At 48.9% G+C, this 286,266-nt stretch overlaps 4 protein-coding genes and 4 non-coding genes across 8 annotated transcripts; 6 read left to right on the top strand and 2 right to left on the bottom strand.

Moving 5' to 3' along the window:
- Window positions 1-29,260: 29,260 nt before the first annotated feature.
- On the top strand, window positions 29,261-34,559 carry Nmur1 (neuromedin U receptor 1). Its single transcript, XM_077795233.1, has 4 exons — window positions 29,261-29,358; window positions 30,218-30,299; window positions 31,199-32,072; window positions 34,177-34,559. The coding sequence occupies exons 1-4, from the start codon at window positions 29,261-29,263 to the stop codon at window positions 34,557-34,559; spliced, it is 1,437 nt and encodes a 478-aa protein (XP_077651359.1).
- Window positions 34,560-78,386: 43,827 nt separating this feature from the next.
- Window positions 78,387-88,296, top strand: Ncl (nucleolin). The gene is made up of 14 exons (XM_026396249.2): window positions 78,387-78,566; window positions 79,715-79,828; window positions 81,025-81,520; window positions 81,687-81,887; window positions 81,976-82,062; window positions 82,261-82,402; window positions 83,409-83,533; window positions 84,228-84,351; window positions 85,269-85,426; window positions 85,787-85,910; window positions 86,331-86,464; window positions 86,981-87,107; window positions 87,476-87,699; window positions 87,815-88,296. The coding sequence occupies exons 1-14, from the start codon at window positions 78,549-78,551 to the stop codon at window positions 87,889-87,891; spliced, it is 2,151 nt and encodes a 716-aa protein (XP_026252034.2). The 5' UTR covers window positions 78,387-78,548; the 3' UTR covers window positions 87,892-88,296.
- LOC113188127 (small nucleolar RNA SNORD82) lies at window positions 82,109-82,180 on the top strand. Its single transcript, XR_003301506.1, has one exon. It is a non-coding gene; the product is annotated as a small nucleolar RNA SNORD82 (small nucleolar RNA).
- Window positions 86,600-86,679, top strand: LOC113188128 (small nucleolar RNA SNORD20). Its single transcript, XR_003301507.1, has one exon. It is a non-coding gene; the product is annotated as a small nucleolar RNA SNORD20 (small nucleolar RNA).
- Window positions 87,181-87,318, top strand: LOC113188126 (small nucleolar RNA SNORA75). Its single transcript, XR_003301505.1, has one exon. It is a non-coding gene; the product is annotated as a small nucleolar RNA SNORA75 (small nucleolar RNA).
- Window positions 88,297-135,747: 47,451 nt separating the features above from the next.
- B3gnt7 (UDP-GlcNAc:betaGal beta-1,3-N-acetylglucosaminyltransferase 7) lies at window positions 135,748-138,749 on the bottom strand. The gene is made up of 2 exons (XM_026396291.2): window positions 138,739-138,749; window positions 135,748-136,942 (listed from the first exon to the last, which is right to left on the bottom strand). The coding sequence occupies exons 1-2, from the start codon at window positions 138,747-138,749 to the stop codon at window positions 135,748-135,750; spliced, it is 1,206 nt and encodes a 401-aa protein (XP_026252076.2).
- A 16,285-nt stretch (window positions 138,750-155,034) lies between these two features.
- Window positions 155,035-285,653, bottom strand: Armc9 (armadillo repeat containing 9). The gene is made up of 25 exons (XM_077791111.1): window positions 285,614-285,653; window positions 280,988-281,073; window positions 279,272-279,397; window positions 276,313-276,483; window positions 274,710-274,865; window positions 267,885-267,977; window positions 266,479-266,503; window positions 260,915-261,072; window positions 255,968-256,066; window positions 243,787-243,821; window positions 241,924-242,035; window positions 239,467-239,559; window positions 234,589-234,679; window positions 233,246-233,369; window positions 229,434-229,573; window positions 228,177-228,253; window positions 225,538-225,612; window positions 217,110-217,200; window positions 213,185-213,240; window positions 188,032-188,136; window positions 176,537-176,652; window positions 171,871-172,007; window positions 167,181-167,310; window positions 159,469-159,641; window positions 155,035-158,320 (listed from the first exon to the last, which is right to left on the bottom strand). Exons 2-25 carry the CDS (start codon window positions 281,036-281,038, stop codon window positions 158,298-158,300), a joined length of 2,457 nt encoding a protein of 818 aa, XP_077647237.1. The 5' UTR covers window positions 281,039-281,073; window positions 285,614-285,653; the 3' UTR covers window positions 155,035-158,297.
- Trnav-cac (transfer RNA valine (anticodon CAC)) lies at window positions 236,282-236,353 on the top strand. The gene has a single exon. It is a non-coding gene; the product is annotated as a tRNA-Val (tRNA).
- Window positions 285,654-286,266: the final 613 nt, after the last annotated feature.

Genomic DNA, 286,266 nt, shown 5'->3' with positions numbered 1-286,266 from the left:
ACTTATTCTCCTGTGGTGCCCTGAGGCCACCTCAGAGGTCATGGGCAAACCCAAGTTTTGAGGAGTATGGGGGCGAGGCAGCTGAACCATGTGAAGGAATGTGGAGGAGTCTGCTAGTTGACCATCCTAGTTGCCCTTCATTCTTACTGTCAGACCCCAGTTTTATCCAGGGTGGCTGTCTGCTCAGCTAAAAGAATGGGTCTTCCAACCTCTCTTGCAGATAGGCAAGAACATGAGACCAGATTCTGGCAAAAGAGAAGCAAGCAGAAAGAATTAGGCAGTACTTTAGAAAGGATCCTTCAAAAAGCTAAATATCGTTTGGCTCTTCCACCCTTTATGCCTTTGGCTATTAGGAATGTAAGGCTGGAGCAGCAGCAGCTATATTGATCCTTTGCCGGGTTTTCTGTTCTCGAGACTAAAAGGCTCAGGGGTCACTCCAGTTGAACTGGGCTGACTGGGCTGCATGAAATAACCACACAAGAGACACAAATACCTTTTTCTTTGAGGTCGCTGTGACGGCTCCTCTGACCTTAAGGGTCCGCAGAAAGAGAGAGAGACAGAGAGCATGCCCTGACCCCTTTTATTGAGGAGAAGCTATTCAAATGAGGCAAGGGGTCAGGTTTCAGGGGCTGAGTCTGTCTTCATGATGTCCACTGTCAGCAGGTTGACTGACACCTGGGTAGGCCACACCCAAGGGCACAGTAAGAGGAGGGGACACACACAAGGCACTTCCATGGAAGATTCTACCCTAAACAGGGCAAGGGGTTAGATTACAAAGGAACAGGTGAGCGTAGCTTCACCATGGGGCTGTAGCAAGACACACCCATGCATGAGACACCGGCCCTCGCACCCAAGAAGGGTGCCACATTTCTGCAACTGAGAGCCTCAGCACCCAGCCAGGGAGTGTAGCTCAGTCACGTGGAAGGTTGGCCTCCCACAATCCTTGAGGTGATCCTGTGGGTGGAAGGTACACATTAAGATGGTAGAGCATAAGGGTGGAAGGAACCTGGTCCCTTGGTTGGGGCTGTCATACCAGCCACCAGACAGAACTCCTCTGTGCGAAGGAAAATAATCACACATGTGCTTAAATTGTTGGCATTGGGGGGCTTTCTATTTCATGCTTCTCAACTCAGTTCTCACCTAATTCTGACAATTGGGACAGCCCAGCAGGGGGGTCTTCCCTGCTGACTTGGACATCTTCCTGTGGTGACATGAAGGGCAGCCTGGGGCACTGAGCACAGCGGGTGTTCCTACACACAGCCAGGTTCCCAGCCAGGGGAGGCCTCTGCACAGTTCAAGTCCTCCCCGCACTGCCTTCTGCTTCTGGCTAGATGTTCTCCCCTAATCCCATCTTTTTGGGGGGTGTGGGAGGTTAACAGGGGTTTAACTCAGGGGCCCTTGACCACTGAGCCACATCCCCAGTCCTATTTTGTATTTTATTAGAGACAGGGTCTCACTGAGTTGCTTAGGGTCTTGCTTTTTGCCGAGGCTGGCTTTGAACTCACCATCCTCCTGTCTCAGCCTCCGGAGCCGCTGGGATTCCCAGCCTGCACCACCGCTCAGGCCCCAGCCCCATCTTTACCAAGGAAATGAAACTGTCTGTGTTGAGGCGTGTAGCTTCGTGTTCTGGGATACATTACACTATGAAATATCCCCACCGTCAAGCCCTGGTAACCAGGGAGCTTCCACAGTGATGACACTCCTGCTGACGCCTCCTGTGGCCCAGGGGTGGTGCTGACGCCATCCTGGCTTTATAGATGAGGAAGCTGAGGCTCTGCTGAGGCTCTTCGAGACTCACTGAAGGGGCCAGAGGCCCTCCAGAGCCACTCAGAGCTCGCTTCTGCAGACCCCTGGTCACAGGGGGGGTGGCCTCTTCCTGTTCCTGCTGCCACAGGCTCTGTTTCCCAGGGTCCGGCCTCAGGATGCTGCTGCTCCTGGCCTCAGGGTCTGGCCCCTCCAGGGCCCCTGGGGATGCTCCTGGGCAGGTGGACCCGGTGCTCTCTGGGGCTCTGCGGCCCTTGCTGGCAGCCCCCACAGTGGCCATGGTCACCTAGGGGAGGGCAGTGCCGCCCAGCCTGTCACTGAGGCCACTCTGGGGGGCCTGGGGAGGGCCTGGGAGCCTGAACTGTGGCTGGCTGCCCCTCGGGGTGCTCCCAGGCAGCTTCTGGGGGTATCAGCACTGCAAGGCCAGGATGCCTGGTTCCAGGACTCCTGCTTCTGGAACCTTCAAGAAACAGAGGGGATGGAGGGAGCAGATGGCCTGGGAATTCCACATAGAACAGAGCGGGATTTGTTTGGAAGAAACAGGTTAATGAGCCTCAGGGGTGGGCGCTGGGCCCCAGGGTTGGCTGCTGAGCCCCTGAGGGTTCTCACCTTACAGAGGCGGGGCTGCCCAGCAGGGCCAGTCCTCTGAGGGCCTCTGCTGGGAGGTGCTGGGTGTGGGGTGGGCGAGGTGGGGCCCAGGGGCAGGACTCCAGGAGACTCAGGTAAACAGCCAGGCGGAGGCTGCACTGAGGGGGAAGGTCAGGGCTTCCCGGGAGGTGGGGGCGGGCAGGGGACTGGGGAGGGCCGAAATAGCTCCAGAGAATGTTCAAGGCCTTTGCCAAGCCAGCCTGGCCTCTGGCACAACAGCAAGTTCAGACTCCTTGGCTAATGCCTGCCCTGTGCACAGGGCTGCCCCAAGGGACAGAGGACCAAGGGCTGAGTCATAAAAACAGCGCTGGGATGCTTGGCTAAATGTCTGGAAAACACTGGGTGAGCTTCTCACTTCCACTTCCAGATGGATTGAAGAGGAAGAAAGAGACAGGGCTCACCGCTGAAGGAAGGCATTTGATTTGGGGGAGGAGAATTATACTCTGAACACAAAAGCCAGTAGAGAACTCCAAAAGAAAAACAAGATTAAAAACACTAAAAGCCAGGCATGGTGGCTGTAATCCCAGTGACTCTGGAGGCTGAGGCAGGAGGATTGCAAGTTCAAAGTCAGCCTCAGCAATTTAGAGAGGCCCTAAGCAATTTAGCAAGACCCTGTTTCAAAATTAAAAAAAAAAAAAAAAAAAAAAGGCTGGGGATGCGGCTCAGTGGTTGAGTGCCCCTGGGTTGAATCCCTGGTACCAAAACAAACAAACAAACAAACACTCTCAAAGTTTTAAGAACAAATCACAAATTGAGAGAAAAAAACTATAGGTAGTACAAAGATTCATATGTATGCTATACAAGATCCCAAACAAATTGATGACCCCATTGGATGCCCAAAAACTATATGCAAAGGAAAGAAACAACTTATTCACCAAGAAAAAACACTTTTTCCCTTTTTTCTTCTTTTTGTTTCAGGGGCACATATCTGCTGAGCCATATCCCCATTCCTTTTTATCTTCATTAGAGACAAAGTCTTACTAAATTGCTTAGGGCCTCACTAAATTTCTGAGGCTGGCCTTGAACTTGTGATCCTCCTGCCTCAGCTCCCTGAGCCACTGGGATTACAGGCCTGCCCACCACATCTGGCTTCACTAAGGAAATCTCAACAGCCAATAAACATGGCAAAATGTTCAAATGTATCAGTAGTCAGAGAAACACAAGGTATGAAAGCAAGACTATCTTTAGATGGTAGGATTATGTGAAATTTGTTTTGACTGTACTTTCTAATTTTTCTACAGTAACAGTTATTGCTTGAATTATGCTCCACCCTGGCTGTTGAAGGCACGCAGCTGTGAGATACTCACAGATAACGTGCCAACTGGCAGCCCATGTCAGAGACCAGCAGCAGAATCATAGGCAAGGATTGTCTTTTGAGTTTTTGTTCATTTTTAAACGTATACAATTCTTTGCCTTTTGGACAATGCATAAATATGACCTAAATTACCAGAACAAATTTGCAAGTTAAAATAAATTCTTTTCTCTTAACTTCCTAGAAGCCTGGGCCCTGATGCAAATGGGATTCCTGGGGCCACCAGCGCCCACAGAGTGGAGAAATTGAACCAGGACGGATCATCCCTCCCATCCCCTCTCTAAAACAAAGGGTGCTTCAGCCCTCTCCACGTCACACACGCCCTGACTGCCCCAGCGCCGAGGGCAACCATTCTGGCGCGCCCCCATCTCCACAGTCCACCCTGGCCATCCCTCCCCCACCACTGTAGAGCTGCCTGAAGGTCCAGGGAGGGAGTCCACCCAGACCACTCAGAGGCCTGGCAGGTGGCTGTGCAGTGTGGCCTAAGGGGACCCAGGTGCAGACCAGCCTTGAGAGGCTGAAGATCAAGTGTCCACACAAGGGAGAGCCCCTCCGTCCTTCCTTCCTGAGTACTCCTGGGCACCTGAAGTACCAGCTGAGCCCTCAGATAGAATCCTGAGGCGACTGGGATAGATGTCTGCATTAAAAAACCACCCCGCCCCCCAGCACTGGGAGTTGAACACAGGGCCTCACACAGGCCAGGCGTGGCCTCCCTCCGAGCTGCATCCCAGCCCTGTACCATTCAGAGTGAGAACAAGTCCCACCTTGTTGTCCACACCGCCCAGTGAGCGGAAGGCAGGATCCCAGCAGTGCCCAGCTTCCCGGGATCCGGGATGTTGGCAAGACCTACGGGGGTGGGGGTGCTAGACTTTGCCCTCAGGCTCCCCAGCTCTCTCCCAGACCCAAGGGCCTGCTGTCCTCTCTCTCAGGGGGAGCCTGCAGCCTCAGCCAGCTGCCCTGGGCCTCCTGAGGTTGTCCCTGCGGGTGGTCCTGCTGCCTCCTCCAGCTCTGCCTTCCACCAGGGAAACTGGAGGGGGAGGGCTTTCCCACCTTCCTGCTTCTTTCCCCAGTGACCGCTCTAGGGAGAGGTCCTCACTGAACCTGAGCCCTAACCCCGAGGGTCGCAGCCTCGTGGGATGGATTTGGAGAAATGATGGAAGCCATGGGCCCTGCTCTGGGAAAACATCTGCCCACAGAGCACCCCCAGGACAGAACCGTCCCTGGTCGCTCGCATTTCAGGAATCTGCAGACCCCAGAGGCAAACAGGGCTGTGGACAGGAGGAGGGAGGGTGGGCAGGGCAGGCAGAGTGCCGCTGGCCGGCTGTGGCAAAATAACAGGGGGGTGACGTACAACTCGTGTAGACTGATACAGCAGGAGTAGGAGCCGTTTATTGTAGGACCGGAGCGATATTTATACATTCCACACAGCTTATCTTAATTAGCATAAACTAGATACATCAGTCAACCAATAAGAAATCTCCACACTTAATGGCTCGCTGGCCTTACTTTGAAAACCACTCCCTCTGGCATTTTGCCAGGCGCCATCCAGACTTGTTTACAGACTCTAACATTTCCCCCTTTTGTTTAATTTAAATAACGACCATAGTGGTTTTTACACAAACACTATAAATAATCTGCTACAAGCAGAAGGGGAGGATACAAAATGCCACAATACCAAGCCAATTGATGGCTCCATGCAAGAAGCCCTTGGAAAAATTATACCAGCAATGACACCGTTAGCAAAGATACTGAGTTACAATTTGTTGTAGATTACAGTTTGTTGTCTCAGTCCAGGTAAAGCAGTGTCTCAATAGATTAACTCACAGTCCAGGTAAATCACAGTCCAGGTAAGTTCACAGTCCAGGTAAGTTCTGCAGGCAGCTAGCTTGATCCGAAGTCCCGTCCGGTTCTCAGCAACACTGGAAATTCTTCCACCTTTGTCTTCACCGGCACTGGGACGAAGGCAGGACGATGGCTAAAGAAAATCCTGTAGTATTCCAGCAGGCGCTAAGAAAACAAACTTCTGATCAAATTGCTAAATTGCTAAGGGCTCCCTAAGTAGCTGAGGCTGGCTTTGAACTTGCGACTCTCCTGCCTCAGCCTCCTGAGCACTGGGATCACAGGCATGTGTGAAAGTGAGGCGCTGGGAGCACTGACATCGGGAGACCCTCCTCAGCATGTCCTTGCAGACCCCAGCTCTAAGGGGGTCTCGGTCACCCCAGCTGTGTCCCTACTAGTCAGACACCTGGGTTGTCCCGTGGCTTCTGTACTGGTTGAATTGTGCCCCCCAAAACAAGTGTACTTGGAGCCCAGGAATGGGACCCTATTTGCAGCGAGGTTTTTGCTTTCTTTGCAGTGCTGGGGATGGAACCCAGAGCCTCCCATATGCGACGGAAGACACATTCTCAGCCTTGCAATGAGGGTCTTTGCAAATGTAATTAAGTTAAGGGTATCAGAGATCATTCTGGATTTCGTGTGGGCCTCAACCAGATGACTGGGTCCTTATAAAAGAAAGGGGAAGGAGACTCAGGGTACAGCCCGTGGAGATGCAGGCGGAGATGGGAGCCGTACCTCCACAGGCCAAGGAATGCCAAGGGTTACCAGTGGCCACCAGAGCTGGAGGGAGGTCTGGAAGGTTCTCAGAGCCTGCACAAGGAACCATCCTGCCGACTCCTGGGGTTTAGACCTCAGGTCACCAGAACTGTGAGGCCCAGGAACTGAATGTGTGTTCAGATAACCCAGGACATGTGGCCAACAATAGGTTCCTTTGCTGAAGAACTTCTCAGAGGCTTGAATGAGCTAAAGAATTTTCCGAACCTCCAAGGGGAGAAGGTCAGTGCTGAGCACGACATTTCCCAGAGTGATTTAACCAAGGAAACCTGTTTTCCTGTTGTTCAGCTCAGGCTGCCATCACAGGTTACCACGGACAGGGAGCGTGTTTCCCTCCAGTCCTGGAGGCTGGAAGGTCAAGACCAAAGTGACGTCAGGGCTGAGCTCTGGGGGGCTCCCATCCTGGTTCACAGGTAGCCTTCTTCCCCGCGCCCTCACGTGGCCTTTTCTCTGTGTGCGCCCTGATGGCTCTTATAAGGACACCAGTCTTATTGGATTGACCTTATTTAACCTTAGTAACCTTCTTAAAGGCCCTGTCTCTAAATAGAATCACACTGGGGTTAGGGCTTTAACATGAATTATATGGATTTGGGGGGCACAATTCCATCCATAGTACCTTATCATCTGGAAGAGATTCATTTAATTGCCTTGAACTTGTGTTAAGGCCAGAGTAGTCAGAGGTGACATGATGAGATTATGAGACCCGTGTCCTAATCAATCCATCCTAGTTTGAACCAGGTGGTGACTGTAGGCAGATGGGGTGCCTCTGAAGGAGGTGGGTCTGGGGTTGTGCCCTGGAAGAGTGCATCGTCCCCGTGGCCCCTCCCACCTCTGCTTTCTGGTGGCCAGGAACCGAGCAGTGCTCCTCTGCCATGCCTTCCGCCATGGTTTTCTCTTCACCGTGGGCCCAGAGCAGTGGAGTCGGCCACCTAAGACCTCTGAAACCCTGTGCCCCAAATGAACTTTTCTATTTCCAAGTTGTTCTTGTTGGGTATTTTGGTCACAGTGAAGAAAAGCTGACTAAGACAACTGTGAATTGGCAGGTGCCAGTTTACTCATCTCTGAGTGAATAAAGATGTCCTGGGCCATAGCAGGAGAGGAGGGAGGGCCTGGGGGATAATTTTCTAAACTCTACAATATTATGGAGTCTACTCTCTCCAATCCCCGAAGCAGCACTGATTATTTGCCTTGCGGGCCAAGGAGACAGCAGGAAACAAACAGAGGTGTGAAAAGTGCTGTCCCCTGGGGCTTGGCCTCTCTTGCTGCTTTTGGAGTTCAGCTGCCAGATGTAGAAACGAGCCTGCTTGGTGCTCAGGTGCCCCGTTTATCCCTCACCCCGCCCAACACAGGCAGGTGAGGGAGGCTTCTGGGACTTGGACCAGGGAGCTCCAGCTCAGCTCACTGCAGCCGCACGGGGAGCCGGGTGAGACCAGCAGAAGAATCATCTGGCTGAGCCCAACCCAAAGATGACAACAGTAATATGCCTGGGACCGGGGCTCAGGGACAGAGTGTAAAGGCCTGAGCTCAGTCCCTCACATGAAAAACGATAACAATAATACAAGTGGGGCATTGCCACCCCCAAATCCAAATGCTCCAAAATCTCAAACGTTTGGGGTGCTAACATGATGCCATAAATAGAAAATTCAATAGTTGGCTTCATGTGATGGGTCACAGTCAAAAACTGACTCACTAAAAAATATGTATAAAATTAACTCTAGGCTAAGCGTATAAAGTGTACATGAAACATGAATGAATTTTGTGTTTAGGCTTGCAGATATTCCAAAACCCAAAAAAAGCTGAAATCCAAAACACTTCTGGGTCCCAAGCATTTTGGACAAGGGATAATCACCTTGCAGCTGCTTTAAGTGACTGGGTCTTGAGGTGGTTTTGCACTCAGTAGGCGTGGACAGATGCCAAGCGTCTTGGAAGAGACCTGTGGCTCTCAGTGCTTTGGAACCAGCTCAGGCTGCTCCCATCAGTGCCAAACCCATCTTTTCAGTCTTATGGAGAAACTGTCTTTGTCACCAGTCTGGCTGTTGAAGTTTTCTAGCGTCTTAGAGACACCCACATGCTGAATATCAGGTGAAGAGTTGCAAGTCGATACCCTCCAAAAGTCAGGAGTGGGCTTGGTTCAGTCAGCCCTGAAATTAGCCATCAACGGAAACGTGGTGTGGAATGTGTTCAACATCTAAAAACGGACTTCCTCGAACAGCTCACTGGATGCAGCAGATGAAATACTCAGGTTTTACTTGCCAAGACATTTCCTCTGGGAAAAAATGGTAACATCTTCTGAAACCAATGGAAGGGACTGCCTTGGTGGGAGGGTTGGGAGGGGAAGGGGAAAGGGAGAAAAGGGAGAGAGCGCACGTGGTGCCTCCCCAGGCTGACCCGGCTCTCTTCTGCCCCCCAGTGCTGTTCTGTGGCATTTCAGGAGAGTGCAGGAGGTGGGGGTGTTGTTTATTTGGCAGTGCTGGGATGGAACCAGGCCTGGGCGCATTCCAGGACACTGCCCCTCCACTGAGCTGCATCCCAGCACCACTCCCCCCACCTTTTTTTTTAGACAGGATCTCACTAAGTTGCCCAGGCTGGCCTCAAACTTGGAACCCTCCTGCCTCAACCTCCTGAGGGGCCAGGATTTCAGATGTGAGCCCCCCGCTCCAGCAGGTGCAGTGTTAACTCAGCTGAGGGCTGATCCTCTCAGGGTTGAGTTTGAGCTCCAGGCCCCAAGCACAACGTGAGCAGAGGTTTGTCCTCTGCCTCTTTCCCACCCTACACCCAAAGCTGCCCATTTGCTGTCACCCCACAAAGTGTCCAATGGCAGGAGAACATGGACCATTAGCAACCTCTACCTCTTCAGGGACTCCTCTCAACATCATATTGGAGGTCAACACCGAAGGTCATCCAAATCCCGCATAACTAATCGAGAGCTGGCTTGCCCTGCAGTTGGGGGGATGGCGCAGGGAGGGAGCAGGAGGGTGGTGATCAGTGTAGCACACGCTTTAAGAGTTTTGACCAATTTAAAGTGAACAATTCACTTTAGGTGGTGCTAACTATACCCACAATGTCACATGACCAACCACACTATTTAGTTCCAGAACTTTCCATCACTCCTACACCTGTTAAGCAGTCATTGCATTTAACACACTATACTTTCACATCTGTGGTCTGTTGTAGGAAGTTTTTAGTCAGTTTTCACCAGGTAATGCTGCAGTAACAAGCTATCCCAGCATGTCAGTGGCTCACAACAATAAATAGAGGCTTGTTTGTCACTTGTCCTACATTTCTATTGTAGATTGGCTGTGGCTTGGCTTCTCTGGGTTGTGGGTCAGCTGTGGCTGTAATTCCAAAGCCAAAGAAGAGCGCCATCTGGAGCGCAGGCCTGTTGTGGGGGACAAGGACAAGTGTGCTGGTGGAAAAAGTAAGCACTGCTTCTTAGCTCCTGCCCCAACATGCCTCAGGGGCAGGTCCACACAGGTGCTGTCCGCAAAGGCAGTCAAGGTCAAGCCCAAAGTCATTGGCACTGGATGAATACTCTTTCCCCAGAAGAGAGAGAAGTTGTAGCATCCTGTTCAGGAAAGGGGAGAGGGTAGTTGGAACAACAGCAATCTTCATAGACATTTCCATATTTAAACTATCAGAGCTGTTGATTTCTCCCCCCTCCCTTTTTTTTTTTGGTACTGGGGAGTGAAGCCAGGGGTGCTTAAGAACTGAGCACTGAGCCAGTTCTTTTTTTTTTGGAGACAGGATCTCCCTAAGTTGTTTAGGGCCTCGCTAAGGTACTCAGGCTAGCAACTTGTGATCCTCCTGCCCAGCCTCCGGAGCTGCTGGGATTATAGGCATGTGACAACATACCTGGTGGTTTCTTCTTTTTAATGGAATTAAGTCTTATATAATTTTTAATTAAATTTTAATTATTATTGCTGTTGTACAAGTAAAGTTTTTAAAATATTTTTTAGTTGTAGTTGGACACGATACTTTTATTTTATTTATTCATTTTTATGTAGTGCTGAGGATCAGATCCGGCGCCTTGCACGTGCTAGGTGAGTGCTCCACCACTGCGTCATTACCCCAGCCCTCAAATAGTGCTTTTAAAAGTCAGATTATTCTATAGGATCTATTAAAAAACTCCAGCAGCTTCCTTCCACCCAAAGTACCACACCTCAACCGATTGATAAAGAACTTCTTTCCGATATTATTATGTGCCAAATCATCTTACTTTATCCTTACAACTACCCTGGAGGTGAGCATGGTTCTTACCTCTCCACTAGAGATGAAATTTAGACAGAAGCAGCCATTTCTTTGGCCTAAGAGGCCTCTTGCCAGCAGGGGGCAGACTTGGGACTGGAGCCCCGGCTACTCCATGCTGAATGTCTCAGTGTCGGCCTCCACTTGGCACTCTGCTGGCATCACTGGGGAACTTGTCAGAAACTCCCCTTCTGAGGCCTCTCCCCAGCCTCACCGACTCACCGAAGCAGGCATCACAGTTACCGTCAGCACTGGGGGAACTAGGTGGACCACTGGTCTACCACGCTGCCTGTGGGACCAGGAGGGGACCTGGAGCCCCTGTGCCCGACTCCCACCTCAGTGACTGCCCTGGCTGCCTGCTGAGCACAGTCAAGCCACAGTGAAGATGCTACCCCTGCCCCTCCCAGCTGCAGCCCTCCACAGGGTGCCCTGTGCAAGGCCAAGCCCCCATGGCTGTAGGCAGGGCTCTGGCTGCAGCCTGGGAGCTGGTGAGTGTTGGAGAGTTGGGGTCAAGAAGGAGGAAGAGGAGGAGTGGGAGTCTCAGGGGAAGCCCTCAAGTCAGAGGGGGCTTTGGGACCAGGGGGAAGCCTGGGGGTGGAGAGTTTAGGGGGCGGTGCAGGGCCAGGCGGACAGCCCCAGCGTGGCCAAGGGGGTTTTCTGGGCAAACTGCGTGTGCCCTTCCTGCGTCCCCTGCTGGGTGGGCCCCTCTGATCCTGGCTCTGGACCTTGATGTCTGTTGGGTCTGTGTTCTTGGGACACACAAAGGACCTGTTCTAGTGGGCAGTCTAGGACCCACCAACATGGACACCAGGCCTGTGAGGCCACTGGGAACTGGGTCTGCAGCTGGGCCCTCAGGGGTCCTGAGAAAGGAAAGGTCAGGATGGTGGAGCACGAGCCGGGCACTGACCCCGCCTGGCCAGATGTCAGCCCTTCTGGACCCGTCACTTAATCTGGTGACCACGCCCATCTCACTCTGTCCCCTCACCCGAGTCCATTTAAAGCACCACTTTGGGGTCAGACCTCTGACCCCGTGACCTCCCTGGTCCTCCCTGCTGGGTGTGCCTCCAGCGAGTCCCCCTTCCCCTCCAGGGTTGGCCTGAGGACGCTGCTCCTCCCTCCGCCTCTGAGGGAGGGAACCTGTGCGTGGGGTCCAGCCCTCACCTGGGCCCAGAGTGGCCTCCTGTGTGGCTGAACCAGCTGGCAGGGAATTTGTATTTTCTACCTGGGAGAGAGATGGGAAAACACCAAGCCTACAAGGGCCAGACACTTCCACATGAAATCCAGAGGCTCCAAGGCGGAGGCTCAGGCTGGCCTTGGCGTCAGCCCTGAACCCTTTACTGCAGGCTCTGGCCGTGGCCTCCGCAGGGCTCTCTCCCACTCTGCCCCAGGTCCCTCTGCCCCAGGTCCTTCTGGTGCCATGGCCAGGGCAGCACGTGGGGCTCCGTGTGGACTCCTGAGGCCGCTGCCTCAGACTCCCTGTCTTCCGGGCACCTGGCATATCACATCTCCTGGTCTTTGTACAGGTGATTAGCTGGGGTCATGTGACTGGTCTGGCCGCCGAGCAGGAGCGGCTGGAGTGGGCTCAGGGGTACACACCTAGTGGACAGTGCCACATGCAGCAGTACTCTGACTGGCAGGTGTCAGGATGGTGGTTGCTCCTTACCAACAGTCCATGAGCGACACAAATGAGAAAAAGACTCCTCTTGTCTCCCTGCAGAGACCCAGAGACTGAGACTTTTTATCGTGTCCAGGGCTGGTCTAGAAGGTTAACAGCATTACTAGAAACTCTTGAATCCTTTGCCTTTAGGCCCTTCCATTCTTAGGATGTTACCTCTAGCCTCCAGACACTTGGGTTTGGGGTTTTGTTTTTTTCCTCTTTCTTTCTTTCCCATTCTGGGGATTGAACCTTATACCTGTCAGGTAAGTGCTCTACCACTGTACTACCTCCCCAGCCCTTCAGTGTCTGTGATGGCTGCTAGAGCTCCAGCCTTATTTCAAAAAGTAAGCAGGTGATGGAGGCTAAGGAGAAGGTAAAAATACTTCTTGCCAGCAATAGGCCTCTTATAAAGAGTTTCCTCTAAAGTCCCATATAACAACTTTTTAGTGGCCTCTTTATATGAAAATAATTTGGTAACGATTTCACAGGAAACAAATAATAGACAAATTAAGAAAGAGGGACAGAGGCCCGTGGGGATTGAGGGGCAACGTGCAGTCTCTGACACGGATATCCCAACCCAAACTCCTCTTACTGCTTAAAATCCAAGCTCTGTGGATTGTTCTTTTCTTTTATTGTAAAGCAAAACATGTAAGTAGTTTTAAAAAAAGACCCAGCAGTGCAGCTGATACAACCCTGAAATAATAAGTTTCCCGTCCCCTGCCAGCTGTCACCCAGAACCATCTCCCATCCCCCACCCCAGCTTCACCCAGAACCATCTCCTGTCCCCCGCCCCAGCTGTCACCCAGAACCATCTCCTGTCCCTCACCCCAGCTTCACCCAGAACCATCTCCTGTTCCCCACCCCAGCTGTCACCCAGAACCATCTCCTGTCCCCCGCCCCAGCTGTCACCCAGAATCATCTCCTGTCCCCCACCCCAGCTTCACCCAGAACCATCTCCTGTCCCCCGCCCCAGCTGTCACCCAGAACCATCTCCTGTCCCTCACCCCAGCTTCACCCAGAACCATCTCCTGTTCCCCACCCCAGCTGTCACCCAGAATCATCTCCTGTCCCCCACCCCAGCTGTCACCCAGAATCATCTCCTGTCCCCCACCCCAGCTGTCACCCAGAACCATCTCCTGTCCCTCGCCCCAGCTGTCACCCAGAACCATCTCCTGTCCCTCGCCCCAGCTTCACCCAGAACCATCTCCTGTCCCTCACCCCAGCTTCACCCAGAACCATCTCCTGTCCCTCGCCCCAGCTGTCAACCAGAACCATCTCCCGTCCCTCGCCCCAGCTTCACCCAGAACCATCTCCCGTCCCTCACCCCAGCTGTCACCCAGAACCATCTCCTGTCCCTCACCCCAGCTGTCACCCAGAACCATCTCCTGTCCCTCGCCCCAGCTTCACCCAGAACCATCTCCTGTCCCCCGCCCCAGCTGTCACCCAGAACCATCTCCTGTCCCTCACCCCAGCTTCACCCAGAACCATCTCCTGTTCCCCACCCCAGCTGTCACCCAGAACCATCTCCTGTCCCTCGCCCCAGCTGTCACCCAGAACCATCTCCCGTCCCTCGCCCCAGCTTCACCCAGAACCATCTCCTGTCCCTCACCCCAGCTTCACCCAGAACCATCTCCTGTCCCTCGCCCCAGCTGTCACCCAGAACCATCTCCTGTCCCTCACCCCAGCTGTCACCCAGAACCATCTCCCGTCCCTCACCCCAGCTTCACCCAGAACCATCTCCTGTCCCCTGCCCCAGCTGTCACCCAGAACCATCTCCTGTCCCCCACCCCAGCTTCACCCAGAACCATCTCCTGTTCCCCACCCCAGCTGTCACCCAGAACCATCTCCCATCCCCCACCCCAGCTTCACCCAGAACCATCTCCTGTCCCCCACCCCAGCTTCACCCAGAACCATCTCCTGTCCCTCACCCCAGCTGTCACCCAGAACCATCTCCCATCCCCCACCCCAGCTTCACCCAGAACCATCTCCTGTCCCCCACCCCAGCTTCACCCAGAACCATCTCCTGTCCCTCACCCCAGCTGTCACCCAGAACCATCTCCTGTCCCCCACCCCAGCTTCACCCAGAACCATCTCCTGTCCCTCACCCCAGCTGTCACCCAGAACCATCTCCCATCCCCCACCCCAGCTTCACCCAGAACCATCTCCTGTCCCCCGCCCCAGCTGTCACCCAGAACCATCTCCTGTCCCCCACCCCAGCTTCACCCAGAACCATCTCCTGTCCCCCGCCCCAGCTGTCACCCAGAACCATCTCCTGTCCCCCACCCCAGCTTCACCCAGAACCATCTCCTGTCCCTCACCCCAGCTTCACCCAGAACCATCTCCCATCCCCCACCCCAGCTTCACCCAGAACCATCTCCCGTCCCCCACCCCAGCTTCACCCAGAACCATCTCCCATCCCCCGCCCCAGCTGTCACCCAGAACCATCTCCCGTCCCCCACCCCAGCTTCACCCAGAACCATCTCCTGTCCCCCGCCCCAGCTGTCACCCAGAACCATCTCCTGTCCCCCACCCCAGCTTCACCCAGAACCATCTCCTGTCCCCCGCCCCAGCTGTCACCCAGAACCATCTCCTGTCCCTCACCCCAGCTTCACCCAGAACCATCTCCCGTCCCCCACCCCAGCTTCACCCAGAACCATCTCCCGTCCCCCACCCCAGCTTCACCCAGAACCATCTCCCATCCCCCACCCCAGCTTCACCCAGAACCATCTCCTGTCCCCCACCCCAGCTTCACCCAGAACCATCTCTTGTCCCCCACCCCAGCTTCACCCAGAACCATCTCCCATCCCCCACCCCAGCTTCACCCAGAACCATCTCCCATCCCCCACCCCAGCTTCACCCAGAACCATCTCCTGTCCCCCACCCCAGCTTCACCCAGAACCATCTCCCGTCCCCCACCCCAGCTTCACCCAGAACCATCTCCCATCCCCCACCCCAGCTTCACCCAGAACCATCTCCCATCCCCCACCCCAGCTTCACCCAGAACCATCTCCCATCCCCCACCCCAGCTTCACCCAGAACCATCTCCCGTCCCCCACCCCAGCTTCACCCAGAACCATCTCCTGTCCCCCACCCCAGCTTCACCCAGAACCATCTCCTGTCCCCCACCCCAGCTTCACCCAGAACCATCTCCTGTCCCCCGCCCCAGCTTCACCCAGAATCATCTCCTGTCCCCCGCCCCAGCTGTCACCCAGAACCATCTCCTGTCCCTCGCCCCAGCTGTCACCCAGAACCATCTCCTGTCCCCCACCCCAGCTTCACCCAGAACCATCTCCTGTCCCCCGCCCCAGCTGTCACCCAGAACCATCTCCTGTCCCCCACCCCAGCTTCACCCAGAACCATCTCCTGTCCCCCGCCCCAGCTGTCACCCAGAACCATCTCCTGTCCCCCACCCCAGCTTCACCCAGAACCATCTCCTGTCCCCCGCCCCAGCTGTCACCCAGAACCATCTCCCGTCCCCCACCCCAGCTTCACCCAGAACCATCTCCTGTCCCCCGCCCCAGCTGTCACCCAGAACCATCTCCCGTCCCCCACCCCAGCTTCACCCAGAACCATCTCCTGTCCCCCGCCCCAGCTGTCACCCAGAACCATCTCCTGTCCCCCACCCCAGCTTCACCCAGAACCATCTCCTGTCCCCCGCCCCAGCTGTCACCCAGAACCATCTCCTGTCCCCCGCCCCAGCTTCACCCAGAACCATCTCCTGTCCCCCGCCCCAGCTGTCACCCAGAACCATCTCCTGTCCCCCACCCCAGCTTCACCCAGAACCATCTCCCATCCCCCACCCCAGCTTCACCCAGAACCATCTCCCATCCCCCACCCCAGCTTCACCCAGAACCATCTCCCATCCCCCACCCCAGCTTCACCCAGAACCATCTCCTGTCCCCCACCCCAGCTTCACCCAGAACCATCTCCTGTCCCCCACCCCAGCTTCACCCAGAACCATCTCCTGTCCCCCGCCCCAGCTTCACCCAGAATCATCTCCTGTCCCCCGCCCCAGCTGTCACCCAGAACCATCTCCTGTCCCTCGCCCCAGCTGTCACCCAGAACCATCTCCTGTCCCCCACCCCAGCTTCACCCAGAACCATCTCCTGTCCCCCACCCCAGCTGTCACCCAGAACCATCTCCTGTCCCCCACCCCAGCTTCACCCAGAACCATCTCCCGTCCCCCGCCCCAGCTGTCACCCAGAACCATCTCCTGTCCCCCACCCCAGCTTCACCCAGAACCATCTCCTGTCCCCCGCCCCAGCTGTCACCCAGAACCATCTCCCATCCCCCACCCCAGCTTCACCCAGAACCATCTCCTGTCCCCCGCCCCAGCTGTCACCCAGAACCATCTCCTGTCCCCCACCCCAGCTTCACCCAGAACCATCTCCTGTCCCCCGCCCCAGCTGTCACCCAGAACCATCTCCTGTCCCCCGCCCCAGCTTCACCCAGAACCATCTCCTGTCCCCCGCCCCAGCTGTCACCCAGAACCATCTCCTGTCCCCCGCCCCAGCTGTCACCCAGAACCATCTCCTGTCCCCCGCCCCAGCTGTCACCCAGAACCATCTCCTGTCCCCCGCCCCAGCTGTCACCCAGAACCATCTCCTGTCCCTCGCCCCAGCTGTCACCCAGAACCATCTCCTGTCCCCCACCCCAGCTGTCACCCAGAACCATCTCCTGTTCCCCACCCCAGCTGTCACCCAGAACCATCTCCTGTCCCTCTCCCCAGCTGTCACCCAGAACCATCTCCTGTCCCTCGCCCCAGCTGTCACCCAGAACCATCTCCTGTCCCCCGCCCCAGCTGTCACCCAGAACCATCTCCTGTCCCCCACCCCAGCTGTCACCCAGAACCATCTCTTACTTCTCAGCCATGACTTCCTCCAGCTCGGCTGGGCTGCTGTCCTCCTGGCTCAGGGGGACGGGTCTGCTGGCCCCCAGTGAGTCCTGCAGAGGGCCCTTAGCAGTGTGGCTTTGTCCAGCTCCTCTGGGACACTCCCTCACCTTTCCGCGCCCCGTGAGACAGCGGTCCCCATAGCCCCGCTCAGCTCCCCTTGTTCAGGGGCAGTGGTTTTAATTTGCTTTGTTCTTGTGGCACGGGGGCTTGAACCCAGGGGTGCTTAATCCCTGAGCATGTTTTTAACCCTTTTTATTTTTTATTTGGAGACAGGGTCTCACCGAGTTGCTGAGGCTGGCCTCAAACTTGCAATCCTCCTGCCTCAGCCTCCCCAGTTGCTGGGATTACACCAGGCCCACCCAAGAGTTTCTTTGGAGTCCCACCTGTAGGAGTGTCCTAGTCTCCCGTCTGCAGTCAGGACAGCTGGATGCCAATGTTGTGTGCTGCTGTCAACCACAAAAGGACACGATGGAGTGGGCCCAGAGCATGATGGGAAGTGGGAGGACACTGACCCCAGTGGACAGCTTGGGAGCTGAATCCCCACCACTCATTGGTTCATTCTGAATGTTCCAGGTGTTGTCCACTGTGGCCCTGGTGGGGAAGTAAAGGAGGGTGATAAACCAGAAAATAAACAAAAACCAAGATCTTTTCAGACTGTAACCAGATTTAAAAAGGGCTGGACGGATCCAGGGTCCTAAACGTGGACGTGTACCCGAGGAACTTCTGGATCCGGGGGCCTAAACATGGACGCCTAAAGCGCTTCTGGATCCAGGGGCTTAAACATGGACGTGCACCTGAGGAACTTCCGGATGCTACGGCCTAAACATGGACACCTGAGGCACTTCCGGATCTGAGGGCCCAAAGATGGATATGCACCTGACGAACTTCTGGATCCCTGGGGGCCTAAACATGGACGTGTCCCTAGAACTTCTGGGTCCTTGTGCCTATAAAGGGCAGGGCGTGACTCTCAGAAGGGACGTGGCCCATGAAGGGGAGCCGAGTATGGGAGCTGTTGAGGGGCAGACTGAGCTGTCGCACCCTGAACTTGAATGTGACCGTGGCCTCTCTTCCCGGCCTTCCCCTGGGTGTCTCTTCCCCCCCTTCCAGGCTGTGCTGGGGAGGAAGTGAGACCAGGTGCAGGGGCCAGGCCCTGAGGAGGGCACCGGCTTTCTCCTTGCTTAGCCAGGCACCCGGCCTGGATGGGGACATCTTGTGACACTGGCTGCCTCCTGCATCCCTGCCCCAGGACCTCAGGGACCACAGGCGGGCACAGTCGTTGATTCTCCCCTGGCCGCTGACCCTCAGCCCCGGGGTCTGCCCAGGGAGAGCTCTGTCTCCCAGAGGGTCAGGGGGACCCTGTGACCTGCTGCTCCTTACCCACCGTCACCCTGGGCAAGCATAGGTCAGGACACCAGACGCTATTGAGAGTGACATCTCCTAGATGGGCGGCTGGGGACTTTGCCTCTGTCCCCAGGCCTCGGACACTGGATGATCCCTCCCAGAGACAGAAAATAACCCCACACTGCCCAAGACTTATTTTTAAGCTTTGGATTCTGAAATTTTCCTGCCGCCACCTTCTTTGTGAAGCCACTTTTTCAACAGAGACAATATTCCAGGGGAAAAAACAAAACAAAACATGGAGTCAGTCAAACCAAGCTGACACATCTGGTCCTCCCAGAGAAATCTGGATTGGAAGGAGAACAGCCATTCTCAACTGGCGAAATAGTGAAGTTCCCTTGTCCTTATTTTGCATGAGCAAAATAAATAATCTGATGTTAATTCTTGCCACAGTCTGGCTGGGCACAAGATCACGAGCCACTCACAGCCTTGTAGATTCAAACAGCAATTCTTTATTCCCGAACTCACACCGGCCTCTACACACGTTCAGGGGAAATCCAAGTTCTGCTGCAAAATTCACGTACTCCACCAGGCTCTAATCAGCAGGATACACCCTATTCCCGGCAGGGTACACCTGTAAACCTGGAACCGCCCTAAACCCAAGGAGCGGGATACTCCCTAAAACCAGCAGGATACACCCTAAACCTGGATCCGCTGTAATCCAGTACGATCCTCCCTAAACCCGGATCCACCCTGGTCCTTGAGCAGGGTCACCTTTCTCAAGCATACATGCAATGTCACAGCGAATGTCCAAGGCAAGTCCATTTCCACGAGTCCTTCTGAAAGGGTAAAGTTTCTAAGCTGCAAAGCCTGAATTAAAATGTAAAAGACTAGGTACTGTTAAGTTCCTCTGCTACACCCAGAACCTGAAATTCCTTTTTTTTTTTTTTTTTAAAGAGAGAGTGAGAGAGGGGAGAGAGAGAGAGAGAGAATTTTTTTTAATATTTATTTTTTAGTTCTCAGCAGACACAACATCTTTGTTGGTATGCGGTGCTGAGGATTGAACCCGGGCCGCACGCATGCCAGGCGAGCGCGCTACCGCTTGAGCCACATCCCCAGCCCATGAAATTCCTGAGATAGTTAAGGCAATGCCCTACTGGCCATTTAGCCTAGGGCCCTGTGCAGTTTGTCACAGGGCCCGAACCAATCAGTTTGAATGTGTACCCCCGCTTAGGAATGACCAATCACCCCCGCCCGACCTGTTCCCGCCAATGAATGTGCTAATCATGTCTCAGAGTTGTTGTTCAATTTTCCCGCGCCTCACGATGATTTGTTCTGATGTATGCAAAGCCCCCCCCCCCCCGCCCTCCCCAAAAAGTGTACTTAAGCTCTGCTTGACCTCTGCTCTGGGCTCTGGGCTGCTCTCCCTTCCTGAGTGAGCCTTGAGCCCCAGCATGCTGGTTCAATAAACTCCCTCCTGCCAATTGCATGAAGCCAGTCTCTTGTGTGGTCTCTTTCTCCAACGCTTTGCCAGACCCTTACACTTCCTCTAAGCAACATGGGGTACGCTGGCAAGGAAATTTCGATGCGTCATTCCTACTTGGCAATGGCTCTCAGCATCTTCTTAAAAAAAGGGGGGGGGGCTGGAAAGGGGGATGTTATACATGTTAATGCACGGTTAGAACAAAGGGATGAGAAGGTGCCAGACAAACAGCCAGGGGAAGGGGCGTCCTTGAAGCACAAACAACACATGCAAAGGCCCTGAGGTGGCAGAGGGAACTGGTGGGGGAGTACTGGAAAAGAGAAAGTGAGCAGAGGCGGGCGGGGCCAGCCCATGCACTCATTTGAGGTTTATTCTAGGACTTTCAGCAGAATCTGATTGACGTAAGAGCTGGTTATGGGACTTGAGCTTCAAGAGTGTTTCAAGTGGTTTCTGTAATTTTCCGTTTACAGCATTGTTTGGGGTATAACTTCATGGGGTATTTTTGGTTCTCTGGCCTTTTGGGTGACACAGCAGTGTGCATTTTCTGATATGGAGCAGCAGGGTAAGTTTCAGCAAATGTCCCACTTGCTACCTGTGACCTCGGGGGTCACCTTGGGATGGATGCCCACAGCCAATGAACGGTGGGTCCCTTATTCCTGAAGCACCGCGGCCCAGCACCTCCCATGCCTACCCTCTGGTCGGCTCTGTAGAGAAGCAGACCAGTAGGGAACACGGAACACACGCAGGAGCGTAGGGACACACACACGTTTGCACGTGTGCGTATTTATGTAGAAATAATCTATTTGATGGGCTGGGGATGTGGCTCAAGCAGTAGCGCGCTCGCCTGGCATGCGTGCGGCCCGGGTTTGATCCTCAGCACCACATACCAACAAAGATGTTGTGTCCGCGGAGAACTAAAAAATAAATATTAAAAATTCTCTCTCTCTCTCTCTCTCTCTCTCTCACTCTCTCTCCTCTCTCACTCTCTCTTAAAAAAAAATAATCTATTTGAAGATATTGGCTCTCTTGCTTCTGGGGCTGGCAAGTCTGAAATATGCAGGGCAGGGTCTGGAGACTCAGGCACGAGCTTTGGGACACAATTTCTTCCCCGGGAAGCCTGTTTTTGCTCATGAGTCCTTCAGCTGATTGAATGAGGCCCACCCGCAGTATTGAGAGCCATCTCCTGTCCTTAAAGTCAAGTTGGTCAACATCTGCAAAAGTCCTCCTGGCTGAGTTGACACATGTACCCAACCATCTCAGGAGAATATATAAAAGCTAAAACAGTGTTTTATTCTGTGATCAGCTCGGGAAATCTTTTTTTTTTTTTTAAGAACAACTTTTATTTATTTATTTTTTTTAAAGAGAGAGAGAGAGAGAGAGAGAATTTTAATATTTATTTTTTAGTTTTCGGCTGACACAACATTTGTTTGTATGTGGTGCTGAGGATCGAACCCGGGTCGCACGCATGCCAGGCGAGCGCGCTACCACTTGAGCCACATCCCCAGCCCCTCGGGAAATCTTTGAGCTAACCTGAGGCGCCTTGGGTCTGCTGCTCTGTGAACAGAAGGAAGACCAAGTAAGGCCCTTCTAGTGGCCTTCTAGAGGCCAAGGAGAGGGCCCCGGGAGAAGCCACCCTGTCACACCTTGATGGCAGACTTCCGCCTCCAGAACTGTCCTGCTCCACCCTGTGGCTCAGTCTGCCCGCCATGGCCTCCTGCAACGGCAGCCTGGGGAGTGGATGCCCCGGCCTCTGACCTCAGCCCTGGCTCTCCCTGACTTCTCTAACTCACGTGTGCGAGACCCTGCTGAGGAGTCCGGGCCTCCCACAGTCTGCTGAGCAGCCCACACCCTGAAACCTCCTCTTCTGTCCCGGTGGTTTGTGTGGTCACAGGAAGTGCAGCCGCAGGACGTGCAAAGTAAGCCAGAGGGCAAGTGAGCTGTCCCCCACCCCTTGGCTCTGGGTGAAAGGGCACGTTACTTAACAGTCCCTGCCACTGTTCCCAGGCGTGTGTGTGTGTGTGTGTGTGTGTGTGTGTGCGTGTGTGTGCGCACATGCATCACGTCAGCCTGACGCCAGGCCTGCGGGATGAGCTGAGACCAGCTGTCTAGCTGCTCTGGACTTTGGTACAAGCCTCTGGCTGGAGTGGGGACATTCCTCCTGCCTGGGCCCCCTAAAGGGAGGAATCAACCCCACCCCAAGGTACCTTGACTTCCCAGCCGGTGGGCTGCTGGCCTTAGCTTGGCTTCCCTCAAAAGCAGACCTAGAGCAAGAATGGGCAAATGTGCTCCCTTGGTGTGGAGTTCCAGAACGCACAGGACGGGTGGAGGGAGTGAGGCGAGAAGAGGGGGCGGGAATGAGGTGCGTGGGGGCAGCCAGGGCTTGGTCTTTTGGGGGACCCAGGGAACCTGCGGACGGTGGCTCAGAGCTGTCCCACCAAGGGGCCAGGAAGCTGTGGTACACGAGTTGTCTCTCTTTAGGCACAGTTTTATTGAGATATAATTCACCTAGCACACAGCTCACCCACTGAAGTACCCAATTAGTATATTCTTAAATACAAGCTGGGTGCGGTGGTACAGGAGGTGAAGACAGGAGGATCATGAGTTCTAAACCAGCCTTGCAAAACGTAGCAAGAAAGACCCTGTCTCAAAATAAAAAAATATAAAGGGGTGGGGGGTTGGGTATGTAGCTCAGAGGTAGAACATCCCTGGGCTCAATCCCCAGTACCAAAAAAGTAAATAAATAAAACAGAAAGAAGGAAAGAAACTCTATGCTCTGACCTCTCTCCTCTAGCCGTCCTTCCTCAGCCCTGCGCAGCCACTCAAGGTCCCCACCTCTGCCTGGGTGCGTGTGCGTGTGTGTGTGTGTGTGTGCGTGCGTGCGCCTGCGTGTGTGTTACCAGGCATTGAACCGGCGCCTGGTGCATGCTGCAAGTGCTGTACCACTGAGACCCATCCCCAGTTCCCCTTTTCTTCCTCTTACACCAGAAAATACAGACATATGTCTGATGAGGACCTGCCAAGAGGGGACAGGGGCTGGCTGAAGGGAGTCCCACTGGCCAAATCTGGGACAACTGAACGCCCACGTGAATAATGGAGTAAGAAATCCTGAGTCCACGTGGCCACCAATCCATAGTGATAAGAGAAAGGTTTCCCTTCTGGTCGGCGTCGGCCTAGTGAATGAAGGAGGGATGGGACTGGAATCACCTCCTGGCCACCGTCATGGTGATAGTAACTCGTCCAGGGAATGTAAGTGGATACCAGAGGTCGTGGGTGAAACTCAGTGAAAAATGGAGTATTTACGTGACCTCCAATGCCTTCGGCAGCATCAGCTTTCATCTCCGAAGGGCAAGTGGACTGAACAGACGGGGAGCTGCCCGGAGCCCCTTCCTTGAGAGAGCAAAGGTGACGTGGCTGTAGTGGGACAAAGGGTGCTACCCCACAGGGTGCAGTGGGAACACATCCCCAGTCAAAATACACAGCCGGGTCTCTGGCAGGACCGTCAGACACGCCCCAACTGAGAGGAGATCCACAAAGTGACCGGCTCAGTCTTAAAGAATATCAAGGTGACGGAAGTCAAAGGAAGACTGAGGACATGTGCCAGGCCACATTTGGAAGGTCTGTGGGTCAGCCGGGGCCTCTGATGTGGCCCTGCTCTTGACATCGTAGGTGGGCGCGCTGGAGGAACACCCTGTGAGCAGGAGGTCCGCCACCCAGGAGTCCGGGAGCTCAGGTCGGCAGCTCACTTCCAAATGGCTCAGGACAAAAAGCGAGTGTCCTGTCCTGCGATTTCTCCCATCGTGTGTTTTCTATTAAAAACCTCACGTTCCCAGGAGTCTCCAGGAGTGACCTCGTTCCATGTCCACAGCAAGGACGGCTGCTCTGCCTCACGGGGCAGAGAATGAGCCCGGGAGGGGCCCTGAGGCTCACGTGGCCGTCGGGGGCACAGGGGACTCAGCCTGGCAGCTGGACACCCAAGTGTTCTGCTTCGCTTCCCTTTAGGGCCTCCGGTGACGTGGCGCAGAGCAGGTACAAACCACCCTCCCGCCTCTGAGAAATGGAGACACGGCCCTCCTCACTGTCCCGTCCTGCCCCAGGCCACCTGGGGGATGACATCTGGGCCCAGGTTCCCGGGAGGTCTGGCTGGAGGTGCCCGTTCTTGGCCTGCCAGGCCTGCCCTCCTGGTGCCCGTGCTAGCCCTGGGGCAGGGAGTGGGTGGCAGGAGGGAGCAGGTGGTGGCATGGCCTCACTGCCTGGGGCCTCAAGGCAGAGTTGGGGTGACACAGTGGAGCCGGTGACAGCTGGGCTGAGGACAAGGCACTGTGGAGGGGGCCTGGGCACAGAGAGTGTCACAGGAGGGAGGCGACTGGTGAGTGATCTCTTGGCCAGTGACGGACTCTAGAGAGGTCTTCGCCAGGGGCAGGTCAGCAGCATCACCCCGTGTCACCACCACAGGAGGGAGGAACACTGGCGACCGACCTCTCTTTTTAAACGGAGACAAAAAGAATGGCCTCTCCCCTCCCAGCCTGGTCTCCCCCCGAGATGCCCACTGTCCACTCCAGACTCCGGCTCCCAAAGAGGTGGCAGCAGCCCTGTCCATGCACACCAGGCAGAAGCCCATGCCAGGCCTGGCCAGGCCCGGCTACAGGACCAGCCTCCACCCGTCCTCCTCTCACCAACCCTGTGGGGGACACGTATGTCCCCTCCTACAGACGAGGAAGCTGAGCCCAGGAAGGGTAGGGTCGCAGCCTGTCCACCCCAGTCCTTGCTCTGGCTCCGCCTCCTGGCTTGCTGCAGAGGGCTGGCCTGCTCAGGGCCTGGAGTGGGTGGAGAGGCTGCTGGGGTCCTGCTGGGGTCCTGCTGGGGTCCCGCAGGCCCTGCGAGGTTGGATCCTTCCTTGATGCTGGGCTCTCCGTGGGCCTGAGAGCCTTTGCCTTATCCCGCAGTTTCTTCCTTGTTTACGGCATCTCCACATAAACACACTTGAGAGCCTTCTGAGAATGTGCATGGCCAGAAGGCAGGATCCCAGGGGACCCCCTGCTGCCCCCCTCCGTGGAGGGACGATGAGGGTGGCCACCACCACCATTCTGTAGGGGCCTGGGCTGCTCTGTCCCTTCCTGCCCCTGCTGTTTCTCTCCACACCCCTTCCTCCCAGGGCCAAAGAGGGAAACCTCCAGACTATTTTTTTCCTGTGGCTTGGAATAAAAGACTCAAAATCTCTTTGCTCAGTGAACATGCCAAGCTCCTGAGACATGCACCTATTCTCACTTACCATGATGTAACTGCATGCTAAGTGCCACTTGGACACACTCATTCAGTACTCAGCAAAATCTCACCTACATTTTTCAGATGAGGAAACCGTAGGACTCTAGGCAGCACACCTCCTATGAAGGGAATTAACACTTCTGTCAGGGGTTGTGGCTCAGTGGTAGAACGCTGGCCTAGCACTGTGAGGCGCTGGGTTCTTTCCTCAGCACCACATTAAAAAATAATGATAATAAATGAATGAAATGAAGGTGTTGTGACCAACTACCAAATAACAACAACAACAAAAACACCACTTCTGTCTCAATCCCAGCAATGCCGGAGGTTGAGGAAGGAGGATGGCAAGTTTGAGGCCAGCCTGGGCAACTTAGCAAACCCATATTAAAATAAAAAATCAAAGGGATGGGATGGCTGGGCCTGGTGGTGCACGCCTGTAATCCCAGTGGCTTGGAAGGCTCAGGAGATCCTGTCTCTAACTAAAATACAAAAGAGGGCTGGGGTGTGGCTCAGTGGGAGTTCTTGCCTAGCATGTGCCAGGCCCTGCGTTCCATCCCCGGCACTGGGACAACAGCAAACCTGTCCTGGAAACTCATCTTAGAGCCTCTTAAAACTACAAGTTGATGCCCTGGGAAGACACCAAGCTCTAGTTAGGTCACTCTTAGAATTTTACCAGAAGCTCCTAAGCATTGACTACCAACACCGACACCCGGAAAGGCACCCAGAAGGCCTGACTTGTCGCCCAGCGTAGCTGCCCTTGGTCCAGAGGGTAAAAGGCTTGCTCATGGAAGACGGCAGACTGGCCCACGGAAGGTGCCAGGCCAGCCCAGGAGGGTGATGCAGCTCTGGGGGAGCTAGGAGCAGCACCCACAGGAGCAGTTCTTGGAGAAAACTCAGGCAGACGTAATGAGGGAAAGGCAACACGGGCTCCAGAAGGAAAACTAGGCCAGCACGTCCCCAAAGCCCTGCTCCCGGAGCCACTGGGGTCACAAGCGTGTGCACTGCACCCGGCGGCACTTTTTGTTTTTAAGGTAGTTTTTTGAAATCGGACCTTTAGGAAGCGGGGACTATGGTCAGAGCCAAGCAGCAGAAGGCAGCAGTCTCTTGGCTCAGATGACTATGTAAGTTTGAAACAAGAAAGTGTTTAAATTCCAGTTCCCAGTGTGGTTCCCACACAGGCGTGTGAAATTGGCCCTGCCCAGTCTGGAAACCTGGACTCCCTCACCTTCTTCACAGGTGCATATTCTCCTGGACATCTCCAGAGCGTTCGTGTGACATGATTTTGTCCACTTCGTGAGCCTGCTGATTCTAGCTTCCCGCCTACACTGAGTCCTGTGTGCCCAGGACACACGTTAGCCATCCCTGCTCCCTCTGAGGCCTGTGCCTTGATCAGCTCTTGAGTCCCTGAGGAGCAGGGACATCTATGGTTGTTTGGCTGCTTGTCTCCCAGGGGCTACGGATGACCCATAGGGCAGGGCATCTACCCTCTTCCACTCCAGAAGGCCAGATGGCCCCAGGCTCACCCCACCCCACGCAGCGAGGGCACAGAGACAGGACCGACTCTCTTTATGTTATGCCAGGACAAAAGTTAAAAGAGAAAAAAAAAAAAAAAACAGTAAGCAAACTGCTGTGGACAACAAGATCCCGAGCTCTGGCCCCGATCAGGTGGACTAAGCTGTTGTGAACCTCCATTCTTAACTATGAGACTCCAGGATTCCTGGGGAGAGGCCAAGAGAGACTCTCATAATGCAAGGGATGTGGCTTGTTGGTTGGGAAGGCTGGGTGGACACAGGGCGGCCTCCATTGCCCTGGATGAGCAGGTGCCAAGAGCACCCATGGGTACCCAGTAAGCGCTGGTCCTAGTCAAGGGATGGCATGAGGCCACACAGGCTCAGGACTGGAGAGACCCAGGCCTTTTCTGGCCAGCACACTCTGAGCCCTGAACACACCAAGTGAGGTGAGAGCCCAGGGTCCAGGAAGAGGAGGTACAGGATCCCTGCACCCCAGGGCCCTGCCTTGGGCCTGAAGGTCCTCTGGGGTAGCTGGGGGACAGGCCTCATGGCCCTTGGTGGCCAGGGCCAATGGTTAGTCCCAGTGCCCTTCTCCCCTGGAAGAAGGGGAAAGGCAGAAGGGACAGCCTCTGGAGATGTCCTAGCTGTCGGCTGTGAGGTCCCAGCCCGGCTGCAGGGCGGCCAGGCTCCCCACAGGTCTGGGTTTCCTTCTTTCCAGGTGGCTCAGCTTTCTAGCCCTGGCTGCTGGGGGCTTTGCCCTTTCAGACTCTGCAGAGCACAGCTCCCATGCAGCCTCGACTCTGGCAGCTTCCTGGGGTCTTCTGGAGATTTCTGAGCCGCCCCCCATTTCCCGAGATGTCTGCTCTGAACGTGCCTAAACCCACATCATCTCACTTAGGGGCGTCCCTGAGAGACCTGTGCTGGTTTTGCTGCTTTATCGACTAGGAAGGTGGGCCTGGAGCGTGGGGAAGGGACTTGTCTAAGGTCACATAGCCAGCTTGGTGGCAGAACAAATCTTCTCCCCGAGGCCTGTGGACCCAAAGCTTATAATTGTCACTTTGCCACCTTCCTTTGTCCCTTCTCTTCCTTGGAGTGAGTGGGGACTCAGGGATCATGGATGTCCACGGGCTAGCCATGTGGCTCATGGGAGTGCAACCTGCCCCCGAGTTGGGGACCCCACCATCTGAGGGCTTAGACCTTCCCATTCCCTCTTGGCCATGGCCTGCCCCAGGGCCAGGGGGAAAGGTCTGACCAGGGAGGTGGCCAGATGAGCTCTGTGAGTCTGCCCTGCTCCTGAGAGTTGCAGCTCCTGGCTCTGTGTTTGCCACAGGAAGCCCTATGATGAGGGGCTGGACTGTCCCCACTACCCAGACTGCAGGTCAGCCCCTACCTCCTCTCCAGTCCTCAGTGTTCCCAAGCTCATCTCATTTTCCTTCCCTCATCTCCACGGTCAGGAAAATAGGTGGGGGAACAGTGGGTGTGCCAGGCCAGCCCGAGCTGAGGGGGTAGCTTATGTCTGGCAGCTGCTCCCTTGGGGCCCAGGAAGTCAGCAGACACGGGAGCGCTGTGTTTGCCCAGCCCTGCGCTCTCCCCAGGGCTTCTCAGCAGCACCCAGAGGTTCCAGCTGTGCATTCTTGGCTTATTTGCTGTTGTATGCAGCGGAGTCCTTGGCACCCTGGTCTAGACCGATGCCACCAGCCAAGCTCAGGAGATGAATGTATACCCAGAAAACCAGGGGGAGCCACCTCAGGCAGGGCAGGGAGGCAGCCGGATGTCACCAGTTCTCAAGGGTCACTCTGCATGACCATCTTGAACTCAGGCCCAGGCCGGGTCACCCAGAAATTGGGCTATTACCATGACGGTCACTGACCCTCACCGTTTAGGGGCTTTAGCCTGAGGTGGCCTTTGACCGCTGTCAATGCTGTGTGAATGCTGCCAGCCCTGGGCACTGGCAGAGCCCTCGGCCCCTGCGAAGCAGGCATGGCATGGGTCCTGCCCATTCCTTTCCAGGCTCTGATCACTTCCTAAGGGCCCACGAGGATTTCAGCTGTTCAGAATGTGCACAGTGGTGCGTGTGTTCTGGTGATGGGGCGGGACGGAGAGTGCTCCGCCCCTGTGTCCTTGTCACAGGGGGCTGCGTTTGGGTGTCCTGCCCCAGGTGGCCTCTCTGTCTTGGTGGCAGCCCCTCTCTTAAAGGTCTGATTCTGTTCATCTGGCCTGGAGCAGTCAACTCCCGGGGGACCCCAGAGCCCTGTCTCCCAGGATCCTGGGGACCATGTGCTCCTGTGCTTCCCACAACCTCCCGGTGCCAGGGCTGTTTATGTGTGGAGTTCCTGGGAAGGCAGTCCTGGTGGGGGCTCCTGGGGGTCAAACTCCCAGTCCCCAAGCCCAGACAGTGACTCATGGGACTGAAGGGGACTGAAGGGCTGGAAGGAAGAAGGAGGAGCCTCCAGTCGCTGTTAAACAGTGACAGTCCTACTCCACAGTTCTACCCTGTTCTCCATCTTTACAGTCCCACCCCCTGACGGTAGTGATAGCCATGGTCAGCCGCTGCGCAGGCCAACAGAGGCACACAGCCCAGAGCAGCCTCTCTGTGTCCTTGGGCTTTGTCCTTGATCCCTCCCAGAGCTGCTCAAGGTGTGATTTGGGGGCACTGACTGTAGAGGCTGTTGGTCACAATGGGCCTCACTCGGACAGAGGAAAGGTATCAGGTCTGGGAGGAGGTGGGAGCCAGCACTTGGGTTTGTGCCGTCCATCCTTCCTGGGGTCCCTCTTGCCCCCAGGGGCAGTTTCTGAAGAAATCACTTCCAGCTAGGGAGCTGATGGCACAGTGAGGAGGGCTGGCGGGCAGCCCTGGTGGGGGTTTACCTGTGCTCAGGGGAGCAGAAGGGGGCTGGGGTGCAGCATTATTGTCTCTTCCCTAGATTCCCCCATCCCAGTGATATGGCCCCCACAGTAGGGTCACGGGGCAAAGGTCAGGAGAGGGTAAGGAGCAGGGGTTTGGGGTTGAGGAGAGAAGTACCAGCAGGCAGGTGGGGAGTGGCTCTGGGTCTGAGGGAGACTGGGGGCTTCTGTGCCGTCCTGGGAAGGTCCAGCACCTGGAGCCGGGCTGCAGGCCTGGGGAGGAGGCAGCCAGCCGGTGGACAGGTGGACCGCAATGTGGGGCTGGGGGTGGCCGGAGACGTGGAGCCCAGGGGTGAGCCTCTTGGGAGCCTTGACTTGGAGGCTGGTGGAGGCATCCTGGGGGGGTGTCTGAAAGGTGGGGCAGGAGATGGGACACGGCGACAAGGGGCTGGAGGGTGGCTTCCTCTCTCTGAGTCTGTCTTCTCATCTGTAAAACCGGCTGCCGCGAGGGGTCCTGGAGGAAAAGCTGCTCCTGGAAGCCGGGTCTCCCCCGCGCTGTGGTCTGGTTGGGCGCGGGGTCCGAGGTGAGCGCCTTCTGGGTCCAGCGTCCCCGCGGGCTCCGGGGCGGTCCTGCTCCCTGGCGCCATTCCAGCCGCGACGGGCGGGGCGGCGGGGCAGCCGCTGTCGGTCTGTCTGTCCGCAGGCTCCCAGGGGTGCGAGCAGCCAGCGGAATGGTAAGTGACCGCGGCGGGAGGGATCGGCCCCGAGGGCGCCGCCTGGGTCATTTCTGCCCTTTTTGAGCCACCGACGCCCCCGGGCTGGGGGCTGCGCTGGTCGACCCTTCCTGGTGGCAGGGGACGTCTCTTGCCCAGCACCCGCCCCGTCGGGCTGGGACAAGGGTGCACCGGAGCGGGGGTAGAGGGGACCCTGGGAGTGGCAGTGCCAAAGGTGTCAGAGACTTAGGCTTTGAAGGGTTCAGGTGATAGAGAATAACCAACCGAGTTTGGGATCAGGCATTGTCGTTTTTTAGCGTTTTCACTCTCTCCCTTGATCCCCACACTGAATTGGGTCCCCCCCAGCCAGATGGGTGGTCACCATGCCCCTCAGTAGCCAGCCAGGGCCTGTGTCAGAACTTTCCATGGATTAAACTCCTGGATTCTTCTAAAAAAGAGGACCACCGTTCAATTCCAGGCTTATGACTTCTCTCCCAGAAGTCACAAGCCTGGAATTGGGTTTGAATAGGGGCAGACCTCGTGATACGGAGCCTTGTGCCACTTTACAGAGGCACAAACTGAGTGCCTCTCCTAAAGTCCCCAGCTCCAGAGGGAGACACCCACTACCCACTGGAGGCTACCCATGGCAAAGCCCGGGCTCGGGAGGACCTGTCATTTATTCAGAGGCTTCAAGGAGATCAAGATCTTTAAAATCAAATGGCCCTGCTTTATTGTTTTAAGAATGCACGTTTTTATGTCTCTGAAATTGTAATGCACTTTAAAGGGATGGGAGAGGTCCCCCCCTTCCCTCCCTACATAAAAAATGGTCATCTTAGCGGGCACCTTTGGTTTGATGAGTGGGGACAGAGCCAGGATTCCCTAACTGACTTTTCTGGATATCTCTTCCCTCTCTTCTACAGACTCCTCTCTGCCTCAATTGCTCCATTTTCCCTGGAGACCTGTCCCTAGGGGAAGCAAGGAGCCCCTCACCCTGCAATGGCAGTGAGGCCACGGAGCACTTTGACCCTGAGGACTTGAACCTGACAGACGAGGCACTGAGACTCAAGTACCTGGGGCCGCAGCAGTCAGAGCTGTTTGCGCCTATCTGTGCCACATACCTGCTGATCTTTGTGGTGGGCACCGTGGGCAACGGGCTGACCTGCCTGGTCATCCTGCGCCACAAGGCCATGCGCACGCCCACCAATTTCTACCTCTTTAGCCTAGCAGTATCAGACCTGCTGACGCTGCTGGTGGGGCTGCCCCTGGAGCTCTATGAGATGTGGCACAATTACCCCTTCCTGCTGGGCGTTGGTGGCTGCTACTTCCGCACGCTGCTGTTCGAGACAGTCTGCCTGGCCTCCGTGCTCAACGTCACCACTCTGAGTGTGGAACGCTACATAGCCGTAGTGCATCCATTCCTGGCCAGGACTGTGGTGACACGGGCCAATGTTCGCCGCAGGCTCGGGGCCATCTGGGGCCTTGCCTTGCTCTGCTCTCTGCCCAACACCAGCTTGCATGGCCTCCAGCAGCTGCATGTGCCCTGCCGGGGCCCAGTGCCAGACTCAGCTGTGTGTATGGTGGTCCGCCCCCGGGCCCTGTACAACCTGGTGGTGCAGGCCACTGCATTGCTCTTCTTCTGCCTACCCATGGCCACCATCAGCGTGCTCTACCTGCTCGTGGGTCTGCGGCTGCAACAGGAGGCCAAGGGCAGGGGCATCAGAGTGGCCAGGGATGGTGACACCCCCAGAGTCCCACTGCAGGATAGAGGCCGGAGACAAGTGACGAAGATGCTGTGTAAGTGTTGCTGCTGGGATGGGAGACTGAGCCAGGCTCTGGGTATGACATGGGGATCCAGGGGCCTGGTGAAGGAGCGGAATGCCCCGCTCTCTGGAGCCAAGTGGGTGGTTTGGAGGACGTCGCCTACCCTGTTAGTGTGTGTCCACCTTAACAGGTACAGGGTCTCTTTTAGACTGTTAGAAATTTATACCAGAGATAAATGTTAATGGCTTACAGTTAGGATTGACTACATAATCCGTGAGGCTCAATACAAAACAAATATTCAGAATCTCCAAAAATTATTAAGAATGTCAGGTCAGCAGCAATAGAGCATTAAGCCAAGACCAGGGCCCTTCTAAGCTTGGGACCCTAGCCTTGTGCAAATGTAAAGGTGACACACACACACCCATCTAGCCTTGGTCCCAGAAAATTGTGTGGCTGGGCTTCAGGAGGACAGAAACAGGTCGCTGAACCCTCCAGGACTCTCATCTTTGCTCTTGAATATTCTTGGCCCTGTTCTGTCCTGTAGCAGCTGTCAGCACAGCCACTGCCCAGTCCCCTCTTCTGGGGAGCTGCCCTCTTCCCTTCATAGCTATTGAAAATTCTGATTGGTAAGCTTAGGTCATGGTTTACCTCCTGGGCCAGAGGGGAGGATGCTGGAATTTACAGTCCCCTGAGGAACCACACAGAGGGATCTGGGGGAACAAGTTCCCCAAAAGAGGGGCAGGAGGGCTGGAGATGCAAGATGGGGATTTCCTGCAAGCTGTCTGTGTTTCTTGGGAGCATTGGGAAAGGCCATTTGTATTCAAGAGGCTCTTCAGGAGATGTGTTTGTGTGCAGACCAGAGGAATCAGGGCAGAAGTGACCATTGTGGCAGACCAGGGCACTCCACTCTGGACCTTACTGTGACCAAGACCTGGCTGCACCCAGCTCAGCACCCTCAGCAGGGCCTGAGTCAAGTGGGGAGGGGGTGTCAAGGGCAGAACAAACCTGCTAAGACCTTAGTCAGGACCAGCTGACTGGGGTGAGCCCTATCCCCAGAACAAGACCCACCCACTCCCCTTGCCATTCGGGAACAGTGTCCCAGAGTCTGGAGTCACTTGTGTGGCCCTGCGATGGGACTGGCCAAGCATTGTGCTGGCCTCCCACCTCTGCATCACGAAGCCTGCACTACCAACCAATTTCCCCTGCCTGTGTGCCCCCTACTATTGTCACCCCTCTCCCCCTAAACATGTGTGGAGCCTGCAGTGGGCTCAGCCAGGGCCCTCTCACCCCTGGGAAGGTGGTCTATTTGCTTGCAGGCCTGGGACCCACTGACCTTCTCCCCTTCCTCACTCCATCCACCTCCCAAGGAACTGCTGTGTACCTGGCTGTGTGCTGTGACATGCTCTGTTTGACATTTGGGATTAGAGGAACACCTTGCTAGGGTGTGATGGGGAGGCACAGCAGCGGAGTACAGTGAGCTGGAGAAGAGAGTGCACAAACCAAGGCCACCCAGTGGCCCAGACCTCAGGAAGGATGCAGAGGGTTAATCCCCCGGGCAAGGAGGAGTCAGAAGGGGTGGGGTCCTGGCTAGTCCATCCTGTCACTGCTGGGGAGGGACCCAGAAGCAGGGGGCCTCTCCAGGAGGGGGGTTAGCGCAGCAGGTCTCCAGCTGAGCCAGGGGGGCTGGGGGCAGAGGCTGGGAAGGCTGGGCCAGGGCAGGTGGGGGTCTCTGTGGTCTCATGACCTTGTGCCTGATCCATTCTCCTGCCTTTCTGTCCTTTCATGTCAGCAAGCATGGCCTCAGAGAAGGCCTGGCTCACAGTCTGTCACACTAGGGGTTCAGCAGTCCTTGCTGGGAGTCCCCCAGTTCCAAATTCCATAGGAGAGGGTCTGTTGGGCCAGTTGGGCTCAGGTGTCCACAGCTAGTTCAGTGGACATGGCCAGAAGCAAAGACCATGACCCACTCAGTCAGAGGGGAAAGGGTCTCTCCAAGGGACATGGCCAGGATAGGGCATTTCCAGAAGCTCCTGGGAGGGTGCAGTGCTGGGTGGCCTGTGGGGTAGGAGGAGGCGAGATGGAAGGCAGGGGAAGGCAGGCAGAGCCCCCAGCACCCAGCCTGCCCTCTCTGTCTCCACAGATGTGCTGGTCGTGGTATTTGGCATCTGCTGGGCCCCGTTCCATGCTGACCGCCTCATGTGGAGCTTGGTGTCCCACTGGACAGAGGGTCTGCACCTGGCCTTCCAGTGCGTCCACCTCGTCTCTGGCGTCTTCTTCTACCTTGGTTCAGCTGTGAACCCTGTGCTCTACAGCCTCATGTCCACCCGTTTCCAGGAGACTTTCCGGGAAGCCCTGGGCCTCGGCACCCACTGCTGCCGCCCGCTCCCCCACCACAGCTCACACAGCCTCAGCAGGCTGACTGTGGGCAGCTCCCTGTATACCGTAGGCACCCATGGAAGCAGGGCCCAGGCCCTGGCTGACAACGATGGCCAAGAGGGACAGCAGGAAACAGAACCCTCCTAAATGGAGAAGCAGCCTCATCCTGAGGGCCACATGCCATCAGGGGGAGCCTCACCTGCGATCCTCTGCCAGGACATCCTCATGACCGGTCCCTGACTTACCCTAGACCCTCTGACCAGCACCTTAGCCACTCCTGTCCCTGACCACGTATTTGAGATTTGAGGGAAACAAACACTGATCCCTGAGTATTGAGGACACACATTGTGCCAGGGGACATGCATGCGCTTCGTCTCTCCAGACCCTCAGCCCCAGCTAAAAGCCCTGCAGAACCGTCTCAGGTAGCTGGGGGAGGGAGGCCAGTGGGTCCTCCCTTTGAGGTCCTTCCCCTGCAGCCGGTTGTCCTTCCATTTCTTTCTGCGGGTTCGGGCCTGCACCTGGGACGCTCCTCCCACCTAGACTTTCCCTGGCCTCCATTCCGCTCTGGGATGGGTGCCTGGTGGAGATGATGGCGGCAGAGGTTTCCAGGGACCCAGGGTCCTGGTTCTAGTCTTAGCCCTGCTGCCACCACTTTGCCTCTTGGCATCAGGCAACCCCCCTCACCCCCCCCCCCCGCATTCTAAGCTTTGGTTCCTTGTTTGAAAAACCAAAGGTACCCTGACCTTCCCCAGTGTCACACTTTGGCACTAGCTGTGGTTTTCTGTGTGTGTGCGTCACTGCTTTTAAATTTATTTTTTGAATATACTTTTCATTGTAGATGAACACACAGTTTGTTTATTTATTTTTCTGTGGTGCAGAGGGTCAAACCCAGTGCTTCACACACATGCAAAGGCAAATGCTTTACCATTGAGCTACAGCCCCAGCCCGTATCAGATGCCCTCAGATTAGCAGGGGAGAAATTACTCTCTACATCCTTATCACCTTCGAACCTGCTTCCTCCCTGACCTGCCCAGGGCAGGTTCTTCACTTGTCCTAGAGCAGGTGGGGCGAGCTTGTGAGCACTGTTCCCTCTGCCTGCTGCCCTCCCCACCTCCAGGTAGGCTGGCCTGGGTACCGCGAGGGAGCAGAGCACTGGACCTGCAGGCTTAAGGATCTCAGTGGCAAGAGGCATGGGACGGTTAGGGGCTGGGAGTGACTCTTCATGGACAGCCCTTCTGGACTTAATGACAGAGGAACAGAGATGAGTAGCCATGAAATTCTATCACATCCCGAATCCCTGGGACCTACCCAGTGCTTAGTCAAGACTCAGTTAAAGAATGAAACTTGTCCTGAGGCAAATCCATCAGTCTTTTCCTCCTGAGAAGAGGCCTGGCATCCATGGACGGGAGGTGCAGGGAGACCTGGGGTCTGTCCATCTAGGTTGACCTGCAGACAACCTGCCGGCTGGAGCCCTGGTGGAGGAGATGGTACAGGGTTGCAGGTAACATTGTTTGCTCAATCATATAAACTATAAATGCCTGTTGTAGATATTTAGGAAGTACAAATAAGCAAACATGAAAACTAATTTAAAAATTTAGAAACCTCACTAGGGGCTGCAGGGAGAGAGGAAGCAGGAGCCACTTAATGGTGCAGTTTCTGTTTCACAGATGAAAAGTTTCTGCACAACAACACAAATATACTGAATAATGCTTAACTGTCCTCTGGTTAAGATGCAAACTCTACATGTATTTTATAATTTAAAAAAAAAAAAAGGATTGTCTAAAGGAAGAGGGAAAATTTAAAAGCCACCATCATGGAGGTCTGTTGAGGCGACTCTGTCTACATTTTGGTGTTTCTCAGAATCATGTTTTATGGGCGGCACCCACCATCCACACACACACACACACACACACACACACACACACACACACACACACACCTGCCTCCTCCCCAGCGGGCGTTCTAACCAAACTCAAGGGCCTTGGCCAGCCCTGGGTGAGTCTCCTGTGTCCTGCACAAGCCATAGGGGGCCCTTGGGTGGGGAGGAGGAAGGGGAGCCGGCAGCTGAAGGCCTGTGAGGGACTCTGCAGAGACAGGAGCACCCAAGGTCCCTTTGACACAGTTGCCAGGAGACCTTGTCATGCACCCTGAAGTTATTCCCAAAGATCAACTCTGGACTCCAGGGGGCCTTTCTTTAGGAGCACAGGTCACCATGGCCACTGAGAGAGGCCTCTGGCAGCTGGTCTCCGTGGTAACCAGTGGCCTATGACATATGGAACTTGTCCACCGACATGCCTTGGAGACACGGGTTCACACCTAAGCGCGCCCTTCTCATTTGCCTCCGCCTCCCCCAGTCTGCCCAGCGCTTCTCGGCTTCATGGAGAGTGGGAAGAGCAGCTCCAAGCTCAGCCCTTGAAGAGGATAGAAATGGAGGTCAGCAGCAAGGCCTGGCTGAGGTGCCCTCTCCTGCCTGACACGTGCCTGGTGACAGCCTGGAAGAGCAGCCTGCAGGAGTTGCCGCTGACTCTTCTGCACTGGTCAAGGGGGGGCTGTGTCCCCTGGGTCCCAGAGTCACACTCAGGCCAGAGTCCCCCTCTCTCTTGAAAGTATCTGGCTGCTCTGGGGCTCAGTTGCTGCCCCTCCTAACAGGTCACACATCCCTCTTCCTCCAGAGTTTGGGCCCATCTGTCCCATCCTGCCATTACCCTGGGACTTTGATGTCGATGGTCCCCTGCTGCTCTGGGAACCACAGCCTGAGTGTTGCTGCTGTCTTAGCCTGTGCCCCCAAGACAGAATTGTGTGTGTGTGTTTTTTTTCCCTTTGTTGGTACTGGGGATTGAGCCCAGAGTCTCATGCATGTGAGGCAAGTGCTGTACCACTGATGTACACCCCCACCTTCCTCCCTTTTAAAAAAAATATTTTTAGTTGGACACAATAGCTTTATTTAATTAATTTATTTATTTTTATGTGATATTGAGGATTGAACTCAGGGCCTCACATGGGCTAGGCCAGTGCTTTACTGCTGAGCCACAATTGCAGCCCTATCCCAGCTCCCCCTTTTAAAAAATATTTGAGACAGGGTCTCAGCTGAGTTGCAGAGGCTGGCCTTGAACTTGCCACCCTGCCTCAGTCTCCCAAGTTGCAGGGTTTAACAGGTGTGCACCCTGTGCCTGCTAATGGATTAATCAGATTTTCTTTGCCCTAAATTTCCCTTGTAGGGAGGACCTGCCTTGTTTTTTACTGTGTGTGTGTGCGTGTGTGTGTGTGTGTGTGTGTGTGTGTGTGTGTCCTAGCATTTGATCTCCCTTCCTATCATATCAGGGGTCCCTCATTGAGTAACTGGGATACCAGACCCAGCTTCCTCCTAGGAAGCTGAAAGACCTCCCAGCTGGCTGGGATGACTTGATGTGGGACTTGTATCTTAAGCCAATGACACCAAGACACAACAGCAGGAAGAGGCTTGTCCAGGGGCAGCAGTGCTGACAGCAGCATCCTGCCCGGCCTCTCTTGGGTTCTGACTTTTATCTCAGCCAGGTTCTCTAGCCTTCTTCTTGCTACCAAGAGGGTTTTTTTTTTTTTTTTAACACATTTTCATCTTTTTTGGGTTGGCCACAGTCATTTTGCAATTCAAGAATCTTAACAGACTCATCTGTTCACTGGTATGAAAGTTACAGTTTGTTCTACCAGTGATTATCTTTGCACATTTCTGAGATGAGCAGATATTATCACTGCTTTTTTTTTTGTGTGTGTGTGTGTGTGTGTGTGTGTGCCGGGGTTGAACCCAGGGGTGCGTAACCATTAAGCAACACCCCAGATCTTTCTTATTTTTTTATTTTGAGACAGTGTCTCACAAGTAGCTGAGGCTAGCCTCAAACTTTGTGATCCTTGTGCCTCAGCCTCCTGAGACTGGATTACAAGTGTTCAACACCAGCCCCAGCTATGTTTTTTTAAACCCCAACTACATTCTGTGATGCTTATTGTTTTTTGTTTGTTTGTTTTCTTTCAGTGCTGGGGATAAACCCAGGGCATTCTGCATACTAGGTAAACATGCTACAACTGAGCTACACTCCCAGCCCTCCCTGTTTTTAAATATAGGAAAAATATTTTAAAAATTAAAAATGACGACAGATTTTAGGAATTTGATCTTAGATACATACTTATATCTTTTCTGACAGTCTAAACCTTTTAGCACAAGAAAAGAACCTCATATGCTTCTACAGACAAAGCAGTAGAGTTAGAGCTGGTGAGTCAGAGTGGCCTTAGGCCAAAGTCAGACTGGACAGAAAGGTATCTACATTTCTAAACAAAAAATGCACACCAATAAAACAGGACTGCTGCGGCTGGGGTTGTGGCTCAGTGGCAGAGTGCTTGCCTAGCACATGTGAGGCACTGGGTTCAATTCTCAGCACCACATAAAAATGAATATATAAAATGAAGGTATTGTGTGCATCTACAACTAAATTTATTTTTATAAAAGGGGGGGGGGGGCTGCTGGGTGTGCTGGTGCATGCTTGCAATCCCAGCAACTCTGGAGACTGAGGAAGGAGGATCGCAAGTTCAAAGCCAGCCTCAGCCACTTAGTGAGGCCCTGGGCAACTTGGCAAGACTCTGTTTCAAAATAAAACATATCTAAAAAAGGGGGGTAGGGTGTATGCTAGGGATGTGGCTCATTGGTTAAGGACCCTTGGGTTCAATCCCTGGTACCAAAAAAGAAAAAACAAACAAAAAAACAAAAAAACCCAAGGCTAACATTGATAGTCATCCACTCCCTTGAATGTCCAAGTTATAAAGTTACAAGGTTTAATCTGAGGATGGTAGTGGCTCTTTAAGGTAAGTGTCCCTTTCGTGTGGCTTCATTTAAGGCAATAACCCAACCTCATGCTGATTCTTGCTTCTGTAGACAAAGGCTAGGGAAAGTTAGGGGCTGGGCAGGAGGGGAGGCTGAGGCCCAGTGGTGACCGTAGGGATCAAGGTAATACCTGGTAGGTTAAGAGTACTGGCTCAGAAAAGGTGGTATGGCTGGGGTTACAGTGGAGGGCCTGAAGCTGCAGCATATTTCCTGCAACATATGCAAGAGTGCCTTGGATCTTTGAATCTAACATGTAAGCCCCTTGTTGACTCAGCATGTGGGCGTCACTCAGATAACACCTGTTGAGCCACAGGCCAGGCAGCATAGGGTGGGAGATCTGACAGCTGGAACTTGGTAAAGAAGAGGGGCACGTGCCCCAGGAGAGGGAGGGCTTCTAGGAGGCGATGATGCTCAAGACTCAGCAGGTCTTGGGACAAGGGTCCTACTGGCCTTGGCCAGAGTAGTGTGGGGTATGTTTAATGTCAGTTCCACCCAATCTGAATCTGGGGGGAGAAAAGGAGAGACTCTGAGGGGAAAGACACTCTCAGGAGGCAAACTAGACACTGGACAGACGAAAACAAAAGCAAAGCCAGGTGCATCCAGATTCATTACCGGCATCCTCTGGACTACTTTGGCTACCATTTCGGGAGCTTGGATTTGGAACCTTCTCTCAGGTTTCCCTGTATCTCACCTCCATTCAATGTGCACAGGCAGATTTCATGTTCAATTTCAGAAATTTGAAAAAAAAGAAAAATACAAAAAAAAAAAAGTAATTTCCCAACACCCAAATGAACAACTGTTAACATTTTGGCAATCTGATTCTTATAATTTTCTACATATTATCCCTCACCCCCCATTTAATAGATGGTTTTGGATCATTTGCATTAAAAAAACAACACTGCCTAAAACCATCAGATAGAAGGCTGAAGGTTATAACAGATGGGTCAGGCTGACAACAACCAAGTTGTCTGATTAATTTAACCACTACCAAAAGTAGGACAAGCAGATGTGAAGAGAAAATTGTACAGCACCAACCACGTCTTCCTGGGGGAAAAACAATGAACTTGTATGGGGTGACGACCCACATCTCATTGCGGGGGGTCCTTCTTCCTGCCGAGGAAGGCATAAGCCACCTGAGAAATTAAAGTCTAGAATAATTAGTGAAGAAAAGAGACAAAGAGTCAGAAATGTATTTTCAAAAGCAGAGCCCTGATAGGTTTAGTCCACAGGGAGCTGGAGCTAGACAAAAGAAGATGGCTCCCTGGTTTATTAAAGGCAGGGAAAGGTTTCAAGGGTGGGGTCTTGCTTCCAGATGTCTGGCACTCAGCAGGTTGATGGGCATCTTGGCAGGTCACACTCATCTCAGAGCGGCTGTGTGGCTACAGCAAGTCACCCCATCTCTGGTGCTGTGTGGGACCTTTGGCAGACCTTGAATAGGGCTCACGGGAGTCAGGGCAGTCAGCCAGAGGAAATGTCCTTTGATTATTTCCAGACACCAGATTCTCCTATTCAATAGGCTACGGTGCATGGCGGCCCCCATGCAGCCCAGGCATGGCTCACGACAAACCTGCATCTAATGAAGCCTCCAGATCTAACTACCAGTTTACAAGAACTCTAAGGATAGAGGAAAATGTTAAAGACACTTCAAGGTATCAGCCACATCCAGAATAAGGACAAAATTCTATGTGATAAATCACCCCATTTCAACAATAACTGGCATTTTAAAAGGGGGTTCTCTATTATACATTTTTGAACGTTTAAGAGAAATATCAAATCCAATGAGTGGACACTTACAAATCTGAATTTAAACAAACCAACAATAAAAAGACGTTTTGAGTGGGAGTGGGGCGCTGTGGCATATGCTTGTAATCCCAGCTATCTGGGAGTCTGAGATAGGAGGATCACAATTTCAAAGCCAGCCTCAGCAAAAACAGAGGAACTAAGCAACTCAGTGAAACCCTGTCTCTAAATAAAATACAAAATAGGGCTGGGGATGTGGCTCAGTGGTTGAGTTTCCCTGAGTTCAATTTCAGGTATGAAGAAAAAAAAAAAAGTTTTGAAGTCAGGTACAATGCACACACAAGCCCAGCTACTTGGGAAGCTGAGGCAGGAGGATTGCAAGTTCAAGGCCAGCCTGGGCAACCTGGCAGATGAGTCTTAAAAAAAAAGGCCTGGGATGTAGCTCAGTGTTCCCACACTACAGAAAAACAAAAACACTTAGGCCAAGGGGAAAAAAAAGAAGAGAAAAAGAAAAAATGGAGGAAGCGAAGGAAAGGGAAAAAGCAGATAGGGGATAGATGAAAAAAGAAAAGGGGTTCGTTATACATTTTTACTATGGATTTTGGAAATATCTATAATAATATTTTTTAAAAGTATGTGATAGATTCATGTGTCCCTCCATGTTAGGATGGCCTTAGGCCTGAGCCTAAGCAACTCCATTTTAAAAACTCCAGTTTGAAACCTGCAGTCTCACCAGGCCACCCACAGAGCCCTCCAGTGGGGCCACAAACAAGTTACTTCCCCTCACCCTGATCAACAGAGGGAAGCCCCTGGCAGGCTGTCCTCACCGACAAGAGGGAAAGGTGAGAAGATCAGGGTGGAGACCACCAGACCAGATGTTTCTGACCCCAGAATAAATGATGTCACTGAGAAATGCAGTGGTAACTGATAAGGATCGAAAGGGGGTAAAAACAAAACAAAACAACCTCAAAATTTAGGGTAAATGATAGAGCAAATGAACAGGGACTCAGCCAGCTGAAACAGGGATGCACTCCAGCTGGAGAGCCTGATGAGGACCTGACATCCCATCACTTGTTTCCTGAGCCTCTGCGTGATCCTCATGGCTCTCAAACTCTACCGCCTCTTCTGGACCTTGGTGACAGCTGCAACTCCTCCCTATGACCCTCTCCTCAACGGTCGTCCACTCCACACCAGGAAAAGCCTGCCTTGGTTCCGGATCTGGTCACCACAGTCAGAGTGAGTGTGCATCTGCTGGACATAAAGCCTAAGGCTTAAGACCTTTGAACTTAGCATGCAGAGGGAATGTTGTTATTAGCAATGTAAGAGGGGTCCGGCGGAGCGTCGGAGGGAGAGATCACACAAGAGACTTACTCCATGCAATTGGCAAAAGGGGATTTATTGGGGACGCATTCCAGCGCGCTGGGGCTCCGTGCTTACTCAAGAAGGGAGAGCAGCCCAGAGCCCCGAGCAGAGGTTCAAACAGAGCTTAAGTACACTTTTTGGGGAGGGTGGGAGGCTTTGCATACATCAGAACAAATCATCATGAGGCGCTGGAAAATTGAACAACAACTCTGAGATGTGATTGGCACATTCATTGGCGGGAACAGATCGGGCGGGGGTGATTGGTCATTCCTAAGCGGGGTACACATTCAAACTGATTGGTTCGGGCCCTGTGACGAACTGCACAGGGCCCTAGGCTAAATGGCCAGTAGGGCGTTGTTTTAACTATCTCAGGAATTTCCGGTTCTGGGTGTAACAGAGGAACTTAATAATACCTAATCTTTTACATTCAAGCTTTCCAGTTTAGAAACTTTACCCTTTCAGCCTGTCATGATTCAGTGTGTTTCGCAGTGCTCAGAATTAACCTAGAATTGTTTGCTGTGAATTAATTAATCTAGAATTTTTTGCTGTGAATTAATTAATCTAGAATTGTTTGCTGTGAATTGATTATGCCTATTGCAGTGCCTAGCATTAAGGATTGATGTTTTCTTAATTAGGAAACATAGAGTGAAACTGTATTGAGCAATTTGAGTGAATAAAGCATTGAAAGGGGCAGAAGCGCGTGGACACCCTTTTTTTTTGCCCCTCGACTGCTCCATCAGCCAGAAAACTTCCCTAGATAAGATACCTATAAGTGGAATTCCTATGGTAAGAAATGAGAGTTTTTTAATCTTCACAGGAAATTGTCAAGTTTCTCTCCAGATGATGTAACTACTTTCCCTACTGTCACTCCTTTCTCTACTTTCCCAAAACACTTTGTTGATGTTTTGTCAATCTGATGTTTTCAAAAAATGTTTTAAGTTGTATTTCACTGATGGCTCTTCCTCTATTAGCTACTTAAATTTCTTCTGAAAATTGCTTTTCACATCTTTTGCTCATTTTGATGTCCTCAATTTTTGTTATGTTGAAAAACCAGCCACTACCTCAGAGCAAAGCCTGTCCAAGGAAGGGACATGACCTTTGTCTTTGGAAAGACCCACAGAGCACTCCTAGGCACATTCCCACCCTGCTAAGTGGTTTATCTACAAATAACAAGAGAGATGTGCAGCGCCAGGTGTCCCTGACTCAGTCAGGCTAGGTGGGGACCCACAGCAATCCCCTAGCAGCCACCAATCAGCATGAGACAGGGAAATACCTAGGATGCCAGATGACCCTCCCAGTAGTTTATGGTGGTTGATAACCTGTTGGGAGACCATGTACTTCAGCAGGAACACCCCTCTTGGCTTAAACCAATCAGTTCAAATGAATCCCCCTCTTGTAGTAACCAATCACCCCTACCCAACTTGTTCCCGCCAGTGGATGTGCTAATCATGTTTTAGAGTTCTTATTTGATTTTCCCACAGTGTGTGATGATTTACTAAGAGATGCTATGATGTGTGTGGGGTTCCCTGCCTTCTCCAAAGAATGTATAAAACTGCTGCAAACCCTGGGCTCAGGGCCTCTGAGCGTCACCAGTTGCTGTGTGCTCGAGAGGATCGAGCTAGTTCACAATAAACACCTCTTTGCTGCTTACATCGATCTTGGTCTCTGGTGGTCTTTCGGGGGTCCGGAATTCGAGCATAACAATGTTACAAATATTTCTTTCCAATTTGTTCCTATTTTAAATGTTTAGAGACTCTTGCAGCATCTGGAAGTTTTAAATTGTAGTCGAATCTGCCATCATTTTTGGATTTTGGCCGATGAGAGAATGACATTCATATCCTAAGTTCTTGTTACTCCTTAATACATACCTCTTAGAGACACAGGCGTGGGAACTGGCGAACTTAATTTTTTGCCCAAGGATGCTGGGTATGAAACTCACAGCCACATGTATGCTATGCAAGTGCTCTCCCAGTGAAGTATATCCCCAGCCCAGAACACTAATAAAATTTTGTCCTCAAATGTTTATTTTACATATTCCCAGATAAGCTTTATCAAATTAAAGAATTTCCCTATTAAAATAGTAGTTTTTCTTCCTTTAGTCTGTTAGTTCTATTGACATAGTTCCTCACCTTGAAATATCCTTGCATCCCAGGGACAAATCCTACGTGGTTGTTTTATTTTTCCTGTACTGCTGCTTGATTCAACTTGCTCAGTTTGCTAATATTTTATTTGAACCTTACATCATTGTTTATAAGTAAAATGGGCTTTTCTTTTTTTGACTTGTCCTTGTTTTAAAACATTTGGGCTAGTCTTGAAGAGTAGGTAGAAGTGGTGAATACCAAATTTTAATTAGGTAGGCAAATTCTTATTCTCCTTAACAATTTGGGTCTTCCTGAAACTTGGATCAGGACAGGCCCCCTTACTCAAGATCATTCTTTTCCACAACCCCCCCCCCCACCAAAAAAAAAATATCCCTTCCCCAAATGCCTTCTTCGAGGTTCCAATGTGGGATAACTCCTAGGATTTTTTTTTCTTTTGGTATCAGGGATTGAACTCAGGGCCACTCAACCACTGAACCACATCCCCAGCCCTATTTTGTATTTTATTTAGAGACAGGGTCTCACTCAGTTGCTAAAGCAGCTTGCTGTTGCTGAGGCTGACTTTGAACTCACGATCCTCTTGTCTAAGCCCCCAGAGTCGCTGGGATTACAGACGGGCAACTCCTGGTGTTATGCTCGAATTCCGGACCCCCAAAAGACCACCAGAGCCCAAGACCCATGTAAACAGCAAAGAGGTGTTTATTGCGAGCTAACACGATCCTCCGCGCACACAGGGACACCTGGAGCAGCACATCTCTCCTGTTATTTGTAGATAAACCACTTAGCAGGGTGGGAATGTGCCTAGGAGTACTCTGTGGGTCTTTCCAAGGACAAAGGTCATGTCCCTTCCTTGGACAGGCTTTGCTTTGAGATAGAGGCTGGTTTTTCACTGGGATTTTGACACAGTGCCCAGCGTTGTTGTGAAAGCACGTTAAGGACGCTCTAAAAGAAACTAAGAGAGGGCATAAAGCGGTTGGGGATGTAAACCAAAGGCCTTGCACCAGGAGTCTGTTTCCTTACAAGTCAACTGACTTAATAACATCAAGGCTGCTTTGAGAAAACAAAATGCATGAGAAAGGCACCAGTACAAGGCCTGGCACAAAGCTACAGCCGATACCACCGACTGCTGCCATGGCAACCTGGGACGCGCGGCGGCGGGGAGCGCGGCTCCGGGGCAGAGGCGGTCACCCCATTCCTCCCGCAGCCCGGGTGACGCCTGGCCCGAAATGGCGGCGCGGACACGTGGTCCGGTGGGCCGGAGGGCGGCCCATCGGATTAACGGACCTACGCAGCTCCCCCGCCGCCCGGGAGCCCTCAGTGAGCTGCTCTGACAGTCACTGTTTCCTTTCCTGCGGCCCGTGGGCAAGGGAGCGTGAGGCCGCCAGACAGCCCGCTAGTGCCCAGACTTGGCCAAGGCTGCGACCCACATCCGCCAACCTGGCGCGACACCTGTGCCCCCCAGAGACCCAGCAAACGGAAGCTCAAGGCGTCCAAAGCCGAGCAGGACCGGCTCGCAGTGCGGCCCAGCTCGAGGCCCCGCCCCCGGGCTCACGCACTGCCGCGGCTGTTGATTGGTCCGGTGGGCGCGGGCTCTGGTTGGCTGAGGCGTAGTCACGAGGGTGCTGCCACCTCCCGGGTTCTCTTTCTCCCGGGCCCGCGCGGTTGCCTGTCCGCCGGTGCGCGCTCTGACCGTGTGCTCCAGCTGCAGGCTCCAAGGCCTCTCAGTGTCGTCCTGGCTGCCTAGGTCGCGCGGCTGGGCCGCAGGGGCGCACTCCCTGGCCTTGCCTCCATTAGTGGTGGCTGTGAAGGAGGCGAATCAGCTAGGGACTGGACCGTGCGGGGCGAGGCTGAAGACTCCTTAACTGTGTTCTGAATTCGGTTGACCCTAGTGGGTTTTGCCCAGTGTACTCCGAGTTCAGGTTGGGGAAGTGGAGGTACTTGAATTGTAGGTGCTTTTTTGTTCCTGTATATAGTTTGGCTCTGTGTGCCTCCATTTGGGTAGCTGGCAGTGGAATTAAGTTTTTCAAATGTCAGTTTTGTGAAAACACATGTTGAGAGGGAAAAAGAAGTATTTCTACAGGGTTTCCTTTCTTACCTCAAGATTTATCATTTCTAGATGGTGGTCAGTAGAGAAGATGTCTTGGGATACCTGGCCTAAAACATACCTAAAGATGTCTTGTTTTTCTATATATTTTGGTGTTTGCAATATGATACCGCGGTTTATTGGTGCGGAGTCCTGCTTCACCACATGTTGAAGCACACCGAGGCAAGCATATGAAGGATTTATTTAAAATGGGGTAACAGACTTCTGCCAGGGAGAAGGGGGCCATAGCTGGTATCATGGTATCTTAAGAAGCAAGGTGTTCTGCCCTTTTTATGTGTCCTAGGCTTCCTTTGTTCTCCTGCTTTCCCCCCTAATCTTTCTCCTTCCTGCACGTGTGACTAGGCCCAGGAATGCTCTTAGGCCAGAAGGTGGGAAAGAGGTGGGCTGAAGGGGAAAGGGCAGGATGGAGTAGACAAGGACATAGTAACAACCTTATTGCTCCCTGTAGGGAGGGGAAATTCCTGGGACAGGTTACTTTGGCAACAGGTTGGAGCAGGGGTAGGTTCTTGATAAGATCCCTCAGGGGACAGCCTCCAACTTCCCAGACTCACTCAAAATTCACCTCTTAGATCCAACCTGACTCGATTTACCTATCTACACTGACTGCCTTTCTAATTCTGGCTTCACTGATGTGAGTAAAACATTCCAAAATGAAAATGGAAAGTTAGAATGAGGCCTTAAATGAGTTTATTACAAAGGCAAACTTACGATTGCGTAATGCATTCCACTGTCATATTTAAAACAAAAACAAAACAAAAAAAACCTTACTATTGCAAATACTGTTGCTGAAAGCTTGGTCCTTGTCCCCAATGCCAATCCAATAAAAACGACTTGGTTTTGAGAAAAAAGAAAAAGAATGTTTATTGCTTGGCTAGCAAAGGAGAAACACAGGGGACTCCTGTCCTAAAGTCTGATTCTGCCCATCCCCAGGAACAGGGGGCTTTTATAGAGGTGATTCAGGAAAAATGAGATTAGGGCCATCAGGAAGGAGAAGGTTAGGGAAAAGAAGATTGGGAAAAAGAAAAAACATGTAAGTTTCAAAGCCAAAAGGGATATATAGTCAAAGTAACACGTGAACTCATGTTAAACAGTACTAAAGGCAAAGCATGCAAGGCATGGCAGTTTGAAGGCTCTGTAATATACCTTTAAGCTCGAGAAAAGTCAAAGTGAACTGAAAACTAATGGGTCTTTCCCCAAAAGGAGACTGAAAATGGGAAGATAAGAACTGTGGGAGTAGAGATAAAGATAATTACATGTGCAGCCTTGAGCATGATAACAATGACAGCAATCAAAATCCAGGCTAAGCAGTTTAGTCGTATTGTTTAATCCCAAAAATGGTGTTCTGGACATTTTCCAACTAGCTTTACAAATCATACTAAATACCAGAGTCTGAGATCATCCTGATAACTCACCACTCTCAGAAAAGATGTAAAAATTCCTGACAAAATATTAGCAAGTTAAATATCCATGTTATATAAAGAGTAATAATAAATTATGACTGATATGGTTTGTTGTGGGATTACAAATGATACTGTTACAGCTGTTGACCAGTGAGTCCTTGCTTCCCCAATGTTGAAGAATAACACCAGAGAAGCACGCCAAGGCCAGGTCAGAGTGGAAATTAGAAGCTTATTAAAGGACAGCAGAAAAGACTTCTCCCAGAGGAAGAAGGGGACCCAAGAGGTGGGATCCGTTGAAGTGCGGTTGTTTCCCCTTTTATAGTTCTTTCAGTGATGGAATGTAGGTGGGAAGGGCCTGAGGGGTGGGACACAGGTGGGCCAAAGAAGTAATCTGGTGAGGAAGGACTTCTGAGTCAGCATCTTCAAGTTTGCTGGGGGCTGTTCATTAATACTTCTTTGGGATGGGCTCTGGCCTTGGGCTTTTCTGGGACTTCATTAACATTCCAAGAGTTGTTCAACTTTTCCCGGAATTCATTCTCAGCATGGCCTCTATTTTAGATCTCACTTGATATTAGACCCGATTTACCTAACTACACTGACTACCTAACTTTAAATCTGGCTTCAATACTGCTTTCTTCATTCACATGTTGAAGTATAACATTAGAGAAGCATGCCAAGGCAAGCATATAAAGCAGAGTTTATTTAAAAAGGGGTAACATAGACTTTCTCCTGTCGGGGGGAGAAGGGGGCCATAGCTGGTATCCTGGTATCCCAAGAAGCAAGCCATTCAGCCCTTTTTAATTTGTCCTAGCTTCCTTTGTTCTCCTGCTCTCTTCCCCTTATCTTTCTCCTTCCAGTGTACTTGACTAGGCCCTGGAGATGCTTGGTGAGATGGCCAAAAGGTGGGAATCAGGTGGGCAGAAGGGGAAGGGGGAAGGGCCGGAGCTTTTGATAGGGTGGGGGAAGGACTCCAAGGCTTTTCAGTCTCTCAGCGGCAATCTCCAGCTTCCCAGACTCACCAAAATTGGCCTCCTGGATCTGACCTGACTTGATTTAGCTATCTATACCAACTGCCTGTTTAATTCTGGCTTCTCAAAGATGTTTTATGTTCGAAAAGTGATATTGGTTGTCTGGAAATACTGGTTAAAAGAAAGTCTTGATTCTTAAAATTGCTTCATTAAAATTGGTTTCTGTGCCTCCCAAACACTTTTTTCCATATTTATTCTTTTGGCAAATAGTTTAAGTTCTAGTATGTTACACTTCTGATTAGAGCCTCTGGCGTGGTATTTGAATGTAAATAGCTTTAAATTGAATCCCAAAGGAATTGAGGTGGATAAGTGGGCACATAGCTAATGAATATTGAAAGCTTTTTATGTGGGGTCCTGTGGTAGGGCTTTATGTATTATCTCACTTCATCCTCAAGGTGGCGATATTAGGTAGGCATCATTAGCTCCATTTTATAGACAGAAAAGTAGATTTAGGCATTAGCTAACTTGTTCAGTTTCCCAACTAATAAATGATGGAGCCAGGAACATATATGGATCTGCTGAATCCAAAGCCCCTACTCCTTCCTGTTCATTTCTCAAGTTTTCCTCCAAGCAATTGTTTCTGAGCGGCAGGTAGCATTTATTGTCTACTTTGAGCAGCTAGTTGAACAATAGACACTTTCTTCAACCCTCTTCTGTCTGGTAGTGGTTTTAATTCATCAGAAGTGAAAGTAGAGCTGGGCATGGTTGCTCTTATGCTCTGGAGGCTGAGGCTGGATGATCACAAATTAAAAGCTAGCCTGAATAACTGAGCAAGATCCTATCTCAAAAAGGGCTCAGTGGTTGAATGCTCCTGGGTTCAAAAAAATTCATACATATCTTTTGATTTTAATTTAAAACATATATGTTAATTTGCTAATTGTTTGATGTGGTACCAAGGGTTTATATTTGACTGGGTTCATTGTTGGAGTAGCTTAACTTCCCTGCATGAAGTACACCCATAGAGCATCTTTTGCAATTTCAAATGTGTTTCTTTAAAGGAAAGCAGACTGGGCTGGGGATGGAGCTCAGTGATAGCTTGCCTAGCATGTTCAAGGCCCTGGGTTCAATCCTGTTTTACAAAAAGAAAAAAAAAGTAAAAATCATAGTTTTAACACTCTAGTAAAGCAGGTTGAAGATAGAGTCCTACATTTTTACTATTTTCCCATTCTTTTATGATTTCTCACCCATACCTAAATTTAACTACTTTTTAAACTTCAACTTTATTTCATAGACTTGATAATTTATTGCACTCATTTTATTCGTTTATATGTGAAAGGAAAGTGAGAAAGCAGGAGACAGGAGATGGGCGAGCAAGACTCTTATGTGGATCTCTGCCTGGTCTGCTTTCATTTTCATTTCATTACCCGTCTCACGGTCTTCGTTTTCCCTTCAATAATCATACACAGGTTTTTTAATAATGCAACTAATTCTTACAAGAACATGGTTTAGCACATGGGAACAAAAGCTCAGGCATACTTGGGAGTACCAGAGTGGCCCACTAGCTGCTCAGAGTTGGCATTTTTAAGACCTGTTTGGAATTGAGACTGCTATTTAATCAAGCTGTTTGGTTAAGTTGACCATATTTAAGAGGGCATTACTAAACTGTGATGTCCTTAATAATGTGTTGCATTCATTTCCTACCTACTGGAACCCAAACAAACTCTTGGTGAATGTACCTCTTGTTTTGGAACCCCAGACTGTTAGCTTGGAGAAAAGCAGAAGTAGTGAGAGCCTATTTTCCTAAAGCTGATCTGCATATGATAATTTTAAATGGTTAACACTCATAATTCTGGATCATTCCTCTTTAAAATGTGGTGCCTAAAATGGTTTACTTTGGTACAGCAGATAGTAGAAATATCACAGTTTTATTGGCTTTTAGGGTAACTATATCCTAATGTTAGTTCACTGAAATTATTTAACTCAAATGCTAGTCTCTTACAGTGCCTTCCCTGGGCCCACATTCCCATGCCAAGTGACTGGTCCCTGTTTGCTTACAAATTTTCATAATCAGTAATAATGAATCTCACAGTATTGTAAGTTATTTGCTTCCTCCTGTGATGCGGGAGAGTGCTGTATGTATTCCAGGTGTCAGTCTGCTCTACTGCATAACAAAATGCCATAGATTGGGTGGCTGAATGAACGAATTTCTTTTCTCACAATCCTGGAAGCTGGAAGTTTGGTATTGGCAGGTGTGGCTTTTACTCAGGCCTCTTGTATTTTTATATGGTTATCTCTCGGTCATATTGGCCTTATCATTTTTTCCCCTCTCTTTCTTACTGTCTTATGAGGCATGGTGGCATGTGCCTATAATCCCAGCAGCTTGGGAGGCTGAAGCAGGAGGATGGCATGTTCAAGGCCAGCCTCAGCAACTAAGTAAGGCCCTAAGCAACTTAGTAAAATGCTGAGGGCCATTACCAAGTAGGTATGACGCATCGTAATCCTTGCCAGTGTACCCCATGTTAAATGGACTTGCCTTGGAAATTTGCTGCGACCTTGCTTGTGAGTTTGAGAAAGGTGACCCTGTTCAATCACCAGGGTGGATCCAGGATTAGGGTGTATTCCTGCAGGAAGTATCTCCGTCCTTGGGTTTAGGGCGTGACAATAGGAGTTTTAGGGAAGTTGAGGTTGAAGATTATTGCTGCTGGGATTAGGGTGTTCCTGCTGCTTGTTCCCGTTGAGTTCTCGTGAGATTAAAATGGGATTTGAAAAAAGCCTCGTGGAGTAGGATTTGGGATCGGACATATTGGAATTGCCCCTGAACTTGTGTGGAGGCTGGTGTGAGATCGGGAATAAAGAATTGCTGTTTGAACCTACAAAGCTGTGTGGTGGCTCGTGATTCTGTGCCAAGCCGAGACATTGGCACTTGGCTTTTGGCAGTAAAAGCCTGTCTCAAAATTTAAAAAAGAGCTGGGGATGTGACTCAGTGGTTAAGTGCGCCTGGGTTCAATCTCTAATAACAACAATAACAACAGAAAAAATGTGTTTCCAAATGTAGTCACCTTCTGAAGAATGGTGGTTAGGACTTCAACATAGAAATTGGGAGGGGGGACTTCCCCCCCCCATTGACCTTGATCCTCATCAACACTGGCAATAGATAACACAGCTTCTCTAACAACCCCTACTTCTTCATTTTCTTCTTTTGTATATGATGAGGCTTCATTCCACATTCTGCTAAAAATTTCATCTTTGATCATTAGTTTTGTCACACCATCCCCAGTTATTACCTGTGGGACGAACCGTAAGATCCCCTGCATGGGGCCTCTCCTTAGGCATAATGCCAGTATGAAAAGAGTTGGAACTCTAACAGCACGTGGAGCCATCTAAACAGCAAATGACTTTTCTTTACTTGTTCCTTTCTACAGGCATACCAGGTCACTCTGGCTGGGAGCCCTTATACTACCTGTTGAATAATTCATCCTAAAGAAGTGAACGTGCATGTGGGCATGTGTCCCGCCCACATCTGGCATGTACTGACTGTATGATTTGCTTGTCACTTCCTGGGCACAGGGGAGATGTGCTTTCACTGTTGCTGTTTTTCCTCCAAGTTGTCATCCCTCAGAAGATCGACAGGAAGGATACTGCTGCTGCAAGAAAGAAAGTGGTGGGGGAAAGTGTCTGGTTCCCACTTTTGCGGAGGAATAAATATCACCAAGCAGGAAGCACCAAGTGGACAAAGGACAGGAGGAGTGTCAAGCTTAAGGACCCTGAGAACCATAAGCACAGTGAAGGTAAGAACTGTGGGTTGAGTTGGGGTTGTGGCTCAGCGATAGAACACTTGCCTCACATCAACAAGGCCCTGGATTTGATACCTCAGCAACACATAAAAATAAATAAATAAAAACAAAGGTATTGTGTCCAACTACAACTAAAATATAAATTAAAAAAAAAAAAAAAAGAACTGAGTTGGACCAGCACAGGGAAGGTATGTCCTCTTCCATGTGGCTAGTGACTCCATGTCATTCCATTGTTTGTGGGGGAATCTGTGAAAATATGGTCCTTCTGAATGTTGCCTGCCAAGCCTGGCTGATTATTTCAGCTGTGTTTTTTTGATGGGGAATTTCAGTGGACATTGGACCTCTGCTAACCACAACCCAAATCATACATGATTCTTTGTTCATAGAAGTCAGGAAAGTAAATCATCCCACCAAACTAATTCTCATCTTTTTTTTTTTTTCCTTAATGGGATCTGTGTAACTATGTGTGTGTGTGTGTGTGTGTGTGTGTGTATAGTGGTGCTGGGGATTGAACCCAGGACCTTGTGCATGTTAGGCAAGCACTCTACCAGCTGAGCTATATCCCCAGCCCTACATCTATGTAACATTTTAAATGGTATTGCTTCCAAAGCAGAAGTTCTAGCTTGCTGTGGTGCACACCTGTAGTGCCAGCTACTTGGGAGGCTGAGGCAGGAGGATCACACATTTGAGGCCAGCCTGGGCAACTTCGTGAGACCCTGTCTTATAATGAAATAATGGGATCAGTGGTAGAGGGCTTGCCTAGCATGCAACAGGCACTGGGTTCAATCCCCAGTACAGAAAAAAAAAAAAAAAGACAATAATTCTTACCATTGTTATTTATTAAAATGTGACAGCAGCTGGGTGTGGTGGCTTATGCCTATGATCCCAGCAGGAGGCTGAGGAGGGAGGTCATGAGTTCAAATCCAGCATCAGCAACCACATGCACTAAGCAACTCAGTGAGACCCAATCTCTAAATAAAATACAAAATAGGGCTGGGGCTGGGGCTCAGTAGTCAAGTGCCCTCAAGTTCAATCCCTGATATTCCCCCCCCCAAAAAAAAAAAGCAGCAGCAATACATTTAAAATTATTTCAAAGTAAAAAGTTATAATGGAAGTGAATTTTTTTTTGTTGTTGTTGTTAGTTTTGTTATAGAGACAGATTTATGAGGTAATTTCTCTAAAAGAAGTTTGTTATTCTCTTTCTTTCTTTTCTTTGCTTTTTTTTTTTTTCCCTCCCATTTCTGGGGTTTGAACCCTGGAGTTCTTTACCACTGAGCTACATCTCCAGCCCTTTTTGCTTTTTATTTTGAGACAAGGTCTCAAGAGCTACCGGGATTACAGGCCTGAGCCACTGCATCTGGCTACTATTTTTGTTGTTGTTTTTTGTTTTGCGGTACCAGGGATTGACCCCTGGGCCTCATGCATGCCAGACAAATGCTCCACTGCTGAGCCACAGCCCTAGCTCCTCTTTGCTATATTTTAAAGCACCGAAGACACAGAGAGAACATTGTGTTGACTAAACCTGCCTCCCTTAGCCCAGTCAAGGAACAATGGGATTGCTATTGAAGCCTGGCATTATGGTATGCTACAAAGCCTTTAATGGACGTTCTTTTAGTGTCATTCTTTGAACTATTTGAATTCTATTTTTTACAAACCTTTTTATGTGATGGCTGAACCACCTGTAACTTTCAAACTGTTGGAAATCTGAATTTCAACAAAACTGCTACTGAACTAAAAACAGGTCTCAGTGAACTTTTTGCTAAAAATGATCTTGCAATTGTTGATGTCAGAGTTGGCTCCCCCAGGTAAGTGCCAGTAGATTAAGAATGTTCTTAAGAGTTTATCAGGGCTGGGGACATAGCTCAGGTAGAGTGCTTGCCTTGCAGGCACAAGGTCCTGGGTTCAATCCTCAGCATCACACACAAAAAAAAGAGATGCTGAGCATGGCGGCACATGCCTGTAATCCCAGTAGTTTGGGAGGCTGAGACAGGAGGATCGTGAGTTCAAAGCCAGCCTCAGCAAGAAGCAAGGTGTTAAACAAATCAGTGAGACCCTGTCTCTAAATAAAATATAAACAATAAGACTGGGAATGTGTCTCAGTGGTCACATGCCCCTGAGTTCAATCCCTGGTACTCCTCCACCAACAAAAAAGGTTTATTAGCCCCAAACATACATTGGAGAAAAGATTCAAAAAGTGGTGCTATTAGGGCTGGAGATGTGGCTCAGCGGTAGCGCGCTCGCCTGGCATGCGTGCGGCCCGGGTTCGATCCTCAGCACCACATACCAACAAAGATGTTGTGTCCGCCGAGAACTAAAAAAAAATAAATAAATATTTAAAAAAAAAAAAAAAAAGTGGTGCTAGGAAAACTGGAAATCCATATGTACTAAAATTAAATTAAATTAGACCCTGTCTCTCACCCTGCACAAAACTCAAAGGGGATCAAGGACCTAGGCATTAGACCAGAGACTCTGCACCTACTCACCTACTAGAAGACAAATTAGTCCAAAATCTCCATCCTGTCGGTTTAGGAACCAAATTCCTCAATAAGACTCCTAAAGCACAAGAAGTAAATTAAGAATCAGACTGAAAAGCTACTTTAGACAGCAAAGAAAACAAGAACATGAAGATAAAACCTACAGAATGGGAGAAAATCTTTGCCACCTGCACCTCAGAGCATTAATCTCCAGGAAATATAAAGAACTCAAAAAATGTAATACCAAAAAAAAAAAAAAAAACCCAAATAACCTAATCAATAAATGGACAAAGGAATTGAACAGACACTTCACAGAAGAAATATAGCTGATAAAATATATGAAAAAATATTCAACATCACTAGCAATTAGAGAAATGCAAATTAAAATTACAGAGATTTTATCTCTAGTCAGAATGGCAGTTATCAAGAGTACAGATAACAATAAATGTTGATGAGAATGTGGGAAAAAATGTACACTCACACATTGCTGGTGGGACTGCAAATTGGTACAACCACTCTGGAAAGCAGTATGGAGATTTCTCAGAAAACTTGGAATAGAACCACCATTTGATCTAGTTATCCTACTCCTTGGCATATACCCAAAGGACTTAAAATCAGCACACTACAATGATGCATCACATCAATGTTTATAGCAGCTCAATTCATAATAATTAAGCTATGGAACCAATCGAGGTGCCCTCAATAGATAAATGGATAAAGAAAATGTGGATTATTGGCTATAAAGAAGAATAAAATTATGGCATTTGCCAGTAAATGGATGGACCTAGAAACTATCATGCTAAGTGAAATGAGCCAAACCCCCAAAACCAAAGGCTGAATGTTCTCTCTGTTATGCAGATGCTGATTCACAATAGGGGGGAGTGAAGGTTCACCAGATTGGACAGGGTGTGTCAGGGGGAAGGGAGGGAGGATGGGAATGGGAAAGACAGGCAAATGAATTGAAAGAACTTTCCTGTGTTCCTATATGAATAGGCAACCAGTATAACTCCATATCATGTACAACCATAAGAATGGGAAGTTATACTCCATGTATGTGTGATATGTCCAAATACATTCTACTGTCATGTATAACTAAAAAGAACAAAATTTTTAAAAAGTGTGATATTTCACTGGGGTTAGTAGACTCCTTTCATGTCAGATCCTTTTTATCTGGTCTTGACTCTTGGGTGCGGTTTTATCTCAGTCTCTTGCAGAATACCCTTCATTGTTCAATAAATCCATTATATTGAACTTTGTGTCCTCATTTTCCCAACCAAACTATTAAAATAACTTCAAGAACTTCCAAGTCTCTGCAAACATATTTTCTTTCTTTCTTTTTTTTGGCGGGGGGGGGGGGGGGGTTGACAAAGTCTCTCAGCATGAATTGAAAGACGAATTTGGGATGCTTTTTGAATCAGATTAGCCAGCAGGGATGGCATGCATGTAAGGTCGCTTGCACCTTATACTGATTTTTTGTGTGTGTGTGTGGTGTTGGGGATGGAACCCAGGGGTTTGGGCATGCAAGGCAAGCACTCTACCAACTGAGCTATACCCCCAGCCCTGCACCTTATACTGAATAAGAATTTAGACCTGTTATAATGGAATTTCATTATGTTCTCACAAATCATTTATGCCCGATTTTAGAGAAGGAAAGAATAATTACCCAGCGTTCTACCAGTAGGCATTAAAAAAAAAAAAGGAGGCAGGTTAAGGGAACAGCTGGAAGCTTGTAGGAAAGTGTAGAATTTCCTAGAGAAAAACATACTTACTCTTCATACAGGATTGAAGACTGGAAGAATTACTTCACAGATGACTTCAGTTCTCATTCTCTGGGGCTGACTTCAATACAATCACTGAGGTGGTGGCTGTTTGGACAGGAGTCAAAGCAGAACACATGGTTGAATGTAGGGTGATGTAACCGCTAATGAAGTAAACCACTGTTGGGTATCTAGGTTCTGCTAGAGTAAAAGGGTAAATATGGGGAAACCAGAAAGGATAGAGTAGGAGCCCTGTAATGGGATTATCCAGTGGAGAATGAGTATCAGGGTGGTAAGTTTATTCAGGCTACATATATTGGAATATTTGTGTTTTTCAAATAATCTATATCTGGTATATTCTGATAAGTACCATTTCTAGAAAATAATCCTTTAAAAAGCATAGATAGAACTATGTGTTAACCTAGAAAACTATGATAACTGTAGGAAAATAAATCTGAAAGGATACATTCCGAATTTTTATCAGTGTTCACCCCGAGGAGATTAGAGGGTACTTGACCATGATTGCAATCTCTGAAAAAGAATGAAACAGAAAACCCTGCCAAAAGCATACAATTTCTCTTAACTTTATTTAATTAAATTCTAATTAAATATTTAGAATCATTCCTTTACATGAAGAATTATTGCAAAGGGGAGATTGGAGAAGCCAGGGAACATGGCCATGTGAAATAAGCATGGTTACCTGTTGTCAGGCTGGAGTGGGGCATGTCATCTTCAGGAACCTTACTTGACAGATTCTTACTTCAGACTTTGCACCAAAATAAATTATAGGACCAGATGTGGTGTGTGGTGCACACCTATAACCCCAGCTACTCTGGAGGCTGAGGCAGGAGAATCAAAAGTTCAATGCCAGCTTCAGCAACTTAGTGAGACTCTATCTCAAAATAAAATAAAAATAAAAATGTCTGGGGATATAACTCAGTGGTAGAGTGCCTCTGGGATCAATCCCCAGTACAAAAAAAAAAAAAAAAAACCCAAACAGTTAAAAATTGCAGGTCATTTAAAATGTAAATCCATAAAGAACTAGAGGAAGACTTGGAAGATGTTTTAGTTTTGTTTTTAATGGCCTGCAGGAGAGGGAAGCCTCTCTAAGTGTGATACCAACACTGGAAGTCCAAAAAGAAAAGGGAGACAAGATTGACTGCAGAAATATAAGATACATGTGGAAATGAAAAATGTTCATAAGCAAAATCAAAAGAGAAGTGACAAACCAGGAAAAATATATGTAATCCATAACAAGACTGAGGCCTACTTTCACTAACATATGAAATGCACCTCATAAGTCAATAAGGAAAAGATGAGTGATCCAGTAGAAATGTATGCAAAATGTGAATAGAAGGTTCACAGAGCCGGGCATGGGGGCACAAGCCTATAATCCCAGTGGCTCAGGAGGCTGAGGCAGTTCAAAGCCAGCTTCAGCAACAGCAAGGCACTGAGCAACTCAGTGAGACCCTGTCTCTAAATAATATACAAAATAGGGCTGGGATGTGGCTCAGTGGTCCAGTGCTCCCGAGTTCAATTCCCCAGAACCAAAGAAGAAGAAAAAAAAAAAAAAAAGAAGAATCACAGAGAAAGATTTTTTTTTAAAGCATAGAAAGATTTATCCTCATACATTAAAAAAGAATTGTAAAACAAAACTGCAACTGCACTGTTACAGTTTTTTACCTATTAAGTTGTCAGAGATTCAAGAGTTTGTAGCAGAGAAGAGGGTATGGAGAAACACATGCACATGCTTTGGGTGGTTGTGAAACTGGTGAAATCTGCAGAGTTTAGCTATTTAGCTGGGTTTACGATGGATTGATTAATCATTGCAAATACTATTTATCCTGTTCCACTTCCAAGAATAGGTAGCCTCAGACAAGTGTGAAATAATGTATTACAAAGCTATTGGAAGCAAAATTAGAATTAACCTGAATGTCTATCAGTGGGAGACTGGCAGAGATTTTCTGAAATATACATAAGATACTGTACTGTGTTGCTGTAGAAAGAAAGGAACCAGGATTCTGTGCACTGATGGGAAACAATTTCCAGTACACATTATTAAGTGAAAAAAAAAAAAAGGCAAAGTATAGAACTATATAGAGCATACTGCCTTTTATGTAAAAAAACAAATAAACAAACAACAACAACAAACAAACAAACAATGCAAGGCTGGGCACAGTGGCACATGCCTGTAAACCCCATAGCTTAGGAGGCTAAGGCAGGAGGATCACAAGTTCAAGACCAGCCTGGGCAACTTAGTGAGACCCTGTTTCAAAAAGTAAAAAGGGGGTTTAAAAAAATAAGAAAAAAGAAATAAAGAAAAACAAACTAATGGAAAAATAAAATAAAAAGGAATGAGGTTGTAGCTCAGGGGTAGAGCGCTTTCCTAGCATGAATAAGGCCCTGCATTCAATCCCCAGCACCAAACATACACACAAAAGTGTAAACAACCCAAAATGTTTATCAGTTGATAGATTGATAAATAAAATGAGATGTCCATGCATGTCTAACAGGTCTGGAGTGAGTCAGTCTACAGAGATAGTAAGCATGGTAGTGGTTGCCTATGGCTTGCAGCTGGATTGAGTTGGAGGAGGAGTTGATTGCTGAGGGTACTTGGGAATGGCAGTTGTTCTAAAATTAGATTGTAGTGATGGTTTAACAATTCTGTGGACACACTAGATACCATTGTAACCAAGAAAAAAGAGTATATGTAGTTGAGCATAGTAGTTTATGCCTGTAATCCCAGCAACTCAGAGGCTGAGTAGGAGGATCACAAGTTCAAGGGCAGCCTCAGCAATTTAGCAAGGTCTCAAAATAAAAAAATAAAAAAGGCTAGGAATGTGGCTCAGTGGATAAGTGCCCTGGATTCAATCCCTGGTACCAAAATATAAAATAAAACAGTAGCAGCAGCAACAACAACAACAACAACAACAAAAAGAGATTTTTAAAGAGAAAGATAACGCAAATGTGGCAGAAACTTAATCATTGATGAATCTGGGTGAAGGGTACAACAAAGTTCTCATACTCTTCTGGCAACTCATGTAAGTTTGAAATGATGTCAAAATGTAAAGAAAAAGAAATATTCCCTTTAGTGTGGGTAGAATATAATAAAAAACAGTTATAGCTATAAAATTTCAGTCAAATATAAAAGAAAAAAATACTTTTTTGCTCTTATATGTATAGAATGTTACCTTTGAGGCTAGAAATCTGGGTGGCTTATGGTAGAAATAGAAGGGAGAGCGCACTATATCCTTGTTACCTTTTAAATTTTGAATCTTGTTCAAAAAACAAATAAGTGGGGTGGACATGGTGATGCCTGCCTGTATTTCCAGCTTTTGGGGAGGCTAAGTCAGGAAGATGGCTTGAGCTCAGGCCTCTGAGGCCAGCCCAAGTAACTTAGGGAGACCCTGCCTTGATAATAAGTAAATAAGTAAATAAATAAATAAATAAAATATATAAATGACAAATGAATGAAAGTTCTTGGCCCTAAATATTGACTTTTTTGTCTTCTTTACCCACCCCCACCAAAAGTGCAGAGTTGCTTATGTTGAATTCAAGTCACAAGCTGATGCAGAGACAGCGGTTGCACACATTGACGGGCTTGCCATTGTCCTGGACCATATTAGAAGGAAAACTGAAGCCCAAGAAAATAGGGCTGGAAAGGACAGTGCCTGGAGAGGTAAGGGGTGCTCGTGCTCTGCAGATGGAGTTACCAGAGCTGTTGGCTGGGGGTCCCAGCTGGTGCAAGGTTAGGGGCGCTTGGCTGCAATTTTGCCTGTGTTGAGCATATAAATCATCCTTGCTATTGAGCAAAGCTGGTGTTTTCCTGGCTACTGCAACATCTGCAGAGGAGATGACACTTGGAGGTGCATCTGGTTGCTTTCCCTTTGTGAGTAACTTCTTGGATTCTGTTTGAACAAGCTCCTCCTATCCCTGTGATTTTATAATGAGATTTAATTCTCTTTAGAGAGTTATTCTCTGCAAGTGGTGTTTTTGTCAAGTTTAAACTAATGATCTCCAAGCCAATGTCCCCAATCTGCCTAAGTCAGTTTGATAAGTAGATATGTTTGTTGGTTTACGTAGTTAAAAAAAAAAAAAAAGATTTGGGGCTGGGGATGTGGTTCAAGTGATAGTGTGCTCGCCTAGATACGTGAGGCACTGGGTTCAATTCTCAGCACCACATAAAAATTAAATAAAGGGCATGGGGATGTGGCTCAAGCGGTAGCGCGCTCGCCTGGCATGCGTGCGGCCTGGGTTCGATCCTCAGCACCACATACCAACAAAGATGTTGTGTCCGCCGAGAACTAAAAAATAAGTATTAAAAAGTTCTCTCTCTCTCCTCTCTCACTCTCTCTTTATAAAAAAAAAAATTAAATAAAGATATTGTGTCCACCTACAACTAAAAAATAAATTTTTTTTAAAAAAAGATTTAATTTGTTATGAACATTAAAATGTTTTTTTTCACATAAAAGCCTGGTTTTTCCGGTTTTGCCAGGGTGGTGGCAGATATCTGTTACACCAGCTACTTAGGAGACTGAGGCAGGATATTGCAAGTTAGAGGTCAACTTCAGCAATTTACTGGACTCTGTCTTAAGAAAACAAGAAGGGCTGGGGTGTAGCTCAGTGGTAGCGCGCCCCTGGGTTCAGTCCTCAGCACCACAAAGCAACAGTCCAGCCAGCCTGGATCTCCAGCTTCATTGCCTTCACAGAAAGTCTGGCAGCAGAACCCTGTCTTTAAATAAAATATCGAAAAAAAAAAAAAAAAGGGTTGGGGATGTGGCTCAGTGGTTAAGCCACCCTGGGTTCAGTCCCTGGTACCAACAACAAACAAACAAAAAACAACACCGTGTGGATGGGGAGTTTATAAAGGAATGTCTTTTGAGTACGGCAGAAATTAGGTGTCCATGAACAGACATAAGCATCTGCAAATACAAGACTAACTGGTAAAGTATTGCTCAGCCTGTCAGTGACATGGCTGAGAACTTAACAGAAGTTTCCAGAATAAGGGAAATCATTTGTGCTTTTCTCTGTCACCACTCACAATATGTAGGTAATGCCCCTCAGTTTGGTGTGTTCGTTCATGAAACTTTTTTTTTTTTTAATATTTTTTAATATTTATTTTCTAGTTCTCGGCGGACACAACATCTTTGTTTGTATGTGGTGCTGAGGATCGAACCCGGGCCGCACGCATGCCAGGCGAGCACGCTACCGCTTGAGCCACATCCCCAGCCCTTGATGAAACTTTTGATGTGACTGAAGAGCTTCTGGATATGGTACGTGCAGCCCACCTTTACTCAATATTAATCATGTGAATGAAGAGCTGCGGCCGGAAGCTATTGAATTACAGTATAATATGACACTGAAAACCAAATATGACCATGTTGGAATCCCAGAATTCTATAAATACTCTGGGATAGCTTACCCTGAACATAAAAACCATGTGCACGATTCTGTCCATGTTTGGAAGTACTTATGTTTGTGAGCAACTATTTTCTGCTATGAAACTAAATATTGCTCCCTGTTAAAGGATCCAAAGGTGAATTCTGTGCTGAGTGTTTCTATGCAAGTTTCACAGCCTGACATCGACAACTTTGGGCATAAGAAAGTCAGTTTCACATTGGAAATCTGAGGTGTAATAAATTATGAAATTTGGAATAGTTATTTGTTTTTGGATTACATTTTTTCAGAATCCTATTGAGAGTACCATCTCTGGCATCATGTGTTTGTTACACATGATCCATGTAAAATAAAGTTTGGTTGTACTTCTGGCAGGTTTTCACCCATTGCATTTCTGGCCCTTAGTGTCATTCAGGTTTAAATCCTCTGCCCTGAGAGAAGCCACATTTTTCTGAAAGGCACCTGTGAGCTTGGGATGTGAACCCAGGAGTCAGCTGGAGGACAGTGTTTAGTTGCTTAGCACAACCATGGCCCCAAGAACAATAGACCAGCCGTGGACAGGCCAGCTAACCCCCTGCTGGCCAGGGCTGCGGTGCATCCCAGTACTGGTCTCTCAGAGGCAGAGAGAGTACCGTTTGGGTACTTCATTGTGTATTTGCACATTTCTTTGACATTGTCAACATTGTTGGCCAGCTTAGTCATTTGGGGCTGGCCCAGGAGCATCTGCCTCTGACAGGCAATCTTGGCGTCCAGGGACAGCCCCAGGGAATGCAGAACGGGTGTCATGTGTGTAAGAGCATAAGAGCATGCTTCCATGGAGAAGCCCGTGGCTGCTAGGATGGTCTTGAAGAGGTCTGTGGCCCAAAGGTGTTGGTCCACTGTGACATTGTGCCATGACTCCTGATATTGCAGAAACTGATTCTTAAAAAATTAGTCTGATTTCAAAAGTCAAAAATATTTATTGTACAATATTCTGAAATTAAATACTTATTTTAGAATATTTGGAAATTAGGAGGGAAACCTGTATGGTTTTTTTAAACCCGTAATCTTTTTTTTTTTTTTTTTTTTTTTTAGAGAGAGTGAGAGAGGAGAGAGAGAATTTTTAATATTTATTTTTTAGTTCTCGGCAGACACAACATCTTTGTTGGTATGTGGTGCTGAGGATCAAACCTGGGTTGCACGCATGCCAGGCGAGCGCGCTACCGCTTGAGTCACATCCCCAGCCCCTAAACCCGTAATCTTAATAAGCAGAGATGACTCCTCTGAGTGTTTAGGGACGTCTTCTTTCTCTCAGTTCCTCCGCATCATTTTTACATGGGTGGATGGGCTGCCTGCCTCCTTGCTCCCCACTAAGCAGTGAGCCCAACCCCTGTCAGTCCTTGGGTTCTGGTCACATTCACTTGATTCTGTCACATGGGCACTGATGAGCTTACTTAGCAGGGAGAGCTCCCTGGCACCACATAAGCCATGGCTGGGGTTGATTTCCAGGGGTGGGCTTCCTCTTCCTTTCTGCCAGGCTCTGAGAAAGCTGGAGCGATACCTGGCTGGCTGGGGAGGGCGAGGCAGATCACGTCTCTGCTGGTCCTTGGAGACCTCCCAGCAGGGTCCTGGGCCCACTAATGAGGGTCAAGAAGCAGAGCTTGAGCAGCCCAGTAGAGCAAGGAGGAGGGTGGAGGGGCCTCAAGACAAGAAGTTTGCTGGGCACTGGTGGCCTTGCAGAATACGACACCCACAGACCTGAGGCAGGTCCCTTCTTTAATGTGAGAGCCTTGATGCCACACACAGGTAGCAAGGTGCAGGGGAGCCCAGGCCTGCTTGTCACAGGCCTGTGGAGAGGGTGCTCAGGACTGGGGAAGGTGCAGGTACCAGGCTGTCCTCTTCCAAGGAAAAGGCTCCAGAACTACCATGAAGATGGCAGGGTTGTCTGGGGTGTGACAGGCAGGGATTGAGGGAGGAGAGACTGGCCAAATAAGGGGGCCTGCAAAATGTGGGGTCACTGGGGTTGAGCCTTTCAGCTTGGGTGGGCAAGGGCCAGGCCTGAGCTCTGCTTTCAGCCCTGTTCACACCTGAGTCCAGAGAGGGCCTCACTGAGCTTGTGCCAGCTGGCTGTAATCCTTCCCTGCCCAGCTGTGTCCTTTATGATCTCTCTCTGGTGTTTGTTAAAGGCTGAGGCCCCTGACTCAGGGTCTTCCTTCTACCCTTACTCCTGGGACCTCAGCCTCCCAGGTGGACACTGGACCTTGTTTTTCCCTTCTGCGCATGGCTATCTCTTGTCCTGGTGTGGATGCAGGCGGTGTGTAGATGTTCCTGCCACTGGAAGGCAGCTGGGGCAGGGTCTACCAGGGGAGGTGGGGGTTAGACTGGACAGGAGGAGAATGCCAGTTGAGGGAGTGGGGGACTCTGAAGTGAACAGGAAGCCCCCACCATGGAGGTACCTGTGCACCTGGCTGAGGGTGGGGTGTGCTCCTCCTTGGCCCCTGCAATTCCTGCCACTGTTACCACTGAACCAGGAGCTCATTTTACACAAGATCTGAGGCCCTGAGAAATGGTGAGCATCTGAGCCCAGGCCAATGGCAGGGAGGCCAGGTTCCCCCAGAGCCCATGTTCCCCAGTGTGCAAGAGGAGGGCCGCTGGCTGGAGACTTGTCAGAAACACTCTCCCTACCTGTTGCTTTAATTAGTGCTCAAAGCCAAGGACAGAAGGGACTATGTCATAGTTTATGATTTCTGAGGGCAGCAGAACTCTTGGTAGGAGACATGTAGACTATCAATGAAATGAAAAGACAAAACCTAGAAATCTAGGCAGAAAAACATCCCCTGTCTTATGGAAGATCTGTTATGTGTTCATACATCATTAATCCCCACAGAAAATTCTACAAGGTAGATCTTAGTCTCCACATCTTACAGACCAGAAAAGCCTGAGCCTCAGAGAGGCTAAGCAACCTCCTGAGGTCACAAAGCTAGGAAGCCACAGTACCAGACAGCTCTTTCCCTATCCTTGTGTCGTAGACATAATCTAGCAGCCTCTGCCCACCACCTTCTGCCACCCACAATGCCACCACCCTAAGGTCTCAAGCTCCATGTCCAGGCCGCAAGCACACAAAACAGCATCGCAGAAAGACTGGGACATGCTCACTGTCTTGGGTTCCTACTCTGTCATAAACAGGCCTGGAGTGGGTACAGCCTGGGACACTGTACTTTGGAGGTAGTCTCCCCACACACATCAGGGTCAGAGGGTCTCCAAGTAGCTGGATCCACAGTGGACACCTGTGAAGCTGAAGTCTACTGAGGACACAGCACTGACCTCTGAGGGGTCTTGGAGGAGGGCTGCACTGGAGGAGACCCAGCATCTTCCCACAGCAGCCCTGAGTCCACCTGCTCCTGCTGGACCACACTCCACAGGGCTAGCTGCAGGCACTCTGCCTCTAGGTTGGGCTTCCCAAGAGCACAGGCTGTCTCTCCTTTTCTCCTTTGGACCCAAGCCCTCTCCTCCCCTGACTCCTCCCAGCTCAGGTCCCCACAGCTAGATGAAGCTGCTGGGCCTAGTCTTGACAATGCTTTGTGTGCCCCTCTGAGTAACCTCCTCCACCATGCGGCCAGCGCAATGGTTTCATTAATGAGGTTCTTGGCATAAAAGTTAGCTAGAAGAGATTGAAATAAAACACACAGATTCAGTTACCTTATTTCTATTGCCGGGTCCGAGACGGCTCCCCTCTCTGGTTCCCACCTCTAACCGCCCGGCAGGGCAGCAAGGATTACTCAGGGCCAGCAGGAGAGAGAGAGAGAGTGGGCATGCCAGGGAGTAGCCTTTTATTGGGGAACAAGAGATTCAGGGGAGAATTCCATCCAATGAAGGTTGAGGGGGGCTGCACTCCAAGGTCAGGGTCAGTGATTGGGCCCCCGGGGTCAGTGGTCAGTCACACCCCCACACGGATGGGCTCTCTCATCAGGAGAGGGCTGGGAAAGCTCCGATACAGCCAGAGCGCCTCAGGCCCTAACTGGGAGCTGCCCAATCACGTGTCAGAATGGCTCCCCACAACCTCCAAAGCTTCTAGACTTTTAGCTCTTCCTCTGAACAATAGAAGTAGTTCCCAGCGGTCCCATGGATATTGCCATAGTGGGAAGCATAGAAAACACAGCCAGTGCGGCCAGGCCTCAGACCTCGGTGTCCTGCCCTGTCCTAGCTGCCCTACCTGCCCGCTCTCCATGGGGAACTGCTGCCCAAAGTCCAGCAGTCTGTCTGCTGACCAAGAGAGGGGTCCCTGCCCACCCCTCCACTGCAGCCCATGCCAACAGCCTACCGGTCCTGCCCTAGGCCTCATGTTGAGTCTCCCTTTCCCCATGGAAGGTCTTGTCCTCCCATGTGGGGGCACCATCTGGCCATGTAGGGCCTTCCCCCTTCCCACGTGGAGTCTCCCTCCTCTGCATGTGGGGTCCCCTTCTTTCCAGGCTTCCCTGCAGCAGGAGAACTGCTGCAGTGTGCAGGGAGGCTCAGGAAGGCTGGGCCCAGGCAGCCAAAGGAAGGGCTCAGTGTGTTTCTCAAAAGTAACAGTGATGCCATCACCCAAGGCAGGATGAGTCCTGCTCCCAGGACTGGGACCTAATGCAAAATAAAGACGCAGCGCTTCTGTTCAGTCTTGGAAAGAGTGAGATTTCAAAGTGGCAACAGCTGAGCATTCAACTAAGCCCAGGGCCCTGTTGTGTGCAGGTGTCAAGCCCTCTGGGACTCCTCGGTGCTGTCACCTGCTGGCCACCACTGGCCACTGCACCTTCAGAGAAGACCATGACTAGACTGGAAAACAGCTTGGTGGTGGCTAGCCTTTCCTTTCACAGAAGGAAAGCATACCCTGGGGGACATTCTGCCAGAGATCACAGTGACCACAGAAACCCCATGTCAGTGGCAGCACTCAACTGTCACACTTAACTGCTCCGTGCTGTACAGCCCAAAAGAGAGGTAGACGGCGACTCCCACTGCAGATAAGGAAATTAATTCATGGTTTGAGTTTTTTTGTGCAGTGGCTGTGGGGTGGCCTCTTGCAGTTCTCTAGGTCCTCCCTGGATCATCTCTGGGTGCCTGCCTCTCTTTCCACCCTAACGCTGACCCCTGAGGAGTCAGAGAGGTGGCCCGGGGACACACTGACCTCATAGTGACTGTACCTTACCTGGCCACAAGGGTCCAAGGATTGTGGTCCAGGGACTGTGGAGGGAACTCATTTTTGGGCTTGAGGCTTCTGGGATGGATGTCTTCCAGCTCTCCCTGAACTCTAAGATGTGTGACATGTCTGAGCCCCAGCAAGAGACATTTGCCACTGTGATGGAAGCTGGCCTGAGATGAAGCTGACATGAAGAAGTGGGGAAAGAACACAGCTAACAATGACGGCTGTGAACTGCTGGCCTGAGCCAGGTCTAACAGGTTGGACTTTGCAATGCTGTGAGCTTGACTTCCTGGGCCATTTGAGTCACTGTGAGCAGTGGGCTAACAGAAACTCCCCAGCTGAGACCAGGACTGAGATTGCAGATTGACATTCTTTCTTGCACATCACCTGTTGCTTGTAAGATTAAATACTGTCTGGGAAGCCTTGTGCGGTGGCGCATGCCTGTAATCCCATCAACCCAGGAGGCTGCGGCAGGAGGATCACAAGTTCCAGGCCAGCCTGGGCAACTTAGTGAGATCCTGTCACAAAATAGAAAATAAAAGGACTAGAGTGTGGATCAGTGGTAGAGCACCCTGGGTTCAATCCCCAGTTCCAAAAAAAAAAAAAGAAAAGGGGCTGGGGAAGTGGCTCAAGCCGTAGTGCGCTCGCCTGGCATGCGTGCGGCCCGGGTTCGATCCTCAGCACCACATACCAACAAAGATGTTGTGTCCGCGGAGAACTAAAAAAATAAATAAATAAATAAAATGTAAAAAAAAAAAAATTTGAGCAGAAATGGTGAGAGTAGACATCTTTGTCTTATTCCTGATCTTAAGGAGAAGGCTTTCCATCTTTCACCAGTGAGTAGAAGGTTGATTGTAACTATTTTGTAGATACCCTTTTATCATATTGAGGAAGTACCCTTATTTCCCTTTGTCCAGCATTTTTTAATCATGAAAGGATGTCAAGTTTTGTGAAATGCTTTTTCTGCATTTATTGTGATGATGATGTGGCTTTGTTTTAGAAGTAGTTACCTGTGCTGGGAAAGGGAATAGGAAGCAGGAAAATGGGAGGCAGGGTTATAAGAGAGACATTTTATTGTCTTTCATTTTATATTTTTTGGTTTCTTGAGTATTTCTTTTTTTAATAATTTCTTTTTTTAATATCTATTTTTAAAAATTTTTATGTGGTGTTGAGGATTGAACCCAACGCCCCGTGCCAGGCGAGTGTGCTATTGCTTGAACCACATCCCCAGCCCTTCTTGAGTATTTCTTATTAAAAAAAAATTAAACTACCTTTTACAATTGCAATAAAATACACATAACATAAAATGCATCATCGTAATCATTCTAAGCATACAGTTCAGTAATTTAAAGTATATTTATATCATTGTACAACTAATCACCAGAACTTTTTCATCCTGCAAAACTGAAATGCTTTGCCCATTGAACAACTCCCACCTCCTGCCCCCAGCCTTGGGCCACACAGATCCACTCTGTTTCTAGGAGGTTGGCTATGCTAGATATCTATAAGTGAAATCAAACACTATTTTCTTTTCTTTTTAGGTTCTTGGGATCAAACCCAGGGGTACTTACCACCTAGATACATCCCCACCCATTTTTAATTTTTATTTTGAGACAGGGTCTTGCTATGTTGCTTAGGGCCTAAGTTGCTGAGGCTGGCTTTGAACTTGCAATCCTCCTGCCTCAGCCTCCTGGGAGGTTGGGATTGCAAGAGTGCACCACCTCGCCCAGCTACAGTATTTTCTTTTTGTGGCTGGCTTGTTTCACTTAGCATAATGTCCTCAAGGTTCATCCATTTGTAGCATGTGTCAGCTTTCCTTTATTCTTAAAACTGAATACTTGGCCAGGCGAAGTGGCACAACACCTGTAATCCCAGTGGCTCAGGAGGCTGAGGCAGGAGGATTGCAAGATCGAGGCAGCTTCAGCAATTTAGCAAAGCCCTAAGTAACTCAGCAAGCCTCGGTCTCTAAAAACATATACAAAAACAACAACAACAAAGGGCTGGGGATGTGGCTCAGTGGTCAAGCACCCCTGGGTTCAATCCCTGTTGCAAAAACCAAACCAGACCAAAACAAAAACTGAATACTTTCCACTGCATGTAGATACCACATTTTGTTTATCCCTTCATTAATTGATGAATGTCTGGGTTGCCTCCACCTTCTGGCTAATGTGAATAATGCTGTGATGAACGTGAGTGTGCAAATAACTATTTGAGATCCTACTTTCAGTTCTTCTGATAGATACCCAGAAGTGGAGTTGCTGGATCACATGATGACTCTCTTTGAATTTCTTTGGGGAACTGCCACACTGTTTTCTACAGCAAATGCAGCATGTCTTTGGGGAACTGCCACACTGTTTTCTACAGCAAATGCAGCATTTGACTGTGTGTGTGTGTGTGTGTGTGTGTGTGTGAGACTGGGAATTGACTCCAGGGCCTTGTTGCATGCTAGCCAAGCACTCTACCTCTATGCTATACCCCCAGTCCTTTTCATTTTATTTGAGATGGTCTTACTAAGTTGCCCAGGTTGGCCTTGACATTATGACCCTGCTGCTTCAGCCTCCCAAATTGCTGGGATTACCAGTGTGAGCCACCATACTCAGTGTCGATGTAATAATTTTTTTAATATTTATTTTTTAGTTTTAGGGGCCACAAGTCTTTATTTTATTTTTATGTGGTGCTGAGGATCAAACCCAGTGCCTCATGCATGCTAGGTGAGCACTCTACCACTGAGCCACAACCCCAGCCCCTCAATGTAATAATTTAATATTTTAAAAAAATCAAAATGAATTCAAGAAAGTCTATGATGAACAAAACATCAAATTTTAAATAAGTACAAGACCAATGACACTATTGTACTGAACCAAGTATAGCCTAAGGCAAGTGAAATATTAGGAATACTGATGCTGTGTTCATTTAAAATTCTGTTTTTTTTTTTGTTGTTCATCATGGATTTTTTTTCACATTATAAAAAAATATTGCACTGGCCTGGCAAGGCAGCATGCCTATTATCCCAATGACTCAGGAGGCTGAGCTAAGAGGATGGAAAGTTCAAGGGCAGCCTTAGCAACTTAGCAAGACCCTCAGCAATTTAGTAAGACTCTGTCTCTAAACAAAAAGTGAAAAAGACTGGGATGTAGTTCAGTGGCTAAGCACCCCAGGGTCATTCCTCAGTACAAAAAAAAATTGCACTGGCTGGGTGCAGTGGCACCTAGGAGAGGTCAGCCTAGGCAACGTAGGGAGAGTTTGTCTCTAAATCAGTAAATAAAAATATTGCACTGAATTATTATTATTTATTTATTTATTTTGAGATTAAATTCTTGTTAAGTTGCAAGGCTGAACTCGAACTTGGGGTCTTCCTGCCTTAGCCTCCCAAGAACCTGGGGTTATAGGCATTTGCCACCACACTCAGTTGCACTGAAATATCTGATGATTGAGTTTTTGGGGGATGATTGAGTTTAAGAGTTTCACCTTGCCCAGATCCCTCTCCACAGTGGGGAACGTTTATCACTGATGAGCAAAGGCACCTGAATTTTATCCTGCTCACTGTGAAATGTCATCAAAATCTATAGACTAGAGTAATATGTTTGCATCTGTCAGAAAACCTGATGTTGCTACAGTGTGGTAGAGCATGGTAAGGGGGTGCTCTACCACACTGTAATCTTACCATGGGGTATGACTGGTGTCAGGGAGACCAGTTCAAGGCATTAACCCTGGCAGGAAATTGTGATGGCCTGAAGTAAGAGAGGAGCAGTGGACACAGAAGGGGACCAACTCCAAAGATACCCATAGTCCTTGCCCTCTCTTGGCTGAGAGAGAAGCAGAGACCAGACATGCTATAGCCTGAATGTTAGTGTCCTCCTGCGATACAGTGTTGAAACCTAATCTCCAAGGCAATAGTGCTCAGTTTTGGGGCCATCAGGTGATTAGACAGGGAAGGCTTTTCCCTTGTGAGTGGGATCAGCACCCTTTATGAGAGGCTTGAGGGAGCCTGTTCACTTCTCTGTCACATGAGGATGCATGTAACAAGAGGAACCATCTGTGAGAAGGAGCCCTCAAGGACACCAAATCTGCCAATGATTGATCTTGGACTTCCTAGGCTCCAGAACTGTGAACAATAAATTCCTGTTATTTCTAAATTACCTGGTCTAGGGTACTTTTTAAAGTTTATATATTTTTAGTTGTAGATGGACAGATACCTTTATTTTATTTATTTGTATGTGGTGCTGAGGATCAACCCAGTGCCTTACATGTGCTAGGTGAACGCTCTACCACTGAGCCACAGCCCCAGGCCTAGGGTACTGGGGAGATGTATATAACTATATATAGTTATAGCAGCCCAGATGCAATAAGACATTCCAGCTCGCAGCCAGGAAAGCTAGTAACTGTCTCACTGGGGCCCATAAAGGGCAGTTTGGGGTGGAAGAAGATTTGGCAAGCTGCTGGGTGAGCTAGAAGCCCAGGCAGAAAGGAGCTACTAGAGAGACCATGACTTGGGTGCCCTCAGATGGAGGTGGAGTCACCAAGGAGGATCTGCAGCAGGCAGGAATATATAAAAATATTGCTGAGACCAGAGAGAATGGGGATATCCAGGAGAAAATGCCCAAGGAGGAGAGAGGAAGAAGGCAGTCAAAGAGGAAGGAGGCCAGAAAAGAGAAGTCCCAAAGATGATGTAGTTAGAAGAAACCACTGAGGGTCAAGAAAGATAAAGTCTATGAAGCATTATTCTGACTATCAAGGAAGAGAGTGTTTGGGGTTCCTCCAGCTACCACTTGGAATGAATGCTGGGGAGATGGAAACAGGAGCCAATCAGGAGTTCCTGGAAGGCCATCTGGGCTAGTAGAAAGGATGCTACCAGGGAAAGTGCTGGCTGGAGAGCTGCCCCGCTAGCTAGTAGGTGAAGGCTTTCAGGTTGCCTCAGGAGGCTGTCTTCTTTTGACTCTGGCCTCTGAGCCCTGGAGAGCAGGTGTTTTTTTTTTTTTCTTTTAATTTTTAATAGTTGTAGATGGACAGGATGTCTTTATTTTTTCATGTGGTGCTAAGGATCCAACTCAATGCCTCACACATGCTAGGCAAGCTCTTTGCCACTGAGCCTCAGCCCTGGAGTGCAGGTTTTCTCCTGCAAGGGAAGGAGAAAAAGTGCCTGGTAGGGGAGGAGGGACTTAGCATGCCCCATGGGTACCTGGCTGAAAGAGCTGGACAACATTTGAAGGGATCAGAGAACCTAAAAATCAGAAGCAGCCTGGGCTGGTTAATGGGAACTCAACTCTACTGTTCTTCACCACAGACACCGGGCTGTGTGCTCAGGGGGAACTGGAGCTCTGGGGCTGTGAACTCATCACAAGGCCAGCTGGAGTGCCCACTGCTGCCCCTTTGTCTGCCTATACTTGAGGGGGCTCACACTGTAGGCTTTGTTAGCTGGATGCTGGCTGGGTTTGGGCAGTTGGAAACCTGGCGCTTGGGAGACGCAGGGTACAGCCCTGACCTCCTGACCCTGTGTTAGGTAGCTACTTGGCCCCTCATTATGGCTCTACCTTGAGGGATAACCTGGGGAGAGCAGGCGCCAGCATTTTCCTACTCTGCAATTTTATCACTTATATGAATTTTCTTTGCCATTTGGAGCCTGAGGCATCTCATTCCTCCAGCCCTGGATCTGGGCATTGTGGTTCATCCTTTGAAGCCCTCCAGACTTCCTCTGGTTGGCCACCAGGCCCACACACACTGGGAAGTCCAGAGTGGGCAACTGGGTCTCAGGGTCTAGAAGGGCTTGTGGATGCCCCAAGTGGGCACTTCACTGTACGGATAGGTACAGTGGGTAGTGGGGATGGCCAGCAAGGCCTGGTAGCAGGGCCATGCAGGCAATGGGCAGAGTCAGGGCAGGTTCATACAGGTCTGAAAAGGTTACTATTGGCTACTCAGAGCTGTGCCCAGGGGCTTCAGGGTTGGTGTCAGAGACGGGTCTAATTTCCAAGAATTAAGAGTCATGCCCCTAGAGGATGTGGAAAGTTATACCTTTCCCCCTACCAGGTTCCTCCTCTGCAAAAACTAAGGTGTTGTCTCCCAGCCTTGGAGCTGGGGGGCGGGGGGGGCAGCAGATAATCCCAGATGGCAGGGGCAGGTGGGATCACTCTAGATTGGAACTGCCACCAAAAACTCCAACCAAAAGTTGTGCTTTGGAGAACACTGATCAAAACATAAAAGGTCATGTTTTTTTTAAATATTTATTTTTTATTTATACACAATACGTTTATTTTGTTTATTTTTATGTGGTGTTGAGGATCGAACCCAGGGCCTCACACATGCTATGTGAGCGCTCTACCGCTGAGCCACAACCCCAGCCCCCAAACGTCGTGCTTTTTGACCCAGCACCATTTAAGCATTCTACAAATGTGATTTGTATACATGTAAAACAAAGTATGTAAAAGGGTTAGAGTAGTCTGTACTAATAGCCAAATGTAGGAAACAATTCAACACATCCAGCGAGGTAGCTGGTTAAATAAAGTGATCCTTCCACATAAGGAGGATGCTGTAGCTTTTAAAAAGAAGGAGCAGCTCTACTTACACTGATGTGGGATGGGTTACAAAATATAACTAATTTAAAAAGAAGGGAGAGTTCAGAACTGTACATCAAATACAACATTTATATTAAAATAATAAATATAGTTATTGGTAAATGCATAGTCTGAAGGTGGAAGACACACAAGAGACTGCTTCTGGCACTGTCTTACTAGGAGCTATGGACAGGAGGGAGACCTATTTTCTGTCCATCTTTTTTAATCTTTTCAAAATTAAGAGCAGCACTTGGAAACAAACCAACCACCTTAGTTCCCCCCACACCCCCATGCTGTCTTATCAGTTAAGCTTGGGATGGGGACAGTGCTCAGACCCTGGCAGCAAGGGAGTCAAGCTGAAGTGGCTTTCCCTAAGTTTCTGGGCATTTGAGCAGCCCAAAGATGGTTTCCTTTCCAGGATCTCAGCTCTTGGAGTCAGAATCTTAAAAGATGTGGGTATGATCATCTTTGCCTTACTCGTAGTGCCTAGGCATAGAGGAACAGGAGTTACTACCTTTACTTAAAAGATGAGAGTCTGAGAACTGGGGATATAGCTCAGTTGGTAGGGTGTGTGCCTTGCATGTGGAAGGCCCTGGGTTCAATCCTCAGCACCACAAAAAAACAAACAACAAAAGGAAAATCTGAGGCCCAAGATCATGTGGAAGAAGGTAGTATTTCACATATGCTCACTCATTTTAGGCCAGGCAGGTTTCCATTTACAATTTTCACTCCTCCAAGGACCCAGGTATTAACATGTTCAAAGCAGTCAGCTGTGCTGAAGGTAGTTCCTTCTTCTGCTGCTTACTTACCAATTCAATCCTTTGGAGTTTGAGACTATGTCCATTCCTTCTTTCCTGCCTCTGCCCACTAAACTCCTATCCAGCCTTCCTTCCCTTTCCCTGGGAAGAAAGACAAGAGACCAGCAGAGCAGACCAGAATTTCCTTAATTATCATATGTGCACCCCATTCACTGGCCGAGCCGAGCACCTATGCACAGGCAGAGCCAGACAAGAATCCTGCTCTCCAGAACCTCTGTGCAATGTCCACCTTTACCCTTATTTTACAATTGGTCTGGGACAGGGGGACCCCTCATTCAAGAAAACTTCCTCACTTAAGCTTATCTCAATTCTTCTCTTTCCAACCCTCCTTCTTTCCCATAGGCTATAATAGTCATCTTCCCTCCTGAGCTTATTATATGCTCTTTAAAAATGGATTAAAATAAATAAATTGTTCTAATTAGTATAAGATATACTCCATGTTTGTGTAAATATGTCAAAATATACCCTACTATCATATATATCTAAAAAGAATAAAAATTTAAAAATTGTGGAAGATAAAAAAGGCACCAACTTAAAAAACAAAAAAGAAATCGTGTTATGAAAGAAACAATAAAGAGTAAGATGGTATATGCCTGTAATCCGAGCAACTCAGGAGGCTGATGCAGAATCTCAAGTTCAAAGCCAGCCTGGGCACCACACAAGACCCTGTCTTAAAATAAAAATGTAAAAAGGGCTTGGGGTATGGATTAGTAATAGAGAGCTCTAGTTCAATCCCCAGTACCAGCAAAAGCAAAAAACAAAAAACGTGCAATATTTCACTTAACACTCATCACACCCTGAGAGCCAGGTACTACTATCACCCCCATATTGTAGACAAGAAAACTAGTCCAACAGAGCAGTTTCTCAGTTGTTTTTTTATGTTTATTTCTTTTTAAATCTTATGTGGTATATTTGTAACCAACTTTTCTTTTTTTTCTTGGTACCAGGGATTGAACTCAGGGGCATTCAACCACTGAGACACATTCCCAGCCCTATTTGGTATTTTATTTAGAGACAGGGTCTCACTGAGTTGCTTAGTGCCTTGCTGTTGCTGAGGCTGGATTTGAACTCGTATGCTCCTATCTCAGCCTCCCAAGCTGCTGGGGTTACAGGCATGTACCACTGTGTCTGGCTGACTTTTCAATTCATGTTTGCTGAGATCTGTTGTGTGTCCAGTACTGTACCAGTTGCTGTAATAACAGAGGTAAACAAAAGAATGTCATAAGGGCAGGACTCTTCATGAAAGGAAACTGATCTAAAAATTTTATTATTCTTTTGTTTCTATCAGGGTTGTTATCTATGTCCTATCTCTTCCACTTATTAGCTGTGTGACTCTGGACAAGTTAATTTACCTTTTGATGCCCTGGTTTCTGTAAAACTGTGATAACATTTTCAGGTTATTTAGAATCATAATTAATTTGTAAATTCATGATTTCTTTAAAAATTTTCTTGTAGTTGTAGATGGATAACATGCCTTTATTTATTTTTATGTGATGCTAAGGATTGAACCCAGTGCCTCACTTGTGCTAGGCAAGCACTCTGCCATTGAGCTACTGCCCCAGCCCCAAAGAGCTGGGATAAAGCCTGGCACTTGGAGCATTATGAAGTATTAGGCATTGCTATCTTGATGCCCCAGACTCCAAAGCAACATGACTTGACTCCAGGCTGTACCAGCTCTCCCTGTTGCTTCTGCCTACTTCACTCATGCATTTAGCAAGCAATTTTCAGCATTACTGTGTGCAAGGCAATGCTTGAGCCACCAGGAATATAGCAAAGAACAGTGTTTTCATGATGGGGGAGGGACAAACAGCAAAGAAAGTATATGAGTAAGTGGTAAGTACCTAATGGGATTCAATTTCAGTGTGATAGTCTCCAGGCAGCACATTTCATTGAGGGCTGGGGAAGGCCCCTTAGGAGGTGATGTACCCTGAGATCTGAATGACAAGCAGTACTGTACTGTAGAATTCATCCCTGACACTTCATCATGCCCACTGCTCACCATTCCTGCTCTTTCCAACAGTGCCTAAGCCTGACGGTTTTATTCCACATTTTGACTCATGCCATTCTCTGTCGCTGGCCACCTCCCCACCCCTGAAATAGCCCCCTGGCCCCTATTCCACAGAGCTCAAAGTGTGAACTTCCTCAGGAGGCTCTCCACAGACCAAGGATAGGGTGTGGAATCACGGAACGGATCCCAGTCTCCTGCCCTGATCAGAGAGCCAGTGGTAGCTGTGGGTTTCCTATAGTCTCGGGAGTGTGCTGGTAAAAACTGCAAAATAATTTGATTGCTCTTCACAATTCCCTTGGGCCCTTGTTAAAATACAAAATCAAGGAACCCAACACAGTCCTCTTGAATGAAGATCTCCAGAGATTTTTGTTTTCGATGTTGGGGATTGAACCCTAAGTCTCCTGCATGCTAGGCAAGCGCTCATCAGGGGCCTACCCCCAGTCCTCGAGCGGTGATATCCTCCAGCTGCAGGTATCCTGCCTCGGTGGGGGCAGATAGGAATCAGATGCCCCGGAAATAACCTAGCTATGGAAGGACGTGCTCTGGATTGCTGTTTCCCACAAGGCAACTTATCTGTGTACCTGGCAAAAGCATAACTCAAAAGACTGTGTTCCCTTTGGCTCTACTGACTTAATGACTTGGCAGCCACCGCATTTTAACGGGTGCATTACTACCAAGTAACTAAGAAGGAACTTGTGAGTGGCCAAAGGCCCAACTTTGTGGTCAGCTTGCCCCGTCCCTCTTCTCGGCCCACCTGCTCTGTCACCTCCATGAAGTCCCCTTGGAGCTTGCCCTCCATACAGTGGTGTGAAAGGGGCTGCTTGTGCACTGCTCATGAACAGACACTACTGCCTTTATTACCAGCTATCAGGACGCAGCTTCGGGCGCGTGGCCCGGGAGGGAATCACCTGCAGCTAGGGGATGTTTCAGGCCCCCAGCTCATCCGCGCTCATCCCGAAAGGCCAGAGAACTCCGCGGGCCCTGAACTTCTGGCGCTTTTGTGCTCATCAGCAGGAACACACACAGAGCGAACCCTTTTCTCCAGGGCCGCCTGGAGGCCCGGCGTGAAGCGCAGGCTGGGGCCGTGCGCGGCGACTCCGCGAACTCCAAGGCCGACCGAGTCTATAGGACCAGCAGGGTCCAGGAATAGGAGACCGCGCGATTACGTCGCCCCCGCGCTCTGGGCCCAGCCGGCGCCAAAAAACTCCAGTTAGAGGGCGCAGGCGCCGCGAGAGCAGGCAGCGTAGAAACGTTCGGGAACCCGCGCGTCCGCCGGCCAATCAGCGCCGGCCTTGCACAAAGCGAGTTCCGCCCACAGAGCACTACCTCCAAGCTTCTCCCCCTCCCTGACAGCCTCGGCCCGCCCACTCCGCCCGCGCCCCGCCCCGCGCTGTCCTGGGTTAGAGGCTCGCGATTGGGTCACAGGACGGGAGCGAACGGTGGTTGGTCGAGGCGGAGTCACGGGGGCGCCGTCGTCGCCTTTCCAGAGGCGATTACTGGGCAGGCTCAGTCTTTCGCCTCAGTCTCTAGCTGTAGCTGGCAGCTAGGGGTACGCGCTCCGGCATCTTCTGTACCCGAGGGCCGCCATCGACGTTGCTTCAGTTCCTCTAGGTTTATCTGCGCCACTCGCCCGCCACACACTCCGTCGTCATAACCCGCCATCATGGTGAAGCTCGCAAAGGTAAGAGGCCTGGTGCCCGAGCAGCTACGTCTAGAGGCCTGCTTTCCGAAGGACGCGCGCGCGCGGCGCCGCGGGGAGGAGGGCCTGCGCGCAGTCCCGGGCGCGTTCGAGGGCGCCATGCTGCGGGAAGTCTCGCGCGACTGGTCGGAGGTCTCGCGGCTTTTGGCTAGCGGGTGGCGAAGTGAAGACTTTAGGCAGGTGCCGGAGGCCGCTGACGGGCGGCGGAACGCCTCGGCGGGGTGTGGGGAGGGGGCGCTGCGTCTCGGCGCGTGGGGATGAGGCTGAACTCCTGCGACCGGAGCAAGCTGGGCCCCGCCTCCTGGCGCACGTGTCCCGGCTCGCGGCCCGCCACGTGGGCCACTACGCGTGGGGCTCCGAGTCTTCCGAGGGGCTGGGGCCCTGGGGCGGGCAACAGCAGGATTGGCCTCGGTGGGAGGCTCGGCGGCCTGCGGACCTCTCCGCCTGGGCCGGGCGGGCCGGCACGTGGTGGGCACCAGGAGGCGCTGAACTGCGGCACATGGTAGCGTGGCGGATGCACCCACGTGGTCCCGATAGGTCTGGGAACGGAAGTTTATGAGAAGAACCAAGTTCGGTTAAAGGGAAATTTGTAATATCCCAAGGTGCCTTTAACATCTTCACACTGAATTAAGGCCAGAACTGCCAACAGGCTGTGCATAACTAGTTGGCTTTTTAAAACAAGAGGGCCTAACTGAGATAAAGGGAGGAAATACTTTTTTACCTATTTATGATGGTTTTATTTAGTTTGTTTTTCTGTTTGTAAACCTGATAAAAAAAGTGCGCTGCTAGTATTAATGTTCACTGTGAACTTATGCTGCATAGAAAACGGAATCTAAGAAAGGAGATGGTTGAATTACTGTGGTGGAGAAACATAAACTAGGAATGGCTCGAAGGAGAGTGGGTGGCGCAGGCCTGTAATGCCAGCGACTGGGGAGGCCCAGGGCAGGATGATTGCAAGTTTGAGGCTAACCTCAGCAACCTAGCAAGCCCCTGTCTCAAAAAAATACAGAAGGGCGGGGGTTATAGCTTCGAAAGTAGAGCTCCTTTGGATTCAATTCCCAATACCAGAAAAAAAAGTATGTTTTGAAATGTGGATGGAAATCTAATATTTTAATTGTGGCCATTTCTAGGCCGGTAAAAATCAAGGTGACCCTAAGAAAATGGCTCCTCCCCCAAAGGAGGTAGAAGAAGATAGTGAAGATGAGGAATCTTCAGATGAAGAAGATGACAGCAGTGGAGAAGAGGTAATTTTATCAACTCAGTACAGAACTGCATAAAGTTAAAGTCCAATGCAGTGGCACACACTTGTAATTCCACGTACCCAGGAGACAGACTGAGAGCAGGAGGATCCTGAGCTAGAGGCCAACCTGGGCAACTTAGGTCCTGTCTCAAAAAATACTGTGTAAAATCGGAGAGTTAAAGCAGGTGGTGGTGGATATCTTCTTAAGTCTGCTCTTCAGGGTTTTGTGTGGTGTGGTATGTTAAATCATTACGTCTTTCCAGTTTTAATGTATTGTCTTGGCGTCACATGCTAAAATGAAGGAAAAGCTCTTGTTCTGTAAGTGGCCAACCTGAATGTTATATTCATGTATATATTCATGAACTTTTCCAGATTCGTAAACTTCAAGCAAGAAGAATTGGTCTTTATCCCATTATGTATAAACTTTGAAGCAATCACTAAGTATCTGGATTGAGGGCAACGATCTTCCTGAAGATATAGCTTAATAGTTGGCTCTCTTCAGCTCTTCTGCCAGTTTGCTCACTGTAAAGAAAACTGATCTACAGTTGTTCTTCCATTTTTTAAAAATATTTTTCATTGTAGATGGACACAATACTTTATTGTATTATTTATTTTTATGTGGTGCTGAGGATTGAACCCAGGGCCTCACACATGTTTTTTTGGGAGTATGATAAAATTATCTGCTAAAACTAACAAAAAGCATCTTGTAAGACTAGATAAATGATAATTAGCTCACTTGTGCTATAATTTACAGGGGTTGTAAAGTTTGTTATTTTTTATTTCGGGCCTTAAGAATTAAACTTTTTATTAATTAAGCTCTATATTACTGCCACCCACTCTGGAGCCCCAAATGATTAAATTAATGGGTGTAATGTTTTGAATGATTAAGTGTATTTAGCCATAATCCTTAAACACTGTGGTTTAGATTAACCTTTACAAGTGATAAGTTTTGAGATTTCAAAAGCATAAGATGCAGGAATTAGACATTTGGTTCAAAAATATTTTAAGTGTTACTCCTTATGCTTGAGTATTTTACCTGGCATTGAGAACTCTGGCATCACAGATATAAGACACATAATCTGACTAAAGATTAACATGGGTATAGTCTTGAACCACAGGCAATGCCAAAGATCTAACAATTTTTAACACTGAGGCTGTTTGAATGTGTGGAAATATTTAGTGTTTTTATTTATTCTTAAGGTTGTCGTCCCTCAGAAAAAAGGCAAGAAGGCGGCTACCACAGCACCAGTAAAGAAGGTGGTGGTTTCCCTGACAAAAAAGGCAGTTGCCTCACCTGCCAAGAAAGCAGCTGTCACCTCAGGCAAAAAGGCAGCAGCCATTCCAGCCAAGAAGACAGTTAAACCAGCCAAAGCAGTTGCAGCATCTGGCAAGAAGGGAGCCACTCCTTGCAAAGCATTGGCAGCAGCCCCTGGTAAGAAGGGAGCTGTTGCCCCAGCCAAGGGGGCAAAAAATGGCAAGAATGCCAAGAAGGAAGACAGTGATGAGGAGGAGGAGGGTGACAGTGAGGAGGATGAAGACGACGAGGAGGATGAAGATGACGAGGAGGAGGATGAATTTGAACCAGAAGTCATGAAAGCAGCAGCAGCTGCTGCCTCAGAGGACGAGGATGAGGAGGATGACGAGGAGGAGGAGGATGATGATGAAGATGATGAGGAGGATGACGAGGAGGAAGATGGTAAGTTGTTTTTGTAATTTCTGGGGCTCTGTTGCAAGATACCTTGATGGATCTTAATTAAGCATGGTGGCAAGGTTGCATTTCCTTTTCTTTTAGCTTTTCCAGACTCATGTTGGTTTGGGGAGGTTTCCAGAATTTCTGACGTGGTGGCTGGCTTCTCTTTCAGACTCTGAAGAAGAAGAACCTATGGAGATCACACCAGCCAAAGGAAAGAAAGCTGCTCCAAAAGCCGAACCAGTGAAACACAAGGGCATGGCTGAGGAGGACGAGGATGAGGACGAGGAGGATGAAGATGATGAGGATGAGGATGAGGAGGATGAAGATGATGATGAAGAGGATGACGAAGAGGAGGAGGAGGAGGAAGAAGGTAATCAAATTAGGTTCTGAAGTATATTGACCTCTGAGCTGTGTTTAAAGAAAGTACTTAAGTAAGTATATGTGGCATGTTGTTCCAGAGCCTGTCAAAGAAGCACCCGGAAAACGAAAGAAGGAAATGGCCAAACAGAAGGCAGCCCCTGAAGCGAAGAAACAGAAAGTAGAAGGTAATCGACCAAATGAGGAGGGAGGCGGGTGAGATAAAGTAGTAATAGCACAAATGATGAACTATAAAGGGACTTAATTCTGAAACACCTGATGTTAGCTTGCAGTATACTGACGTGCTATATGTAGAAGTTTTTGTGCTGGAACTTGATTTGTACCGGGCTTTGTAGTCTAATAATAAGAGTTCACTTTCTGTATAGGCACAGAACCAACTACATCTTTTAATCTCTTCGTTGGAAACCTGAATTCTAACAAATCTGCCCTTGAACTAAAAATTGGTATCAGTGAACTTTTTGCGAAAAATGATCTGGCTGCTGTGGATGTCAGAATTGGAACAACTAGGTAAATGCCACACTGTTACATGCGAATCTGCAAGTGCTTTTTCTCAGTTACTCTAGCCTGGCATCCAAAAATATCTTACAGATTATACATTAATGAACTGAACCATTAGATTATCAAATTACAGAACCCCCAATTTTGAAACCTACATAATTGACACAATAATAAGTAATCTACATAATAATAAAAGTAATCTACATAATAAGTCATAAATTCTTTTTTAAAATTTTGAAATTAATTCATTTATTGTAGTTCTAGGGATTGAGCTTAGGATAATGTACCACTGCACTATATCTCAAATTCTTTATTTTTTAATTTTTTTTGGTACTGAGTATTGAACCCAGGGGTGTTCAACCACTGAACCACATCCACATCCCTTTTTTATATTTTATTTTTTTATTTTTTTAAATTTTTTTTTAATATTTATTTTTTAGTTCTCGGCGGACACAACATCTTTGGTATGTGGTGCTGAGGATCGAACCCGGACCGCACGCATGCCAGGCGAGCGCGCTACCGCTGAGCCACATCTCCAGCCCCCTTTTTTATATTTTGTTTAGAGACAGGGTCTCACTGAGTTGCTAAGTTGCTGAGGCTGGCTTTGAACTTGTGATGCTCCTTTCTCAGCCTCCCAAGCCACTGGGATTACAGGCATGCACCACCACGCCCAGCTGTAAAATAATTTTCAAGAATAGTTTTGGAAATATGATGTTTATATTCTTGGAAATGCCTAAACTGTTAGACCTCCAAACTAAGTGTTTTAACAGGTGCTTTGTCAGCTATTACTATGTTATAACAAATAAGTGTGACCCACAGGAAGACATGAAAGGTGAATTGCATATTAAATATTGGTATTTAGATCTTGTTCTTTAGCTGAAATTTGCAGAGCCATAACTTTGTTAACACTGTAGGTGCTTTATCTATAATGTTGCTGGTAATCATATGTGTACAGTTTGTCATTTTTTAAATTTTTTGCTCTCATCACTTGTAATTTTATTGTTTGCTTTAAAAGGAAGTTTGGCTATGTGGATTTTGAATCTGCTGAAGATCTGGAAAAAGCCTTGGAACTCACTGGTTTAAAACTTTTTGGCAATGAAATTAAACTAGAGAAACCCAAAGGAAAAGACAGTAAGAAAGGTATGTAAAGTGTTGGAGATTATATTATCCAAATGTGTCTAGGAAGTCAAATGTAGATTCAGGAGATAAAGACTTTCAGGTTTTTGTGTTTTTTTTTTTTTTTAAACTTGTAAATTCTTCCTAAAATGAGAATTACATGTGTTGATTGTAGACAGCAGTGCGTGTGGCACTACCTTTGTTGTTAAGCATTCTTGACTTAGGCAAGCATGAACAGTGTTACTCAGAAAAGAATTATATGCAGAGTGAACTTGTGATGTCTGAAATACTTGGGACCCAGAAGTATTTTGGAATGGGGAAGGGGTTGTGTTCTGGGTGGGTGGAATCTGAGTCTTAAACACAAGATTAACTTTATAAAGGGCCTTTCTTAAATTGTAATAGATTCCTATTAATTTTCTTTATGTCCTTTGCTTTTTCCTTATAGATTGGACATCTTATAGATTGTGTGTTCATAAATTTTAGTTTAAGGAGTGAGCATCTACCCTAGATTTAGTATAGATAGTTGTCAGCTGTGACAGCATGGAGGTATTTGTACTTTGCCACAGATGTACATCCATACTTAGAACAGTACCTTTTACAATGTCATCTAAGTTTGTTGTATGCAATTGTGCTGTTAGTGTTATTTTTGTTTTTTTTTTCTCCTCTGGTCTGTCAGGTCATACCATGGTTCATTTTTATGGTTTCTTTTTAAATGTAGATCGAGATGCAAGAACACTTTTGGCCAAAAACCTCCCCTACAAAGTCACTCAGGATGAATTAAAAGAAGTGTTTGAAGATGCCATGGAGATCAGATTAGTCAGCAAGGATGGGAAGAGTAAAGGGTATGTTTTGTGTCTCTTAGACTGTTAAAAGTTTTGTGTTTTTATTAAGACATTTCAGCTGGGTGCAGTGGTGCACACCTGCAATCCTAGCAACTCAGGAGGCTGAGGCAGGAGGATCATGAGTTCAAAGCCAACCTCAGCAATTTAGCGAGGTCCTGAGCAACTCAGCAAGACCCTATCTCTAAATAAAATATAAAAAAGGGCTGGGGATGTGGCTTAGTGGCTAAGCTTCCTGTGTTCAATCTCCAGTACCAAAAAGAAGACACTTCCTTGCTTAATGACACAAATCATAGTCCAGTTTTGTAGGTGTGTGATCTTGAGCAAGCTTAACCTATAAATGTGGCTCAGTTTCCTGCTTATAAAATAGGAATAACATATTTAATTTGTAACAGTTTTCAAAGATGAGATAATGTACATATGAAGGAGTAAGAAGTGCTCCTACCTTATAATTCTGTATTAAGAGCAGTCATGCCACATAATGATAGTCCAGATTAAGACATACATCACTTCCATCAGCATTGGTATGGTCCTGAGCATTGAGGTCCTCAAGAGCATGTGGGCTGCATATGACAGTGTCCTATGTACATCAGCATCAGTTGCAATTTTGTGTATGCTTTCATATTTGCACAATAATCACCTTAATGTGTTTTTTAGTTGTAGATGGACACAATACCTTTGTTTTTAATATTTATTTTTTAGCTTTAGGTGGACACAATATCTTTATTTTTGTATGTGGTGGAGAGAATCAAACCCAGTGCCTCACACATGCTAGGCAGGTGCTTTACCACAGAGCCATAACCCTAACCTTTAATGATTTCCTAGTGTGTAACTTGATATTACTGCTCAGAACTGAAGGAAAGTCTGTGTTGTTGAGGGCAAAATGTGTTAATGTTCTCCCCATTCAATAATCCTTGCAGGATTGCTTATATTGAATTTAAGACAGAAGCTGATGCAGAGAAAACCTTTGAAGAAAAGCAGGGAACAGAAATTGATGGTCGATCTGTATCCCTCTACTACACTGGAGAGAAAGGTCAAAATCAAGACTACAGAGGTGGAAAGAATAACACTTGGAGTGGTAAGAATCTATGGGTTTATTATAGAATTGAGGGTGAAGATCCAGCAGATTACATTAAACTACTGAGCTCTCTGAAATATTTTTCTATTGAGAAATGGTAGGCCAGTCTAGCTTCTTTTGTTAGATTTTTTTTGTGTTTTAAATAACTTCAGCCTGTATATTATGAAAATATCACTGTTTTATGAAGATATGAAATATTGAAGAATGTATTAAAGGACTGGGGTTGTAGCTCAGTGGAAGAGCACTTGCCTAGCATGTGTGACATTCTTAAGTGTTGGTCCTTAGGAACTGGATGCTATTTTATCTGTAATTGTAGCTGGGAACCACTTTCATTTTTAAGAATGACATCTCTATTTGCAGGTGAATCAAAAACTCTGGTTTTAAGCAACCTTTCTTACAATGCAACAGAAGAAACTCTTCAGGAAGTATTTGAGAAGGCAACTTTTATCAAAGTGCCCCAGAACCAAAATGGCAAATCTAAAGGGTAAAATAATGTCTTTATGTTAGGCATGGGGCCTGGGGGTTGTAGCTCGGGTTATAGCATTTGTCTAGAAGACATGAGTCCCTGAATTTGGTCCCCAGCACTACAAAGGAAATAAGTATGTTGGTTGTCAGGAGTGAGCTGTAAGAGTGTCTTCAGATCTAAAATAAAGGTGGTTGGGGCTATAGCTCAGTGGTAGATGGTAGAGCGCTTGCCTAACAACCATGAGGCTCTGGGTTGGATCCTCAGCACCACATTAAAATAAAGATAAGCCATCTTGTCAGCAGAGGAGTAGAATGGTTTTAGCTGCACAAATGAGTGTAAAATGAAGTGCCTGCTTGAGGTAAAAGGCCTGGGGCATTGTCGGATAGTAGAGAAACCATGTGTTTTCTAACTTGCTAAGTATTGGCTGTCCATCCTCAGGTATGCATTTATAGAGTTTGCTTCGTTTGAAGATGCAAAAGAAGCTTTAAATTCCTGTAATAAAAGGGAAATTGAGGGGAGAGCAATCAGGCTGGAGTTGCAAGGACCCAGGGGATCACCTAATGCAAGAAGCCGTAAGTCCTATTGGCATGGTGGTGTGGCTAGGGAATGGTATCTTCCTTGGTGCTCTGCATGAACTTAATGCCATTTTTAACTTTTTCTATGAATCTTCAGATGATCCTATTTTTCTTTTATCACTGAGTGATAGCTGGATATGATGACTGATTACCTGAGAAATAATTGATGAAATATCAAGAAAATTCCTCTAGATAGTCAAGTTCTGATCCAGCTATGTCAACTCAGAACAACAAATTTGCCTTTGGTTGACTGACTCCTCTACCTGGTGGGCAGTACACACTTGTTCAGTTTGCTTTTGTTTTCTTTTGAGACCTGAGGCAGAAACTTGACTGTCTGTAGGTAATACAAAATAAACTTTATATGGCTGTTGATAGGAACCTTAAATTAAGCATTAGTTGGCTAAGTTGCTTTTAACTGCTTTTGTACTAAAGCATACTGGACGTTGCACAAAATTACCGTTGTATGAATGTGACTTAAAATAGAATATCACACAATTTATTTTTCTTCCACAGAGCCATCAAAAACTCTGTTTGTCAAAGGCCTGTCTGAAGATACCACCGAAGAAACCTTAAAAGAATCATTTGACGGTTCTGTTCGTGCAAGGATAGTCACTGACCGGGAAACTGGATCCTCCAAAGGGTAAGGCATGAGAAATGGGCAGCATTGCTTCTGTTCATATTGATGTCCTGGGTGGAGAATTTGGTTCTGATGTATCTTCTCATTGAGCTCCTTTCTGTCAACTGGTGGCAGTTTATGGATTCGCACGAGAAGAATAGACATTTCACAGAACAGCATTACTTTACCTTCTGTTTCTACTGAGGTGTGTATTTGGTTGTTCTGTGAGACAGACATTTTAGGATTTAAACTGGCAAATTAGGATTTTCTGCAGGGATGATCTGTCAGATCTTTTCTCAGTTAAACAAGGCTACTTTCTGTGGGGTGACATGTGGAAATAACTTATTAGTATGTATTTCCTTTATAATGGGTGATTTCATTTGGTGTTTTAGGTTTGGTTTTGTAGACTTCAACAGTGAAGAAGATGCCAAAGCTGCCAAAGAGGCCATGGAAGATGGTGAAATTGATGGAAACAAAGTTACCTTGGACTGGGCCAAGCCTAAAGGGGAAGGTGGCTTTGGGGGTCGTGGTGGAGGCAGAGGAGGCTTTGGAGGCCGAGGTGGTGGCCGAGGAGGCAGAGGTGGATTCGGCGGCAGAGGCCGGGGAGGCTTTGGAGGTAAAAATTGGTCCTCCACATAGCACACAGACTGCTGAGCCTGTGCTGTGTTCAGTTTCTGGTCACTTTGGGCATTTTTGCACCATCCCTTTCATGATGTTTTTCATTCCTGCAGGGCGAGGAGGCTTCCGAGGAGGCAGAGGGGGAGGAGGAGACCACAAGCCACAAGGAAAGAAGACGAAGTTTGAATAGTTTCTTCTGTCCCTGTCTTTCCCTCTTCCATTTGAAAGAAAGGACTCTGGGGTTTTTAACTCTGTTACCTGTTCAATGACAGAGCCTTCTGAGGACATTCCAAGACTGTATACAGTCCGTGGTCTACTCGGAAATCCGTATAGATGACATTTCAAAGGAGATACCCTGTTGGTTTTGACTGGATGTTCATATAAACTTTTTAAAGAGATGAGTGATAGAGCTAACCCTTATCTGTAAGTTTTGAATTTATATTGTTTCATCCCATGTACAAAACTGTTTTTTTCCTACAAATAGTTTTTGTTTTGTTTTGTTTGTGTTGGGGGGTGTAAAGGAAAGCAGAATGTTTTATGATTTTTGCTTCAGTGACTTTAGGACAAATTAAAAGTCCTAAACTCTGGTGCCAGACTTATACTTACTAAAATCATATTTCTTGTGAAATGTCACTGAAGAGCCTAGCAACAAAGGCTCTGTATTGCTCAGAACCACCATACCTGATATTAAATGATCAATATATATTGCTTTCAAGTATCACAGCTGCAGAGATGGGTGAGGTAGCCAGTTTCTGCAGCCCTGTGTGCTGACATGTGAAGTTTATTCCAGGACTGTGGTGGCTTCTTCCAATTGTAGCCGGCTGGAGTATCATGTCCTGAGTAAGTTCTTTGGAAAGAGGCATAAGAGTACATTCATTGGTCAGATCTCCTAGGATCAGCAGTTGAGAGCATCAGTTCTGGATTTGGCAGTAACTGATGAGTGAGCCAGTAGAAACTGAGGGTGGAACAAACACTGCCAACATCATACACTAAAAAAACTCTCATTCTGGCATTATGCACATTGCTCAGGCACTGCTTTAAGTAAGCACTTACTGCCTCCTCCTGTTTGCTTCTCTCCCCAGCTGAAAGACAGGGTCTTGCTAGGTTGGCCACAGACTAACGATTTTCCTGCCTCAGCCTTCTATCCACCTGGGGTTATAGGTGTTCACCACTACACCCCAACCCATTTCTGCTTTTAATTGAAGTCAAAAGCTATGCCAGGTCAAGGGATGGTGAGCATTGTGACAGATTTAATACAAACCAAGGCAGCTACGTCCAAAAACCTGATCAGCCCATTAAAATACCAACTCAATGAAATGGGACATTGTGGGGAATGTTACAATTCATAAGGCAACCTGAATAATACAAATGACTGGTTGGGGTTTTGCCTTGATCTTGATTTTTTTTTCCCCCCACTGTTGGGATAAGGAAATGTTTATCACCCACCACTTGTTAGTCTTGTTCCAGTTCTTGGAAGGTGGTGTGCAGCTGAGTGAACTTAACTAACTCCAGTGGCAATGCATAAGTCTGACCAAAGTGCCTTTTTAGAAAACACCCCATAAGTTAGGCATGCAAGGCAGACATTCTGCCAACTAAGTCATATCCCCAGTTCCAGAGAAATATTTGTAAAACTGGCTTGTGAGTGGGGTTTTGGTGGGTTCCTTTGCTATGGAGAAGGGAAGGCTTGAATTTGATCTTGGTAGTAGCCCAGTTGTCCAGAGAACCATAGCTTCCATTGTGATGGATTGCCTTTTAAGGATTTTACATGTCTGAACTACTGTGGTTGCTACTAACAACTCAGTGGCTGACTGCAGTTCATGTTGGGTTTATATCAGACCCTAAGAGACATAGGTAGGAATCTTCTATGTACTATTTATCCCATTCCATAAGTACGAGACAGAAATTGTCCCTTCAGTTGTGCTACTTCACTGTGGGATGAGGATAGAGGATGATTATCCTGCAAGGCCAAAAAAAAAAGGGTTTGCGATTAGGGATCAGAGTCCTGTAATCTGGCCCCTTGGGTATCTGTCTGGTTTTCAATTTGGTGGGGTTTGCTGCCATTTTAGAAAAGCTGTCAGTTCCCTTCAGCAAATGGTTGTCACCACTTTTGTCAGTTTCCAGCAGGTGGCAGTACAAGTCCAAGGAAGCTCCTGGGAAATGTTCAGAGGTAATGTGGGAGACCATCTATCTGACTTTAGCCTAGTGGATATCTTAACTCCAAAATAGTACTCTGACCCTCCTGCTCTCCCTAGTTGGACCATGCTCTATCCTCCATCGGTGTGGCTTTTGTTATTCCCTCTTCATTTTGTGCTAAAGGTTCCAGTGACTAGAGACTGCCAAATCCAACAGTAGTACATCTTGTCCCCTAAGCATCTGACCTACATCGTCCTTCCTAAAATGCCTCAAACCTTAAAAGTAATGCAAACACTAGTCGGGTAGCTCTGTAACAGGGCCAAGTGAGGAGGATGGCAAAGAACAAATCTCCAAGAATTAGAACCATTTTCCTTTCTTATCTTTCCTTCAAACCCAAGAAGCTTTTCCAGTTAGTTATATCCCAGCCTATTTGAAATCAGAGGGTCACTAAGTTTCTGACTGCCTGGGATTTCTGATTTGCCTGCCTCGGTCTCCCAAGTAGCTGAGATTACAGGTGTATTCCACTGAATCCAGTTGAATTAACCTTTTAATAGGTGAGCCAATGGCTATTCTCCACAGTCAAGCAATGCAGTACAGAGGAATGAAATGCCACAAGGGCTGCTCATTGCTGATCCCTCAATGTGGACCTACTGTATTCTGCTGTCCAGTTGGAGAGATTTGATGGACACCAAGCTTCTCACTTAAGGGGACTAACTACCTTAGAAGAAAGAACCACAACCCAGGTTTTAAACATTAAGGGCAAAGTGGGCCTGCCCTAGCAAGCCTAAAACAACCCTCCACCTCCAACCTGTTGCCTGTTGACGACAGGAAGACAAGTCGAGTTAAATAAAAATGTGTGTCTAGTTTTTAGTCATAGGTCAAGTGTTGAAATTTGCACACAAGGACTGACAGGTGGCTCATGCCTGTATATAAAATACCAAATAAGACTGGAGATGGATCTTTCCAGTCTCCAAAGTCACAATGTGATTGCGTGCATGCATGTAGACAAATAGCAGTAACGATATAGATGAATTTTAAGAATGCTGGTCAATTAGACCTCAGCTGAAGAAGACAACATTCTTTTCAATTGCACATGGAACAGTCACCAAGTACTGGCCACAGAAAACCTCAAGGAAACTCAGCTCTGTAAAGATGCCCTGTAGTGCTGCAGGGCTTGGTTCCTTACACTCTTATTCCTCACCCTGTTTGCTCTCATTAAGGAACAAGTCAGGAAGCCAGGCCTTTTAAAGATACTGGAAAGGCCCCTGTGGGACCAGCCAGGCCTTTTAAAGATACTGGAAAGGCCCCTGTGGGACCAGAGGTGGTGATTATGGAATTAGAATTATCCTGCACGGCCACCATGTGGGATTCCTTCATGTTGAAGGTGTGTACTGGCTTAATTAGGCACAAAGAAAAATCTCAGGTGAAAGTACTCTCTTGGATGCAGGAAAAAAAAATTCATGGTGAATCGTTTCAAGATGAAGCCACTAAGAAACTTGTTAGTCTGTTCCTTGCTGCTGAGCCAGGATTTGAAGTTGAGTCACCATGCATATAACTAAGTCAGTTCTTACTAAATTACCAGTTAAGTTTTGTTGCCTTTTACTCAGAATACCAACACCAACAAATTCTGAGGAATAGGAGTAAGGATGGGCTTTGAAAACAAAACAAAAAAACAGCCAGACCTGGTAGGTGGTGCATGTCTGAGGCCTTAGAGGCTGAGACCGGAAGATTGGAAGTTCAAAGCCAGCCTCAGCAACATAGCAAGGCCCTAAGCAATTCATCAAGACCCTGATTCTAAATAAAATACAAAATAAGGCTGGGGATGCGGCTCAGTGAGCAAGTGCCCCTGAGCTCAAACCCTGGTACCCCTCTCCCCCACCAAAAAAGAGTGTGTTGGGGACATGACTCAGTGGTTGAGCACCTCTGGGTTCAATCCCCAGTACCAAAAAAAAAAAAGAAAAGGTTTGAGATCCCCTTCTCTCTTCTGGAGTTCCTCCCTGGATCCTTACCAGTGACATTTTGATGCATTTAGAAGCAGTTTTCAGATGTATATTTAATGTATAAATATTTAGGGATTTTTTTATGTATCATTGTTACTGGGGATTGAATCCCGGGGTGCTTTACCACCGAGTCACAATCCTAGCCCTTTGTATTTTTTGAGATAAGGTCTGGATAAATTGCTGAGTATGGCCTCTAGGATTACAGGTGTGTACCACCCTGCCCAGCTAACTCAGATTCTTGATGTACATCACAGAAAAGAATTTCAGGGACTCCCAGAGATTTATTTAGGAAAGCAAGGAATACTCACTTCAAGGGACAGAGTGTGGGCTATCTCAAGAGTGAGATGCACTTTCAGGACTTTTTAAAAAAAATTTTTTTTTTCAGTTTTCGGCAGACACAACATCTTTGTTTGTATGTGGTGCTGAGGATTGAACCCGGGCCGCACGCATGCCAGGCGAACGCGCTACCGCTTGAGCCACATCCCCAGCCCCAGATCTTCGACTTCTTTATTTTTGTGATACTTTGGATTGAACCCAAGGTTGCTTTACCATTGAGTTACATCCCTATCACTTTTCATTTTTGTTTTGAGACAGAATCTTGATAAGTTGCCCAAGCTGGCCTCAAACTTGTGATCCTCCTCTCTCCACCTTCCAAGTTGCTGGGAATTCGGCACCACCATGTCAGGCTTTGGCTCTCATTTTACTTTGTTTTTAACATTGAAAGGTCTTTACTACCTACTAGCCTTATGCAGGGCCCTCTTAGGGTTTCTCCAGCTCATTCTAGGAACCAGTCTAGCTCTCTCCTTCCCAGGCATCAATGTGCTCCTAGGGTGGCAGAGGGACCTTGGGGACAGAAGAGGCAGGAGAGGGGCTGCACAAGCAGTGGTAGCTGGTGCCAGAACTGAAGAGGATGAAGATGAGCAACCACACAGGTTCACATTCTGCCACAAGAACTTGCAGCCACCTTCTGAGATTTGGACTTAAAGTGCTCCAACATGGCTTCCAGGTCCTCTGTCTTGGTGGAGATGGTTCGAGTCTTCCCCACAAACCAGGATCTCTGCTCCACGTTCTGGGTCGTAAATTTCTTTTTTTTTTTTAAGAGAGAGTGAGAGAGGAGAGAGAGAGAGAGATATAGAGAGAGAATTTTTAATATTTATTTTTTAGTTCTCGGCAGACACAACATCTTTGTTGCTATGTGGTGCTGAGGATCGAACCCGGGCCGCACGCATGCCAGGCGAGCACACTACCGCTGAGCCACATCTCCAGCCCCATGGGTCGTAAATTTCTTGACTTCTTTCACCTCACTCTGTAGTTCCACACTTAGTTGTTCCCCATCTTCTGCCTCCACTGGCCACCTCCATATCTCAGCAGCCAAGGCCTGTGGGTAACAGAACTTTCCTGGTCAGCTTCCTCCTGGGGAGCCCTCCCTTCACTTCCTGCTTCTAGTCTCTACTTTTAAAGGAAACTTTATGAACACAAAGTTCACTAGCATAAGATATATGGAGGGATGTCGAATTTTAGAGGATAGGATGGGTCATGGTGATTTGGTTCTTTTCAGGATTGTTAGAATGATGCTATGTAGATTATAGTATTTGGTTTGTTTCTGTATTACTGGGAATTGAATTTAGCAACTCACATGCTATGGAAGTGCTCTGCCACTGAGCTGTATCCCCAGCCCAATGGATAGCATTTGAGATGTACACACATCATGGGTCTCTTTTTTTTTCTTTTTCTTTTTTTTTATTATTGGTTGTTCAAAACATTACAAAGCTCTTGACATCATATTTCATACATTTGATTCAAGTGGGTTATGAACTCCCATTTTTACCCCATATATAGATTGCAGAATCACATCGGTTACACATCCACGTTTTTACATATTGCCATACTAGTGATGTTGTATTCTGCTACCTTTCCTATCCTCTACTATCCCCCCTCCCCTCCCTTCCCATCTTCTCTCTCTACTCCATCTACTATAATTCATTTCTCTCCCTTGTTTCTTTTTCCCCTTTCCCCTCACATCCTCTTATATGTAATTTTGTATAACAGTGAGGGTCTCCTTCCATTTCCATGCAATTTCCCTTCTCTCTCCCTTTCCCTCCCACCTCTCCTCCCTGTTTAATGTTAAAAAACGGGTTTTTTTAATAATTATTTTTATATGGGGGATGAGAATCGAACCCATTGCCTCATGCATGCTAGGTGAGCGAGCTACCACTTGAGCCACATCTCCAGCCCTCATAGGTCTCTAATGATATTTTCCCCTTGGCTTTATTTAATCCAAAAATACATTGTGAGCCAGGTGTGGTAGCACATGTCTGTAATCCTCAGCGACTCAGAGGGCTGAGGCAGGAGGATCACAAGTTAGAGGCCAGCCTGGATAACTTGGTGAGACCCTATCTCAAAATGAAAAATAAGAAAGGACTGGGGGGTGTCAGTCAGTGGTAGAGTATCCCTGGGTTCAATCCCTAGTGCCAAATTTTTAAAAATATATATGTTGTGAAGGCTGGCAATGTATTTAGGAATTAATTATATTCACAGTACTCTCTAAGATTCGTGGGTTTTTTAAAAATTCAGTCCTGGAGGCATGAGGAGTAAAAATAAGGATGTTCATTGTACTTCTTAGCTTTAAAGTTAGAGGTTTCTTTTTCTTTCCCTAACAGTCTCATTTCTACCAATTCTTATTCCTTCTGTCCAAACCCAAAAATAAAAATCATGAGAAGTTAGATAATATTTCAAAACGAAAATGAAAGCATTTTGAGGCACAGGTGAAGTTATCCTTAGAAATGTATAACTTAAAATGTTTGAGGAAAAAAAATAATGATTTAAGTTACCAGTTTAAGGAGGTAAAAGAAAGAAAAGAAATTTGCTCAAAATAAGTAGAATAAGGAAATAATAAAGGGATGAAAATTGATATTAAGCAAGGCAAGGGACTGGGGTTGTGTTGTGGCTCAGTGGTAAAGCGCACGACTAGTGTGTTTGAGGCACTGGGTTCAATCCTCAATACCACATATGAATAAATAAAAAATAAAGGTATGGTGTCCACCTACAATTAAAAATATTTGTATTTTTAAAAAGTCAAGGCAAAAGTTGATTCATTGAAAGAACTACAAGGAGGGCTGGTGGTGTAGCTCTATGGTAGAGCACCTACCTAGCATGCATGAGGCCCTGGGTTTAATTCCCAGTATTAAACAAACAAAAAGGACTACAAAGATTAATATAATAGATCATTCCTTAGCAAGATTGAAGTAGAAGTAACTATTTTAGAAATAAAAGATGCCACAGATGTTAAATATATAAATATCATGAATAACTTTATGTATGGTATGGGGGATTGAACTCAGTGGTGCTCTACCACTGAACTACACCTCCAATTCTATTTTGAGACACAGTCTCACTATGTTGCCCAGGCTGGCTTGAACTTGTGATTCTCCTGCTTCAACCTGCTAAGGTGCTGGGATTGCAAGTATGTGCTATCATGCCTGGCCATTAACAAACTTAATAACTTACCTAAAATGAGCAACTTAAAACTGACACAAGAAGAAATGAGTGGGGTGTGGTAGCACACTCCTGTAATCCCAGCAGCTCACAAGGCTGAGGCAGGAGGATCATGAGTTCAAAGCCAGCCTCGGCTGTGAAATCGTGTCTCTAAATAAAATACAAAAAAGGGTTGGGATGTGGATCAGTACTTAAGTGCCCCTGGGTTCAATCCCTAGTACAAAACAAACAAAACCCCCAAATCATCAAAATAGAAGAAATGGAAAATCTGAATAACACTGCATATACTGATGAAATTTCCCAACTGAATGGGATTCATGGTTTAATTCATACTTTAAAACCTGGGGATAGATAGCTCAGTGGTCCAGCACTTGCTAGCATGTATAAGGCCCTGAGTTAGATCCCTGGTACCCCCCCTCAAAAAAACAAAAAACAAAGACAACTCTGGAGCCAGAGGCTTTATGAGTGAATTCTATCGAATGTTTAAGTAAGAAATAATAACAATCTTACAAAAACTATTTCAGAAAATAGAGGAGAGAACACATTCCAATTGGTTTTATGAGCGTTGATTCCAAAATATGATAAGGACAAGAAAAAAGGACCAATATTCCTCACGAATATAAACAAAAATACCTTTAAAATATTAGCAAACTAAGTGGGCATGGTGAAGCACACCTGTAGTCCCAACCATTTGGGAAGCCAAGGTAGGAGGATTGCAAGTTCAAAGTCAGCCTCAGCAACTTTTGAGGCCTTGTCTCGAAAAATAAATAGGGCTGGAGATGTGGCTCTTAGTTAAGTGCTCCTGGGTTCAATCCTCCATACAAAAAAAAAAAAAAAGAAATTGGGAGACAGTTTCAGCCATTTATTTATTAGCAAGACCTGAGATAGGTGGGCTCTTGGGAAGAGTGAAAAGGAGCCTCTTAGTAAATGGAGACCTGGATCTACAAGCAAGTTAGATGAATGAAACCTCCTGTATGCTTGTAACAGATCAACTAGAACAAAAACAATTCAAATGTCACCAGATTCAAAGACTTAACACAGCGTACCCACTAATGATTTATGGCTAGACTGTTTTTTTTTTTTAATATTTATTCTTGTTTTAGGTGGACACAATATCTTTATTTTACATTTATGTGGTGCTGAGGATCGAACCCAGTGCCTCGTGCATACTAGGCAAGTGTTGAGAGCCACAGCCAAAGGGGCCCCAGCAAACTTCCAGCTGCCAGCAAACTTCCAGCTGCTGACTGATGATTGGCTCACAGCAGCCCCAGCAACATCTAGCTGATTGGCTCCTCTGCGGTAATGCTCATTGGGCTGTTTCTCTGCCCTTTCAGACCACGGAGCTGCCCTCTGGGGGACTTCTTTGGCTCCACCCATGCGACCCAGCCAATCGGCCTCAAGAGCAGGAGGATATTGGGAGGTGGGGAGGCTTGTGTTGGTGGGAGAGGCTTGTGGGAAGCCGGTGGTGGCAGTTGGGCTCTGAGGATTTTTTCCTGAGGAGCTGTTTTGTTTGGCGTGTGTAGTTCTAAAAATAAAGTTAGTTTCTTTTGACAAGTGGCTCCTGAATTGTGCCCAGCCAGACTGCAGCAGGCGAGCACTCTACCACTGAGCCATAACCCCAGCCCCAAGACTGTTTGACCAAAGAGAAACATTCTGAACCTCAAATATAGAATGATTGTCATGGGACTTGGTTTTCAAAGAAGTTTGTCTAAGGACCTGCACATTTCTTCTCAGAACTATCACAGATATTGACAGTTGAACTCTCTGTGGTTCTTTTCATTTCTCCCAGAGGCAAGGACTTTGGCTGTGTGAACCTTTGCCATCCTTAAGCAAATCTATGCTTGTGCCTTGCTTTTCACATATCCTAGGGTTATTTTCAATGGCAAAAGTCAAGAACCTACCTGGCTAAGTTAAGGTCTCATTCTCATTCTCTGGCAGGACCCCCTTGGATCCCTGTCTGCTGTCAAGACCCTATCTCAAGGGGAAAAAAAAGTCTAAAATATTAGCAAACTAGGTTGGGGATGTAGTTCAGTGGAAGAGCCCTTGTCTAGCGTGTAGGAGGCCATGGGTTCCATCCCTGACCTTGGGGGGAAAAACAACTGAATCTAGAAGTATATAAGAATGATAACTCATCATGACTAAGTGAAGTGTATCTGAATTCAAGGTTGGTTAACATTAGATAGAATTCACTCATAAATCAATGTATTTCTATGCACTGTAGAATCAAGGAGAAAAATAATAGTTATTCAAAGTAGAAAAATTCATCAATGTCCAACAATCAACATCATAAGAGCATATGCCTGTAATCCCTTTTCAAATGTCTACATCCTTTGTGGTATGCAAGGGCTACTCCCAAAGCAAGAATTCCTCTATGGCGTTGACACATGCAAAGTGAAGAGCAAGGATGTGTCCATCTGAGGGTAGCTGCACACTCCAGGGCACCGCCAGGCAGCAGCTTTCTCTCCTTTTCACAAGCTGCTTTGCAATGTTAATGTCCCTGTTCTAGAACATTCCACATTACTAGGCAAGAAACTGCTTCCCATGTTTTCTTCTGATCCAGTCTAAAAAGTAGCTCAATAATTTCCATGCATGTGCCCTTATCCTCTCTTCTGACTCCCTCACAAGGGAGGAAGTTTCTGTCTGGCACTCTGATCAGCACTTCAGAGGATGCTTCAACAAAAGCTCATTATGAACTAGCAAACAAAGTGTTCCAGGTTTTTTAAATTGAGTGTTCCTTACACAAAACACTCAATGCATCTTTAAATGTATTTTTATGAGGAATCCTCTCAGTTTTTCTGGTTTCATCTTTTTATTGAGAGAATTCTTAAGCACAAAAACACTGGCTTTTGTGTCCTGTCATGTCATTACTAAAAGCCAGAACTATACAGGGCAAGGCCTTCATCACACTTCTCTTTCTTCAGTTTGTACTCTTGTATCTAAGATTTCTTTTTGTGACTGTGATGGCCTTTCCACCCAGTCCCCAGTTCTTCAATCAAATGTGAATCCAGTGGTGAAATGATGAGATGAAAGTCCATAGTCAATTACTTGAATAGAGGACATTATCCTAGATAACTGGAAGTCCTGATTCAATCAGTAGAAAGATCTCATGATGGGGCTGGGGATGTGGCTCAAGTGGTAGCGCGCTCACCTGGCACGTGTGCGGCCCGGGTTCGATCCTCAGCACCACATATAAAACAAAGATGTTGTATCTGCCGATAACTAAAAAATAAATATTAGAAAAAAAAAAAAAGATCTCATGAACAGAGCGAACATTCCCTGAAGAAGAAATATTGCCCATGAACTTCAGCTCCTGCAGAGTTCCAACCTGCCTGCATGGATTCTGGACATACCAATCATCATAATCATGTAAGCCCATATCTTGCAAAAAAATGTCAGATACAGTTGAGGCACCAGGGCTCAATGGTAGAGCATTTGCCTAGCAAGCACAAGGTCCTAGATTCAATCCCCAGAGCTTCCAAAAAATTAAAAATTATCTACACACACACACACACACACACAGATGTTATCCTCAGAATTCATGGATTTCATATTTGCAAATTCACCTACTTGCAAAATTTATTTTGTAATCCAAAATTAATATTCATGGCACTTTCACGGTCATTCGTGGGCATGCAGAGTGGCAAAAAAAAATTTGGTCTGATAAAGGTGACTATCACTTTTTCCAGCTCTTATCCTAGAAGTTAGTGTCCTTTTTAGCTCTAGTTCCTCATTGTTTGCATTATTATTTTTGTTGTTGATTCCGCTGCTTAATATAGCCCCACATGCCATGCTGGAGAGCATTTGGTTTCCTGTAACATGTACTTTGGAGAAAATTGTGTATTAGAGAAGCTTTGCTCAGGCATGAGATCTTTTGCTGTTGGCCACAAGTTCAAGGTTACTGAATCAATCATATATACTAAGTAAGGTGAGTTTAAACAGAATCACACATAAAACAATGTTAGGTATCAATCAGTTGATGAAAATTTTTTGTCTGAAGGCTCATGGGAACCCAACCCTGTGCTTGCTTAGGAACATTGCTTCTGTATTGGCCAATTCAGTGTTTCCAATGATTTTATAGATCATGACCAGCTCCACAGGTAAGGGGCATTGACTGTATCTGCCACTGGTTGTGTTTCTCTGCTTGAACCCAGATTGATTCCGTGACAAAATCACAGACTGCTTGTATACTGGGGTTTGTTATCTACGTTTATATTTGAATGAAAGTTAAGGATTAGTGAAAAATAGTGTAGCTAAGTTTATGGATCCCCTGAATTCTCTCTATGGACCCCTTGGGCCCTTGTGGACGCTGTCTGATGAGCAGGTAGCGTAGGGTAGAGGCAGCAATGACCCCACAAGCTCTCACAATGCTTGAGGGCTCTGCAGGCTGGAGAACAAGGAGGCCCAAGTGCCCTGAGCATTCTGCTGCCAGCCCCATCAGTAGGATGGCATGTGGCTATTCCTCAAGCTGAAGTTGTCCCCCAGCCTGATCCATCCAAAAAACAACAGTTCCCAACAGGCATCATGGAGGGGTTGTCTGCAAGGGCTGAAGTGAGGATGCCCAGCAGCTCCGAGATCCCTCCCTCTCCCTGTACTAAACTTAGAAGATGCAACTCAGGTAACCAGGTGAGGGGTTAATTTTGAGTGTCACCTGACTGGATTGGGGTGCCTAGAGAAGTGGTAAATCATTACTTCTAGGTGTGCCTGTGAGGGAATTTCCAGAGAGGATTGACCTAAGCGTCCAGAAATTGTATGGGGAAGATCTGCCCTCCGCATGGGCAGCACCAGCCAGTTGGCTGGCGACCTGGATGAGACAGTAAATGGAAGAGGCAGAAACATTCTCTGGCTCTTCCTTCTGGAAAGGTGAGTTCTGCTGCCCTTGGACATCAGACTCCCGGTTCTTCAGCCTTTGACTCTGGGGCTTGCACCAGCAGGCCCCTCTTGGGCCTTCAGCCTTGGACTGGGGACTTCATCATCAGCCTCTCTCATCCTCAGTCTTCCAGGTGGCCATGGTGGAACTTTTCAGTCTCTGCGTTGGTGTGAGCCAATCCAACAAATCCCCTCATATATTTTATACATTCTCTTGGTTACGTTTCTCTGAAGAACCGTGACAAATATACCGGGGGCTAGGTAATTCTATAATCATTTATTATTCTACCTATGATTTTAACCCCTCTTCCTGTCTGCAAAAACTCACTTTTTTGTTTTTTTTTCAGCACTGGGGAATGAACCCAGGGCTTTGCACATGCTCGGTAAGCATCTTACCACTAAGCTACATCTCCAGCTTCCTACTCTTTTTAATGTTTTTGCCAAACTTAAAATTGAACCCAGAGGTGCTCTACCATTGAGCTACATTCTCGGCCATTCTTATTCTTTATTTCGTTGTAACAGGTCTCTCTAAGTTGCCTGAGCTGGCTCAAACCTGCAGTCCTCTGGACTCAGCCTCCTGAGTAACTGGGATTATAGGCATGCACCACAGCACCTGGCTACATTTTTTTAATGAAACAAAGAAACACCCTGATTTATTAGATCTGGGATGATCCTCTGGCAGTACACTCAGCCCACCAAACCATCCCAGAGAATGAAATTGGTTTGCTTGGCCAAGTCCATCTCAAAGGTGAGCTGACAATCCCGACGTACTTTCTTGGCCTTTCCACCACACCGGCAGCCTTCACCTCAAGGTCCTGGGGCAGGAGGACTTCCTGGGCTGGGCCTTGACATTTCCTGTCTGGGGTCACATTTTACTTCAACTGCTGTTCCCTTCCATTGGCCCTACAATCCCCTCCTCTTAACATAGGTCTTTTTGTCCTGTTTCGTGGATGAGAACCGAGCTTCACAGGGCAGCTAACTGGCACAATGTTGGTTCCTGGCTGAGATGACCTCAGTCCCTCGCAGATTTCAACTTAACCAGACCCTCTGGCCTCAGTATCTTCCCTGCTTTTCATTTGGCCCTACATTAGGCCTGAGCTTGTATGGTTCTGTCCCCAGGTGATCTTCCCCCCATCTCTGTCAAAGAGGCTAGGAATTTGCATATGTCTCTTAGAATCCATGGTTCCCACCTCAGGCTCCCCCTGGGGAAATGCTGCTACCTTACTGGTGAAAGGGTAAAGTTTCTAAGCTGGAAAGCTTAAATGTAAAAGATTAGGTATTATTAAATTCCTCTGTTACACCCAGATTCCTGAGATAGTTAAGACAACACCCTACTGGCCATTTAGCCTAGGGCCCTGTGCAGTTCATCACAGGGCCTGGACCAATCAGTTTGAATGTGTAACCTGCTTACGAATGACCAATCACCCCTGCCCGACCTGTTCCCACCAATGAATGTGCCAATCACGTCTCAGAGTTGTTGTTCAATTTCCCCGCGCCTCATGATGATTTGTTCTGATGTATGCAAAGCTCACCGCCCTCTCCAAAAAGTGTACTTAAGCTCTGCTTGACCTTTGCTGGGGCTCTGGGCTGCTCTCCCTTCTTGAGTAAGCACGGAGCCCCAGCGCGCTGGAATGGATCCCTAATAAATCCCCTTTTGCCAATTGCATGGAGTAAGTCTCTTGTGTGGTCTCTCCCTCCGACGCTCCGCCGGACCCCTCTTACACTGGGACCCCGTTCTTCCCTCTTCGGAGGATCCCCTTCACACACTCCCGACCAACCACATCAGACAGACAGAAACCTTTCGATGGAATTTCTCCCACAAGGTGGACATGTCTTCAGGCAGCTCCTCTATGATTTGATTTTCTTCTCGGAGCCTCTTGGGTACCTTGCTAGGATCTTGGCTCCTGCCCAGGAGCCCATGGAAATCTCAGGTGGCTCTGGGTGTACTCCCCATCCTTCATCCTGGCACCTCAGTGTTAAAAGCTTTGAGAGTCTGCAAGCTCTGGACCTTCCACAGACTCAGACACATAGGATCTTGCAAGCAATGTCAAGGGCTTGTGGGAGCCCTGAGTCTTCCATCTCATCCCTGGTATCAAGCATCAGGCAAGGTAAGAGGCAAAAGGTGAAGAATCCAGTTGTACTGTTATAAATGCCCTCAGACCACAGGAACTGCAAGTCTAGGGACAGGGCCTGGCCTTGGCAATCATATGCATGTTGAAGAATTTGTTAGCCCACAGGGAGGAGAACTAGGGGTGGGTGCTGAGGGCCATTGCCAAGTAGGAATGACGCATAGAAATTTCCTTGCCAGTGTACCCCATGTTGCTTAGAGGAAGGACTCATGGAAATGGACTTGCCTTGGACATTCGCTGTGACATTGCATGTATGTTTGAGAAAGGTGACCCTGCTCAAGGACCAGGGTGGATCCGGGTTTAGGGAGGATCCTACTGGATTAGGGCGGATCCAGGTTTAGGGTGTATCCTGCAGGTTTTAGGGAGTATCCCGCTCCTTGGGTTTAGGGCGTTCTGGTTTAGAACAATCTGGGTTTAGGGTGGTTCCAGGTTTAAGGTTATTCCTGCTGGGAATAGGGCGTATCCTGCTGTCTGAGTTCCCATTGAGTTCTCGTGGGATTCAGAAAGTATTTGGGATAAAAAGCCTGGTGAAGTACATGAATTTGGCGGCAGAACTTGGATTTCCCCAGAACGTGTTTGTAGAGGGCCGGGGTGAGTCCGGGAATAAAGAATTGCTGTTTGAATCTACAAGGCTGTGAGTGGCTCGTGATCTTGTGCCCAGCCAGACTGTGGCAGGTGGGTCCTGCTCCCACCTGGGAGTTAGTCGGACTGTGAAGCAAGGGGCGCAGCACCCCAGGCTACCAAGTCTGTCTACTCAGACAGCGCCCACAAAAGTGCCCTCATGTTAGACACCATCTACATGTTCAGGGTCCCACCTGAAGGCACACTTGGGATTCCCCACAGCCCCCCTTAAGTTTGATAATTTGCTAAAATGAGTTGTGTTTCTCACTACTATACTCATGGTCACATTTATTACCAGGAAAGAATACAAATCAGAACCAAAGAAAGAGACACACAGGGGAGGGTCAGGGCGAGTCCCCTTGGAATCATGGATGGCCACAATATGTGACAACAGAGAGCATTGCCAAACTAGAAGCTTACCTGAGCGGTGACTTCTTCTTGGAGTGTCATTGTGTGGGCATGATTGATGCACTGCCAGCCCTGCCCTGCCTCTGGCTGATCTGTCATTTCATGGCCCACAGGGCCAACCCATGAGCCATCTTGTTAGGGTAACTGTCAGGAAGGGTCCTAGAGGCTCTTGTCACTTGGGGGATTCAAGGACTTCCTCTAGGTTAGCTCCCAAGAGCCAGAACAAAGGGACTGTTTTAGTCAGCTTTTTTTTTCACTGCTGTGACTAAAAGATCTGACCAAAACAATTTTAGAGGAAAAAAAGTTTATCTGGGGGCTACAGTTTCAGAGGTCTGTCCACAGAAGGCTGGCTCCATTCCTCAGGGCTCCAGGTGAGGCAGAACATCATGGCAGAAGAGTGTGGTAGAGGGAAGCAGCACATGAAGATCAGGAAGCAGAGACTTCACTCACCAGATACGAGTACATAGAGTACATACACCCCGGAGCCGCCACCTCCAGCCATATCCCACCTGCCTTCAGTTCCCACTCAGTTAATCCCTATTAGGGGATCGATTCCATTCACTGATTGGGTTAAGGCGCTCTAACCTAATCATTTCTTCTCTGAACCTTCTTGCATTCTCTCACAAGTGAGCTTTTGGAGGACACCTCACATCCAAACCATAATAGGGACAAAAGCCAGATCTTTCTGGGGAGGCAGAATCCCTGAATACACAGCCCTTGACCTCAACCAATTTGACCCCATATTCTGCTCTGGTAAGTACCCCCATGAGTATCCCCCAGCCTGAGAACTGACAATGAGCAAAAAGGTTGGGCCAAGGGGCTGAATGAGGGTCCTGACTCAGGGTGGGCAGGAAGTCACTTATACTGTCTTCTCATGCACCCCCAGGCACAACCCAGCAGCCCCCACTGATTTGTCAGGCTGTAGCAGCGTGGATAAATCCAGACTTCTGACTGGTCACTTGCAAAAAAATCCAGATGAGCCGGCCTGTAAGCCCAGTCACTTGGGAGGCTAAAGCGGAGGCTCACAAATTCCAGGCCAGCCTGGGTAACTGAACCAAACCCTGTCTCAACAAAATAAAGTCAAATGAAGGCTGGAGGTGTGGCTCAGGAGGAGACCACTTGCCTAGGGTGTGTGGAGGCCCTGGGTTCCACCCCCTGAACTGAAAAAGGAAGGAAGGAAGGAAGGATCTTAGACTCCCTGGCCCGCTCTGCCATCTCCTGCCCTTGGGCGCCCCCTTCTGGGAATAACGTGGAAGTGGCTCACCTGAACTGCTTGATGTGGGGCAACAGATGTGGACCACAGAGGACAGTGGTCCCTAGGGTCTGGGAAGGGTGGCTCTGAGGCTCAGGAGGATGGAAGGTGGGCCTTCCATTTTAAATGGGCTATGCTCTTCCACAAGGCCTTCCAGATCCTCTGTGAATCAAAGCATGAGGTTGTCTAATGAGAAGAAGGGAAATGTCAGATCAAAGGTTTGAGAAGATGAGAAGAGGTCTCAAAAGTGTGGAAATAGACCCAACTGCACATATACACTCAGTATGTAATAAACTTGGCACTTTAAATTTCTTTTAATTTTTATTAATTTATTTATTAGTTATAGTTGGCACTTTAACTTGACAAATAAGCCAATAAAAAAATGGAACTGAAAGAACTGAAGCAGGATCATTATGCCACAGTGTTTTTGTCCATTTTGTATTGCTATAACCAAATGTCCATGGCTGGGCACTTTATAGAGAAGAGAGGTTTGTTTTTTTCTTACAACTCTGGTTTGTTCAAAGTCCAAACAGCATGCCACTGGCATCCAGTAAAGGTCCCCAAACTGTGTCACAATAAGAAGCAGCAGAAAGAGGAATGGCTGAATTCAAGAAAAGGCCACACACACAGGGAACCTTACCTTATTTAAATATCAACCTGCTCTTGCAAAAACTGTCCTGTGAGAATGATGTCTCTTCTGAGGGTGATGCCCCAGGACCTAATCACGTCTCACTAGCCCCCATGGCTTAAGGATCTACCTCCTTGCATTTACAGTGCCATTACAGTGGGTACCAAGCTCTGATTCCAAACTTCGGAGGACGCAAACTGTATTCAAACTGCAGCACCTGGTTACCAACTTGTCTGAGTTCCCGAAGTGGGTTTACTACTTTCAGATGGGCAGCAGATTCAACAGGAGCCTCGACTCATAGCCAGCCAACCCCAAAGGCCTACAACACTCCTGGGGTGGATGCAGGCTCAACTGCACACGTCCTACCACCATGGAAAAACAGCTGGCTGAGTTTTACACTCTGGGGCTGAGATGCTGAGCTACAGGGTTAGGGACATCCTGTCTCTAAGTGGGGACAGAGTCTCAGCTGTCCAGCCAGCTCCCCCTGGTCTCAACATGTCACATCCCCAGCACATTCCACAGCCGGTGAGTCCAAGCCACCAGAGGACTGTCCTGTGCTAAGCTTTCTCAGAACAGGAAATATGAATGACACGCACATATGAAAAGCTGTTCCTTCCCGAGAGAAATGTGAATTAAAATACCTCTGAGTGCCTGCTAGCTTGGTGAAGATCACCGAGATGGCCCACGCCCTGCGGGCAAGTGGTTGGGGACTGGAGCCCCCCATGTGTGGCTCTAGGACATGAAGCATGGGGCAAGTGTGCATGGACAGCAGGTCACAATAACTATCCTGGGCTAAGTTATGTCCCCACAAAATTCATACATTGGGAGCTGGGGTTGTGACACGGTTGTAGAGCGCTTGCCTAGCATGCATGAGGCACTGGGTTCGATCCTCAGCACCACATTAAAAAAATTAAAATGTATCGAGTCCACTTATAACTAAAAACAAATATTAAAAAATCCATATATTGAAGTGCTAACCCCCAGTGCCTGGGAATGTTAGAATGTGAATGAATCTGGAGATAGGTCTTTTTTTTTTTTTTTTTTGTGGTGCTGGGGATCAATGCCAGGACCTGGAGCATGCTGAGGAAGTGCTCTGCCATGGAGCTAACCCCCAGCTGGTTAAAGGGTCTTGAAAGAGATAATTAGATTAAAAAAGTGTCTTTATAAGAAGGGAAAATTGGACCCAGACATGTACACAGAGATCCTGTGAAGACCCTGGGAGGAGACGGCCATGGGTAAGCCAAAGAGAGAGCCCTCAGAGAAACGAACCTGTGGGCACCTTGACCTTGGACTTCCAGCTTTCAGACTATGAGGAAACAAAATTTGTTGCTTAAGCAGCAATCTGTATGGTGCTTTGTTGTGGCAGCCTGATCACACTAATACACTGTCAAAAGTCAATTGAAGCCGCCGGGCAAGGTGGTGCATGCCTGTAATCCCAGGAACTCAGGAGCCTGAGACAGGAGAATGGATGTTCAAAGCCAGCCTCAGCAACTTAGCAAGACCTTGTTTCTAAGTAGAAAATAAGAAGGGCTGGGATGTAGCTCAATGGTTAAGAACCCCGGGGTTGGGGCTCAGCGGTAGAGCACTTGCCTGGCATGTGCAAGGCCCTGGGTTTGATCCTCAGCACCCATAAAAATAAATAAAATAAAGGTATTGTGTCCAACTACGACTAAAAAATAAGTTAAAAAAAAAAGGACCCCTGGGATAACTTTCCAGTCCAAAACCGGAAATAAATAAATAAATGAATTTAAGTTGATCTGAATATTTTATTTACCTCTAGGAATTTATTCTTCAGAGAGAGTGGTGTGTAGTCAGGAGGGTGCACAGGGGTATGTAAACAGCATTGTTTGAAACAGCCAGGGTTCAACAGGGAACCAGAAGCCACTCGAGGTATTTTGAGTGGAAAGAGATTTAATACAGGGAATTAGGAACCTGATGAAGTGGGAGGGCTGGGAGAGGAGAGACCAGGAGGGCCTGAGGGGGAAGAGATTGCCAGTGATCACAGTTACTAGCTGGACCAAAGCAGATGGCCTCCAGGAGGACACCGGGAGCTACTTGGAGCTGTCACCAAGGATCTCAGCTACAGGCTTGTGCAGTGGGACAACAAAAGCCAAGGACAGATGCCAGAAATGCTGTTCTTTTTCAGCGCTAGGGACCAAATCGGGGCCCTCTCACTGAGTACATCCCTAGCCAGTGTTCTCAGCCTCCGAGTCGCTGGGATTATAGGAGTGCACCTCCACACCTGGCTGCTTCTTTTCCCTCCCTGCCTGCCTTCTTTCCCTCTCTCTTCATACCGGGTTGAACCAGGGGTACTTTACCACTGAGTTACATCCCCAGCCCTTTTTATTTTTTATTTTGAGAGTGCTCTATTGCTTAGGGCCTTGCTAAACTGCTGAGGCAGGCTTTGAACTTGCAATCCTCCTGCCTCAGCCTCCCGAGCTGCTGGGATTACAGGCATGGGCCATGGTGCCTGGCTCTTTCTTTCTTTTACATTTATTTTTACATATATACAGAGTTTATTTGTTTCTGGGCATATTTCATCCTGCTTGAGGGCCAGCAATGATTTCTGCTGCTCCACCCACAGCTGCGCTGGAGAGCTCTGGCTTTTATTTCTTTCAGCTTCTAAAACTGGCGGAGACGCCCTCGTGGGCAGAAGTCAGCCTGTATCATACTGGAAAGGGATTCTGGAAATTCAGGAGAGAAAGAAAGGGGGCTGGGGATAATGTTATGTGAACAAGGACTGACCCCCTGCTGTCCGTCAACAGGGCTGGTTAAATGCCTCATGGGTCATTTACAGGTAGATGGCCAGACAGCCACAAATGGAAGGTGGCGGCTGCACAGGTACCGTGGCCGCATGACCCTTGGGATTCACTTTTAAGTGAACAGGCAAAGTGCGTGAGCCTAGGATGCTTCACTTTGTGTCAAATGTAAAACAATGGTTTGAGAATGTGACTCAGTGATAGAGTGCTGGCCGCGGATGCTGGGTTAAACTCCTGGAGTGCATGTGCACACACACACACACACACACACACACACACACACACGTATATGGAGGAATTATAGTCTACACGCTTGCACACGTGCACGTTATCCTTTCCTTTGTGCAGTCCTGGGGGTTGCCAGGAAGGTCTCTAGCTACATCCCCAGCCCTGGATCAGCCTTTAGAGCATCCACAAAGACAGGCAGCAGCTGATGGGAATGGAGTGGCTGGTGGGGGAGCAGAGGAAGGGGAACTTCCCTTCATGTATTCTCTTTGGTAAGGTTGAAGGATGGACGTGTGCACGTTAAAAAATAAGTAAAATTGGGCCTTTTCACCAAGATGGCGCCAAGAGCTAAGAAGGAAGCTCCTGCCCCTCCCAAAGCTGAAGCCAAAGCAAAAGCTTTAAGGCCAAGAAGCCAGTGTTGAAGGGTGTCCAGAGTCCTAAAAAGAAGAAGATCCGCACGTCACCTACCTTCTGGTGACCCAAACGGGGTGGCTCGGGCGGCAGCCCCAATGTCCTCGGAAGAGCGCCCCCAGAACAAGCCTGACCACTATGCCATCATCAGAGTCCCTCTGCCCACTGAGGGCCGTCAGAGGGTTGAAGACGACCACACACTTGGGTTCCCTGTGGATGTCCAGGCCAACAACCCCAGATCAGACAAGCTGTCCAGAAGCTCTGTGACACTGATGTGGCCAAGGTCAGCACCCTGGTCTGCCTGATGGAGAGAGGAAGGCGAATGTTCGACTGCCTCTTGATTACGATGCTTTGATGTTGCCAACAGAATCGGGATCATCTCAACAGAGTCCAGTGTCTAATTCTAAATAGACTTTCTTTTTTCAACATCTAAAAAAAAAAAAGTAAAATTGGGGCTGGGATTGTGGCTCAGCCTAGCACGTGAGGCCCTGGGTTCGATCCTCAGCACCACATACAAATAAATAAATAAAATAAAGGTATATAAGGAAAGCAAAATTGTTAAAAAAGTTAATGACCTAAAAGAGGCAGAGAGGGAATCAGAGGCAGGGAGAGGGTCTCGGCCTCTGGGGGCCCTGCCTTGGCCAGACCCCAGGAATTCACGATGGCTTTGTTGTTGTTGTTCAGTGACCTTTCACAGTGCTGGTGGCCAAAGGGGTGGCCCATGGCATCCGAGGAAAGGTCACAAGGACAGAGCCCCAGTGGAGGGGACAAAGCGGTTCCTGTAACATCGGATGCCAGTATTTGCCCCACTCCATGGAGCGCTGTGGGAGCTGAGAGCCAGGCTGGGCTTTTTCCTGCGCCCTCTGGAATGCCGTGAAGGATAAGTCCCCCTTTCACATCTCTGGAGAGGCGGTGAGGGGTTGGGGGGACCCGGGGCAGCCGCTCCAGGCCAGGCTGCAGGGTGCTGAGGCCCAGGGTCCCCTGTCCACCCCCGCCCGGCTGCAGCCCAGACAGTCCTTAGGAGTTGGCCCTCGGTGCCAGCTGCTTCTTGGTTTTCTTATTTATTTATTTTTGTGGCGCTGGGGATGGAACCCAGGGCCTCACACCTGCTGTGCTACCACTGGGCTAAGCCCAGCCCTGGCTTTTCCACTTCACAGCACACCTGGAGCTTGTTTTGCCCTCCTGGAACACAACAGCTGTCTGGCAGCCCCTGCCCTTTGGGTCACCGGGCTCCTCCCAGTTCGGGTTTAGGACTGGCTGCTCTTACTGTCCAGCCCTTCAGCTTTAGTGCATCCTTTAGTACCTCCCACCCTGGGTGTTGATTCAGCTTTCACACTTGGAGTTTCTGAGTGACGGTCTGCTCTGTGTTGAGCTGTCGTCTGGTCAAGGATCAGGGCTCAGGGGAGCAGGAGCCTCGCTGGGCTCAGCTCAAGGACGCCCTGACCCCACAGGCTCAAGGGGCCCTCCCTTACCTCCCTCACTCCGGTTGCTCTTCTTCTCTCTCTTCCCAGGGACCCCCGGCCCCGGTCACCTCTTTGGCCCAGTGCCCAGGGACTTTTGCAGCCCAAAAGGTTGAAGGGTGAGCATAGTTCTACCTCGTGTCCTTCACAGCTCCCTCTATTGCTTTATGTAGAGAACACTGACACATTCGTCTGCAGTTCCTATGTCTTTGTGGCTTTATTGTTATTTTAATTTATGTTTTGCCCTTAAATTTGTCTGGATTTTATTTGGTTACAGGCTATTTTATTATTTTCCAAATAATCATAATAATCTTGGGACCGTTTATTGAATGAGCTTATCCACTAGTTGCAATTTTGCTTTCTGATTTATGACAATCGTGGTGATCCCAGGGTTGATTTCTGAGCTATTCAGCACCATTAATCTGAGCATGCGTAGAGGTTTCACATGACAGTAACGAACCTTCTGCAGTCGATCATTTGCAATGGATTTTTAATCTGGTAAGGCTAGCTTTTCCCCTTTTCAAATATTCTGCCTTGAATATTATTTTAGATGGCTTTTAAAAGGGCTTTGTCAGACTAGGCACAGAACTACCATATGCCCACTCCTAAAGAATTATCCTAAAGAATCAAAGTCATCATACTAGAGAGATCCGGGCACACCCATGCTTACAGCAGCACCATTCACAACAGTCAAACTATGGAACTAGCCTAGGTGTTCATCAACCAATGAACGGGGGGAGAAAATGAGGTGTACATACACAACGGAGTATTATTCAGTCATAAAGAAGAATAAAAATATGCCATCTGCAGGGAGATGGATGGAACTTGAGGGCATTATGTTTAGTGAAATAAGCCAAACTCAGAAGGTCAAGGGTCATATGTTTTCTCTCGTCTGTGAAAGCTAGAGAGGAAAAGGGGGGCAGGAGGTGGGAATCTCTTGAAAATCAAAGGGAAAACAGCGGAGTAGAGGAAGGGGGCAAAGGAAGAAGGACGGGGTGGTACTGAGGAGTGAAACTGACAGAATTATCTTCTGAGCATGTATACGAAGCAACAATGAAGCCCTATTTTTTTAATTTTAAAAATTTGTTCTTTTTTTTTTTAACTGAAGTGTAGGAGAGGCACACTGTCCATCTCCTTCTTTTTTTTTTTTTTTTTAGTATTTATTTTTTAGTTTTAGGTGGACACATATCTTCATTTTTACATTTACATGGTGCTGAGGATCGAACCCAGTGCCCCCTGCATACTCTACCACTGAGCCACAACCCTAGCCCCCAAATTTGCTCTTTTTAATTACACATGACTGTAGAATGTGGAGTTACATGGCCATGTATTTGTACGTGAACACGGGAAAGTCACGTCAGTTCATTCTACTGTCCTTCCCATTCCCAACTCCCCTTCATTTTTCTTTGTCTAGTCTCCCTACCTGCCCCACTGCAGAGTCAGCATCCACATATCAGAGAGATCATTCGGCCTTTGGTGTTTGGGGTTGGCTTATTTCACTTAGCATGACAGTCTCCAGTTCCATCCATTTACTGGCAAGCAGTAAATGGATGGAACTGGAGACTTTCATGCTTCAGTAGAAAATAAGCCAGGACCCCTAAATTACACCAAAGGGAATGATCTTTAAAACACAGGGCTTTGTCAAATTATTGAAAAAAGGAAGTAAAACTTTAATGAACTTAATTCTTATTTAAATATTGTGTTTTCTTCAATGGGTATATTTATATTGTCAAACCTGGTAGACTAAAGGAAATGAATTAGTCGTCTTGAGGCAAAAAAATAAAAGGAAGTAAAAAACAATTTTGAATGGACTTGGTTAAAAGCTAAACATTATTATTTGAACCTCCATCCTGAAACATGTTCAAATGTTTTATTTTAAGCCGTAATCCCAGTGGCTCAGGAGGCTAAAACACGAGGATCATGAGTTCAAAGCCAGCCTCAGCAGAAGCAAAGCACTGAGCACCTCAGTGAGACCCTGTCTCCAAGTAAAATACAAAATAGGGCTGGGGATGTGGCTCAGTGGTGGAGTGCCCCGAGTTCAATCCCCATTAGTCTCCCCAAAAATGTTTTATTTCACTAAGAAAACATTTCATTTTTCTTTATGCACCTCTTATTGTATTATTAAAATTATTTCTAATAAAATTTTTTTGGGGGTACCAGGGACTAAACTGAGGGGAGCTCAACCATTGGGCCACATCCCGAGTCCTTTTTTTAAAAAAATATTTTATTTAGAGACAGGGTCTCACTGAGTTGCTTAGGGCCTCACTAAATTGCCAAGGCTGGCTTTGAACTCATGATCCTCCTGCCTCAGCCTCTTGAGCCACTGGGATTACAGGTGTGTGCCACTATACCTGGGCTCTAATATTTTTTGTTTGTTTGTTTTTACTTTAAAATTTTTTTTCAGTTGGTATTCGTGATTGAACTCAGGGACACTCTTCTACTGAGCCACATCCCCATTTGAGACAGTGCCTCACTAAGTTGCTGAGGCTGACTTTGAACTTGAGGCCTGCCGGCTTATTTCTAATTTTTATAGTTGTATTTCCTCATGCCAGCAAAAAAAAAAAAAAAAAAAAAATCAGAAGTCAAAAATTTAAAAACCATACTGAAAAATAAAAACCCATATCATTTATAATAGCATAAAAATTATTCAATCCTTAGGGGATAAATTTGATAAAAGAGGGGCTAGGATTGTAGCTCAGTGTTAGAGTACATAGTTAGCATGCATGTGGCCCAGAGTTCAATCCCCAGCACCAAAAAATAAATAATTTACAACAGATTTGCAAAACCTATACACCAAAAGAAATTTAAATTGCTGAAAGATTAAATGGATATACATACATACATATTATACACACACAAACACACACACACACACGTTTATATGCTGTACATAGATGGATCAGATGAATCACTATTAAGATGTTAATTCTTAGAGCCAGGCAAAGTGGTACCCACCGGGAATCCCAGCGACTCAGGAGGCTGAGACAGGAGGATTGCAAGTTCAAGGCCAGCCTCAGCAACTCAGCAAAACCCTGTCTCAAAATGAAGGAAGGAAGGAAGGAAGGAAGGAAGGAAGGAAGGAAGGAAGGAAGGAAGGAAGGGAGGGAGGGAGGGAGGGAGGGAGGGAGGGAGGGAGGAAGGAGGGAAGGAAGGAAGGAAGGGAGGAAGGGAGGGAGGGAGGGAGGGAGGGAGGAAGGAAGGAAGGAGGGAAGGAAGGAAGGAAGGAAGGAAGGAAGGAAGGAAGGAAGGAAGGAAGGAAGGAAGACTAGGAATGTAGCTCAGTGGTAAAGTGCCCTGGGTTCAATACCCAATACCAAAAAAAAAAAAAAAAAAGTCAATTCTCCCCAAAACTGGTCTGTGATGTATTGTTTGGTTCTCTCCAGGCTTCCTGGCTCTTTGTTACTACCTTAGTGGCTGGAACCAGGTTGGTGCCCCGGGTCCTAGCAGCAGGCCTCAGAAGGTGATGCCTTTCTTGGATCCGCCCTGCTACCACCTGTGGCTTTCCCTCCCCAAAGAGGTCGTGGAAACTGCAATTTCTCTTGGCAGGCAGGTCACAGAAACTCTGGTCTTAGGTTGTCTGCCCATTCTGTCTGATAGTAAGACCCCCCTTTCAGAAGGGGTCCGCCAATGCGCTCTGTCTAGGAGGGAGTGTGACGGATCTCACCAGGCCGGCCGTGTGGGTTCCCCACGGTCTGTGGGCCTCCGTCAGACCCTTTTGGTCCAGTCACATCTTGATGTGGTTATATCATGATGATGCAATGAAGTCTCATAAATACCCCAAGGAGCAGGGCTTGGAAGCTTCTGGATGGCGGAACACATGCAGGTTCCTGGGGGATGGTGCACCTGGAGGAGGCATGCACACCCTGCAGCCGGGACCCCGACCCTCGCCCTCTGCAATTTCTTCATCTCTCCTCTTTCTAATATCCTTTCTGTTTTTTTTTTTTTGTTTTTTTTTTTTTTTTGGTTCTGGGGATTGAACCCAAGGTGCTTTACCACTGAGCCACATTACCACTCCTTTTTATTTTTTATTTTGAGACAGGGTTTTGCCAACAGCTTAGGGCTCACTTAATTGTTGAGTCTGGCCTTGAACTTTCCATCCTCCTGCCTTAGCCTCCCGAGTCTCTGGGATTACAGGTGTGCACCACACCTGTCTTCTAATATCCTCGGTTTTATAAGCCAACAAATGTAATCCACCCAAGCATATCAATGGAACCTGAGGAGGGGTCATGGGTACCCTGATGAGAGCCAGTTAGTTGGAAGCAAGGTTAAGATAGCCTGGGGCTTGTGACAGGCATCTGAACTATGGGAGTGGGGGACAGTTTTGGGAACCAAGCCCCCAACCTGAGGGATCTAGCACTGCAGGTAGAGTGTTAGAACTAAGTCACATTGTCAGAGGACACAGTGGTGCTCCCTCCTTGCTGGCCGTTGGGGAAAACCCTGTGTCTCATGGGGACACAGAGATCTACGGTGCTGGCTGTTCCAATCCAAATGAAAATCCTAGCAGGACTGTTTTTGTCTTTGTTTTTTTAAATGGCAAGATGACCCTAGCATTTACTTGAGAATGCAGTTCTTCACAGCTTGGTTGGAGCATAACTGACATACAACAAATTCCACATGATCAGAGTATACAGTTGCAGAAGTTTCCCACCCACCCGGGAAGCTGTCACCACAGTGGAGAGTCCATCACCCTCAGTGTCCTGAGCCCCTCCACAATCTGAACTATGGCAGTGGGGGACAGTCTGGGGGACCTTCTTTGGTCCCTTCCCTTCTTCCTCCCTGGTTCCCACTGATGGCCTTCGGTCACTATGAAGCAGTGTTTTTCTAGAATTTTACATAAATGGAACATATATTCACTCCTAGTGTTTTCTGTTGTTTGATGGGGTCTTCCCACCTGCATGAGCTACTTTCTTAATAACATACAACAGAGCATTTCTCTCTTCCTGCATGGGGTCCTGTGCTCGGCCTCTTTGCTAGGCTGTCCTAAATTTGAAACACTTTAATTGATTTAGTTTTTGGTTCATAACCGACCGTGCCATCTGTACCTCTCTGTCCCTTCCTTTCACCAATTATACTTCTTGTGTCTGCTGTGTCAGTTCAGGTCACCTTGTATCTTGACCTTCCCAACTTCCAGACCTAGATTGGGCCTGATCGTGGGGAGTGATTCCAGACTGTGTTTGAACCCAGGGGCACTCTTCTGAGCTACATCCCCGGCCCATTTAAAGAAAAAGAAGCATAATGCCCTTGTCAGACCTAAAGATTTAAATTAATTTTTTTGGTATGATGGAGTGAACCCAGGGGCATTTAACCACTGAACCACATCCCCAGCCCTTTTAAAAAAGATCTTATTTTGGGGGGCGGGGGGCGGTTCTAACTGAGTTGCCTAGAGCCTCACTACGTTGCTGAGGCTGGCTTTGAACTCCAGATCCTCCTGCCTCAGCCTCCTGAGCCACTGGGATTGCAGGGGTATACTACTGCACCCAGATAAACTAAATTTTTAATAAGTTTAATCAAATATTCAGTGTTTAGATTTCCCTGATTATCTAATTTCTTTTCTAACCCCCACATCTGCATTCAAATCTCTCTCTCTCTCTCTCCCCCCCCTCCCTCTCTCTCTCTCTCTCTCCCTCTCTCTCTAACTTTCCCGTGTGTGTGTGTGTGTGTGTGTGTGTGTGTGTGTGTGTGTGCACGCGCGCCCACTGGGGATGTCAGATCTCTTACTTTGTGAGTTCTTCCTTCCCTCTCGGTTCTTGTGGCTGGTGGTTGGAGAGGCGGCAGCTCTCTCTGCAGAACCCTGGCACTCCCCTCAGCCGTCTCCATCCCTGTGATGTTTACCCCCTCCTCTGTCCCTGAGCTGAACACCTTGAGTCCCTTTGTTTGAGGCAAGTGCGCCCCAGGGGAGGCCTTGGCTCAGGGTGCGGGGCCCAGGCTCTGCAGGAAAGGCCCTGGAGGGCGAGGGAGCCTGGGGCAGAGGGACAGGCAGCTTCCCACCTGGGCTCCTGGCTGGGAAGGCCTTCAGAATGCTCTTGGGGACAGGAAGGGACAAGGCTTCATAATGGGCTCTATGACCTGTCCTTGGATTTGGGTGACCCAGGGGTGGGAGCCTGTGTCAGCAACAATGGACACAGGTCCAGGCCGCAGGAACCTCAGCAGTGACATCCCACCACCCCGCCACCCCAGCAGCCCTGGTTTGTGGCCTGTCTCTCGCACTGAGGTCGGCGGTGGGTTCGCTGTTGCTGCCCAGGCTCAGAAGTATCAGATTCCCTGTCAGCTTTTCTGTAATCGCTTCAGCAGCCCCTGAGGATGACAGTTTAGAGCCACTGCTTCAGGAGGAGTCAGGGACACTGACGATGTTCTGACTCCACTGTTCTTTCTGAACTCTTTTTTTTTTTTTTTTTTTGTATTGGGGATTGAAGCTAAGGGCAGTTTACTATTGAGTCCTTTTTCTTTTATTTTTAAATCAAAAAAACTTTCTTTTTTTGGTACCAGGGACTAAATCCAGGGGCACTTAACCATCGAGCCACATCCCTAGCTCTTTTTATTTCTCCTAAATTGCTTAGGGCCTTGCTAAATTGCTGAGGCTGGCTTTGAATTTGCAATCCTCCTGCCTCAGTCTCCTGAGCCACTGAGATTACAGGCATATGCCACCACACCTGGCTCCTTTTTATTTTTTTAGTGTGAGATAGGATCTTATTGTTTCTGAGGGTCTTGCTAAGTGGCTGAGGATGGCCTCAAACTTGAGATCCTCCTGCCTCAGCCTCTTAAGTTGCTGAGATTATAGGCAATGTACCAGTCACCTCACCTGATCTGTTCTTATTAGCTAGAAGAAAAGAACTTTCTCCCCTACTCTCTTTGGTCATGCTGAGGCACAGTTTATACAGAAAAGTGAGAATAAATCTTGGTTCTTTGACTTATTTTCCAATTAAAATAAGACTTTTTTGAGACAATGTTTTGTTAAGTTGTGAGACTGACCTCAAACTTATGATCCTCTTGCCTCAGCCTCCCTAGTAGCTGGGATTACAGGAGAATACCACTATGTCTGGCCTGAAATGCTATTTATTTAATTTCTTTTTTGTTGTGCTAGCTTCTATCTTGCTTCTCAATGTTTGGTTCAGCATCACTGGAGATTTTGTTAAAAAATTCAGACCCTCAAGTCTATCTCAGGCTTGCTGAATCAGGGTCTGTGTTGAACATAATTCCCAGGTGACGTACGTATACCCATTAATGTTTGAAAGGACTATAGAATACCGTGTCTTACATAAATCATTCCCCAAGTAACTTGAATCAGTACTGAGTTACTGAGTGCTGGATTCAATCAAAGACGTGTCACGTGTTGCTGGAGGTGGGTCGACTGCTACCCCTGCAAGTCTACTTTATTGTTTATATGCTTCAGCTCTCCATATTCTGAGCAGCATTTCATGACATAAATATTTTCCAGTTTGCCTTTTTTTTCCTTTTCACTTTTTCTTCTTCTTGTGGTACTGGGGCATGAATCCAGGGCACTTACCACTGAACTACGTCCCGATCCATTTTATTTTTTATTTTGAGATAGGGTCTCATTAAGTGTGCCATTGCACCTACAGAATTTTCTTTTTTAAGGCTGAATAATATTCCATTGTATGTATATGCCACATTTTGTTTATTTATTCATTGGTTGATGGACACTTGGGTGGCTTCCACCTTTTGGATATTATGCATAATGCTGCTGTGAACACTGTTAACTGTCTGGGTCCCTGCTTTCCAGTCTTTTGGGTGGCTAGGTGCAGTGGCACACGACCGTAATCCCAGCTACTCAGGTGGCTAGGCAGGAGGATCACAGGTTTGAGACTAGCCTGGGCAACTGTTAGTTAGCTTTTCCTCACTATACAGAACAGCTTAGAGGGGAAGAGTTTACTTGGGGCTCACAGTTTAGAAGTCTTGGTCCATGATTGGCCGTCTCCCTTGCTTTGAGCCCGAGTGAGGCGGCACGTCATGGTGGAAGGGCGTGGAGGAGGGGAGCTGCTCAGCTCATGACAGAAAATGAAGAGCCAGGGACAAGATACATAATCCCCAGTGGCATGTCCCCAGTGACCTGCCTTCTCTATCCATGTTCTGCCTTTCCCACAGTTGCCACCCTCAGATCTATTCAAATTATCAATCCACAAAATTGATTAACGCACTGATCAGGTTTCAGCTCTCACAACCTAATCAGCTCTCCTCTGAGCATTCCTGCATTATCCCACCCAGAGATTCAGGAGACACCTCCAACCATGACAGCGACTGAGTGAGCACCTGTCCCCAGCTTTGTGTGGCTTAGTGGTGGAGCACTGGCCTGGCACGCTGGAGGCCCTGGGTTCAGCCCCTCACCTTGCAGACATAAGAGCACATCAAATCTTGAGGATGTATGTGGACAGGAGAACTCCTGTTGGACAGGAGTTCTCTGGGGGTTGGCACTGATTTCCGTAGCAGCCGCACATTTTACATCCCTACCAGCAACGCACAGGCTTCCCATTTCTTACCAACACTTGTTATTTTCCTTTTTCTGGTAACGGTTTCCCGATGAGTGAAAAGTGGTATCTCCTTGTGGTTTTGATTTGCATTTTCCTCGTGACTAGCGATGTTGAAGTCTGCATGTGCTTATTGGCCACGTGTTTATCCTTTTTGGAGAAATGTCCGCTGAAGTCCTTTTGCATATAGAACTATATTTTAAATGTGCTACTAAATCAGATTCTCTAATATTTCCTTAGGATTTTTGCATTTAGTGGGCTCAGCTATCTGCTACTGAATCCCTGACCCACACAAACTGTGAGATAAGGGCTTACTATTATTTTATTTTTATTTATTTATTTGATTATTTATTTATGTACCAGGGATTGAACCCTGGAGCACTTAATCACAAAGCTACATTCCCAGCTGTTTTAATTTTTTTTTTTAATTCTGAGATAGGATTTCATTCTCCTTACTGTGGACATTGGTTCAAGCCAACCTGATTAGAGTCCCCCTACCTTGATTTTCTCCAGAAATATCAGAAAAGACACTTTCCCCCCACTTTGAGGTTGTGAGCTATAAAGTCATAAATCTGAAGCTTCCTGGAACCACCTTCCCCCACCTGGAAACAGCTTGCTGGAGAATCCAGTCACCTGGAGAAGAGCAGAGCCCACGGGTGAAGAAAATCCTTAAGACCCTGGACCCCGTCATGCCTGAAGCCTTAGACATTCCAGTGACATTCATTTAAAGTTCTTTTTGGCTGGAGCTAGTTTGGATTGGGTTTCTGTTAGGAACCAGTGACTGCGACCTGAGTGGAAGAAAGTTTTGTGGTGAAATTGAAAGAACCATATTTCCCCAGGGACCCAAGCAACCCAATGTGGAATCCACTCCCCAGATAACATGATTCGAGATGGGGAGAGGCATCGCAGGGGCCAACAAACAGAGGCTGGGGAGAGGTGGGCAGCGGGGGGAGTGGGGGTGTCCACGATCTCCGTAAGAGGTGGGGTGGACTCCCCCTCGTGCACTCTCTGCCCCAAGGCCAGCAGTGCCGGTAAAGGGTGAGCCTAGCATACAGCAGGTATCCAAGGGAGCCTCTGGGCCACAGCTGGTCAGCAATGCCCGTGGGAACACAAGTGGCCTTAGGTGGGCCAGAGGCCCTCAGCAGCTTTGTGGACACAGGCAGAGGGGAGCAGAGGTCATTTGTGTGCAAAGTCAACGACAGTGATGAGAGGACACCGATAGAAGCCCAGCCGCGAAAGGAACCACCCAGATGACAGGTTCTGGGAGCGTCCCAGGGAAGCCTGGATCTGCCCGTCAGGGGACTATTGATCAGTCGGATTTGGAGATAAATGGGAAATCAGGTACTGCCACAGTCTGGCTGGGCACACAATCACGAGCCACTCACAGCTTTGTAGATTCAAACAGCAATTCTTTATTCCCGAACTCACCCCGGCCCTCTACAAACACGTTCTGGGGAAATCCAAGTTCTGCCGCCAAATTCACGTACTCCACCAGGCTTTGAATCCCAAATACTTTCTGAATCCCTTGAGAACTCAACGGGAACTCAGGCAGCAGGATACGCCCTATTCCCAGCAGGAATAACCTTAAACCTGGAACCGCCCTAAACCCAGATTGTTCTAAACCAGAACGCCCTAAACCCAAGGAGTCGCATACTCCCTAAAACCTGCAGGATACACCCTAAACCTGGATCCGCCCTAATCCAGTAGGATCCTCCCTAAACCTGGATCCACCCTGGTCCTTGAGCAGGGTCACCTTTCTCAAACGTACATGCAATGTCATAGCGAATGTCCAAGGCAAGTCCATTTCCATGAGTCCTACCTCTAAGCAACATGGGGTACGCTGGCAAGGAAATTACGATGCGTCATTCCTACTGAAAGGGTAAAGTTTCTAAGCTGGAAAGCTTGAATGTAAAAGATTAGGTATTATTAAATTCCTCTGTTACACCCAGATTCCTGAGATAGTTAAAACAACACCCTACTGGCCATTTAGCCTAGGGCCCTGTGCAGTTCCTCACAGGGCCCGAACCAATCAGTTTGAATGTGTAACCCGCTTAGGAATGACCAATCACCCCTGCCCGACCTGTTCCCACCAATGAATGTGCCAATCACGTCTCAGAGTTGTTGTTCAATTTCCCCGCGCCTCATGATGATTTGTTCTGATGTATGCAAAGCCCACCGCCCTCTCCAGAAAGTGTACTTAAGCTCTGCTTGACGTCAGCTCGGGGCTCTGGGCTGCTCTCCCTTCTTGAGTAAGCACGGAGCCCCAGCGCACTGGAATGGATCCCCAATAAATCCCCTTTTGCCAATTGCATGGAGTAAGTCTCTTGTGTGGTCTCTCCCTCCCGACCCTCCGCCGGACCCCTCTTACACTACTTGGCAATGGCCCTCAGCAAGGTTACCTGGGAGCCACAGGGCCAGAGCTCTGGGAGGTTGTGGCAGTAGCAGTGAGTGGGAGTCAGGGACAGTTTAGCTGCGCCCACTTTGGGGTCAGGCTTATCCTGGGTGCAGAGCTCTGGGTTCCGTCCCCAGCACCCTTCTGCCAACTCGAGGGCCGTCATCCTTCCCACAGATGCTGGATTCAGTTGTTTCTTGGGCGTTTGAAAGAATTTACTCTCCAAATGGTCCCCAGAGTCTGCAAAGATGATTTTTTGATGATTCTTTTCAATTCTTCCTCACTTAAGGGAGGATATAGGTTTTCTTTTCTTTTTTGAGACCATTCCTCTTGTTTATTAATTTGTTTTTTTTTTAAGAGAGAGAGAGGTAAAGAGAGAGAGTTTTTTTAATATTTATTATTTACTTATTGGCGGGTACAGCATCTTTGTTTGTATGTGGTGCTGAGGATCGAACCCGGGCCGCACGCACGCATGCCAGGCGAGCGTGCTACCGCTTGAGCCACATCTCCAGCCCTTGTTTATTAATTTGAATCAAGACTATTAATAAGATTGATAAGATTTATTCACATATTCATGTTAGAGTTGTGATTTCATCAATGTTAACTACATCAACTTGCTAATTATATGGTCTTTCCTCTTACTAAATTTGGTATAGGTCTAGCTATTGCAATGATTTTTTTTTTGTTGTTGTTTTTTTAAAGAATCAACTTTTGGCTCAGGTCAGTGGTGCACTCCTGCAATCCCAGCTCCTTGGGAGGCTAAGACAGGAGGATGGCAAGTTCAAAGCCAGCCTGGGCAACGTAACCAGAAGACCCTCTCCAAAAATAAAATGGAAGGCTGTGGGTATAACTCAGTGGTAGAGCACCTGCCTGTCATGCACAAGGTCCTGGGTTTGATCCCCAGCATTGCACAAACATAAATAAACTTTATTAGAGAATAATCATGTTTTAGGTTTTTTTTTTTTTTTTAGAGAGAATTTTTTTTTTAATATTTATTTTTTAGTTCTCAGCGGACACAACATCTTTGTTTGTATGTGGTGTTGAGGATCGAACCCGGGCCACAAGCATGCCAGGCGAGTGAGCTACCGCTTGAGCCACATCCCCAGCCCAAGTTTTAGGTTTATTAATCAATTCTGCTTTAAGTTTTATTAAATTTGACTTTCATTATATTTCCTTCTTCCAGCTTTGCTTTAGTCTGTTTTAAAGTTTTTTTCCTGAAATATTGCATTGGAGCTTTAGTTACTTATTTGTATTATTTTCTTACAATATGACTGCATTTAAAGTTGTGAAATATCACAACATTAGCTTCAGGGCTGAGGTCTAAGTTGGGACACCTCTTGAAGTCATAGTGACGCAAATTGGCATTCTCCCCCTAAATATAATTATGTGGTATTCCTGATTTCAAAACAATCAGCCTTTATAGTTTTTATTTTATCTTTCACTCACAGTAATTTAAGAAAGAGGCTCAGGTTGCTGACATTGTTCTTGATTTTCTTCTGTGGGTGATTTTTTTGTTTATTGTTTCATAAATATAGAATTTGAACTTTCCAATTTCTATCTTGGGGGACTTGGCGTTTTCTTTGTTTCCACAAACCTGGTGGATTTCATGTGCAAAGAGAAGGTACAACACCTGATGGCCCAGAGCACCACTCAAGTCTTTGATTCAGTCTTGCTCATGGTGATATTTGGTCCTCTTTCAATTTTTTAACAATTATTTATTTTTTATTGTGGTGCTGGGGATTGAACCCATGGCCTTGTGCATGTGAGGTAAGCACTCTACCAACTGAGTTATATCCCCATTTATTTATTTTTTTTAATATTGGAGATCAGGCCCAGGCACATTCTGCCTCTATCTGTCTGTCTGTCTATCTATCTGTCTACCTACTTACCTACCTACCTATCTATCTCTATTATTTTTGCAGTACTGGAGATCAAACCCGGGGTATTCTACCACTGAGTGATACCCCCAGCCTTTTTATTTTTTATTTTGAGACAGAGTCTTGCTACTAACTTGCTGAGCCTGGCCTGGAACTTGCAATCCTCCTGCCTCCGTCTCCTGGGTCACTGGGATTGCAGGCATGTACCATCTTAATGGCTTAATTTTTGGGGATTGGGGGGACTTAATCTATTTTTTAATGACACATAAAAATTGTGCATATTTATGGGGCACAGTGTGATAACTGGGTGTGTAAATATGTCACCAAACTCAGATTCTTGGACCCAGGGTTGTAGAAAGGGATAATGGGCCTGGAAAGAATGGAGGAGCAGGCAAGGCTTTATTATGGCTTTATCGTCTGCTCGGCCAGAGAGAGCCAGCACTTGGGAACACAGACCCCAGGCTGGCTCAGGTGAAGGACAAGGGAATAGCTCTTTTGGCACCTGCAGGTAGGTAGGAGGTCGATCTCTTGACATGGTCACATGTGGAGCAGACTCCAGTCATACCTGCGTGCTTCATCCTGCTTCTACATTGACACAAGTGCCATCACCATCCTGGGTCTCCAGCCTTGAAGCCTAATGCACTCTAACTCCTGATTTCCTAGTACAGCTATGGACCCCACAAGACTGAGAGCAACCTGGCAGCCCTTAGCCCTAAGGGGACCTGTCTTTCTTGGGAGTCTCTGACCATGTTATTTCCCTTCTGAGTTTCCACTCCCTAATCTTAATCTTCACCACCAACCAGTGGTGAAGATCCATCTTCACAGATGCTTCAAGCTGGGTAGGGGCATAGGCCCTCCATATTGAAAGAGGTAGAATCCCTGGGGACTGGATCTGGGGGTCCTGAGTTCCACATCAGTTGATGGGATAGGGTGAAATTTCCATGCCAGCACAGATTGAGATGTGCCTTCTGTAATTTGGAAGAGACAAACTTAACAAGGAGGTTGGATCAGCATGGACCCAATACCAGAAGTCAGAAGCTGTGTTGAGAGCCAAAGCTGAAGGGGCCCCAGCACACTTCCAGCTGATTGGCTCACTGCGGCCCCAGCAAACTTCCAGCTGCCAGCTGATTGGCTCCTCTGAGGTGATGCTCATTGGGCAGTTTCCCCGCCCATTCAGACCATGGAGCTGCTCATTGGGGGACTCTTTTGGCTCCGCCCACATGACCCAGCCAATCAGCCTCAAGAGTGGGAGGAGTGGGGGTTGAGAGGCTCCCCAGAAGCCGGTGGTCCTAGTGTGTTCTACAAATAAAGTTGGTTTCTGTTGACAAGTGGCTCCTGAATTGTGCCCAGCCAGACTGTGGCAAGCTGCCCTCCAAGGAAGACAGGGTTCTGCTTGTGCTGGGGCTGTGGGGGCATCAGCAGCTTGGGATATGAGAGCAGGGAGGCCGTGGCGAGTAAGGGGGCCACAGAGACATCACAAATCTTACTTCCTTAACCCCGAGTCTGAACACACAAGGGCAAGTTCCTTTGTTTCAGTAGAAGTCATCGCTCTTAAAGAGATACCTGGGGTCTCCAATGGGCCATTCGGTCTATTCAGCTGGACGTTTTTGTTCTTCCTGGATGGGCTCCTAAGAAACAGGCTTGATTCTAAGGAAAGGTAACTAACTGGAAATGCCTAATAATCTGATTGTGGGGAACGGGGACGGGGTGGGTGTTACTTGGCAACATGTGGCAGGGCCCCACCAGTGGGTTGTACCTACTTGCGATGGCATAATTTCCCATCTTCTGGCTAGAAAGCAGTCTGGCTCTGGTGCTACTCATGGAAAGGAGATAAGGTTCAGAGGCCTCCCTCCACTAGGAGTCTGGAGATTGAGACAGACCTGGAGGGGCGATGGGTCTCCTTCTGGGTGGTACTGTAGGAGGGGAATCATCTTAGATGTCAGTCTTAGTCTCTGAGTGACGTGGGCAGAGCACACTTGGCCAATGGCCTTTTAGCTCTGGTCTTCATAGGTAGTCATGAGAGCTAGGACATATGGGATCTTCCCACATTAGATCAATAAATACTAATCGAATGTAGTTTTTTCGTGGTTATGCCTTCCTGCTGGTGTTCCAGGCTGGGCACGTAGCTCCCAGTTCCACCTCCTTCCTACTGTTGAGGTCAGTCAAGTTTCCTCAGAGGTCAAGTTCCAGGCCTGGTGAGGAGCATCATGGATGCTTTAGTGTTCTCCACTAGCTGTGAGGGCAGGGTAGATGGTTTCCATGCTGAGAAAGAACTCAGTTTCCTATCTGACACGTCAAGGGTCTCCGAGGTATCTCCAGAATCATCTGAAAGCCCGCTGTCCACAGGGAGTTTCCTGGTGCCTCTTCAGTGTTGCTGGTTTGATTGGGGACTCCGGGCCTGGGTTTGGGGGGAGGGGGCTGCCTGCCTATTGATCCTCCGTGGAGATTTGGGGCATGCCATTTCCACGTCCTTCCTTCCATCCGTGAGCATGCTGGTTGGGCCCCCGGGTGGTCTTTGAGGTGGGGACTTAGCTAGGGCAGCCCAGAGCTGAATCTCCTCGGCCCCATCTCTGACTTGATTGCTCTGAGGGTTTTCCACTGTACCTGTCATGCCCTCGGGAGGGGCAGAGGGCTGGACCTCTGGCATTTATTAGCCCCAATGACTTTCAAGGCCCCAGAGAGAGGGGAAGTGACTTCTCAAAGGAGGGAAAGTAGAACTGAGCCAGGCGGGATGGCCACAGATTCTTCAAGGGAGAAAACAGAATAGATTCCCAGCAGAGAGACAGAAGAGGCCCAAAGAGGGCCAGGGTTTAAATAAGCTGCTGCTGCTGCTGCTGGTAGTTGGGTGGGCACAGGTGAGGAGGTGGCTGCAATAAGGAAGACCGACTCCAGGGGGAGCCCCAGAGCTGCGATACCCCGGCCTCCCTGGTCAGGGAGAGTCACTGGGAGGAAGAGTAGGGCCTCCGATGAGAAGAAAACAAAGCAGAAAGGGCAGCTGACCAGCCAGAAAGAGGAAGGAGTGGGGACCTGCCCTCAGCCTGCAGTCTGGGGATTACAGCTTCTAGCTGCACTGACAGCCTGGAACACCCAGGTGGGCTGTTAGGGTTTTTAACCCAGTGACTAATTCCCCTGGGGACTCTAGCCCCTGGGCATTTGGTTCTGTCACCTGGGGACTCTTACTGGCATGGGAACAGGGAGGGTGGAATTTTCCCCATGAGATTCGAATGCCAGGGGCCTTCATGAACTGGGATTTGGAGTGTTTCTCTGGGGACTTTAACTTCAGGGCACTTTGGGGATTCTAACCCTGAGAAATTAGTGGGAAAGATGGACGTGGTCCAGGCAAGAGACTCCAACTTGCCCAGCCTGCTTCTCAGCCATCCAGGGTACCCAGGTGACAGGAGGGGCTTAGTCAGAGGTTCCATTTTTACCTCCTGGATTGAAAAGAAAGGACAAAAGAGAAAAGGGAGAGACTGAGGGCAAAAATGAGGGGAAAGAAGAGATGGGGGGCTCCTGTGGGGTGTTGGAAACCTGGGTCTCCGCCAGTCCCCAGAGTGGTGTCAGTCAGTGCCCGCCAGTCTTGGGTCGGCACAGCCAGGATCTTCTTGTAGCTGCCAGTGGATGAATTGAGATTATGTCCTGTTGGTCAGAAAGGAGAAAAGGACAGAGGCCCAGGACTGGAGGGACAAGTCAGGCAGGATGCATGGCCAATGGGACAGACAGTCTCAGAGAGACAGGGGTCAGGGTGGGGCTGGGGCTTCACAGCTGATGTGGTCCTCGGCAAAGGGCCTCTGGCAGCTGCTTAGCCATCAGCCTCCCAGGTCCCACCCCTATGTGTCCCGTCTCTGTGACTCCCTGTATGGCACCACAAACGCGTTACCCAACTTGTTACCAAACCTGCAGAAAGGGAAAGTGGGCCTGGAAAGGATGGGGGCACGGGCGAGTCTTCATGAGGCACTTCTGCTCGGCTGGAGGGAGCCCCCAGCACTTGGGGACAAGGCCCCAGCCTGGCTCAGGTGGAGGACAAGGGGAATAGCTCTTTTGGCACCTGCGGGTAAGCAGGAGCTCGGTGGCTTTCCATGGTCCCACGTGGAGTGGACTCCAGTCATGCCACGTGCTTCAGCCTGTGACGCGTGCCTCATCGCCGTCTCAGGTCTCCATCTAGGCCTGGGCCCCTCCCTAATCTTTACTAACTGCTACTCTAGTCTCAAGTTCTATAAAATCAACTTTTCAATCTTCTACATGAGTGAGGTTGAAGAGGCACCTCCTTTCTCCACAGAAAAGCCCTCTTCACCATGGCTGATTTTAGGACTGTCAGCAAAAGAATCTCTATAAAAGAGTCCAAATGTAGACAAACTTCCTATTTTCGTGTTGCCCTGTTTATTTGGCCACTGGCCGAGAAGATACCAGCACTCCAGGTGCTGAACACCCCTTACTAGTTTTTCACAAACACGTATCCAGTATAGTAGTTTGTAGAAATGTGCAAACAAAGCCTCTGGCCTTGAGCTGGGCTTCACAGAGATGTCTGCATTTTTAAGATAAGTTACAAATGGGCTCCTTGGTAATAGCTGGCAGGGGGAGGAAACAGAGGGGAGAAGCAGCTCTCCCCTTCTCAGGCGCTGTCCTTGAAGAGTTAACGTGCCCAGAACAGTGAAGGAAAAAGCTGCTTTTATGTGAACTTCTGCAGACTGTGGACTTCAGCCCCTCCCCTTACATGCTGGGTATAAAACTCTGAAACTCCCTGAACTCAGGGTTCAGGGGATTAATTGATTACAGCAAAAGCTGTGCCCTCTGAACCTGGCTGCAGCCAAATAAAACTGTCTCCCTACAACAGAGTCACACAGTGTCTATTGACTCTGTGCCTGGCTTATTTCACCCAACACAATCTCCTCTAGGATTTCACTCCTTTTATGGTTGAATAATATTTTGTATATATATCCTTCATCTTTTAAAATCATGTTTGGGTCCTTGATCTTTGTTTAATAAGTTAAATGTACTCTAGGTTGATTAAATGGTATTATTAAGACTCATTGCATTTGTGCTTCTGGCTACATCTTGGGTCTTTTTTTTTTTTTTTTTTTTTTTGGTACCAGGGATTGGATCCAGGGGTGCTCTACCCATGGAGTCACATCCCCAGCCCTTTTTATTTTTTATTTTGAGACAGAGTCTCACTAAGTTGCCCAGGCAGGCCTAAAACGCGTGATCCTCCTGCCCCAGCCCCCTGAGTTACTGTGATTGCAGGTGCAGGCCCAGCTGTCTCAGCTGCTGGTCTTTCACCAGCAGCTGACTCCGGTTAACTGCAGGCAGCAGTAGAGGTCAGATGTTCCCAGACTTGCCTCAAAGTCACCAGGCCACATGCAAGGTGTTCCATGTGGTGGCAATGTGCACCTTACAGCCAGGTGAACCGAATCCAGTCTCAACCCATCCTCGACCAGCCACGCAGCTCTGTGAATAGAGTGGCTGGTTTATGATTCTGTGCTGGATCAGCTGCTGGACCAGGCCAGCCCTGAAGGCAGTGCTCCTTGGGATTTCACTCATGTGAGCCAACAAATCCCCCGAAGGTTTTAGCCTGTTTGAGTTGAACTTCATGCCACTTGAACAACAGATATCTGAGACAAACTAAGAAAAAACTGATGATTGTATCATTTGTCTGTGAGACTGGACGCCAGACATCGACACAGCACATGAATCCCTTGTGAGGCCTCAGCTGGGCCTAGCAAGGCCTGTGAGGATGGTCCTGCTGTGTGATTTCTGACACCTCAAGAGCCCTGCTCAAGTCCTTGGCCTGTCAAACCTGCAGTCCTTCTCCCTGAAAGAGGAGGCCCCAAAGGGGGCCTGAGGACCGCAAAACCTCCTCACTCCCTCCAAGGCAACCAGGCCTGTGCGCATCTCAGCACACTCCACCTCTTAGACACCCATGGTGGATGAAGTCTTCCTTACCCAGGCATTACAAGTCCAGAGGCTCTTCCTGCTCAGTCTTGGTGTGGAGCTCTGGTACCGAGGCATTCAACCAACCTTCCTCCCTCCCTCCCTCCCTCCCTCCCTCCCTTCCTTCCTTCCTTCCTTCCTTCCTTCCTTCCTTCCTTCCTTCCTTCCTTCCTTCCTTCCTTCCTTCCTTCGATTGAACCCAGGGGAACTCGACCACTGAGCCACATCCCCAGCCCTTTTTAATATTTTATTTAGAGACAGGGCCTCACTGAGTTGCTTAGGGCCTCACTAAGTTGCTGAGGTTGGCTTTGAACTCATGATCCTCCTGCCTCAGCCTCCTGAGCTGCTGGTCTCACAGGCGTGCAACTCGCACCCGGCTCCAATGTTCTTATAACACGAATGACTTGGGGTACAGTAATGACAGTTCTAATACCAGTTTCAGATTTCACCCAACCAGCTCAAAATGGACCCCCAGCACTAAAGTCCCGATGTTCCCCAGGTGGTCAGTTGGGGGCACTCCCTGACCTCTTCTGGGATGGCGTCTGCAAAACCCTGAGGTGACCGGGTGGGGGGCACCCCTGCCCTCGGCCTGGGGCCCCGAGCACTGAGGGGTTGGCGGGCTGCCGGGTCCCTGCCCCCTGTCCCAGCCGCTCAGGCCAGCCGGTAGGTCCCACGGAGACGTTGCTCGGGGGCGCACGGTGCAAACCGCGACCCCACCTCCTCCGCAGACCCCGGGATCCAGCGGATGGCCACCTCATACACTCGCGGGCTCCCCGCAAGTCCTCGACCGCCAAGCGCCATTGTCCCCAGCACTGCCCCCGGCCGGCGCGGGTGGCCTGGGCTCCTTTCTGCCGGCGACAGGGGCCGCGGGCGCGCAGAACCCGGGCCAGGAAGGAATTCCCGGCATTCCTGTTGGGTTGGGCGGCCCCGGGGAAGCGGGGTGCTCGGTGATAGACCACCTGCCGCCGGGGTGGGGGGCTCGCAGATCCCCACCCGCTGCCCGCGCCAGGCGGCCGAGGCCCCTGGGGAGCGCCCCTCTGGGTTGCTGCCTGCGCCCTGTGGAGACTTCGTGGATTGGCTCACCTCGAGGGCCTCTAGTGAGTGCCTCTCACTATAGAACCGAGATTCTCCATTTCTGGTGTGTCTGTGTTCATTTTAATATAAGGCAAGCTTGGAAGATAATTTTTAGCTACTCCGGAGGCTGAGGCAGAAGGCTCACCAGTTGGAGACCAGCTGTAGCAATTTAGCAAGCCCTTAGCAACTCAGCGAGACCCCATCTCAAAATGAAAAATAGGGCTGGGGATGTGGCTCTGCGGTAAAGCACCGCTGGGTTCTATTCCCAGCAACGCCCAAATAAATAAAGATCATTTTCAGGGTACATTCATGTCCTGTGCAGACACAGAAATGAGAATGTGTCAGGAGATTTATGTCACTCCTAGCAGGGGCTGAAGAAGATGTCAAAGAGCACACGTTTCTACTGGAAGAAAAGAACTGAATGGCCAACGGAGGCAATTTCCACAGGAGGGAGAGAAGTGACTGAAGCTCTCCCAGATGAGAGGCGCTGGCAGGCCATCAGCACCTGCTACTTAAAAGCAACAGCGACCACGGGGCTGCTTCAGACCATGCCCAGTGCCTCACTGAAATAAAAGGTTTGCTTCAGAAATTTTCAAATAATTATCTGGAAAAACAGTGCCACCCCATACAGTGCTAATACTGCTGAGTTTCCCCAAACCCCCAATTTTTTTTTAAACATCTTTATTTTTATGTGGTGCTGAGGATCGAACCCAGCGCACCGCGCATGCCAGGCGAGTGCGCAACTGCTTGAGCCACATCCCCAGCCCCCCAAAACCCCAAATTTTCAATCACACATCAAACATGACATTTCATTACATCTTGGACATTTGGGCAAAACCAGCAAATCCATGTTTACTATGAAGTTACTGGTAAGAACATAACATTTCATTACATCTTGGACATTTGGGCAAAACCAGCAAATCCATGTTTACTATTAAGTTACTGGTAAGAACATAACATTTCATTACATCTTGGACATTTGGGCAAAACCAGCAAATCCATGTTTACTATGAAGTTACTGGTAAGGGAAAAAGGAGGAAGATGGAAGCCCTGCGGAGACGTTAGAGAAGGGGTCAGGAGTGAGGGGCACAGGGTTCCAGGCATGACCTGTCACACAGTAACTGTGGGATCCTTCTCTGGAGGCCTCCGTTTCTTCCTTTGAAGGCAGATTCCAGAAGCTTCCCCCCTGCTCCCCAGCTTAGGTGCTGGGAGTAGTCCCCAGGAACAGGCTTTCTTTGTTAAGGGGAGGATTCTTTGAGTGGTCTCCTTTAGTTATGCAAATGTGGCCAAGTAGGCACCCCAGCCCTGGGGGAAGAGCGGAATTGGACTTTTTGGGGCCTGACAAAGGCTGGCCCTCTTCGAGGCCCCTTGGAATGCAGAGCTGGTGGAGGGGAAAAGGGGGGCCTTTGCTGGATGAAGCCCTGCGCCTTTGGTGAGAAATAGCCTTACCCCTCCCAGTTCCACCAGGCCCTGCTCTCCCCAATCAGGTTGGGGGCTGATGTACTGTCACCAAAGACCTCAGAAGTTGCTTCAGTAGGACAGAGGGAACCTGAGTGTTTGTGGGCTTTACCTACCAGGCTGCAGCTGACCAGGAGCCACAGGACCCAGTACCCCAAACATAGTGCTGCTTTTTGGAGAAGGATGACTGAGCTGGTAGGGGTGACAGAGAAGGACACTTTGCGTCTGAAACATGGGCTGCCCTGCAGCCTAGGCAGCCCAGGCCCAGCCTGAGAAGCCACAGGACTGTGCAGGCCCCGTGTCCGACAGCGCCACAGTGTGGAGTGAGGGGGGACAGCTGGAAGGGCCTGCCCAGACTTGCCGGAGGAAGCCCTTTGGACTAAGCAAGTCCCTGAAGTTCTCACACAATTCGGGATGAGTGGGCTCCAAGAGGGTGACTGGGTGTTCTGCCAACAAGGACATGTGAGGGCGTGAAATCACCAAAGAGGAAAAATCTTAATATGAACACATTTGTACCCTGAAGTCACGTAAGTCTTCTCGATTATTCATGTAAATGCTACCCACAGTGTAAGGCGAATCAAATGTGCTCCCTAAGGTGGCCATTGTTTTCCTTATTGTCAGTGTTGGGGCCCAGAAAATGACACCCCAAAGGCTGCCTCGGTGGCATGCTGAGTGCTTTGAACTAAAGCAGACTGAAGGCCTGGGGGAGCAGTCTGTCCCCTCTGCTCCCCTGAACGTCTTCAGACACCAGAATTACTCTCCTTGAAGGCCGGTCAGGGGAAGCAGAGCTCCCTCTTCCAAAGCAAGCCATAAGAATTCTCTCCATTGTCCCAGGAAGACCCTCATTCCAGAGGGTCCTGCCTATTCCAGAGGTCCTCTGCCCTTCTGCTATGCTAATGCCGTCTCCGGGCTCTCGGCTCCCCACTGGCCTGAGGGAAGGAACGCCACACAGAGGCCAGGAATCTGGGCAGACAGGCCTTGCTGGGTTTCTCCCTGTATTTTACAATTAGGGGGGATCATTACATCACAACAGCCGGCCTGCCTGGTCTTGGGGTCCTAATTTCTGAAGGTTACTGTGTCACACAGGACTTTGATTTGTTAGACTTTTCTCTTGTCAACCTGTCTTTGTTATAGGGGTGTCAGATTCAGCATCTAGGACCCCACAACAGAAGCAAGACTGTAAATGCCTGAATCTTCCAGAATGACCTGTGTTTGTTTCCCAAAATGATCAGCAGTGGACCTCACAAAGGTCAGCGTTGTCTTCAGAGACAGTCAGGACTGAGGAGGCTGGGACTCAGGACACTCTCCCAGGGTCAGCTGGGCAGAGTGGCCAGATCAGGAGCAGGCGGAGGGCCAGACCAGCTGGGATGGCATCTGGGCTGGGTGTCCTCCAAGGCTGGCTCCAGGTGGCCGTGCCTGGCCATTCTCCTTCCAGCTCCCAGCCCCTGCTTTGTGGAGCTCCTCCCTGCTAGGGGGGAGAGGAGCCAGGGGACAGTGGGGGAGGTTTGGGGCCATGTGCCCATCCTGACCTGTATGTCCTGCCAAGCCAAACAGGCCTGAGGCTGGCTGCCTCACCACGCCCTGGGTGGGGGACTGGGGGTGAGGATGCATTTCTAGACTCCTTTGCTTTGCTTGGGAAACTGTGATGGCGCCCAGTACCTGCAGAGAGTCCCCTAACTTTCACCAACCCCTCCCCCACACTGGTCCCAGCCACGGTTCCTGCCCATGTCCTAAGGTTTTGCACTTCTGGGCTCTTGTCCAGAAGCTTGGACTGGACTGTCCCTCCATGACAGACAGAAATCCACACCTCCTTCAAGACAGGTGCACTGCCAGCCCAGGCGGTGCCCGCTCTCACCCCCCAGCCCACCCCAGGCAGGTCCTCTGCCCTTCTGCTATGCTGATGCAGGACTCCCCACTGGCCTGCCAGGAAGAGTGTGGTGAGGCCCCACATCTGGCCAGGCAGAGGCTGAGGACAGCCAGAGCACTGAGTGGCCGTGAGGTGGCCTCATCATCATTAGGATCCACGGGAAAAAGGCAGTCACCCCACCTAGAGCTTCCAGTCAATGGGGCCCAGTCAGGGTCATGCAGAATGAGCCCAGGAGACAGCTGCAGAGGCCCCAAGCCTGTTGGTCTCTTCGGTTCCTGAAGATAGCCCTACCCCCAGGCACCTGGGCCCTCTGCTCTCAAGATCAAGTCTAGACACCTCCCTGTATCTGAGAGGCCAGAGAATGTGCCCTGCCTGCCTCCCCAGCACCAGAGTTATCTGCCTGCCTCCCTTGGCCCTTTGATTAAGTGGGCCCCTCAGCTGCCCACAGGCCTGCACACTGGCCCCTGGGTACTATGGCCCTTCCACCCTCTCTGCTGCCTCCCCCTGACTGGACTATTGACTCAGGGCCTCCTGCAGTCCACAGCAGGGCTGGGCTTCTCAAAAGGGCCCTGCATTTGGTTTAATGATCTGCTGTCGCAATAATTCTTAATAACTTTTTTGCTCTGAAATAATGTAGCTGAAGCTGGGCATGGTGGCGCACACCTGTAATCACAGTTGAGTCTGGAGACTGAGACAAGAGGGAACAAGAGCAAGTCAGAGGCCAGCCTCAGCAATTAGCAAGGCCAGAAGCAATTTAGTGAGCCCCGGTCTCAAAATGTAAAAACAGAGTGGGTGTGGAGCTCAGTGGTAAAGTGCCACCGGGTTCAATCATGAACAAAAAGTAGGTGGTTGATGGGAAAACAGTCGAGGGAGATGGGAAGACCTGTGTGGTAGAGGGAGGAACAGCAGCACCCTGTGCTCTCTTCCTTCCCAGGGGCTTGGATATGGATGACTGGGCCCACAGTAGGCATCCCTCTGGCCCCTGTGGGGTGCTCCCGAGCTGGCCCAGGCAGGCAGCCGCCAGCTTGCTCTCTGCTACGGTCCTGGTGGGCCTCTCCTGGGTAGCTGCCCTCCCTCCCTGAAGGCAGCAGGTCAGGCCAAGGAACATGCACAGGGCAGTCACCCCAACTCTAGCCCTGAACCACACTGAACCGGGTTCAGTGCTTCCAGGAGACAGGAAGAGAGGCCACTGGTTTTGGTCGACACCTGCCCAATCTCAGCCACTGAAATTCTGGTCTCAGGCTCAGCCCTGGGCCAGCGCTTCAGCTGTTCACCCTGATGCCTGAAACAGCTGGGCCCACAGCTCACAGGGGTCTCGCCTGCTGACCGCCACACCCCCACTTTAATCCCAGTGGGCACCTTCCTCCAGGGCTCTTCTGGGGGTCCTTGTGCACCCACCAGCCAAGGCCAATAAGGAACTAGCTGTCTCAGAAACCTCTGGCAACCTTGGTCCCAGAAAGGCTCTCGGACGGAGCTGGCAACAGATTTCACACCAGAAAAAAAACAGTCCCGTTTTATTGAGAAAATAGACAATCCCCCATCTTAACCAGGTGACCCCACCCTGAGGCAGGGGTGCAACCTTTCGCTATCCACCCCCACGGCCTGGTCCATCCCTTCACAGGGCCCATGCTGGTCTGCTCAGGCCCTGAAAGAGCAGGGTGTGGTGGGGAGGTATCTGGAGAGGGCTGTGAAGGGGGGGGTGCTCAGCTGGGGGTAAAAGTGGCTGAGGGAGCAGGCAGGAGAGGGAGAAGGGTCCATCACCTCCTGAGGCCGGAGCCTTCTTCCTCCAAATTCTTCATAAATAAAACTTCACAGTAATCGAGGACTGTCCATTTCCAGGGCCAAATCAGCTAGTTTCTGGCCAGGGAACCAGCCTCAGTGGGGCTGCCAGAGGGACCGGGGCTCGGGCTAGGGTCAGACAGCACCGGGACTTGGGGGCCAGGAGCGCTGTGCTTCTGCCCTGCGTCAGGGTTGGGTGGGCTGCAACCCACGCCGAGGTCTGGAGGAGCGCTGAGGTAGACAGAGTGGCTGGTCACACTCCTGGCCGTGAGAGGACGCAGCCAGGAGCAGAGGCCCCTGGAGCAGAGGCACAGGCTCCAGGCAGCCCTGGGCCGTGCTGGAGCCTTCTGGGGCTCTTGTCCTAGAAGACACCAAGTTGTGGACTGTGGGGCACCTGTGAGCCTGCACAGGGCTGAGCTTCTCCTGCAAGGCCATCTGGCCCTGGGGAGACAGAGGCAATTCACAGAGAGATTCTCTGTGAAGGCAAGGGGCAGCCGCAGACCAACCGGGGCTAGGCCCAGCCCAGACACCCAAGCACAGGGTTCCCTCAGAGGCCACCAGGGCCTCTCACAGGCCACACTAGGAGGGTCCCAGCTCCTCGGATCACTTCCAGTCTGGGAAGCTCCAGCGTTCCTGGGCCTTGCTTTCTGAGAACTTCTGGGATCCCCCTCTGGTCCCTGCACCTAGGGGCACAGAATGCCCAAACCCTTCACCTCCAGCAGGGAATCAAAGGCCATGCCCGGGCACTGCAGTTCCAGCCCCAGCACTCTGGGGACTGAGCACATGCCCTAGTGGCCTGCAGCGTCAGAGCACCTGGAGCTTCCGGGAGCAGGTGAGGTTGCCATGCACCAGCCCCCACATGGCCAGCAGCTCTGCGGGCAGCAGCTTGTGCACCACCAGCATGGAGCGGAAAAAGCAGGGTTCCTTGTTCATGCGGCTGCTGCGGTTCTGGGAGATGCCGAAGGTCTTGAAGCCCTTGTGGGCTGTGGGCTGCACGCCCAGCACCTCCAGGCACATGCCCAGGAAGACGTCATCAATGGGGTAGAGTTCCAGGGTGTCACAGGCGTGGTGCAGGCGGCGGGCCAGCCTGCCGGCCATGAGGAAGCCCCCACCGCCAGCATAGGGCGGGTAGCTGGCCTTGCTGTACAGGATGGGGGGGATGTAGTACTTGTTGTCCTTCCTGCGGATGGGCCGCGCGCGCTGCAGGACGTCACCCACAAACAGGTTTTCCTGTGGCTGCCGGTCAGCCAGAAACTCCAGCAGGTTGGTGGGGTTCACGAAGACGTCATCGTCACCCTTGAAGATGAAGGGGATGTTGGGGCAGTAGATGTCCAGCCACTTGAGGAAGTGGATCTCCTTGAGGGTGAGGTTGAAGAAGCTGTCAAGGAAGTCCCACTGCAGGATGTCACGGTAGAGACGGTCCTCGTAGGCCAGCAGCTGCTGGTAGTGGGTCCGCTCCTCCTGTTTGGAGGCCGTGCCCAGCAGGAAGAGGGTGCGCACAGCGCCTCGGCCCCTGCCAGCAGACTCCCACTCGCGGCCCCAGGTCTGGCGGATGGCCTCGCGGCGGTCATGCTGGGTAATGACGGACTTGACGACCACCAGCAGGTAGACGTCACCGCCACACTTCTCGGGGTGGTTCATCAGCATCGGGAAGTACCGGCAGTGACGATAGAACAGGAACTGCCGGAAGTGTGGCTCCAGGCCCTGGAACCAGGGCTGATGGGTCAGGTTGACGTTGGCCGAGCAGTTAGTGGTGGTCACGTCCCAGGTTTGGGGCCCCTGGGAGGCCGTAGGGGTGGGGTCCACCACATCCTTGGGGCTCTTCCAAAAGCTCTTAGGGTTCACCAGGTTTCCACTCAGCTTCTGGGCCTTTGGTGACCCCAGCGTGGGGGGAGGAGGCTCCTGCAGAAACTGACCAGGAGTCAGACTGCGCTGGAATACCGTGACAGCCACGAGGAGAGCCAGAGCCAGGCATGCGCTCCTGTAGAGGGTTCTCTTCCTGGGGGGAGGGAAGGAGGAGAGCTGAGCTGCTGTTCTCCTGGCAGCCCCAGTGGGTTCCGGGCCCAAAGGTCAGGGAATAGTCCTGCTTCCTCTCCCAAGCTTACCACCCTACCCAAGGAGCACTGGGGGTTCCCACCTTGACCTCCAAGGTACATGTGGGTTCACTTAACCTCTCCAAGCCACACTTCTACTTCCCCCAAGTGGGACAGAACACAGGAAAGGAGGGCTTGGCATGGGGTCAGTGAAGTGCTGCCATCTTCCTGGAGGACCACCTGGTGAGATGACAGGTAAGAGGCCCTGTCCCCCTGCCCAGGAGCTTTCATTTCCTGGTGTAGCCCCAGGAGCAACAGAAGCATGGTTTTTTGACTCTGAGCCAGGGTCACTGGGAGGGGCAGAGATGGCACCCTCTCTGCAGCCTAGGAGCCCAATCACACTGTGGGGCGCACTGGAGAGTTGCTATTGCTACTGAACCAACAGAAAAGGACAGCTCTTAGCCAGGCACAGAGGCACACGCCTGACATCCCAGCAGCTCAGGAGGCTGAGGCAGAAGGATCTTGAGCTCAAAGCCAGCCTCAGCAACATAGGGAGCCCCTAAGCAACTCAATGAAACCCAATGAAAAAGGCCTGGGGATATGGCTCGGTGGTTAAGCACCCCGGGTTCAATTCATGGTACCAAAGAAAAAAAGAAAAGAAAAAAAGAACAACCCTATGGTTGACAAGAGGCCTGAAAGCTGCATGACCCCTACCCCCTACCCCTACCTTTACATCATGGGGAGCGATGAGGTCCCCAGCTCTTCTCCTGGGAGGGGAAAACATTCAGAGCCAGGAACCTCACCACACCCATTTCTGGAGCCAAAATCAGAGCTCTTCACCAGCAGCCACCCACTCTTTAGGGCTTGGGCCCTGCTCCCCAGTACCCACAGTGCAGCACACAGATGCCAGGAGGTCTGCCCACTCTTCCCTGTGGCACATGGAAGCGGAGGGCTTGGGGATAGGTGGGTTGGCAGGGTGGCCTTCCAGGGCTGGCCCAGCAGGGAGATGGCGCTGACCTTCTCAGCAGGAAGTGCAGGGAGAGACAAGGAGCCAGTGGAGGTGCCCAGGGTGTCCTCAGGGCCAGGGGGTTAAGGCTGAACCCCACAGGGCGAGTTTTCCCCATGGAGCCCCACGGTTTCCTGGACACCAGGTTGGTGGAAAACAGGGTCACCTCAAAGTGCGGGGGGCAGGGTGATGAGACCCGAGGCCTGCCCCTCCCCGCGAGGGGCGCCGAGCACCCTGGATCCAGGGGTCTTCCAGCCCTGTGGGCTCCGGAGAAGCCCGGTACTCGGGACCGGAGTCGGGAGGGGGAGGTCAGCACCTGGGCCGCCAGGCAGGGGCGCTCCACCTGCGCCAGCCGCTGTGCTGATGAGAAGCTCGGGAGGGGCAGGAGCAGGGGTCGCGGCGGGCGGCCGGGGCTGTGGCCGGGAGGAGGCCGCCGCAAGGGGCGGGGGTCGCGGGCGCGGGAGGCCCGCAGCGCTCTGCGAGCCGGCAGCGTGGGGACGGGGCTTGGGGGCGGCTGCCGGGCGGCGGGACTGGGGATGTGGCTCGGTGGGATATGGTGGGGATATGGCTCGCCCCGCGCCCCCCGCCCCCCACCTGCCGTTCGGGCGCCGCGCACGGCCCGGCATCTCCTGCCACCGCCGCGCGCCCGTCGGGGAAACTGAGTCCCGCCCGGGCAGCCGGCGGGCATCGCCAGGCGTCGGCGCCGCGGGGGGACGGCGAGCCCCGGCCCCCGCGCCCTGCCAGGGCCCCACTCACCACAGAGACATGGCGGCCCTGGCCGGGGCGGCGGAGCGGGGCGCGCGGGTCACAGCTCCGGGCGCAGCGGCTGGGGACTGCGGCGGGCGGGCGAGGACGGCCGCGTCCCCACCGCCGCTTTCGTCTTCCGGGCGGCGGGAGGAGGGGCCGGGGCGGCGGCCCAGGTGCGTTAACCCCTTCGGGCCTCGGCCGCAGGGAGGGCGACCCGCTCCCCGAGGCGCGCCGGGCGGAGAGCGGACCTCGGAGCCCGCGAGGGTCACCTCCGCCGCGGTGCACGACTCCTCCGCGGGGCTCCCGGGGTCGCCTCTCCAGGACACGTGGGAAACCGGGACACCCGCCCACCTCCACGCCCACGGGCCGCCCCTCGCCGCGGCGCCTCCCTGCGGCCCCATTCAGACTCGCCCTGGGGGCGGGGGCGGGGGCGGGGGCCCGCCGGGGTGGCCGTCCTCTCCCGGCTCCCCTCGGGGCCCAGCAGTCCAGCCCCGGGCCTGGGCCTGCGAGGAAAGAGGGCCCGGGGCTGGGAGCAGAGCCCCCTGGCTAACCTGGAGAGGAGGCCGCCCCCGCCCAGGCCCAGCTCCTTCTCCACTCCCACCCCCCACCACCAAGAGAAGGCCTGTTTGCCTGGGCCCAGTTTCTTTTCTTTCCATCCATTAATAAATATTTCACGTAAAATCCTTTTTGTCCCCAAGTCTATTAATTTTCTTGTGTGCCAGGACCACCTCCTCTTGGGGAGTGGACATCTTGGCTCAGGCCCAGGCTCTGGGGTGATGTCCCATCCAGTTGACTTGGAGAATCCTTCTCAGGAAAGCCTGGCCTGCCGTTGGCCAGATGTCTGTTCGGTCTTGTTCCTTGATGGGTTCCTAGAGCTGAGCATGTAGTAAAATTTCAAAGTGCTCATAGAATTGAAATGGAGGAATTCAGGTGTCCCCTCAATGCCGATGACATTCATTCAGTGGTCACAATATGGCATGAATAGCTCACTTCCTTTAGGGGCTACCTGTACCTTATAGAAAATAAATGGAGGTGCAAAGAGGACAAAGTCAGGTAAGTGAGGTCCCATGGTTAGTAGCCAGGAGGCCTCCTGGTTCCGAGGCTGTCCCTTCTCCCAGAGATAGCAATGACAGGAAGCTACCTTCCTGCCCAGAGGCACACAGGGACGGCAGAGTGCCCTCACTGGTCCCAAACCTATGAGGCTGGGTGAAGAGTCTCTTCAACCCTTTCCTTAAGGCTCAAGAGCTTCTTGGAAGGGGAATAAAAATTTAAGGTACAAGGGAATTTCCAGGGTGTGGTAAGCTCTCATCAGGGAATGTGAAAGCCTTCCAGGCAGAATCCAGGGGAGGACACTGGATGACAGGTTCTGAAGCACCGGACGAGGAGGAAAGCCTGGCCTGCAGCTGCAGGTCCCCTGGCCTGGCTGCCTGCCACTGAGAGCTACCCACGGCTCCCGGTCCCTGCAGCCCCTGTCCCCTTCACCACGGCTTTGCCCTGGCTACCCATCCCCACTTTGTTTCGCCGTCTAGGCTTTGGGAGTCTCCCTGTTTGCCTTGCAGCGTGTGGCCTTGCAGAAGGGGGAGGCCCTGCTGAGAATGGCCTACCTGGCCGCTCACCCCAGTGCTGTGGGATCTCCTCAGGTGCCAGGGGAAGGGTGGACACAGCTGTCCCTGGGAAGGGGTTGTGAGCTCAGGTTTGGGGACTAGAGCAGGATTGGGGTCAGGGACCTATACTTCCTGTCTGTCTCTAGGGACAGGTGACTTATCCCCTTGAGACCTCAATTTCCTGCCAGTGCAGTTATGTGAGATGACGCATGGGAAGCGTGCAGGCCAGTGTCCCCTACATGATGAACCTCACGACACACAGCTGCTGGTAACAATTTTATCATTGATGCTTGGCTCACCCCCCACAATGCCCCAGAACCACAAGGGCTCAAGGAGGTGGTAACCAGGGGAGCTGCCCGAAGTCTGCGGGGTGTTCACCAGTGCAGGCTGGTCAATTGAGACAGTTTGTCACATGGGATTATGTGTTCTGTGCGTAGGTCAAACACAGAATGGGGAAATGAATGGCAATTAGGTACATGGGTTGCTGAGGGTGGGGTGGGTGGGATGTGTGGGAGCCTGGCTCCTTGGGTTTTCGTGGACCCATCCCTATGCAGAAGCACAGCAAGTCCCCCACCCCTCCACTCCTGGGCTCACCCAGTCTGGCTCATACCACCTATCCGGCCCTGAGGGCCATCAGATTTCTGTGCACTGTCTCAAGATAGCAGGTGGTCAAGCAAGGTCAGTCTGCAGATGGAATCTCCCCTGCCCCACATGCCCTGGGTGAAGGAAGAGGCTGGGGAGATAAAGCTGATCCCAGGAGGCAGTGGGTCGGGGGTCAGCAGAGGGAATCAGGTAGGAAATAGCAGGAATTCAAGCCCCAGGGTCACTCTGTGCCCTTTAGCTTGCTGCCCTGAGGTTAATTCAGTGAACTGGGGTGTGGAAAGACCCTAAGAAGTATCCCTTCCCTTCCTCCCCTTCCCCATTACCTCTCTGTCTCTAAAATAAAAAAAAAAAATTAGTTGTAGATGGGCAGCTTGCCTTTATTTTATTTGTTTATTTTATGTGGTGCTGAGGGTCAGACACAGTGCCTCACACGTGCAGGGCCAGCGAGAGCTCTGCCGCAGAGCTACGGCCCAGCCCCCTCTCTTTTCTCCCTGCCTTTATTGTGGGACTGGTGATTGAACCCAGGAATGTTCTGCCTCCGAGCTACCTTCCCCTGGCCTTTACTACGTTTAATTTTGAGACAAAGTCTTGCTTAGTTGCCCAGGCTGGCCTCAAATTCAGGATCTTCAGACATCGACCTCCAGAGCAGCTTTACCTCCCAGGGGGGACCGTGTGCCCTGCTGCCCGTTCCCCCTCTCCACGCCCTCCCCGCACTTGCTGGGAATCTAGACCCGAAGTGACCACAGCAGAAACAGTGCCCTGCCGGAGTGGGGAGACATCGCCCGCCAGGGCTCCATGAGTAGTGGGACCAAGTGGGGATCTTGGGCCACAGGGAACCCCAAAGCAGAATCTGAGGAGCCCTAGGCCCCTTGGAGAGAGGTCAACAGCTGGTGCTAGGAGCTCGGGTGGCCACTGGGTAGAGAGCTCTGCCTGCTGTGTTGGCTTCACTGCGACAGCGGGAAGTTCTTCCACGTGTGGATTTACTTCAGTATTTGAAAGACCCTGAGCAGAAATGGACCCTCCAGGCAGCCACCGCCATCTACACTCACAGTGGAGGGTCTGCGGACACGCACCAGTGACAAGAAATTGCTGTTCTTAGGTGGGTGCGGTGGCACACGCCTATAATCCCAGTGTCACGAGCGAGCTGTGTCATTAACGTAGACCAAACACATTTGTGTCTTTCCAAAATGTCAGAATTTATTGAATAGCACTAAATTCACAGGCTACTCATGGGTGACCCAGCTGTCACCAGCAGGACAATCACAGGTTCTTTTATTCCCATCTTAAATTCTAAGGTCTCTAACACCCAGGTCACGCGTCACGCTGCACGCTATACATAACGCACAGAAAGGTTAGGAGAGGGCAAGGCAGCACCGGGGCGCAGGAGGCTGGGCAGAGAGCCCGGGCAGGGAGCGGGCGTGGAAGCAGAGTCACTGTAGGTGGGCAGTGCTTCCAGCTTCCAGCCAGAAGAACTTGTTCAGGGCACAGAGGGGTCAAAGTACGGGAATTATTCTAGGCAAAGATCCTGATTGATGGTAATTTAATGGTTCAGTTTGGAGTGAGCTTGAGAGGTCAGCTTGGAGTGGGACTTCCATGATTGTCAGGTGCAGGAGAAACTGAGGATAGAGATTCAGAGGTCCATTGCTGTGGCTGTTTTCCTAGGGAAGACTAATGATGAGTGACCAGGTGACTGGGTCAGGGTGCTGCTGTGTTCAATCTTGGGGTGCCCCTAATTTTATGGGCCTCAAGTAACAGGGTTGTTTCATTCAGTGGTCAGTTGTGTTCGATAGACTCGTGGGCCTGGTTTTCCTAATAGGAGTTTGATGTGCCAGTGCCGCTGGGTGCTTCTGATTAAGCTGATAAGGTCATGGATTTTCATTCTTTATGTTTTAATTTTGAGGCAGGGTCTTGCTAAGTTGTCCAGGCTGACCTTGAACTTGTAATACGCCTACCTCAGCCTCCTGAGTTCCTCAGATTGCAGGTGTGTGCCACTGTGCCTGGCTGTCCCGGGTGGTCATTCTTATTAGCATGATTGATTGATTGTACCTTGTACCTTGTGTCTTCTGGTTTTGACAGGCAGATGGTTTTGACAAAGTACCACCTCAGTACTTCAACTCAGCATGGATCAGCTCACAGCAAACTACGGAGCGACAAAGGTTTAGGACAGTTTGAAATCGGCTGTTCCATACATGGAAGAGTAACTCAGAGCTGGGCACAGCGTGCTTTCCACATCTAGCAACTTGGGAGACTGAGGCAGGAGGAACACAAGTTTGAGGCTGGCCTCAGTTACTTAGAAAGACCCTGTCTCAAAATAAAAAATAAAAAGCATTGGGGGTGTGGCTCAGAGGTAAAATAACCCTGAGTTCAATTCCCAGTACACACACACACACACACACACACACACACACACACACTGCTGTTCTTCAGCGGAAAGAGCCTCGCTAGAGATGTGTGCCTGGAAAGAAGGACTGCAAGTCCCTCTGCCATGCTGGGCGAGCTCAGCAGCCTTCTGGAGCAGTGCCCTTGGCCTAGAACTTTCTCAGGTTGGGCTTGGCACCCACCCCCATCATGACGGGGCCATGTCATGCGGCTTCGCTGGTCATTGTCGGTGTCCCGGAATCTGCCCTGAGACGCTTTCCCAAAAAGGACCAAGAAGGCGGCTCCCGGGCTGGGGCAGTGGTGGGCCGTCTGCCTGGTGCTCCCTGCTAGGAAACGGGGGCTGAGCCTTGATTTCCTTCCTGATGAGGAAGTGTGCTCCCACCCATCGTGCAGGGCAGCCCGGGGGGCCTGGGGGACCCCAAGGTTTCTCAGTCAAAGGGGGACCACCCAAACGGCACCGGAGGAGCACACACAGGCAGACGGAGTCCACCCCACCCCCACTCCCCCACCACCGGTGTCCCCAGACACTAGCTGCCCTTGCAGGGATCTGATGGATTCAGGGCTGGGGGAAACGGTCGAGGTGGAAAGAAGGGTACGTTTCTCTGGGAGTGGGTCCTCCCTTTAAGGAGGTGAGGGTGCTCCCAGTGGACCCAGGGCTTGCCGCTGCGCAGGCGGCTGTGCTGGGGAGACCGTAGCTTCCCAGTTGCCCTGGGGCCATGCTCCGTGTGCAGGCAAGTTCAGGCTTGCTGGCCTGGAGTCCTCTTGGTCGCTTGGAGCAAGGCCAGCAGAAAGTCTGGGGGAGAGGGAGACAGAAGAGGGAAGGGCCTGGAGGAAACGGGGCCAGAGAGAGAGAGGAGCCAGCCTGCGGCGGGGTGGTCGGCGGTCGAGGAGGCGGAGTGGGTTAGGAGCCTGAGAAGAGCGGTGGAGGGCGACGGGTGCTCTGTGCAGGATCTAGAGAGCCAAGGGGGATGATGGGGCCGGCACCTGAAGACCCAGGCTTATGGCTCAGCAGGGGTGGCCCGGACTCCTCTGGCTGCCAGTGACAACAACTCAACTCAAAGTCGCTTCAGCAGAAGAAATGTGGGCTCGGGAGACAGAAGGCACCCCCAAGGGCGGCCCTCCTGGGGACCCTCCCGACTTTCCATGAGGAGGGACAAGGCAGGTTTTGAGGGGCCTCCAACTTGGGGGCCCCAGGGAAAGAGGTTTCTGCTCTTCCCGCCTCCGTATGCCAGATCTTAGGGAAGGACTCTCCATGTCTCCCTTCTGCCATGGGCCCCTTCCTGGGCCAAGGCGGCTGTGCTGGGAGACAGTAGCTTCCCAGTTGCCCCGGGGGCCATGCCCCGCCTGCAGGCAGGTTCGGGCTTGCTGGCCTGAGTCCTCTTGGAGGGCATCAAGTAAGGGGGAAGCTGGGCAGAGAGGCCAGAGTTCAGGGAGGCCCAGGACTGGGGCGGGAGGCCTCTGGGGCAGGAGGGCCAAGGAGCACACGGGGAGGATCGGCACTGGCCCCCGCGTCTGGGTGCACCCCCGTCTCCTGTTGGGAGGGGTGTTAGTGGGAACACATCTACACACACTCAGGGACACGCACACACAGGCGCAGCACACACAGGCGTCGGCACTTGCAGAGACACAACTACTATACACACAGGTCCAGACACCCACACGGAGTCTGCACATGCAGAGACACACACAGCACTCACGAGCATGCACACATACACCCCTGAGATGCACACTCACCCAGTAAGACACACACACACACACACACACACACACACACACGCCTCTCCCAGGCAGGAGGGCCCTCCTCACCACCTCATCTGCTGACACTGAACCCCTGCCTGGCCAGCCCCTGCTGGCCCCTGAGCAGCCTCTTTTGACCCCCAGGTCCCCAGGTCTTCAGGACTCTGGGCCTGGCCCACAGCCTTTGTGGCCTGCGTCTGCCCGCCGCAGCTCCGGCACCTGCCTTCTCCCCTTCACCAGGACCTGGCTTCCCGCTGCCCAGATGCTCTCCTTTCAAGCCCCACCTCCAATGTCCCCTCCCTGGGGCTGGGTGCCCCCTGCCTGGCCGTATCCCCCTGCACCCCTCCTCCACCTGGCGGTCCTGTTGTCCCGGTGGGCCGCACCACCAGGGGGCGGGTGGGTGAAGAGCCAGGGTGCCCTGCCTGCGGGGTCTCCAGCAGTCCCCGAGGCCACAGTCAGCAGATGACGGGGTGTGCCCAGCCCAGGGAGCCCTGGGCGGCCCAGACAGCTCTGCAGGGCCTGCCCCACCCGTCCAGGCTCACACTGACACACATTCACTTGAGGGGGCAGCGGGCCCCTCGTCCTGGGCAGCTGCGCCCAGGCTGCACCCTCCCCTCCCGGACACCAGTGACTCACATCTCCACCCGCCAGGCAGCCAGCGGGGACACACAGCCGCCTTTCAGCCCCTCGGCCTCAAACACTAGTGCAGTCTTCCCTCCCCCTCCCGGCTGTGCTCGGCCCACGCCGAGGCCACGCCAGGCCCCTTCCTCCTGGAGCACAGGCCTCCCTGTCTCTCGTCACCCGGCTCCGGTCCAAGCCAGCCCTGAATGGCTGTCTTTTCACCAGCAGAGCTGGCCAGGTGCATTCTGGGCAGCCCCGTTCCCACTGCTCCCGGATGGACGTCTTCGGCCCCCGGCTGCCCAGAGCGGGAGTCCGCTGAGGGCTGGGTGGAGACATGGAGGGACTCGGCACGCTGAGCCGCCCTCCACACACACGCTCCATCGCCTTCCCCAGCCTCGAGGATCGTTCCCACTGTAGAGAGGAGAACACTGAGGCCAGGGGAGGTGGGCCAGCTGGTGAGTGCAGGAGCCTGGACCTGGTCCTGGGCGAGCTGGTGGACGACCCCACCCTGCACCATCACGGGGGGGCTGAGACAGCACCAGGCCACCGAGAAGGGGCCACTGCGGGCACCTTGCGACGGGAACCCTGACCCAGACCTCCTCCTTCTTGCATCACCAATCTGCCCTCGGGCCTCAGAGTGGTTCCCCGCCAGGCTGGCCAGTCTCAGAGTCTCCACCCCCGCCCCCGTGGTGTGCTTGGTCCACAGTACAGGCCAGCTGGGGCTCTTCCCTGGGGACTTTGAAGTGGATTTGGTCTCTGGCCATTGCACTTCTGGGGACTAGGCCACAGGTACTCCACTCCTACTGTGTGTGCGGGTTCTGAGGAGCCCGTCAGAGGACAGGGCTGGGCACAGCGCTGGGATCCCGTGACAGGCTCTGCTGTGGCCAACCAATGCCCCTTCCTCAAAGATGTCCATGCCATCCTTGGGTCTGGTAAATGCGTTAGGTAGCAGAGTGAAAGGGCCTTTACAGATGAAATTAAGGTCATAGACCTTGAAGCGGATTATTTGGGGGCCTGTGTTAGTCAACTTTTCTGCACTATGACAAAATGCCTGAGGAAAACCACATTTTTTTGATGGCACTGGGGATTGAACCCCAAGGTGCTGTACAGCACATTCCTAGCCCTCTTAAATTTTTTAATTTTAAAAAACAGGTTCTTGCTAAATTACCCAGGTTGGCCTCCAACTTGTGATCCTCCTGCCTCAGCCTCCTGAGGAGCTGGGATTACAGATGTGTGCCACTGTACTTGGCTTGAGAAAAACAACTTGAAGGAGGAAAAATTATTTTGGCCTCCAGTTTCAGAGGTTTCAGTTCATAGACGGCCCACTGCGGCTTGGGGCCTGAGATGAGGCAGAGCATCGTGGTGGAAGAACACGCAAAGCCGACTAGGAGGGAGGGGGAGAGAGACGGGGGGGGGGGGGGAGGGAGGGGAGAGCAGGGACAAGAGGCAGTTCCCGAGGGCACGTCCCCAAGGACCCACTCCCTCCAGCTAGGCCCCGCCTCCCAATGGTCCCTTCAGCTGTGAATCTGTCACTGGATTCATCCACTGATGAGGGCAACGCCCTCATGATCCAGTCACTTCCCCAAAGCCCCGCCTCTGAGCACCGCCACCTTGGGGACAAAGCCTTCATGTGGGCCTGTGAGGGACACTCCAGTTCTGAGCTGTAATGGCCCGTCTAGCCCAGTGGGCATGTCCACTACGTCCTCTAACTGGGAGCAGAAGAGCTTCGGGAGCAGCAAGGTCAGGGGACTGGGTGGCAGACGGCTTCCCTGCCTCTCCAGGTGCCGCCACAGAGGCCAGAGGGGTCTCCAGGAGCCAGCCACCTCCAAGGGCATGGGAACCTCAGTCCTACAGCCTCAAGGAACCGGGTTCTGCCCACGCCCTAAGGGGTGTGAGGTGGGTTGTCCCCTGGCCCACACCTCAGCTTCCACCCTGTAAAATCCTGAGCAGCCTGGACTTGTGACCCGCTTGAGCTGATACGTCTGTGTGGCTTTAAGCCCCTAAGCCGGTGGCCATCAGTCACGGCAGCTCTAAGAAATCGATATGAACCGTGAGCACGGTGCCACTGTCCTCTGGTTGGGTTCAGGAGCCAATAGCTTCTCACTTGTGGTTTTTGTCACCCGAGGGTAAGATTCCTGGCTGGTGGCGTGATGGTTTTCTGTCTCCCCCTCTCCCCACAGTCTGCCCGCCTCGCCGTGGAGGGCACAGGGCACCCAGAGCTCCCTCCCAGTCACCCTCGGGCCTTGGAGCCTGTGAAGGTTGGAGGCTGCTCCTCCGGAGGCCCAGACCTGTCTCCTTCACCGAGACCACGGGTAGATCCCGTCCTCCCTGGAGACCTGATGTCCCTGGGAGGAGCCGGTGGGGAGCAGGGAGAGGCGCTGGGTCCCCTCAGCTTCTTCTCCCTGGGGGCCGCTTAGGCAGCACCCACTGAGGGCCAGTGTCCCTCAGCCTGCTGGCCACCCTCTTCCTGCTCCTCCACTTCGCCCCTGGAGTAAGGAGGGCAGAAGGCCTGGTGCCAGGCGCTGGGGCAGAGGAACGTTACTGAGGTGACATCGCCTGAAGCCAGGTGCGCAGAAGTGTTAAGACGGATGATCTGGACTTCTGCAAAACCCACATCTTCTGGTCTTTGAAGAACATTTGAGAAAGACTGAAAAGGGCCACAATCTGGGAAAAACGACTCACAAAGGCCTGTGTGGGTGCCCGGAAGAGCACTGAGACCACAGAACTCTCCTGCGAGGTCAGAGAGCAACCTGGCCGAGGGAACACGGGCCAGAGATCCGAAGGGACACCTCACCAAAGAGGACAGATGTGGGTGGACACCGAGAGGTGGCGCTAGGTAGAGACGTGTCAAATCACCCCTGAGAAGACGTCAGCAGCCGGGACCGTTACAACCCGAGAAACCACTGCACGCCTCTCAGATCATGGGCACTCAGCCCTGGGCCGTATCGCACGTTGGTGAGGATGAGGGACAACTGCATTCCCAGGTTCTGCGGATGGGAACGTAATTTGGCTCAAGAGTTTTGGAAAACAGTGACACATCTTCTTAATAAGTTAAATATGTACTCACCTCATGAACCAGCTGTTCCACTCCCGAGTATTTATCAAGACAAACAGAGTGCGCCCCTATAAAGACTTGCACGTCAGAGGCCACAGTAGCTTTATTTGTAGTAGACAAAATCTTCCAGGGACTCATGACGTTCAGTCAACAAGGGACGATCTTTAGGACACTGGTCCTGTAAGAGGTGTATGGCCTAGTGATATTCTAGCCTTTTCCTTTGTGTAAGCACATTCTGTGCTGTTTGCACACTGATCTAGTGGCCGACGACATATTTCTCAGAACACGTTCCTGCCCGGGAGCGACGCACGACCATCCACGACGGTCTGCACCGAGGAGTCAACTATGGATACACGCTGCAGCAGGGACGGACCTCAAATCATTGCCCTGGATGAAAGCCAGACGAAACAAAGTACCAACCATGTGATTGTATGTACCAAATTCTAGAAAACGCAAACAAAATCGTGATAACAGAAGGACTGCTTGCCTGTAGATGGGCTGAGGCGGAAGGAAGAGGTTACAAAAGGGATTGAGGAAACTGTGGGGTTGACGTTTGGGTTCCCCACATTTATTGTTTCACGAGTGTTGACATATATTAAAATTTATTACACTGTATACTTTGAACACACAGTTGACTGTTGTCAATCATACCTCAATAAAGCTGTTAAGAAGAACAACGTGGAACAGAAGGGATGGGGAGAGGGACATTCACGTGGCGGGGACGGCTGACAGGAGGAACACAGCCCACATTGTACAGCTGGCCCGGTCACTCCAGTTGACGACTATTAACTGAAATTCAAAACAGCTAATAGAGAGGATCTCGAATGTTCCCAACACAAAGAAATGATGTGTCTGAGGTGACAGGCCAGTCACCCTGATCTGATCCTTATAGATGGTATACACAGTGCCCATAAATGGGTGCGATTTCTACGGTTCAATTAAAATACATTAATGATGATAATAGGAGGACTATGGCACAGGTGTTGCACAGAGGAGGTTTGTGGCTTTCTGAGAGGGCAGAATGGAGGCCCAGTGGTGGCCAGTAGTGACCCCAGAGTGTGGGTGGGCACATCAGCCCCACCTGGGCCCCTGGGAAATGCAGATGCCAGGTGAGCTCTCCCGGAGACTGTGCACACTCAAACTGCAGCTTGGGCCAGGCCCAACCAGGACACCTGGACCCAGGCCCTCCAACCCCCTCAGAGACTATGGCAAGGACTCCCTAGTGTGTCTGTAGAGTGACTGGGGACAGGGTCAGTCGGGGAGAGCTGGAGGCAGGGAGGGGACAGGAAAGACCCTCTGATTTGTGTCCCCAGCCACTTGGGCCCCATCATGGACCCAGATCCTGAACTGCATTTGGTCTTGCTCTGATCGGAGTGTTTGAGCTGGATTTCACGATGCCACCTGGCCTCCAAGAATTTATGGAGTCAGAGGTCCTGGGACAGAGTGCAGAGTCCTCTCTGCTTAGACTCCTCGGGACTGGACCGAGTCCCTGGGGCCTCTTCTCATCCTCCATCCCATAAGCAGAGACTGAAAGGGTGACCGGAGCCCGAGGAAGAGGGCCCCCACGGGGTCGAGATGAGGGGCAGGAGTGGCTAATGGCATTTTTAGAGGCAGCAGACTTTACGATTCTGTAGAGGGGACCCAGGATCTGTCCTGACATTACAGGTGTCAGAGGAAAGAAAGCCAGCGCTGGTTTGCTGCCATGAGACAGGAACCCCACACGATGGGAGTGCCTCCGGGGGGGCAGGCCTCGGTGGGCACTGGAGCCTGGGTCAGGGTCAGAGCCCCAGGTACTGCGGTGTCCACTGCTCTACAAGGTGGCCAGCTGTGACGCTGAGTCCACCTGGCCTGGGCCTGCTTCAGCGCCTGAGCCTCAGATGGCGTGCGGGGCGGGGTGGGGGGGTGGCCAGCTGCAGGTCCTGGCCATGCCAGGAGGCAGAGGCCCTTCACTGCCGGTCTGGCCACACCCTGGGCCCGTGGTCATGGAGTCCTCACTCTGGCAGTAAACGTCTTCTTCAGCCAAACGGCCGTACAGGAGAGAACCAGTTTTGTGTTTCATCTTGGGGCAGATTGAGTTACTGAGAAGTTCTGTCTGACTCCGACTGCAGCCTTGAACTTCTTGGTCCAGTTTGTTTGGCCTGCTGCCCTGGTGTCTCCTGGTAGCCTTAAAATCTGCGGCAGCATGAAGAAAAAAGAAATCATGCCATGTTCAGGAAAATGAATGGACTAGAGACCATCACACTGACAAATAAGTCAGACTTGGAAGGTCAAGGGTGGTCTGTGTTCTCTCCTCTGAGGAAGCTAGAGGACAGGGGGAAAGAGAGGTGGCGGTGGATCTCCTAAAAATCAAAGGGAGATCAGCAGAGGGAAGGGACCGAGGGGTGGGAGGCCGGGAGGGCGCGGAAGTGCAGGGGGGTGATACTGGCCAAAGGCTGTCGTCGTGTTTTGTGGGTGTGTGAGTGTGTAACAACAACCCCCATCGATGTGCGCAACTGTTAGACATCAATCAAAAAACGTGGGAAAAAATCTGTGCCAGAACCTGGAGCCTCACGGGAAGGTGTCACCCACCAGCAGAGCCAGGAGCGTCGGCTGGCCCGGAGCCAGTGCCACCACAGCCGGACTCTCCAAGCACCCAGCCCGTCGGCACCTCTCTGGGCCCTTCAGTCTTGCAGAGGGACCCTCACCATGTCTTAAACAGAAACGAAGGAGAAGGCCTCTCTCCGAGGGAGGACGGGAAAACCTAGTGGGGTGATTCTTGCTGCTGGAGAGTCACCCCTAGGTGTGGGTTTCCCAGCGAGGACCTGAGACAATGGCCTGCCTCCTGGTCCCTCTTCCCGGCAGTGGGAGGGGCGGCTGCACAATGGACAGGGTCAGGACCAGCCTGGAACTCCCCCGACACTGTGACTGAGTGGACTGTGACCACAGACGGGGAACAGTGTGGCCGGCCACGTCTAGGAGACCAGCTGGTTGCTTGACGAACCTTGTGTGCTGACTAGTTACACCCCATCCGAAGAATCGGTTAAAAAACAAAAAGGCAGAAATTCTGTTGGCTCAGAGGAGCAGAAGGGGACAGGTCAGGCTGTTCTGGAAACTGGCCACCAGAGACTCCACTGGACACCACCTGGTTCTGCCTCTTCTTCAGTAGCGCCTCATGGTGGCTTCTCAGGGCCACCACCAGCTGCCATCGCAGGTTCCCATCAAGCCCTCAGCCTGGGGCAGCTCCCCAGGGCAGGCTCTGAAGCAGGGTGCAGGGAGGAAGGGTCTTCCGCTGGAGTCCCAAGGTGGGGGGAGGGGAAGGAAGGAGCAGCCCCACAACTTGGATGAGGTGAACACAGACCCAGCAGCACCCCAACTTCTGAATGGAGCCCAGGGATACATCAGGCCACCCCACCGTGGGGTCAGCAGGCCACCACGAGGCCTCGTGGTCTACCTGCTCCGTCCTTGTGTCCACCTGGCTCCCTGCTCTGCCTGGTCAGGCCTGCCCCACCCTTTCTGGTTATAGTTCCAGGAATTACTTAGAATTCGCTTCCCCTTGAAGCCCTGGGTGGAAGGCCACTCCCTCTTCCTGCTCTTCAGGCCACCCTGAACACCCCTTGCCTGAGCTCCAGTCTGGCCTGGCCGCTCAAAGGTCTGCCCTGCCCAGCTGCACCTCCTTCCCTGCCACCGGAGCTGCCCGTCAGTTCCCGGCCTGTCCCGCCTCCCTGCCCGGGAGAGCTAATGTGCTCTAATCCCCTACTCCAGGACTCTCCTGGGGTCCCACAGAAGCTCCTGGGCTGCTTGCTCCAGGGCCTGTCCCACGTCAGCCTGAGCTCCGGCATCAGGCAGGTCACAGAGCCCATGAGCGACGCTCCTTGGCCTTGGCCGGCTCTGCCCAGGGCCAATCTGTGCCTGGCCCTTGGTGCTCCAGGCCTGCAGCTGGCTCCCCTGAGTGTGCATGCTGTTGGCTATCCAGCCCTGGATGGGCAGGGATCCCAGCGTAGGTTCCAGAGGGTGACCAATGCCAGACCTTGAGTCTAGCCTCATGTCCCGCGGTCAACGGGCCTCCCAGTGGGCCCTGGGACCACGCTGCTCCTGTTCAGTCAGGGAATGGTGCTGGCGGTTCCTGACCTCACTCTGGTGGCTTGGCCTCCTCTCCTCTTGCCTCTGGATCCAGCACTTTATCCCAGCATCTCTCTTCACCAGTAAGCCCCGGGCCCAGCCCTGCTCCTCTGGGCCCCTCTGCCTCTGCCTCTCCCACGAAGACGCCACTGTCCGAGTTCAGGCCCGGCCTGGGTGCTGCTCAGAGACCTGCTAGTCTGAATGTGCACCCCCACTTATCTCCCTTTTCAGCTCTGCCCAGTGCCCCTTGCCCCAGGTGGGGGACCAGAGTTGAGTTCCAGGGGTCCACTCCGATACCCAGTGAAGCCTCGTCACTTGCAGGAAGTGGTGACTCATCACTGAGCCTGGCAGCCAGGGCGGCTCCACTTCCCTGGGGCCTCAAGTGGGTGTGCTTCTGTGAGGCACGCAGGGACAGTGGAGGCCTGAGCGTGGCAGCGTGCCAGCAGGACGGTGTCCAAGGAACACCTAGTCATCGGGAGGACACCCTCAGCTATCGCACAGCTGGGAGGACGGTGGCAGGCCGGCTCCTGAAGGTGAGGCCTGAGTGAGCTGGCGTGGGAGCCTGGGCCACCTGTGGCCAGGTGAGAGATGTGGGTGGAGCCCCCTGGAGCAGCCGCCACCAGGCCACACACCCTTGGTTTTGCCATCCTAAGGGTCACACGTTGCCCTGCTCTTCCAATCTCCCCCGACGGGACCCCTGGTCCACCCGCACTGTGCCTCGGGCCGCACCATCTAGCACCACTTCTGCCTGGACCACTTCTGCCTGGGGGTGCTCTCTGCGGGGGGAAGGCTCTGCTCTGTGGTGCCTGCCCATTCCTATGGTGTAAATGTGCCACCATGGCCAGTTTCAAGTGACCAGGATGATGTCACTGAACACGGAGTACTTCCACCATAATGACGCAATACGTGCAGCCACCTCCAGGACAGGCAGTAGTGAATGTCGCCAAGTAAGTGTAAAGGGACAGGCCTGGGATATTGATTCTTTGTTTTTAATAGAACTCACTGAATCACAGGCCTCATAATTTAGGTTCTGGTCATGGCTGTATTTACAACCGGCTCACAGGACTCCTCTGAGAAGTGGCCCGACAGCAGTTCTTGCGCTGGCCCCAGACACCACTGCTCCCACCCAGGAGCCGGCGGAGGCCTGGTGGGCTGCGGCCTTGCTGCCAGAGCTCATGCGGTCAGGCCGCCTCTGCCCCCTTCCCTAGGTCGGCTGGTCTCAGAGCCTCGGCCTCCAGCTCACGTCCTTGGCCTGCTCCGTGCCAGGCTGACCTGTGGCCTCGGGCAGCCTCCTCCTCCATCTCCTCCGCAGCGTGAGCCCGGGACGGCCCTCCATGCGCTCCTTTCCCCGCCCCTGCCCCCTCTTGCTCGCCCCTGGTTCTGTCCCAGTCTCTCCCGACATCCGTGGAGTGGCTCTGGATCTGTTGGTCTCTCCGCCTGCCTTTTTCCCAGTGGTGCTGCTTCCTCCTGGAAGTCTGCCCGTCGCTTCCAGCAGGGTTTGTCCTCCCTAGAAGAGGACAGCAGCCGAGGGCCGTGCGACTGTGTCTCCACCTCGAAACACAGAGTGCCCCAGCGGACGGAGCTGCTCAGCTGGCGTAGAATGGGGAGGCCGCGGCAGCGAGTGAGGTGAGCTCGGAACCCCTCTGTGCCGCAGGTGTCCCAGCGACGCCCTTGGTCCCTCCAGCTGTCCCATGTCCATGTCTTTCCACACAGGCCCTGGCTGTGTGCTGAGAGGGCCCCCGGGAAGACAGCATGCGTGATGTCAGAGAGACTTGAGAAGAACTACCATGGAGGGGGTGAAGCCCCACGGGAGGAGACCCAAATCAGTGGCCACTACCAGACACGGGTACGACCCTGACTGTCCTCCGACCACAGAGGCAAACTGAGTCCAGACGGATCCAGCAGAAGAAACGAGCCCAACCACGGCTCACCGCACACTCGTAAAACTAATAAACTGTTTTGAGCCACTAAGTTTCAGAGGTGGTCTGTTAGGTGCAAAGACCCACAGCATCGCTCCAACCACATCTCACTGGGAGCCCCTGAGCCCCTCGAGGGGAAAGGAGGACAGTCAGGCACACAGGCCCAGCCCCAGCCACAGGCTGCGCTCCGGGGGCCTGGGAGGGTCCAGGAGGATCCCCGATCCTGCACTAGGGTGAGGGTGAGGGGCGAGGCATTCTCTGAGCATGATTTAAGGGGAGCAGAGCAAACTCATTAATCAAGGTAAATAATACTTTAATACAATATTTCAAAAATCAAATCAACACAATGGTCCATGTACAGCTGCATATTTTTGTAAAAAATATTTGTTTTTGTAAAAAATTATCAGTTTGAGGTCCAGGATTAGGGTTAGGTAAGCCAAATAGGGTTATACAAGTACAGGGTGAGCCTTGTTTTTTATTTAAAAAAAACTTTGATATTTTATAATTTTTTGCATTTGGTTTTGATTTTAAAAAAATTTGCATTACTGGGGGTTGAACCCAGGGCCTGTGTAGGCCAGGCAAGTGCATGACTACTGAGTTACACTTCCAGCCCTTTTCTAAAAATTTTTGGAGACAGCACCTTGCTAAGTTTCCCACAATGACCTGGAACTTGCAATTCTACCCCTGCCTTCCTGGTAGCTGAGGTTGCAGGTGTGCACCACCATGCCTGGATGTAGCTCCTCCCATCTGGGCTGGGTCCTTCCTTACCTGCTGTCAGACCCCAGGTATCTGACTGGCTTGCAGAAACTCTTCCTACTATTTTCTACCCTATCCTGATTTGAGCAGTTGTCAGGCAGTTATACCACACTCTGAATGAAGCAAATGAGATCAAGTGCTTCTCAGGAAAAAAATCGGAGGGAAAAAAGGAAAGAAAAAATTGAGCTGGGTACAGTGGCACATGCCTATGATCCCAGCGACTCTTCAGGAGGTTGATGCAGGAGGATCACAAGCTCGAGGACAGCCTGGGCAACTTAGCAAGACCTTTAAAATAAAATCAAAAAGGGTTGGAGAGGAAATGAGATGGTAGAACTCTTGCCTAGCACGTGCCAGGCAGGACCTGGGTTCAATCCCCAGGGTTGCAAAAAGGAGGGAGGAGGGGGAGGAGTACGGGGTAACCAGAGAGCTGGGCTTAGCTTCCAGGGCCAGAGGGGCCCACAGTTATTAGAGGTTCTAAGATTCTTCCCTTGGTAGGTCTCATGGGCAAATCTTAGGAGTCATGTGATTGCTCTCCAGATGATCTTTAAAGAACTCTCGGCTTATTGTGTATTTGGTATTTTCCCCTGTAGATTGGGTTCATGTCCAAGCTCAGCTAACTCTTTGGAGCCAGCAGATAGCTGAACTATTTATGAACAGGTCCTTGGTATTTTAAAAAGCACGTTTCCAGCCCGCAGCCTTGGAAGGCAGAGTGTGCCCGGGCGTGGCCCCCAGGCCGCGGTGAGAGGCCCAGTGGCTCCACTCCTTTCTCTTTAAAAGACCAGCTTTTCTTCTTCCCCCATGACCAGACATTTGCCAGTGAGATTTCTGCTCATCTGGAGGCGAGGGAGAGACAGCACTGGCTCAGACCTCAGACCGGGGAGACACGGCTGAAAGACCCGCCCCTGGGTGTCTGCTGCTCCCACACCAGGCAGGGAAAGGCCGTGCCAGGCAGCGCCTGAGGAATCCCAGGGGAGTGGACTGGTGGGCACGGGGAGCACCCTTGCTGCTGTTTATCTGTGACCATGGAGTGATTCCCTTCCGGGGCCTCTGCTCCCCCTGCCGCTTCTCAACCCTGGAGACCAGCACGCAGGTGGAGCCAGGGGTTCAGAGGCACCTGAGGCCCGGGGCTCCACAGCCTCCCTCCCGCAGAGTGCAGGAGGACGCACGCACTTCCAGAGAACCGAGATGCGGTGCTGGGCTGTGCGCACCAGAGTTCTAAGGTGCCTGCCGGAGCCACAGCCAAGAATGCTGAGTTCCAGGGTCCTGGCCCTAGATGGGCTTATGGGACTGTCATGGGAACCTGGTTCGTTCTTGCTCAAGGGACTTCTGCTGGCTTCTGCCTGCTCCTAAGGAGTCACAGGCCACTGGAAAACACAGGGATTGTCCTTTATTTCCAACCTGTGGGTCCCCTGAGATGTCTCCACTGAAGGCAGGAGACACCTGGGACATGGCCTGGACACTAACTTGCTTTCCCTCCCCACCGCCTTCTAAAACCTGGTCAGTTTCATGATTTTACAGTGTGGGTGACACCCAGGGTACTGTGCTGTGCTGGCTCTGAGGGTGAATGTCCCTCCTCTGTCCTAAGACTTGGGCCTGATTTACCCTCAACAAGAGCAGTGGTCATGGTCATTTTGCTGGTGGAGGTGGTATGTTGTGGTCTTTTTAAATCTTTTTTTTTTTTTTTTTTTGGTGCTGGGACTTGAACCCGGGGGTGTTACTACTGAGCTGTGTCCTCAGTCCTTTCATCTATTTATTTCTCATGTGATCCTCCTGCCTCAGCCTCCTAAGCTGCTGGGATTGCAGGAGTGTGCCTCATGCCTGGCCTTATTCATGATCTTAACACAGGGAGGGAAACACGGGGCATTAAACTGGCCGGTTTTCTAAAGCTTTTGAAAACTGTGTGCCGCCAGGTGCAGTGTCACACGCCTGTAATCTGTGACTCAGGAGGAGAAGGCAGGCGGACTGCAAGGCGGAGGCCAGCCCGGGCAACTTAGCAAGACCCTTCCTCAAAGAAATGAAATGAAATGAAAATAAACGGATAAAAAGGGCTGGGCTGGGGATATAGCTCAGTGGTGGCGCCCCCGAGTTCAATCCCTAGTACCACAAAAAATAAAATAGAAACCAAAAAACTAAGAACCCGGGTAGGAGCAGAGGGCTGCTCTGAAGCTGCCGGAGCATTCCACATCCTCTGTCTCAGGTGAAGACCCAAACAGAGTCCCCAGGCTGCTGCTGCGGCTGACACTGGCGTGAGAATGAGGTGCCTTACGATGAGGGCCTCGGCAGCTGGTCCCGGTGAGGACAGGGGCTTCCACAGGGCAGCCCTGGTCAGCAGTCTGCAGAGTCCCTCTGGCTGGCCGAGCTTTCGTGGGCTCAGCCTCTCCTCGGGAGCCAGGGAGATGGCAGGGCTCCCGGGTTTGGTCTCGAATTCTGCCCAGCTGGTGCTGGGGAGCTGGGGATGCTGGCTGGACCTGGGCCGAAGGTCTCCCGAGGGCAAAGGCCACGGCTCTCCTCCTGTGAAGGTGACCAGGAAATGTCCCCTTGCCGGGAGGGCAGTAGTAGGCTCCCCAGCCCTCCCCATGTGGCTCTCCTAGATGAGAAGGGCCCAGATGGTGGGCAGTCACGACCTTACTCCTGGCTGGCCTGGCGGGCGGGTCCCTCCCCAGCTCCCCAGTCTTTCAGTGTCTCGTTGACAACTGTCTCTTCACATCTGTCACCTGCAGCTGCTGGCTGGCAGAGAATGGGAAGCTGGCTGGTCCTCAGGCAACGGGACAGTGACACCCAGGGAGAGAAGCATCCTCACTTCCTGTAGGACTGGCTGCCTGGGGAAGAAGGGCCAGAGCAAGATGCCAGCGCCAAGTGATGCCTGCACAGAACCCCTCTGTGCCACACAATCCCTCTTTCAACCCGCTCATGTCAAACAGAATGAGAACTTTCCCTCCCGGGTCCCGACTCCTGGCCAGGGCACGGCCTCCCCCCACAGGAAGCAGGCCGCCTGGTGGGACCGCCCGGTTGGGTTGCCGTGAGCTCTGCTGGGTCCACTTCCCAAGAGCTGTGCACACGGCTCAGGCTGTGAGAGGCATCTGGGTGTGCGGCCAGGGCAGCCATCAGCTGCTGGGGTGCTACTGATGTGATGTTATTACCCGCGCTCTTCTGACCTGGTGTGGCCTGGAAACTGGCAGGGTCAGAGGCCTGACCACTGTCCTCTAGCCGAGCTTTCCCTGGGTCTCCTGCAGCTGCCCTGGGGCTGGGGAGAGGTAGCCTGGCCTGAACTGAGGCTTCCCTGAGTCTCCCCCAGGAACAGGGCCCGTGGCCTTGAAGCCTGCAGGTTCTCAGATGACCACCATGCCCAGGTCTGGCCAGGGAGAGCTGGGGACAGTCACAGAAGCGCCTGTCTCTGAGTGTGGCTTATTTCAGGCTGTTTGGGCTTCTTTGCTTTGTTCATTTTCCTCTGAAAAGGTCCAGCTTAGTTGGGGTGCAGAGGTGGTAGGGTGGGGAGCCAACTGGTTGAGGCTGGGAGGGTCGTCCTGACAGGGAGCAAAAGGGCAGCAAGGGAGGCCCCAGGACACAGTGGGGACCCTTGGACCCACCCACAACTGGCCCTCCTGGTGGCCCTGCTACCTGGCTTGTGAGGAGTCACCTGCTTCTATTTAAAAAAATTTCTTTTAGTTCTACATGGACACAACATCTTTGTTTATTTATTTCTATGTAGTGCTGAGGATCAAACCCGGTGACTTACATGTGGGAGGCAAGTGCTCTGCCACTGAGTCACAACCTCAGCCCCTCACCTGCTTCTATTTGACTGTGTCCCCCACTGGGACACAGCTGTTGGGCTGAGGCCTGGGTGGGAGTCTCCCAGCACAATATAAGCCTCGTTCCAGGGCCAGCCTCCTTCGCCAGGACAGGCCAGGTTGACCCTGCATGGGGGTTGGTCACTCTGAGCTACTGGCCAGGGCCCAGGCTGACTTACTGTGCAGGCCCCTTGAGGAGGAAGCTGTGGAGCCAGGGCGGCTGGCCTTCTGGGGGCCACACGAGGAGAACTGGGGGGTCAGGGCTGATGCCTTTGCCTTGGGCGAGTTCAGCTCGAGGGTCTCTGGAGTGTCGGGGGTCCTTGGCTTGCAGGTGAAAGTCGATGCAAACTCCCTAGGGAAAAACGTGCGGTTAGGAAGCGGGGAGGAGGGAGGCAGCTGCACCACTGAGCCCCAACAGGTGCCTAGGCATGGGGTGGGGAGGGTGGCACAGGACACCCACAGGCAAGAATCCCCGCCCTGTGGAGCTCACAGTCTAGGTGACAGGGAGATCATGAAAAGCAAACGCTAAGGGGGGTGAAGGTGGGAAGGGGACAGAGCCTCCGAGAGATGGATGGTGGGAAGGCATGTCGGCAGAACAGGGTCCCCAAAGATGTCTGAGTCCCAAATCATGTTCAATTGCATGACAAAGAGGAATTAAAGTTGAGGAGTGACCTCAGGGCTCCTAAATTTACAGGCTCGCTGGGGCTGCTAATTAGCCAGGTACCGTGCAGGAGGGAGATTGTCCCCCTTATCTAGGCAGGCCCAGGTGATCACAGGCTCCTCCCAGGAGAGAGAGGCAGGCGGCCCAACAATCAGGGAAAGAGATGGGCTGTGGAAGAAAGGCCCAGGGATGCACGGCCTTCAGAAAAACCTGGTCCTGGCCTGTAGGAACTGACCGCCCAGGGTGGACGGGGAGCTCAGAGACCAGAGGCAGAGAAATCCAGGAGTGCCCCAAATGCAGTGTGCTAGGGACCGGTGGCCAGAGCGTGTCTCCGTGGGCAGCAAGACAGAAGGATCCCACATCCCGAGGCAGTAGAAAGTGATCTGTATGCTGAATCACACAACAGTGGGCCTGGACTCACCGGAATGTCCCTGTAAAACTGTTAGCATGCCCAGTGTGAGGTCAGAAACAGTCGGGCATCTGTGGCTGCACAACATGCTTGGCTGACTATCTTAATGACTTTTTGTCAGAGAGGGCTGGGGATGCGTGTCAGGGTCACCTGGCAGGCCAGCGGCGGTTTTGACCAAGTTTTGACCAACATGGCTCCAGGGCAAGCTGGAGCCCACAAGGAGGGCCAAGGAGTACAGGTGGCCTTTAGAAACAGGGGACAGCAATGAACAGGCTGTCCCCCAGAAAGGAATGTATCTATTAACACCCCTTGAATCTGGTCCAGTGACTTCTGCCCTACGGAGCTGGAAGTTAATGCACTGGTGTCGCTGAGGTTTCTAAGTGTTGAAGTCTGCTTCAGCGGTAGAAGGAAGCTGATTTTAGATGGGGTGGCCAGGAAAGGTCTTGCTGAAAACAAATGACAGTGAACCCTCAATCCTGCGAGGCAGGCATCACACTTCATTTATAAGATGTACAAATTAAGAGTCCATAGCAGGTAGCTGAGACCAGGGGGACCTTGAAGCCAGCACTTTCCAGGTGCCCACAGGATCTAGCCTGCTGCAGCAGCCTCGCCGGACATGGTGGCCCTGTGTGGGCACTGGCTCCCTCCTCCCGCCAGCAGTGAGGTCTTGTGCTGCCTCCCAGCAGGGGTTGGAGGTATGGTCTCTCGGCCCGTCTTGGGCTCTCACCTTGACTTCCCGACTACCTGATGTGCTGATTTACTGACCATGTCTGTGAAGACTTGGAGCCCCCAGAAGTCCTTCAGGTGTGGTCACCACTCCATGAGCTTATGTGGGTGCCTCAGCGTGTGGGCGAGTCTATGCACAGAGGGCTGCTGGGCTGCTGAGGAGAGCCTTCCAGGCAGGACACAGAGGTGCGGGCAGGTTGCAGGGCTCCCACCCTGGGGGCAGGGACAGGTGTGCAGTACAGGCCGGGAGAGCGAGACCCAGGACTCCAGTGGAGCATGCTCAGGAGCCAAGCTCCCTGGAGTGGCCAGTGACCCTCAGGGCTGTCCTTCCACCCTCCAGCTGTGACTAGAAGTGAGCAAGTTCCCTGACACTTGGGCAGCCTCAGTTTCTCTCCTGTAAGATGTCTATGTGATGATTCAGTGATGCACCCTTGTCCCCAAGGCAAGTGCTACATAAAATAAGGGTTACTGTTCTGGGAGCTTCTTTTTTTTTTTTTTTAATATTTATTCCTGGGGCTGGGGATGTGGCTCAAGCGGTACCGCGCTCGCCTGGCATGCGTGCGGCCCGGGTTCCATCCTCAGCACCACATACAAAGATGTTGTGTCCGCCAAAAACTAAAAAATAAATATTAAAATTTTCTCTCTCTCTCTCTCTTAAAAAAAAAAAAGAAAAATGTTTATTAAAAAAATATTTATTCCTAAGTTTTAGGTGGACACAATATCTTTATTTTACATTTATGTGGTGCTGAGGATCGAACCCAGTGCCTCTAGCATGCTAGGCGAGCGCTCTACCATTGAGCCACAATCCCAGCCCTCTGGGAGCTTCTTTAGAGAAAACTGGAATTTCTATGGCATTTCTATATTTCTATGTGCTTTTCTCTTTGTATTGAGGATATATCACTTTAATAAGTAGAAAAACAATACTGACAATATCTAAAAAGTCTCTAAGTTCAAATTAGGAAAAGACTGGCATAAAAATGGTCCCTACTTTGGGCCAGAAGTCTTCAGGCCAGATTCAGGAGGACGTGGAGGACATAACTCTACTGCATTTTTTAAAAATTGCAAAATTAAGTCGAGTGCGGTGGCACACACCCATAACCCCAGCTGTTCGAGTCAAGGGCTGCGGCAGGAGGATTTGGGGTCTGAAGCCAGTCTAGACAACTTAGTGAGACTTTGTCTCAAGTTAAGTGAAAAGGGCTGGAGATGTGGCCCAGTGGCAGGGCACCCCTGGGTTCAACAAAACAGGAACAACTGAGACGCAAGTAAAAAACGACCTCTTCAGAACAGTGGCAGCTGCCACGCAGGGGTGAGGGTGGCCTAACACTGGGTGACCTGGACACGTCCTCCGCTGTGGTCTGGGGATAGGGAGGCCAGCCCCGGCCATCCTGGGAGCCATCCAGCACTGGGGGTTCAGGCCCAGGAGGGCTGACTGGATTCACATATGGCACCTTAAAGCCCATGAGCAGTGACATCAGGCAGTGGAGTCAGGGGTCAGCTGAGGGGAGGCAGTGAAGAGCCAGACAGAGAAGGGCTCAGAACCTATCACCCCCAGCCCCAGAGTGAGCAGGAAGGGCACTGCCCTTTTGGAGAGCAACGTAGCAAGGTGCCGAAAGCCTTGAGGGGTTGGCTACTCTTACATTTCAACTTGGCTGGACCACAGAGTCCAGATGTTGGGTCAAACACCATTCTGGATGTGTCCGTGAAATTGGTTTTTGGATAAGATTAAGATTTAAGCTGGGTGTGCGGTGGTGCACGCCTGTGATCCCAGCTACTTGGGAGAATTAGGCAGAAGGATTGCAAATTCAAGGCCTGTCTGGACAACTTACTGAGATTCTGCCTCAAAATAAATTTTTTTAACAAGGGCTGGGGATGTGGCTCAGTGACAGAGTGTTTGCCTAGATGTGAGAGACCCTGGGTTCAATCCCCAGCACCACACACAACTAAAGCAAAATGAACATTTTTTTTTTTTAGTTGTCAATGGACCTTTATTTTATTTATTTTTATGGGGTACTGAGGATCAAACCCAGAGCCTCACACATGCTAGGCAGGTGCTCTACCACTGAGCCACAACCCCAGCCCCCAAATCAACATTTCAGTGGAAGACTTCAAATAAAGCAGATCACCCTCCAGAATATGACTGGGCTTCATCTGTTGAAGGGCTGATTAGAAAAAGATGCACCTTCCCAGAGTGGGAAGGAACTCAGCTAGCACCTCTTCCCCTAATCTCTGGCCTGCTGGTCTACCCCGTCATATTTTTGGACTTACCCAGCCCCTCAGTAACATGAACCAATTTCTTCAAATTCATCTCTCCTCTGCACAGACTGTTCACACCTCAACAGCCACACTCCACTGCCCTGTGCCCTAGGACACAACCCTGGCCAGCTCAGGGAAGGAGTATCCTCGGACAGGGGCTCCCTCTGGCTGGCTCCTCCCAGTGGCGTATGCTGTAGCCCTCCTGCTGCAGGAGGTGGCCATGTTGACAAGGAGCTGGCCAACTGTCACTGACCTCTGCAGAGAAGAGGGGAAGGTCACTGTTGGCAGGATGGACTCCACGGCCCCACCCCAGCATGCTGAGGTAGCCAGAGCCAGGAAATAGTACTAGCCTGGCAGAGAAGGCCAGCAGGGCAGAGCGGGGAAAGTAGTTGGAAAGGAAGTCCGGGACGGTGACCACCTATGACAGAGAAGGCGATTGCTGCAGGAACACACAGCACCCGGTGCCGGAAGTCAAGTTTTGCTCTCTGTGTCAACCGGAAGGTGCCCTAGAGATAGCCGTCAGAGCCGTGGCGGCCTGCACGGGCAGCTGGTCAACAGGCACCTTGTCAGGAGGAGCAGTAATGGCCGGCAGACTTCATCTGTGCTTGGTCTGGAACGCTGCTGAGTCACACCAGGCCACTGAGCGTCCCCGCAGAGTGTGGGGGCACCATCACCCGTGGGTGCCACACACAGACTGGGGCACTCAGGGCCCATGTGGTCTCTGCTCCTGCCTCCCTCCATGGCCTCCCTCCATCCGGTTACAACAAAGCCAGAGTGTGGCCGAGCTGGGGGCCAACAGGAGTGGACGAGAACACGCCGGACGAGGGCAGAGGCCCCAAGCTCAGCAGCCGTGCCCAGGGCGCGGGAACAGGGCTGTCCTCCACCTGCCCAGTTGCCTGCTTCCTAAGGGTGGCTCTTCCAGCTGGATGGACTCTACCTGTCCCGAGCTGCCATACTTCCCTAGGGGTCACAGGAGAGGGGAACAACCTGTACAAAAGTAAAGCTCTTTCTCCTTAAAAGTTTTGGATTTCAGCCGGGCGCAGTGGCACCAGCCTCAGCAACTTAAGAGGCCCTAAGCAACTCAGTGAGACTCCCTGTCTCAATAAATACAAAAACAGGGCTGGGGAGTGGCTCAGTGGTCAAGCGCCCCTGAGTTCAATCCCCGGTACCCAAAATAAATAAATAAATGAATGAAGTTTTGGACTTCATTACGGACACTGAGGAAGTTCAAGTGGTTGTCGAATGATCCAAAAGGAAGCAAGAATCACTTTAAGAGCCTTACAGGAATAAGAGCTGACAGGAATAAGATGCTACATGGAGACTGAATCAAAAACTGAAAAATGAGAAAAATTTCTTCAGAAAATATTTAGTGGGCCTTTGGAGAGTCCACAGCAATCAGCCTCTCTCTGGTGTGGATATTTCAATGGGCTTGGATGTAGCCTCCCTAATTTGTTGCAGTAAACCTTCTTATCTCCAAAGAATGTTGAACTCTACACCCCACCCCGTCAATACCTGTGTTTTCCTTCCCTCTACTCTTTTTTTTAATAAAAGCCTCAGTCCTTCCTCAAAAAAAAAAAAAAAAGTTTGGATTTCAGATAGTTTTGGATTTAGGAACATTTGCATATGTATATGAAGTATCTTGGGGAGGACCTAAGTATAAACACTGACTTCATTCATGTTTATATATACACCTTATACACACAGCCTGAAGGCAATTTTATGTAGTTTTTAAAAAAATATTTATGTGCAGGAAATAGTTTCCTGGTGTGGAATTTTCCACTTTTGGCATTAGTGCTCAAAACATTTCAGATTTTGGACTTTCTGATTGCGGATTTCAACTTTCCCGTCCTGTCCGAGGCAGGACAGAACCCTGGCGGTGTTGGCTTGGAGAGGAGAGCTCTGTCTGAGGAGTCCGCTCCCTCGCCTGTCCCCAGGTCATGTGGCAAATGCCTTCTGTCCAGCTGGGGCTGCTCTCTGGGAGTCACAGGGCTCCCTCGGGACCACACCAAGCTGTGGTGGGGGGACAACAGGGAGTGGGAGAGCAAGTCTTTCTCCCTTTTTCTCTGGCCTGTGTTCTGACAGCGGGGTGTGGGGACACAGAGGTAGTCAACTGTGTGTGACTGACGACTGTCTCAGAGGACAACGGAGCTGGCTGGGGGCCACGTGTCAAAGCAGTGAGCTCTGTGCCCGTGGCCGGGGACTGCACGGCTGGGAGCCTGTGGCCTGGGGTGTGACCGACTTGGGGTCACGCAGGAGCCAGGGTGTCCGAGACCCGAGGGGGCTGAAGTCCCCCAGCCAAGAGGGGGTGGGCAGGCAGAGAGTGTTCCAGACAGTGTGGGGACAGGGGATGGGACGCGCTCTCCTTTTCACTCTCTCCCTCCTCGTGAAGAGCCCCTGGAGTCAGAGGACTGGACACCATGGCTTGACCACGAGGGGCCCTGTGCCCAGCCGGGACCCTGCTGAGCGTAGTGAGGGGTTGCTTCCAGGAAGTGGGCCTCAGGCGCCTGCCCATCATGGAAACAGTTATCCCCCAGCGTGAGCTTCACAAAGGAGGAAGGAAGGAGAACGGACCCCAGGTCTGGAGCGCTGCTTTCTGAGTCTCACAGGAGGATCTGCCTGGCCCTGGGCCTGGCCTTGGAATCTCATTCTGAACCTCCTCCCCGTTTCAAGAGGGGACCGAGGGCCAAGAGCCCCTGACCTGGCAGACAAGCTCTCCTTCAGTCACTCAGACAGGGAAGGGGCCAGGTAGGGGGCCTGCAGCCATTGGCCCGGAGGTGGCCAGATGCTGGGACCCAGCCCCCCGCCCCTGGCCTCTGGCTCGTCCTGCCACCTTTTACAGCTGTGCTCCTTAGGGGCTGACCCCTGTGGTACCTCCACCGTCTCCGGGAAAGTGGATGAAGAGGTGCTGCTGATGGGGGCTCAGCACTGTGGCCCTTCTCCTGCCCGCCTCCTCCCCCTCCCCCTTTCTCTGACCTTCTCCACAGTGGGTGCAGGCTTTGGTCCTCCCACCCGCTCTGGACGGCGGTGTGCCGGGGGCCTCTAGAGCTGGGGGGCTCCTGTTTCTGCAGACAGGGGAGGGAGGGCTGGCTGGCTTCCTGGAGGGAGGCACAGCGACAGGGACCGGGTCCTGCTCCCCACAGACACAGGATGGACGCCTTCACGGAAGGCCTGGGCCGGCTGCCCCACCACGTCCCTTGAGGCAGAGACTCTGAGGGTGTGTAGGCCACCATATGCGCTAGCCCCGTATTTTGGTGCCCCAAGGATGAATTCTCCATCTTGAAGTCACTCTGCTGGCGGGGTGCCCATGGCCAGGAGGACATGGAATGGGCAGCAGGTGACTGGGGGCTTGGGACAGGCTGGTCTGAGACTGGGCTGCGCCCTCTCCCTGAGCAGGTTTCCTCAGGTCAGCATAGGGACGGGCGGGACCACCGGACCGGCCTCTGAACCAGAGGAAGAGAAAACCATTTCCCCATTGGGCCTGCTCTGTCCTCGCCCCCCGCCGCGCCAGCGTCTTCAAAAGTGAAAGGCAAAGATAGGATGCTGCCCCCAGGTCGCCCCGAATCACACGTCCCCGGAACAGGTTCGCCCAGTGGTTCCTGAAACTGGTCTCTGGGGCATGTCCATGAGGGTTGCCCCTTGGCACTGATGTGGCCTAGGGTCACCAGGCATGGTGGCGGCATCCCATGGGTGCCCCGTCTCTGTTTCAGGACCTGGGAGAAAGCTCCCTGGCTCCTGTTGTCTGAGGCCAGGTCCCCAGGCCTGGTGGGCGCTGTCTGTCCTGGGTCCTCCTCCAGGAGCCAGGTGACTGATGAGACCAGGCCCATGACACCCCATGCCCCTACCTGACGCGCTCTCTGCTGCCAGGGTCCTGGGACACATCCTTCAGCCAGCTGTGGGCCGCTGTGGGGAACAGGGGAGGCTCCTCCTGAGGTCCAGCGGGCAGCTGCCCTCCTGCACTGTCGTCCGTGGCTGCTGGGGAGGAGACAGAGCTCAGTCACACCTGCCCTGGCCTCTCTGCAGTGCTCTTTCCTGGCTGGGCTGCAAAGCCATGGCGGGCGCACCCCCAGGCCAGGCCCTCAGCTCCCAGAGCCAGAGATGGGACACCTGGGAGTTTGGGTCAGAGGGGTGCAGGAGGCTCCCCGGTTCTTCTCCCCCCCCAGGGGAAAGCTGTCGAACACAGAGTTGTCTCCCCACGTCCCCACTGCATGGCTCCCTGAGGAGCTCGGAAGCACGTTTGCTTCTCTGAAACTCAAGTGTCACTGGCCTCCTGGGTTTTGATGTTCTAAACCTGGCAATCCCAGAGGTGGACACTCCTTACCACCCTCCCTGAGGTGCCTGAAGCCCTCAGTGCCCCCATGGGTGCCAGCAAGGGCCCAGGTCCAGGGTCCTGGCCACTAGGCCACGTAGGAGACTTGCACGGGGAGCAGATGGAGAAGTCCCGTGCTGCAGGGCCTGACCTGGACCCTCGTGGAGGACACTGTCTTGCTCTTTGTGCAGCAGGGAAGGAAGTCCTAACACAGAACACTGTGTTTGGGACAAGTGCTGTCAGAACAGTGGCAGGTACATTTCCTTGCCCCTTTGACAAGAAGTTACTCCCCGGTTGGTACAGGGTCGAGCTACGTGGCAGTTTCTGGACTCTTGGTGTCTTGACTTCCAGAAGATGGTATGTTTGTGCCCCCTCTGGCCCATGCTGACCGTCGTATGCAAACTGGCACACGCCCACTATGAGAGCTATTTTTGCTGCGCAATAAAGCAGATGCTGTTCTCTGAAACCATCTTTGGGGGTTTTCTCGGCGCCCTCCAGCTCCCCACAGTCGATACTGGAGGGATAAGCCCCCCAGCAACCCTGGGGTTGGGCCTGTTTCTATATTTCACCCACCATGCACCTCTTCTTCCCCAGCCCCACCCCTCTTCTCTTTAAGTCCTACAGCCAAAGGGGTCCTGTCACTTTGGAATGATCCTGTGACAGGGTCTGAATCTGTAGTTAGTTGTGTCTCCTTTTTTTTCTTCTTCAGTACTGAAGATCGAACACAGGGCTTTTTACCACCAAGATACATTCCCAGCTCTTTGTATTTCTTATTTTAAGACAGGATCTCACTAAGTTGCTAAGGCTGACCTCTAACATGTGATCCTCCTGCTTCAGCCTCCCAAGACGCCAAGATGACAGGCATGTGCCACTGCACCAGGCATCCCTGCTCCTTAATCCAAGTTTCTCTTGGCTCTTCCATTTAGAAAACACCTCAGCTCTATCCTGAGCATAAAGGAATATTCCCTGCAGGTTTCCCTGGACCCAGAGCAAGGTCTTTGGCTTCCAGATAATTTTATTTTGACTTAAACAAAAAACTCACTTTTGCCAGGTGTGGTGGCACACTCCTGTAATCTTAGCCACTCGGGAGGTTAAGGCAGGAGGATCAAGTTGGAGGCCATCCTCAGCAATTTAGCCAGATATTCTCGGTAAGTCTCAGGAGATGGGAAAGAACATTCCTCAGGCCACTGGCTTGTACGATTCCAAGCCGACTCCCTGGTTTTTCCCTTGGGAAGGATTTCCTTTGGGCCCTCTATGAGGCTGAGCCATTTGCTTAAAAGGAAAGGTCCATCTTGGCCCGTGTGGAACCGATCAAGCCCCCTGCGGGGCCCACTCGCTGCGCTCAAGGGCTGCTCCTCCACCTGGCGTCGAGGGTCCTACAGAACAACTCCACGTGCAGACCCTGGAGGGATCCCGGAGGCTCTGTAGGTGGGGCCTGCTTCCCAGGGCAGCAGGGACACCGGGGGAGTAGCCACGCGGGCTAGCTGTGTCTGGGGACAAAGTGAGAGGACAGATGTGGGGGGAAGGGCTGGAGAACAGGCCTGTGTGGCTCAGCGTTCAAAGGACGTCAGCTCAGGAGGACGGGCCCTGCAGCCCTGCCCTGCTCATCAGCCATGGCACCTTGTCCAGGAGCCCAGACGTGGCCTCACTCCCGGCTCAGCACAGCCTCACAGGCACAGACACCGAGGCCGGTTGCCATCCCTCCCTCAGGCCCAGGCTGGTGACAGCCGCAAGAGATGAGGAAGGAGACCAGCAGAACAACCGGCCTCAGTCCTCCCAGGGGTGAGGGTTGGGCAGTAGATGGGTTGGTCTGAACACGCGTAGAGGAAGGGCAAGTGGACCCCAGGGACAGAGCCACCGCCTGGAGGGACAGCCTGGAGGTGGGCTGCTCCAGGGGAGGACTTCCACCGAGTGGAGGGTTGGTAAGGAGAACCCGGGTGCAGGCCTGAGGTCGGGAGCAGGCTCGGCAGGCCCAGGCGAGAGCAGGGAACGTTCCCGGTCCCAGGCAGGGGACAGACAGGGCTGAGGCTGAGTGTCACGGGGCCCATGGAAGTGGGAGAGCTGGTGGGCTGGGGGCAGGCTGGGCGCTGGCTGGGTGCCCACCAGACTGGGCAAATAGGGGCAGGCGCAAGGAGGGGCACGGGGAAGACGGACTCAGCATCCTGCTGGCTGCTCCTGCCAGAAAGATTTGGGGAGATCAGCTGCTCCCTCCTCAGGCCCAGACTCTGGGAACTGCATGTAACCTCAGGGCTGCGTCCCCTGGTGGGTGCCCACCATGTTCATGGGAGGAATTAGGATCTGTCAGGGTCCCATCTTTGTCAGGGCTGAAATCAACTACAGTTGAAAATAACAGTATTGTGAACGCCGTGGCACCAGCAAAAGCCACACTCAGACATTTCTGTGCATGACGTGCTCACAGGCCTCCACCCTCAGGTGGCAGCACAGTAAATCTCTAGCAACTGCCTGGCATGCATGAGGCCCTGAATTTGACCCCCTGCACTGCAAAACAAAAATGAAACCATCATATTTATAATTAAGACTCACAGGGAGCCGGGTGGTCCTGAGAAGCTGTCACCCTGAATGAAGCACTCTCAGCTCCACGGCATTCGATCCAACTGGCCAGCATCCTAAGATGACCTAAGACCTCCACCCTGGCAGCAGAGGCCTCTGGATGAGTCACTGAGCTGATTCCTTTATGAAGGCGCGTTAACAGTCACCGTAACTGACGCTCTAGGTCGGAGCTCTAGACCTAGAGCTCTAGGTCGGAGCTCTAGGTCAGAAACTGCTCATAAGCAAGAGTCTCTGCCGGGCACGGTGTGCACACCTGTGACCCCAGCTACTGGGGAGGCTGAGGCAGGAGGACCGAAAGGCCAGCCTGGGCAACTTATCAAGACCTTGTCTCAAACTCTAAGAAGGGCTGGAGTGTAGCTCAGTGGTACAGCCCTTGTCTAGCATGCGAGAGGCCCTGGGGTCAATCCCCAGGACTGGGAAAAAAAAAAAAAAAGAGAGAGAGAGAGAGAGAAACCAAGAAATCAATCCCTCAAAGTCCCTCCAAATGGCCCTGCTATCTTCGGCCTCACAAAGCAGCCCGTCACTATGACCCTGGCCAGAGCCTCTGGGTCCAGCTCTAAGCAGATCCTCCAAGTCCTCAGATGTTCCTCATCCTGGGCTCTGACCCGCTCCTCTGTTGTTTTCCTATTTGAATGGAAATTAGAGTCTTATCTGGACTGCCCACAGTCTTTTTAATTTCCTCTCGAAAATTAAAAAAAATACTTTGTACATTTCTCATTCAAAATACTTATTTTTTTGGCATCCAAAAAATACTTTTGTCCCCCATCAGTCTCTGGTTAACCCAACTGGAGGCTTCGAAGCCCATTTGGGTCCCAGGGTGGTTTGGCTGCCGGGTGCCCTGACTCGGCGCAGCTTCCCGAACAGGGCGGCCCATCTGGGCACCAGAGCTGAGGCACCGAGACCTTGGCCATGGATCTACATTGCTACGGTTTGATGTGGGTTGAGTGGGTCCCCCAGGGGTTCACAGGCTGGAAGCTCAGGCCCCCATGTGGTAATGTGGAGGTGGTGGGCCCACGAGAGGTGGGGTCTAGGGCAAGGTCAGGGGGCACTACCCTGACCTGAGGGTTTAAAGTAGTTCTCATGGGATCCACTTGATTCCACCTGGTGTGGGTTTTAAAAAGAGCAAGACTGGCCCTTCCCAGCCTCTGCTTCCTGTCCTGCCATATGATCTCTCCCTCTTGAGTGCCCTACCATGATGTCACCTACCCTGTTGACCCAGCCACCGGGGCCCCACCCGAGGCTGAACCAATGGGGCCACCTGATCTTGGACTTTCAGCCTCCCAAACTTAGTTAAGTAGACCTCTCCTAACATGTGCAGCCTCAGGGGTCCTGCTACAGCAGCGGGAGTTGGTTAAGGCAGACAAGTGTTCTGAGATCCTGACTCCAAAATCTCAACATGAAACCTCAGTTCTCCCGGTCAGACACCTTCCTCCAGGAGCCTCCCGATGTGGGTGACAGATACTGTACTCCAGGAAGGGGAGCTGGAGGATCAGCCGCCTCAGGGCTGGCTGTGTGATCCCAGGTCCCCAGCCCGCAGGCCCTGGGGCTGTGGCTAGGTCAGAGGGCTTTCCAGGAGCAGGCCTGCACCTGCGACTCCCACTGTTGCTTCATGGGGATTCTAGATGTCACCAGGCCCAGAACAGCAGTGTTCTTACATGAAGAAGTTGTGTGGCACTCAGGGACACCAGGCTTGGCCTCCTTGCAGATGGCCAGGTGAGCGGTGAACAGGGCCTGCAGGCTGCCATTTCTGGCCTGTTGGCCACTCTGCGGAGAAACCAGATGCTCTTCCATCCTGCAGAAAAACATGAATAAAAGCAATAAATACAGATAGCTGGGGGGCACTGGCTGCTGGCCACTCGTACGTAGCATCATAAACAAATCCAGGTGGTGGCCGGGCCTGAAATTCTTTTGTTACATTGATATTTTTATTTTTATTTTATTTTTATTTTTTTTAAATATTTATTTATTTATTTAGTTTTCGGCGGACACAACATCTTTGTTTGTATGTGGTGCTGAGGATCGAACCCGGGCCGCACGCATGCCAGGCGAGCGCGCTACCGCTTGAGCCACATCCCCAGCCCCACATTGATATTTTTAAAACCCTTCTGAGGGTGTTGGCGGAAACCAGGAAGTCCTGTGCAGAGTGACCTTACCTCGCTCCTGTTGGCCCTGCTGGGAGCTGCTAGTGCTACAAGGTGTGGTACGTTTCTAACACGTAAATATGTCTTATGGCTTTGGGTGACACAGGCCCGTGACAGTTCAACTAAAGAGCTTAAGGCACAAATCTGTTTCTTCTCCAAGGACGCAGCAGATGCAGGAAAGAATGAACCCAATTAGAGAAGCAATGACCGCCGTCACGTCAGCCGAGAGCAGTGGCAGGCAAGAGCAGAACCGGGGACAGCCTGCTTCCCTCCACCACCACCTGAACGACGCGGCAGGGTGGCCCCTGAGCTGACGTCTGCACCCAGAGCAGGGGAGATGGCTGTCTGCTCCGCCAGACGTGCGTGACGGGCACCTCACCGTGCCAGGCCCAGTCAGTAAGAGGCGAAGGCTGGAGTGAGCTCTCAGAGGGCAGGCTCCTGGTGGTCCTCCTCGGGACCCTGGAGGGCTCTCCACGTGCCTCAGTAACAGAGCACGTGCTCCACCAAGGAGGAGACCGAAGCCACCACTCAACAAGGGCCTGGTGGGGACACTTGGTGACAAGCCTGTGCCTGCCCAGGGCTGGACTCTGGAGCGGCTTTCTTAGATGTCCAGTCTTTAAGGCTAGACCCGAGAGCGACACAAGGAGACACAGCAGCAGCCCAAGGGGTGGGGAGGGCTGCTCTGCTGTGTCCAACTCAGAACTGGGGGTTCCTGGGGTCCATAAGGGGAACGTCATCTAGCAGGGGGAGCACTGAGCAAGGTGACCTGCTGCCTTGTCACAGAAAGATTTAAGGCACCACAAGAAAAATGTTGGCTGCCTCTCCCCCCAGAAAGGCCTTATAAGATGGCAGTGGGGTGAGGGGTCCCCTGGGGAGCTTTGAGGCTGGGGTGGTGGTGGAGAAGACCCTGCAGCCCCGGCCAGGACAGGCAGACTTGGTCCTTAGCACCTATAAAGCCACCCCTGGTCATGGTCCTGGGAGAAGTGCCTGGAGCCCCTGAGGCAGGGGGGAGAACTATGGCTCAGGGGGAGGCCAGTGTGGGGCAGAGAGCCGGGCAGGAGGGAAGGGCCCGGCCTCAGCTGCACTGTCCCCGGGTCCACGCCATTCCCTGAGGCGGGGGGCGCAGAGATGGCCATGTTGCTCTAGGAAATGCTGAATGGGCGTGCTGGGGACACAAATAGCAAGTCCAGGCTGGATCTGGGCGCCATCGGTGTGTGGTGGGTATCGGGGAACAGGCAGGAGGGAATGAAGGCCTCGGGAGGAGGGGGTGAGAGGCAGAGGGCCAGCCCGCAGGGCAGGGGGCAGTGGCCACTGTGAGAGCACATGGGGCCCGGAGGATCCTCAGGTGGGGGACTGTTGGGTCACCTGGCGGTAATTCCTTGCAGACGTCACTGTCCCACCTCCCAGGGCTGTGAACAGGGAAGGGTCAGGACGAACCAGAGAAGGCCTGAGGGTGAGGGAAGTGGCCACTGAAGCACGTTGACAGGTCTAAGCAACAAGTAGGAGGGAGCAGGAGGCAGAGCCAAAGAGGCGTTGGGGGGTTAGGCCTGCTGGGGGTGCTCCAGCACCAGGAGGCCAGGCTGAGGCTGGGCTGAGAGAGGCAGAGAGCCAGTACAGCGTGGGCCAAAGTGCCAGTGTTTACTTACAACCTCTGCTCGATAAGAAGTGCTCATCAGGAACTATCAGATCAGCAGGTGTAACGTGCAGAATGCCCTGGCGTCCCCACGCCTAAACACACTGCTTAACATTTGGTATACAGTCAATCTCCTTAAAAAAATGCAACTAAGTTGGGAGCCATGGTGCATGACTGTAATCCCAGGCACTCAGGAGGCTGAGGCAGGAGGATCCCAAGTTCCAGGCCAGCTTGGAGAACTTAGTGAGATGCTGACTCAAAATAAAATTTAGAAAGGGCAGGGGATGTGGCTCAGGGGTAGAGTGCTTGCCTAGCATGTGTGAGGCCCTGGGCTCCATTCTCAGTACTGAAACAAAACAAAACAAAACAAAACAAAAAAAAAGCAAATACATACAGAATACTAAGCTGGGATCACTATAAATGGCCCGCATGACTATTTCCCACCTTTTCCATTCAGCAACATATTGTCTCTTCATTTCTAATACTGTCTTGTCTGGAAATAATTTGCATAATCAGCCTCCTATTTTGGCATGTAGATTATTTCTGATTTTCTAAGTCATACTTCAATAAAGACCATTGTTTTTACTTATGAACATCTGATTACTTCTCAGCATCTAATTAGAGAAGTGGAATTAGTGATTTCTAAAGCACTAGTGTCTTGATATTATCAGAACGAAGATTCCAGATCTACCCCCACTCCTGGCAACATTGGGTGCTGGTTGGACCCTCACACAGACTTCCTGGAGGTGAGTTCGAGACACGGAGAAGCTAAGAATCCTGCCCCCAGCACTCTGAGGCCCTCCTGGGTCTCCCACAGACTAGACTCTCCATCTCCTTCCTTACCAGGCGGTGTGCCGTGTGTGCCTCTGAGGGCAGAAATCCCATCTCATTTGTCTTTGGGTCTCCAGTACTGAGCACTCCGTCCACCAGAGGTGACGAAGATGTCTGTGGAATCAACCAGATGGAGGGAGCTGGGGATCGTCACGACTTAGTTACAGGCAGGGCCATTGATTAGAAGGTGCTCTCATGACTGGGCAGGTGCACCCCAGCCAAACACCTCCATGGGCAATGCTCCGTGGGGAAGCACATTGCTCATAGGCTAAAATTGATACTTAGTAATTCCACATATTTACAGGGCACAAGCTACATTTCAATACATGCAGACAGTGAAACAAGTCCAACAGGGAAGTTGGCAGATCACCTCATTCTAAGGATAAAGAAGCACATTGAAAGTCTGCAACCTTCTTCCAAATAGTTTGGCAAAAAAAAAAAAAAAAAAAAAAATTCAAAAGAGTATAGGTGTGTAAATTATGGATCACACACAGAGAAAACAAGCGAGGGAGCCAGCAATTATGAACTGAAAGTTCTTCACCGTAATAATATTTCAAACTTGTCTATAGGTTAAAAGATACTGGTTATATGTTGGAGAGAGAAAAGGGCATACTACTAGTCTGCATATCAGTAATCAAAAATAAAAACCTAGAAATAGAAGCACATGGTGACTAATTTTGAAATCTAATCAGACAGATCTCAGAGCACTGGTCTGGCATAGGCTTTGACATATTTACAGGGCAAACCCCAGATGGGCAACAGAACTTGGCAAGAGCTGGTGCTGGGGACACCAGTGTCCCCAGTAGCTGTGGCAAAGAGCTCACCAGGGCAGGCATTTCCACATTTCACTTGTTGCTACATCCCCAGGGGCTGACTGCTTCTTACACAATTACCATGGACTACCACTGGAAAGAGCGGAACTTCCCAGCCCCACGGGGGCAGCTGGGTGAAACGTGGCACAGTTACGGTGGCCACCGTCAGGCCATGGACACGGGGGGTTTGCTGGCTCTCTGAACCCTCAGCCCCCTCCATGTGCTCCTCTGCAGTGTTCTCTAGACAGGGAAAGAGGCCGCCCCCCACAGAAGGAGACTGTGTCCTGCCCACTGAACTGCCCATCTCGGGGCTCCCCGAAAGCCACAGGGGAGGGGCCCCAGGCCCTCCAGGGAGGCCGCTGGCTCTGAGGAGGAGCCCGACATTTTATTTCTGTCCAGGGAGGGACTCCGGCAGTTCCTGCTCCACTGGTTTTTTGCTGGGCTGGGGATGGAGCTCGGGCCTCAGGCGTGCCTGGCACCTCTGCCACTGAGCTCTGCCCAGTCCATACCGCTGCTTGAACAAGGTCATCTTAGAGAGACCTGGAGTCCTCAACTGTGACAGAGGCCACAAAAACAACAACATAAGCCTGTCCACGTGGCCCCACATTCCTTCTGGCTCTGTCCTCTGAAATGACCCTGGCCAACACTCATCTTCGGAAGTGGCCCTGGAGATACTATAACCAGCCCCCCACTTCTCTTTCTGGAGGGAGAAACCTGGGTGTAGGGAGGAGGGGGTCTCAACCTCTTTCTTTCCAAAACCCCTCACAAGATAAATGATAAAGAGAGAAAGGATTTCCAGTATGAATGCTTTATTTTGCATTTTTAAATATACACATCTTATACGTCAGTTAATCAAAGTGAAGCTTAAGAACATAAACTCCCGCCTCCTTTAGCCTGGACTTACACTGGGCACCCGGTCCTGTGGCCACTGGGGGTGACAGGCCGGCGCAGGGGCTCATCCCCACTCCACTGCACGCTGGCCAGCCCCCTCCGCCGTGCCTTTCCGGTGTTGGTCATGATCTGGTGGAAGAAGAGGAAACATGGCTGGAGACAGCACTCCTTGAGCGCCGACCTGAAGCAGAACTCACCACCTGGAATCAGTCAATCTCCAGTAATCAGGTCACAGGTTACTCAGGTAAGCGGAAAATTTTTGGGAAAAGTCCTTTTAGGTTTGCACACGATAGCACTCAGCAGAACAATGTTTTTTAAAAATCCAAACATAGGAAGAGGAAGAAAACAGTTGACTACAGCAATTTATCACATCTCTGCAAAGTAATGGTCTTCGGAAAGTGAGAAGGCCAGATTTGACTTCACAAAAAATTAACTTATCCATGTGTGTAGTATATTAAAAATGAGCCAGTCAATAGGCGAACGAGCAACCCAGAGAAATATTTGCAGCAAATTCACTAACAAAAAGGTTAACATCTTCATTATGTAAGGAACTCCTACAAATTAGTAAACACTAAACAATTGGGCAAAGAATTCACACAGCTGAGTCACAACATAGGAAAGTCACCAGTAAAATCAAATAATGACCAACTTTAGAATAATTAGAAACTACAGCTTGACCAAAAAGATATCACCCTTCAACTCTGTGTGTGAATGACAGATAATTTGCAACACCAGACCACTGCAATTTTGAGACAGCTCTTTTGGAAAGCAATTGGCCTTTGATATCAAGAGTCATAAAAATGTTCCTATCTTTAGGTGTAGATTCTAGTGAAAGAGTTCAAAATATGAAAAATATTAAATAAACATAATTTTTCATTTTAAAATTATTGGAGTACAACTAGAATGATCTAAGAAAAGGGCAATAATTAAGTAAAATATGGCATATTCATTTGACATATGGCCATTTACACTGATAAAGAACAGGTTATAAGGAAAAATGTTCACTTAAATATTAAATAAGGGGCTGGGGATGTGGCTCAGCGGTAGCGCGCTCGCCTGGCGTGCGTGCGGCCCGGGTTCGATCCTCAGCACCACATACCAACAAAGATGTTGTGTCCGCCGAGAACTAAAAAATAAATATTAAAAAAAAAATTCTCTCTCTCTCTCTCTCCTCACTCTCTCTTTAAAAAAAATATTAAATAAGAATCAGGTGATAACGATGTATATAAATAATACTATCAGGGGCTGGGAATGTGGCTCAAGCGGTAGCGCGCTCGCCTGGCAAGCGTGCGGCCCGGGTTCGATCCTCAGCACCACATACAAACAAAGATGTTGTGTCTGCCGAAAATAAATATTAAAAATAATAATAATAATAATAATAATACTATCAATTATGCTTAAAGTCCACAAAAAGGTAGGAAGGAAACAAGTTGTAAAGTGACCAGAGCAGCTCTACAGGAGAGTGGGACAGAACAGTTTTTCTTTCTTATGTTCTGAGTTTTGTGTAATAATGTTACAATTATGTTAATAATTAAGAAAAAATGTTTAAAGAAGAAATTACAGTAAAACTGATGAAGTCCAGATAAACTGTGGATTGAACCCATGTCAACTTCCTGGGTTGATCTTGTGCTATAAATGACATGAGACGAAACCACAGGGGGATACGGGGTGAGGGGTGGGCAGGACCTGTCTGGCTGCTTTCCTAATATCCAGTGATTCTAGTCCTATTTCTTTTTTAAAAATTTTTTTTTGAACCAGGGATTGAACCCAGGTATGCTTAACCACTGAGCCTCATCCTCAGCCATTTTTTAATATTTAGAGACAAGGTGTTGCCGAGTTGCTTGGGGATCACCAAGTTGCTGAGGCTGACTTTGAACTTGTGATCCTCCTGCCTCAGCCTCCTGAGCTGCTGGGATTACAGGTAGGTGCCACCACACCAGGCACATTTATTACTGTTTAAAAAAAAAAAAATCACAAATAAACAAAAAAAGCCAGAAGGCCAAAAAATGTTTTTAAAATTGGATTTATACCTTTGATGTCTTGATTTTTGCTGAAAAGTTCCTTGGGCTTATCTAGCACTTAAGGCAGGGTGTTATGGTTTGGATGTGAGGTGTCCCCCAAAAGCTCAAGTGTGAGACAATGCAAGAAGGTTTGGGGAGAAATAATTAGATTAAGAGAGCCTTAACCCAACCAGTGAATTAGTCCCCAATGGGATTAACTAGGTAGGGGCTGGGGGTGGACAGTGTGTGGCTGGAGGAGGTGGGTCACTGAGCTGCCTTGGGGGTATATATGTGGTGAGCTGAGCTTAGTCTCCCTCTGCTTCCTGGTCACCCTGTGAGCCGCTTCCCTCTGCCACACTCTCCCTCTGCCACACTCTCTGCCATGATGTCCTGCCTCACCTTGGTGATATACCTAGCCTAGTTATCTCATTAGATCAGAAGCCAGCTTGTCACAAGTTATGAAGGATTCATTTCTGTTTTCTGTAAAAATATCAGGATGTCTGTATGGCCTGGCCATTAGTTGATGTTGTAAAGCTGATTGGAATGCCTGCCCGTGCCCTGAACTCACCCAGGTCCGGTTTTCCCTGACCAGATAACAACCCTTCCCTAAACCTTAGTGACGCCTCATAAATTCTGGCCCTCCCTGGCCGGATAACGACCCTCTCTGAGTCTCTAAGATCTCCATAAATTCTGATGCCGGGGCCAGCAAAAATGTAAACTTGTGTTATGCTCTTCAGAGTGTTGTTATCTGTAACCCCCTTTGTGTAACTTTTTGGGCTATAAAACTGGGCCACAAAGAAGCCCTGGGGCTGTCCTTGGCTCCCACGATTTTGAGGGGCAAGGCAGCCCGGCTGGTCGAAATCATAAGCTTGCTTTAATTTGATTTTAATTGGAGTCAGTGGTCTTTTCTTGCGTCGTGGTCTAACAGTCGGGCCCTGAGGAATGGAGCCTGCTGTCTATGGACTGAGACCTCTGAAACCCTGAGCCCCCAAACAAACTTTTCCTCTGCGATTGTTCTGGGGGTCTTTTCCTCACAACAGTGAAAAGGCTGACCAGACAGAAAAGAGAAGAAGAAAAGAGGGCGGGGCCTGGGGACTCTGGGTCTCCCCTGAGCTGGATGGGCCGCCAGCAGGCAGGGTGGAGGGCAAGGGAGTGGGAGGGGGCAGAAGACAAGCTGAGAAGGCGGAGGCTGCCGCTCTGGGGGACACCGGGTGCACAACCAAGCTCCGCAGAAGGACCTCAAGTGCAGCTCCCTCCCATTGTGCCTGGAAGTCTCCAGAAGCAGGGGTGTCCACCCAAGCACCTGACTGACCATTGGCTCCCGGCGGGCTCCCTCCCCTGGCACCCAGGCATCTCTGTGCCTGCCCTCAGCTCGGCTCCTTAGGCTCAACTTCAAGGCCACCTTAGGCCACTTGCACCTCTTCTCTTTCCCTCTCCCTGCACCAGTCAGTCCCCGATTCCAGGGCCTGAGTGCAGGGGAGGGGAAACAGTGACAGGAGGGCTGGGGTCACTCAGATTTTCGATTCAGCTGCCTGCAGACTGCCACCTCACCTCCTTAAACCTGCGGCAGGAAAGCCTGGAACAGTACCTCCGTCTGACCGGCTACCCAACTCCTCAGTTTATACCCAAAGGACTTCCAATCAGCACACTATAGTGACATGTCCACCTCAGTGTTTACAGCAGCTCAATTCACAACAGCCAAACTATGGAGCCAACTAGGTGCCCTTCAACAGATGAGTGGATAAAGAAAACGGGGTACACTACATAATGGAATATTATTCAGCACAAAGAAGAGTGAAATCATGGCATTTGCAGGTAAATGGACGGAACTAGAGACTATCATGCTAAAGGAAATAAGCCAATCCCCCCCAAAAACCAAGGCCGAATGTTCTGATATGCAGACGCTGACTCCTAATAGGCTGGGGGAGGGGTTCAAGGGATTGGACAAGGGGGAGTTGGGGGAAGGGAGGGGAGATGGGACTGGGAAAGAGAGTGGACTGAGTCAGAGGTAACTTTCCTGTGTTCATACATGCACACAGGGCCAGTGTAACTCCACATCATGCACAACCACAAACATGGGAAGTTACACCCCCCGTATATATATACATGTCATGTCAGAATACATTCTGCTGTCGTGAATAACTAAAAAGAACAAACAGAGAAGACTGCAGAGGCCTGGGCCTGACCTTCCCCCCCAGTGAACGGGATGCCTGAGGACAGGCCCAGGCCTCTGGCAGTCATCCTAGCACCTTGTGCATGGGGCAATGCAGGCCAAGCCCCCTGTCCACCCTCCCCCCCTCAGTTGCAAAGGAGACTTTCTGGGCAGGAAGCAGCTCCTGTCGCAATTGTCTGAGGAAAAGCTCTCCAGACTGAATTCCACAGAAACACATCTGGGTCTTGGAAGAGGGGTCCGAGTCGTGGCATCCACACCCACCCATCTGGAGGAACAGGCTCCCACCTGGGCGGCTGCGGAGAGGTCATTTGAAAAAGGGTTCTGCTATAGCAAATGCAAAATATTTAACCATAATAGTGCAGTATGTGACTGAGCTGAATGTAATTTGTTCAGTAGTAAAAGTTGGTGAACACATATCCACTTAGATTAAAAAAAAACCTATTTCCCATTTGTTAGTTTTGAATATTTGTGAATCACCTGAATTATGTCATAAAGCATGCATCTTTGTAATGCAGGTACTCTATTTCATCTATCTTTACACTCACAGAAAATAACCTGGAATAGGAGCGGATGCTGTTTGCTGTCTACTCAACATGCATTCTCTCCTTCCTGACCAGCAAGTGTCTACTTAAAAATCTTCATTTTTGCCAGGTGCAGTGGTGCATGCTCATAATCCCTGCTATTCAGGAGGCCAAGGCAGGAGGACTCCAAGTTACTGAGTCCAGCCTCAGTAACGTGGTAAAGCCCTGTCTCAAAATAAAAAGTAAAAGGGTTGGGAACATGGCTCAGTGTGGCCTATTCCCTGGGTTCAATCCTCAGAACCAGAAAAAAGAAAAAAGTTCACTTTCCCAGATACCCTGCACCAGGGGCCACATGACGGTCTGAGCAGAAAGAATGAAGGGACAGGCACCCAGGAGGGCAGACTGGCTGCCTGGACATCTGGACTTCTTCCATCACAGGCTCCTGCCAGGGGCTTCCTCCGTCTTCTTATGACCCCAGGCAATGGGCATATGAGCAGAGGCCTCCTTTAAAATAAAGGAGCACAGAGCAGGAACACCATGGAGCTAAGCGCAGCTCTGAGTCCAGCACGTGCCCTAGCTAGCAATGTCTTCACGCCGGCATGTGCTTTTTAAGATTTCCAAGAGTGGAGTATTTTTTAAAGTGCAATCCTTAATTCTGTTGTGACCTCCCCACCTCCCCAGTACTGTGGATCGAACCCAGGGATGCTCTACCACTGAGCTACATCCCCAGACCTTTTCATGTTTTTGAGACAGGGTCTTGCTACGTTGCCCTGGGTAGCCTCGAACTTGCGATCCTCCTGCTTGGACTTCCCTTGTAACTTCCCCTCATGTCACTTGGTGCTGGATGGTCCAAAGGCAATTCCCCAGTTTGCTAAGCAGAACTTCAACTGAGGTTACATTCGATTTGGGTTCAGTGGGAAACACTTAGGATTCAGTCACTTCTGTGCCTAGACAAGCGAGCGCCTTCTGTCCTGGTGTAGGAACAGCTCGGAGGGTTCTCTATGTTGTCAGCACTTGCATGAATAATCAATATGTAAAAAAACTTGAAAGGCCCCAACTCCACACTTAAAGGGGGGCAGAATATGCTACTCCAAAATATGCCACTTTGGTATGAGGATAATCGTGAGCAAAAGACACTTAAAAAACAGCAGATCCAAGGGCACTCTGACCTTCCTTTTTTCCCTGAACCAATAGATAAAACTCCTTGTGAAGGACAACCTCCCTGGTCTGGGCCAAGAGAGACTCTCCCATGGGAAGTAATAGCAAAGAGACTTCTGCACAAACACACCATGTTAAAATATTTATCTTTCCTCTCAGTAGAAGACAGTACAAACCTGTCATACATAGAGATGATCAAAGGGCACCAAACAAAATACAGGAAGACAAACTTATGAGGTGTGCCAAGCAGTCAGTTATTGGATTTTGTGACATTTGTGATGGGCCTCCCAAGCCCTTGTAGGCTGGAGGCTCACCAAGCCTAAGTCTGCCTCCTTACTGGCAGGCAGGGCAAAGGAAAGATAAAGAGCCTGGGGTCTGACAGCATCCCTCTTCCTTAATTTCTGTCCTTTTAAATTTTGAGACAGGGTCTCACTAAGTTGCTTAGGCCTTGCTATTATTGAGGAGACTGGCCTTGAACTTGATATCCTCCTGTGTCAGCCTCCCAAGCTGCTGGATTACAGGTGTGCACCACTATACCAGCCCCTTCCCTGAAATTCTTAGCTGGACTGATAAGGCAGGACTATCTGCACAGAGCCCTGCCCTAACTGATAAGGGAAGGGTAGCAGAGGTGGAAGTGACTGTCTCTGTGGGGAAGAAACAAGCCATTCTTAAGTTCAGCCTGCTTCTGACTTTTCAGCAGTAAGCGTACATTTCTTTTATAGTTAGGAAAGAATAAAACAAGCAACAAAAAGGAAACTGTAACGGGTTCACTTGATGTTTTGACTATACCCTTGTGGCTTTGATACTTACATGTTTTTTCTTTTTCTGAGTCTTCTTTTTCCCTAAACTTCTCCTACCTGATCTCTCCTCCCTGATCTCATCTTCTCTGAATCACTTCTATAGAAGCAGCTCTTCCTGCGGATGGGCAGAATCACAGCCCTTGAAACAGGAGTCCCCTGTATTTCTCCTTTGCTAGTAAAGCAATAAACCTCCTTTTTCCTTTTTCTAAAAACCATGTTGGGACAAAGACCAAGCTTTCAGCAACAAAAGGATTCAGAATATTTTGGGATTCAAGATTTTTTTCTGCTTGTTGGGCTGTGTTTTCACATACAAGACTATGGGCATTTAGTGGATCCCAACTAATCCCGTAGCGGGCAGAGGGCCTATCTCAGCCCGAAGCGGGGCAGGCGGGCAGGCGGGAACACTGGATGGGCTCAGAGTGGGGACAAAACTGAAGAACAACTACGGAGGGGAAGGGCGTGGGAAGGAGCTGGGAGCCCTCTCTGCAGGCACCCCAAATCCTCCCAGTGTGGAAGAGACCCTGCCTCACTCCCAGGGAGCACCCAGACCTCCAAAGACAGAGTCCTCGGAGCCTGGACTCAGCTGCCTGGAGGCCCCACAGCCTAGCGCACACGGCTCAAAGACCAGGGAAGGCTCAGCAACCCTCCAGCCTTGGTTTCCTTCCTATAGCAGGTTCCAGTAGATGTGCCTGGTCCATTTGCTGGGAGGAGGAGATGAAATGAAAGCGGGCATGTGAAGCCCTGGGTCCAGGGCCCGTGCCAAGTTCACGTAAGATGTTCCTGACTGCTTCAGGGCTGGGGTGTGGCTCAGCGGGAGAGCACCCAAGTGGAGGTGCTGGGTTCAATCCCCAGCACACGAGAGATGAAACAAACGTAACTTTAAAACAAAGGCAAGGACTGGGATTCTATGACTGTGTCATAATATTTATGTCCCTTTAGGCCAGTGGTGAGGCTTTTTAAATCAGGGTATTCTTTGCAGGAAGAATTTAGTGACTATCTGGTACAGAATAGTATATAAAAATACACGGACACTCTGGCAAGAGAAGCAGGAGTGAACTTTCTGTCTCGAACAACTCGTGTTCACAAGTCTGCTTGTCACTTCTCCAGAGTTCTGGGTAGACAGCACAGTGGCTGTGGCCACTGCCCCCGCCACAAGAACAGTGGCTTGTTCTCCTGTGTCAAGTGTTGCTTGTGTGTGTGGAGGTGGGTGTCTTGAGTTGGAGCTACAGCAGCAGCAGTAACCCCTGAACTCAGGGGTGTGCCTGTGGGTCTCAGCATCCTGGGACACCTCTTCTCATCCGGAGCCCCTGGGGACCATGTTGACTACACCATACCCTTATCTCCAGAGACTGGTTGGTTTTAAAATCGCGGATGTGCAAAATAATTCCTGGAATTGTGATGAGGAGCTCTGGGTGGCGCCTAGACTATTTTTAACCCTTACTCTAGTCTGGGACCAGCTGTGGCTCTGCAGGGCACAGGACAACACCTGCCATCTACCCTCAGCAAGAGCAGCTTTATCTGTTTTGTGTCTTTCCTGATATAACACTGTGTCTCCAGCATCCTGCCACGAAAACCTTTTGAAAATAATCCTGACAGGATGTTTCAAAAAGCCGGCATCTTCAGGCTCACTCAGAAAACTCTGCAAAGTACCTGGCACCTGAGAACGAGGGGCACACACTCCTCAGGAAATGTCATCTGTCTTAGCTTCCTTCATGTGACACATGCAGCTATAAGATGAGACTCTAAGTCCTTTTGTGCACCTCCAGAGCAAAGGGCAAGGTGAGACCCCCCCTCTTTTAAAAGACCTAAGCCAGCACATATAGGTTGCAGCTGGCAACTTCAGATCCCAGGACTGCCCCGGGGACCCACCCGGGCAGCCTAGGATGAGTGACAGGCGGGGAGGCGGGGAAGCGTGCCTGACCTCAGCCGTCACTGCTCTACACCAGTTTTCTAACAAAATGTGAAAATATTCTCTCGATGAGATCCTAGGTGGCCTGGTGTGGTGGGCTGGACAGTGGCCTCCAAAGGCCATACCCACGTCCTAGCCCCTGGAACCTGTGGACACGACCTTGTTTGGAATAAGTCTTGGCAGAGGAATGGAGCTAAAGATCCTTGAGTTGGAAGGTCATCCTGGATTAGCCAGGTGGGCCCTGAGTCCAGAGAGAAGTACCTCCACAAGAAAGAGAAGGCCGGTGAAGACAGGGGCAGCCATCAGGATTGCCGAGCCCCCAGGAGCTGAGGAGGCAGGAAGGAGCTCCGTAGAGCCTCAGGGGAGCCCAGTCTGCCAGGCCTTGGCTTTGGACTGCGCCCGCTAACACTGTGAGGGAACAGATTCCCGCTGTTTGAGGCCACCCAGCTCCTGGTGTTTTGTCACTGAGCATGGAACACGAAGGTGCCTACATAGTGAGTTCTTTCTGTGCTTCGTCCTTCCTGCTCCCATCTCCAGCCAGGGCGGTAAGCAAGCCTGTGTTGAACCTCCTTTGTGTGATTCAAAACATTCCCTTCTGGTAAAAGGAAAGCACACGGACCCTGAGGAGATTTCAACTGTGTGTGGTGCACGCCCGTCACCCCAGGGACTCAGCAAGCTGGTGTAGGAGGATCACATGTTTGCGGCCAGCACTGGCAACTTAATGAGACACTGTCTCAATAAATAAATAAATAAACAAAGGAATGAATAAATAGGCTGGGGTTGTAGCTCAGGAGTAGAGCTTGCCTAGCACATGTAAGATCCTGGGTTCGATCCCCAGCACTACAGGGAAAAAAAGCCTCAGAACTACCTGTGATGGTGAATGACACCATCTCCACGTGCCCGCCATCTGGGGTTACTGATTAATTAAAGCTCTAGTTGTGTCTCACCAGTTGGCCTGGCAAAATTGGTAGTCGCGGCTTATCCTGCCTCATTTATATGTTGAGGCTGTTGAAATCGCCACCATATCCACATGAGGTCCTGTCCGTGGCGTTTCATTGAGTGGAGGTGCTAAAATTGTTAACCAAGGGCTGTATTCAGGCTTATGTCTGACAAGGCCACAGTGAACGTCCTTGCCGGCACTGACATGCTTGTGTCACTGTGTGGTGCTTTGGGGTAACGGGTGTAGGTACATCGTCTCCCCAACGATCACCACCCATTCTCCCAAGGAGACACACCAATTTGCCTCCTGTTTTCCTCATAACAGGAGGTCCTCCAGATGCTTAAAAGAATGTGTGTCCTCTCAAATAGCCCAGACTCTCTGAAAAAACAGCTTTTTTTGGTAAACACAGGTACTCACGGCTCAGACTCCCACCAGGAGCCTGGAGCCCTAGGCTGCCCCCTTTTGACTCTTCCTGAGCACCTCCCCACCTGAGCACCTCGTGCAAACAGCTTCATGGGTTCCTGTGGCCCCTGAGACATTCTAAGGACAATGGCAGCCACCATGCAACTGTGACTGGGGTAGTGGTGGCTGGCCTGTCCCTCTCCCTCCCTTCACTCTTGCCCCCACAGTCTACTCTCCAGAAGGCAGCCAGAGTGCAAGTTCCAGTGGACAGTCCAAACAGTCCAGTAGGTTCCCAGCTCATGCAGAGTAAGATCCACAATCCCCGTCATGGCCCCCACAGCCCTGGAACCTGTCCGTCAGCTGTCCCTCCAACCTCAGGTTCCACAGCACATGCTGCACTCTAGCTGGAGCCCCGGACATTCCTAGGTGATGAAGGGAGGACGAGGGCAGGTGACTAGGGACACCAGTGCCTGGGGTGAGGGGATGAGGGGACTGGGCTGGTAATGGCAGCGGGAATGGACAGGTATATTCTGCTTCCATGTTCCTGCAAAGGCTCAGGCCTCCTGCACAGGCCATCTCCCCTCTTCCCGAATCTGGCTTTGCCAGTCCATTGTGGAGGGACCGGCACCAGCCTTCTTCTCCAGAACCAACTGCCCAACTGGAGAGGTTTTAATTTTAAGGTCCACGTAACTGACCCTATCAACCACCAGCTTCCAAGTACCAGGAAGACCCCCTTAACGATAACGGCCCTTATCCTTAGGTGTCAGCTGGCCCACACAGGGCTTGGTCTGGATCGGTCTGACTCTCTGGCAACTGCGCTTCCTGTCTGCTCTCTGATCAAGGCTTCCTGAGACCCCTTGGGCCCGAGACTCCACCAGCTCCTGGGTGAAGGCAGCTCCCTCCTGACTCAGGCCCACCCTCCTGTTCTTACTTCCTCATTTACTTATTTATTTATGTTTGGTCCTGGGGATGGTACCTGGGGCCTCATGCACCCCACATGTGTGTGCTACCAGTGGGCGACGCCCAGCCTGCGCCCTGCCTATCTGGGTGGCAGGCTGTAGGCAGGGTCTCCTGGCGCTGGTTAGCATCAGAGCTGGAGCTCTCGGAGGCCAGCTTCCGGCCCTGGGACAGACAGGGAGACCCGTGGCTTCTCAGAGGGTGGGCTGTACCGGAAGCCGCTCTCCTGGGTTTCTGTGGCACTGCACCCTGTGGGTTCTCTGCAGGCCCCTCTATTGATTTCTGTCCTTCGTGGGGGGTCCTTCTTCTTTCCTGCCTGTTTGACAAGCTGGGGAACCCTGTCCTGGGCCCACTCCCTCCCTCCCTCCCTCCCTCCCTCCCTCCTTCCACAAACTTCCGTGGGTGTCAGTCACCACTGCTGTGCCCATGTCCTCCGAGCTCATTAGTACTAGGTGACAAAAAAGCTGGCTGGTGGTGACTGCCCTCCAGCTGGACCCACCTTCAGATGCCCCCCAGGGCTCCCGGCTCACACCTGCAGTGACGTCCCCTCTAGCCCTCTCGCACAGTTTGAAACACCCACCCAATCCTGTAACCACACGGGCACCCGCCCTTCCTGTTCCAGGTTCATGCCCGGCAGGTGGCACTTACTCCCAGGTACTCCGTCGTCAGAAGCTTCTCTCCTGAGAGTTCTCCCAGCTGGGGTTGGATCAGTTCGTCTTTGTCCAGATCAGCTTCCATGGTGTCGTGGTCCTCCTGCGTCAAACAGAGGGGTGAGCGCTGTGGACACCCTGCCTCCGGCCCCAGGGGGTGGCTCCCCACAGCATTAGCCCAACACGGCAACTCGTGGGTCCCGTTCACAGGCCTCAGGCCCATCTGCCCTCTCTGTGGAGATGGGTGGGGAGGCCAGAGAGCCCAGGGATCCGGCGGGGCGAGCACTTCCCGGGGGTAGTGTGAAGAGGCCCAACATGGCACTGCAGCCTCTCTCAGCCAGGGTCCTCGGGTTCCTCTCCGCAGCCAAGGTCCCAGGGCAGTGGCCAAACCAGTCAATCTACAACCAGTGTCAAGCACTTTCACATGCACAGGCCTCGTGGGGGCTACAGACGTATGGGACAGCTTTGTTCTCCTCAAGTCGGTCACGGTCACCAAGAAGACAGTACGCGGGGCTCAGGCAAAGAATGTCATCCTGTAGAAACGTCTCCATAAGATGAACACGTTGTGTCAGCACTGTGGCTCCAGGCCTGCCACCTTCAGATCTCGCCCTGCGCAGATGCAGGGGACTGCCCAGCACAAGAGGCCAGGCTGGAAGGTGAAAGGCCACTGGTAGAGTGAGACGTCTAAAAATCGCACTGCCCAGATTCAGACATGGCCTCTGAGGAAGGACGCTGCCTCCACCCAGGAGGGCAGCTGTGAGGCACCAGCGGCTGAGGATGGCCGTCAGCCACGCAGTACGTGTTCTCACGGACGAGGAGAGAAGAAGCGAGGAGGAGAGGGAAGGAGAAGGGCCGTTTAGCTTCAAGGAAGATGCAGTGGACCTGTCTCCCTCCTCCTCCCGCCAAGTCAACTAAAACACTGGCCACTACACATCCACAGAAGACCCTGAACATGGAGAAGGAGGCAGACCAGCGAGGGACTCTGGGACCCCAGGAGTGACAGAGATGAGGGCTTTGGTTTTCTTCTTGCCTCATCCACGTCAGACTTGGAGCTAAAGAAGCCAGCAATCAGGAATGCCAAGGAAGACAAAAACGTCCCTCTAGCCCAGGGACCAGGAAAACGGGAATCGGACGTGAAAAAAACACCATAGAAAGTAACCAACACTGTAGTCCCACCCCCAACCAAGCCTGCAAGGGCCTGGGGATCCTCATCTTCCGCCCTCACTGTGGTAAGGCACCCCACACCTCCAGGGGGGGCACCAGAGAAGCCGAGCAGGAAAGACTCCGACCCTGCTGGGCAGTAATGAAGCCCTCATGCCCAGTGTGGGCCCCTTCCTGTACCTGACAGTAAGTGGTTTCTCTCCATCTTCCTGCTGGGAGAAAAGGCCATGTTGGGGACCAAGTGGGGACCCAGAACTCCTGCCCCCATTCTAAAGTAATGAGGGAACCCCACCTTCCAATATGGAACCTGGAATTCTACCCACACCTTTCATTAAGGAAGGGGTCTGTGCGTTAGTGACAAGGGAGCGTCAGAAGAAACCAGCTAAAACAGAAGTTCAAATAAGATCCAACACCTTACAATACCCCAAATGTCCAGGTTGAAACTTAAGACAAATCCCTCATCACATCAAGAACCAGGGAGATCGCTAATCAAACGGAGAGAGAATCCCTAGATGCCAATGTTAGGTGACAGAGATATCAGAACTATCTGACATAAACGTTCACGCAGCTATCATAAAAAACACGCTTCCATGAATAATCACAAATGCTCTTGAAACAAAAGGCTCAAGAATACAGAAAAAGAAGAGAAAAATAAAACCAAAGCAAGCAAATGGAAGAACATAATAAAGGGCAGAAGGAAGAGAAGAAAAACAGAAAAGCAACAGAGAACATGGATGAAGAAAAGAGCTGGTACTTTTATTTAGGATTAATGAAATTGACAAGACTGCCAAAGAAAAAGTCAAGACACAAATTACCAGTGTCAGGAAAGAAACAGGGGCTGTCAATACAGACCTGCAGATATCAAAGGGATCATCGGGAATTCCCACAAACAACTCTACACACAAAGTTTGAGGACTTAGAGCAAAACCACAAACTCTTCCACAAGTTTCTCAACATGGAGTCAATAATGTGCACAGTGCTAGGAACATTAAGGAAATTGGACTCATAACTTGAAAATGCTTGTAAAAGAAATCTCCAGGCCTGTGTGGATTCACTTGAGAATTTTATCAAACTTTTAAAGTAATACCAAGTCAAATAACCAAAGGAAGAGACGTTTCTTACTTCATTTTATGAAGCTAGTATTACCCCGGTACCAAAATCAGAGAGAGGTAATACCAAAAAAGAAAAGCACAAACACCCCTCATGAATATAGCACAGAAGTCCTTAACAAATAAGGCAATATATTCATAGAATTCTATCCCATGACCAGGTACAGTTTGCTCCCATGATGCAAGAGTGGTCCATGTGTAAAACTTCATCCCTGTAACCCACAATATTAACAGACTTATACAGGAAAAACAAATCACATGATCAGCTGGACACAGTGGCGCATGCCTGTAATCCCAACAACTCTGGAGGCTGAGGCAGGAGGATTGCAAGTTAGAGGCCAGCCTGGGTTACGTAGCAAGACCCTATCTCAAAAAACAGACAATCAAAAGGGTTGGGGGTGGCTCAGTGGTAGAAAGCCCTTGGGTTCAATCCTCAGTGAAGGAGGAGGAGAAGAAGGAAGGGGTGGAGGGAGAGGAGGAGGAGAAGCATCACATGATCATATTAATGGGTGATCAGAGTATTTGACAAAACTCAACGCCCACCAGACAGAAACCCAGAAAATCAGACAAGTGGGAGACTTGATTAAGAACATTTACAAAAGCCCTACAGCAAAATGGTACTTAGCAAGGAGAGACTGGACGCTTTCCATCTAAGACCGGGAACAAGGCAGGATCTCTACTCTCACAGCTCTTAGTCAACATGGTGCTTGGAACTCCAGCCAGACCAATGAGGTTGAGAAGGAACAAAAGGCACAGATCAGAAAGCAAAAACAGAACTGACCCTATCTGCAGATGACATAACTGTCTATGCAGAAAATCCTACAGAATCTTTAAAATATGTCTGTTGTGCATATGTGTATATATAAAATATTATTTTCTCCTAGAACTTATGATTGAGTTCAGCAAGGTCACAGAATATAAGGTAGACATATAGAACCCAATTTCCTTCTTACTTTTTCTTTTCTTACAGTGCTGAAGATCGAACTTAACATCTCAGCATGCTAGGCTAGTGTTGTACCACTGAGCCACATCCACAGCTCCAATTTCTATATGTAACTAATAAACAGGTAGACACTGAAATTAAAAACACCACTTACAACTACACAAAAATAAAGGATTATCTAGGTATAAATCTGACAAATCACTACAGGAGGTATATGCTGAGAACTACAAAACTAATGAAATCACTGAATATCTAAGTAAACGGAGACACACACTTTGTTCATGAATCATGAGACTTGACATAGTTAAGATGCTAATTCTCCCCCAGATTGATATACAGGTTCAGCTCAATTTCTATCAAAATCATATGAAGACTTTTTTGTAGCCATATACAAGATTATTCTAAAATTTATATGGAAAGGGCAAAGGAGTTCGAATCGGCTAAGACAATTTTGGAAAACAAGAACAATATATAAGAAATCATACTATCTAATTCCAAGATTTACTATATAGCCACAGTAATTCAGATTGTGTGCTATCGGCAGAGAGAGAGAAAAATAGATCAACGGGAGAAAGAACTCTGAAACAGACCTACACAAATATTCTCAGTAGATTTTTTTTGAGTTGGAATCTCGCTGTGTTGCTCACACTGGTCTTGAACTTCTGGATTTACATGATCCTCCTGCCCCAGCCTCCTGAGCAGCTGGGACCACTCTGCCCAGCTTCTTCCCCACTGTTTTTTGACAAGGGTACAAAGTAATTATGACGCAAATAGTTGTTATACTGGCCGACAGAACAGGACACATGGTGATGGGGGAAGTGTGTGGTACTCTTCCTGACTCCCTGCCAAGTCTTGCTTCAACACCAAGTTGTCCTCTGTGGGTTAAGTTATGAAAAGCAGCACACAGCAGCCCAGACTGGGGTCTGCGCTGAGGCTGAAGGGAGCCACTGGCCCTGGGAGCGAGCAAGGGGAGAGGGCTCCTGGGGGAATATGGCAGCCAACTGCTGCCCCAGGGTGGAGCCCAGGCTGCCCATCACCTTCTTGTGACATGTTCCCTGAGAAATGCTAACCAACCTTTCTCTGATTCCTGGCACACTCAACAAGTAGAATTTGGTTCCTCTAAACATTCTAATTTTCAAGAAAGCACGATTCTGCAAACATGAGCACCTGTGCTCATTTAATACGAATTTCTGATCATTGTGGATGCGATGGTCTTTGGTTCAGTTCCCAAGGGTATGAAGTTCACACACCTGGGCCCAGGACTGGGCTGGGAGCTGGGCCCTGGAATGCCAGGCTGTCTGGTTAGGGCTGCTGTAGGGGGGCAGCCCCAGTCTTCAGGCTGTGGGTACCACACCTGCCATCATAGACATGGCCATCTCAAGACATGCTACCTTAAGAAAAGGAGACATACTTATTCTAGGTGGCCCCCAAGGCAGGCCAGAAGCAGCAGACGGAGACGGGTTCTAGATCCACCGAGACCCTGTCACGGCCATCGGCACTGGCACTGCCTCAGTCATGAAACAGCCTGCAGAGGGACATCACAGTCACCAAAGACCAGGGCACCCCGCCTGGCAGGCGGCACACTCGCCTATTAAACCATTAAGGAAGGCGCCCCCTATCCTTACCCTTCCCGGTGACTCGCTGTGGATTCCTTTGATCAATGCTGCTTTCCTTAGGAGGAAACCACAGCCTGGAGAACAACAATCCCACTGCAATGGTCCAGCCTCAAGGCTGAGCCTGGCCTTCAAGCTCGGCAGCCCCTTTTTGCCCAGGTCTTTCTGACCTGGCCCCTTGGGGCCCTGCAGGAGAAGCCTGTTTCTGAGGAGACACAGGTAGGCCTGCCCAGGTCTTCTGAGGACCCAGGGTCCGCGGTGTCTGGTTGCAACTGAGCTCAACAGGGCACATGGAGTGGGAGGGAGATTGTGGCCACGGTCTAGAGTCCACAGCTCATCCTCTCTTCCCTGCTCTTTTCTAATCATAAATGGAGAATCCACTCTTAATTCTACCCAGAACACGGTCACTGCTGTGATCTAAGCTCTAGTCTGAATTCATTCTTCCTAGCAAGGACAGTTGCCAAGTGCTAGTGGACTCGGCATCCTAAGATTTCACTGAGTTCCTTAAAGGTAACGCTATCTAGGAGACCCTACCCCGAGGTCAACTCTGGGACGTTTGTGTAAGAATTATGTTGCTTCTTGGCTTGGAGTTGAGTTTACCAAAATAGCAACATCTTAGAGATTAAATAGTACGTATACATTCTATGATTATTTTAGGAAAATGACTGCTCCTTGGGAACCAAGCAGCGGGCTCTGCGGTCTGAGTGGCAGGGATCTGGGCACAGGATAGAGTTTCATTTCTCCTCCGGGGAACTAAGCCTTGGAGGCCCTGACTGGAAATGGGCATGTGAATCACAGTTTCACGGAGGTATTAGTGACACACCACTTCCCTGCCAGGAGAGAATGGGAAACATTAAGAAACCAAACAAATGTCCACATTCCATTTCAAAGAGAAAGAAACAGTAAATGGCTAACAAAGGCTGACCTCGGCCAATACCAGCAGCAGAATTTCTTGACCTTGGACGATGAGTATGTATGTGAGACCCCTCCACTTGCAAATCAATCTATGCATTTGTGCTGCCGCTCTTCCCACAGGTTGAGGCTTGACCTGTTAACTTCTTCTAATGCAAGTTACTCTGAGACTCACTGAAATATTTATTCAATTTTATTTTTTAAATTAAAAAGACTGAAGCTGCTTTTCATTTAAAGTGCTTTGTGATTAAATTCATGGATCATTGATAAGCTCTCACTAACCTCCCAAAACACAGGGCCGCTTCCGCTTTGTTTCTAACATATGTAACACCTTCATAAAGGGTCCCTGGAGTTTCAGCTTAATGATGATGGGAGGGGCAGAGAAAGAACCAGGGTCTCCAGCTGACCCACTGGCAGCGTGGAGAAGTGGCTTCCCCTGACTCAGTTTCTCTCCTACAGCACGCAAGGCAATTACTATTGGTGTTTTCAAGAGTAGAATGTTACTATGGGATGCTTAAATGTAAGAAAACTGATATGGAAATCATTACTGAATGGATAGTTCTTAATTAAAAAACTTTCGTTCTGAGGTTTAATTCAGGAAAACGTGATTCCTGACAGTGCCCTGGTTTCTCTAATAAGGGGGCCGCCTGCTGCCTCCTTTAAAACCGTCACGAGCGACTTGAGGAGACTGAGGAAATCTCTCCTGTTGCTTGATTTTGAAAAGCCACGACGCCGTGGATGCACACCAGGCACTGCTGTGGCTTCTGAGAAACACCAGTGTCTGTGAACAGGAAACAGGCATCCTCGGGGCTCAGGCAGAAGATAAAGGGGTGGGCGAGGTGAGTGGGAGACACACGCCAGAGCCCACTGGTGGGTTCCCAGCAGCACTCGGAGACTCTGCAGGCAGGGACCGGGGGAGGCAGAGGAGTCTGGAATGGGCACAGAGAATCTGTCACAAAAGACGCTTGCTCAGAGCGGGCACTGGCTCCACTGAGTGGTACCAAGTAGGCTGAAACAGTGGAGGCCGCACAAGAACATTAGACAAGAACTTCCGAAACTGGCAAAACCAGTGGCGACAGCCAGGAGGTACTCAGAGTTACTGAGGGCTCGGGCGTCCTGGCAGGGAGGGGGCAGCTGCTTTCTCCCCCAGCCTCAGCGGGCAACATCTGCCAGCCCCGCTCAAGTGCAAGGGAGGCCCCGGTGCCCCATGCACCATGCCGATTGGCCACCATGTGCACTATCCGACCTCCCGGCTCAGGAATGCCAAAGAGAAGGACGTAGATTTTAAACACCCACTTTGTGAAGCAGGGGCGTGATGAATAAGGAAATACTTCAGAAAGAAATGCCTAATTAGGGTGGGTCTCAAATACCATTGTTGGAGGAATTTTACTAAAATTACTGGCCTTTATACTCAAGCAGAATGCATCAGATTACTAGGTAGAGCTCAGGGATAACTGATTACTTTAAGAATTAAGACTGCCTCAAAAAAAAGGCCCTTGAACTGAGATGAATTTAGATGTTCTCGTACGAAGCTTCCCCACAGCGGCTCAGTGACCTCATGACACTACAAGATTCTTAACTGGAGGCTTTAGATACACAATACTCTAGAAAAACCAGATTCTAAGCAACTGGCCTGAAAACAAAAGTAAGGTTGACCACTAAATGCATTTGAAAACTCAGATTCTCGCAGATAAATGCAGAGAGCAGAATGTATTCAAGTGGTTTCACATATGACAAGTGAAAGTGCCCAGTGTGCCTGCCACTCTGCGAGCAGTTAAACCCGAGACAGCGTCTCAGGACACGGAATTGTAAATCTCTCTTTGTAAAAATACAGGAAAACCCTCCACCTGGGAGAGCAAGGGTGGACTGAGGTGACCAGGCCCGGCAGTGGGACGGCAGACTTCCCGGGTGGATGGACCCCGTCCACAGGGGCAGCATTTCTCCTGCACCCACCCTCAGGCCTAAGCACGCCAGCTCCGCATCCCCCAGGACTCCTCCTGGTGCCCAGCAGCTCTGACGTCAACTTCCTTACTCACAAAAATGCATCCCCGGCTCCTGAGAGCTGGCCAACAACCAGAACAGTTCAATAAATGACCAGAGTCAACCCAGAGACCCTAACACCCTGACCTCCGGCTTCTTCAGGTCTGTTGATTTGGCTTCTTGATTTGCTTGCTTAAAACTTTTTTTGAAGTCCAGGCAAAAACAGCAAGAAATAGAAAATGGCAAAGATGGGGCTGGGGATGTGGCTCAAGCGATAGCGGGCTCGCCTGGCATGCGTGCGGCCCAGGTTCGATCCTCAGCACCACATACTAACAAAGATGTTGTGTCCGCCGAAAAAACTAAAAAGTAAATATAAAAAATTCTCTGTCTCTCTTTAAAAAAAAAAAAAAAAAAAAAGAGAAAGAAAATGGCAAAGACGCCCTGGGAAAAGCAGTGCTTATGGACATATTTAACCCCAGAATCAGAGAAACCTGGAGGACCGAAGCGAAGGTGGGAGAAGAAAGCGTCAGTGAGGTCACAGAGAGGGGCCACGTGACAGCAGCTCTGTGGACACCATGCTCAGCACAGCCAAGCGCCTGAGGGGCACCTTCCAACAGAGTCCAGAGCTGCTCAGGGAACAAAAGCCCTCGAGACCAAGTCCGGACAGTCCCCTCCCTGACATGACGTGAGTGAGGGTGAGACCAAATCCCAGAACTGGAAACACCCCTCACACAGAGAAGGGATGGCCTCAATGTCAACAAGAACGACATAAAGAAAAACCTTCAGTGAACAGTGTAACTTCTGAAATACGTTTAGATGGACCTCAAAGTTCCAGTCCCACACTCCACTCCACTTTAACCCGTGTAGGGGTTCAACCTCTCCTCCAGCTGCTTCCCACTCTCTGCTCCAAACCTCCCTCCCAGCAGACAGGAGTCTGGATCTGATCATGAGGACAATGTGACAAACAGCCCCCTGCACCCCGACTGTGCTGGAGTGTTCCACGGGGTCCTCATGATCACCCAGTGAGAAGGGGCTCAATATGCTCACTTCGTGAAGGCCTTGAGAGTTAGCCCACATTCCCAGAGCCACACAGGTGATAAGTGGGGGCAGCATTAAAGCCCGCAGATGGGACCACTGCTCCCTTCCTTGGTATCTGACTCGAGCCCACTGACTCAACATTCAGCCAGCGTTAACCAGGCCTCTGATCTTTTCTAGGGTCTCAGGGCACAGAGAGCTTTCCACACTTCGCCCATCTGTTCCCCTTTGCCCCGGACTTGGAACGAGGACACACTGTGTGGATCAAATGTGCACAGGACAACAATTAGACCCAAGATCCCAGTGACCTGTCACAATAAGTTGACTTGCCAAGATGTCCCTCAGGGATCAAAATAGCATCCTAGCCTTGGTTCAACCCTGCCCCACCACCTACTTTTCTGGATTAGACGTCTCATAGCTTCAGAAGGACCAAGGAGTGGACATCACATGCAAAGAAAGGAGGGAAAGGAAATGATCACTTGTTTTGTCTGCTGTGGGTCACAGGTTAATCTGCTGATCTTGCGACATTTCAGTCATATTTACCTCTATTTTCACAGATGAAGAAACAAAGCTGTACTGTTCGTGAAAATACAAAAGTAGACATGGGTCTTACCGTGTGGGACTTTGAGTACTACCAGGAGCAACTTGAGATTTTACTGGGTGATGAGGAGCGTGGAACTGTTTAAAAAGGGATCAAGTCAAAGTGTAAAGAGCAATTTGGCAGGATCTAGTGAAAACGAGACCCTCATATTCATGAAACTAGCAATCCGAGGTCCAGGTGTGAGCCTTGTATTTGTGCAAGGAACACGGACAAAGATGCTCTCCGCTGCACTACGAAAAGCACAGAACAGGAAGGAGAAAGACACGCTGCTTATGCTTACAGCAGAACACCCCACGGCAGTTAAAAGGATGAGCTTGGGCGGTGTGGACTGGAACGGATAAACTCCTACCACATAAGGTGAACTTGGGGATGAAAAAGCAAGCTGGTAAATGATCCTTACACTACTAAGCCATTTATGTCAAGTTGAAAAGGGCTCCGTGGAAGAGCACTCGCTTAGCACACGCCAGGCCCCGGGTTCCATCCCCTGCACCGCAAAACAGACCAACACAAGAGACCATAAAACAAGAGTGCATGTTGTTTATGGAAATACGAAGATATTATGAAAGCACAGAATCATCCATGGAATTTATATATCAACTTCAGGATAGTGGCTCATTCGTCAGGAGGAGGGTGAAGAAGGATACAACCATAGCTGTCTGTTATTTATTTTCTGTACTTTCTGGAAAGTCTAAAATGTTTCCTAAGTTAAAAATTAATTGATTGCATCCCCGAGTGGACCACTCCCTGCTTTAGAAAATGGTCTGCGGGCCAGGTGCACCTCAATCTGGGAAGGGAAGACCAGAGGCCAGGAAATCGGAGAAGGGAGGGACGATGAGGCTTAGGCCAGGATGTGGAGCAGAAAAGGAAATGAAAGGGAAGAGGCAAGTGATTTTCAGACGGATGAGTCACACGATTCGGTAACCGTCTAGAAGGTGATGACAGAATGAGGAGAGGGAAGAACCACAGACCTCCAGCAGTTCAAGGAACTTCAGTTAAAGCCCCTGGTTCACACCCACCTCCTCGACACCCATCTCAGGGTGAGACGCTGGGATGAGCGGGGCTCTAGTTCATGACAGTCAGCGAGCGCTCCGGCTGCTGAGAGAACACGAGCCTCGCGCCCAGTGGTCAGGACTGAGCAAGGGCCCTGGGTCCATACTGGGTGACGTCTGCCTGAGACCAAAGGCCTCCTCAGCCTAAAAGTTCCTGAGGGCCCCAAGGCTACCTGGTCCCAGTGCCTGGAGAGTAGGTTCAAGTCCCAGCAGTAGCCAAGCCCGGTCAGTGATGTGCTGGACTCACGTGGCAGTTTCCACACCGTAAATGGGTGCCGTGTGCTCTGATCACTTACAAATGCCCCTGGAGTGATCACGTCACGCCTGACACCTTCCAACAGCTTCCTCCTCTCTGAATAAAAGCTGAAGTCCTTCTCAAACCCAGTGATCTGATGCCATCTCCTGCTCCCTCCCTACGTCTTGAGCCTGGAATGCCCCAAAGTGCTCCCTTCTCAGGGCTTTGACGGCTGCTCTTCCCTGTCCACCAGGGGCTTTCTCTGCCCTTCCTGCTCCCCTGTCCTTCAGGGTGCCCTGTCCACCTCACACGCTGCATTCCCACTTGCTCGTCTGCCCGAGGTCTGCTTCCTCCCACAGCATGTCCGCTTTGCTTATGACTTCCATCTCCCCAGGACCTGACCAAACCTCTAGTATGAACCTGAGAGAGTCAGGGAACTCCCCTATAGAAATCATGTGTAAAATGTGACGCTCGAATTAAAATCAATCATTTCAGGTATTTCACCAGGAAATGACCAGTGGATGCCACAAGTTGCGAAGGGTTTGCTCACTGGCGCAGGTTACTCACACTGGGTAGGCATGGCGTGTTTCTGGCCATCTTGTCTGGGGAGCTCCTGTCTGAGAAACCCCCCCCCCCATTTTCCTGGCTGCTACTGTAGACTTGGTAGAGGGCGGGGCCGAGGAGGGGGAAATGAAGGGGGACACCTGGAAGCAGAAGCGCTGCAGAAGGACTGAGATCTCAGCAATCTCCACACATCTCTGAGTGACTGCCAAACTGCAGGTACATGCAGACACGGGAGGGAGCCCAGGGAAAATGGAAAGTCTGGGAAACTTGTAAATTTCTTGTGTTTGTAAATGCAAACTCCAACCCACACACAGCTCAAGTGGCAGAAGGTGGAAACCTTACTGGCTTGACGTATCAGAATACAGTCTTTGGCCCAATCTAATCGGCAGTGAAACTATGCAGGGGGACTCCAAAGATTGGGGGAAAGAAGCAGCAGAGATGCTAGCAGCTAGCTGCAAACCACAGAACAGACGGATGCTTCAGATTAAGAACATGCAAGTCAACTGCTAGCTAAAACCCACAAAACCAATGAGCCCTGGGAGAGAGTAAGATGATTCAGAACCACCACCACAAATTATCTGTGTTTATATTTATGGTCAATTTGTTTTTTACAATAGTACAATTTCACAGAAATCTAATGGGTCAAAACATAGTCTTTTCAACAAATGGTGTTGGGTAGCTACCTGTGTATCCACATGCAAAAAGACGCTCATTTATGTGTGTGTGTGTGTGTGTGTGTGTGTGTGTGTGCGCGCGCACGCGCGCGCCTGCCGCGTGTGTGACCACAAAAAGCTTCTCTGTTTTGTACCCACAGGCTATCTGGAAACGGTTTGTTCCCACATGAACTTCTCTCAGACTAACAGCCACAAACTCCTCCCATGTAGTGAGCACACCCTTTTGCAAGGTGGCTTTGCTACTCTTCCAGAGCATTAGTGATGTCTGTTTTTTTCACCCCTCAGTCTGGGCTCACCTTGTAACTTTGACCAGTAGGATGGGGCAGAAGTGAGCCCTTGAGAGCCTTGTCCTCCAGTCTGAGGTTCTGCCTTCACCCTCTTGAACCAAGAGAGACCCAGCAAGGAGGACAGAGAAAGAGAGAGGCCACATGGAAGAGGACAGAGAAGCCAGCTGGCACTACTGCCAAGCCACTGGTGAGGCCACCTTGAACCTTCCAGCCAGCTGATGTCCATCTAACTGTGGTCACGTGAGTGAGTACAGGTGAAATCAGCAGAGGACCTGTCCAGGCAACACACAGACTTGGAAGGAAAAATTGTTGTGCTTGAGGCCACTAAGATTTGGGATGTTTGGCATGATTTGTCATCAGTTGACAAAGGCTAACCAACACACACACCCCAAATGAGGCAGGCTCCTGAGCACCTGCTCTGCATGATCCCATTCACACATCTCTCAAAAACAGGGCCAGAATGGGAGGTGGGTGGCAGGCACCTGAGCCACACAGGCGTGTGCCTTGTGAGTGCTCTCCCGGGCTTGGAGTATGTGGCCAGCCTTGTTCCATTCCTCTGGGGGGACTCTGCCGAGAGGACCCATCAGAACTCCTGCCAACATCCCATCTGGAGCATCTATCCCCACAGAGTTATCTAGGGAACACCTGGCACGTGCCAGTTGCTGATCTAGGTAATGGGCTCGTCTGGTGAACAAAACTGATACCAGCCCTGTCCTAGTGGCACTTACAGGTCCTACAGGACAACTGACGGCAGCCTGAACAGCCTAAAAGCAATGACTTGGCCATGAAAGATAATATCAAGATAAACACCAGAAAGTACTAGATGCCAGCTGCTAAGTGAGTCGCATAACTAGTTCCCTGCAGCTCCTCTGCCCACACAGCCACACACCTTCCATTTTGTTTCTGTTTTTCTCTATTTCAGGTGAACTCTGTTTTTCTCTTCATGATCTCACTCATCCACCTGACTCTGCTGGGCAGCAGATCCCATCTTAACCATCACACGCTGCGCCTGATGGCTGCTGTTCCGCGGGATCACAGATGCTGCTCACTGCTCACAGAAAGCCGTTTGGATTCCCATGTTTTATATAATGGACTAGGTACGTGGCACTTGGAATTAGGTACAGGAAGTCTCTATTTGAGCACCTTTGCAACCAGCCCCAGCGATGTGAGCGAAGACCTGGGGAATAAGCTCAGGCACAGGTGTCTTGAATGCTGGAGGAGGGACGAGCAGGTCACACACTGTTTTCCCCTCTGTCATGTTCTCAGACTTAGGTACTAAGTGTTTCATCTTGGAATGCCAAGTGACAGCGATTTGATTAGACCAAACCATTTATTAAATAAAGTTGTAAAATAGAACTGTGCATGATGTGCCCAAGTGTTTCTTAAAGAGTTAAAAATGAGAAATATACCTTTCTGCCCAGAATATATCATCACCCCAAAAAACCTATGATAACAGGAAAAGGTCTCAAAATGCCTCACTATAGTTTTTTAAAAATTAGATAAGAGAGGGAAAAAAGTTTATTGTAGAGCATTGTTTGACCTTTTCTGCACCTGTTTCCATGGAAACAGATGTTGGACAAATAGGGTTTATAAATGCCTAGGAATCATGAGGTGTCTATAAGCCCTCACCTTGTTTTGAGCCATCTGATGTCTATTTCCATAGAAACCAGAGTGGAAATGAGGGCAGCAGCCATGAGTCAGTCTGTTGGGCAGCTAGTTCATCCCAGGCATGGTCTGGGAACCCAGGAGCTGCATTACAGGAATAAACGAATTTAGAAGCTGAAAAGGTACCAGAAAAAAGCAAAAGCCTTAATTGGGAAACACTGGTTTCTTTACTGACTTGGTTGAATAATGGAAAAGCCTTGCAAGTACTATAGACATAAGACAGACGTTTCTCTGCTAATTAGGTAACAAGTGTGGTCTGCCCCATGCCAAGCAAGCTGGCACCACAGTGACCATCAGCAGAGCGATGGTCTATACTATAGAGTCACTATAGATACTATCCAGCTGCTGGCTCTTTGGACAGATGCCCTGAAGCAGCTTCAGGTGGCCACCAATCTCACAGATTATGAATGAAAGTGCCAGAAGGGAAAGGAGTGCGCACCCTCAGCAATGTACCTGCCTGTGAAATGCAGGGTCAGTGGGGGAGGCTGGTCAGGAATGTCTGATTCCGTGTTCTTCCTCCTCTGGTGCCTCCTGTATAAAATCCATTCCACCCTGCACCTGAGCTATACCCTACACCCTCCAAGCCAGGGTTCCCCATTTGGCATCCCATTTTCCCAGCTACTGCGGTTCCAGTTACCAGCCTTCGGGTCTTAGTTACATGCTCTGCCCTGTTACGATCCCAACTCCCACTGGTTCCCCTCCAGGGGACTCCCTGCCTGGCCAAGCTCAGCCCCACTCCCTCCTGAAGCCTGCAGTGGGAGGGAGGCTGGGCTCGAGGGCTTGTCCCGTCTAGGTTTACAGTTCATTCTCACCAAGGACTGCCCTGGGGCCTCGGGCAAGTTTCTGAGGTTCTCTAAAATTTGCTTTTCTCATCCCCAAAATGGGGCTCATAATGCCTTACTTGGCGGAGAGGAGTGAGGAGTAAGTGGAAGGAGGGGGCGGAGGTCCAGGCCAGCACCTGCGCACAAGCGCAGTTTGTAAATCGCTGGCTGTGCGGTCACACTGAGCTTTCTGGGTCTCCACTTAACTGGACCTCTCATGCCACATTAGTCTTCCAAAGGCATGGCTGTTTGCTCCCTCCCTCCTGGGCAGGCAGATCCTGGGGTCTCCCTTCCCTGCAGTCTTTCTGCTCCTACCCTTGCCTGTCACACTCTCTGAGCCGGTGGCAGGCAGGGCTCTCGGCCGGTGCGTTCTCAGCCTGGCATGCTCTAGCCTCACCACTTATTTGCTAAGTTCCTGTCTTTAGTTTTTGATAAAAGTTCCTTTTGGAAGATGTGGACCTTTATTGGCTAAGGTGACTACAAAGGAATCCAATGTGAATGTCATGACCAGATGCCCTGGTGGCAATAATTGTCCAGTTCTGGAACCCAGGTGGAAGGTAACGGCAGGCAGGATGAAGTGAGAAAACTTAGGGGGCGAGCTTGGAGACCACACAAGGTCCCTGGAACTCCTTCAGCTCTGGAGAGTCTATATCTGGAGAAGAGGGAGATGAGGCTAGAATGTCCAGAGGCGGGGGCCAGGTTGCTGAAGTCTCGGATGTTAACTGTCTTTTCCCCCCTTTTATGATGCTGTATCTGGGGCCTTGCTGACCCTGGAGTGACGGCCCCTCTCAGGCTAGCCAGTTCCTAGGGACAGAAAACAGTCTGCCCTTGAGCACACTTTTCAAATAGAAACCAGCCAATCCAGAGTTTGCACCCCAGTCTTTATTAGGCTCTCACATTCCTGGCAACTAACCACCTGCCTCAATCACCCCAAGGCCAGGTGCCAGACAACTAGGGTTAGCCCCTACAGAACAGAACTCGCTAAAACAATGCAAACTGGACAACTCAAGGCCTGCTTACCCTGCCTTGCCTACACTGTGCTGCAGAAACCACAATTTAGGCTCTCGTCCACCTCTTCCTCCTCTCCTGCTACCCCTGCACTGATCCCAAGCTTCCCTGTGTATGCCCCTCCACCCCCCACCCCCACGGGGACATGGTGTGCACCATCGCCTGGGCACAGCAACTGTCTGCTGGCCTGTTGGTCTTCCTGAACCACACGTTGCCCATTGACACACTAGATTCTAAAACCCCTTGGAGACCACAGCGTTATCTAGGGCTTCTCTCTGGTGCCCAGACCCCCACCACATCAGGCATGGCAGGCCGGAAGCTGATGACAGCAGAGACACTGCTGCTGCTGCTGCTGCTATTGATGATGACAAAAAGGGCTAGTAGCCCCAAGGGCTTAAATTGTCCTAGGCACTGCGCCAAGTGCTTTGATAGTGATTATCCATTAGTGATGCCCGAACAAACAGGGAGATTATAAAAGCCACGGGTTCAGTTCTATCGCTTCAGCCTGACCTTTCTTTGGATACTAATATTTACACCTAGGGGCTGTGTGTTGGTAAAATATATCTAAAGAGTATCACATGAAGTATCATATTAAGTTCTAACTTGAAAGTTAATGGTATGGATTGTTTTTGCTCTACCTGAGCCCCAGCCTCAGCCCTTTCCAATTTTTTATTTTCAGACAGGGTCTCATTAAGTTGCCCAGGTGGCCTCAAACTTGTGTTCTTCCTGCCTCAGGCTGCTCAGTTGCTGAGATTACAGGTATGTGCCACTGTGCCCAGCTTGACAAATTTTTAAATGAACAAGACCCAGGTTTCTGCTTTCTACCTTGATGCTTTGGATAATAGTTTTGAAAAAAAAAAAAAAAAAGCTCTAGGCTTCCTATGTCAGTCAATCATGTGATGTGGGCACTGGTTCTGGGCTTCCATGCTACCTCAGGGTCAACCCCAGCCCCACCCACCAGTCTTGCCCCTTTCCTGTACCTGGCCAGCTTCCTTTCCTCAGAAGAATGTGTGCATGTGCCAGGGGGCCAAGGGGAATGACTGGGGGCAGGACTGGTAAGAAGGGATTCCAACTTGCTGGCTGCCCTAAGAGGCAAAGCCGCGGTGCCTGGCTCTCCTGGAGAGATGAGACATAAATGCTGTGATAGAGAAGTCTCCAGAGAGCTGCTTTGTTGACAAGAGGGCATGATTTTCATTCCAAGCCTGTCCCTAGTGCTGCCATGTCTCCTGACAAGCTAAGCTGGGGTGGAGGTGTTCTGAATACTGATGGGGTATCAGAAACGCCCTAAAGGGGAAGAGCCAGACATCATTTCAACATGGCTGTCACCATGCCTTGGAGAATGCCCTCAAAGCAGGATGAATGGAGTGAAGCTGGTCCCAGGCCAAGTTAAGGCAGAGTGAAAGGCTCACAAGGGCAGGGGAGAGGAAGACCACGGGCACCCGGGTTTGCACAGTTCCTCTAGAGAGGAACCATTGGAGGACTCTGATGCTCCAGCTCCTGACCTCCCTCCCTCCCTCCTGGGGCCTGGTGCTCAGTGTCCCTAGGGCTCCATATCTGCCTTCAAGCCACCTATGGCTCTGAGGGAGAAGAGAAGGAGGGACTCCCAAATTGTAAAATCCTGCTCTGTCTTAAACTTCATTGTTACTACTCCAGTTGTTCAAGACTCACTGACCAGATTGTCTGTCTGGGTACCTATTCCTTGTCATTTGTTATTATCTCCTTGCTTGAGGTGTTTTTTTTTTAATATATATATTTTTTAGTCATTGATGGACCTTTATTTTATTCATTTATCTATATGCAGTGCTGAGAATTGAACCCAGTGCCTCACACGTGCAAGGAGAGCGCTCCACCACTGAGCCACAACCCCATCCCTTGACTGAGTTCTTCACCTTCTCTGGGAAGCTCTTCTTAGTTTCACTTGCTCATTCCTATCTTGCTTAACATTCCTGGACTTAATGTCTTGCCCTCAAGACTTATAAAACTTTCCAGCACCTGCCTACAAGATTCTGATTTCACTCTGTGGGACCTGTTGTGCCATGTTTTATTCTAATCCCTTCATAACACTAACACAACCAATGGCTGCACTTTTCTATTTCTTGACTTCTTAAAAAAATACTAAGAGTTCCAATTCTCTACCAATTAATTTCTTACAATTCACATTTAAATTAATAATTCTCCAAATGACTATATGTGTGAAAGAAGGTAAATGGCAATGACTCATGTCATATGCATTGAGTGTTTAAATTAGATTTAGAGAACAGTATAAAAGACCTTAAAACAATGAAGACATACAATGTTCATGGAATGGAGCACTCCACCATTAAGGTTCCAATTCTCTTCAAATTGATTGATGGCTTTAGTACAGTCCCAATCAAAATTCCAGCTAGTGGGAAAGTGGGAAAGTGGGAGGGAAGTGGGAAAGTTCTCTGATTCATGAAAGGGAGAAATCTATTCAAAAGAAGCTAGTTTTAACTGCCAATCAAAAATGAAAATATGGCAAGTTATCTTTCTTTGATTTTTACAGATGTCAATAATTTATGCAACAGAACACATTTGAATACTATAATATCAATTAAGTTGGAGTGTAATTTTGTGAAAAATTAGTCAGAGTTTAACAAAAAAGGATTTGAATATTTAAACCAGATTTGATGAGTTCTTTAAAAGTCAAAAATTGAAAACTTGTTATAATCTTTCAAACTAGAAGTTTAAAAGCCCCTGAACTGCATGATAGATGTACAGGAATTCTGTGTTACTACTTTCCCTTTTCTTTTTTTATACTAAGGATTTAACTCAGGGGTGCTTTACCACTGAGCCACATCTCCAGCCCATTTTTATTTTTTATTTTGAGACAAGGTCTTGCTAAGTTGCTTAGGGCCTCACTAAGTTGCTGAGGCTGGCTTTGAACTTGTGATCCTCCTGCCTCAACCTTCTGACTCATTAGGATTACAGGTGTGCACCACTACAACCAGCTGTACTACTTTTTCTGTAAATCTAAATTATTCATCCCCACAGAGATTTAAATTTAAGGACTTTGCAGGTAAGATATCATAGATTTGGTTAGAGAAACTACTTGGTTGCCTTGTATGGCTGACCTTGATGAAGCCTGCTGGATGGAAAGTTAGCAAAGGATATCACAGCAGTGACACTCTTCAGTGAAACAATAGCCAAATGGCAAACATAGATGCTGAATCAACACCTCATCCGCAGAATTATGCCTAGACTTGCTATTGCTTTTGATTTAGGCTCAACAGTGACTAATTACCAAAGATCTTTTATGTAAATACTTGACAACAAAACCCAAGCAAAATCTTTAAAATGTTGGGTACCTTTATTGACTTTCATGGTTTATCCTAGAACAATTATACTGCTGACATTTGCACAGAAAATACAAAAGCAGTGATGGGTGAAGCCCTTGGTAGCACGAACAGAGGCAGTAGATACACATAGGATAGGACAGAGATTCATTTAAGAATGTTCTTGATGAAACAGGTGAATTAATTTTATTAAATCTCTAACCTTATGGCCCATCTTTTTAATATTCTGTGTAACAAAATAGAAGTACAGATAAAGCACTTCTGCTTTACTACAGCAAGATGGTTATCTTGAGGAAAACCATTTGTGACATTACTTGAGTCACAAGTAGAATATGCCTTTTTTTTTTTTTTTTTTTAAGGGAACACCATTTTTACTTGAAAGAACAACTAATAGACTCTGATTATTCAGACTTGGGTATGTGTCTGCCAGTTTCTCAAAAAAGAATGCAGTAAGCTTGTCCTGTCAAGGAAACAACTAATAGTATTTGTTAGCAATAGTAAAATTTGAACTTTCAAGAGAAAATGAGAATTTTGAATAACTTGTATCTGTCATTGAGAGCTTAATAGCTTCCCAAACCATAAAGACTTTTTTTGATGGGAATAGCAATGATATTAATTAATGCATTTTTTTCATGCAAGCTAATGAAATGTGTCAACATTTGGAAGTTCGAACTACTAAATTTGATAAAACAATATTTTCCAAATGTTCAATAAAAAGTAATACAAACTCATGCATAGGTAGAAGTGCTATTGAGCCAGGTGTGGTGGAGCAGGCCTATAATCCTAGCAGCTCAAGAGGCTGAGGCAGGAGGATTGCAGATTTAAGGCCAGCCTCGGCAACTTAGCAAGGCCCTAAGCAACTTAGTGAGACCCTGTCTCAAAAAATAAAAAAATGGCTTTTTTTTTTTTTTTTTTAAAGAGAGAGTGAGAGAGGGAGAGGGAGAGGGAGAGGGAGAGAGAGAGAGAGAGAGAGAGAGAGAGAGAGAGAGAGAGAGAGAGAGAGAATTTTAATATTTATTTTTCAGTTCTCGGCGGACACAACATCTTTGTTGGTATGTGGTGCTGAGGATCGAACCAGGCCGCACGCCAGGCAAGCGCGCTACCGCTTGAGCCACATCCCCAGCCCCAAAAAATGGCTATTGATGTAGCTCAGTGGTAGTGCCCTTGGGTTCAATCCCAGGTACCAAAAAAAAAAAAAGCTATTGAAAGCACAGACAGTGCATGACTAATATGATTCTGCAACCTGTACACTCAGAAAAATGAGAAATTATATCCCATCTGATTCAAATGTATGGTATATCAAAGTCATTGTACTGTCATGTGTAACTATTAAAACAAATAAAAAAAAGAAAAGAAAAGAAAAGAAAAGAAAGTGCAGACAGGAAGGCTGCAGGAGGAATTCTGAACTCCCAAGAATCTGCTCTTCCATAAAAGCAGTGAGAACACTAGTGAAACTATCAAAATCAACTTTTTTTTAGTTAATTTTGAAATTTCAGTTTCAAGTTTCTCTGGAAATCCATGACGGCTTGTAAAGACCTGAGGAGTGTTTATTTTTTTTATTTTTTATTTTTTTAAATATTTATTTATTTATTTTTTTGGCGGACACAACATCTCTGTTGGTATGTGGTGCTGAGGATCGAACCCGGGCCGCACGCATGCCAGGCGAGCGCGCTACCGCTTGAGCCACATCCCCAGCCCCGAGGAGTGTTTATTTAAGAAAAATGGCTTCCTCTCACTAAGATAGCGAGCATCATGGGATTTGAACTTGCCTCTGGCTCCACAGAAAACCGACAGCCACTTGTGCCTACGTGTCTAGCAAGAGGCCAGCGAGGGTGGAGGCCAGGGGCCTGTCTACTCCCTCAGACACCCGGGTGGACCCAGCTCCACCACTTACTTACCAGCTTCCCAAACTCAGCCAATGACCTGCTTTCTGCCTCTCCTTGTCTGTGAGGGTAAACGATGACAGGACCTAGCCCAGGGCTGCTGGAGGAGCAGAGGAGGGTCAGGTACAAGAATGTGCCTACCACGCGGTGAGGCCACACTGGTGGAGCTGCTCACTTGGATCATTATGGGCTCATCTACGGAGACCAGAAACTCTCGGATGTATTATAAACCCCAGCTTCTACATCCTGTAGATTTTTAATGCATCTCTCCCTTGTCTTTTCCTAGAACACTCTTATTTCAAGGCCCTTAAATATTTGTTCAACAGATAATGACTTCTGGATTTGACAAGTTTTTACATAGGAAATTTCTGATCATATGATTATCACCTATATGGATCCAGCAAGTAAATGTCCATGGCTGACCTTACCTGACACTGAAAGCTGTTCTTTTAAGAGGGGAGAATATTTATCTTAAAATAGGTCTTCTCAAATAGCACAGAAAGTCCTTCCACCTCCACTTAGAGCCACTGGTGGGCCAGACACGAGGAATCTCACCTTAACATGCCAGAAGAAAACCTGAGTCATTTGGGGTGAGAACCCTGGAACCAGGCTCCTGAGCCTGTGAATCTACCGCCTGCCCCCTGGTAACAATGCACATGTTCACTGTAAAAATAAAGTACCTTACCTAACACATTCCTTCACAGTGCTACACAAGGTGCTTTTGACCCCTTCAACAGTTGTCACTGTCCATTCTCTTGTGTATATTTTCAAGGTCATCTAATGATGATTTTATTTCTCTGGAGGTTTATATAGGTCTGGGGCTTTGTGGATCAAGAGAGTTTATGAAGCATCTTAGAAAATAATGAAAATAGCTGTCCTTGAAAGGCCACCTTTTCTCCTCCTGTCTGGAGCCTCCTGGCAGCGTCTGACCTGCTTAGGTCTCTCCCACCTCAAGTCAAACCAAACCAAACCAAAATGCTCATTTAGCTACCTGTTCTCCCGTCCAGCAGGTAGCCATGCTGTGGGAAGAGCAGTACATACTTATTAGCACTGTATTTTCACTTCCCACCTGCTCCACAGTTCACTCCAGTGTGGCCTATGCCCATCAATCCACAGAAATGCACAGCCCTTGACCTCCACGCCACCACATCCAGCATCCTGTTTTTACTTCTCTCGCTTGACAAATCTGCAGCCCAGGGCCCGGTTGGCCTCTTTCCAAGCCTCTCGCACACTTCCTCATTCCCTGTACCCCCCGCAGTTCCTATGCTAACAAAGAGGGTGTAACTTTCCACACCTTTCTGCTACACAGATGCATAGCACATCTATAACTCACAGGTTTGTGGGTTTATATGTTTGCTTTTTCTTACTGTTCACATTGTTTTAGGATTTCCTTTTTCATTTCATACTATATCCCAGATGATCTATAAAAACAGGAGATATGTTTCTAGCTCAATGATTTTTAAACTTTTGTATACAAATGAGTCTATACTCAGACATCAATGAGTTTTAACACATTAAAGTCATTACAGATTTGGAAATTAGAAAGAAAACCTGGATTGTGCACTGGGGTCCTCTTGAGAGTTTCCAGTGGAGCAGGACCAGTCATGGTGGATGTGCAGATGGACAGATTTCAGCTCAACGTGAGGCAAAGGGAGCATAACTGACCCTGGCCTCTGGCTCCCCTGGAGAGCCACATCACTAAGCAGCTAACTGAAAACATTTTTTTAATCTCTGTTTCAGGTCTAGATATTACATTAAAAAACATATTTTGCATTGGTAAGCAAAATGAAGTGTGACTCTAATGTCCTGACACTAATTCTGATGTCTCCTTCATCGTTGTCACCTTGAGGTGACAACAGTACTACTGCTTAAATGGTTCTTGAAAATTTTCCTTTAGCCTAAACATCTGTTTAAGCATTTATTTTTTCCCTCCATTTCCAATAGACAGTTATAAAAGTATTGCCTGCCCTGGTAAAAGCTGAATAAAACCCAGCCCCTACTGATCGGCTACTTTGCTGACCCTCTACAGTGCACTGTGAGGATCCTTTGTGAGACACAGCCCACCATCTGCTGAACCCGAGTTGCGGTTCCAACAACAGATCCTTTCTTGAGTCTTCCCAACTATACCTCTTCTAGGAATCTTCCGAAAATTCTACTTATCACAACAAATGTTTTCAAACATTAATCTCTTTTTTTAAAAAAATATTTTTTTTAGTTGTAGATGGACATAATATCTTTATTTATTTATTTTTATGTGGTGCTGAGGAATCAAACCCAGTGCCTGACACAAGTGAGGCAGGTGCTCTACCACTGAGCTATAGCCCCAGCCCAAACATTAACCTCTTAAAATGAAAATACCTGCAGAGTAGCAGCAAGTCCAGAGAACTGAAGGAAGACCTTGATATCTGATTGTGTTGAGCAGATTATAGTTGCTTTCACAGGGAAATTTCCACAAAACAGAATTCCCATCACTAACCAGAAAAGTTGTACCAACGAAATTTCCCATACAATACAAAACCAAAGGATCAATATGACAATAAAACCCAGAGCAAACAGAAAAGCCAAAAAGGATGACATGGAAAGAGGGAAAAGCAGACCCGGGGGCGACCTCCGGACACAATGACAAAGAGCTACTGAATCCAGTCATTAGAACATTAACTGAAGAGCGCCGACAGCCAGGCACAAGGCAGTGTCTTGCTGCGGTTAGCAGTGGCCTGGGCGAGATGGCCAGCCAGGTCTACCTTAAGGGGTGGCCACAGTGGTCCTCAGGTACAGAAGCCTGTTTTTTTTTTTTTTTTTATAGTCTGCAGCTAAGAATGATATTTATATTTTCAATATTTGGAAAAAAAAAGTAATGACATGAAAATTATGACATTCCATTTTTAGTATCCACAAACAATTCTGTGGGAACACAGCCATGTTCCCCTGACAGCTACTGTGTTACAGAGGCAGGACCAAACACTGAAACCTGCACGGGTGGCCTGCCAAGCCTGAGAGGCTTCCTATCCTCCCCTTTACAAAGAAAGTCTGCGACCCCTGTTCTAAATCAGATTCGACCGCCATCTGCATTCTGTGTGACCTCGGGCTGGTCTCTCCTTAGGAGGGGATGATGGCCAGGTCCCCTCTGCAGCTCGGGTTCAGAGCTGTGCCACCGGGCAGGAAGAGTGAGCAGGAGTGCCCACTGGTGCCACCTGCAGTCCAGGATGGAGATGGCATGCAGGAGGAGGCCTGTGAGTCGCTGGGTGGATCTCAGCAGGCCTCCTTGTGGGGGCTCCTATATAACTATCGCACACAACTGATGCCATCATGAACAAAACCTTGGCTGTCACCCACCTTTTAAACTGACAGACCTCAATTTCCAACAAATACATTTTCCCACATCCACATTTATAGTGAATACTCCCCCACAACAGAAGAACCTTCCAGTGTTCACTTCAGGATTCACTGAAGGAAAGCAAGTCACATACCCACACCACAACAAGGAGGACAATGAGTCAGCTCTTTCTGGGTCTCCGAAGGGAAAACAAGGCCTAGCCTGTCATCTGAGGATCCAGACAGCTCTGGGGAGTGGTCCTTCCAACACCTCACGGCCTGCGCACATTAGCTTCTGTGCATTAGGCAGGAGGGTTTTCCACAGTGAGAAAATCCACTCCCAAAGAATGAAAATAACTGAGTGGGGTTGTTGATTCTGCTGGCTCTGAACCCAACCCAGGACAGCTCAGCCCAGGGCTTCTCACCATGAGCCTCTGTGCCCAGCTTCCCATCCAGGGAGATGGGTGGAGGCTTGTGGTGAAGAGCTTTTATGAGATCCAAAGGACGTGCAGTCTGCATCTCTGCTCTCTGCAGGTGTGGTAGGGCCTGCAAACACAGCCACCTGAGCTGCCACCCCGGGGCCCTCCTGCTGCCCCCTCCATTGCAAGGTAGAGTCTGCTTCCGTTCCAGCTGGGGCCAGGCTTGCTGTGTGCTTCCGCAGAATGCACAAGCGCGATTCTGAGACCACTGAGCCCAGAGAGGACCAGAAGGGCTCACTTCTTCCCTGGTAGAACCCAGCCTGATTGGACCACTGAGTGACAGCTGGCACTGGAGAGACACCTCAGAGGCGAGGGCCAGCCTGAACATCGGAGGCAGCCATGTAGGACCCTACGTGAGCCACCCAGCTGGACCTCAGCCACCCCACAGGACTGAGGACAACAGGGTAGAAGTGGAAACTTCAGTTCTGAGCAACCGTTCAAGGCAAGGAAGACCCAGGATAGTTTGGTATGAGTTTTCTATATGGTGAAAAGAGTCTCCAACTTACTTCATCATCGTCATCTTCATCATCATCAGACTCAAGAACGCCATCAAGCAGCTCTTCTATAGGGGAAAAAAAAAAATATATATATATATATATATACATATATTATATGAAAAAATATCAATGAATAGCCACAAACAGTGGGCGACTTGACCAACACAATCCTTCAGGCGCCACAGAGACCAGTGAGCACCATCAAGAGAATGAGTGCTGGGCTCAACCATTTCTCATCATAATCATTTCAGACACCGTTTGACATTGTCCTCAGAGATTTTAAATAAATCTCTCCATTTTTACCAGAACATATTTAGAGTAGCATGAGGAAAATCCCAAGCCAGCACATAATTTGAGGGACCTTCAGGGAAGGGAAGTAAACTAATATTTACCACCAGGCATGGCAGCGGGCACCCCGACACTGAATCCTCACAACCCCCTTACAGCAAGAGGTGGAGGCACAGAGGGGAAGTAGAAACCGCATCTCCTTCTGTGTACAGGTGGGGTGGTGGCTGTGGCAGGGAGGTTCCCAGAGGCGCACTGCTACATCTTTAGCGTTCACAAACAAGCCTGGATTCATGGCGTAACTGAGCCAGAGAAAGAACGGACCATTTTACCATATGTAAAATGGGGATCCTACCACCTCCTTCTTAGGTGAAGCATCTGGCCCAGGTACACAGCAGGCATTTCATAGATGCAGGTTCCCTCCTCCATGATGCCTTCCCTGGTGCCCTCACTGAGCCCATCATCTCTCCCTCCCTGAACATGATCTGCGTTTCACCTGGAACTCCTGCCAGCACTCACCCTGTGGATGATCCTGCCTCCTAATGAATGGAGGGCTACTGACTGCAGGTGTCCTTTGCCCCTACTCTACTGGGTTGTGAGTATCTGGGGATGGAGCACCTGACTTCCTCCTCCCTGCGCTCCTGCTGCACCTTCCTTGTTAGCACTGGTTTGGTGAAAGTAAAGAAAGCCTGAGAAAAGAAAGGAAGTCAAAAAGAAGGAAGGAGAAAGAAGGCGTCAAAGGCCATACTTAGAGTTGGCCTTAGCACGGGGCCTGACAGAGGCTCCTACATTAATCAAGCACCAAGCCACGGCCTAGGAGGGCGTCACCAACGTCCTGACAGCCTCAAAGTGAGGTCTCTGCTGACCTCACTGGTCTGTGGCCAGCAGGACACCAAGTCTGTCCCCACCTTGATGAGGTTTGCATGTCTCTACACCCATCCCAAGCCACACCACTGTCACAGAATGCCAGTGAGTTCAGAAAGCTACTTTGCGGACATAAATCTGTTAAGTCATTCTGCATTTTGGCTGAATTTAATTATCTAACTTCTCTTCCCTTCTCAGACACAGCATATTCCATTCCATCTGCAGGAAATGCCTTTCAAAATGGCGGTGCTTCTATGGTCACCAATTACAAACCCCTCAGGTTCTCTGTGGAAAAGTCAAGTAGTCCAACACACGCCCTGTTCTCCTTCTTGGCCCAGCCTCTCTTCCCTAACCCACAATCTCTTCATCTATTGGCTCAGACTCTTCCCACCACCCAGAACAGGGCTGGTCCCATGTACTAGAAGACCTGGGTCCGGGCTCCCCCACCACTCACTCCTGAGTCGGTGCACAGCCACGCTGCCCTCCCCAGTACCGCTCTACTTTCTCCTGCCTGTGGACCAGGCTAGCACCGCTGTTTCTCTGCCCTGACTGGCTATGGTCTGCCAGCTCCCTTGCAGAGGGCTGGAACTGTGGTCTGGGCCCAAGCCAGGGATAAACCTCCATACTGCTGTTGGCTATAGCTCTGCTTGTCACTGTCACCAAGCTGGAATTTTCCTTTAGGCTTCACCAGACTGGTGTCTTCCCACCTATGGGGTTAGGCTCTTAGATACTCTAAAATATACCCACAACTTTGTACTTGAAGATCTTAAAACTTCACTGGAAAAATAGCACTGGTGGGCTGATAGCTACGGGCTCGAATGTATGAAAACCCACTCCTGTGCTTTTAAGTTTACTAAAATAAAACAAGGAAGTCTCTAAATAAAGATAATGGTAATGTCATTTCATGATGGTGGTTGTTTTTCCTTGCAGTGCTGGGGATTGAACTCAGGGCCTCTGCATGCCAGGCAAGCACTCTACCGCTAGGACACACCACCAGTCCTTCACATAACTTAAACTAGGAAGGTGGCCCCAATCCACACTCTGTTAGTTTCCATGTGAGTAGAAACACTGAGCAGAAGTTCTCTAGTTCCATTATTGTCTTGACTGGCTGCTGGTGGCACGTGTCATAAGGTGTGAGTGTGTGCTTTTGAATCTAGTTTCAAACTAGCAGACTCCTGGGTAGTCATCTCTGGGTTCTGCCTCCATAAAGAACAACTTAGATACTTTAGATGAAGAAAGAAATATTTTAGGTCCCTTATTTGAACAGCAACTTGCTGAACTTTTGGGTAGGTATTTCCCAAGCCTTCCAGAATCCCCAGGGCTATCCAGCTGTAGTTCTGTCCACGACAACTTCTTGCCAGAGTGGTTCCTTACAAAGATGTGAACTGTCTCCTCCCTCATGGCAGCCTGGCATGTTGAGCCAGGGCAGTTTTACATAAGGGAAAGTTGACTCTTATGCCAGGGAGCAAATGGAGCCTGCATCCTGCTTCTTGGCTTCCAGGAAGACTGGCAAGAAGATGGATGTGCATTTGTCTCAACGACTCAAACACAGGCAGCCTGAAGAAGATTCCAACCCAAATGTGACCTTGAAGTTGCAGAGAACCCCTGGCCTGAGAGGGAGGACTTGGCGCCACTAATGACCAAGAAGCAGACGGGCAACAACTACCCACCTCCGTGGCAGCCCACCCAGAGAAGGCGGGAAGCAACCTTAGCCGAGACTCGGGCAGGCTCGTTCACACTGTACCTGTTTCATCACACCAGCCTGGGCGGGCTCGGAGTCAGAACTGAAGTCCCTGGAGAAAATGAAGCTCTATTCTCTGCCCACCTGAATTTGGGATGAGTTATACTTGCTCCATAAGAACCAAAGAGGAGGACATTCAAATAGGACGGGCAGGTAACCCACAGCTCCCTGGCCACTCACTCCTGTGGCCTCTTCTCTGCCTGGCAGCAGGCTCCTCTTGGCTGCCCTGGTACCACCTGTCCCTCGAGGCCCTCTCTCTCCTGTGGGGATTCTAATTTAAATGGTGTGGGTGCAGCAAATCTGCCCAGGTGCTGTGAGGCTTGAACCGGGAGCAGAGACACAGCACCTGTGGGCTTCTGGCGTTTCCCTGGAGCTTGGCTCTGGTCAAGCAGTGACTTGTGGCTTACCTTTTGCTCATGTTTACTTGCACTGTTGGTGTCAGGGAAGGGCACACGGAGAGTCAGAGGGGACAAACTGCCCCCAATGCTGGCAGCACCAAGGGCCTCTGTTGAAGAGTCCACACCAAGAGCCAAGAGCTCCTCCCCCACCCCATCCAAGGCTCCCCTGGCCTTCCTCTCCTGCTTATTATGGGACACGTGGCTGTGGTAACAGAAGCAGCTCAACAGAAGGAGGACCTTGCTTCTAGATGAAAATCATACATCACCTGGAGTGAATGGATCACCAAGGGAGGTGTGGACTGTACTATCTGACCCCAGGACCTGGGGAAGTCACCCTTTGGGGCAGAACTTAGGAGGGGAAAGGGAGAGGCCCATAAAGAGAACTTACAAGGTTAGGGAAGGGTTTCTGAAATTGCTTTTAACTTCTTTTTGTTGACTACAGGCCCTAAAGTACGATAAGAGACTGTTAATCTTTGGACACTCTGGCCTTGACTACTGGCTACACTGTGAGTTCACCTGGGCCTCCCCACTTCCCTAAAGGCCAATGACGTCCAAGGAACCCCAAGCCCCACTGAGAGAGCCCCACATCCTTCCGACACATGCAAACAGTTCAAAAGCAAGGCGTAGGTTCTTGCATTAAACTGACCGGAATTGAGCTGCTTGATGATGAACTCCATCTGGCGGATCATCTCAGCATTGCCTTCTTTGATGAAGCAGCGCAGGATGTCTTCCATCCCCTAGAAGCACAATGCACACAATGCTCTAGTGTTTTCAGTTTCATCTCATCCAAAAAAGAATTTCTCTTTTTTTGGGGGGAAGAAGATACATACAATAAAAATCCTCTGCTTACTACTAAATATTCTTTTTGTTCCTTTTATAAGTCACAGTGAGATTTTCTTCTGGGTTGACTGTCTGACTTCAAAATAACTTTATAACGTATTTAGCTTAAAAACAATTGTAAAATTTCCCTGCATAGTACTGCCTTGAGTTTTGGCAATTTGTTGAGAGATGATTTCTTTCCTGTGTTTTCCTCTATTTATTCAGTGCCTTCTGGATTTTAGGGCCAAATATGGCCTTCAAAAAGTGGAACATTTGTTTAGAGAAGTAAATGAACAAACAGAAACTCTTTAAACAGCCTTCATTCTTTTTCTATCGTAAGAATTATAGATACTACGCTACGTCATTATGTTATTGTAATTAAAAATATATTTTAGCTGTAGATGGACATGATATCTTTATTTTATTCTATGTGGTGCTGAGAATTGAACCCAGGGCCTCACAAGTGCTACCACTGAGCTATGACCCTAGCCCCTATTGTAATACGTTTGACACTGCACAATCACAGGGAGTAGGCGAGTTGACTTGAACATGGTGTCTAATTCCTCTCCTTCCTCTTTCCCTGAAGGACGGGAGTTAAGCACGCAGCTGGAGCTGTTGAGACTTTCTTGCCACCAAGATGGGGAAGCATATCTAATGATGAACCCAACACAGAAGAAGCAGAGTGCAGAGGTGGTAGAGAGATGGATCTGATGCCATGCAAACCCTGATCAAACCATGCTTGAAGCTTATCCTGGACTTCTTGGTTACATGAGCTGATATGTTCCCTTTTTAGGTAGGCCAGTTTGGAATCAGAGAAGTGTCAAGAGCAGAAGAGGTTAAACTCTCATGACCCAATGAAGAGAACTGCTTCACAGAAAGGTTAAATCAGGATTATCATTTGGATGGTAATCCTAGCTCCTACGTGGATTAACTGTGCGACCTTACTCAAATTACTCAACTTCACTCAGCCTGTTTCTTCAGTTATAAAACGAGGCTGCCCCTCAAGATGACAGGAGACTTAAAAGACCACTATGTAACTGGGTATTAGTTATGTAGATGGATACATGTGTCGGGATGCACTGAGCCGAACGAGGAAGGCCTGAGCATCCACTGTTTGCCAGTCACACCTAAATGATGGCATCTTGTGCCGTGGCTGGCACCTATGTCTACTAGACAGGAGAGGCTGCCTGGCTGTGTCTGGAGGGCTAGTGGCTGGGGTGAACGACCCGGCAGCTAAGTCAAGGGGATTACAGCAGAGTGAGAAGAGCAGAGGACTGGGACAGAGTGAGAGAACAATGACATTTCATTGGAAGATAGACGGGTAAGCTCACAGAGACCCTGAGAAAACAGTCTACAACGGGAGAAGGCCTTGAAGGAATCTCTGGAATCAAGGACAGGGTATTTCAAAGAGGACTGGGCAGCACTGTCCAGCTCCTGTGTGGCCAGCCAAAATATCTGTGTTTGTCTTACAAAGGGACAACCACCAACATCTGGCGTGGACCTTGGCTGAGAGGAGAGCTGACTTTGCTGTCTCTGTCTTATCAACTGGTCTCACTCTTACCGTCCATCCCCACTTCCCAGGGAAGGGCCAGGGAAGGGACACTGTAGGAGTGACAGCTCCATCAGCCCGACATGCCCAAGAGCAGAATCAAGCACAAGTAGCTTGGGAATGGAAAGTCCTCAACCTGTGCCCCAGGAATGGGACAAAGAATCCATTCAGGCTCGCTTCTACCTTTTCTTCCCAGATGTTACTTTTACGAGTGAGTATCTGCTCTTATCTTTATAGATCTTTTTATTTTCACTCACTCTCTTTCATATGGCTCTAACTCAGTTGTTACTTGGAAAACAAACAATAAATTCCTGTGTAATGAGGAGGATCACCTGGGGATGCTTTTTTAATAGGAAAGAGTCCAGTCAGAAATTGTACTTATTTTTAAAACCACATATATTAGGTAAAGTTTAATCTGAATTATAGAAATGAGAAGTCATAAAAATAACAGTATTTGACCCTGAAAGTAATAACTCATTTTGAAGATAATCCTGGCCTAATACAAACACTCAGGTTAGATGGAAAGGAGAATATCAGCCACATGTGAAAAGGAATTGCAGGCTGAATGGAAGCAAAGAGGGAACTCCCCCCAGGAGGTCAAGGTTAGGATCATTGCAGGAAACAGGTGGAGTGGCCCTTATCTGAAATGCCTGGAGCTTCAGGGTTTTTGGCTTTGGGAACATCTGCAGAGCTATCTTAGGCGCCCCCAGACCCGTGTCTCAACACAAAATTCATTTATGCTTTGTCAATATCTCATACACATGCCATCAAGATGACTTCATACAATATTTTAAATAATTCTTTTTTATATAATATTTTTATTTTTTAGTTTTCGGCAGACACAACATCTTTGTTTGTAATGTGGTGCTGAGGATCGAACCTGGACCGCACACATGCCAGGCAAGCGCAATACCGCTTGAGCCACATCCCTAGCCCTATTTTAAATAATTCTGTGTGTGAAACAAAGTTTTATGATGCAGAATGTTGTACCTATATTTCATGTCTATGCTCCAAAAGTTTTAGAGTTTGGAATATTTAAGATTCTAGATTTTTGGATTAGAGATGCTCAATATGAAATAACACAGAAGACAGTGTTTGTATTATAGAATTTAAGGAAGGAAAACATTTATCATATCTAGATTTTTCATTAAAGATGAGATTAGGGATAGGAGTCTAGAAAGAAATTGGTATGGAAAGGGTGCTTGCCTATTATGTGTGAGAACCTGGGCTTGATCCCTAGCACTGGGGGTGGGGGGGAGAAAAAGATTAAATTAGTTCTCATTTCTAAAGAAGCACTGCAGCCTGAGGTGTGGAAAGTTCTCAAAACAAACATGCATTTGGCCCCTACACTAGCTGTGTGGCTCCAGGCCCAGAAATCTACCTCTTACATCAATGGGGACACAGCCACAGCCACTCCTTTAGGGGCTTTGAGGACTGAGTGGGCTGAAGCACCTTGCACAGAGGTAGACAGCGTATACTGAACACCCACACAGCCCTCCAAACGATCCCACCTCTCCCTTATGCTCAGCCGTTCAGCTCTATACCACATTCTATTTTGTTCCAGCCCAAATAGTCTAATCTACCACTAAAGGTCTTCAAGAGAAACTTCCCTCTTGGAAACTCAAATATCTATTTTAGGTGAATAAAAACATTTTCCTCTAATTCTGAAAGTCATTCAGGTTTTCCACTAAAACTTATAAGCTATATAAAATAAACAGCCAGTGTACATGATGGAATTCAAGTGACTTGGGAGGCTGAGACAGGAGGATCATTAAATTCAAGGCCAACTTCAGCAACTTAGCAAGAGCATGTCTCAAAATAAAAAATAAAAAAGGGCTGGGACCCAGATGCCTATCAATAGATGAATGGGTTAAGAAAAGATGGACTTTTACTCAGCCACAATGACTTTATGGATGTGAGGGCAATCTGGCTGCAACATCTGTCACTCCACTGATGGCCAGAGTTGATTCGGCTGATCCCACTGGCTAGGCGGGTGTCCCCTTCCTCCCCCACAAGCTGTGCACTCAGACAACCTTCCCTGATAAAGTAGAACTGTTCTTCAGTCAAGAGTAGCTGCACTCCCCTGCTAGAACCTCCAAACGAGCTCTGGTGAATAACGACTTTATGACATTAGCTGGTAAACGGATGGAAATGGAGAACATCATGCTAAGTGAAATAAGCCAACTTCAGAAAATTAAAGGTCACATGTTACCGGGCACACACCTGTAATCCCAGCAGCTAGGAAGACTGAGATAGGAGGATTGTGAGTTCAAAGCCAGCCTTAGCAAAAGCAAGGCCCTAAGCAACTCAGTGAGACCCTGTCTGTTATAAATAAATGAATACAGTAAAGAAAAAAAAGGGGTATAACTTAGCAGTAAAGTGTCCCTGGGGTCTAGCCCCATTAAAAAAAAAAAAAGAATAAAATATTTCTCTGCATAGAGATAAAACTGAACATTCTGAAGTATTTCTTCTTTTATGGCTATTGTTTTACACAATTGAGATCATACTGTTATAATGCTGTTTTTTATTTTTAAATTTAACTACTATTTTCTTGTGTCAATATAAAGCTCATACACAAAGTTTTAGTAGCTATAATAATAATAGCAGCTAAGAGCACCTCTCAATGCTCACTCAGTGGCAGGCATAGTATGTGAGCATTAGCTCTTTTGATTCTCACAATTCCAGGTGTTTGGTGCTACAGTAATTCCCACGGTGCCCAAAGACAACCAGGAAACGGCAGAGCAAGACTGGAACACAGTTCAGAGCTGCCATCTGAGCTGGAGCCAGAGTCAGGACGCAGATTTCATAAAGACCCTTTCAGGGAAGACTATCCCACTCAAGGTTGATGGACACCACAGAAAATGTAAAGGCCAAGATCCAGGATGGGGGAGGAATTCCTCCTGTTCAGCAAAACCTGACCTTAGCTGGTCAGCACAGGAAGGAGGACATACTTGGTCTGACTACAACATTCAAAAGGAGTCTACCTTTCATCTAGTGCTGAGGCTGGTGGTGCTAAGAGGTCTTACCCCACTCCCAGGAAGAACAAACACAAGAGAAAGAACAATAAGTTGGCTTTCCTGAAATACTATAAGGGGGACGAAAATGGCCGACAGTTATTCACCTTTGCCGGGAGTGCCCTTCAGATGAATATGGCACTGGAGATTTTATGGCGAGCCACTTTGACAGACATTATTGTGGCAACTGCTGTCTGACTGATTAATTCAACTAACTAGAAGACCATTAATGTGTGACAACAACAGCAACAAAAAGACAGAACACTGCTCCGGCTGGGCGTGCCCAGGGGACACCTCCCTTCCCTGCCTGTTCTTACTCCTTCCCCAACTCGTTCCCCCGAGTGCTGCCATTTAGGTTGTTCCCTGGTTTCTACTACAATCAATAACGCTGCAGTGAATATTTCAGTATATACTATCTGGTCATGGTGTATGTGAGCTCCAAAAGAATTACTGGGCAAAGAATATGAATGTTTTTGAGGATTTTATATATACATGTATGTGTGTGTGTGTGTGTGTGTGTGTGTGTGTGTGTGTGTAGCCAAATTGCAAAGATGTTCTACCAACTAATCATCTCAGTCAAATTTCCACACTAATTTTGAAAGGTTTTTCCCTAAGGGCACCATGGAATCTAGGTAGGAGGCTAGGCGGCCCCCTGTGGTGTACAACTGCTATGCTCCTAGCTGGAGAGTACTGTAGGGCTAGCGACACCCCAGCCCTTGTTATTTTTTATGTTGAGACAGGGTCTTGCTAAGTTGCCCAGACTGACCTGGAACTTGTGATCCTCCTGCCTTAGTCTTCCAAGTAGCTGGGATTATTGATGTGTGCCTGGTTGAGAAGCAACTTTTAAACAGCTTCTCCACACTTATGCTTATTATATTAGTACCAAATACAATTTTACTGGTCTTACCATGTCACCAAAAGGAGAAAAAAAGGGGGGGGGGGAGAAAAAGGCAAATGAGTCCCTTGAGGCCCCTGTAAGCTGGCTGAGTTGTGGAGCGGGAGAAGAGCTCAGATAAATAGGGCTGCCTGACACTCGGGCTCAGGCCTCGGGCAGCAAGGGCTCGATTACTTGGGCAGGGTATCAGCCAATGACTGGCATCCCAGCTTGCTTTGCAGCGAGGGTACTGGCACCCAGCCTAGATGCTGCCAAAAATGTACCTAGGTGAAGCTTGTGAATTGGAAGCAGGCAATGTGAGAAAGTGGGCAGGAGGGAACACACATCTTCTGGAAGAGTGGATAGCAGTGGCACCCAGACCTCTGGGGAGAGTGGAGGAGAGTTCCTGGCACAGTAGGCATGAGCTGTGGGCAGCCCATGGAGCACAAGGGCATTCCTTCAGGCTGGGTGCCCCCACGCCCAGTTCCCTGGTCTCCCAGAGGTTCTATAGCCTTCCTACCTAGCACCACATCTGGTCTGCCCCAGCTCTGCAGAATGCTCACAGGGGCTCTGGTCCCAGGGAAAGGGCACATGGTGACAAGTACTCCAGCTTGGTACTAATCGTACTTGGTACTAATATAATTTTATGCATGTGCTGTCATTTTCCATAAGCACACAAAGGTTTTACCCAGTTGCTAAAACAGAATTCTTATAATGACATGCTCTGCTTTAATTCCTCATGATGTAATAAAATTTTCATTCTGCCTCATCCTGCTTTTCCTAATTATCATCTTCTAAAGTTATTAACATCGTGAACAAAAGAACCACAATTTCATCAGCAATTATGGCAAAAATTATGTTACTTCCAGGTTTTCAACATTGTAAAAATGTTAAAATGAGCATCACCCAGCACTGAGTTCCTCTCTGCATCAACAACCGCAGGGAAATGAACGAGCCCGAGATGGGCACTGCAGTGGGTCTCACCTGTGGTGCGCAGCTGCTCTGCAGAAGGACTGTGTGACCCTCAGCTCAAACACCAGCAGGGCCCAAGGACATCGGTTCTGTCTCCCCTTCCCTGCACTGCATGAGCAGAGGGTACAGTGGGGAGGTTGTGGATAGCGTTTTTCTTGTCTTGTTCCTCTAGTGCTTAGCATTCCCAGCATCCCTCGCAGCTAAGGCGAAGGCAGGTGCACAGCTGAGACGCTGACCAGCAAATGCACCATGCAGCCTCATACCCAGTAAGAATGTCTGGCTTTATTTACCTAAAAACTCCCTCAAGGATAAAAGTGTAAAGAGGGAACCCGAGGATTTAAGAGAAACCTTACTGTGGCCATAATCACCCTTTTGAGGCCACTTTACAAATCGTTCAATAGGCAACCGCCTGGGTGTTGTGTCTAAAAAGTTCCTCAGCTCAGGCTAACAGGGGTGGGGGAGGCTGTCGGGAGCTCATGACTCTGACCTCCATTCAAATGCCAGAGGAAGCCTACACTCACACCTTTATCTGAGCAATTCAAATTTTCTCTTAAAAGTCAAAAACTGAAGTGTTTGTTTTTCACCAAGTTGCTTCATTATCATTCAATCTTTTTTCTGTGTCATTATCTCCCACTCTCCTCCTTCTGGGACTCCTGTTAGACAGATGTTAGAGCTGCTCATAGTGCCACTCAGGACCCTGGGGCTCTGCTGCCGCATTTTTCCTCCCTGGCCTGATGATCTGCAGGAGGCCCTGTTCTGCTGAGCTACACCTTGATGATCTCAGGGGATGTGGTCCCTGTCCCCTGACTGCACTCCCTCCCGTCATCCCCACCTTTGCTGGATGTTCTCAGGGCCTTGTGCATTCTAGGTATGCATTGTAATATTGAGCTACACCCCAGCCCTTGCCTTTTTTGATGCCACGACACCCCATCCTTTCCTCCTACATGCCATTCTCCTGTTCCTTCCTTGATTAACAATCTTTCTCTTTCACCTAAATGACCACAGTGAGGATTTAATCAAGCTTTTATTTCCTATTTCCTATTGAAAATGCAGAGTTTTTAATTTAAAAGTAGCAGGCGACTCAGTTCCACTGTTTGGTAAGCTGGTATAACTGTTAATGTGATTTAGAAAACCAAAACCAAGTAGGAGATTAGGCCATTCTAAGGAAGCAAAACCAACTGGGGGAATGTTCTGGTTTCAATCTGACATCATCCTGTGTTTTGAGTGGGGAAATACATGTAATCCCTTCACCGCAGCATATAATATACGCATGGTTACCCTGGTTTCACATGGTACAAAGAAAAAGAACAAAACTTGAGTGGCTTTGCTTATTAGATCTTGAAACATTCACCTCTCCAAATAAGACACTAATCACCTGGTGCTGATTTCACTTGAGCATAAGCACTAATGCAAATACACTAAACTGGGAACTCGCCGTTTACCAACCAACTTGAGTACTGCACTTTTGCAATCTTTGCAGCTTGTCTGTTCCATTTGCAAAAATAAACTTGCTGGAAATTTCTTAACACTGCGGTTCTTAACCATTTAGAATTTAGGGATCCCCTTGAGATTCTGATAAAAGATATAGACTTTTCCCAGAAAACTTTCTTTTGTGTGTGGTGCTGGGGATTGAACCCAAGGCCTTGTGCATTTGAGTCAAGCACTCTACCAACTGAGCTACATCCCCAGCCCCTGCCCAGAAAACTGCGAATACATATTTAGCATGCCATTTCAGGGAGCGTGGGACCTGTGTGAAGCCTGCCCGGCCCTGTGGAGGCAGTGCGTGCCCCAGCAGCTGGGCACTTGGCACTGACAGGCGCCCACAGCACTCGGCGCTCTCTCTTACCATTGCTCTTGCCTCCTCACGAATGGATGGAATAGAAAGGATACTGTACAGCGCTCCGTTCACATATGGCTGTATCTTTAAGGGGAGAAAAAGACAGTCAATTGCAAGTTTTCAAATACTTCACAACTCAATTATCAAACACCACAGCTGGCTGAGGAGGAGAGGGCGTCCATCTCTCCGGAGTTCAGGATGCATGTTTTCAAGTAACAAACACCTCTATTTGTATGTTCTAGGGATCTCTACAACCAGGAGTCCAAAACCAAGGCCATCTCTCCGCCCAAGGCCTCCTCCTGCTGTACTCCACTGCTTAAGTCATTTCTTATCCTGGTCACGGAGCCTGGGAACTTTAGAGTCGTCACGGATTGCTCGGAACTCCTGGGTTGGGTCCTTGAAAGGACCCTTCTATTCCACATCTGTTGCTGCCGTCCTGTTCACACATCACTGTCCATGGCCCAGCCTCCACCCGACACCTACCCTTTAACCCAACCATCCTATCATCGCTGAAATTCTACAGCATGGGCTGATTGTTCCTGCCCCCACCTTGGAGCCTTCCAAGCGCCCATGGCGAAGTCCTAGCTTCTTCCACACACTGTGTGTACACACACAGGCTCCTCCAGGGGCCGGTGCCCACACCACCTGCTCTGCTCTTCCCTCTGCACTGCCCAGGGTGCCCACACTACTTGAAGGACCCCTGCCACATGTTCCTGGTGCACGTACCTCAGCCCTGGCTGCTGCAGTTCCCCTTATGGGAAAGCTCTTCCCACATGTCCATCTGGACAGCTGATTCTGCCTTTCACACCAAGCTCCGACAGAGATTCTAGGAAGCTCTTCCTGAAAGCTCTGCACATGGTGCTCACCTCTGCTCCCTGTTCAACCCTCTACTGCTCTCCTGAATTCTGTGACTTTTTTTTTTTTCTTGTACAGGAGATTGAACCCAGAAGCATTTTTTAAAATTTTTAATTCTGAGATAGGGGCTTGCTAAGTTGCCAAGGCTGGCCTCGAATTTGTAATCCTCCTGCCTCAGCCTCCCAAGTAGTTGGGATTAGAGGTGTGTACCACTGTGCCTGGAGACTCTGTGGGTGGTTTTTTTTTTTTTTTTTAATATACAGGAAGTCTCTTCCTTTAGGACCTCTGAGGAGAGGACCATTCTTAAATCATACAGATAACACCAACATTAAATGAACACAGGACAGGTCACAGCTGGCTTGATGAGTGAGAGTCACCTGTTCTGTGGACTGTGTGCTGCTCTCTCCACAGCCAGAGAGAGGGCACACTGGCCACCACCCTTCCTAGCACTGGGGCGCGCTCGCACTCGCTCGCTCGCGCTTGCGCGTGCGCGCGCTCTCTCTCTCTCTCTCTCTCTCTCTCTCTCTCTCTCTCTCTCGGTTCTGGGGATTGAACCTAGGGTGACTTTACAACTGAGCTACATCTCCAGTGCTTTTGAATCTCACTAAGTCGCTGCGGCTGGTCCTGCTTCAGCCTCCCAAGTCCCTGGGATTTCAGGCGTGCGCCACCGTGCTCAGCTAAGAGCTCAATGGTTTTTAAACATAAAATGCACGGCACAGACTTTAACAGCCCCTGAACTCCACCTGCTGAAGAAACCAGGTCCTCAGCAATGATGCTGTGAGCCTCGGAGCTGTGGGTGAAAGGAGTGGCCGGAGCCATCTGCCTGGAATGGGATGGACCAGTGGGAACCCAGGGCTCCCGCGTGACCCTGTGGTCTTGTTACTGTGTCCTGCTAACATACGCCCCTGCACCTGGTCCATGGAAAGAGGTCTGACTTTGGCTGCAGGTGAAAGGCAATGTTGTAGCTTGTACAAAGGCGGCTGCAAAAAACAAGAGAAGCACCACCTTTGCTGGCTTTTGTTGATTTGTCTTCCTACAGCTCTATTTCACTTAAAAAAAAGGTTTATGGTCCATAAGCTTCGAAACTTGGAGGATACCACCAGGTGGGAGGGGATGCTGGTGAGAACAGCTGGTCCAGCTGTTCTAGAGGACAATCTGGGGGGACTCAGCCACAGCCTGGTGTATGCTGCGAGTCGGTGGTGAAAAGGGTCCACACCCTGGGGAAGCTCTGCGCAGGCTCGGGTGGGCAGGTGCCTCACTTAGGATGGCTGTGGCAGCAGAGCCGGAGACGACCCAGTGTCTACCCTGGGGGACAGGTAACATGGAGGGGCGTGGCAGTGGCGAGACTGAGTGAACCAGGGGCATGTACAGGAGCCCAGGAAGGTCCCAGCAGCACAGGAAAACTCACACCACACAAGCTCCACACGTGCAGGGTATGGCACAGATGTGGTATCATGTACTTTAAGGCCACATTCGTACCTGCTACGGACAACGTTAATGCGAGCGCTGACACTGCGGGGAGATGAAGCCGAGAAAGACGATAAGGAGAAAAAGTGAGGTACAGCAGGGACCATCCCCAAACACGAGGACTTGGGGACACACTCCCTGCTCTGAGCTCCAAACTTTTAGATCATAAAAGATTTGAAGTCGTTCATAAAAATACCTGCAGGAGGGAGCGTGTGTACACTTGTCAAATGCAGCCACTGCTGCAGGCCAGCCCCTTGGCTGCAGGTTGCAGGCACCGAGGGCCCAGTGTTCCCCCACACCCGGGGCCAGCAATGCTGACTGAGTACCTCGTGATTTTCGTGGCCAAGGAGATCCGAAAGGACTTTCAGCACCAGGCCTGCCACCTTGGCACACATGTTCTTCCCTGTGGGACCAAAACAAAACATGACGCATCTGAACTCAGAAGCACAGTTTCATGTAGGCAGACCTGAGTACAAGCCTGGCTGGTCTGTTTATGCTATGTTGTGATGGAAGGCAACACAGGCCTGGGTGTAAAAGGAAATCAGAACGCTGTTGTGGAAGACTACAGTGCCTGGGAAAAGGACAGTCCCCTCCCGTTATGACCCCTACCTTTTGGACTGTAAATAACTACCTGCAGGAATCTACTCCCCTTTGAAGTGCTGCGGCTTAGCCCAAGGCTAGAGATTTATTGGAGGCCTGTGAGAAGAGCCAGTTCCTCCCCGTTTCACACTCTGCTTCTGTAAACCTACTCCTGGTAGAAACTAGAAATTTTATGGCACCAGATAGTCTATTAAGGTTGTGAGAAGCTGCAGATGGGGGCTCAGAATTTGGAGGGTGACCTCCTCTGGGACCACTGGCATAAAAATAAAGTTTGAGTTCTCCCACTCTCCAAGTGCCCCTTGCCGCTTCTTAAAGGGTCTGATTCCAGCAACAATGTGACCGCGGGCCTCAGTGTCTCCTCTTTAAAACAGCAATTATCTACCTGAAAGGCTGATGGAGAATTCAGTGAGGTGGTGGACATGAAGGACTTAAGGTGGCCGGAGCCCCCAGTGCCCAGTAATGGGCTGTGGCTCTTACTGAGTCGGCACAGACTGATCCCGTACAGGTGGTGGTGCCACCGTCTCCCTGAACAAGCAGGGAAATGGCTTAGGATGCTCAGAGAACCTCCACCACCAGGGAGGGGTGAGAAAAGGATTAGGAGCAGGAAGCACGTTAATGTCACTGCTCCTGCCACCAACTTAATCCTGGAGAATGCTGGGCGCACAGTCCTCAGGCTTCAGAGAAGGGAATCAGGATTCCTAACTTCATGCCTTTGAATAACTTAATGAAGATGAAAGGAAACACGAATGAATTCAGTCTCCTCTTCCTGTGCGAAGTGCATACATATAAACACTCTTTCGAAGGCCAGACCGTATTTTGGCCTTGGGGACTCAGCAGCTCTATACCTAGCTGGAAATACTTCAGGCTGTCTTCTTTTTCTCTGAGGGAGACAAAAAGCAAGCCCCCAGGGCTCACCGGGAACCTGGACTCTGGTCAGGATCTCTTCTCAACCCCCACACCAGAAAATACAGGATGGGGGAGACCTGCGCTGCGGAGGCAGAGGTTCATGAGCAAAGCCACGGCGTACTCCAGTGTGTAGTCAGACAGGCAATCCGGGTCCTTCAGAATGTCAATCAGCCAGAAGATGAGGCCGTCTCGAATCATCGCTGTCTGCAGTGGGCGCCTGGGACGAAAAGGCCTGAGGTGAATTAAAACTGGCCGGCGGGGCTTGTCACCCAGGAGATACAGCTCTGCGTCATAAAAGAAGGCCTACGGAAGATACAGACTCTGAGGCATTTTTTTTTATCATTATTAAGCTGGTCCAGATGAATAACAAAATCCTTTACTTTCAGGGATACGATGAAGCGTTTAAAGGAAGAAGTAATAAGGAGGCTTCCTCCTTTGAAAGTTTCCTTTTCCATATTTAAAATTAGCAGAGTATTACCTCAATTTGTGTGTGTGTGTGTGTGTGTGTGTGTGTGTGTGTGAGACACTGGGGATTGAACCCAGGGGTGCTTTACAACTGAGCTCTCTCTCCAGCCCCCAACTTTTTAAAACAATTTGAGATAGGGTCTCACTAAGTTACTGAGGGTCTCACTGAGTCGCTGAGGCTGTGAACCTCCTGCCTCAGCCTCCCAGGTAGCTGGGATTACAGGTATGCACCGATGTACCCAGCTTATTTCAAATATTTAATGAATATTCATCGACAGCTTTTGGTCTACTTAAATCAGAAAACAGGGCCACGGTAACACTTCTTTGAAAAATAGATTTTTGTTTCAACTCTATATAATGCAGCACAGGCACTTTGAGATGAATGAAAATAAAAACAAAAAAGAGCAAGACCCAGCTCAACGGCATTCTGACTAGGATCTCTACAGAGGAAGAGTGTGGTTTAATGACCCGGGAAACAGAAATTTCACCCAGCATCCAGGTGTAAGATTTTACAGAATCCAATACCTCTTCACAACGTATAATGGTGGATGTCATCATGTTAGCCTTAAGAACAGATGTCACCAAGCACAGTGCCACCATGAGAAGCCAACAGAATGATGTGAACATGTGAACACCAGAGAGCAGCCAGCACTTCCTCTCCTAATCAACGAGTTATGGTAAAATGACCGCCCAGGAAGAAGGAGCAAGTAACTGTTCAGGCCATTCCTGTAGCCACACAGATCTGACCGGTGTGGCCTCTTGGAACACATGGAGACTGCTCTCTGGGCAAGCCCACTGCTTTCTACTTTTATTGCAGAGACCCTGGAAAGCTGCAAAAAACATTAGGCCTATTTCTGCATTATCAGAAAGAACTACTTCTTCACCCAATCTTTTATCTGTACTTAAGTTTCCTAAACATAGTCACCATGAAGCTAAGCTGCTGTGTAGATAAACAGGAGCAAAGTGTTCGGACAAACTGAGCAGGAATAACTGGACAAATCACTTGCAGCTCTTTTCAGTTCATGAGTTACTACAAGAAATTGCCACCGGCAGGGACCTGGATGACAACAGACCTGAGCCTGTCCCTTTCCCCCGTGAAGCATGGACCGCTTAGATTACTTCACTCTGCAGGCTTCCGGTAATTAGGGAAAGTCAGTCCAATGTTAGCATGTGACGGGGAAAAGCATGTTCAGAAGAGGGTGGGCAAAAAGCTGGAGGTTCTAGAATTCTTCATAAAGTCAAAGATAAAATGAGGCAGTGCTGAGGGAAGCTGAACTCTGAAGATTTGCCATCTCCCTGGCAATTCCACTCCCAGAAGCCTCTCAAGGAAATGCAAATGCACCCTCACGCTGAGACTCACGGGGCCTCTCTATCAGATGGAGGGCTATTCGGCAATAACAAGGAACAAAGCACTGACAAGGGCTAGGACAAGAAGGAACCGTGAAAACATTACACTAAGTGAAAGACGCTGTCACAAAAGGACACACATTATCTGATTCCATTTGTGAAACATCCAGGACAAGTCAGTCTACTGAAAGGAGTTTGGTGGTCACAAGTGCTGGGGCAGGAACTAGGACAAATGGTACAAGGTTTCTTTTCGTGGTCACAGAAATATTCTAAAATTAGGTTGTAGTGATGGCTGCGCACCTCAGCAAATCTGCTAAAAACCATTGACTTCCACACTTAATATGTGAATTTTATGGTAAAGAAAGTATACTTCAATAAGCTCTCAATTTATAAAAACCTCTAGCAGGTGCCAGATCGGTTCAATAGTACCTGATTTTTCAATTTCTGATGGGGAGCTTCCAAGTCACAGCAGGGGGGTTGTTGGGACGGACACCCAGGGGCTAGAACCCCATGGTAAGATACACAAGGAGAAAAGGCAGGGCCTGTGCTGTGAGCCACTGGTCTCCACAACTGAGGCAGCCGAAGAATGCTTTTGGCCACACTCCCTGTGTCCTCCCAGGGGCTGCCAATCACACAGAGGACCAGAGACAACTTGAAAGTATTCATGTTTGTCTCTAAACCTCGCATGTGGCCTGAGACACAATCCAACAATTCAGCACCTGGAGGGCACTAATGACCTACTGGACACCACCAATGTCTCCTGGAAAACACAGTGATACTTTCATTGTCACACGTGCCTCCATTCCCAGCAGACTTGTGTAGCAGCTTAGTGGAGGAGAGAGAAGCTTTCTATATCTGTCTCAAAAAATCACCCAAACTCTCCTAAGTGTTCACAGAAAAAGTATTCCATTGATTCATGTGTCCATCCTCTAATATAACACTGTTTTTATATTGAAGCTACATATGTATTAAGCTAGGCCTTAGGAAGAGTGATTTTTCCCATTTTGTTTTTCTTTCCTAAGATTGTTCTAATTAGAGGCCTGTGCCTTTCCATATAAATTTTGGAATAAGCTTATCTATGTTTTCAAAAGTAACCTTGCTGGGACTTTGACAAGAATTGCATTAAACCAATAGGTCAATTTAGGGGAAAACTGATCCTACGTTGAGTTTATAAGATTTTTTAAATTTGTTCCTTCTTCATTCCTGTAACTATCACCCTGAAGGAAATATTTGTTAATGCCTAAATTTCCTGACCAATCTTATAACTCACCTTTTGGAGTGTGGTCTTCTATTGTCCCCATTCAGCCTGCCTAGGGTTGCCAAAACAAGGAAGCTCAAGCCCTCCTAAACCACATTACCCTCTTGTTAGGCAGTCTCAAATTGCTTTCTCCTCCAGACCCATGCCCAGATTTACCTTCTTGTTAAAATTCTCCAAACTTACATTTCTCATTCAGTCTTAATGTACCTAGATAATTCATGATTCTGGACCTTTCTTTCCCTAAACTTATAACCTAGCCAGGAATACCTCCCAAACTGTCCAACTATTTTGATCTTCTCCAAATTCAAGCTTACTCAATGCAAGAAATAATCCCCAAATAACCTAGCCATCTTGTACATGTTTATGCACAGTAGCAGGCCTAGCATATCTGACATCCAGAGCAGGTCTTTTTTTTTTTTTTTTTTTAGTTGTAGATGGACACAATACCTTTATTTTATTTGTTTCTATTTTTATGTGGTGCTAGAGATAGAACCTAGTGCCTCATGCATGCTAGGCAAGCACTCTACCACTGAGCCACAACCCCAATCCCCTGAAGCAGGTCATTTTTAATGCTACCCTCCTCTACAGGACAGGACAGCATTTAGCCCAGTAATAAGTGCATAATATGTATAGTAAAAATTGACCTTGTTTTAAATTTTGTTTTTTAGTTTTAAAACAATTCATTTACAAAGAATGAAGTTATATTTAAAAGATACACCATCTTTTATGGTTATGGGAATCAAATAAGCACTAAATGGCAGCTTAAAAAACTCAATCAGGCTCCACAGGACCCCCCATGACCTATGGCATGATCATCACCTGAGACTGAACTTCTGCAGGGCCCCAAGAATATTTTCCCGGGTGATGACGTCCTTGTCCTCCTCCTTCAGCCTTCCCTCCAGCATCCGCAGCACCTTAGTGTTCTGGGCCAGGTAGAGGCGGCCTAACGATACCCCAGACGAACAGGGGAGAGAGGAAGAATTAATCTGGTGGGCTCCAAATCACTTGCTATGAAAACTTTGCATGTAACACAACAACTTTGCATATTAGATAATTTTTTGTTCTAAAAGAAATCATTAAAATGCATTTCTTCTAAGAGTTGTTTTATTCAACCAACTATGTAATGAGGAGAAATTACTCTTCACAATCGCCTGTCTTCCATCTGCCTAACAGTTCTGAACCCCACGGTGAGATGTGCACGGAGAAAAGGCAGGGCCTGTGCTGTGAGCCACTGGTCTTTGCAACAGGGGCAGCCAAGGAATGCTTCTGGCCACACTCCCTGTTCCTCGACGCAGGCCCAGGCTGGAGAAGGTGGAAGCCATAGGGAGGATCCTAGAACACGCCTGAATGGGCACTACCTGTTGTGGACTTCTGTGCTGACAGACAGGTGTGATGTTTGGACACAAGTGTCCACAGTGCTATGGCACATCCCCAGACTATAATAAATGTCTGCTGAATGAATGCGATAATGAACAGATGAATGGATAATAAAATTTTGGAGTATCGTGTGTCGATAATTTGAAAACTCTTTTTATTTCCATTAAAAACAGCTCAAACAAGTAAGAATTAATGGAAAATAATGGCCCTTTGCAAGATCATTTTTAATTCAGTTATGGTGGCATGTTATCTTTTAAATTCTCAAATCCTTTAATTTAAGAGATTGTAGACTATTGAAGGAAGTGGTACACTGCTTATTGGAATCAGCTTTCATTGCTTCACCAACCTTATTTTGCCTTAAGTAGAAAACTATAGAAAAAGCATAACCTGTTACATACTTGAAAGTAATCTAAATAGTATTGTTCTAGCCCAAAGTGATAAAACAAGAAGAGTTATAAAATCAGCTCTTTTGAAAGCAACAAAATTTGCTGACAGAGATTACAGCATGGGGCTGGGGCTGGGGCCCAGTGGTAGAGCACTTGCCTGGCATGTGTGAGGCACTGAGTTCAATTCTCAGCACCCCATATAAACAAAGAAATAAATAAAGGTCCATCAATAACTAATAAAAATAAATTAAAGCACTATGACAAGAACGTTTAATTCTTACAAGGGACTTCCAATGAATTAAACAGTAATAAGATGAGGAGACATATTTCACCTCTAAGAAATGTGGGGGGACTCCTGCCCAGAGCCGCTCTGCTCTGCTCTGAGGAGCTGGGCCTTACCTTCTGCTAGTGACGCCACAGCGTTGACCAGCCTGGCCATGTACTGCCGCACCACCTCGCTCTTGGAGTGCAGCAACTGCAGCACGCTCCTCTGTGGGGGCGAAAGTGGAGAGGACGGGGGCTCCGTGAGGAGGAGGGCAAGGTGACAGCCGCCTCAGCAGCTCTGGTTGCTCCCTTCCTCTGCCTGGACTGACTGGAGGGGACAGACCAAAGCCAAACTTCTCCTCTGGAAGTCTTGGTTTCAAATAACACCTGATGAGACTTGGCAAAAAGAATTTATCCAGACTTCTAAATCAGATGAACTGACCACGCAGAACACGCAGCACAGCCGCTGGCACACAGGAAGCGAGGCTGCTGGCTGTCACTGTTGCTGAGCGTCACCGGTCAGGGCATCTGAGCTGGCTTCCTCCAATCCACAGCAGGCTACAGGAAAAGGGTTTTCTAAATTAAGCTGGGTGTAGGGGTGGGCCCAGAGAAGCAGAAGGCTGAGGCAGGAGGATTGCAACTTAGTGAGACCCTGCTCAAAATAATCAATGAAAGGACCGGGGATGTAGCTCAGTGAGTGGTAAAGTGCCCCTGATTCAATCCCAACTACAAAAATAAATAAATAAATAAATGAATAAGATCTAGATTAAGGGCTGAACCAACAGAATGAAAAATGTCAACACTACTCTGAAAGTGGCAATGCAGGCCTGGAACACCAGACCCAAGGCCACAGTGGGCAAGGAGGAAGCACCCAAGTTCCACTGCGTACTCCCCAAAAGGCCGACGGACTCGGGGAACCAGACAAATGAATGAAAGGTGTTAAAGAAGCAGCTGGATCCTCCAAGGGTGGTGCAGGGGCACAGGGGTGTTCTTATGTGAGGGTGGCACAGAGGGTCTCTGGACTGGGGACAGTAGGCTCAGGTGGGCTGGGTTCTGCACCAAATGGAGGGGGATGTCTAAATAAAGATTGAAAAAACTGCCCCCCCACTTGGCTCCCAGACCCTGACCCTGGCAACCAGACCCTTACCTCTCTGCAGGACACGAGAAGACTCTTCTCGGAGGAAAGTGACCACCCCAGGGGAAAGGACTTGAGACTCTGAAATCAGCGGCTCCCAGTCAATGGCCCACCCAGCTCTCCTCAGTGGAGCTGAGCCAGAGGAAAGGCTCTGACACGGAAAATAGAGCCAAAGAGGGGGCCTCCCTGGAGACCAGACTGTGCAGCGAGAGGAGAACCAAAACTAAATAAAAACTTTGTCACCAATACCTCAAGACATTAGAAACTGTATTGTATCCAGGAAAGAAGCAAATGCTCTGAGTTAACAAAAAACTCAACAGGAACTATGGAAAATATAAACAAAGAAATCTCCTGGAAAGTGCAACAAAAAGAAAAAAGATAGAAAATATGAGAGAAAAATTAACAAAACAACAGTTTAGAAGGGTTGACATTTAGGAAAAGAGAAAACAGAGGAAAAAAATCATCAACAAAATAAAGAAAATTCCCAGAAATAAAACTATCAGATTCAAAGGGCCCACAACAAGGGACCAAAATGCACTTCATGAAGCACATCCAGGGGGACTCTGAACTGTGGTGATAAAGAGAAGACTCACCATGCTCCCATGTGCTTCTAGAGAGGAAAACAGGCCACATACAAAAGATCAGGAATCAGAATGGCTTTGGATTCTCAACAACAAAACTGGAACCCTGGGCTGGGGTGTGGCTCAGTGGTAGAGCACTTGCCTCACATGCACGAGGCACTGGGTTCAATCCTCAGCACCACATAAAAAATAAACAAATAAAATAAAGATTTTAAAAAAAAATTGGACCCCTAAGGTTCTAGGACGGTGGTCCACATGCCTATAGTCCCATTAATAGGGAGGCTGAGGCAGGAGGATTGCAGTTCAAGGCCAGCCTCAGCAACTTAGCAAGACCCTATCTCAAAAAAAAAAAAAATAAATAAAAAGGATAGGGAGTGTAGCTCAGTGGCAGGGCACCCTGGGTTCAATACCCAGTATACAAACAAAACAAAACAAAACTGGAACCCAAAGACAACAAAGTAATGTCTTCAAAATTCTTTTTTTTTTGGGGGGGGGGGGAGTGAATCCAAGGGAAGTTTACCACTGAGCTACATTCCCAGCCCTTTATATTTTGAGACAGGTTCTAAGTTGCCCAGGCTGGCCTTAGACTTGGGATCCACCTGTCTCAGATGCCCAGGTTGCTACGATCATAAGCATGTGCCACCACAACCAGCAAATGTCCCCAAATTCTACAGAAAATTTATTTACAATCCAGAATTCTACACAAAAAACAAAGACATTTTCATTCAGACACAATCTCAAAAGCCAAACTGCCAGGTGGTCTCCGTGTAGGAGCTGTGACTGAAGGATGTGCTCCACCAACTGAGAGAGCAAGTCAAGGAAGAGGGCGATACAGGAGAGAGGGGACAATGGCTGGAGTTGGGTGCAGAGATGACTGGATGACAGCTCTGAGGCACATGCAAAGGGCCACCAGCCCACAGCGAACAGAGGTGACTCGAGGACACTGCATTGAGGGCTTCATCTCCTGCTTCTTGTACACATTCTATATTTAATTTTTATTGTACTTTAACAATTATATAGAAAATGGCACAGGTCATAAGTACAGAACTCTGTGAGTTTCCACATGAACATGTGGGTAACAAGTAGCCAGGTCAAGAGGCACAACATTATTATAGCCTCAGGACCCCCTTCCAAACTGAGGGAGACATTTCTTTCCTGGCTTCTTCTGCCACAGATTAATTTTGCATGTTTTCGAATTTTTTACAAATGAAATCATAGTTTGTATATTCTTTCATGCCTGACTTTTTCACCCAACTTTGTTTTTAGGTTTGTGAGATTCACCCATGTTCTCTCTGTGCTCCTTCTCATTGCTCTCTGAACCCCATCTCGCAAATCTATCACAGACATTCATTCCTACTGTTGATGGACATTTGGGTTGCATCAAGCGTTTTGGATCTTATAAAGCATTACCACTCTCGGACTTATTTTTGCAGAGGGCACCTAGAATTGAACTCAGAGGCACTTGACCACTGAGCCACATCCCCAGCCCTATTTTGTATTTTATTTAGAGACAGGGTCTCACTGAGTTGCTTAGGGCCTTGCTTTTGCTGAGGCTGGCTTTGAACACGAGATCCTCCTGTCTCAGCCTCCTGAGCAGCTGGGATTACAGGCCTGCACCACCGTGACTGATCTTGGACGTTTCTGAGTGAACACATGGACCCGTTTCTGCTGGAGTACACCTAGAAGTGGTTTGCTAGACATAAGCTGTGCAGTCTCAGTAAAAGCCACAGGTATTCCAAAGCAGTGCACCAGGGTGACTTTTAAACAGGGAGCTAAATGCTTCAGAGAAAGAGCTCAGAACCAAGACCCGGAGAGGCGCCCCTCCTCGTCCCACACCTGCAGTGTGGACAGCTGTGGACAGTCTTTCCACCCCACAGAAGGGTTCTCACAAAATCAAATCCTGAGAACCAGAAGCAGACCAGCGAGCTTAAAGGCTGAAATACAAAGTGGCATGTTCCGTAGTCCATCCCAGCTACTAAGGAGGCAGAGGCAGGAGGATCACTTGAGCCCAGGAGTTCAAGACCAGCCTGGCCAACAGGGTGAGACTCTGCCTCAAAAAAAGAAAAAAAAAAAAAAAAAAAAAAAGCCCAAATACCGAGAGCTCAGCACTGGCTTTCTCTGCCATATACCCATGTATACTATCGCTGGACAACTAGTACCTGGCTGACCTTTCCATCCTGCCACATGCCCTGCTTCCCAGGACTCTCTCCTGACCCTGCCTACTAATGTCCCCAGAGGGGATCAGTAAGTGCCCGGGAAAGCTGTGCCCCACTATTATCCAACCATCCATTCATGCCACCTTCTCCCAGTGCCCCCATCTAACCTGAGCACAACTCCACCTCCCTGCAGAGCAGGTCTGCGCCTGCTGCTCAGCACAGAGTCAGACGGCACATGCAGGACTCAGGGATGGATGGAAAACTATAAAGACAAGCAGGAAATGATTCACACCAAAGTCAGGATGTGAACATCCATTTTGTACCAGCACTGTTCTCAGTAGCCAAAAGGAGAAAGAAACCCATGTGTCCATTGATGGATGAATGGATAAGCAAAATGAGGATTGTAAGGCTAATACATGGAATATGATAATCTAGCCTTTAAAAGGAAAGAAATTCTGATATATACCTGAATAATAACATGAATAAACCTTAAGGACATTATGGTAAGTGAAACAAGCCAGTCACAAAAAACCCCAATACTATATGAAGTCCAAATCATGGGGACAGAGCACAGGATGGTGGTTTCAGGGCCGGGGGAGAGGGGAAGAGGAGCTATTGCTTAATGGGCACAGGGTCAGTATTATAAAGTGAAAAGAGCTGCTCATGGAGAGGACGGGGTGGCGACTTACCATCATGACTGTATCTATCACCACTCAACGTTTAAAGTGGTTAGGAAGGTAAATTTTATGTGACGTGTGTTTACCACAAGATTTAAAGGTAGGACAGTGTTTCCTTCTAGAGGAAAGGCCAGGGCACAACCGGAAGCACCAGGAGGTTAGAAGGCCTGAATCTGCTTCCCTGTCTGTGCACCCTGAGTCGCGCTCCGTTTTCAGGACTCACGGTAAGCAGCGGGAGGAGGGAAAGAGTTGAGAATTGGAGAAAAAGAAAACGACAGAAGGAATCTCGGAGATGAATGAAGCAGGTCCTGCTAACTCGTTCAGGACTCCTCGCTAGAAGCAAACTCAGATTCCCCAGCTAACAGGGCCAAGGCTGACGCCCAAGGAAACAGAAGCTCCCCACCTGCTAAGGTCAGTCCCGAGGACCGCAGGCCCTGGCTGACCTCTGCCCACCTCTTACCCACCTGGTTGTGGCTATGACAGTCCAGGAGGTCGTTGCTGATGTACGCCTGCAGAACCGTCTCCCTCTGCTCCCCAGGATGGGATGTGGTCAAGCGCTGGAGGGAAGAAAAACAAAAGTAACAAGACCTAAGTGTTAACAGGAGAAAAACTCCCATATAGCAGCTATGGCTTAAGTGGCAGTTAAAACTCCACCAGTTACTAGACACTGAACCAAGCAAATAAATACTAGCCAAGTGGGGAGGCTGGTTAGCCATCCAGCCAATCAATAAGGTGATGTAGGGGACATCTTAGGAGATGGGTGAGGTAGGGGACAATGGAGTCAGCTTCATATGTGAAGTCTCCTGAGAGGGAAAGGGGCATGATGCCCAGGCCATCAGTGTGCAGATGAGAGAGCACCTGTCACCCTAGAGAGGCAAGAGTTGGCTCCGCAGGGTGAGTGGACCGTTAGCCAGCAGGGGCAGGCGAGTGGAGGGGTGGGGAAGCATGGCCCAACTCAAGGAGGTACAAACACAGGGCACAGCCGAGTGGCTCATGGGTGGGCGCGGGGCTGACGGGAGGTCTTGGAACACACCCTAAGGGACCCATAGAGCCATACTCAGCGAGGTGTGAGCGTGCCCGGTGGGGAGCTGGCGGGACTTCTGTAGACTGCAAAGTCCACAGGTCTGTTGTGTCGCTCTAAGTAAGGGCTTACGTAATGTCTGCAGGGAAGACGAAGGTTTCACTTGGAGCACGTGGAATGTGCTCGTGCACATGGGCGTGTGCAGTATGAGTGGGGAAGCGACAAAGCCATGGAACTGGAGTGGGCAAATGTGCTTATTTTTCCAGGAAAACCTCACTAGATAAACATCCTGAGACTGCAGGCCCTGCTTCTGGCTGGAGAGAACACCCTGGGCAAGGCCAGAAGGAACAGTGGCCGAGGGGAGAGCTGACAGGACGAGGAGAACCGGGAGGCAGGTGCCCACCATCATGGCGGGAAGGCCCTGCAGGAAGAGGGGCCTCTCCTGGAGGAGGAAGGTGCCGAGAAGGCCACACGGGAGCTGCTGCCCCTCTCAAGTTCACTGAGATTGAGGCAGGGGCCAGGGGTGGGGCGGGGCCCTGGAGGGGGACAGAGACAAAATCATTAAAAAGCCTGCTTATTTTTCCTGTGACAGTGTTCTTCTCTCAGCAGAGGAACGTCCTGTCTCAGCCAGAGGCTGGGGATAAGCGTGGGCTGAGAGGAAGTGCCAGGTGGCAAACCAAGAGCCAAATAGGAAGTAAGTCTGCTAAGCCGAGCAGAGGGCACTGCGGGGACAGCCCGGGAGACCCTCAAGTGGCCCACCCATGGGGCCAACTGACCCCAGTGGAACCAGAGCAGACGCCATGGCCTGGCCACAGGACTCTCCCTGTGTCCTCAAGTCACCTTCCAGATGCACCACCAGACCAGCAGGGAGCAGGACTGATTCGTCCCCAGGTGGGGGAAAATTAGTCAAGATACTGTAAAATTAGGGGATCCATGAAAGGGCCTGCTGCAAATACAGGGCGAGGCAGAATGGTCATCCAGGTAGAGGGCCCGCCATCAAGGGGGGATGCTGGCAGTCCTCAAGTGAGTCCAGGGAACCCGGTGTACCCAAGCCCTTGGGACACGATTATTTTCACAATTCTACTACAATATGACCCCTATATTCATGATCAGTCTCTCAGGGCCTATATGAAGCGTGGCACTTGGCAAATAGAATGCAGATTCAAGAATCCAGCTGTCCTCCATGTTGCTGACATGAAGAAACCTGCAAACAGGTGAAACAAGGCACCCTTCTCCCTGACTCTGTTGATTAGAAAGTTGTTGTTTTTAATAAAAATGTCACTTATGTTTAACATGTTCATTTGTTTATTGTTCACTTTATGTATTTGAAGTTTTCTCAGTTGTAATTTCCAATACTGTAAATATCAGTAGATAAAATTCACGTCAACAGCAGCTCTCCGCAGTCCTTAGTAACTTTTGAGTGTGTGGAGGGTGTGAGACTGAACCTGAGAACCCATGGCTGGTTCATGCTGCTGGGGACTGTGAGGATCCCAGGTCTCAGAGGAGGCTTTATTTCCCCTAAAGACTGGTCTTTGCCCTGGAGGCCGGCCCCGTGGCATCTCAACACCGGAGTCGCGGGCCTCCCAGCAGGCCTGGCTGCGCTGGGAGCTGCGCTGGGAGCGGTGCCGGCAGCTCTCGCCCAGGAGAGGCCTTGACTGCAGCTCGTCATCACGTCACAGCGTGAAGGCAACGGCAACCGCGATGCCAAAGTAGGGGTCTTAGAAAGGCCAGAGCTGCCCTCAGGAGCTGCTCTGAACTCCGGTTCTTGGTGGCATCGGGCAGCGGGAAGGAAGATTTCCAGTAGAAGGTTACAAGATACAAGCATGGTAGCCAGCCAAGAAGAGCGGCACTGGGCTGGCCTTTGTTTTTTGTTTTCTGACATCAAGGGAAAGGTACCTACCCAGCGCAGAGCCTGCAACAGGAAGGCTTTCAAGCGGTCGCTCCCCCAGATCAAATCCTTCTTCAGTTTCTCATAATCCAGGGAGGGCAGCAACGGGACATCCTTCAGTTTCCTACTCAGCGTCACAGGTTCAAAGACAAAAACAAGCAGGAAAGGACAGGTTCATGACACCTCCTGACCATCCACACACCTGCTCCAGACCTGATGAGCCAGAGGGACTAGCAGTGGCCGCGCTGCCCGCTCCAGACTCAGCCAGTGTTTGGTTTCTCTAACTTCCTGAATAGGCTTAGAAGCCACTGCCTTTGCCTGGGGCCTGTGGTGGGGAGAGTCACCCTGGAGGCTCCTAGACTCTCCATCCAAGTTCTATTCAGAATTCCTGGCAAAGCCCTCAGACTATTAGCACCAGCAGTCCCTGAGGGGTCTGTCTGCACACCCAAGGCCACTGTCCCTCTCAAGCCTGGCGAATGAGTACCATAGAACAGGGGCCAGGAAGCAACTTGTAAGGGAGCAGGGGCCAGATGGACCACTGTGGAGGTGGAGGACTGGGAGCGAGGGGCTGGGACACACAGTGAGAGGGACAATTTGCTAAGCCTGCCCAGAGGACCCCAAGTCTAAAGACCCCAGGGAAGCCAGGGGTCTGATTAGATCTCTGATTAAAGATCTGCCCAGCTTGGACGAACCCAAGACCTGCCCCCGCTTAGCCAAAGACAGAAGGAACCAGTCCCTTCAGACTCCTTGTCCCGAAAACAAGTATCTCCACATTTTGGTTTATTGAACAAAAGGTTAGAGAGCGGGGAAAATAAAGAGAGCTGAATGAGGCCTGCGGTCTAGGTGACAGCACAGTGCCAAAACAACTTCCTCCTGTTGACCAGACACAGTCACCACTGGGGAAGTGGGGGGCCTCAGTTTCTGTGAATCTGTAATTAATTCAAAATAAAAACCTAAGCCAGGGTTGGTGGTACATGCCTGTAATCCCAGCAGCTTGGGAGGCTGAGGCAGGAGGATCACAAGTTCAAGGCCAGCCTCAGCAACACAGCAAGGCCCTAAGCAACTTAGCAAGACCCTGTCTCAAAAATAAAAAGGGCTGGGGATGTGGCTCAGTGGTTCAATCCCTGGTACCAAATAAATAAATAAATACCAAAAGAAAAATATCTCCAGTATCAAGGGGGAAAAGGAGACACACAGTATTAAGTGGAGACACACAGAGTTTGGTGAGAACAGGGAAGATGCAGGGCTTCCCTTGTTCTGAGGGCGGAGGGGAATCCGTGCCAGGAGGAGGGAGCCTGGGCATGCTGGCTTCCTGTAATGAACTCGTGTTCCTTACACAATGAAAAATGACATGCCAGCTTTTTCAGGATTAGCTTTTACTGGACAAAATGAGATTCTTGTAGAGGTGCCATGGAAAGGGCCAGAAGAGAAGGCAACAGCTGAGCTCTCAGTGAGCAGCTGCGGGCGGAGCGCCCCTCTTGGGCACCCACCAGGAAGCCCACAGAGTGCGCCGTGGCTGCTCCGATGCTGTTTTCGGAGGCATATACTATTTTGAATTTAAAAATCAACAGAGCTACTTTGAAATTTCCAATTGTAAATCACTAGGTCAGGATTTTTCAAAATTGTCAAGGCCATGAAAGACAGAGGAACGCCTCAAATTCAAGAAAACTAAGAAGACACTCTGGCAGCATGAGGTTCTGGCTCCAACCTTGGCCCAGGGAGACACGGGGGAGCAACGGTACCTGCGAATGAGCCTGCAGACCTGGTGGGAGCTGCCTCAGTGCCCACTGCTGGGTGTCTATTAAAGCTACTGTGAATTCCAGTGTGACATCTAACTGTCCTCATTAATAAGATTTCCCAAGAGCGATTACTTACACTGGTGCCAAGGAGGCTCGCAACATGGTGGAGGCCTGAGGGGAAGGGGACGGGAGAAGAGAGACCATGTTAAGCACCGACAGCAACAGCTCTGACTCAGACCCTGTCAACAGCACACAGCCAACACGCCTGCAGCGTTCTCCAGCCACAGTCACACATGACTTAAAAATCAGCCCACACCACTGCTGAGAGCTGCCCGCCCCAAGCCCCTGGCTAAGGTAAATGCTGCAGTGGGTCCACCCAGACCCCAGAGGCCATAAAGCTGCCCAAAGACATCGTGAAGAATAAAAGCAAAGTGGGTCATTGGATGTTCTTAGTTTTTTCTCTCTCACGATTTTCTCTTTAAGCACAAAAACAACACATGTGCTGCGTGTCATTTCCCAGTCCTGAAAGAATCTGGCTTGGGACCCGTGGAATAAGTCGCCCCTTCCCGGCCTCCATGGTCTGCCAGATGCAGGTCCACCCTGAGATCCGCTCCGGCCCTTGGGCAGCGTGCTGCTCGCCAGGATCCACTGAGGGACGCGGGACCTCAAGAGCACAGTGTGTCACAGAGCCTTCCAGGGAACCCAGGCTCCAGAAGTTTTAAACCCCGATTCTTGCGATCGAATCAGAAAGGTTTCAGACATGTTGTTCAGAGTGACAGGGATGAGTTTATTAGAAGGGCTAGGAAAAGGGAAAGGGGGTTCTCTCAAGGCAGAGAGTGGCTCCTCTCAGAGAGGAGAGGTGGGCGTGCCTCTCCCGCCCTCCAGCTTCTTGTTTTGTTTTTGGCACTGAGGATCAAACTCTGGGGTCCTTGACCTCGGAGCCACACCCTCAGCCCTTTTTGTATTTTGTATTTTATTTAGAGACAGGGTCTCACTGAGTTGCTTTGTGCCTCGACATTGCTGAGGCTGGCTTTGAACTCACGATCCTCCTGTCTCAGCCTCCCAAGCCCCTGGGATTACAGGCACCTGCCTCTGCACCCGGCCTGCCCTCCAGTTTTATTGGGGGTCCCAGGGAAGTTTCCAGAGAGCCCTGCCCAGGTCCACCTCTTGATTTCTGACTCACAACAGGATGATATCAAAGTTCCAAGTGCCCACTGCCATGACTTTGGCCTGGGCCACCAGTTCTAACTGGAACCTGTTCTTCAGATGTTCCGGGAAGGAGAAATTAATTCTTATCTCCCTGATTCGGGATCTGGTCTGTGTAAAGGTCACAGAAGTTCCCGCTTCAGGGTAACTGTGTTCTTATCAGCATTTCAAGGCCTGCGTTTCTCCTGCAGATGTCAGGTAGTGCTGAGGAATGCGACATATCCTGTGGATCATATCTTGTGGACTTAGGTCAGGCAGGGCTTCAGGTAAACAGTTTCTCAAAATTGAAATGGGGTCAGCACAGCGGGCCCAACCTCAAGTTCCTACCACTTGCACCTGACCGTCCCCTATCATGCAGACCTCTGGAACAAGCACCTGCATCTCAGCCGGGCCCCTGGGGACTTGTCCGCACTTGGGTTTGAGCATCTGACTCTGGTCCATAAGTCATGCACTGCTAAGCCAGCAACGCCCTGCTCTGGTGATAGCCCCATTATGGGAGTGCATATCAGGGAGGGCAAGCCCTCTTCCCGTCCTTCATTTTCCACACTTTTGGCTCATCTCGGATATTCATCTACGGAATTAGCTTTGGAGAGGAACCAAAGTGTTTTCCTGTTCATGGGTTTGTTTGAAAGAAAATGGAATTTCCATCCGCCGTGGAGCCTTTCCCAAGGGGCAGGCCGTGGTCCTTATTCTCTCTGTGTCCCCACGGCTCTTGAACAGGACACCAGTCATTTTTAACCACACTGAACTGTGATTATTTCACAAATATTTGTGTCTTTCTCCTTCAGCAGACAATACATTCTGTAAGGACTGGAAACATGTCACCCTCCTGTCCTCAGCATCTGCTACAGTGCCTAGGCGGACGGAGTCACTGATTCAACATCTGTTGAAATGAAGGAAGACGGACCCCCAAGAGGCCTACTCCAGGGTCCTCCAGTGCCTAGGAAGAGGCCCTGGTGATGACGACTCTGTCACTGATTGCTTCCCTCTGGCAGGTTGACAGATGTGCAGATTCCCACCTTGTGGACATCTGACCCTACCTTTCAATGGTTCATGACTAGGTATGTTCCCATATTTTTTAGTCCTTGGGTTGTGTTATTCCTGTTACTGGCTTAGTGAAGAGTTCAGAATCTAAGTTGGAAATGGTATCTAAATTACTCATGTAATACATTAAAGAGACCAAGAAGCTGACGGTGGGTCAACTGGGTCAAATAAGGACATGGCCACACTAAAATATCAGCATAATACAGATAAAAATTAAGAATTAGAGGGGCTGGGGTTGTGGCTCAGCGGTAGAGCACTCGCCTGGCATGTGTGAGGCACTGGGTTCAATCCTCAGCACCACCTAAAAATAAAATACAGATATTGTGTCCACCTATAACTAAAAAAACAATATTAAAAAAAGAATTAAAAATGCTGGCTAATTCCTATTTCCCAATAAAATTCAGCACTACCTTTTTTTCATAGCTATAGGAAGTTTTCCGTTATTTAAAAACCAACCCCTCTTGGCTAAACTCTATCGATCAATTTGCATCATGAAGAAAGTAGTTGACAAGTAGGAATCACGGCCCCTGAGGAGTGGAAACAAGAGGTAAGTGAAACCCCCCTGGGACTTCAGCATCGAATCAAGGAAAGAAGAAATCCAGGGATGACTGCGGGAAAAGGGCTCAGCACCCTGCCCAGGAGAGAGTGGGAGGCCACGGTGTCTCACGCATTCAGCCAGCACCTACTGATGACACCATCTGCCAGGTCACTGCTAGGCCCTCGGTCACACAGGGGTGAACAAATCAAGTGCCTTTCAAGAACTCCTGGTCCAGTGGGGGACACAGGGCCAAACAACTCCCCCTGCCTCAGTGTCCTCACCTGCAAGACTGGGGTACTCACAGCGAGCTAATTCCGGCCTGCTCAGTCTCCACCCCCAGCCCCCACAGATCAGGTCCCTGTGGTTCTGTGGTGAACTTCCCTCACACCCAGGACTTTCTCTCCAGTCCCCACACTGGGACTTCCTTTGGCACCGCCTCTCTTCTGAGCACAGACGGCCATGGTCAGAGTTCCTTGACCACCAGTGGGCATCTCATGGGCATGAGCTCATTCCCTGCCCTGTTGTGGAGATGAAGCACCCTGTCCCAGGCCAAGAGTCCAACCAGGAGTCGGGTCCCAGAGCCCACGCCGGCTCGGCCCACTCCCCCGCCAGGCTCTTCCTCCAGCCCTCCTCCTGCTTGGCCAAGGGGAGCTTTAGCAAAGCCGCCTCACCCCCATCTCCTCAGTCTCACCTCTGGCACAGCTCTGTGCCATCCTCCAGTCTCCTTCTTCATCCTTCAAACTCAGTTCCACCCCTTGTGCTCAGTGAGATGGTTCCCGGCTCTGCCCTCTACCCTCACTTCCTGGAGCTCTGACAAACACGGATTTTTTTTTTTTTTTTAATATTTACTTTTCAGTTTTCGGTGGACACAACATCTTTATTTTATGTGGTGCTGAGGATGAAACCCAGCCCTGCGCATGCCAGGCAAGCGTGCTACTGCTTGAGCCACATCCCAGCCCAAATACCAATTTTTTTGCCTGGTACTGCTGTGTTCTCTACAGAGCGTAAGGAACATTTTCCATGTTTCCATGAGAAGTGTGCTCCATGTTTCTACTTTCCCTCCAGTGGTCCTCAATAGGGAGTCACCTTGTCCCAGGGGACATTTGGCAACACGGGGAAACATCTTTTGGTTGCCCAAACTAGGTGCTATTGGCATCCCCTGGGTAGAGGCAGGAGGTGCTATTACCCTCCCATCCACACACAGAACAGTCCAGTGCTGGAGTCCAGAAGCCCTGCTCTAGACAAGGGCTTTTTGTTTTGTTAACAAAGCAGATACTCAGATCTCTTCTGAAATGAACTGAGTTTCTCAAGGATTTGCAATCAGATTTATGATGTGTAGGAGGTGTCCACCTAGAAAGGCCAGATAGAACCACATGTGGGTAGGGGCCACAGGGACGGCAGAGCAAGTCAGCACAGCCACCCTCCCCAGCCCGATGACACTGAACTCCTCCCTCTGACACAGTTGCTCCAGTTGGTAAGTAAGTACTGAATTCTAATTTAAATGACAAACTTGAATTGACCTAGACATTGACCCCTGGGCATAAACTTGCTTAATGATGGGGTACACAGCAGGCCATAGCTTCTGCGTCCTCCTCCTGGGTAGAAGTCTTAATAATAACACAAAAGCACTGAGGAGGCTGCTCTGAGGGTCTGTGGACCACTTTTCACTGTGTGCTGGATTTCCAGAAGTCTACATGTGCAGGTTCTTGAGCAGGATGTGACAAGAGCCTCTGCTGGCCGCACTCAGGAGTCACTGCCACCAACTGTGAGCACTGCAGTATTTGCACAGTGTGAGGACAGTTCCAACAGGTAGGCAGCAGCCCCAGCAGGAGAAAGATGACAAATCCAAACATCAGCAACCACAGAATAATTCCCCTAACGGAGCTCACAATAGGTTCTTAACACAGGAAGAACAAGTTTCAGAGACAACTCCCTTGCTGAGAAGTAGGTTCTGGGGCCCGACTCCAGGCCAGGTGGCTCTTCATGATCTCTAGGTTTTTATGCTGAGAGCGCAGAGAATGGCCACTGTAGCCAGTGACCCCTCTAGGAAGCCTGGCAGGAATGCTGGGGCAACCTTTTCAGGGCCCAGGAGTCGAACAGGGGGTGAGTAATGTGTTAATGCATCAGCTATGCCCGGAGCACCTTCACGAACCACTTCAGGGCGAGGCTCTTGGAACCGTGGGCCTGGGAGACAAACGTCCTAAGCCAAGGGGAAATGGTAGTGTAACAGGGGTTATGCTTACACAGCCCTTGCTGCTTTGCCACTGCAACTTATTTTTAAAATGGACACATTTCTTTCTCTTCCTCTCTCTCTCCTCCTCCCTAACCTCAGGGGAATCAGGATTACTTTCTTCCCCATTTTAGGCAGAGTATCTGTCCTTCAGTGTGCACCCACCATAGAAACCAGGTAATCCAGACTTTGGGGATGGCACCTCAAGATCTCAGAAATGATTCTCTCCCAAATTAACAAATGATTTACAACTCCAACAGAGGACATGTGGGGTGTAGCCTTTGAATCCCCTCTTTAAAAATCCCCGGTTCCCCTTGATAGGCACAATCACAGCTTCTGGGACAGGAGTTCCCAGTGCTTCTCCTTTGCTAATAAAGTTTTTTTCAAAACTGTGTCCTCACTGGATTGGCATCAGGGACAAGGACTAATCTTTCAGTAACCGTAGCATTTATACCTTATTATGGTTTAGATCTAGAAATGTCCCCCAAAAACTCATGCTTCGGAAGCACAGTTCTCAATGCAGATCGACTCAAAGGTAGGGCTTTCAGGCACTGATTAGAGTTGTAACCTCGTCAGGGATCCATTTGATAGACTTGAACGGGCAACGGGTGAGAACTATGGGCAGGTGGGGTGCGGCTGGAGGAAGTGGGTCATGGGGGGCAAGCCTCTGGACTGCTCTGTTCTGAGCTTTCTCTCCCTGCTCCCGGCTGCCACACACAGAGCAGACACCCGGCCACCGTGCTGTTCTGCCTCACCTCAGGCCACGGCAACTGAGTCAGGTTCCTGGACGTTCATGGACTGGTCTGTGGGCTGAACCTCTGAAAGCTCCTCTCAGCTGCCTGTCAGGTCTCTGGTCACAGTGATGCAAAGCTGCCTACCACACACTCCTTGGCCACACGAAGACCCTAGAGCCTGGGCCTGCAGCAGCTGCTGCCCTCTGGTGCAGAGGTCCTGGCATGGGGGAAGATGGGTGCTGGGACCACCTCAAGGACAGGACAGCTCTCGGTGACAACAGTGGGGAAGGACTTTGCTAATGACATGTGAGGTCAGTCTGCAGAAGTGTTTTCAGAGAACTCAGTATCTGAGGTAACACCAAGGAAGGTGACTGCCAGTCACCCAACTGGAGACTGATGAGCAGTCCTCTCCTGAGGGACTTCTCCAGAGGCCTTGGAATGCCACTGTGTGTTTGGAATCCCACTAGAGAGCCTGTCGCAAACTCACTAAACCACAGCGTGTCTGGCTCTGGGGCAGGGAATCCTGTGGGATTAGTGTTAACACAATTTGCACGGAGCACAGGGGAGACGGAGACTGAGCCAACACACTTGGGAAATGCGTCTCTGCTGGTACAAAAGTGGCAGGAAGAGCAGGTGCTCATCCAGAGAGGGAGAAAGAAGGGGCGGGGCTCAACACCGGCAGGCTAGGACAGCAAGCAGCTGCTAACCTCTGAAGACCAGCCGGTGCCCACCAACTCCCCCTGCCCCTGCTCATGCTGCCACCTATGCTGTGCAGGACCCTTGGCCAGACCTCCAGAGAAGTTCAGATGACCACAGTGGGACATATGAGGCAATGTGCTCAGCCCAGGGACTGTATAGGTAATGGAGGGCAGAGACCACCGGAGCAGTACAGGTGCTGTGGCCAACTCCCTAGCAGGAAGGGGGAGGAGCACAGCATGAGGAACCCTCTACCCTGCAGCAAGGACAGGTACTGGGAAAGGGGACAGCACAATCAGCTGCCTGTGCGACACCCTCATCCTTCTGGAAACTTGAAGGTAGAAACAAATAGGACAACCAGAAAGGTAACTCTGGCTGGGTAAGTATGTAGTTGGTACAGCAGGAGCTTTGAGATGTTAGGAAGGTGCCTTGAAGCCAGGAGAGCACCTGGTAGAACCTGAGCAAACGCAACAGCACCAAGACTGGGGAAGGAGGGAGGATACTCTTTCCGGTCCTGGTGAACAAATGAACACAGGGCGAAGAGGGGAAAGGCCCTGGGCAATTCCCAAATGTTCCCTAGAGTTGCTCACTGAGACAGATAACACAGGAGCCCAGTTTGGAGACAGACTATGGCAATCCTGTCAGACTGGAGGAGCCCGGAATTTGCAGATGGCCAATCACAACTCTACCAAGTGTCACCAGGTTAGTTCAGGGGTGGGACAGGCACTGGAGTGTGAGGTACAGAGGGAGGGGAGCTCAGTGGGCAACTCCAAACCCACAGGGCCCTGGACTAGAGTCTGCCTATGGTGATGGGCCAAGGGCAGGTGTCTGCACCCACCTAGAAGGTCACAGAAGGGGAGGGCAGGGCTGCTGATGCTGAGCTTCAAGGCAGAGCGACGACCACATGCTGGCAGACTCCAGGAACAGTCTGCCTTGGCTGAGCAAAGACAGCAATGCTCCTGGACACAAGGCCATATGAAAAAGGTGACCACCACCACTGCGCCAGGCCCAATAGGGTTTCCCTGTAACAGAGGGTAGGTGTGGAAGTAGATGGTTTCTGGGAGCCACACCTCTGGGGCCTGTCAGAGATACACTTCCTGCCATCACCTGGAAGTATTTACTTCCAATGGGGCCTCACCTGGAATTGTTGAAGATGGGAGGGTTAATTCCCAGAGGCCATTTCTCCAAATGAGGATGCATTTAATTGGAAATTTCCCATCTCATGAATGCACAAACCCAGGGCTGCCACTAGGTGGGCCTTGGGACTCACGCAAGGGCTGTGACTCAGATTTCCACCCTGAGGGTCAGCCCAAACTCTCTCATGACCAGCTGCCCTCTGCCTATTCCTGCCACTGGCCTTTTTGGACACAGACTGTGGCAATCCTGTCAGGTGGGAAAGGACCTCCCTCCCCCCAGCACACTTGTCCTTGAGTCTCTGAATTCACATTTGCCTGGGAGGACAGAAGACAGAGAAGGGAAAGAAAGACAGGTCAAGGGCTTTCAGTGCTGCAGCAGTACAAAGACACAGCTGCTTCGCTAGCAGCAAACAGGGGCTGAAAAGCCACCACCAGAGAAAAGAATGGCTGACTGCACCGTGTTCTCCAGCTGAAGCTCTAAAAGGGAAACGTGCATACACTCTAGGGACAAGAAGACTCTTGAAAGTGTGTTAAGTTAAAGAAAATTTGTATAACAATAAATATACTGAAACCTTAATATATAACCCTAATTATACATCTAATACATTTACCGAAAAGGTTCACGGAGTACGTAGGCAGCAGGGTGAGCTGAGGGAGGGGCTGAGGTGCAGGGTGAGTGGAGGAGGAAGGTTTGTGTGCTGCTCCTTTTACTGGTGAGCTGATGTTTTCCAGTGAACATACTTGCAGAGCCCTAACCCTACACCTTGGTCTAGGGTTGACTTTCAACAGATCATAGCAAAGGAGCTGGTCAGCTGTGTATGAAACATGAAGCCTGACCCAGGAGTGGGTCAGCCAGGGATGTCTAGCGTCAGGCTCCCCTCAAATGCATGCTGCGTGACTTGTGTGATCTTACAATTACAGTTAAGTGCTGCTTAATGATGGGGATACGTTCTTTTTCCCCCATTATTGGGGGTTGTACCCAGGGGCACTTAACCACTGAGCCACGTCCCAGCCCTTTTTATTTTTTATTTTGAGACAGGGTCTCACTCAGTTCCTTAGGGCCTAAGTTGCCCAGGCTGGCCTCACACTGGCCAGCCTCTGCCTCAGCCTCCTGAGTCACTGGAATTACAGGTGTTGCTACTACACTGCCTAACGGGGATGTCTTCTGAAAGGTGTCATTACATGATTTGTCATCACAGTGTCCTTACACAATCTAAGATGGCTAAGCTGTCCCCAGGTGACATGCAGTCTGTGGTTGGCAGATGTCCTTCCTGAGTAGTCTTTGGAGCTTCCTGTTTTCCTTATCTCTGGTGCCCTAAGGAAGGATGCTTACTTCTTCTCACAAGATTGCCGAGGACATGAACTCTGGCTCCTTGCAGCCCAGTTATTAAAACTGATAAGTGAAGGACAGACACACCTGAGGCGGGGCAATGGCCTGCAGGGCTGAACTATTAGAGACTCCAGGGAGAATTCTCAGCCTCCAGAAAATGAATCCCGGCAATAGTCATCATTCTGGGAGTACCCGGATTCACCTGCCAGCTCCGGTCATGCAGGCAGCGTCTTGGACACAGTTACCTGGGCATGAACTGGAGAAGGGCAGGAGCAACACTGCCCCCTGCTGTTTCCATCACGGGGTGGTCATGGGGCACTCTGCCGGTGAGAGCTTTCCTCTCTCTGAGGAGAGGGCAGACTCCCTGTGTTTGTGGAACTGGGTGGATCTGGACACACACCACCTGCTCATCCTCTCCCATCTCCCTCAACAAGCCAGCCAGAGGGCACAGTCAGTGTGGCTCCTCCATGCTGACCCCACGTGGGAGCATGGTGGTGACAGTGGTAGCCCTAGCTTGGCAGAGCTGCCCAGGATGGGGTGAGCCTGATTCTATAAATCTACTTCAGAGAAGGAAACCCACCTCCCTACCAATCAACTCCATGATGCCAACCCACAACAACAGAGGTGGGGAGGGAAGAACAGAAGTCCTGGATTAGACAAAGCGGAAGGCTGGGAAGGGCGGGGGAAGGGAATAGGGAAGACGGAAGGAATCAGACACAAGTTTCCTGTCCTTATATATGAACACACGACCAGGCAACTCCACATCATGTACAACCACAAGAATGGGATCCTAATTAGAATAAGTTACACTCCATGTATGTAAAATATGTCAAAATACACTCTACTCACTCCTCAGAGGAGGACAAACAAACAATCAACAAGTACATGAAAAAACGCTCACCATCTCTAGCAGTCAGAGAAATGCAAATCAAAACCACCCTAAGATACCATCTCACTCCAGTAAGAATGGCAGCCATTCTGAAGTCAAACAACAATGAGTGCTGGCGAGGATGTGGGGAAAAGGGTACACTTGTACATTGCTGGTGGGACTGCAAATTGGTGCAGTCGATTTGGGAAGCAGTATGGAGATTCCCTGGAAAGCTGGGAATGGAACCACCATTTGACCCAGCTATTCCCCTTCTAGTACTATTCCCTAAAGACCTTAAAAGAGCGTACTATAAGGATACTGCTACATCGATGTTCATAGCAGCACAATTCACAATAGCTAGACTGTGGAACCAACCTAGTTGCCCTTCAATAGATGAATGGATAAAAAAAAATTGGCATTTATACACAATGGAGTATTACTCAGCACTAAAAAATGACAAAATCATGGAATTTGCAGGGAAATGGATGACACTAGAGCAGATTATGCTAAGTGAAGCTAGCCAATCCCTAAAAAACAAATGCCAAATGTCTTCTTTGATATAAGGAGAGCAACTAAGAACAGAGCAGGGAGGAAGAGCATGAGAAGAAGATTACCATTAAACAGGGACGAGAGGTGAGAGGGAAAGGGAGAGAGAAGGGAAATTGCATGGAAATGGAAGGAGACCCTCATCATTATACAAAATTACATATAAGAAGAAGTGAGGGGAAAGGGAAAAAAAACAAGAGAGAGAAATGAATTACAGTAGATGGGGTAGAGAGAGAAGATGGGAGGAGAGGGGAGGGGAGGGGGGATAGTAGAGGATAGGAAAGGCAGCAGGATACAACAGACACTAGTATGGCAATATGTAAAAAAGTGGATGTGTAACCGATGTGATTCTGCAACCTGTATACAGGGTAAAAATGGGAGTTCGTAACCCACTTGAATCAAATGTATGAAATGATATGTCAAGAGCTTTGTAATGTTTTGAACAACTAATAAAAGAATTGTAAAAAAAATACACTCTACTGTCATGTCTATCTAAAAAGAACAACAAAAATATCAACTCCGCGTTCTCCCACAGAACCCTGTCTGTAGTGAGGACGACACTTTGATCTCACTCTTCCGTCTTGTTTCTCAGTGGTTCAGAACTCAGCAGGGGATACAGGGGGCTTTTTCCTGGGCCCTTCTGAAATTCCAAATTAAAGTTGGAGAAGCCTAGGCTCATGTTAACAGCCAGATCTGAAGACCAGGCAAACGCAGTAAGCTAACAGGCACCTGCGGGTTTCCCGCAGGCCTGGCATTGCCTTTACAGAATGCCATCTGCTGGAACACACCAGTGTGACAGGGCATCTGAGGAGGAGCAGCCTGGGGCCACTCTACAAAGGAGGCCAATACGTGCCCACTTATTTTTGCTGAAATTGATGGCAGCCTGCTTGACCCAAAAATGTTTATCGCCTTAAAAAATAAAAAAGTAACGTTCCTCTCCTTCCAAATCCTAAATCCTACCAGTTCAGTCACTGCACACCCCATCTAAACTGCTAAGGAGCCCTGAGAACTCCATGTCACCTGACCCTGGGCTACCGGGGCAGGGGCAGCACCATAAAGGGTGCGACTGGCTCCACTGGCAAAATGGAAAACAGACAGACTGGACAGGAGGCCACGGGGACGTTAACCTACTGAAGTTCATGATCATGTGGCTGTTTTCTTTCTATGAGGGACTGGGGATTGGACCCAGCGTCTCATGTGAGCTAGGCAAATGCTCTACCTCTGAGCTACACCTCCCATCCCCTAAGAGAATATTCTTAATCTTAAGAGATAACACTAACCTTATAAACATATACAACTCTTAAGTAGCTGTTAAAAAATAATTTTAAAAACTCTTAAGTATTTTGCAGTAAAGGGTCATAATATATGCAATCGATCCTTGAATGGTTCAGAAAACAGATTTTATGTGTGTGTATGGAAAAAGAGAAAGCAAATAAACAGGTAATGCTAACAGTTGATGACAGATAAAGGGTATACCAATCTCCTTTGTGCTACTTTTATAACTGTCCTGTAAATCTGCAATTATTCCAAGTAAAAGTTAAAGGAGAAGAAAGAATCCCTGACTTAGACCATATAAACCCCAAAGGGCAATTCTTTTAAAAAAGAGAACGAGGCTTCCTTCCTTCTTTTCCGACTGACACCCAGGCCTTGGAGGCCTGGAGCAGCTGCCCCAGAAGCTCACAACATGCCTCTCCACTCCAGCCCCAGAGACTGCATTCACTTTCCTCTTGTGGGGCTGGGGCTGGGGCTCAGTGGGAGGGCACTTGCCTGGCATGTGTGAAGTCCTGGGTTCAATCACAAGGACAGCCAAAAAAAAGAAGAAAAAAATCAGAGACAGTTTTCCTTTTGAGAGTTTCTAGGCCTCCAGATCCAGCTGCGATTCAGCCTCTTGAAGGAGATTTTCTCATGCACATTCATTTTCTTTAGCTACATTCATTTTAAATTTGAGGAACAGAGCAGGGGTGCTCTGCCACAGGCAGAGAGCCTCACCGTCCCAGGCCTCGTGAAGTCCACGCTGTGCGCCAGGCTCTGCCGCATCTGGTTACTGAAGAGGCGGATGCAGACACTCTGCAGGTACTCCGGGGTGATCTGCAAAGAAGACACGGGGACATGTGGTGAAAGGCACACAACCCACCCAAGGGACAGGAGGAGGCTGCTGTCCCCCAACAGCCTCTGTAAGGCACAGTGATGAAATGCATGAGCTAGAAAAAGAATCATTTGGCTTTAACTTTGGAGCTCTTGAGAAGAATTAATGCACTAACTTGACAGAAAAAGCTGCTAATATATCCTGAGGTGCGATCAGAGGACATCACGCTTCAAACGGTGTAGTCTTACCTGCTATAGTCCCACTGCGTTGGAAAATAGATTTTAAGCCATTTTTGTAAATTCAAGAAATAAAGTCACTGGGTGGCCATCATGTGGTGGAAAGAGGACCAGGCTGCAAACCTGAAGGCCTGGGCCCTAGAGAGAAGCAGCAGCCTGCCCCTTGCACTCCTGACCTGAGATGAATCAGGGTGACCTGCAGGGCCACAGCGAGGGGTAAATAGGGTCACGTAATGATGGCTGGGTACATGCTGAGTGATGACAGAGACGTGACTAACAGTCAAGGGCCTGGCAACCCGAGGCTGAACTGCGTCACCATTAGGGCTGTTGTCCCACAGTGTTCCTCAGTATGCCTTCACCTCGCTCACAGGCCTTATAAGTCACGATGGGTATGTGACACCTAAGGCGGTGATCTCTGCATTTTTTCCTTTCCTCTTTTCATAAAAATAATACATGCTTATTTAAAATGTGTGAGTCTCCCACTTTCTTCCAAATCACAGCCTTCCCCCACAAACCAATCCTTAGGGGCAATTAAGAATTCTGCAGCCTTACAAACTTGTCTGCATCCGTCAGAGGGGAACCTCCTTTGGCACAGCTTCATGATTCTTTTGTGCTGAAACTTCCACATGGTAATGGAACTGGCTTCTATTCCTGCCCCTCGCTCACTCATCTCCTCGGAGGAGGGCAGCCTAACTGGAGAGCTGGGAAGACCTGGGAACACCGGCCCAGACCTCTTCTCGCCTGCTGGGGCTCCTGCCTATACCACTGGAAACTTCTGGGCTGCTCTGTCCATTCCATGGCAAATGTCTGATCATTCCTGGTCACACAACAACATAAGAAATCACAGATCACTCAGAGAAAGAAGAGCCCCACTGAAGGCTAACCTCCTACATCATCCTGAGTGCACTGCCAATGGATTCCTACAGTCTTCAAACGTAAACATTCCCTTTTTCACATATGTGCATAAAAGTGAACTGAAATAATACAAGAAGTTCAAAAAGGAAAGGAGTTGAAAGAGCTGTGGTGGAGGAGGCTTCCTACACGATCCTCTGAATCCCGTCTTTTGCCATGAACACAATCTCTTTCACATTACAGACCAGCCAGTCCAGCCTCAACACTTGAGGCCCAGGCCCCTTCACACCCCGCCTGCGGTCTGCAAGCTTCTGCTCACCAACTCCAGCGATAGGAGCTCACAAGCTCATTTTGGTCACATGCCTCATCAGGTGTCACATGAACCTGGCTGTAGGCGGTACACCCAGAATGAGGCAAGTTAATTTTTAATATGTCAGAAAGCAAAAGGAAGGTTCATACATTATGAAAAACTAATTTGAAAAGCAAACAATGAACTGAGAAAAATACTTGCACTAGATAAACTGTGAGTGGCTCTACTGCAACAGCCCTGTCCAAAGCTGAGCTCCTGATACCCTCACGCCTGCTCCCCACCCAAGGCCTCCCTGTCTCAGCTGGTGGCAACACCATCTTTCCAGTTGACTGCACTCCCTCCCTCCCAGGTCCAGTTCAGCACCATCTTCATCCCACATCTGGACAAGCACTTCTTCCACCTCAACCACATCCTCCTTCCAATGACTGCAACTGCCTCTGTGCTGCTCCTCTCAGTCTCCCTGCAGCACCTGTGGACGGTTCTGAGTGGCCAGGTGACTGCCACATCTGTCAGACCTCTCCACTTCAGCATTCTTCTACTCGGCTTCCTCAGGGTGAAGGTTGAGCCTTCTGATGGCCCCCAAGCTGCCCGCCCTGCCTTGCAACTTCTCCTCCTGCTTGTCCCCACCCCAGCCTGCCCTGGGCCCTGCTGGCCCCTCTGGGCCCAGCTCCGCTCCTTACACACTGAGGCGCAGGCCACGCTCTGCACTGGCTGAGGCTTTGGCCTGGAACTATCTTCTCCCCACACTGTATGCTATTCCCTTGCCTCTTCCCAGCAACCCCAGCAATGAAGCTCGGTCTACCTGCACCCTGTCCAAACTCGCAGAGCCCCAAACTCTGATCCCTTCATCTGGCTTCCCTTTGCCCCCTAGAGCTGTCCTCCTCTAGCCCAGGTTCTTATTTATTCTGCTTAGGTTTGCTGTTCGCCATCTGCACTCTTTACTGCAGTGCCTGCTCCCTGAGGGTGGGGTCTCTGCTTTGCAGAGTGATGCATTCCAAATTCCTAAAATAGAGACTGGCGTACAGTATGTATTTAACAAATCTTTTTCAAACAAATAAAACATATTTAAAAAGTTCAATTCCATATGTAAAGACTATAACATATTTAAATCATGAGATAATATTTCTAACTATCAAATTTGCAAAACATAAAAATTTTAATAATAATACCCAGGGTTGGCAAGCGTTTTTTTTTTTTTTTTAATAAAGAAATGGAATCAAGTGGAATCGCTGGAATCAAGTCAGCTTAACCTTCTTGAAGGATCTTTTTTGAGGGGGTACTGGGGGTTGAACTCAGGGACACTCAACCACTGAGTCATATCCCCAGCCCTATTTTGTATTTTATTTGGGGTCAGGGTCTCACTGAGTTGCTTAGTGTCTCACTGTTCCTGAGGCTGGCTTTGAACTCGCTATCCTCCTGACTCAGCCTCCCGAGCCACTGGGATTATAGGTGTGTGCCACCATACCTGGCTCTGAAGGACCTTAAGCATAAAATTCAACCTGGCAAATCAACATTAAAAAAACATAACAAAGGAGCTGGGGTTGTAGTTCGGTGGTGGAATGCTGGGTTTGATCCTTAGCACCAAACACATAAAAATAAAGAAAATTGGGGCTAAGGATATAGCTCAGTTGTAGAGTGCTTGCCTAGCACGCACAAGGCCCTGGGTTCACTCCCCAGCACCACCAAAAAATAAAATATGAATGAATAAATAAATTTAAAAATAAATAAATAAATAAATAAAGGTATTGTGTCCATATACAACTAAAAATATATTTTTTAAAAAACATATAACAAGGTTCATCTCCAAAGACATTTTCAACTTTATCAATGACACGAAAACAAAAACCTGGGGACAACCTAAATACCTAATAGCAGGTACCTGATACTACATGAAGTGTGCCACTGCCATATGACCAAAAACCCTGCAGCCACTGAAGGTGAGACACTGCAGAACAACACTCAGTGGCTTCGAGCGTGTGATTCTGTAGTATTACACAGCAGGCCAGAAAATAATGTGTGGCCTAGAATGCACTTTGGGAAAACATGTGTATTTAAGTTCTGAAAAAAGTCTGAAATATCGACCAGTATTAGGACTCACAATTATATGTAATGTTTCTTTTTCTTTTTGGATCATTCTATATTTTTGAAATTTTCTATAATGCATACTATCTTATAATCACATTTTAAAAGTCAGTAGAAAGAATTTTAATACACAAACTTACACTGGTAATAAAACTATATATAGTACTTAATACACACACAAAAATGAATACAAATAAAATTATGAAAATACAAAAAACATCAGCAGATTGTAGCAAGGTCTTTTTTTTTTTTTTTTTGTAGCAAGGTCTTACACTCATTGTGACACACTACAGTTTTACAAAATGTTTTCCACTGAAGGCAAAGTGACAAGGGATCTCTGCATTGTTTCTTATAACTTCACCATGAACCTATAATTACTTCAATTTTTAAAAAAACTTATTCTCCACAAGGAGATTTTATTGTACTTCCTAATTTTTTAAAAGTGAAATACTAAAGTCATTCCCATTATAGTCAGGGAGAAAATGAAGATGCCCATGACATCATTCAACAATGTCCTACAGGCCTTAGCCAACACTACTAAAGAAAAGAAAGATACTGAAACAAAGTAAAATAAAATTAAAATATCATTATTTGAAGATAGAGAATCAACTGAAAAACCTAAGCAAGTAATAGGGTTCAGAAAGGTAGGTAAATGTATACAGATCAACATGTGAAAATCAACTGCTTTTCACTATAGCAGCAGGGCAAGAGCATTTTTCCCACACATTTTCTTTTGTTGCCAATTTATCCTTATAACATTAAGAATTAGGGACAGAGGTTGGTGGCACATGCCTGCAATGCCAGTAACTCAGGAGGCTGAGGCAGGAGGATCCCAAGTTCAAGGCCAGCCTGGACATCTTATTAAGACCCTGTCTCAAAATAAAAAATAAAAAGAAATGGGAATGTTACCTCAATGGTGGAGCACCCCTGAATTCAACCCCCAGTGCTGCAAAAGCAAAAATAAACAAACCAAAAAATAAATAAATAAATAAGCTAGGGGGCTGGGGCGGTGGCTCAGTGGTAGAGCGCTTGCCTAACATGTGACGGCACCGAGTTCAATCTTCAGCAACACATTAAAAAAATAATTAATTAATCAAAGGCAATGTGTCCATCTACAACTAAAAAAAATTTAAAAAAAGAATAAGTTAGATAAAGATACGATAAATAATGTGTTGGGAAAATGGGTAAAATACTGCAAACAGCATGATGAACCCATGTGAAGCATCAGCTCAGCCCCTGTCCGTGTGAGCCTTTTTAAATAGAGGGGCAGGCTCTGCTGGTGGAGGAGTGGCCAGGGACTGCCGACCACACAGCCCATTCTCCAGACACCACTTCTCTCCAACAGAAATATACACAGGGATCTTCCTTACCATCTTGCCACTGACTGTGGCCTCCAGGGAATCCACCAGCTCGGCTGTGACTCCAATGAGGTTGTGGTAGTCGGCCTGGATCTTATTGTACCGCTTCAGGTACGTCATTGACCGACGCTCGGCTTCGACCAACTGCTGGTGGAGCTGCTGCAGCATTTCTAGAAAGAGGGTGTACATGAAAGCCACACACAAGAACAACAACAAAACCCCACAGAACAAACTGCTTTCTTCTCCAAGGACTATCATACCTACTTTCAGAATATTTTGCCGTAATAACAGACTTGACACTATTGTGTTTAGCACTTTACCTCTAGTTCATGCCACCTATAATTACAAAGGATTTTATAATCATTAATTTAAATTCTCTTGGTGCTGTAAGTTCAACTAAATCATCATTGGGCTCCCAAACAAAATCTCTTCCCTTGACTGACCCCCACAAAAGTTCTACTAGTTCTTCTATTTCTAAGGATTAGAATCAACATTTCTTTCTATATTCAGCTCACAAAACAGTGGAACCAAACCTGTGTCCTTTTCTCTGTTTTTGTACTATGAGGCTATCTGGGGGATATTCCTATCCACAGGATGGTCCTCCATTTTAAACAAAAATTGGAGTTGCTTGACTCATGCTTTAAGAATAAAAACCCAGGGTTGGGGTTGTGGATCAGCGGTAGAGCGCTTGTCTAGCATGTGCAAGGCCCTAGGTTCGATCCTCAGCACCACATGAAAATAAATAAATTAAATTAAATTAAAGGTATTGTGTCCAACTACAACTAAAAAAATTGATATTAAAAAAAAAAGAATAAGAATCCAGGGCTGGGGCTGTAGTTCAGTGGTAGAATCTCGCCTAGCATGTGTGAGGCTCTGGGTTCCAACCTCAGCACCACATAAAAATAAATAAATAAAATAAAGGTATTGTGTCCATCTACAACTACAAAAAAAAAAAAAAAAAAAAAAGAATCCAGAAGAAGATAAGACTGCAGTGCTCATGCTGCTATTTGAGAAAGCAGAAAGCCACTCCGCTAGAGAGATCGAGGCCACACCACTATGGTCACACCTAGAAAGGGCAGATTCTCATCAGGGCCAGACTTATCACTTTTTTTGAGGGGGGGTGTTATCAGATATTAAACTCAGGGGCACCTAACTATTGAGCCACATTCCCAGCCCTTTTTTGGATTTTTTTTTTAGAGACAAGGTCTCATTAAATTGCTTAGGGCCTTGATAAGTTGCTAGGGCAGGCTATGAACTCGTGATCCTCCTGCCTCAGCCTCCCAAGATTCTCACTTCTTAATCTACAACATGAGGATAATAATTTTACCTTGAAGGGTTACTATAAGGATTAAGTAAAAAACACACTCCAAGTGTCCAGTGCAATGGCTGGGATAGAGCAGGTAATCAATAAGTGGTGGTTATTATTATTTCATTTCACAGAAAGGGGTCAAAGACTTTCTGAATGTATTTCTATGCAAATAGATAACTGGCAAAAGTGCAAAAAGTCTGCATCCTAAGCAGTGGTACGCAAGCTTTGAAATACATCAGAAACATCCAAAAATAAAGATGATCAGAGCCAGGCACAGTGGTACATGCCTGTAATCCCAGCAGCTTGGAGGCTGAGGCAGGAGATCATGAGTTCAAAGCCAGCCTCAGAAACAGCCAGGCGCTAAGCAATTCAGTGAGATCCTGTCTCTAAATAAAATACAAAATAGGGCTGGGGATGTGGCTCAGTGGCTGAGTGCCCGAGTTCAACCCCCAGTACCCCGAAAAATTATAATAATAAAATAAAAATAAAGATAATCAGGCCTCACACTGAGACTTTGATTCTGTAGATACTCGGCGGGAGAGGGGGGTGTCCTATGCATCTATGTTTTCAACAAGCTCCCCAATGACTCGATGCATAACATAAGTTTGAGAACCAGTGTCCTAAGTTACCCATTCTTCCATGTTTGTTATGCATGCTCACACACATTCAGACTGTATTTCAAAAACTTCCATGTTTCACAATTATTTGAGTAGAGAAATAACTATTATAACTATCAAAACCCAAAATATCATTAACAACTATTTATTATTCTTATTCAGCAACCATCAAATCTCAGTGTTGAAAAATAATTTTAAGAAGTCAGCTGATACAAATTTACATCCAATACTTGAGCTCCCAGAAAACATCTCTGGAAATGATTTCTTAAGCTTCTCCTTAAACATTACAAGGGAGAGGGACTCACTACATTCTTTCTCTTTTTTAAATGTGTGCTATCATTAAAGCTCTTCATATGTATCAAAATCAAAAATACATAAATTATAATTTCCAAAGATGAAAATTCTCCTATTCACAATCCCACCTCATGGTAACAAATATGAGAATATTTCTGTGCAATCTGTCCATGAGGGACCAAGTTGCAAAACCCATCATCTGGGCCATAATACCTCCCAAATCTCAACATGAGTGTCCCCAGAGCAGTCTCTCTCCAGAGGCAAATGCACAAAGGAACTCTTCCCCTTAGAAGCTCATTTTGTAATTAACTAAACAAAAGGAACCTTTGCCTTGGGAACCCAGAATTATAATTTATGACAGTTTCAAACGTGGCACCTTTAAGGAAAAGGAGAACTAACTTCCTGCGATGGATGAGAGAAGCTAACTTCAGGATGAGAGAAGCAGACCACTGGACTGAAAGTTTCATGGCCAATTTCAAATCATCATTTGGCAGAATAATCTACTATCCAGAGACATCAGCTTGCAGACATCAGAGCTAGCTTCGAACAAAGAGTAAATAAGATCTTAATTTTAGAGACTTCTTGGCTGCTCAGGGAAAAACAATCAATTTTAAATATGGGGTTCTGGGGGCGTGGCCTAGTGGCTGAGTACTTGCCCAACACGTGCAAGGCCCTAGTTTGAACCCCTGACCATGACTGTATGATTTCAGTGATAGCTCGAGGTAACCAACTTTATTCCAGAGCATTAAGCAGCACTTTGACTCTTTTCCCTATCAAAATTTTTATGAGATAAGAAAAACTCTGATGATTTAGATACGAGGTGTCCCTGAAATGTTCCTGTGTTAATGCAGGAAACGTTTGGGGGTGAGATGATTAGATTATGAGACCATGACCTAATCAGTAGGTTAATTCACTTGATGGATTAATAATCTGAATAGAAAAGACAGGTGGGGCACGGCTGGAAGAGGTGGGTCGCTGGGGATTACACATTTTGTCTCTGGCTTCTTGCATCCTCTCTGCTTCTGAGAAGCTTTCCTCCAATACACCCTTCTGCCATGATGTTCTGACTCATCTGGAGCCCAGAGCCAGGGAGCTGGCAGACCATGGGCTGAACCTTGAGCCAAAATAAACTTTTCCTCCTCTGTTGTTCTTGTCAGGTATTTTGGTCACAGCTACAAAAAAAGCTGCCTAACACAACTAAGCCAAGATGCCTTGCCATGCACGAACTCAACTTTTAATAGGGAAGTATCTTTTAGACTTTTAATTCTAAAACTACTGATATGATGTGCACAAAAGTCCAAAGAATGCGTCTCAAGTTTACAAAAATTTGAGATGCAAGAGTCATACGCAACTAAAAGAACGTCACAGGACATTTTCTGATAATTCTAGCATTCAAGGAACCAATAATGAAAGTGATAGAAATCTCACCCATGATCACTCAAGCTTTCTCTGTTAACATTTCTATTTCACTTAGAGGCATTGCTTCCCACTCCAACAAAGAGTTAATGAGATTTTAATTTTAGAGACTCCTTAGCTGCTTAAGCAAACCAGGGAGACTATGTCTCTAATAAAATATAAAAAAGTTCCAGGGATGTGGTTCAGTGCTTAAGCACCCTGGATTCAATTTCTGATACAGGGGAGAAAAAAAAAAGCAAAACAAAACAGAACAAAAATGACTATATGGATTAAAGTTCCTTTCTAGCTTTTCATCATTACCTTTTCTGCTTGTTTTTTGGGGTGAGCAGCCAGACCTGGTTTGCTGGAACCCCTGGAATTCAGCCTGTGGCAACACTGGGAGGTGATGAAACCCTTAGGAGGGCCCGGGCCCATCTTTTTTTTTTTTTTTTTTGGGGGGGGGGAGGCAGGGGAGAGTACCAGGAATTGAACTCAGGAGTGCTAATCACTGGGCACAGCCCTTTTTGTAGTTTATTTTGAGACAGGGTCTATTGAGTTGCTTAGGGCCTCGCTAAATTGCTGAGGCTAGCTCTGAACTCGTGATCCTCCTGCCTCAGCCTACCAAGCCACGGGGATTACATGTGTGCACCACTGTGGCTGGCCCAGACCTGTCTTTTCATTCTGCTTTCTGGTTCCTCATGAAAGCTCCACCCCTTGCTCCATGTCTTTACCATCAGGGTCTCTCACCACAGGCCCAAAGAAATAAGACAGCCCAATCTTAGGATGGAAACTCCAGAACTGTGAGTTAAATAAACATTTTCTCTTTATAAGTTAATTGCCTCAAGAACTTCATTACAGTGATGAAAAGATGACTCACACACAAGGTTACTAAGGACAAAACAAACACTAAAGCCTTTCACATCTGACACTACTGAAACTCTCCACAGGTGGCAGACCTAAAGTATTACTCATTTGTCAAGTTGGTAAGCAGAGTTAAATAATTAACTAATATTTTCTTTCTTTAAAAAAGTTTAACTCTCTAAAAGAAGCATAGAAAAACAATGGCAGGACTTCTGCAATATTCTCTGACATTGCTCTACTCTGAAAGGGGCAAACGGGATATTTCACAGACCAAAACTTTCATGTAGCAAAACTCCACCTACTGGGAGTTGAGGAACACGCCATCGATACTTACTAAAGGCATGAAGCACCACATACACCCTTCCCAACATGTTAATTCAGACACTTTTCAAAATGTAATATCAAAGACAAAACTGGCCCCAACTGAAGTCACCAATTTCATATTAACTAGTTTTTCTCACCTCGCTGGAAAATGTTCTGGTAAAAATTACTGACCATGGAAAAACATCATTTTACATATAAACTTATGATTGGAATTTCTACTTTGAATATAAGAAATGGAAAAGATTTAGAAGAATGGGTGCTGAATAAAAAACCCCATTTGACTAGTTCAAGATAAAAGTTAAAATATTACAATAATTCCATAAGGGGCTGGGGATTTAGCTCAGCTGGTAGAATGTTTGCCTCCCATGCACAGGGTCCTGGGTTCAATCCCTAGCACTACCACCAAATAATATAATAATAATAATAATAATAATAATAATAATAATAATAATTCCTTAAAATAATAATTCCTTAAAATAATCCCATAGTGTCCTGCCTTCAGAGCTGCTGCAGTCATTCATTTCCCTTAGGGACCCTATCTGGACCCTCCATTTCCCCAGGCCTTGCTATCCAGTACGAAGACTAGCTGGCAACACCAGACACCCTGAGAGGAGGCCTCAACACTGCGGATAAAGATGATTACAGACCACTTTGTAAATATTTAAAGCCCTCATTTTCCAAGTCTACAAACTCTTTCCATCGCTGTTCCTACTTCACAGCTTAAAACCTGAATTGGCAGAGCTGTTCTTATAAAAATTTTAATCTAGATGATTTACCTTTGTTGTTTTGTCCATTCTCCTTCTGAGATGAGAAATAAGTTCAGGAAAACGAGCGTGTGGTAGACAGTACCAAAGAGGAAGAGGATTCTCAGGACAACGAAGCCCAGGTCTAAGCATTTCTGTGAGGAGCTAAGATAGTTAGCGATGTCTCAATACTTTGTTGATTTCACTCCCAAAACAATCAGTCCTCTTCTCTCCATCGCAATGATCATTGTGTTGGTGGAGCCTTGCCTATTCCCACAGCCTCCTAAAGGCCTTCTACCCGCTTCCAAAGACCTTCCCCTTGCCGCTGAAATGTCCTAAAAATGCAAATATGCAACTTCAACTCCAAAGCTTTATCCTAAGGAAATTGAGATTGGGGTGAGTATAGTGGAGCCAGACTGCCTGGGTTCAAACCTCAGCTCCCGCGTGTCTGGATGGGATACCAAAGCAAGGTATTCATGGGGGGTTTCTCTTTTGATCTCATTAAATTCTTCTTAATTTTTTCATAATAGCACTATTCACATACCATATAATTCACCTATTTATAAGGTGTACATTTCAATAGTTACAGTATATTCACAGAGTTATGCAACCATCACCACAGTCAATTTTGTTTTGGGGTTTTTTTGTTTGTTTGTTTTCCCTTTTGCAGTGTGGGAGTCAAACCCAGGGTCCATACATGATAGGCAAGTGTTGTACCAATTTTATAACATCTTCAGCATCCCCCAAAAGAAACCCCTTATTGACTAGCAGTCATGCTCACTTGCCCTGTTCTCCCCAGCCCCTGCCACCATTAATGTACTTCCTGCTTTCATAGATTCACCTCTTCTAGACCTTTCACATAAACAGAATCACACAACATATGGCCTTTTGTGCCTGGCTTCGTTCACTTAGCATAATGTTTTCATTATGTTGTAGCCTGAATTAGTACTTCATTTCCTCTTCTATTTCATTGTATGGATACATCACATTTTGTTTATCCTTTTATCAGTTGATAGACATTTGGGTCATCTGCCCACTGGGCTTTTTTTTAGGAATGTTGCAAGTTGCTGTGTGGACATATGTTTTCACTTCTCTTGGGCATAATCTTGGTGTGGAATTGCCAGGTCATATGGTAAGTCACCTTCTGAGATAACTGAACCTGTTTTTTGAAGACTATTAATGATATGAGGAAATGTTCTCTTCATTTGATAAAAAGATGCAAAAATAAACACACATACATGTATCTGTTTTTTATAAATACTGCAAACTTCTGGGTGTATGTACGGGTCTTGGCACAGCCTCCCATTAATGCTTTGTTCACCTTATAAATGTTCACAATTTATATTCACAGATTCACAATCATTACCCTTATCTACCAGGCACCTGCAACCACTGGCTGCTCTCATTCTGCAGGGGCTCCCACTGCTTCAAAAGGATACGTAGATTGTCAAAAGCTTTGGCGTGTTATTCGCTTTAAAAATTAAAGCCAGAAACTTTTCCAGCTTCAACTTTAACTCTGGAGTCCAAGAGTCCTGGAGACAAGAAAAAAAAGAAAAATAGTACCCCACTAAATGCCAGCAGTACCACCAAGTTGGGGCCATTTGGTTAAGAGCCCTGCTAGTTACGGAAACCAAAAGCAAGGGATCTTGCCAGAGATGTGAGAATGTAGAAACAGGTTCTAGGACATAGGACCAATTCAGTTACAGAAGACTCAAGAATTCACAGCACAGAAAAAACAATTCAGTACATGATCTGAATATTTCATGTGATTTAAACACAAGCATGACAAGTGACCTTATTAGGTTGAATACCAAAAATAATTATGGTTTAGGCATGCATGGCGCTGGTAGGCATAACACAAACAATTATCGCTAAGTTACTGATGGTTCCAAAGAAAGAAACTCATTTTCATAGAACTTGCCCTCATATGAACAAAGAATAGAGGTCATTATCTGAAACAAATATGTCCTATCATGTCAAGCAGTTATGATATGTCCCTTGAAAATAATGTATTGCAAATAACACTCATTAAAGAAGAAAAAAATAATAAAAGAAAAAGTGTGACAAGTACCAATCTTTCAGGACAATTTTCTTCACACACTTCATACAAAAATAACTTCCACTCAAACCAAGAATTTCATAAAAAAGTCGCTATCCCAGTAAAACACTCACATCCACCTGCCTGGTGGATCCTGCCGTCGCCCTCCGACTGTCCCATCCTTCCCACTTTCTCCTCTCCAGCTCTGGATCCAATCACTCTATCCTGTGCCATTTAGTAATAATACAATTTAAATGAACAAGAATTCCTAAATTTTGAAAAGATCTGTTAATTTTTTGACCCTATGTGATCATTTTGTTTATAACATATCCCCCCAGAAGACATGTGGAAGCCCTAACCCCTGGTATCTCATGAGGTCTTTGGGGAAGGGGCCACTGCAGATGTAATTACAGTTAGGAGAGGTCACACTGGCACAGGGTGGACAATTAATCCAATGTGACTGGTGCCCTTACTGGAACAAGGAAATTCAGACAAAGGAAACATGAAGAGAGAAGTAGGCCATGCAGGATGGAGACGGAGGCTGCATCAAAGCAGACTCAAACCAAGGGCCACCCAGAACCACCAAAGCTGGAGGAAGAAAGGCAGGATGCTCCCCCAGAACCTCCAAAGGCAGGCAGCCTGCGCACACCTCGACCCCAACCATGCCCAGTCTCCAGAAGTGAAAGACCATAGATTTCTGTGGTTTCAGCCACAGGGTCCTTGGTTCTCTGCTGGGGCGTCCTTAGGAGGCAAACATGGCATCCAGAGCTCAGGGCTCTCTGCACTTGACCATCTGGAAAAGAACCTCGGAGAGGACTGTTGTGTCTCAACATGAATTGAGACTTCTTAAAAACAAAACAAAGTATTTGTAGAGCTCCAGTTAGGCTGCTCTGTTTTGGTTACCATTTTGTAAAACCAACAAATAATGTATTTCCAACTGGTTACCTCCCCAATGATGCTCTGCTAATGACAGGCTTAAGACTGGGGTAAAATCTCTCTGGGGATGAACCCCTCATTTTTTTTCTCAACTGTTATTTTTCCTGTGCTTTCAGCTCTGAGAACATTTCCCAAGTCTGATGGGCAACTTGACCACCATAATTCCAAAAATAAGCATAAAGAGCCAGGAGATGCCCTGGGTCAGCTCTGCTGAATGATCTAGAAAAAGCCATCACCCTTTTTCTCTCATGGTTTCTTCCCTTAGAGAATGTAGGCTTTTAAGTAGATTAGTCTGGCTGTAAAACAGACTCTTCACATGACAGGGAACCTTTACGTAGGACCCTGATACAATGAGTCATGGCAGCATTACTATGGGAGTGAGGAAGGCCCAGGGCTCACCCCCTGGTTTACCTGTGGCTTCCTTTCTGTCCCTTACAGAGCCTACAAGGCTCCTCCCCACTTCTTCAGATCTTCACTAATCAAGCATATAGTGGTCCCTAGCACAGAACAGGTGTCCAGAAGTTTTTCCTAAACTTATCAATTACAGGAATTCATAAGTATTTCTGCAGAAGGACGATCCTAAACTGAGTTTGCAAATAGAACTCATTACAATACCTATGAAGGAATTTCCTGTCTGTCAACACTGCAGAAGGGATAATATAAAAAAGCAATTAAAAGAACTCTTTTGAAAAAAAGGCTATTGTTTTTAAATACACCCAAGTGTCAAGGAAGGAATGCAGAGGACAAAATGAAGTGAAAGCAGGAACCCCAAGAGTTAAGGAACATCGAAGACAGTGTTTTTGCTGTAAGGATAACTGCAGAATGTTGAAGACCTTGAACTTCAGTTCTGAGAGTTGTCATGAGTACATAAGATGGAAAACATAAGATCTGCTCATATTACATAATCTAAAGGAGACCCCAGAACAAACCCGGGACTCCAAAGGACTGTAGCATAAGTAAAATGTTATGGATAATAAACTCATTGTACAGAAAGAACCAGTATTGACCTTGACACTGGGTGGAAGGAGGGAAAAGCCTAATTTGAGATTTCACAACCACACTCAGTACCATGAGCTGAGACTGACACTACCTGGGTTGTCCCCAGATCTCCTGCAAATAATCTGATTTCAAATAGTCCTAGGTTGGTATGCCCCCCCCCCCCGAGACTGGAAGATGCCAATAAAAATCTTCTTTGGAAGAACCAAATTGATCCAGGCCTCAAAGAAATTCTTTCCAATTCCAAGTAAAATAAACTCATCAACACTTTTTTTTTTTAAAAAAAAGGAAATAAGTCACTGTCAGAGCAGCAGAAATAGACACAGTAGAACCAAATTTACACAGACTTTTGGTATTGAAATTCACAGAGAATATGAGATAAATGTTTAATATGTCAAAGAAAGCAAGAAATGAGAGTATAAAAATGACCCAGCAAATCTGAATAAAAACAACAACAAGGGCTGGGGATGTGGCTCAAGCGGTAGCGCGCTCGCCTGGCATGCGTGCGGCCCAGGTTCGATCCTCAGCACCACATACAAACAAAGATGTTGTGTCCGCCGAAAACTAAAAACTAAATATTAAAATTCTCTCTCTCTCTCTCTCTCTCTTTAAAACAACAACAACTACAACAAAAAAAAACCCTTCTATCTTAACAAGTTAATAAAGTAGCCAGGCATAGTCATGCATGCCTGTACTCCCAGCAACTCAGGAAGCTGAGGCAGCAGGAGGATCACAAATTTGAGGCCAGTCTCAGCAACTTAGGGAGATCCTGTCTCAAAATAAAACATAAAAAGGCTGGGGGTGTAGCTTCATGATAAAGTGCCCCTGCATTCAATCCCCAGTGCCACACATGCACAAAAAGTTAATAAGTGAAATCACAAATTCAATGAGAAGAACAGATTAATCACAGCTGAAGAATAAATTTGTGAACTGAAATATAAATGTGAATAAATTGCCCAGAACATAGCCAGAGAGATCAAGAAATGGAAAATATATGCTGTTAAAAGACAAGGAAGGGGCTGGGGTTGTGGCTCAGTGGCAGAGCGCTTGCCTAGCACGTGCGAGGCCCTGGGTTCGATCCCCAGTACCACATAAAAACAAATAAACAAAATAAAGGTATTGTGTACAACTAAGAAATAAATTTTAAAAACAAATAAAAGAAAGGCATTCTACCCATCTATGACTACAAAAAAAAAATTAAAAGAAAAAAAAAGACAAGGAAGATGCCAGGCATGGTGGCACACGCCTGTAATCCCAGGGGCTTGGGAGGCTGAGACAGGAGAATCCTGAGTTCAAAGCCAGCCTCAGAATCAGCAAGGCACTAAGCAACTCAGTGAGACCCTGGCTCTAAATAAAACACAAAATAGGGCTGGGGATGGGGCTCAGTGGTCAAGTGCCCCTGAGTTCAATCCCCAGTACCCAAAATAAAACACAAGTAAGGCCCAAAAATGTAAATATAGATCACACTACTTCACACTACTGAAATACACACTTTAAAATGGTTAAAATGGCCGGGCACAGTGGTGCACACCTGTAATCCCAACAGCTCTGGAGGCTGAGACAGGAGGATCATGAGTTCAGCTAGCCTCAGCAAAAAAAGTGAGGTGCTAAGCAACTCAGTGAGACCCTGTCTCTAAATAAAATACAAAATAGGGCTGGGATGTGGCTCAGTGTCAATTCCTGGTACCCCGCCACACAAAAAAAATGGTCAAAACGGTAAATTTTATATATATTTGACCACAATTTTTAAAAATGAAAAAGAAAGGGCTGGGGATGTGGCTCAAGCGGTAGCGTGCTCGCTTGGCATGCGTGCGGCCCGGGTTCGATCCTCAGCACCACATACCAACAAAGATGTTGTGTCCGCCGAGAACTAAAAAATAAATAATAAAATTCTCTTTCTCTCTCTCAAAAAAAAAATGAAAAAGAAAAAAGAAGACACAATAAATAGTCTGATGTTGTACAAGAGATGTAGCTCCATAATCGAGCACCTACCTGTCTCATGTGGACAGACCCTAGGTTCAATCCCCAGCACTAAAAAAAAGAAGCGCATTCAACCTGATCCGATACTCAGAGGAGAGTCGAAGACAATGGGGAAGAGGTAATACATGAAGAGATAAGAACTGAAAATTTTCCAGAGTTGTTGAAAGACGCAAAAACAGTACATCCAAGAAGTCCAATAAATCTCAAGTGAAAATAGAAATCTATCCCTGGACACAAAGAAGTGAAACTATACCATCCCAAAGGTCAGAGAAAAAATATAGATCGCCTCTACAGGAATAGCACTTAGGGTGACAGCCAACCTCAAAGCAGCAACAATGAGAGCCAGGAGATTGTGCAGTGCAGTGAAGTTTTAAATATAATCGAAGTCTCCCTTCAACATACTTTATATACAAATAAAATATGAAAAATTGTGGTATGAAAATTGTAATGTAAAAAAACAAAAGTATATGTATAAAGGCATGAATTGTGTGAACATACTTTATATACAGAGATATGAAAAACTGTGCTCTATATGTGTAATAAGTATTGTAATAGAGGCTGAGGATGTGGCTCAAGTGGTAGCATGCTCACCTGGCATGCATGGGGCACTGGGTTCGATTCTCAGCACCACATACCAACAAAATCAAGAAATTGTGTCCACCCAAAACTAAAAAATAAATATTAAAAAAAAAAGAATTATAATGCATTCCACTGCTGTTGTGTATTTAAAAAAAATAAAATCAATTAAAGATAAAAAAAAAATTCTGTCAGCCCAAGTTAACAGGCCTTAATGTAATCAAAAATAAATCTTATTTTATGGCACCAAAGAGTTCATTAAGCCCGTTACCTCAATGCTCTTTTACAGTGTAATTTAAGAGTGGTTGCCAGGGGTTAGGGGTGAGGACAAGGGTGACTATAAAGGGGCAACACAAGGCAGTACTTTGGGATAATTCATGCAGAAGTTCTGTGTGCTAGCTGGGTGCAGTGGTGCCTGTAATTCCAGATAGTTAAGCAAGAGGATCACAAGTTCAAAGCCAGACATAGCAACTTAGCAAGGCCCTAAGTAGCTTGACCCTGTCTCAAAATAAAAAATGAAAAGGGCTGGGGATGTGGCTCAGTGGTTAAATGGCCCTGGGATCAATCCCTGGTACAAAAAAAAAAAAAAAAAAAAAACCTGTGTGTCCGGATTGTGGTGGTAGCATTATAGAATCAATGCATATGTTGAAATTCATAAAACACACATGACCGAAAGTTAACTTTAGGGCTGAGGTTGTGGCTCAGTGGTAGAACATTTGCCTAGCACATGCAAGGGTCTGGATTCGGTCCTCAATACCACATAAAAATAAATGAATAGGGCTGGGGATGTAGCTCAGTGGCAGAGTGCCTACTTCGCCTGTGGAAGACACTGGGTTCGATCCTCAGAACCACATAAAAAATAAAGATATTATGTCCATCTACAACTAAAAAAATTATAAATTTTTTTAAAAATAAATGAATAAAATAAAGGCATTGTGTCCAACTACAACTAAATAAAACCTTTTTTAAAAAAATAGGTTAATTTTACTATATAACATCTAAAAAAATAAAACTTTAAAAAAATTTGTCAAGCAAGCAGGTAAGAATCCTTGCTCTCTGTTAAAACTGAACACTGGTATATGCTGGCCTAAAAACTACCTTTGTTTGCTTTGATCTATCTACAAAGAGAAACTATAACATGTCCTCTCTGTTTATGGCATACTCAAGGCTATATCATTGTGCGGTTAGTTCGTTCTTTCTCCTAGATGTACAGTATTCCATTGTGTGACCATTACACAATTTATTTATGCATGTTCCTTCTGATGTACTATGGGGCACTGCTAGTTCTTGCTATTACGAGCTTTATAAGTATGTACAAGAACACGAGCCACAGCTAGTACAGGATAGTGAAAATTAAATCAAACACTCACCAAATATAACTAACCACCCAAAAGAGGATGAATAAATTAGGGTTACGAAAAATAATAATGAGAGCAGCCAGGTGCAGTGCTATACACCTGTAATCTCAGAAGCTTAGAAGGCTGAAGCAGGAGAATCACAAGTTCAGAGCCAGCCTCAGCAACTTAGCGAGGCCCTGAGCAACTCAGTGAGACCCTGTCTCTGAATAAAATACAAAAAAGGGCTGGGGATATGGCTCAGTGGTTAAGTGCCCCTGAGTTCAATCCCCAGTACCAATAATAATAATAATAACAACAGCAGACTTTAGTTTTCTAAAGTATAATTCAGAAACCAGAAGCTTACACAAAGTGAAGCCACAGGTGTAAAGGCTGCCGCTTACCTGGAAGAGCTCTTTGAATGAAGGGTGTACCATGGGGTTGGGCACAAAAGGGAGGGCATAGAAAGGAAGGAACTCGGTGGTCTGGCTCAACGCTGCCCCTTTTGTCTCCAGGTAGTTTTTGAAACAAGAAATCCGTTCATCCAGTTCCTGCTTGTCCTAGAGCAGGGAGATACTTGTTTGAGGTTTCTAGCTCCACAATGGTCCCCCGTTCACCCATCTGCTCTTGAGGCTCCTTGTCACTGGCCTTGTCCCCATCTGGCCTGGTGGGCACACTGTCTCCAGTCATTCTAACATCACCTCAACTTTACCCCTAGTGAAACTTTAACAGAAATGCCAGAAAATTGTATGAATAGTTCAAGACACTACTTTTTAACTTCATTTTTACCAATTTAATATGACCTCCAAATTCTTCATGAACATCATTTTTAGTGAAAAGACAAAATCTCATCGAATCTCTCCTACTTTGAGCAGTTCTCCCATTATTAGACATACCCACCGTTTCCACTTTACAGACATTCATGAACATCTGTCTGCATTCCCATGATTCTAAGGGGAGCAGGTATCTCCATAGGCTCTTGAAGGCTAAGTACCCCTGTCACTACTCTATCCATCTAGGGGCTGATCCTGCCCCACTTCCCTGCTCCACATGCAACCCAGTGCTCCTCAGTTCCCGTCTCAGGGTTCCTCTTTCTCTTGGACCTTGATGAGCACAGAGAGCTGGATGTGGTGTTTTCCTCCGTGACCTCAGGGGACCCACAAGTTACAGCCCTCAGCCTGTGGCCTTGTGCACACACTAGCTGCTGTTCTCATGGGCACACCTCACTGAACCTGTACGTGGCCCTCTTCCAACCCATCTTAAAAAATGGATGACGTTGATTTTTTTTTCTTACATCAAAACAGAAAAATTTAAAAATAGAAACAAAAACAAATAATAAAAGTCTCCCATGACCTTCCCCACATGAGTAATATCTTAAAGAACAGACTCCAAGAAAGGGTACTGCAAGGTACCGTAATGCCCCTCCCTCCATCACTGCCCCTTCCTTTGGGGCCCCTGACGTTCTGAGTTAACACAGGTCCCCAGGGCAGTGTTAACGTGCATGACCACAGATCAATTGGCCTGCTCCCTCTCCAGCACTTCCTCTGAACTACAAGGCTCATCCACCCCAGGGCTTGACACTTCAGCCCTCCACCCTACCACCCTACCGGGAAAAGGTCACGGAAGCTCAATTCAACCTGTCATTCCTATGCACTCTATAAATAGGCAAACTATTCCCCTACAACTTGTGTTTAAATTTATTTCCTAATATGCGGCCCAAAGATGTGTTCTTTTAGAAGTCTGCATATATACACTAAGCTATTTTGATGAGTTTTTCAAAAACTTGAAGTATTTAGATAAAAATCTGATTACAGAAATTATTAAATCTCCATATAAATTAGAAAATAAAGTGCTGGGAATGAGGTGGAAAATAACTTCTCAAGACACAAGATGCTGCACCTTTTGAGCAGAATGATGAAAGAGGACAGAACTAAGAACATGGAAGAGCTGACAACCCTCCCCAACCTCCGCCCACCCCTGCCCACCCACCAACCACAGCCAACCCACCGGCCTCCCTACAGAGTACTTCAGAAGATAAATGGCAAAATGAATGTGAAGATAGAATTCCAGCTTCTGAGCAAGGGAGTCACCATCTCGAACGGAACTGGGAACATGCTCCTCCCACAAATCGAAGAACACCTTCTGGTCTCCACCATCAAAGGCAGCCACGAGATCCTTCTGCAGAGAGGATATCAGACTGATCAAGAATTATGAAGGACACTTGTTCTTCCAACACTCAAACCCCTCATAGCCCAGCCAATACTACAGACACCCCACACACCCCTCTTCGGAAGCAGGAAGTAGAAATACAAAACCCCAAGAGACTGCCCATTATTTGGCCATTATTCTTTTTATACTTTCAAAAACGGTTTTAGATATGATTTTCCTACATAATTATCATTTTTAGATTACTTGTTTTATTTATGATCAAGTTTATTAACATTATAAAATGGAAATGTACAGAGAACAAGGTCACAGTGTCTGGTTATACTTACTTAGGTCAAGGACATTCACTAATAAGGATTCTTCAAATGTGACTTTTACAAAAACTGTCACCATATCATGTGATGGAGAACTACTGTTTCGGAAACCTGCATTACTGCAGGAAGTATCTGCATACATTGAACATAAACTCAGAACTTTCCCAAATGAGACTCCAATGAACTTCCACCTCCTCCAAGCCAGCCTCTTTCTGTTGCTCAGCCTTGAAACAGGTCAAGGGCAGCTTACAACAACTCTGGGTGGGGGCTTCCAGGACAAAGCACACAGCCGAGCACAGCCCCTCTTGGGAGACACTGGGGGACCCAGGGCAGAAGCTCCACACTCTTGTGAATGAATGATATAACGGCAAAGAGGATCTTCCCAGAGGCAGTGCTGCTGGGCCTGGCTCAGCACCAAGTTCATCTCTGATGTGCTCCCAAGCAAACCCTTCGAGCCATTCCAGGGGAGGCCTTTACCCTGAGCATCGCAGACCAAGAGCTCTCTATGTGAATGAGGAGAGCACAGACTCCCATGGAATTTGAAGGCCCAGAATCATGGTATTTTCTTTTCTTTCTTCCCTTTTTCTGGGGGGAGAGGTACTAGGCACTGAACTCAGGGGCACCTGACCACTGAGCCACATACCCACCCCTATTTTGTATTTTATTTAGAAATAGTGTCTCAGTGAGTTGCTTCCGGCCTCACCGCTGACGCTGGCTTTACACTCATGATCCTCCTGCCTCAACCTCCCAAACTGCTAGGATTATAGGCAAGTGCCACTGTGCCTGGTCATGACATTTTCTTAACATGGCTTACCAGAGCCCACATGTCAAATGGCTCATCTACACTTTGTTCTAAACTCCATTTTTAGTCCTAAAACCACAAGGCTTAGATATCCACTCCAATTTGTTATTTTCTGTTATGTTCATTGGTAATTATCCTAGTGTGTTTGAAGTGTAATACTTCAAACACACTAGGATAATTACCATCCACTCCAATTTATGATTCAGATTTTATACCTAGAAATAGTCCTTGTAATTAAATTTTCCTTATGTGTAAAGCAATCCACTGTAAGTATGAGATCACAAACTATTAATGATCTTCTGTAAACCACAATCAGAGCCAGAATCAACAAGATGAGAAAACGTGCATACCACCGGGCACCACTAATAACTCATCAACACATACTTCTTAAAGCACTGTGCCCAGGGAAACGCCATTTGTTGAAGGTCCCTGACAACATATTTTGTTTAACTGCTCTGTGTATTTTTATTTGTGGATCTACTCCAGTGGGGCACAATTACTAACTGGAGGAGCAGAAAAGATAGTCTGTGGCAATCAAAAATTTCAAGGTCATAGCCAGGTATGGTGGCACATGCCTGTAATCCCAGTGGCTCACCAGGCTGAGACAGAAGAATTGCAAGTTCAAAGCCAGCCTCAGCAACAGCGAGTGAGACTCTGTCTCTAAATACAAAATAGGCTGGAGATGTGGCTCAGTGGCCAAGTGCCCCTGAATTCAATCCCCCATATGCCAAAAAAAGAAAAGAAAAATTCAAGGTCTTTCAAGTTACATAAAAATGGACCTGAAGACATCAGAGAAATGTAAATCAGAATCTCAAGATATCACACTTCAGCCAAGTGCAGCAGCGCATGCCTGAAGTCCCAGTGAGTTGGGAGGCCGAGACAGGAGGATCAAGAGTTCAAAGCCAGCCTCAGCAAAAGCAAGGTGCTTAGCAACTCAGGGAGACCCTGTCTCTAAATAAAATACAAAAAAGGCCTGCAGATGTGGCTCAGTGGTCGAATGCACCTGAGTTCAATCCCTGGTACAAAAATAATAATAATGATAACAACAACAACAACAACAACAACAATAATAATATCACCTGAAGGTGATACAGGCTTCCTTGTCAGTATCACTTGTTCTCTTGTCACTGGCAACATTCAAGGTGAAATGATCACACCCGAAATGGTACAAGTGGAACTGAGGCATCTAATGATGAAATGAGGAGTTTAAGGTCCTTTCTATCCTTGGAAAATTCCAAATCTCTGTGCTCATTGCAGCCTGCTGGTATTCAGAGCTGCCTCAGGCTTTCTTTGTGGTAGGACACTGCCTTGTCATTATCACTCTTGCTCCTGGTCCCCTTCAATCTCCCAAAGCAATGTGAGGCAGAGGACTGGTTCTGCTTTGGTTGTCAATGCTCCACCCCCAGTACCTAGATTAATAATCTCAGGATAGAAATAACACTATTCTGGTTCCTATAGTTTCTTCTTCTTCTTCCCCCAAAATATGAAAGTTCTTATTTGGCCACACCTTTCCTATGTAGGGAACAGAGATTTAAAGATGATGCAATTAATTCACCTATAAACATTCACATGGTCTAAAGTAATCCTGGGCAAGTCCCCAGAAATGATTCCATCATTATTCAATATGCTGCAAGTTGGGAGAACCTTAATTCTCTACAGAGATGAAAAATAAGCAAAATGTTACCTGAATAATCAATGATTTAGAGTCCCTTAAAGATCCACCTGCTGTTTTACATAACGGTTTTCCTTTTACTTTGCATTCTTTTGAAAATGTTTTCAAGGTGTCTTCAAATTCAGCAAAATCTAAATACTATAAAAGAGATCATAAAACTCAGCAGGAAAAAAAAAACACACAAATAATCAATTTAAAAACAGGCAAAGGACCTGAACAGACATTTCTCCAAAGACACACAAAGGCCAACAAGTATATGAAAAGGTGCTCAACATTACTACTTATAGGGAACCACTGTATACCTGAAATTTGCCAAGAAAATAGATTTTTAAGTGTTCTCACCACCAAACAAAACAAATGAAAAACCCAGTTAACTATTTATTAATTAGTTTGATTGTGGTGATCATTTCACAATGCATACCAAAACACCAAGTTCTAGGGCTGGGGATATGGTTCAGTGGTACAGTGGTTGCCTACCAAGTACAAGGCACTGGGTTTGGTCTCTAGTACTCCAAAAAAGAAAAAAGAAAAAAAAATCAAGTTCTATACCTTAAATATACACATTTTTGGCAGCTATGCCTTAATAATTTTAAAAAAAGAACATCATTGTACATGTATTGTACATATATTTCTGTTTTCATATCAACATGTAACTGTCTGATATTATTGTACCAGCTCAATATTATAATGAATTTATAAAGAACTTAGTAAACTGCTATCTTTAGGAGAATATGGGATTCTGCTTAAAATTTACTTATAAGTATACACTATAAAAGCCTAGAAAAAAAGTATCACAGAAAATGTTCTTTCTTGGGCTGGGGATGTGGCTCAAGCGGTAGCGCACTCGCCTAGCATGCGTGCGGCCCGGGTTCGATCCTCAGCACCACATACCAACAAAGATGTTGTGTCCGCCGAGAACTAAAATAAATAAATATTAAAATTCTCTCTCTCTCTCTCTCCCACTCTCTCCCTCTCTCTCACTCTTTCTTTAAAAAAAAAAAAAAAGAAAAAAAGAAAATGTTCTTTCAGAAAATAAAGCTGCTTTCAGGAGGAAAGTGTGAGCTACATGATTTGCTATTAATTATTATTTTTAAATATTTATTTTTTAGTTGTAGTTTGACACAATACCTTTATTTTATTTATTTATTTTTATGTGGTACTGAGGGCCACGCACATGCTAGGTGAGCACTCTACCACTGAGCCACAGCCACAGCCCGCTATTAATTATTAATAGAAAAAAAAGACTTGTGCAACATTTTCAAAGAGGTGAAAGGGATCAGCAGAAGACCTGATGGATTTGGATACAGTAGGTCCCTGGGAATTTGTTACTTGAAACAGATGGAATCAGAAATCATGTATGTACCTAAGAACAGGAGAATATAAATCATTAAAATATAGGTAATTTGCTAGAGATGTAGTTCCATGGCACACATACACACACACACACACACACAGGGGATGTAGCTCAAAAATAAAATGCCTTTGGGTTCAATACCCAGGACCAAAAATATTTTTTAACTTTAAAAAATTAGATAAAATAGAGGCTGGGGCTGTAGCTCAGAGGCAGAGTGCTTGCCTAGGATGTGTGAGGCACTGGGTTCGATCCTCAGGACCACATAAATATAAACAAATAAAATAAAGGCATTCTGTCCATCTACGACAAAAAAAAAAAATTATTAGATAAAATACAAATTTTTCTGTGACCCGTGTTTTAAATAACATACCTACCTCTTTTACTAGTCCAAGTAATTCAGATTCGTGAGCCAAAATATCCCCCATAGTGAACTGTTACTAGGAATTCTCTCAGCAAAAGTCTACAAGGCAAAAACATAAGACAAGGTTTCACTTCAATCACCTGAGAAGTCCAAAAGGGTGGCTGTGATAGGCAGAATAATGGCCCCCAGGATGTCCATGTCCCAATCCCTAGAGCCTGTGAATATGGGTGGCGACATGGCAAGGAGGCATTAAGATGGGTAATCAACGGACCTTCAATGACAGGGACTGACCTGGATCATCAGGCAGCCCCAAGAGGATCACTGAGGGCGTCGAGAGCAAGAGGGAGGCAGGGGGGGCGAGTGTCAGCATGATGAGATGGAGAAAGACACAACTGGCCACTGTGGGCTTTGGAGATGGAGGAAGCGCAAGGAACAAGGAAGCAGGACAGCCTCCGGAAGCCGGAAAAGGCAGGAATGGATTCTCCCCCATAGCTCCACAAAGGAACAGCCCCACCAACACCCTGATTAGCCAGTGAGGACCATTTCAGACTTCTGATCTCCAGAACTGTAAGAAAATAAACCAGCTCTGCTTCAAGCCACTGAGTTCATGAGAATTCATCACAGCAGCAGAAGGAAGCACAATAGTGAGGTCGAGAGCACTGTCTGCCCTCCCTCTCCAAGCCACGCAAACAGCCTGCCTGCGGCCCACCACTTACCCCAACTGGGTGCCACCACCCTAAGGAATTAAAGAAGGTGGGGTCCCAATACTAACTGTGCCATTCACTGGCAAATCACTGAAACTTAGAGCCTTTTTTCATTTACAAAACAGAAATTATGAGATCTCTTCCAGTTCTAAGATGTATGAGCCTGAACTTGACCCTTTTCTGCCAGTACCTTTGGTCAGAATTATCTGAACACAGGGAGGTTAAATTCAGTAGCTGTCCCCCACTTGCTCTATCTCACTATCACTGTCTTGGGGACTTCATCTCTCCACCTCCCCTCTTCACTTTACTCCAATCTCTGCACCAGGAACAGGGACTTCCCCTCCTGCTCAGGACCCTACAGATGAAGCCAGACTCCCTAGACCCAGTTCTCTAAGCATTTAACAGCCTGGCCTCTTATATTCTCCCTTTTGTTGTACAGACTTGAGCCACACTGGCCACCCTGCAGTTCCAGTGGACACAGACAGCCACTGGACACCCAAAGCACATGCTTTGCATGAGCTATTTCCTCTACCTCACTACCCTGGCTGCAGATATCCACAGTTCATTCAAGTCTCTGCTTAAACATCTCCCCTGAGACACCTGTTGACCACCCTCTAAGTGGTCATCTCCTGGCCTCTGCTCTGACTTCCACATCTTCTCAGTGACGCACCTGCTCACTGTCTGCTCTTCCCCTGCACCAGGCCATGGATCCTGAGAACACAGGCTTCCCTGGCATCCCCAGTGCCCAGACCAGTGCCTGGCACATTGTAGGTGCTCAAAAACACTCACGAAGGAGCAGAAATAACTTTAGGTCTGAAGAAAACAAGATAAGCAGAGCCTAGAGGAGACAGAAATGAGATTACTTTAGACAATGAGATTACTTTAGACGGGGTAGTCAGAGAGGCCTCACTGGGCCCGTAACATTTGAATAAAGACTAAGCCCTGCTAGGGGCAGTGGTGCCTGTAAATCCCAGCAACTCAGGAGACTGAGGCAAGAGGATCACAAGTTTAAGGCCAACCTCAGCAACTTAGTGAGGCCTCAGTAACTTGGCGAGATTTGTCTTTAAAAGAAAAAAAAAAAAAGGCTAGTAACTCAGTGATAAAACACCTCTGGGTTCAATCCCTGGTACCCACCCCCCAAAAAATAAAGACTAAGTACTGAAAAGAAGGACTCTACAACTCTACACAGACCTTGGGCAGAAGGGCTCTGGAGTGCTTCGGTGCTGGGGTATAGCAAGAGATGAGCGAGATAGACAACAGAAGGCAGTAAGGAGCCAGGGGCCAGGGAAGGTGGGCCTAACGGGGTCAGTAAGCAGCTTGACCATTAGTCTGAGGCAATCGAATGCCCAGAGGGAGCGATGAGGAAGACTGATGCAACTGCATTTCCATTTTGTGACCAACCTGATGTCTGATGTTCAGGGAAGAGACTGCAGGGACCAAAAATGGAGGGCTGGAGGATGCTATCCCAAGATGCACACCAGAGACTAGTGTAGGCTTCCTGAGTAATAGAAGCCAGGGGCCATGTTCTGACTCCAGATGTTAAAGGCAGAAGTGCTCACCTGCTGGGGACTGGGTGCATGATGATAGGGGAAGTGGAGACTGGCAGCTTGGTCTGAGCAGCTGATGAATGGTATGAAATTTGCTGAGACAGAAAAATTTGGAGAGGGACAGAGCCCCCTGATCAGAGATGAAATCAAGCAATGTGTGTGGCTATATGTCTGAGAGGACTATTTACAAATCAAGTGGGGGCTGGGGATATAATTCAATTGGTAGAATGCTTCCCTCGCATACACAAGGCCCTGGGTTCAATCCCCAGCACCACAAAAAAAAAAAAAAAAAAAAAAAAACCAAGTGGAAGCCAGGCACGGTGGCACACATCTATAATCCCAGAGGTTCAGGGGGCTAAGGCAGGAGGATTATGAGTTCAAAGACAGCCTCAGCAACTTAGCAAGGCCTTGAACCACTTGGTTAGCAAGACTCTGTCTCAAAAAATTAAAAGGGCTCAGTGGTTCAATCCCTTGTACCAAAAAACAAAAAATTAAAAAAATAATAAACAAGTGGAGGTGCTAAAAATTTGGTGGATATCTGTGTCTGGAGCTGAAGATAAGCATGGGGAGAATATGGGTGTGAGCAAAGAAAGGAACACAGTGAAGAGAAGTAGAACAAGAAATAAGATAACTGGCTGAGAGGAAGTATGCTGGCAGTCTGGAGAGAAGGGAGGTGACTATGGCAGTAAGGCAGGCTTTCTATCACGGAGTCCACTGAAGACGCGTGGACTCCAATCTAAGTGGTCCTAGCCTGAAGACTGGCTCCCGGCACTTTCTTTTTTTTTTTTTTAAAGAGAGAGAGAGAGAGAGAGAGAATTTTTTTTTAAAGAGAGAGTGAGAGAGGAGAGAGAGAGAGAGAGAGAGAGAGAGAGAGAGAGAGAGAGAGAGAGAGAATTTTTAATATTTTTTTTTTTTTTTAGTTCTCCGCGGACACAACATCTTTGTTGGTATGTGGTGCTGAGGATCGAACCTGGCAGGACGCATGCCAGGTGAGTGCATTACCGCTTGAGCCACATCCCCAGCCCTCCCCGCACTTTCAAAGGTCTGAGTTAGCTTCACCAGGTGAAGCTAACTTTCTAACAGAAAGAAGGAAAACAAGATTAACAGTGAGTGGGCACCTAAGCTAAGCTGGGTTATGAATGGAGGCAAAGGAGGCCAGTAACGGAGCTTAGACAGTGAAAAGGTGATGGGTAAATGCTCTGCAAAGGGGGCACAGTAAGGCAAATGGAAGCTTGGAAGACACAAGGTGTGGTCAGAGAGGGGGAGGCACGATGGCAGTCAAGATTTTGGAGGTGACATAGTAATAAAAAGCTCACAACCACAGGAGCAAGTGGATGAGGATGGAGGGAAAAGATGCCCATAGCTGAGGAGGATGAGGAAAGTAGAGAAGCCAGGAAGCTGAAATCTCCAAAAAGGAAGTAGAAAAAGTGGAGAAGGAAACTTGGCAACTTGCCCTGGAAATGACTGCCTTAAGGAGGGGTGGCAAGTGTCACAGAGCACAGCATGAATTTCAGAGGGAAAGGGGGATGTGAACAAAAAAGCTGGAGATCCAAAAGCAGCAACAGGACACGTCCTCCAGTCCTGACAGGCACATAAGGTGGGAAAAGAAAGTTAGTTCATGTCTAAAGCCCACCCATCTCTCCAGCCTTCACCCCATCCCTCTCCCTGCTCCCTCCAGCTCGCCCTGCTGATACTGAACTCAGGTTATTCCCCACACAACATGCTCTTTAGGGATTCTAAGCCTGGGGTGCTTTTGCAAATGAAAATTCCTGCCCGAGCCTGCTCTTACTGAGCACCAAGGCAGGAAGGCCAGAATCTGCCTTTTAAACGAGCTCCTTGGATGCCTTCCACACACACTCAAGTTTGAGAACCAGGACTCTGCTTTATGCAAAAGTAGGAGAAATTCCAGTCACGGGTGGGGTTTGCAATAGCGGCTTCTGAATTTTTATGAGAGAAACGTAGGGCCTACCAACTGGCCGGATCGGGGGAGGCTATGGCATCTGTACGTAAAACTAATCTGCACACAAGCATCGCGTCCGCTGGGGTTAGATGAAGTCTGGGCTTAACCTGGGCGCCTGAGGAGGGGAGCTACTACGGAGGTGGCAGGGACCTAAAGCCCAGGCCACCCGCACCGGCCGCCCTCCAAGTTGCGGGACCCGCTCCAAGTTTGGCCGCGGAAGCAAAGATCAGGGACTACTTGCGGCAAGCAGGGGCCCGGTCCCTGGAATTCCCGGCGGCCGCCTCGGGCCGAGGGCTCAGGCGAGAGGCGGGGGCATCGGGGTTTTCCCGGGGGCGAGGGGTCAGCAGCTCTCCGGCCGCACCACGGCTCCTCCCCGCCCGGGGACCGCAGGCTCCGGGTGACCCCGCGGCGTCGGAGGACATGCTTACCAGCTGCTCCGTGGACACCTCTCCCGCCGTCACCCGGGCAACCGCCGCCGCCGGCTTAGAGTCACGTGGGGCGGCGCAGCCAATCACGCAGGACGCTGCCTGCGCTGAGCAGCCTGGGAGGAAAGGCCGGCGGCCGAGCGCCCCGGGCGGTGGAAGCGAGGCTGCGCTTCGAGATGGTCGGCTGGTCATCGCGCGCTGTCTCCAGGCCTTCGAGAACTGTCTGTCCATCCGTCCATCCGACCGTTCGTTCGTTCATTCACTCACTCACTCATTCATTCATTCATCCCGCGGACGGTGCCAGGAGCTGTGCGGGGCTCGGGGTTGAGCCGGAGCAGGGTGAACCGCCGAGCGCAGGGAGCTCGCCGTGTCCTAGAACAAAACACAGAGGTGACAGTAAACTCTGCTCCCAGGAGAGAGAAGTAGGCCTGGTTTTTCCCCTTTACAGGATGCCTGGGGCCACCACAGAACCCGAGATCTGCCTTAAAGCCCCGGGCACCAGGGTTCCATGCCACTGCAGCAGTTTCCAGGAATATTGAGACACTTTTTTGTTTCGTTGTCCATGTTAAATTTGAGTTTTGAAAAACAAAAAGGGAACGCAGATATTTGCACCTGGTGCTTTTGAACTAAAATTAAGCAGAACTCAGTGACCATCT

The sequence above is a fragment of the Urocitellus parryii genome, chromosome 1, assembly GCF_045843805.1.
Source record: "Urocitellus parryii isolate mUroPar1 chromosome 1, mUroPar1.hap1, whole genome shotgun sequence".
Classification (NCBI taxonomy): Eukaryota; Metazoa; Chordata; class Mammalia; order Rodentia; family Sciuridae; genus Urocitellus; species Urocitellus parryii.
The sequence above is the reverse complement of the archived record's forward strand: the minus strand, read 5'-3'. Positions and strand labels throughout refer to the sequence as shown.

What these genes read in the sequence shown, in the direction of transcription:
- Armc9 (XM_077791111.1), bottom strand. Translation starts at nt 281,038, where the DNA reads ATGGGGGATATTTTGGCTCACGAATCTGAATTACTTGGACTAGTAAAA. An exon ending in ACTTCACGAGGCCTGGGACG is followed by an intron (nt 243,822 to 255,967) that starts GTGAGGCTCTCT and finishes CCTTCCCCTCAG; the next exon opens with GCCTCCACCATGTTGCGAGC. An exon ending in ACTGTCATAGCCACAACCAG is followed by an intron (nt 234,680 to 239,466) that starts GTGGGTAAGAGG and finishes TCGCCCCCACAG; the next exon opens with AGGAGCGTGCTGCAGTTGCT.
- Nmur1 (XM_077795233.1), top strand. Translation starts at nt 29,261, where the DNA reads ATGGTCAGCCGCTGCGCAGGCCAACAGAGGCACACAGCCCAGAGCAGC. An exon ending in TGCGAGCAGCCAGCGGAATG is followed by an intron (nt 30,300 to 31,198) that starts GTAAGTGACCGC and finishes TCTCTTCTACAG; the next exon opens with ACTCCTCTCTGCCTCAATTG. An exon ending in ACAAGTGACGAAGATGCTGT is followed by an intron (nt 32,073 to 34,176) that starts GTAAGTGTTGCT and finishes CTGTCTCCACAG; the next exon opens with ATGTGCTGGTCGTGGTATTT.
- Ncl (XM_026396249.2), top strand. An exon ending in AGGAAAAGACAGTAAGAAAG is followed by an intron (nt 83,534 to 84,227) that starts GTATGTAAAGTG and finishes TTTTAAATGTAG; the next exon opens with ATCGAGATGCAAGAACACTT. An exon ending in AAAGAATAACACTTGGAGTG is followed by an intron (nt 85,427 to 85,786) that starts GTAAGAATCTAT and finishes CTCTATTTGCAG; the next exon opens with GTGAATCAAAAACTCTGGTT.